This window comes from Sebastes umbrosus, chromosome 13 (genome assembly GCF_015220745.1).
Source record: "Sebastes umbrosus isolate fSebUmb1 chromosome 13, fSebUmb1.pri, whole genome shotgun sequence".
NCBI classification, from domain to species: Eukaryota; Metazoa; Chordata; class Actinopteri; order Perciformes; family Sebastidae; genus Sebastes; species Sebastes umbrosus.
This window is the reverse complement of record NC_051281.1, coordinates 29,939,116-30,185,957: the sequence shown is the minus strand read 5'-3', so window position 1 is coordinate 30,185,957 and position 246,842 is coordinate 29,939,116. Positions and strand designations below refer to the sequence as shown.

General features: G+C 42.0%; 1 protein-coding gene and 3 long non-coding RNA genes across 11 annotated transcripts; 3 read left to right on the top strand and 1 right to left on the bottom strand.

Annotated features, from left to right (window-relative positions):
• Positions 1 to 26,273: 26,273 nt before the first annotated feature.
• Positions 26,274 to 238,891, top strand: hdac4 (histone deacetylase 4). Of its 8 annotated transcripts, none has more exons than XM_037789081.1 (28): positions 26,274 to 26,503; positions 48,700 to 48,968; positions 112,254 to 112,316; positions 152,183 to 152,395; positions 152,481 to 152,626; positions 154,292 to 154,463; positions 160,198 to 160,318; positions 164,463 to 164,581; positions 178,480 to 178,608; positions 178,921 to 179,027; positions 179,285 to 179,404; positions 179,654 to 179,867; positions 180,547 to 180,758; positions 189,039 to 189,281; positions 191,798 to 191,984; positions 192,913 to 193,046; positions 195,788 to 195,890; positions 199,147 to 199,193; positions 203,525 to 203,632; positions 207,038 to 207,093; positions 207,441 to 207,528; positions 209,741 to 209,860; positions 209,959 to 210,056; positions 220,344 to 220,462; positions 222,279 to 222,412; positions 235,771 to 235,855; positions 236,833 to 236,974; positions 238,203 to 238,891. In XM_037789081.1, the coding sequence occupies exons 2-28, from the start codon at positions 48,947 to 48,949 to the stop codon at positions 238,240 to 238,242; spliced, it is 3,342 nt and encodes a 1,113-aa protein (XP_037645009.1). In that variant the 5' UTR covers positions 26,274 to 26,503; positions 48,700 to 48,946; the 3' UTR covers positions 238,243 to 238,891. The 8 variants fall into 8 exon arrangements, with proteins under 8 accessions (XP_037645009.1, XP_037645010.1, XP_037645012.1 ...); XM_037789082.1 differs by having other exon boundaries at positions 26,275 to 26,503; positions 154,313 to 154,463; XM_037789078.1 differs by lacking the exons at positions 26,274 to 26,503; positions 48,700 to 48,968; positions 112,254 to 112,316 and adding exons at positions 139,063 to 139,156; positions 139,263 to 139,345 and having other exon boundaries at positions 191,801 to 191,984.
• LOC119499882 lies at positions 68,699 to 95,295 on the top strand. The gene is made up of 4 exons (XR_005209470.1): positions 68,699 to 68,972; positions 79,910 to 79,922; positions 81,038 to 81,046; positions 95,285 to 95,295. It is a non-coding gene; the product is annotated as an uncharacterized LOC119499882 (long non-coding RNA).
• LOC119499880 lies at positions 113,629 to 130,400 on the top strand. The gene is made up of 3 exons (XR_005209469.1): positions 113,629 to 113,640; positions 118,235 to 118,240; positions 130,181 to 130,400. It is a non-coding gene; the product is annotated as an uncharacterized LOC119499880 (long non-coding RNA).
• LOC119499888 lies at positions 130,173 to 138,965 on the bottom strand. Its single transcript, XR_005209477.1, has 2 exons — positions 138,528 to 138,965; positions 130,173 to 130,507 (listed from the first exon to the last, which is right to left on the bottom strand). It is a non-coding gene; the product is annotated as an uncharacterized LOC119499888 (long non-coding RNA).
• Positions 238,892 to 246,842: the final 7,951 nt, after the last annotated feature.

Here is a 246,842-nt window from a genome sequence, read left to right as displayed (position 1 = left end):
AAAGGGGTCCCTTGACCTCTGACCTACAGAAATGCCCCATTTATGATAATCACATGCAGTTTTTGGGCAAGTCATAGTCAAGTCAGCACACTGACACACTGACAGCTGTTGTTGCCTGTTGGGCTGCAGTTTGCCATGTTATGATCTGAGCATATTATTTATGCTAACTGCAGTACCTGTGAGGGTTTCTGGACAATATCATCATTGTTTGGTGTTGTTAATTGATTTACAATTATAAATGTATACATACATTTGCGTAAAGCGTATTTCCCCACTCACATGTTGATAAGAAGATTAAATACATGACAAATCTCCCTTTAAGGTTCATTTTGAACAGATAATTTGTGATTAATTTGTGATTAATTTGCGATTTAATTGCGATTAATCATGGATGATTCAATTTTTTAATTAACTGACAGTCCTCAAATAAAGACTATACTGTATATACTGTATATGGGGTTTTTAGGTGCTTATGTCACTGTCAATGAATGACCTCTGGATGGCGCCAGTGAATCGTTTTCTGTGTGGACACTTGACGTGATGCTGCATACATACATACATTTTGCTCTTGTATTACCACTCTGATCAAAGGAAGTGTATTCAAGATCCTGATAAGAGAAACATTTAATCGGAGGATTTCCTGAGCTCTGACAGTATAGCCTGCCTCATGCTGATGCAATGCTTACATCATTTCCCAAAGGGACTAATAAAGCATTTCATTTATCTATTTCAAAGCTTGCGGGTACGTCCTCAGTCTTAACTGCTGGGCAGTCAGTAGCTCCACTGAGGTGAATTTAAGTGCCTTGCTCGAGGTTACCTTGACAGGAGTTCTTAAAGAGGAGGAACTTTCTTTTCTTTACCTAAACTTGTTCCCAGTAGTACCCTACATGGTCTGGGGATTTGAACCATCAACTCTCAGAACAGAAGCCCACACCTCTAGGCTGTTGGTTGCCACAATGACCTCTGGCTAGAGAACCACCGCAGCCTGGAGGAGACAGCCAGACAAGCCCCTGCATGTTTCTCCCACTCAATAACATGATCCACACAAACAGCCCGTCCCTGACAAAGAGGCTCACAGGGCAAGTACGCATCTTCTCTGCACTCCTGCTAGGATACCCGCGTCTGGTCTCCGGGGCGACCCGTCTTCTCAACAGGATGTACGCATTAACGCGCGGCGGGTGTCTGTTATGCATGCTCTCCCCTGCTGGCAACCTCAACAGCTCCGATCAACAAGGGGGTCTGTTCAATATCTGAAACCCCAGAGTCTGTCAGAATGGGGTATGAGTCAGCCTGAAGGAAAACATATTCGCTCATGTAGTTTCGTGAAATGTTTTTAGGTCAAGTTGATTAACTTGCATAAAAGTTTGATGCCTTGCACATGTGCGAGTTCCTGCTGATCTGCGGGTTAAACACACTCGTATACGATGCTGTAAAGAAGTAGCTGTTATGTAAATGAATTGAAATAATTGCATCTAGAATGTGTAAATAAAACATGACAGGCTGCATGTATCAACTTCAACCTGATAATTCAATCATTAAAACCCAGCAGCATTACATAACAATTTGCGTGTGTGTGTGTGTGTGTGTGTGTGCGCGTGTGTGTGTGTGTATGTGTGTGTGTGTGTGTGTTTGAACATTAAAGCTAAGTTCACACTACACGACTTTCAAAGTTATCAGATCGCAGTACAGTTCACACTACACAGCTTGCTGTCTTATAATCAGTCTTTATGTCTTTGTGGTTTTCACACTACATTACTGACCGGTGACGGGGTCACACACTACAAGATCTTTCACCAGGAGGAATCCCTGATGAGGTCTCCAATCTACGTTTTTTCACGAAAACACAGGCGAGGAATACACGGTAACTGACATATGCAACATACGCGAGACACACTGCTGATGTTGTTGTTGGCACGTGTGTTCTCAAAATAGCCTGTTTCCACACGCTTTTTTACTTTTAATTCCTCTAGGTGCAACAACAACTTTGCTCCGTGTTGCAAATGCAGCACATACAGTAGGTTCCTATTGTTAAAGGTGACCCCTCCTCCCCCAGGTTTCCCCTCAACCCGTGTCTGGCTCTCTCATTGGCTGTAGCTCGTGGTCAGAGTCCCCGACAGGTCCAGAAATTTAGCATGCTAGATATCTGGAATGTGTCTGTCAGGTATTGGCTTGGGTCTTTGAGCATTTCACTCATGATGCTCGAGTGCCAATGTGCCAACCGCGAGCCAACGCCGATCTTGCCTGATTGGAGTTCCAAAAACTGTCAGGGAGCGGAAAATCAGAGCTAAATTCGTGTAGTGTGAACTAGGCATGAAGGGAAACACCTAAATGAAGAAGTCCAATATGTTATTTCCATGGTCGAGGAAAGTTCAATCAATATCTGTGAACATGAGCTGCTCTCTTTCAATGCCAGAAACCAGAGAAGTAAGTCTCAAAATACTGATGTCATCAAGTATAAAGTCTGGAGCTGCTCCATAGAATGATTTAATGGACCCACACAATATTTGTTTTAATTTTTATACCCAAATGAGCTTTATTCTATCGTAGTGTTCTCAGTTGTGAAACAGAAAATGTTCCCATATACTCAGAACATTCCCCTATAGGTGCTCTCAGTGTCATCTTTCCCCATTCATTGTCTATGGAGCAGCTCCACACTTTATACTCTATGACATCACAAGTTTGAGTTTTAGCACTCTAGTTTTGGGGATTTGGGACGAGAGTTGTTCATGTTTACTGAGATTGTTGGACTGTTTTAGACCATAGGAATAACATGTATGAATTTTGAAAATGTTCTTAGTTCCCCTTTAATACATGACAATACACTCATAACAATAGTCTGACAACACAGGCTATTCTTTATTACATAATGTGTTGCGACACAATCATCTACATTTTGAAATGTGCAACTAAAAGCAAGACAGAAATGGCAAAAAATAGGAACATCAGTCATATGCTATATACAGTACAATGTACTATGAAGTGCTCTCATTATTGAAGTTCAGAGTCAACCACTGAATGGAAAATAACTCAAAATAGTAAGTAGCTCATATGTTTGCAATCTGCTCAAATACATCTTCAGTTTAACACAGTATAATATTTAAATAAATGCATCAATGATATGTGGAGAGAAAAACAAATATTGTGTGTTTATGTGAATGATTTTCATCATAAATCTGGATGGATCAGATAAACCGTGATGCACTCTCACTGAAAACAACCCATTTACATCACATTTGTCATCTTACAGTATCACAATACATGTGATATTGTGCCTTTTGGCCCCTCAAGACACTTGTTCTTCATCTGTGTCCATGACAACATCAGGCAGCACAGACAAACAAACAACCATAAGCAATATTGTACACATCTGCTGCCTCTCCATGCCGCGCGTGGCATTGGCACAAAGATGAGACTTGATGTTCTGCCGTTGTTTTAATCAAATGCTTGCTGGGTGGAAGTCTCCCCTTTGTGTCATGGAGGCAGAGTGATGGTGATTGCAAACGGCTGCATGCCATCTTTGCTCCCTAGTAGGCCCTTATGGAACAGTTATTCCAGTCGAGTTTTTCAAAGCAAAAAAAAAAAAAAAAAGTTGGAACTTTGCTCTAAAGTGCCAGTTTGTTATTGCAATACATTGTGGCTGTGTGTGACGGGCGCTTACATTTTACATTTAGATTTTGAGCTTTTTTTCTGATATTCTCATCCAGTCTGACATACAATAAGTACTTAACCCTCTGAGACTCGCCGACCGACTTTACCATCTTTCAGAGGCTGTAGCAGGTTCAGTTTTAGGGCTAGAGTGAAGGTTCAGATATCATATGAAACTGTTTATACAGTTTGGGGCAAAAAACATGCTTTTTTTTTGCATGCAGTATAAATGTGTAATTTTCGCCTGTACTAAAATGGTGTATTTTAATATTTCTGCATACTGGGGTCCCTAAACAGTCTTGAATTACATAAACTGGGTATCACTCTAAAGCCCAGACTCTTGTGGATCCAATGAGCCCAACTGTATTCATGTGTGATGATGTTAGTCCCCATAGGAGACATTTCATGTAATGAGACCGTTTTTATAATCTGACCTCACTGTATAAAATGACCTGTGGTGACCTCTAGGATGATCACAGCCTCATGAAACTTTACAGCCACAAACTAGAGACCTAGAGAATTCAGAGGATGGATGGATCAAACTAGAGACCTAGAGAATTCAGAGGATGGATGGCTTTCCTGGCTAGAAATCTCAAAATATCAAAAGTTTTTTAAACCAAATCACAGCTCCAAATCAAGGTCTTGGTGTTTTAATGTGGTATTCTGGAGGGATTATTGATAATTTTTATCATTTGCGATTGGTAGAAAATGGTTAAATCTATCACCAAATCTGTGCAACAAATAGTATTAACCCAAAAATTGCTGCAACAACTTATGAGACAAAATAGAGCATGGGGATGGCCATCACATACTGCTATCATAATGTTCAATACCCTTATACAATTTCACAATTTATTTTAATTACTTAAATAATTAATTGATTCATGTGAGCTGCATTTCAAATTAATCTTCAGGTTCCCAGCTTTCAGATGATGTACACCACTTCTATGTGTCATCTACTGTTGACCTGCTATCCCCCCCTAAAGATCCCCTGTTCCCCCCTAAAATGACAAAAATGGGTCTATGCTGGGTCTCAGGGGGTTAAATGACACTTTGCAAAAGCGAAAGCGTTTTTTTTTTTAGAAAAGAGGGAGTGTTTTCCACTCATTCTCTCTTTCCAGAAAAGAGGCTGAGATCTTCATAGTTGAAATACTAGACCAGGAAAACATTATTGTTAAAGAATCGTGTGGGATGGGACGCTGGAATTGGAGCCTACCAGAATGGAGTTGGGATATTTTCATTCCAGTAATAGCAATGTGATACTTTAAGAATGTTTCCAGCTGAGCCAAGGCTGTTGGAGCCAGCACCTCGTACAGATCTTACGGTTATACTGGGTGTCAAACTTTTTAAATACAATTTTAATGAAAATACAGGAATATAAAATAATCAGAAAGGACTGCACATCACACATAAAGCTCTTTCATGTTTACCGTCACTTCTGTCCGATATGAACAATTTGCTGCTTTGTACCGAGGTGTCACTGCGACTCCGTTGGAAAATTCCAGTTGTGACAAAAAGTCAAAGCATCTGTAAAGAATTAGAGTTATAAATGGGTGTTGGGTGTTGTTGTGTCTGCATCCCGTGGCAACCTTAGATGTGGAAATCCAGGTTGGTGAACATGTTGCTGTGTGTTACTTTTATGAGTCTAATTAGTGAAGCACATGCTCTCTCTCTCTCTCTCTCTCTCTCTCTCTCTCTCTCACACACACACACACACACACACACACACACACACATAGTTGCTGCCTTGTGTTGTGTCTTTTTTTAAAGCTAGACTGCTAAATAGACTGGCCGGCCCAAAATAATGGCTGATATCAGCTTATCGTAAATACTTTTTTGCCCACTCGGGGGCAGTTGAAACAAATTATGAACACAACAATGATGATTTCAGTTGGCAGGCACTTTTAAGTTGATATAGCAGACTCGTTAGCAAAGAGTTGCTTATGTGCATCTTGCAGTTACAGAGCAACATACATTTCTTTAGCTCAGTTTTTGGTCTCCACCAACTCCTGAGAGAAATATGTGTCTCTTTAGCTGCTAAATGCTCTACTGTTTTCACCAGCTAGTCTCTAACTGTGTCTGTCCGCTGTTTGGTCCTGAGCAGGAAGTGTACAGTGGCTTTATCAGAGCTAGAAAACAGCTGCCTTCATGCGTCCGAATGAACAATGACCTGAAACCATAGACTGTATATAAGAAGTGGACATAGACGTCACCCCTGTTTGCCATTCTGGCCGTTGTCATCTTGGTATTTGGCCGTCGTCATGTTTTTTTTTTGGAATCAGAAGTTATACAAGAGGGTGGAGCTAATTACAACCCAACTCTGAATAAGAAATTTTTAGGTGAACAAAAATGTTATAATTAACTTTCATGAACTGAAAACACACTGTGAAAGGGTTAAAGTTCTAAGACAAAAACACGGACAACTCCCAACTGTAATGCCTATTTCTCTCCTCAAATGTTTTCAGAAACATTGTGTAGTGTACTGTTTACCTGTAAAATGAGAAAGTTTGTGACCATGTTGAGATCAGTTGAAGAAATACCAAGCACCGCCCCCCAGCCGTAGCACAGCCAATAGGAACGCTCAATAGGAACGCTCTCTCTCTGAAATGACCTGTGATTGGCCAAAGTCTCCCATCACAAGCTACATTTTCTAAAGCCTGAAAACAGAGCCATGAGGAGGTGCAGAAGTCTAGTTTTCTCTCAGAACACTTTAATTACAATATGCTGAAAGGTTATTCTGGTATTTTTGCTCAATGATGCCAAAAATATTCTGCCTACTGCAACTTTAAAGGGATCCTTACTGGGCCATAGTTATATTAAATTGTTGGAAAACTCAAACTGTACTGTAAAAAAAGATTATATCGAGATAGAGTATGTCTATGATAGTTAGTTTGAAAGACGGCCTCACTGACAGTACAGGCACAATTCATTAGATACAGCCTAGGAAAAGGACACCATCATCTTAGGATGTAAAGACATCTGCCAACTAGACGTGAACTGTTTGGCTGCTAAATTAAACAGCAAAAACAATATGCACATCAACACTACTTAACTCAGGCCTGATGTCAAACTACTAGAGACAAGCTTTTAGTTTGGATAAGGAAATAAAACACACATCAGGTAACAGGCTGGTATTAAGTTTGAAGTGTACGGCGCTTGTTTTAAAGCCAGTTAGAGACCACTGCTGTGCTAGGAGTAAAATCTCCTGAGGGAATCCTGTTTGAAATCGCCCTATGTTTTTATTGAGATCATTATCGCAAATATTGCCTCTGACAGAATCAATTTCCTCGTTTTGTGCTCTGTGGTGCCATATCGGTTAAATGTTGCATTCTTCCTTCGCGATTCCCACTTCACCGGTCCCTGCACGAAATAAAGCAGGAATGGAAACTGGAGCAGGAAATTGAAAAGAGGGGTCCTGTTGTGTTGTGGAGACCGCTGTGCCTACTGCTATTTCCTCTGAACATGCCAGTCTCGTACACTCACCAGATGCACGTGTGCCCTGTCTAATAATCCTCACAGTCCTTGAGGGGAAAATCATGGTCAGACGTGTAATGCAATATTACCCATAACACTGTCGTTGTTTCAAAGATGGACTCGTTTTCATTGGTAGGGCACTGACATGGCGGTAGTATGCCATTTGGCATCCTCCGCCCATCTTGGCTCATTCTTCATGCAGCCTGGTTGGCTATAGCACTTCAAAGGACATGCAGCAGGATGGCACACAGCAGCTGGCATACAGCTTGGTGAGTCTCTGTGGCTTACAGGCTGCTCACCAATGTTTACTGAGTGCCAAAGCCAGTTTAGAGTATCTGCAGATTATAACACTTAATTTTCAGAGGTGAAAAGAGAAATTACCACAGTCTGTTTTTATTACCACTGTCTTCTTTTCTGTATGCAGAAGGTGACAGACATGACACGAGAACAGACCAGACCAGACACAAACCAGCCGATTAGACTGTTATCAGGCTATTAAATAGGCGTAATCAGCCGCTATAAGCACCATAGATGTGGTTCAGTAGGGGCCTACTACACCCACTAGTGGGTTTTGTCTTTGATTCACATGGTAGATCACTGAAAGAAGGTATAAAAGAACATGACAGCGACCTGTAGCAACCCTAGTAATAATGACAGGAGCAGAAGCGGAAGTCAACACAATGTTTTTCCTTATACTTAACCAAGTTGGGCTTTTTTGCCTAAACCTAAAGAAGTTGTAGTTTTATTGCTTAAATCTATTGTTTTTTTGCCTCAACCTAAAGAATTTGTAGTTTTGTTGCCTAAACCTAAAGAAGTTGTAGTTTTATTGGATAAACCTAAAGGATCCCTTTTGTTTGTGTTCAAAACGTGACGTTTCATTCAGTTTTACAACATGTTAGAAAGTGTTACTTATTTGCCTAAACCTAAAGAAGTTGTAGTTGTATTGCCTAAACCTAACTGTTTTGTTTTGCCTAAACCTTAAGAAGTTGTAGTTTTGGTGCCTAAACCTAAAGAAGTTGTAGTTTTGTTGCCTAAACCTAAAGAAGTTGTAGTTTTATTATCTAAACCTAACTGTTTATTTGCCTTAACCTAAAGAAGTTGTAGTTTTATTGCCTAAACCTAAAGGATCCCTTTTGTTTGTGTTCAAAACGTGACGTTTCATTCAGTTTTACAACATGTTAGAACATGTTACTTTTACGTTTCACTTTCACTTTTACAACGTAGTAGGCCCCTAAGGACCTACATCTATGGTGCATATAGCGACTGATAACGCCTATTTAATGGCCTGATTACAGTCGAATCAGGTGCAGCAACACAATGTTGTAAATAATCCACTTTCAACAAATGAAAAATATAATTTTGATATTGTGTTTTTTGAAAAAGTTTATGTCTCATCTAAAGCTAAAAAACTTTTCAATAAAAATCATAACATAACATATTCTGTTTCAACAGCACATTGAAATACAAGACAACCTTCACCATCAGGCCGTTATGTAACAGTATGTGATATTCATACAAGTGTATGACTGTACAGTTCTGACAAGATCACTGCAAAGTCACTGTGTGCATCCGCTCACAGAATGGGTTCGAACAACCTCGTCTGGCAGGTTGGATTGTTTGAGAACCCTAATTAGGTCTGGCTGTCTGGTGTGCCACCGGTCTCCGGGAAACAATTAGCAACAGCCCCACCATGACAGGATGTAGTCCGCCGTTCTTCTGCTGAGCTCACCCACCCTGCTGAGTAGAACGAACCTGTGCTACTGGCTCCTCACTCTGAAAGACAAACAAACAAACAAACAAACAGTTTCAGGATCATCAGCTAGAAGAGTGATTTAATTAGTTCTATGAGAGCGGTGCTATAAAGACATACACTGTAGCATGTGTGTCTATTTATATATCTAAACTAAGGATGAATCTTGGAATTTTCCTAATACTGGTTTGGTCAAACAACTGTGTGGATATACAGTCAATATGAAATATATGAACAACAATTTGTAAAAGTTTAATTTGATTGTTTTTTAATCAGAGACAATCTTCATTTATAGAAAATGGTCATACAGTGATGTTTGGCACAAAAGATTCTGCTAGGAAAAATAATCCTCCTTAAAGGACCAGTGTATAACAATTAGAGGGATCTATTGACAGAAATTGTAATAATATCAATAATTATGTTTTCTTTAGTGTATTTAGTGTTCTTTGTCCGCTTTGGGTTACTGTTGAAACATGACGGTGCAACATGGCGAACTCTGTAAAGAGGGATACTGCTACCGATGTAGATATAAACGGCTCATTCTAAGGTAACGAAAACACAACGATTCTTATTATCAGGTGATTATACACTAAAGAATACATACATATTAATGTTTATTCCATTTCTGCCAATAGATTCCCACAAATTATTACATACTGGTCCTTTGAAGCTGCACTCAGTAACTTTGAGCAAATATGATAAAAAGTTATTTTTATAAAATGGTCACTATATCCTGACAGTAGCACATGAGACAGATAATCAGTGTAAAAAGTCAGGGTTCTCTATGTCCTCCTATATTATACAAATTATTTATTCATTCAAAAACATATTTGTTTCTAATGGCATTCGTAAGATTTCACCACACTCCAAGGAAAACAATCAGTGAGAGCCGAGGAGTGCCTGGGAAGCTGTCAATCACTGCTCGTGAAAGTCCTGACTTCCGATCAAACCGTCAAACTAGGCAGCGCTCATCAAATATGAATCAATATTATGTAACTGTAATGCCTATTTCTCTCCTCAATGTTTTCAGAATCATCTTGTAGTGTACTGTTTAGCTGTAAAATGAGAAAGGTTGTGACTCGGCGGCCATGTTAAAAACAGTCAAGCCAAAACCAAGCACCGCCCACAGGCTGGAGCAAACATGCTCTGATTGGTTGTTTTCCTTTGAGCATGTTGAAATCTTGCAAATGCCATTAGGAGCACTAGAGGACACAGAGGAACATGATTTATTATTTTTACTATCATCATTACTGTCAGGATATAGTGACCATTTGATCAAAATAACTTTTCAGCATAGTTGCTCAAAGTTACCAACTGCAGCTTTAACATAGAGAGGAGGTTGGGATGGTGGAGTACACCTCTACTGTAAATATGATTGGGTGTTTCTAGTCAGCTGGTAGCCAAACAGCTTATGAATAATATCTAATAATTATGTAAAACCTTCTGTATGGATGTGATTGTAAAGTGCCAAATGAAAATATCAACATTGTCTCATCAGCACTTATTTCTGGTTCTTCTGCATTGGCCACTGTCACATACCATTAAACCACAACATCCAAGCTGGTGACCTTTTGTCACATGCCTTCTCTCTCTCTCTCTCTCTCTCTCTCTCTCTCTGTATTTTTCTTTTTCTCTTTCACTACAAATGAAAAGAGTTTTTATTTTAGGGCAGCCAGTTGAATCCAAATGAGCCTGACTCATATGCCATCCACTGCCTCCACTGCTGCACCTGAGTGAGACAGAGTCAAATGTTGTTAAACTTATTTAATGCTGGATTCAAACATGAGACAGGAAGTGTTCACATTTTCAATATTTAACCAAAACCAGGATGTTTCCATAAACTTAACCAAAGGTGTTTTAGTAGCCCAAACTAATCACACATGGGACACTGATCTCCGGCGTCAAAGACGTGTGCTCTGTGCTTCCTGCGGTATAACGTGGATGCCACTCTGGTTCGTCATAACAGTTCGCCATTGTATTTCACAACACAAATGAATGGCACATATTCAGTGTGAGATAAAGCTGTGGTATCAGCTGCAGTGGTGGTCCCAGAGTGGGACTACTATGATGACCAGGCCACAAACTGCCTTCTAAGGGGGAATGTCTGAGATAATTCAATGCTTTGTCAAGGATTACTGGCTGAATCTGATCTGACAGTCAAACTGTGTTTAAATTACATTTTACAAAAAAACAGCACACCTATAATGCAGCAGTAATACCCGAGAGAGTTTTCTCTAGCCGCGCAGCTAGCATCATGGCTCTATGGGATACTAATGCCTGCCTGCCAAACTGAAATACCTCAAGAACAATTTGATGGATTACCATGATATTTTGTGAAGATATTCATGCTTCTACCAGAGGATCAGTCTTTGGTGATCCCCTGCCTTTCCTTGTGAGGTTGAAGTGTTTGTGGCTTTTGGTAGAATATCTTAACAACTGTAAGATGGATTGCCATACACGTTGGTACAGACATGCTTCCCTCAGCATGAATTGTAATAACTTTGGTGATCCCTTAACTTTGTCATCTAGCTCCACCATCTGGTCAACATATCCATTTGTCTAATACTTTGCCCAGTGGGCTACATTCGGGTCTGAAAAGTGAAGCCAATGTTGAAGAGCCTTAAATTTGCATTCTTTCTAACAGCCAGCAGGGGGCGACTCCTCTGGTTGCTAAAATAAGTCTGATTGTATAGAAGTCTATGAGAAAATGAGTCTACTTCTCACTTGATTTATTACCTCAGTAAACACCACGGTCTAGGAGTTGTCCGTGTTTTCCTCTTAGACCTTTAAACCTTTCACAGTGTGGTTTCGGTTGCAAAAAAACAAAATGACGACGGCCAAAAACCAACAATAGTACGGCAAAAATGCCGAACCTGAGGCTTCAAAACAGCAGTCCACAAACCAATGGGTAACGTCACGGTGACTAAGTCCACTTCTTATACACAGTCTATGTTTTTGACCAAATTAGCCCAAATAAAGAAATTCCCAGCAGCCCCAGCTGTATTTTATGCTTTGTGTTAAAACTGCTAATTAGCAAATGTTAGCATGCTAACACACTGAACAGAGTTGATGATCATGGTAAAGGCTAGCATGTTAGCTTTTGCACTGTGAGCATGTTAGCATGGGGATATTAGTATTACGCTGTGCATCGCTGTGCCTGAGTACAGCCTCACAGAGCTGCTATCATAGCTGTTAACTCGTAGCCTTGTTTTTACGGCGAGTAACAGGAAACATTGTGATGCTCTTTAGTACCGTGAGCAGCAGGAATGACAGTGAACTAACTCCTTAGTTATGGCAACAATCACACACAGCTAACTAGATCAGCGGCACGTGTCTGACGAACAGATATGAAACTTCCTGTCGTAGCAGGGGTTCAACCACGCTGCCAATACCAGCTCTCCACTACATTGCTATTCTTGATTTGAAAACACAATCAAAATGTTTCAAGGGGCTCTACATTAAAAGTGCTTTCAGGGAACAAAAGGAATAAATGAGTTTCCATTTCACCGGGGAACCTGCTAATTAGGAGTGAGGGGTACACTTCGCCTGGTGGATTTCACTGTTGACTGGAGTGCTCGGTAAAATTCCCCGTAGGTGTTAACTGCTTGGCTCCTTCTGTCTACTGAGGTGAGCACAACATGGTTTATGCAGAAATGGATTTATCAGTAAAAATCACCCATGTGTATTTATTTAACACCTTTAATTTAACGTTCCTTTATACCACATGCTCTGACTAGTGGCACTTGTACTGAGCTGGCGTAACTGTCATGTTGTTTCTCCTGTATGTGTGTAGGAGAGAATAAGATGCCTGTAGTTTCATAATAACGTAATACGGTGCAAAAATGGGTATATGTATGTGCCCATGTTTATTAGTGAACCTCTTATGTGATTTGCTGTGGAGGTGAATCATGCAGGCCATAGGTTTTAACCGGAACAGTTTTAGCTTTATAATGAGCTGACCAATGCGTGTTTGTTATAATATGACTACATCTACAGTAAGACAGCGTACAAAAAGTCAGCTTTAGTTCTGTATACTTTCCAGTGCAGTAAGAAGAAAGAGATGCATTCTTAATTGGCTTGAGCAGTCGAGTGTTTTAAACCCAGCATACCTTTGACAGACGTGGGGCAACTTTACAAACACATTATAAATAGTGAGGAATGAGTGAAGACTCTAAATGGAATATTTAGGGATCCATGTAAGGCCAGACACTACAGGCAGAAACATTGTTTTTTTATGCACTGGTCAATTTTGAGATTTTGGGCTATTTCGCTTCCATAACATGTCTTCTTTCAGAATAGTAGAAAGAAAAAAAATCCCAAATACGTCTTTAGGTGTTTATCTTACTACTTTGTCTATTTGCCTCTGTAGGTTTCTCAATGTCTCATTTGCATATTTAAACATAACATTTCAGAAAACTTGTAATACAAAATGTAATTGCCTTGATGTAAGTAATCAGCTGGGGAAGTTTCATGGTGATATCTGTTCAAATTGGACCCTATTCACCTGTGGTGTCTCCCCTAAAGGTGCTAAATGCAAGATTGGGGACATTCCTATTGCCTCCGTACGGCTCTCAACATGGGGCCGGCTGAACCGGTGGCAAAGAACGTATATTGGTAAGAAGCGAAAGTCAATCATACGTTTCATTGTTACGCTAGCGCCCAGCAGCAGAGCTACACCTCAGCCATTTTGGACTGAAAGCGACTACCGCATGCCGGTAAAACGTCCGCCTACAAATACAAAACAACATTTTTAATATTCTATTATCGTAATTTTAATGTCTCTACCGAAAAGGCCTGTATTGAACAATAAAAATATTATAAATATTCATACTATTATGACTACTTACTTTCTTACTTATTTATTTATTAAACTATTTTGCTCGGCCACCAGAGGAGCATAAAGTGAGCGATGGACATAAATAAATGGAAGGTAGAAAAATCCATGTTGAGAGCAATCTCAAATGTTTTTATGTCAAGGATCCAAAATCGATGTCCAACAGACCACAGACCATGGATGTAGAAGAGGTTGTGTCCTGTGCTTTTGATCCTGCGTGTTATTAAATAGCCTACAACTCCATTAAATTCTGTTTATGTCATGCTACTAGCACTACTAGCTACTGGCCGATAGCCGGTTGTTTGGGAACAGAGACGTTAATACATCCACCACGGTACACGCTGACAGCATACAGCCCATGGGTGTATTAGAAGATAATAAAAGTGATGAATTACAGCCAATATATCCATTATTACATCCGCATACAGCTAGCAGGAAGCTGGCAGAACCGGATATATGAACGTGCAGGGCGGTGCGGTCCCATGGGTCTGATGCACGTTCATTATGCCGAGGAAAATAACTATATTTGGCTATTAGTGGATTTGGCAACTTTTAGGACATAATGATTTACTGGGAAGTTGATTTACCTTGAAAAAAAAAGTCTCTATATACATTTGTTGGTGTTTTCAGTCCAAAATGGCGGCGGCACTACTGCAGCTATTGTCAAAAAAGCACCAGAGTTTCACATCTTTGCTTCTATACTCTAGCTAACGGTGCTAACAGCGCTAACAGTTGAAACAACAGCAACAGTGCTGACAGAGGTGTTAACCTGGGGGGAGGGAGAACCGGAGATTGGGTGCTACGTTTCCGCGACGATTATCAGCTGTAAACACTGTATGAGCGCAGTGCAGAACGGCGGCCATTAGCTAGCCAGTGGGGCACGCTCATGCACTAAAAGCATGTGCGCGGCTGGTGCTACATTAACGCTCTGGCTATCATATAGAGAACCTTTAATGCAAAAGTTTTCCTTTTCTCTATCATTCTTATCTCTCAGGGTTTAGGGCTGCATGATTAATGATGGTGCAATCAGAACTGCAGGGTTATTGCTTGAAGGATCTGTCATATTTATAACAGAACATTGCAATCGAGAAACTCGTTGAAGCTGTGCGTATTAGGCACAAATATTCACATATGTCTTTCTAATTTAAATGATCTCTCAGTGATCTAATGTAGCGCAATCTGTACTTGCTATACTGTATGAGCCGGGAACAAAAACCAGCACATTGTGAATCTTTATCCAGCGGTTTTATGTGCACAGCCCCAGTTATGTAATAGAAGATAATCCGCTGTTACCGAAGTAATGCCGCTCACAACTGGCGTGGCGATTGCACTGTGGTGAAAGTAAGAGTCGAAGCTGCTCTCCCACCTCGCTGTCATTCCTCAAGCTCTCTGTCTGTGCACTAAATGTGTTGGTGGATTACAGAGCTGCATGTTTATCACACTGTAACAGGACTTTGACTCTGCTGGAAGTGTTCTCCTCACCTCTGTTTCTGAGCACCATTGCTGTGCGGGTTTGTGAACAAGCATGGATCATATTCTATGAAGCCTATAGACATACAAAATGTACCGCGTCGCTTGTTTCAGGTTCTGCGTAGGTTTTCAGAACCTGCTGTAACAAAACAAGGGATTGTTTGACTCCAGAAACAAGTATACACCTAATCCACTGAAATAGCACATTTCATCTTCTTGTGTTGAACTCTTAAGCCAAATCTAATGAAAAACACAAGCTAAAGAACTGAGTGAAAAGTGAGAAGCAACCTGTTCCGGCTTTTGCTGTAAATCTAGGAAGGATTATTTTGCTATATGGATGTGCTATGAATTGAGCATCTGTGCGGCCGCCGGCCGGTAAAGCAGGACGGATGTAATAGTCCAGTGAGTGATGTATCATTATCATGAGGGGGGGGGGGTCAGCATTAGTGGTCTGGGAGAGGGACAGGATATGACTTGGGATTGTAGGATAGACTAGTTTGCCAACACATGACTAAAGACTACTATAAGACTATCTGACTCAAATGCAGCAAGTCTATCTCACTTTTTTACCAAATGCTTCATGACATGGATAAAATGTCATGTCAAAAGAAGAACATGAATATTAAGTCATGCCATGAACTACAGCAAGACTGTTAGTGTAGAAACAGAGTAAGGAGAAAAAGAAAGACAGAAAATGTGTGTCCACGGCCAATATAGTCTCGTTAACTGCACTAAAAAATTGAGACGGGGAGGAAGAGAAAGACGAAGAATAGAAGACTGAGGGAGAAACACACGGGGGAACATAAAATGGAGAGACGGAACATACGCAGGCAGGGGCGATAACAGTCATCTGAGGGATCCTCAGTGTCAGGAGACCCACGGGGGGATCACTGAAGCCGTACACATCTGAACTACTGCCACCGTGCCTGGCTTGGCTTAACAGGATTGGCTGCTGTGTTGCGGCTTGGATACCATTAATCCCTCTTATCCACTTACTGCACCTTAAACTGTGGAGGAAGGATATATAGCTAGCTGTTGCTATCTCCTGTTGGTTATCCCTTCTTTAAACCTGCAGCACAGGAAAGCCTTCATGTTACGTCCAAAACCACTTATGTGTGGTCTTATAGAGTTTTGAACATTCCATTGCTCCAGTCATTTGTTTGCATTGCATTCTATTCTAGTTTAATCCTGCATTGTAACAATATCATATGTCCAACCCAGTCGCCAGTTATTAGACAGATCACATTATATCCTCTGGATTCAGGTCTTATTTAGCAGCACACTGGTTTTGGTTTAGCAACAGGATAGACTAATGAATTGATGAAATATGTTTCATATCAGCCTCCTATCACACTTTTAGAATAGCACAATGCCTGGTGGTTAATGTTGTGAAACGATTGGTTGGGTTTAGGCAACAAAACTACGTGGTTAAGGTTAGAAAAAAGATCATGGTTTGTGTAAAAATAATAATGTAACATCGGAACGTAACAACCATAACAACATAACTAGCGTAATAAATAACTATTAGCGGACTTTCTTTCTTTCTTTCTACTTTCTAACGTAACGTAACGTAATGTAACGTAACGTAACGCAAAGCAACGTAACGTAACGTTTTTTACATAATGTTAAGTTACGTAACGTAGCACAGCACAGCGCAACGCAGCGCAACGCAAAGCAACGCAGCGCAAAGCAACGCAGCGCAATGCAACGCAGCGCAATGCAACGCAGCGCAATGCAACGCAGCGCAACGCAAAAGTCAACGTTGCCCTATGGTTTCACACGGGACACTAACAGCGGTCTCCTGGGTGAAAGTCCAGTGTTTGTTTGACCCTCCTACCTACCCTTAGTGGACTTTCTCACTGTTATACTCATTATTTTCAACACGTTCTCGTCCCAACTCGTCATATACTGACACTATGTCAGACCCCTCCGCGTCACTTTTTCCGTCGCGCTAAAAACATGCTTAATGTTGTGAATTAAACAAAAACACTTGCTTAGGATTAGGCTACAAAACCACTTAGTTAGGTTTAGGGAAAAATAACATGGTTGGGCTTAAAATTACTACGTTTTTAAAGTGAAAATGTGACTTGACGTTGTGAACACGAGACCTAAACAAACAGCTGATTGTAACATGACGCACGGGACACGAACAGTAGTCTCCCGGATGAAAGCCTTGTGTTTGTTGGAGCCATCACCCATCCACCACCCCTCCCGCCCACCTCTTTTGCTCTTTAAACTACGTCACGACACTCCCGGCGCACATCCCTGAGCGTTTACTGTTGTCGTGAATGGTTTTACATTGTAGTTGATGGAAAGCCCGGTTCGTCTCCTATCGCTGCGAAAGGGTACCTTGTGCGACGGTATCAAACGCCAACGGCCATGACAAAGCGTCTGTATTTGACGCCCTGGGAATGAGAACGGGCTGTTATTCTACCATGTAACTTTGAATATTGGTCGCTCGCTGTACTACGTCACTCGCTCTGACCAGATGCATATACGTCGACATACAACGTATCTGTGGTTTGCAGAAACATGCAATGGCACCATTTTTTCCTGGCGACTGGGTTGCTTATGTCACAATATGGAAATACAAGCGAGTGTCTTTTGTCTTCTTTAATATGCTCACCATGTTTTGATCTTATGTCTGAAATGACAGAAGAGCAAATGACAGCCTGCAGGTCTGTTTCCCATTCCCACAGTATCAATTGACCTACAGAAATCAGCATGCATTCATGCAGATCTGGCATACCGTGGCCTCCATCTCCAATCTTGCTTTTCACCGTCTTAGATAAAAAAAAAAATCCCTCGAGTGTGAAAGAAAGTTGTCTTTGTGCTGGACCATTGGGCCAAATCAATGAGCTGAGCATTCACGACAAAAAGGACTAAAACCCATGGGTCTTAATTAAGTTAGCTGGATGCACAAACACACGCCCTGTTAGCCTTTTCCCTTCTTCTGTGGGTGGCTGAAATCTTGAAATTAAATAAGATAATGGAAAAGAGGAACATTATTAGATTATTCCAAAAGGGTCACAAGAGAAACTCTGTTCCCTCACAGCAGTTTATCACAGTAACCCGCAACTTCCCCCTGTTTATCATTTAACATTTGCATGCCCGGGCATCCACCCTCCGTTCCTCCATCCCACTTTGAATTGCATTAACCTGCAGCGTGCGAATGTGCCAACGTTAGCTTATCTCCTAAAACATAATGCTGTGCTCTCTGGAGAACGCTCAGCTATCGTGGGTTCGGAAGAATTGATCTTCCCGTCATAACGTGCAGGAAATCCATCCACTGCTGTCAAAGCAATATTACAATAAAGGCGCATACGGTGTGTATTTCCTGCAGATTTTGGACGACTCGGGAGCTCAAATAGAATTACCAGTCGTGTTTGGAAGAAAAGCAGCTAGATTTGATGAAGCAGGTGTTTTAAAAGGCCCGTATTGGCATTTCTGGGAGGTTGTTGACAGCGTTTGGGTGTACAAGCTGCTTCTGTTAGTAGAGAGGAATTAGTTGTGGCTTATTATTATTGGTGCAATGAAGACAAATGCATATTGTTTTACTGACTGAACTAGAATAAACCCATTGGCTTTTATTGCAGTTCTTTTTTTGTTATGATATTCGGGTATGTCGACCAAAGATTTAAGATCAACCTCTGTGTGTATTACAGTTTCTATTGTGTGCTTCTCATTGAGAAGAGTATGGTTATACCCTTAGACGTGTTTAGGATCCCTTGTGTAACTCCACAGGTAGAGTACAGCAGAAACACTGACAGTGTATGTGGTTCAAAACTGTGACAATGCAAGCTTATGTTATATTAGCTTATGTTAAATTGTGCTTCCTCAGACCCTCAAAAAAACAGTCATATGACACTTTGTTGGGACTAATTTATCTTTATATTTCACAGTATACAGTGATGGGTACATTCAGTAAGGAAGGCTTTGTCTGTGACTTCTGTCATTTGTCGTGAGTTCAGGTCATGTTGTCGTGATCAGACGTGCATTCTAGATGTTGTTTGTAAAGTCCTCACTGACCTCACTGTTAATCCCCAAGGCCATCTTAAACCTGCAGTAGGCAGAATATTTTTGGCATCATTGGGCAATAATTCCATAATAACCTTTCAGCATATTGTAATTCAAGTGTTCTGAGAGAAAACTAGACTTCTGCACCTCCTCATGGCTCTGTTTTCAGGCTTTAAAAAATCTAGGTTGTGACGGGAGACTTTGACCAATCACAGGTCATTTCAGAGAAAGAGCGTTCTTATTGGCTGTTCAGTCAACGAAGGCAGCTGTCAATCACTCGCAAACTCCTATTAAAAAAGAACCTATTTCTGAAATGTTCTCAGAAACATCTTGTAGTTTACTGTTTAGCTGTAAAATGAGAACGTTTACAGCTAAACAGTAAACTAGAAGATGTTTCTGAAAACATTTTATGTGAGAAATAGGCATCACAGCAACAGAATAATGATTAATATTTCATCAGCTCTGCCTAGTTTGACCGTTTGATCGGAGTTCGCGAATGATTGACAGCTGCTCAGAAACGGCAAGGCTCCAGGTCGGCTCTGATTGGTTGTTTTCCTCTGGTCTGTGAAATCTTGCAGATGTCATTATGAGCACCGGAGGACACAGAGGGACATGATGTTTTTTTCCAGATTACTCAATTCTACACACTGTAGCTTTAATTTAACCAATCTCACACTATTTTCAGAGACTATAAACCATCCATCCACTGACAGGTGACTGACAACTTGGAGCGAATCCTTCCTGCTCCAGAGTTCATCACGATTTCTCAGACATCTGACACACAAAATTTTTACATTGGAAGTATTGCAAATGACAGCGAAAAAGTGCCCTTGTGAAGACTGTGACTCATTTAGATTTATGTTGACATCGCCTTTGCTGAATTAAAACAAAATGTCAAATTATACAGCATAGCTGCAGGGTCTCTGCCAACGACAGCGTTCAGGTTTGTCACAGTATTTAGGTTTCTCTTTTGTCTCCATTCCAGTGAGCTAAACTTTCCAATAAAAGCCTCTATTTTCTGTCACTCTCTTTTTTTTCTGAAGCCCAGACGGGTGTCACCAGTCTCGACAAGGCTGACAAGACAAGTGTCAACACAGGTGACGAAAGTTTCTCTTGCCACATTTTCTTGTCATTCAAACTCTTAAAATATAAGTCACTTTTGTTACTTTTTCTATGTCAAATGTTGCCATTCTGACACTTTATAAAATGCTTGGTAAAAACTTTGACAAAGGTGTTGAGGTTGATTTCTTTTCAGTCTGTCTACAGCCACAGTAGAGACTGTGTGAGACTGTACATTGAGCTGAATGATCGCATCATAACATAGCACTAAAAACAAAGGGCAACTGAGGCTGATGGGAATGCCATTTGTTTTGCAGGTATTTGGTCATAAACCGAAGTATTGGATATTGAAATTTTAGCCAGATGATGGCGCTAGATAAGGAGTCAAGGGGTCAATCATGGACATCTGCACTTGCGATTTTTAGGTTGTGGTTGGCTCAGTTTTAAAGCTAGCATCATAAGGAATCCATTGGTACCAACCATGTCATACTATAGTTTGTGGCCAAACTTGTGCTAAATTTTGTCGAGGAAAAACTGGCATGGCCATTTTCAAAGGGGTCCCTTGACCTCTGACCTCCAGATATAAGTGAATGTAAATGGGTTCTATGGGTACCCACGAGTCTCCCCTTTACAGACATGCTCACTTTATGATAATCACATGCAGTTTTGGGCAAGTCATAGTCAAGTCAGCACACTGACACACTGACAGCTGTTGTTGCCTGTTGGGCTGCAGTTTGCCATGTTATGATTTGAGCATATTGTTTTATGCTAAATGCAGTACCTGTGAGGGTTTCTGGACAATATTTGTCATTGTTGTTAATTGATTTCCAGTAACAAATATATACATACATTTGCATAAAGCAGCATATCTGCCCACTCCCATGTTGATAAAGAGTATTAAATACTTGACAAATCTCCCTTTAAGGTACATTTTGAATAGATAATTGACATTTTGCGATGAATTTGTGATTAATCGATTGACAGTTCTAATTTTTATACGTATCTAATTGATTATTTCTTCTATTTCTACTCTCCTGCTGTTTCTCTTTAATATCTTTGTACATATCTTCTCTATAGACGGCAAAAGAAGAAGCACGCCAAGAATTTCATCGTACAGTACAACATTTTGAATCCTTGTATGAAATACATTGGTAGCATTCGATGTATGTTATGTGCAAATGGTTGATGGACAAGAAAATGCTCCTAATACAATCTTGCCCCGAGTGCTGATGGTATATCATATTGCATGGTATGGCATCATGTGTGAGCCACATCTGCCTCCATTACAGCAGATAAACTCTGGATGCATCCCATTTCACACTGCCGCGGACGACTTTCAGAGAACACTTATTATGTTGTCAGTGGTTTCCTTTTAGAGGCGAGTGTGGCCGGGTTGAGTTGTCCCATCTATGCTCAAATCAGCTTTCTTCACTTGCTACCGTGGACAGGCCCGTCTGAGTGGATACTTATTATGCTGTCAGTGTTTTCTTTAGCGAATGGCTCCACTGGGTTGAGTCTTTTCAGATGAGCCCCCACTCTTAAACATAGGGTGCCAGTGTTTACATAATGTGTGGCAGCATCAGGTGTCCTTTCAAGCCTGGCATTAATATAGCCCACTGTTGTGCAGTGCATTGGATCACTGACTATGAGCACATAGGCTACTGTGCACTGCTGGATGTCTGTGATTTAAGGACACAGTTACCACATAACTGCATCCCATTTCTTTGTCACTATTAGCAAGTGTCTCCCTGTTTTCTCTCTTTTGTTTTCACTCTCTATAGTCTATACATCTCTTACCTGGAGGATGGCTTCGCAGGTTCTGCTTTGATCGGGGGAAAAAAAACTATTCTTTATCTCCTGTCCAGTCCTCATAATCAGGTACTTATTATCCAGACAGTGTGTCTGGATAATAAGTAGATGAGATGGTGTCAAAGGGATGAAGAAAAGAGACTCACAACTCAGTTTGCATCCGCCTAATTAAAACTGTTTTCCCGTAGAGCGTTGTTTTTGTTTTTCACTGATATTGTGTCATTTTTTGTTTTCAAGGCAATGCCTGTCGATGATGTCTTTGCTACTTGTTTAAACTGCGATATGTGTTACTACCCCTACGCTGACAGCTGTTTATTAAAACTTGGGGGAAGATGTGACTCGATAATTAAAAGCTTTCTTCAGGGTCTGCAAATAATTTTGCTCTAAAATCCACTGTTTTAAAATTATACATATACTCTTACAAAATGATAAAACAAATAATGGTATTTATTTGAAAAAAAAACATGTATGTAGTATATGGTGGATAAATGATAATGTATTGGTATTAGATGAAATCTTTAAAGGTGCAGTGTATAGGATCTGGCAGCATCTAGCGGTGAAGTTGCAGATTGCAACCAACTGAAACTTCTCCCGTGTGCAAAGTGTGCAGGAGAACTACGGTGGCTAATGCAAAAATGTGAAAACGCGAATGGCCCTATCTAGAGCCAGTGTTTGGTTTGTCCATTCTGGGCTACTGTAGAAACATGGCAACCGGCTCCGTGAAGAGGACCCGCTCCCGATGTAGATATAAACGACTCCTTCTAAGCTAACGAAAAGGATCTGGTTTTGAGAAAGTCTATGTTGGTGCTAAGACCCACTTGCGATTATGCTGACAATAGGTGAAGATTTCTCTGCCACCTTCAGCTTCACCACTCAAACTGATACAACAATACATCAAGGAGATATTCAACATAAAAACAAGGAAATGGCAATATGTATTTACTTTCATTCAACATCACATAATGAGCCTGAGCCAGCCAGCTTTGGTAATGGGACTGTTGGGAACACTTGGCCACATAAAAGACCTGCTCAAGTTTGTTGGAGGAAGTTCACACTTAAGTTTATATTCTTATGGAAGACTTTAAAGACTGTGTGTCATTTATAGTGTGCTGCAAACCTGACACCAACAGCTACAGTATATTCGTCTACAGAGGAAATGTCATGTGGAAGCTGAAGCCTAAAACAAGAGTTATCAAAAGAACTTGAAGCAGATAAGGTTCCAATGAAACAGGAGCTGTTTATGAGTAGCCATAATGGTGACGAAATTTATCATGAAATTGTTCAGCTTTCTTGATTCTATCAGGTTTTAGAGGAAGGCTCTTTCCCAGGAAGCATATTGTTATTTTCGGAACCAACAGTGACGTAAAACATTAGCAAACATGTTAGTCTCACTTCTCCCAACTGGAAAATCTACTGTTGGTTTATGTCTCCCCACCTAAGTATTAAACCAACTGCTGAATGCGACAAGTTGACGCATGTTCTCTGCAGTTGTGGAAAGTCATTCTCGAAAAGGTTGCCTGGAAATCACCAAGTGAAATAGAAGAAGGTGAGGCAGACTGAGGCTCCACAACGAAGCAAATGACAATATTCACTCAAATGGAGTGCATTGAACTTTGCAGATTTGGGATGAAAAAGCTCTATAAGGATGGTTTGTATTATATGTTACATTGTCTACCTTGGTCTTCGTGGCTTGCATATGAGGTTTTATAACAACCTTTGATTTGATGGAATTCGATTTACCCTATATATTCATTTAAAGGTGCCAAAAACGTATTTTCTCAATCAGCTTCTTAAAGGTTATATTGATAAGGCATCACTCACCTAATGTTGACCCATAGCTACATGTTGCCAAATGACTTTTACTCTATCGCGAAAGATTCATCACTTGACATGACTGTCTGTATGAGTCATTCCACTGGACCATAACATAATGCAGGTTGTGCAACAAACTGGCAACCATTTGTTTTGAGGTGATTGCAATGGAAGGGGGGAGGGAAAATATGACATCTAGTGTCTGAATGTTATCAATATTATCAATTGTACCTTTAAGTCAGTCAGACTGTACATAAGACATGGACGTACCGCTACGTGGTATCACCCATTGGTTTGTGGACTACTGTTCTAAAGCCTTGAGTTTGGCATTTTGGCCGTCGCCATGTTTGTTTTTTGCAGCCAGAAGTGACATGAGAGGTTGGAGCTAAGTACAACTAGACATTTTTAGGCAACCAAAAAGGTCATGATTAACTTTCATGAACTGAAAACACACTTTGAAAGGGTTAAAGTTGTAAGACGAAAACACGGACAACTCCCAGACTGGACAACGCTGTGGTAGCGGCGTGTCAATCACAAGGTAGCCCTGCCCTGAAGCCTCCCCTGCTTTATGATATACAGTATTTGACTCTAAATGGGACCATCATTTACTAAATGAACATCATGCTGTATTGAAAAAGACTTGAAGACCATAAACTCATGTTTACAATCTTTACTGAGGTAATAAATCAAGTGAGCGGTAAACTCATTTTCTCATCGACTTCTATACAATCAGACTTCTTTTTAGCAGCCAGAGGAGTCGCCCCCTGCTGGATGTTAGAAAGAATGCAAGTTTAAGGCACTTCTGCATTGGCTTCACTTCTCAAGAAGATGCCCACTGTACATGATCAGACACATTTTTATGCCAAAGTTGCAACAGTTTTGGTTGTTTAACATGAGAGTTTCTGTATTTTTGCCTTTGTCCACACACTTCTCACAGGTTTGAAGTGGGTGTTCAAGTGGAACAAGTTGATGTCATGTACTTCAATCAGAAGTAGCAATATTTGAATCTTGTGACATTTAGGGGGTTGTTTGCTTATGTCACGCAATGTCAGCAGAATGTGAAGAACAAGAAAACCTCCTACAACTTGTTCACACATTACACAGTGCATTACTTTTTGTAGGTTTAGCTATGAACAGTGTATGAGACCAGCCTGCCACAATTTAGCTGTCTCCGACTTGGAATTACAACTTGGAGGCTTTGTGAGATATTTTCCTGACTTGGTTGCTTAACGGTCTGATTGATATGACATGTTTGTTACAGATTTAATGAATAACAGCTGGATGTGTTTTATTGAACTTTATCTTTGATTTTTGCTGATTTATTCATGAATATTCAATGTTACGGAACAATACTAAAGATTTTAAATCAGGATTTTAGGGGCTAATATATATATATATTTTTATTTATTTATTTTTTTTTATTTTGCGGCAGTATCCTTTAAAAATGTATTGTAGGGGGGCATAATCTTTAACACATTGTTGAGTTTCATAGACACAAAATATGTTGGAATTGTATTATTCTATTACAATACAAGATACGTGTATCACTACTCTCTTTGTCTTCTTCCTCCAGGTACAGAGCGTTAGAAATGTTTCATCAGTGTGGGTTTGTTATGTTTGTGGTTTATGTAGCTGGAGGAAGAAGACAAAAACAGTAGTGATACACACCTGTGTGACCTATTGTCTGCTTCAACAACATGCAAAGCAGAATGACAGACTTCATACATTTTTTTTATTTTTTTTTATTTTACAAAATGTAAGTACAATAACAATATGTACATACAAAACTGCTCATGCCAGCGGTACATTAAAAAAGGCAAAATAAATAAATAAACAAATAAATAAATAAATAAATAAAATACAATAAACAATAGAAAGACATACATCTATATAGAGAAAAATACAAAATCAAATAGATTATCATCTGTCCATAAGAAATGTATCAAACACATTTAGAACAGTTAGTTCTAAATGCCTTCTTATTCTTAATGTTTTTGATTGTGGTTCTTGATAAAAAAAAATTCAAAATGAATTAAAATAGAATTAACTGTACAAAGAACATCATTTATTTTTCTTTCTCATTACCTTCAAAACACATAATAATGTCTTTTCCTGAAATTGAATTGTTTGCCCATGCAGCTTTCCTTCTTAAATGATGTTGAGCATCCACCCAAAATATTCTGGTACATTGATAAAACAAATGACATATTTTTTTCTTCTTCTTCTAATTCACAGAAAGTACAAGAATATTCAATATCAATTCTAAATCTCTCCAATGTCTTTTTGGCTGGATTATATGCGATGCAAAATTAAAATAGGAAACTTCTTTAACTTTATTACTAAGACTTTATAAATTTGTCCCCAAACTTTCTGCCAGTTAATTCCTCCATGAAGCCACTCAGTTCTGTGGCACACTCTGCTTTCAGCTGTCAGTCATCCGGTCTACAAGCCCCGCCCCCTACGGAAACGCAGGAGGTCGTCTGACACGTGATGAACTCAGTATGGCGGAGCTGCTGGCTCAATGATCGTTACAGCACCGACGGGTCCTAAAACCTGCCTAAAACCCTGCCCTGTGGATGCTCCTGCAGACTGGGAGAAAAGCAGCCAGTTGCGCCCAAGGGTGCTCAATTCAGGTAGTGTTTCTTCTCTTTCTCAGTAAAACACAAGTAACGTTACTCAGTCCTCTCTGTTGCTCCACGGTTAGAGACAACCAGGACTCAGAAAGTTTAGTAGGATCAGACTCGGCTTCTTCTCCTCCTCCTCGGAGTCAAACTGCTGTTCTTCTGCTCCACCTGACTTCTCTCTGTTTCAGTCCTGTTTTACAGTCAGCAGAATGGAAAGTGAAAGTGTTGCGCAACACACGCATAGTTGTGTTCAGTGTTATCAATGTGGACTTAAAAACTGTGGACTGTGCGTGTTGTGCAACACACTCCGCCACCTTTAGCTGCTCGCTTTACCTACTGTTAATGTCTCTGTTCAGCCGGCTGTACCGCTTCAAACTCCTCTAAACAGGCTGGCATGTCATGAAAAGTGACTTCTATGAAAATCCTGTTATTGTTTTCAAACTTTTCATTTAGTTTTTATGAGTTGTGCTGCAGCAGCACGGCGCCGTAACGATGTCACACTGCGTTTCCTTCCAAGTGTGAAGTTAGTGTAACGATGTAGTTGGTGTTGTGTAAAGATGTAGCTGGTGTAAAGATGTAGCTGGTGTAAAGATGTAGCTGTTGTAGTGTAAAGATGTAGCTGTTGTAAGATGTAGCTGGTGTAAAGATGTAGCTGGTGTAAAGATGTAGCTGTTGTAGTGTAAAGATGTAGCTGGTGTAAAGATGTAGCTGTTGTAGTGTAAAGATGTAGCTGGTGTAAAGATTTAGCTGGTGTAAAGATGTAGCTGGTGTAAAGATGAGCTGTTGTAGTGTAAAGATGTAGCTGGTGTAGTGTAAAGATGTAGCTGGTGTAAAGATTTAGCTGGTGTAAAGATGAGCTGTTGTAGTGTAAAGATGTAGCTGGTGTAAAGATGTAGCTGTTGTAGTGTAAAGGTGTATCTGGTGTGGTGTAAAGATGTAGCTGTTGTAGTGTAAAGATATAGCTGTTGTAGTGTAAAGATGTAGCTGTTGTAAAGATGTAGCTGTTGTAGTGTAAAGATGTAGCCTGGTGTAAAGATGTAGCTGGTGTAAAGATGTAGCTGGTGTAAAGATGTAGCTGGTGTAAAGATGTAGCCTGGTGTAAAGATGTAGCTGGTGAAAAGATTTAGTGTGTGTGTGTGTGTGTGTGTGCGTGCAAGAAAAAGTTAGTTTTATAAAACGGTCACTAAATCCTGACAGTAGTGCATGAGACAGGTAATCTGAAAAAAACATGTTCCTCTGTGTCCTCCGGTGTCCTCTGATGCTTCTAACCAGACTAGAGGAAGACAACCAATCAGAGCCGAGCTGGAGCCTTGCCGTCTCTGAGCAGCTGTCAATCACTCACAAACTCTGATCAAACGGTCAAACTAGGCAGCGCTGATCAAATATGAATCAATATTCTGTTACTGTAAGACCTATTTAAAATGTGTTCAGAATCATCTTGTAGTGTACTGTTGAGCTTTGAAATGAGAAAGTTTGTGACCTGGCAGCCATGTTGAGATCAGTTGAGGAAATACCAAGCACCGCCCACCAGCCGGAGCAAACTTTCTCATTTTACAGCTGAACAGTACACTACAAGATGTTTCTGAACACATTTTATGCGATAAATAGGCATTACAGTAACAGAATATTGATTCATATTTGATCAGCGCTGCCTAGTTTGACCGCTGGATCGGAGTTTGTGAATGATTGACAGATGTCTCCGTTAAATGAACAGCCAATAGGAACGCTCTCTCTCTGAAATGACCTGTGATGTTCTAAATCCTGAAAACAGAACCATGAGGAGGAGCAGAAGTCTAGTTTTCTCTCAGAACACTTGAATTACAATATGCTGAAAGGTTATTATGGAATTTATGCCCAATGATGCCAAAAACATTCTGCTTACTGCAGGTTCAAAGGGAAAGTTAATATTGAATGACCAATTCTCTGTTTTTTTGCTTATTGTAGTGAAAATATGTTAGACATCCTAGTCTAAAACCTATTTTCAGATTTGTGAAACCTTTATTTTATTAATGAAAGCCAAAAAAATGTGATTTCACTGCACCTGCTCCATCCCAAAAACAAAAGGTCTAGCTTAAAAAAAACTACACTTGTCAAACCTGGTCTTAATAAACAAGTAGATTCCAGTATCCTAACTGTTTAAAACATATTGTGAAACCTTTATACTATTCTATTAGATTTGACAAGTCTAAGTAAAGTAGTTTTTGATTTACACCTGGTGTGATGTAGGCTAGATGGAGAAAAAGCAGTGATATTGCCATTTTTCTGTTTTCACAAATGGACTAAAGGTTTCACAAACCTGAAAGTGTGTTTTAACAGTTACTGGAGTCCACTTGTTAATCAAGTCCAGATTTGACAAATGTAAATGTAGGGTTTTGTGTCAGTAGGCAGTATATTTTTGCCATCATTGGGCAAAAATTCCATAATAACCTTTCAGCATATTGTAATTCAAGTGTTCTGAGAGAAAACTAGACTTCTGCACCTCCTCATGGTTCTGTTTTCAGGCTTTATAAAAAATCGAGCCCGTGACGGGAGACTTTGACCAATCAAAGGTCATTTCAGAGAGAGAGAGCGTTCCTATTAGCTGTGCTCCGGTCATGTGACCGGAACTTGGTGTTCCTTCACCAGATTTGACAATGCCGGCGGCGTCACAAACTTTCTCATTTTACAGCTAAACAGTACACTACAAGATGATTCTGAAAACTTTTAAGTCGAGAAATAGACATTACAGTAACATGATATTGATTCATATTTGATCAGCGCTGCCTAGTTTGACCGTTCGGTCGGAGTTCGCGAGTGATTGGCAGCCGGCTCTCATAGACGGCAGCTGGACAGCAGACCTCAGATCAGCTCTTACTGCTCGTTTTCCTCCATTCTGTGAAATCTTGCATATGCCGTTAGGAGCACCGGAGGACACAGAGGCACATGATTTTTTTTCAGATTACCTGTTTCATGTACTACTACGTTTTATAAAAATAACTTTTCTTTAATCATATTTGCTCCAATGTCACCTACTTCAGCTTTAGGCTAGACCTGGTCGATTGTTGTCTGGCTGAAGAAAACACAGTGAAATTGTATTATTTTTTGCTTTAAAGTAAACATTTCACAAATCTGAGTGTGGTTTAAACAGTGTTTAGCCTTTCATTTGGATGTCTGATAACGTTTCACAATAATAAGTAGCGCAAAAGAAACCTGAGAATCGGTCACTCAATATTGTCATTTCAGTTTCTCTTAGCTTTCCCGTTAACATTTGCAAACCGGAAGCTAACTCAGGCGTCGTAGCAGCAGGGCTGTGTGTGTGCCTCTGCTCTGCTAAGACTCCTTTAAGCTTCCACTAGTGGAAACTATTCCCTCAGCATTACAAGCTCTGGAGGACTGCCGTTGCACGCTCGTAAACTCCAGGCCCCACAGGAACAAGGTCACTGCAACCCTCTAAAAACATTTTGGCTCGGAGTGCGTGCTCCTCTTAGAGGATGACTGCTGAGGACAGAGTCCTGATTGGAGCAGGAAGTAAATCAGGATCTTCTTTGTCGACATAGTGTCTGATATTCCTGTTTCTTTTCAGCTGAGCATCTCTTTGCACAAATAGCGGTCTGTGACTTGCTGAAGACACTTTAGCCATTGAACTGCTGATGATAGAGTTAGTGAGTGAGAAGGGAGGGATTCAGTGTGGCTAGTCATTAGGGGTGGGAAAAAAATCTATTCATCTATGTAGCGCGTTTTTTTTTGTTTTTTAGGATTTTGAAATATGATAAAAAATATATTTTAATGCCAGAATCAATATATTTACTTCATTTGAGTCTACGCGGAGGTAGAAGGAAGTTACCGCTTTTATTGTTGTAGTCTGAGTAATGTGACGTCATATTCGTTCCGTATCCGTCAACCAAAACAAACCACAGCCGGCCGCAACGAGTAAGTACAAAACAGTGGAGGGTCAGCGTGGATACAACCTTCACCCTCACATGTTAAATCCAGCGTGGTAAACACTACACATCCAGTAAAGGATGGAAACACTTTGGGTTACACCCATTGCAGGAAAAGCAGAGCTAGACATCACAGCTAAAGCTGCATGCTAACTCTGTCATGAACAGGAAACATTATCGTATTGTGGTAACGTGCGGTCAAGCCGGCCGCCACTGGCATCTCCGTGGTCAAATCAGCCGACCCATATACTGACATTTATGGTAAATGGAGCTGACCATGGATGTATAAAGAGAACGGATCTGACGGGGAAAGCTAGCGATGGATTTGGCGAAGTTAGCGGAAGTACACACGCGTAACTACGCCCTGTTTTCAAAATAAGGTGTTAACAAAGAGAACTGTATATACAAAATACATCTATGGAAATAAGATTGATTAGATTATATTCACCAGAGGTATAAAACATTACATGTCCCTTTTTATATATTAAAAAGCAAATACCACTAATTTGTGAGGGAAATGTCTTTATTCTTTGATTTTTGGGTTGCTGGAAAAAAATTTATTAAATAATGCTTTACTGATATATACTGTCTCTTCAGTAAGTATTCAGACCCCTTCACTTTTTTCACATTTTGTTATGTATTTTGTTATGTATGCTAAAATCGATAAAATTACTTTTTTTTCTCATCAATCTACACTCAATACACCATAATGACAAAGTAAAAACAGAATTTTAGAAATTTTTGCAAATTTATTAAAAAGGAAAAACTGAAATATCACATTTACTTAAGTATTCAGACCCTTTACTCAGTACTTAGTTGAAGCACCTTTGGCAACGATTACAGCATCGAGTCTTCTTGGGTATGATGCGACAAGCTTTGCACACCTGGATTTGGGGAGTTTCTGCCATTCTTCTCTGCAGATCCTCTCAAGCTCTGTCAGGTTGGATGGGAGCCGTCGGTGGACAGACATTTTCAGGTCTCTCCAGAGATGTTTGATTGGGTTCAAGTCAGGGCTCTGACTGAGCCACTCAAGGACATTCACAGAGTTGTCCATAAGCCACTCCTTCGTTGTCTTGGCTGTGTGCTTAAGGTCATTGTCCTGTTGGAAGATGAACCTTCGGCCCAGTCTGAGGTCCTGAGCGCTCTGGACCAGGTTTTCATTAAGAATATCTCTGTACTTTGCTCCGTTCAGTTTTCCCTCAACCCTGACCAGTCGCCCAGTCCCTGCTGCTGAAAAACACCCCCAAAGCATGATGCTGCCACCACCATGCTTCACTGTTGGGATGGTATTGGGCAGGTGATTAGCGGTTCCTGGTTTCCTCCAGACATAACGCTTAGAATTGAGGCCAAACAGTTCAATCATGGTTTCATCAGACCAGAGAATCTTGTTTCTCACAGTCTTGAGTGTCCTTTAGGTGCTTTTTTGCAAACTCCAAGCTGGCTTTCACTGAGGAGAGGCTTCCGTCTAGCCACTCTGCCATAAACCCCAGATCGGTGGATCGTTGCAGTGATGGTAGTCCTAGTGGAAGTTTCTCCCATCTCCACACAGGATCTCTGGAGCTCAGCCAGAGTGACCATCGGGTTCTTGGTCACCTCTCTTACCAAGGCCTTTCTCCCCTGATTGCTCAGTTTGGCCGGGCGGCCAGCTCTAGTGAGAGTCCTGGTTGTTCCAAACTTCATCCATTTAAGAGTTATGGAGGCCACTTTGCTCTTGGGGACCTTCAATGCAGCAGAAATTGTTTTGTAGCCTTCCCCAGATCTGTGCCTCAACACAATCCTGTCTCTGAGCTCTGCAGGCAGTTCCTTCGACCTCATGGTTTGGTTTTTGCTCTGATGTGCACTGTCAGCTGTAACAAAATGTGAAAAAAGTGAAGAGGTCTAAATACTTTCTGAAGGCACTGTATGACTTCAAGACATCTCTGACATACATGCATCAAACATTTTAATGTATTAACTTAGATATTTTTCAAATTAAAAGTCCCTAGAAATGTATGATTCAACTTTTCCCATGGTCTAGTGTTAAAAAAGAATCGCAATAAATCATAATATCTTATCGCAGTACTCATAGAATCGGCACCCACCTATTGTGATAGTATCGGTGTATCGTTCCAGCACTACTAGTCATACAAGTTGAAATGTATTTGCCTCTCTCTGGTTAGGTCTGTCTGTCTATCTATAGCCTCAAGGGACGACGGTCCTTCCTCCGTCAGCGCTTCAACAGAGTGTACTGCAATGCAGCCACCAGAAGTCTCACATCTTGAATAACCAGGGGGACTGAAACTATTTCTTAGTTTTGATCAGAGTACCTCTGAGTCCTACACAAAGAGGAAGTGTTCACAGGACTATGTTGTGTGTGATGTTCATTCCAGGAGTTGTTTTGTTATGAACATGTTGTAAATCACTTTTCTGTTTTCTGACTAGTGATCACGCCATGTATGGAATGTGCAACGTGTCTTATGGCAGCACTGCATTGTGGTCTTTAAAAGGCTACTGATGGTGGAGAGATAAATACCTCTCTTAAATGCTTCTTTTAACTCTCTCTTTCTTTTTGTTTGTTGAATATTTGTGCAAAATTGAGTGTAGAAAGAAGCTCTTCCACTTTGAATCTGAGGAGCTGACAGTGAACCCTGACATTTAAATTTCACATTTCAAACAGTTGGAAAAAAAATCTGACTAACACAAACTGCACACACCTTATTTGTGTGAAAATTGTTAAACAACAAAATGGATTTGGAGATCAAAGGTACACTGAGATATTTTTAATCAGTTGTTAATGCATTTCAGAGTTGTTTCTTCTTCCAAGAAAACCTCTTTATGAATTAAACACCTGCAGTAAATTAGCAGCCTCACATTGGAAGTTTCTGTGTGTGTGCGCGCACATTTGGGAAGCTTAAGCGTCTACTAATTATATCTTGTGGGATTTTGATGCACAAACATAATAGAAGACAGTAGATGGATGCCTGCAATGTCTGTCGCCAGTTTCACATAGCCAAGTAGAATGATTTTCAGAATATGTGTAATAATCAGATTCGTTTCAGTGTGAGGAGTCTACCTGTTATAGAAAATCATTTCCCTTCACTGCTTTGCAGCATTTAAGTGTATGTCACACACCAGTACCATCACCTCTTACCATCTCACTATGTCTCACCAATTAAAATTTTCTTCTGTCACACCTTGTTGTACTTTTACTTCTCCATCCTCCATCTCTCTTTGTGATAGAGATTCATTTTCCGTAAAATCCGTAACTTCTTTATATCATTTGGATGACATGGACATGGACCAATTTTGAAAAAGGGCTGCAAGATTATGGCCAAAATGATCAATATTGAGATCCCGATTATTTATCACGATCATAGATTTTAATTGCAATTTCACATTTAAATAAACAGCGTTGCTTTCACTTCCATGTTGTGCTACATTCTAACTGTCAAAAACTCTAAATGTTGTCCTTTTACTTTGTTATTGTCATCTATAGTGTGATCTATTTGCATAAAAACACACAATTCAACTCATTAGGAAATTAATGATTGTGTCTTTTTTTTAATATTTGCTTTGATTAAAAAAAGCTTGGCATCAGTAGTTCTAATTCTATATTTTAAGCTGCTTAGAGGTAGTGTTAGGGAGTTAAACAGGTCATATTTCTCTCTAATATCTATTTTATAATGCTGTGAAAACATCTGCTTCACACAACTGGATTTATTCAAGTTTCTCGGCAAAAACTACATTTTACAAGATTACATTTGAAAGCGTCGAGATAGCATTATAATTTACCATCGCCCAATACTCATTTTACTGAGTAAAGCTTGGTCACTGTGATCACTCTGAGTGACATCATGGGAATAAATTACAATATAAAAAGTGACTGATTAAGTTAGTTGTTCCAGATGTTTTAAGGTTGTTCTTCTACGGCGTATTTTGGACTTGCAGTTGTTACAAATTGCAGCTTTATGTCGTCTTCACTCACGCTGAAGAACTTCCACACCGACGACATGCTGTGTGTGTCTGTGTGTAATTGTGCAGCCCTACTTTGACACTTTGTTAGCTGTGTTTCATCATTGAGGAAACTTTTTGAAGCCACCCTTCAAGTCGGCCACTTGTGAGTATTTTGGCATACAAAAGAAATACAAACCGCAGCCGGCCGCAACGAGGAAGTACAAAACAACGGAGAGTGGTAAACACTACACATCCAGTAAAGGATGGAAACACTTTGGGTTTCACACATTGACAGGAGAAGCAGAGCTAGACATCACGGCTAAAGCTGCATGCTAACTCTGTCGCGGACAGGAAAGGTTATCGTATTGCGGTCAAGCCAGCGGCCAATATAGAATCGCAATACTTGTAGAATCGCAATACTTAAAAATCGCAATACATATCGAATTGGCACCCAAGTATCGTCATAGTGTTGAATCTGGAGAAAGGTGAATCTTCCCAGCCCTGGTGCTCATACGGTCCATACATATAAGCCCCTTCCATATTGCTATTGGGCTAATAATTGGGATATTTCATTTCATTGGGATATTACTGGTCTACTTCTTCACTTATGAGATTAAGACTCTGCCTTTGGTAAAAAACAGCTGGCTTTTTCTAATTCATTTTTCTGTAGTTTTGTAATCAAACAGATGCTTTTGGAATCTAACCCAGCCCATTAGACTTTCACATCACTACTTCACCAAAGTTTTGGAGCACTTAACTTGCCCCTATAAGTTTGCCTCTAGTAATCTCATTAATAAGCTCATTTAGCCCCGTTCTATTGTGCTTTGTCAGGGCCCAGACCTGGCTTTCCAACTTCCTCCCATCATATAGCTGGCAGTGGGAAAGCTCGCTTGTTTGTGGACATTTTGTGGATGTTGTCACGTTAATGGATACTAATGGGGTCTATTAATGCCAATGTTGTGCTCGGGGACAAATAAGGTGACAGGACCCTGTAATGCACTGACACGTTCACCAGCAGGAATTTGTCAACTGCTTGGCAGGGTCTTCCCTTCAGCCCATTCAGCATGTTATCGTATCTTTGTTCTCAGTCCCTGTGCGTTTGTTAGTCTATCTCTCCATGAGAGTCAGTGTTTGAGATGCCACTGATACAGTTTGAATAAAACTCGAGGGAATCTGTCGTTTCACCGCAGCCTTTCAACAATGTTTTCACTGCCAATCATCTAAACCAATCAAATATTTTGACATGGGCCAGTTTGAATATGTTTTAATTTTTGGATTAAGGAAACATAAAACACCAAGGTCAATGTAATCAATCATTACACAGTCACTTCACCTTTTCTCATTAGGCTTCCTGTTGCGCAACTTAATAAAAGAAAGCAAGTTGGATATTGGCCAGAGGAGCAGTAAAAGTAGACAAGAGGAAGATTCAAAGCAGTAAAAGGGACACAGAGCGTTTAATGGGCAGCTATACAGAAGCTCTCAGCCTCAACTGATGTGATTTGAGGCTTGATAAATCCTTGTGGTTACCCAATGAGTTCATGGCTGCGAATCATTCTCCCACATTCATCCCTTCATACCCTGTTGTGCCTCACAACTCTAATAATAAACCCGTTTTAGCTCCTTTGTGCTCTGCTGGGACTTTGTCCTGACTTTGAACCCATCCCGGCTCCCAGAACTCAGTTAGCAAGTGTTGGAGGGGTTGGCAGTTGGGAAAGGCATCCTTGTTTTTGGACATGTTGTGGATGTCACGCTAATGGTTACTAATTGAGTCTATTAATGGCACTGTGGTGTTGGGTACGAGCTTGGTGACAGGATCCTGTGGTGCACAGGCACACTCAACCAGCAGGACTGTGCAAACTGTCCCACCACCCTACCCCCTACTTACCCAATCATCACACCCAATCAAGGGCCGCAATGATCCCCTGTCTTGTTACATTTTAATAACAAATATAAAATTAGCCACACATTTTTCATTATTTTTGTCTAGGGCTGCAACTATTGATTGTTTTCATTGTCGATTAAACTGTTGATTACGTTCTCGATTAATCGATTAGTTGTTTGGTCTATAAAATGTCAGAAAATGGTGAAAAAGTGTTCCCCAAAGCCAAAGACGATGTCATCAAATGTCTTGTTTTGTCCAGAACTCAAAGATATTCAGTTTACTGTCATAGAGGAGTAAAGAAACCAGAAAATATTCACATTCAAGAAGCTGGAATCAGAGAATTTTAATTTTCTTTTCTTAAAAAAAAATAGTCAAACCCATTTATCGGTTATCAAAATAGTTGGAGAATAATTTAATATTTGACAACTAATTGATTAATTGTTGCAGCTCTATTTTGGTTTTTCACAGGTTGAATTAGACAGAAATAGGAAGATTTCAGTGAGAGATGTCCCAATAAGACTTTTGAGGGCAGTTTGTGGTCACACGGTGGATATCAATACTAGAATCAGCCGATCCAGTATCGATTGGATTCTCTTCGGGAAGCTGCGTTATGGGACTCTGTTAGACCCACGTCTTTTGCCTCATGTCTCTTATTGTGTGTTATAAATAACTGTGTTGAATACTCGATTCTGATTGGTCAATCACAGCGGTCTGCTGCGCGTCGGGGTGCAGCATCGCCCTGTCGGGGATTTTTTTTCAACAACGACCGGCTCGCTGTACATTATCCCTTACTTATTTTTCAGGATGGACTGACTGTTCTAAAGTATCCTCTATGCTACTACATGATCCTAATGATTTCAAAAGCAGTAGATTATTTAGCTGATTCATTAAATCCATTTACATTCTGTTCTTTTCAGGTATGTGTCCTTATCAGGGATGTCACGATACCAGAGGTTTAGTAGTCGATACCAGTATCAGTGATACCGCGGTAAAAAACATAACAATAAACACACTTTAACACACAGATATCGGGCCGATACTGACTCAAATAGCTGGATCGGGTATTGGTGACAATGGTGCTGCATGAAAAAGGTTTACACTTGAATTGTAATTACTATATTCTTTTCATATAATTTTCAGATTTTTTACCAAGTTGCTGGTGTACGATTTATTATTTTAATAATAAATAACAGTTCAGTAAATTTATATCTCTGTATTTATTTGCTACATTTTGTTTTACAAAGTAAGAAAAGCAATGTATAAGTCAATCCTGATGTTACCTTATGCCGGGATCAGACTACACGATATCAGCCCGATTATAGCCCGACACGGCCGTCGTAGGGGATCGGGAACGATAAATGAGTGTCGTGTGCGAAAACCGATCGGTTTATCTCGTGTAGTGTGTCATAGTACACCACAAGTGACGCGGCGTTTGGGACGCCTCAGAACGTCCCGACAGAAAGTCTAGCATGTTTTATTTTTTTTTTTTTTCCTTCCACGACGTGTTCCGTCATGACCGTGAATGTGATCGGCTGAGCACAGACGCACACAGCTGTAAACAGAAGCACATGGCTACTTATTATGCAGAATGATGCCAGCGCAACTGCTGCCGGACCTCGCGGTAGGATATTCAATCTAGGTTGTGTCGGAGTAAAAAACACCACCGCCGTTGCGTCTTTGTGCATGGTGCATCCCGTTGCGCGCCCCCTTTCGCTTCTCCCTGTGAATTATATTTTTACGGTTTTCCCCTGGAGCCTCGAGGGCCCCTTTACATGGTCGGGCCCGGAGGGGCTTGAGCCCCGGTAAGCACATATATTAAGACGGCGGTGCCGGGAGAGTGCGTATTGTCGGAACAGGGGATCGACGTGTAGTCTGTCATGTGACGCAGCCAAGTCACGACAAGAATTTCTGACTCTCAATCGTCTAATCTGACATAGTGACCATCGTAACCGTCAAAAATATTGTGTAGTCTGATCCTGGCATTAATCATAAAAGAATGATCCCAGTCACTTCCACAGTGAGGCATGCAGCTTAATAATAAATACATGGTATCGCATCAGTACTCGGTATCGGGACTGAAAAAGTTGGATCGGTGCATCCCTAATTTAGATGCCGTTAGTCTCGAGGACCCCCGGTACCTACAGTACTGTAGAAAAACCAGTACCGTGACGTTTTCAAAATGTTGGCATTGATTTGGTACGGAAGTATCGGTTCTCGTGACATCCATAGTCCTTAGTGTGAAACTTGTGATAGGTCAGATTTATACGTTTATACATCTCGCTGACAAAAAATTGCCAGCAGGAGTTGATATCGTAGTTGCTGTTGCCACTAATCCACCTGGTCAAAGGACATAACGTAATGCAGCACATTTTAATTCCCTCCGTTTGTTGGATTTTGCTGCCTTTTGATTCCTGCACCTCTCTGTCCACAAAACTGGACACAACGCCACGAAGCAAAGGTTGCCTCCAAACTACAGTAAGATTCTAGAGGCGCTTATACACGGCAAAACTCGAGTTCTGTTTTCATCACCCGGTCAGGCGGTGAATCCAAATGAGAGGAGCTACATGGTCCTGGTCAAAGTTCAAAGAATTTGAACTGTGGCTCAGTGTTTTTCTTGAGCAGTTTAGTGTGAAGCCATATCGTTCCTACGGGCTCGATTTTACATCCAAAAAAAAAAAGTGCAGAGAAATGTTAGGAAAAAAGAACTCCTTCTCGGTGCAGAATTACTAAAGGTTGAGGTGGATAATTAAAAACGTAGACGGGAGATGCTGATGAAGTTCAATACATACTGTACATGGGTTAGAGAGTGAGAGCGACATTGGATGAATGTTAGTAATAAAGGAAGGAGAGTTGAGTGGGCTTTTGTCATTCACAGTACTTGGCACGCTGCACGGAAAGATGCTACTTCCTGCTTTTTATTTGATTCAGAATAGTTGGCCTTTTGTTGCCAGGGTAACAAGGCATGGGTGTTTGGTTGTCCATTAACATCAACAGACGTCTGTGTGTTTGTGTGTGTGTGTGTGTGTATTACCACTGTATCCTTTTTTATTACCGCAAGGTAGTTGACAGTATGTCAAAATACAAGACTGCTCAAATCTTGAAATTTTCATGCCACGTAAAAACATTTTCACATTAGTCTGTTCACCATGACGACAGCTATTAATGAAGCGTTTGAATGTTATGATTCCACCGCTCCCATTTATATAACAACAGACAGGGCTGCTCCAAGGGCTTCATCGTGGTGTGCCATCATGTTTGATGCCAATAGTTTTATCCCCAACCCCACATTTCTCTCCCTGTTTCACAGGAATGCACACACACACACACACACACACACACACACACACACACACACACACACACACACACACACACACACACACACACACACACACACACACACACACACACACACACACACACACACACACAGGGGAAATATGGCACACTCCAGCATTTTTTTCCCCAACATAAAACGTTAAACATACCTTTACAGTTTTGTCTGTTTGGGTTTGAGACGGCCAACCTCCACATTACTCCACATTGTTGTCTTTTGATACATATCTTTTAGTTTTCTAGTTTTCGAACTGAGGTTATCTACGACCCAGCATCATCTACAGTCCACATGAGGAAAGCAGCACATTAGATGAGTGCGGAAGCCTCATTGCTAAATCAAGCAAGTCATCTTTATTTATTTTCCTAAATCATTTGTGTGTGTGCAGTCCAGGGAATATCAACCTGGTGTTGGGTTGTGTTGATATCGCAACCCTATCTCCTACAAAAATACCTTCCCATACAACTAAACTCCATTCTCAATTGACATTTACTTGCGTACAGTACGTGACCTTTTTTCTTGCGTACCAGAACTTGTCACAAGCTGCCAGTACTCTTCTGAGCCCTCTCCACATCAGGTTCTCTGGGAGATTCATAATCATACGGCACAGCGCCAGTGTTTTGCGCCGCTTCTCATAAGCCGTATGAACACAAACAATAAACATAAACAATGTGTGAACAATGTAGAGAGCGTCTAGATAAGCCGACGCACGGCAAGGTACGGCACAGCACGGCACGGGGGAAGGGGATGAGAATGACGCCGCTGTAATTTATCGATACAGTACGTCCTTCACGTGTAAAATAATCAGTGAACTGTTTTTCATAACTTTTTTTAGTTGTGAACAACTACGATTAATGAAACATTTCCAGAAGAATTAAATGTCCAGATGGAGGCTGGGATACGTGTAGAAATTTAACATTTTCTTGGGAGAGGACCCCCAAACCCAATATCTCCTAGTGTCTTTTATTCACTGTATACAGACGTAGGCAAAATTGTTGGTACCCTTCCGTTAAAGAAAGAAAAACCAACAATGGTCACTGAAATAACTTGAAACTGACAAAAGTAATAATAAATAAAAATTCACTGAAAATTAACTAATGAAAATCAGATATTGTTTTTGAATTATGGTTCAGCAGAATCATTTAAAAAAACAAACTAATGAAACTGGCCTAGACAAAAATGATGGTACCCTTAACTTAATATTTTGTTGCACAACCTTTTGAGGCAATCACTGCAATCAAGTGATTTCTGTAACTCTCAATGAGACTTCTGCACCTGTCGACAGGTATGTTGGCCCACTCCTCGTGAGCAAACCGCTCCAGCTGTCTCAGGTTTGAAGGGTGCCTTCTCCAGACTGCATGTTTCAGCTCCTTCCACAGATGTTCAATAGGATTTAGATCAGGGCTCATAGAAGGCCACTTCAGAATAGTCCAATGTTTTGTTCTTAGCCATTCTTGGGTGTTTTTAGCTGTGTTTTGGGTCATTATCCTGTTTGAGGACCCATGACCTGCAACTGAGACCAATCTTTCTGACACTGGGCAGCACATTTCGCTCCAGAATGCCTTGATAGTCTTGAGATTTCATTGCACCCTGCACAGATTCAAGACACCCTGTGCCAGATGCAACAAAGCAGCCCCATAACATAACCGAGCCTCCTCCATGTTTCACATTAGGTACAGTGTTCTTTTCTTTGGATGCTTCATTTTTGCGTCTGTGAACATAGAGCTGATGTGACTTGCCAAAAAGCTCCAGTTTTGTCTCATCTGTCCAAAGGACATTCTCCCAGAAGCTTTGTGGCTTGTCAATATGCATTTTGGAAAATTCCAGTCTCGCTTTTTTATGATTTGGTGTCCTCCTCGGTTGTCTTCCATTAAGTCCACTTTTTCTCAAACAGTGACGGATGGTGCGATCTGACACTGATGTACCTTGACCTTGGAGTTCACCTCTAATCTCTTTGGAAGTTGTTCTGGGCTCTTTGGTTACCATTCGTATTATCCGTCTCTTCAATATGTCATCAATTTTCCTCTTGCGGCCACGTCCAGGGAGGTTGGCTACAGTCCCATGGACCTTAAACTTCTGAATAATATGTGCAGCTGTAGTCACAGGAACATCAAGCTGCTTGGAGATGGTCTTATAGCCTTTACCTTTAACATGAAGGTCTATAATGTTCTTTCTGATCTCCTGAGACAACTCTCTCCTTAGCTTTCTGTGGTCCATGTTCAGTGTGGTACACACCATGATACCAAACAGCACAGTGACTACTTTTCACCCTTTAAATAGGCAGACTGACTGATTACAAGTTTGAAGACACCTGTGATGCAATTTACAGGACACACCTTAGTTTAACATGTCCCTATGGTCACATTATTTTACATCTTTTCTAGGGGTACCATCATTTTTTGTCCAGGTCAGTTTCATTAGTTTGTTTTTTAAAATGATTCTGTTGAACCACAATTCAAAAACAATATCTGATTTTCATTAGTTCATTTTCAGTAAATTTTTATTTATTATTACTTTTGTCAGTTTCAAGTTATTTCAGTGACCATTGTGGGTTTTTCTCTCTTTAACGGAAGGGTACCAACAACTTTGCCTACGTCTGTAAATTGAGAATGTGTCTCTGAATAACATGTAGGAGCATCCTGACTGGGACTCTGCTCCTTAAACCTCAATGAAGAGATCACACACCTCAGCTCTGCATATCTGTCTGTCTGTCTGTCTGTCTGTCTGTCTGGCTGCTGCTGTTGATTCCAGCCTATAGACATCCTATAATGTCTTATAGAACAATACTATAGGCTACAATTAACACAGGAAAGCACTTTAAGTATTAACACTATGAGTAAATACACACACACACACCAACTTAACCCTAATGTTTCAGTTGGAATATTATAGGCGTACTATAGAAGATGCATAACCCAAATATAATAATAATAAATAAATAGGAGCAAGAGATTGCTGATACACACGCCAACATGTGAATAAAAGGAGTACTGGCACGTATTTTTTTCCTCTTCAAGCACTGATTACAAACTTTGTGTGATAAGTCAAAAACAAACATAATCTGCGACAAAATAAGTTTTCCTTGAAACGTAATTCACGATGCAGTTTCGTTGTATGGAAAGTCATTTTTAGGAGACGGCTGTACTTTTTAAATTCCATGGAACATCAGTCAAACTGTGGTTTATTCATTTTAAGATTAGCTTTTAACTGTTTTTGCAAATGAACTCTTAGGTAATACAAAAAAACATATCCAGCTTTGAATGTTCATTAATCGTTTGTACCGGAGCTTTAAAATGCAAAACCGGCATTCAGCCGATCCCTGAATTACAAATGTATTTTTAAAGTGACTTCATTTGGAAGAATTTTGTATGGGATGTCTTTGACTTCATTAGCATTTACGCACAACTCAAGTGACAGGTCTCAAACATAGTCACACGATTTTGGTGCCAGCCCTGTCATTCACCGTGTCTGTGACATATTCGGTTCTGTCAGTCATCTTCACATAAAAGTGTATTTACATGAGAATACAGCACAGCATAATAGTTCATGTTCAGAGAGATTGGAGAGTAATAATAGCAGATATTGTCCCCCAGAGTCTATAAAGTCGGGGGGGACTAAAGGTGGACACTGCCCCTTTTCCAGGAAAACCATCCCTTTGTGCCACTTGATGCCCGCCGTGCTCTTGGTCTGGTCCCCGTCCAGCCCACAGCTGATTGATGTGATGTCCTGCGGTCGTAGCCGGCCTTGTTCACTTGCAAACACGAGCGAGCAACAGAGAGTGTTGTGTTACTTACTGCTGGTCCTTTCATGCCTGATAGGGTGTCACTTTGTCTCCTCAAACGTGTGCCTCCCTCCTCCTAAAGGAAGATGTGTTCAGTTTGACACCGTCGTGCCCTCAGTTGAACCAGCGACAGTTTAGACACATCACAGTAGTCTGTCCGTGCTCTGTCAGCGCTGAGATGGAAGGATTTTCCTTTCCCCCAGGTTCTTGTTGATTTCTTTCTAGCTCATGTCGCTCACTGTAAGGACTCCACACCTCAACTATTTTTTGCCAACAACAAAGAAAAATCAGGAACCTGCCAATCAATAGCGTACTGGCGGTGCTGCTAATCCCACTCGCCATCTGAATTATTCATAGTCAATTAGGGCTGAGAGGCTGAAGCTGTCTTCACGGCACAAGTGCATTTTCAATGATTCATTTCATGAGCTACGCAAGGGGTCTCTTAATTGTTGTTTACTGCTCGCTACCCGACCACATGTTATTTTTATGCCGTCGTGATTACTCCCGGCAGCGCTCAGAGTGCTTGGGAAATGAAGTCCATTATGGGGTCCTGAGAGCTGTTTTCCTGTCAAGCGCCATGAAAACGCTTCCAGGTTCAAACCTTCGCTGCACGAGAGTAATAAATCTCATCCAATCTTAAGTGTCGGTCGGAGGAAATGAGATGTAAGAAGAGATGCAGGTGGTGTATTTTATGACTCTAAAGTGCCGAAAAAATACCTGCAGTGTCAGGTTCCCTGAAGAACAGTTACAATTGGAGAAAACAATCCTATTGAAGGAATTGAATTGGATTGGGCCACAAAATGTGGGTTGATGGCGTCAGGAAAGGCGGGGTTTTGTTTAGGGATGCACCGATTTATCAAAATACGTCAGTGGACGATCTTTATGTAGTGTTGCATCAATTTTGCCCCAGCTGAATGTTGTGTTGTTTATTTGCGGTCGGTCTCGGAGAAGAGTAACCAGCTGCTGATTCAGAGAAGAAGCTACTGGCTAGACACGACTCTGACGGCGGGTGCTCCGCAAGTGAAAGAAAAAATCGTCCGTGTGAGAGTATTACACCGTCTTGGAGAAAGATCCACGACAAGAACGTTGTTATATGTTCAATGACAAATTAAGCAGTAAAACAACGGCTTACAAGATCATTTAAAACCAATCACTGCCATCTGGATGGGAACAAACCTGTTGTGTGCGTAACACCAGAAGCCTGTCAGTCCAACAGAGGGGCGATGCAGCACCCAGTACGTTCCAGTGTGAACATCCTCCATGCCGTGCAGCAGTCTGCCCCCCCATACCGGGAACCAGTCTTGGGTGAGCAGAGTGCAGCAGCACGTCGGGCCGCCGCATTGTAGTCCCCGTCCCCCCCCCCCCCCCCCCCCCCCCCTCTGAGTCTCCACTTTACGGCCTTGCCCACTTTATGATAATTCCATGCAGTTTTGGGCATAAACCATGGAGACTTTTGCATGCAGTACACGTGTTATTTTTGCCTATTCTTAAATGGTGTATTTGAATATTTCTGCATACTGGGGTCCCTAAACAGTCTTGGAATTGCATAAATTGGGTATCACTGTAAAGCTGAGACTCTTGTGGATCCAATTAGTCCAATTATAATGATGTTAGTCCCCATAGCAGCCATTTCACATAATGACTTTTTACTCATATGGTGGTGTGTTCTTTATGACAGTTTTCCTAAAATTTGATTTAAAAAAAACAAATCACAATATATTGCCTTGCTTACAGTATCACAATATATTGAATCATTACCCATGTATCATGATACGTTTCGTATCGTCAATACACAGCCCCAGCCGCTACTAGTCCTCTAGTTAATCAATCACGGAAGGCGTCGTTCTCTCGGATGGATACAAAAATAAAAATGAAAATTGCTAAAATGGGTCACCAAATCTACTTGGGCAGCCGTTAATACCGTATATGGGCGGCCCGCCCAAGTAAAATCTATGTGTGAGAAACGCTGCTTATGTTTATAATCGTTTTTACATTTAATTTATGTTTCACAAAACAAATATTTGTATTGGGCTCTACTGAAACATTCTTCTCATTGAATAGTTGTATAGCAGCTAATAAGGAGTGTTGAAGCAGATTTAAAAAAAGGATATTTTTCATGTGAAAGAAGGTTGTATTAAAGGTTGTTTCATAAATTAGTATGATTTGAATTTGTGCCCAATCAAAGACATTTTTAAAATTTAGAATTTGAATTCAGATTTTAAAACAGCTCAGTTATTTTTTCTATAATGAAGAGGTCTTCTGGCACAAAAGGGGAATAAATGTGTGCGCGTGCATGCGTGTGTGTGTGTGTCAAACAGAGAATGTGAGAGGACTAAATGCCTGAAGTCATTGCTGACATAGTACGACAAGCTGTAAAAGCACAGTCTGAATTCTTGTGTGTCAGACGACCCCTTTGACAAAAAATCGGCGGCTGGATCTGTGAATAGCACCGCTGCACTTCAGTCGACACCTCACGCCACAGCAGATCCATCCACTTTGAGTATCCCTCTTCAAAGTATTGTCCACATGCGTACGACTATTAAACACACACCTCTGATATCGAAACCTCCCCTCTGGTCATTTTGCCTCCAACCTGAAGGACGAGGTGCTGCACGCAAATTTTGTAGTAAATTTGAAATCACAGAAGCATACTGATGTTTGTTTTCTGCTGCTCTTGCACTTCAGTGTCTTTCCACTGAAACTGTGACGGCAACACTGGAGCTCAGTTTTCAGTAGATTTAATAACTTTAAAGGACCCATATTATAAAAATGTGAGATTTTCATTTTTTTTTTTTTTATTATTATAAAGCAGGCTTAAGTCCTATATAAATACTGTGAAAGTATTGAAACGTTCAATCCACAGGGAAATACACACAGCTCATATTCAGAAACTCTGCATTTGAAACAACCCGTCAGGATTTCGGTCCATTTGTGATGTCACAAATGTACGATATTTAGACCCTTTACACAGATTTAAACGTAACCATTCTAAATGTGTCCCAGTTTATTACAGGTTGCAGTGTATGTGAATGTCATCAGCTGACAGGAAGTACACATGGACCCAAGCTGTTGCCTAGCAACGCAATACTGTTGCAATTTTGTCGCAATTCCGTCGAAATGTGCTAAAACAGAGCGTTTAAGACAGAGGGTAAATACAGGCATATTCGGGCCGACAGTATGAGGAAAATAAAGGTTTTTTTTAACATTACAGTATGTTAACATGTTCTAGTAGAAACACAAAGTACAAGTATGATCCTGAAAATTAGCATAATATGGGACCTTTAATATCTTATTATTCCTCCAATATGATTTATTTGTTCACATTGGAAGAGGACATATAAAAAACAAAAACACCTTTTCCATGATTGTGCGCATACATTTGTGAAAAACTAGCATGGCCATTTTCAAAGGGGTCCCTTGACCTCTGACCTCCAGATCAGTGAATGTAAATGGGTTCTATGGGTACCCACGAGTCTCCCCTTTACAGACATGCCCACTTGATGATAATCACATGCAGTTCGGGGCAAGTCATAGTCAAGTCAAGTTTTTTTTTGAACATTAAAGCATGTAAACATGTTCTAGTAGAAAGTGTGAACCTGAAAAATGAGCATGATATGTCCCCTTTTTAACGCTAATGAATGAGCTGGGCCTCTGCTAAATTTGTCATCCACTTGAGGGACTGCTTTTCTTCTACGATAATTCCTGATAAGTGAAGTAAAACCCTGGAGAATCCTGGCAGTAACGTGTTTCCATGAGATTTTATTTGGCCATGCAATGCTTTCACCTTCTTTCCACTGAACTCATTCATTTGACAGTAATTCAGTTCAACAGCTTTAAAGTAGTGGTGACAGCGTGCGTGCGTGCGTGCGTGCGTGCGTGCGTGCATGTATGTGTGCGTGTGTGCGTGCGTGTGTGTCTGTATTTGAAAGAGAAAGGAAGGGAGCAGATAGACACTTTATTGTGGCCTCTGTGGTATTTCTAGTGACTGATAGCAGCTCTCATTACCACTTGTTGGTGGTAACACCTGTTAGATGTGACAGAGGTGAGTTTTAGCTTCTGCCAGTTAGGGTTGAATAGCCACAGGCTTCCTTGTGTGTGTGTGTGTGTGTGTGTGTGTGTGTGTGTGTGTGTGTGTGTGTGTGTGTGTGTGTGTGTGTGTGTGTGTGTGTGTGTGTGTGTGTGTGTGTGTGTGTGTGTGTGTGTGTGTGTGTGTGTGTGTGTGTGTGTGTGTGTGTGTGTGTGTGTGTGTGTGTGTGTGTGTGTGTGTGTGTGTGTGTGTGTGTGTGTGTGTGTGTGTGTGTGTGTGTGTGTGTGTGTGTGTGTGTGTGTGTGTGTGTGTGTGTGTGCAGTTTTGATTGCATAACACTCACACACACCAGACAGTACGAAAAGTTTTCTTCCTCTTTCTCCTTGGCTGTTGACTCTGAGGTAAGTCTAAGCCTCCAGGAAGCCTCTGTTTGCACTTAATTTACGGCAAAGAGCCTTTTCTGAAGACGCTGACTGTGCACGCTGCGGAAGTAAAGATTCAGTAATGTCATTAGAAGCTGACAACTGTTGGAAAGTCACATTTTATTAATTGTGTTTATAGCCATGGCAGATTTCGACTGTTTCTCGAGAACATCAGTGCACGTTTGTAGCATTATGGTTTCGCTGTTCAACCACATTCAAACGCTTGGCCTGACTGGGCGTGGTGACAGCACTCGCAGTGCTAGCAGTTACATTTAGATTATGTAAACATGCTGTGATTTTAGTAAATCCAGATGGTCTAAAAGAAACCACATTCATTCGATAAATATTCCTACTTGGAGGAACCGTTTAGCATCACTACTTCTTTACTCTTGTCCAAAATAAAACAAAGTCTTTTTTTCTTTATAAACAACAGAGTTCATATGAGATTGTTCAGATTTTCTCTATTGTTGTTGGCTGCGACTTCTCTCCTCTGTGGCTGGTAGTCTCACCTTGGCAGCCACAATCCAGCTCACCGCTGACCCACACAGCAAGTGAAATATATGCCACAACTTCCTGAACGTCATTGAAAAGCCTTTAGGGATTCATGCATGTGCATTTAGGGTCACAGATAGAGACGAGCTGATCATGAAACACAGGGGTCATCAGTTTCTTTGGCGACCTGCAGGTCTTTGTTCCTCTCCGGCCTGTTACAGTACCACACATGACCTCGGGTAAACTCAGAGGAGTTTCTGGCTCAATAGCAGCGGGAAGGGATAAAAAGTGTTCAGGACATTGTCCCTGATTTAGAATATGTCCCTTATGTTTGTCTTAAATTGGTATATGAGCTTCTATCTGGAATTTCCCATGCATATTAAAACACTTTTTTTTTTGCATCCACCTCTCCAGAGCCTGACTGGAAAGGATCCTGCCACAACACTCCACTGAGGTCTCCACCTGTGGCTCGGTGTGATGAAGCCTTAAGGAACAACTACTCTCTGTGCCTCCTTGGCTCGGCGCCTCCACCTGGCTGGCACCGCCACCCTGGCTGGGAAGCACATGGTGGTCACTACAGCCTCCACGGAGGTGCACTGACACCCTCGCCGCTCACATCTCCTCCCCTGTCAAAGTCTGCCTGGCAACAACAACCACAACAATGAGCTCTCACAGTCGATCAGGTAAGATGTGAAAAATGTAGAATTTCACTAGAGGAGCTGTTGTGCTTTTCTGTGCATGTGTAGATGCTAGGGCTGGGACAATACACCTATCTCTTGATTCAATACTATCACAATACTTGGGTCCCGATTTGATATGTATTGTGATTTTTAAGTAGTACGATTTTACAAGTAGTGCGTTTCGATATTGTGGTTTATTGTGATTTTTGTTAACTGTTTTTAACACTAGACCATGGGAAAAAGCAGAATCATACACTTGTAAGGACTTTTACTTTGGGAAATATCTAAATTAATACAGTCAAAATGTTTGATTTTCAGCATTATGTAGTCAGAGATGTCCTGAAGTCAACTATATCAGTCATTGTCAGGCAGTATTCATTATCCAGCAACCCAAAAATCAAAGAATAGACATTTCCCTCACAAATTAGTGGTATTTTCTTTTAATTTATAAGGGACATGTAATGTTTTATATTTCTGATGAATATAATCCATCAATCTTATTTCCATAGATGTATTTTGTATATACAGTTCCCTTTGTTAACACCTTATTTTGAAAACTGGACGTAGTCACACGTGTATACTTCCTCTAACTTCTCTAAGTCCGTCTCTAGCTCTCCCATCAGCTCCGTTCTCTTTATCCATCCATGGTCAGCTCCATCGGGGCCGTTTGAATGTATTTAACATAAATGTCAGTATCTGGGTGCTCTACAGTTGTAGCGTCGGCCCATTTGACCACGGAGATGAGAGCGACCGCCGGCTTGACTGCACGTTACCGCGATACGATAACGTTTCCTGTCCGTGACAGAGTTAGCATGCAGCTTTAGACGTGATGTCTGCTTCCGCAATTTCCGCAAGCAATTTCTGATTCTTAGAAACAGTCCCTTTAAGGATTTTTTTTAGGAATTGATTTCAAAATACTGCTGCTGGTTTACAAAGCACTAAATGGTTTAGGGCCAAAATACATTTCTGATCTTCTGCTGTGTTATGAACCATCCAGACCTCTCAGGTCATCTGGATCAGGTCTGCTTAGTGTCCCCAGAGTCAGAACTAAACATGCAGAAGCAGCATTCAGTTTTTATGCACCAAATATCTGGAACAAGCTCCCAGAAACCTGCAGGACCGCTCCAACTCTCACTTCTTTTAAAACAAAGCTTAAAACTTTCCTGTTTGCGGGTGCCTTTTATTCTGACACTGCACTATAACTTTTACTCTTTTGAGTTTTATGCAATTTTAGCTTCTATCCTAGCTTTTATTTTTAGCTTGTTTTTATTTTCTAATCTTTAATGTTTTAATGTTTTTATGTTTTTATAACTGTTTTAATTATTTCTTAATGTTCTTTTGCATTTTGTCGCAATGTTCTTGAATGTTTCTGTAAAGCACTTTGAATTGCCCTGTTGTTGAAATGTGCTATACAAATAAAGCTGCCTTGCCTTGCCTTGCCTTGCCTTAAGGGCTTTTGTTCTACGGTATGTTTGAAAAACTGACCTGAACACTGAGATGTTTATTGTTGAGTCTGAAAGCAGAAATGGAGGAAATTGACTTGTGTTGTAGCCATTAACAATTCGGACATTAGCCAAAGCTGAGACATTAGTTTTAGTTTTTCTATAGAGCAGTAATGTTGAATTGTAGCCTGTCCATTCTGATTATGTTGTTGATATTGGTTGAATGAACCAAACCTTCTGTTTTGATTTAGTGTTTTCTACAAAAGCTCTTCAATCTTCTCAAGTGATTGTATACGTTGACTTGACAGTTGGCAAAATGACTAACTCCAGCATGTTGCATTGTTTAAACAGCAATTACACAGCGGGCGTCTAGGAGACTTGGAGACGTTTGTCCAAGTATGTATTTTTGTGGTGGGCATAATTGATTTGCACTCATGCTCACCCAAGAAAACAAATTGAGGCAGACAAATTAGTTGTGAGGTAAAGCTGTTACTTTCAGCTAAATGTCATTTTTAATATAAGACGGGGCTGAATTAATATTTTAACTCGTAAGGTGAAAATTCGTTATTGTCTCTTTTGTATCAAGCAAACTTTGCACTGTTCATTTGATTTGCAACAAATTCAGTTTATATGAAAGCAGCACCAGTTAAGTGCACTCTTTTCCTCCTGCACCATTTATTGGCTTCTTAGGGAGAAAGTCCTTCTTTATATTCACAAACATGACAATTAGTCCATAGGGAATTCCAACAAAATTGAAATGTCTCTTAACCATCTCTCCTCATACATGACACTCATACTGGTCATAATTTATATTCCACATTAGGTTTCTCGTTGCATGCTCAAAAATGGATTCCCCGGTGTGCTTGACCTCGACCCATGTGTCCTTACTAAAACACCCCTTTTTTCTTAAATGACAACCATGGTGCAGAACTGGCTCTTCCTCTTTCTCAACTGCAGACCCAAAGTGGACAAAAGGCCAATTGTGTCCTCCCTTTACCCATCATGCTTTGGCCGTCTTGGTCGTATTCAACGCAATGATGTCACAGCCATTGATTGATTGTTGTGGTGCTGCTGGTCCTGTGTGGCACAATGCGGGTTGCTGGCATCACCTCCTTTTCTTTCGAACTGCGAGTAGAGACGTGGTGATGTCCCAGCCAAAGTGGTTTGCGTCAGAATGGATGTTTGAGGCCGTCCAGATAGCTGTGAACTCCGGCACAGGCCAAAGATATGTGGGATTTTTTTCCTCCTCCTTCTTTTTTCTTAAATACATTGTGTTATGTAAGTGGAACCTTGGAGTTGGACATTATTTCCTTTTTTATTTTCCTCCTACTCGGATCATTTCCATGCTCTGTCAATTCTCAGTCCTCACAAGTTTTTTTGAAGTCTTTAAACTTATAGTGTAGGATCACTATTTTACTGTGGTCAGTTTGGAGGTATGCTTGTCAATTTCCTTCTTATTTCATAAGAAGTCATCATCTGACTTGCTTGTGCTTCTGTGGCCAATAATCATTTTTGGATTAATAAAAAAAAAAGAAAAAGATCCCAACCTGAATCCAAAGTTGTAATCACAACACATTTTTCATCTCATTTGGACTGTTTCAACAAGGAAGGGAGCCTTTTCTTTTTTTTACTCATTCACAAAATGTCAGTTGATGGATAAACATATTATCACCTTTCGACACACATTTCTTATGATTAATGACACACGACTGTTCGTATGATATCTTACGAAAAGTCATTCTTAATTTTTTGTGCCCTTTCTTACGAATGTCCAGCAAAACACGTGTCGTCAATTTCTGCTCGTTACATGCATAGTCTTTTCAAAATAAACTTCTGTCTTCACAGGAAACAACTTGATTTAGGTTTAGGCAACAAAACTACTTACTACTTATAACGTACCGTAACTTAAGCACATAAGTTACGTGACAAATAAATCAATGTTGACTTCTGGTTTCACACGGGGTACGAACACCGGTCTCCTGGGCTAAAGTTTGGTGTTTTTTTAACCCACCCATCCACCTCGACGGCGTTTGTTGCTCTTTATACTTCCTGGTTACGCAAATTACATACAAATTGATTTTGTGGGATATACACAAATAACAGTTCATTCCTTTTATATACAGTATACATACATAAAAGTATAGATATGAATGGCGTAATGGAACAGCCTGCAAAAATAGGTGAGGGATAGTTGCAGGGCTTGAGTTTAAGGACATCCCGTCGTCCCGCGGCTGAAAATAATATAATCGGGGTGGACGAAAAATACATTTTGGGACGAGTGTTAAAAGAAAAATTCCCTTTATATTCGAATGAACGCAGTTGAAAATGACTGCACGTTTTGTAGCACGTTATTATTAAACCTCCTTGACAACATAAACACACACACGCTGTCACCTGATACCAGTTAACTAACGTTACACTGTTTAACGCTAACGTTATAGTTAAGGCTATAGCTAACCAGTCAGCAGCCGACATGTGCGTTTACAGTGAGTGAACTGACGGTAACGTTAACTAGGAGGAGTCAAAGCTCCGTAACAGCTCAAATCATGTTGCTAATGTTAAACCTTTTATTTATTTACTTAGTCCTCTCTTCATCCGTTGTGATTAATAAGGCTGCAATGAGATCTCTCCGTCACATTTAGTCCGTACCAACGTGCTGCTCCTCTCCCCCGTGACAAGAGCATCTGATCCAGCAAGGCCTCCAACCTTTTGGGGGCCCGTATGCAGAATCGTGTTGTTTGCCCTAACGCTAATATTTACCTATAGAAAATATTTTAATTGAACTTGGCTGCATTGTTAACATCAAAATCAAAACAAACATGCAAGTAAAACCCCCCACTAAAAATGACTTCTTAAAATGAAATAAAAAAGTTTGGGATAAATTGTAAATGTATGAACACAAATAAACCACTTTTGATGTTCAATTTATATTAAAGGTCACTTTGAATGATTAATTAATGATAATGAAGAAAAACAAAGATTTTAAATTTGGGACGGTCCACATTAATTTCTGGAAGGCTTATGTTGTATTTCAGGACGGTTCCGGGAGGATGGTAATAAAAGTTAGTTGAGAGCTCTGGATAGTTCTGTTGAAGGTTTGTACGAAGCCAAAACATTCCGACTGCCAGACTTTTCCCCACCTCGAGGAGCGCTGAAATTAAGAATGAAGCTTTCACTCCTCAATTTCACCTCCTGTTAGCAGTCCATTTTCCCCTTGTCGCCCTCCTGTGTGCGCAGTATTGCTAAGCCTTTTTCCATATATGACGGATCATCATTTCCCATTCTAAAACCCACCATTTTAGAGCACTGAAGGGCCTTTTTGTCTGCCTTAAACTTGGGTGGCAAAGGCTGGCATGTTGACATGCTACTTGGCATTTTGGAACTGGGTTTATGGCCTTGGAGCCCGAGCTAGAACACACACACAGACAAACTCTCTCATCCCAACAAGACCCTCCCCTAGCTCCGCTCTCCAGGGGCGGTAATCGGTGGCAGGTCCTGGCTGAGGGGGATCTTGCGTCAATAAATCGTCATGCAGAGCGACTCCCCTGCCTGGAACACAAACAGAGAGAGGGGCCGTCTGCTGCTGGAGGCCTTGTATAGCTTGTTAAACCCCTCTGAGGCCCGTACAGTCTGACCAAAAAGTAAGCTCATGCTGAGTTTAGTAGTGTTGGGGTTGTTTACCAGTCTTACTTGGCATTTTACTTGTTGGAGGGATCCCAACCTCTTCATCCTGTCTTATTCATGACGGTATAGATGCTGGCTGATAGTTGTGCTTTAGGCTGGTAGCCTGTAGAGAATCTATCCGTTTTTTTTTCTTGTGTATGTTTGCAGAGTGAGATCCAGGATACACACTTTTCCCCGGTGGATTTACTCATAATTCGATAATTCGGCGATACAGTGAATACATTTTGTTTACTTACATCATCCATCTCTCCATCCCTAGATTAATTCACACCCTTCCCCATCTTGCACGCAACAAAACTAAAAGAGCAGTAAGGGTGTGGACGAAAGGAAACGCATCACCTTACCTTGAAGTTTTTTAGTTCAGCGGGTCGGTGTGCGTAGCGAGCAGGAGAGCAGTTGTCAGTCGCTGCAGCAGCGTGCTGTTGAGGTACAGGGTGGGGGCCGCTAGCGAGGAGTTGGCTTTTTAAAATAAACACAAGAATCGCACCTCCTCACTTTTCAGAGTCTTATTCAGACCGCTGAGCCATGGCAGATGGTTGTGAATTATTCATGTCAAGTTTTTTTTGGGACGAGCACTGCCATGTGTAGATTTTATCCCAGAGATTATTCAGTATCGGAGAGGAGGGGAGGAATGATTGAGAGGGGTGACTGCACAATGAGTACTCTGCAAAAGATGCTGGAGCGTAAACAGCTCATGACAGATAAGACTGTTGTTAGATTTTTTTTCTCTCCGTGGTGATCGACGGAGCGCTGCGACGTCATTAAGCAGGATTAAAGTTTCTTCTTTCACAGCTGTGACGGTCGCTATTTTGTTTTTCCTAGTCAATTTTGCGGCCATGTCTTGCTCTAGCTTCTAGCTATTAGTGCTTTGAAGATGTTAATGTCATAGTGCTGAACTAAAAAATGCAGGGATGTGATTTTTTTTTTTTTTTCCTGTGACACTTTTTCCTGTAAAATATGAAGAAACTAAGGCTGTCAATCCATTAAAAGATTTAATTACAATTAATTACATGATTGTCCATGATTAATTGCAAATTAATCACACATTCTTTACCTGCTTAAAATGTACCTTAAAGGGAGATTTGCCAAGTATTTAATACTCTTATCAACATGGGAGTGGGCAAATATGCTTGCTTTATGCACTATATGTATATATTTATTATTGGAAATCAATGAACAACACAAAATGATTATCATAAAGTGGGCATGTCTGTAAAGGGAGACTCGTGGGTACCCATAGAACCCATTTACATTCACATATCTGGAGGTCAGAGGTCAAGGGTACCCCTTTGAAAATGGCCATGCCAGTTCTTCCTCGCCAAAACTGAGCACAAGTTTGGAGCGTTATTTAACCTCAGTGGTTGGTACCGATGGATTCATTATGTTTTTTTTAGTTTCATGTGATGCCAGTATCTTCACACTACCTTATAAACTGAGCTTGCTACAACCTCCAAAATATTGATTGCGTTAAAGAAATTAGTGGTGTTAAAACTCATTTATTCTAATATTCTCACATTAGCTTTGACAGCCCTAGAAGTAAATGTTTTGTAATTTCGTGTCTTAGGTCTGTTTTTCTCTTTTAAAGCAAATTTTCAACACATTAGTTGGACCCGTGCTCAAGTAAAGTAAAAGCGCGTATTGAGTGACCACATTCAAGCTGAAGCATTAGATTTGGAGGTAATCAGAGTCAGCTGCTGTACAGTTTTAGTCTCCTGCTTCTGAAATAGGAACAGTTTTTAATTCTCTCACTTGCCCTCCCTTCTCTTCTGTCACTCTAATTTCCTATCTGTCTTTTTTTCTCTCTCTCTCTGTCTCTCAGTTTTAATCAGTAACTGTAATAAGGACTCGCAGTGGGAGCTATCAAAAGCCTGCAGTGGTGGATTAGAAGAGAGTGGCTAGTGTCTGGGCCAGGCCACTGGAAAGTGAAGCATAATCTTCAAAAAGGGGAGCTTAACCCCTGCTGGCCCACGTTGATGATTCCCCATTTACAGGGGCCATCGTCACAGGGAAAAGGCTTCCCGTGTTAATTGATATGTTTAAGTCCGAGTGTTTAGAAAGTTGTCTAAAGATGACTGAAGTCAACCGAAGCAAGAGGCAAAGTTAAGTTGAGCTTCAGAGGAAGTTATTTAAGACGTTTTTTTAGGGAGAGTGATGCTGCTCACTTCTGTATGCTTGCAGCCACATGCACAGTCACCACTGCTATCTAGTGATTGTCCAAAGAGCCAGAGGGACACAATAGCGCTCTCTCCTATCTGCGTTTGATGCATTTGAGTGCTGCAGAAATTGTTATTGTTCTCATTTATCCTTGGCTCTGCAAAAAATTTTCCTCAATGGAAAGACGGATGGGAACGAGAGTTGAAGCAGACTAAACAGAAGCCTTTTTTTTTTTGAGAGAACAATGGAAGCTGCTGTGGAGAAATAAGATTACTGCCTCATTATTGTCTTTCTCTCTCCGCAGTTTTTTTCCAGAATATTCTATTCAAGTAATCTCATTGCCAGATGAAACAAGTGTGCAATTTAGCCTTCGGAAGAATTTATTAAGCATTCAAAGCTTTGCTTCTGCCGGAAGAGAAGCTCAGAATTGAATTATGGGTGCTGTGCCCCGTTCTTTCAAACAAACAAAGATCTTCTTTTTTGTTCTTTCACTATTAATTATTTAATGATTTTATGCTTTATTTGGTAGCCAAATTAGGCAACTGACATTTAAATTCTTAAATTTCTTGAAATAAGGACTGATTGTTTCTACCCTTTTTTCCCTGTTTCTCTGCTTTCAGCGGGCATGCCAGTAAAGTGGGTTGCCTTGAAGGTTTAACACACCACATATGCGGCTGCTTTGCAGGAAAAACATATAATTACAACTGATTTTATAGCAGAAGCAACAAATATGATTAGAATTGAAGCATACAATACATTCAGGGTATATTATTGGTGTTTGAGCCGAGAGCAAACACAGATACAGCTATCGCACAGCACTCAGAATAGCCCAGATGTCCAGTCCGTAATAGATATGGAGATTAAGAACATGCGAGACCTTGAAGATTAACCCATAAGGATCCACATCTGCTACTAAGCTTACAGTTTGAGTGAGATGCAAGAGGTCACGTTCACGCTCTCATTGTCTATGAGTCCTCCGTGCAGCAAAACAACCCGGAAGACGGAGAATCTCCTGCACTGCTGTATATCCCATCTGGCGGGGAGGTGCAATCTGCTGTACGGGGTTCAACAGGGGACAGCCAAGAAGAGGGAGGCGGGTCAGGTGGGTCTCTGAGGATGTAATCCTCCTGCTTCTATGAACAAAACAAAATCAAAAGTTCCCAGCAGTTACACAATCCCTGTTAGGAAGGGCTCAGTGCACCCTGGGTCTCCCAGGGCAGAATGAACTTTTCCAGGCACTAATCCGAGGATAAGCCCTGAAACACAGACCTTCAAACTCCGCTGTGTGCCGCGGTGTACTAAAAATGCATGAAATGCCCCACGGAGCTGTTGTGTTTGCTACGATTGGCATCCCCCTGCAGATCTGTACTGACGGTGCTAATGTGGCGATTTAAAGATTCAGGTCCATGCCCTTCAGGAAAGTTGTTTAAAAAAAAAAATATATAGAAAAAGTTGTGTTTCTCAGCTTTAATACTCTCAGAGACAGCTGTACGCCTTTCAGACTGACTCAGGTACATTATAATCACTCACCCCACCCTCCTCCAGACCAAGAGATACCACAATACACTGGCCAACCTGACAAAAAACATCAAACACACTTTCTTATCAGCACCCGACTCTCCAAGCTCGGTTCCTTACAGGTCGGGCGCTGCTGGGATCTCATGAACAAGCGTTGCTGTTAGAGACGGTAATTAATTAATGTCACTGAAGGTTAAATGAAATTGAACTGACTGCCCAACTCATCTTAACGAGTGAGAGTAGAAGGAGAGAGAAACAGAGAGAGTAAACAGAAGGGATGCACCGATATCGGATCAGCTATCGGGCCGATACTATAAATAGCTGGATCAAGTATCAGTGACAATGGGGCAAATCTATTAAATTCAATTCTACGTTTCTATACTATATACAGTTATACAGATGATAACGCGGTAACGCAAATTAGTTATAACGCCACTAATTTATTTAACGCATTAATGCAACTTGCTATTTTTAGGTTGTAGCGGGCTCAGTTTTAAAGGTAAAGTGAAAATACTGGTATCATATGAAACAAAAAAAACCTAAGCTGTCATACCAGCATGTCGGGAAGGAGGTATAATAACGCTCCAAACTTGCTCTAAATTTTTGCGAAGAAAAACTGGCACGACCATTTTCAAAGGGGTCCCTTGACCTCTGACCTCTGAGTATTAAATACTTGACTGAATCTATCTTTAAGGTACATTTTGAACAGATACAAAAATTTGATTAATTTGTGATTAATTGCAATTAAATATTTGAAGCAACTGACAGCCCTAATTTATTTGCAACATTTTGTTTTACAAAGTTAGAAAAGCAATGTTTAAGTCAGTCCTGATGTTGCCTTACACATAAAAGAATGAGCCCAGTGTCTTCCACACAGTGAGGCATACAGCTTATTAATTAAATACTGGTATCGGATCGGTACTCGGTATCGGCCGATACCCAAAGCCCAGGTATCGCTGTCGGTATCGGGCCTGAAAAAGTCGTATCGGTGCATCCCTATAGGAAACAGAGTGGAGAGAAAAACAAGAGAGAGAACTTATCTTTATCTTACAGTATGTCACATAATTCAGTTGTTTAGTAGTAAAGTCTGTGGAGATACAGATAGAGAATGGAGTTTTTAAACTGTGTCAACGAGAGATGAACTTGTGAGAGCAGCCTCATAGGAAGTCGCTCAGATGCTGCTGGAAGGATGTCCTGTAGATCAGCCAATGAGCATCCCCTTTATTAAACGAATGTTTTCACAAGAAAATAGGTTTGAGATGGAAATAGCAGATACAAAGTGCTCTTTTTTCATCACCACTGTCAGCAGCATACTCAAATAAGCTCAATGAATTCTATAGGACATTATACAAAATATCAAAATGTAATATATATCTATATTTTCTTAACGCAGAGCTATTTAGCTATCAACCATAGTGAAATTACTTTAATGGTTTTAAAATAGGCCTACTCCATGCTAAGTGTGCTATGTGCTTCTTTATTTAACCCATTTGTGCCCCAAAGACTATATTTAGCATGATAAGGAAAAATGCCACAACATTTTTTGTGATTGGTCAAAAGTCTTGGTACGGACATACTTTGGTCAAGTATCTAACAGTACAACTTTGAAATTGTTAGATCACATGAACAATCACACTTTTATTAACAGCCAAAGTCCGGATTTTGGAAAAAAAAAGGAAAAACACTAACATTGTGTTTTATTAAATGTTTTCTATATGCATGTGTGTGCATTTATTTGATATTTAAATTGTTATGAGTCCATAGATCCCAAATACTTGTTTGTGCTCCTTACAGTTTCTGAGTTACAGACATTTTCTTAGCATACTGTATTAGGTCTTTGGGCAAATGGGACTACTGTTTTTTCCTAAAATATAATCGAGTCTATTGCAAAAACAGTAGTCCCATGTGCCCAAATACTAGCCATCGTGTGATAAGAAAAACTCACTTTTCAGTCAGTTTGACCCATTTTGAAAATTGCTGCACATTTGCGCTAAAGCAAGTCCAGAGAAGACTTCTACCAAAGGAAATTAAAAATGTCAGTTGCGGGCACAAATGGGTTAAAAAAGATTTTTAAAAAGTTGTTAAACAAACCATTAGCGAATCAGAGGGACTCTGTATTGCCACATAAACAAAATTGAATTCCTACTGACCGTACTGATCCTGCAGAGTGATACACATTATGAGGCCAAAAAGCACACAATTCTGATAATGACTTAAAGGTCCCATATCGTGCTCATTGTCAGGTTCATACTTGTATTTTATGTTTCTACTAGAACATGTTTACATGCTGTAATGTTAAAAAAATAACTTTATTTTACTCTGTCTGAATATACCTGTATCTACCCTCTGTCTGAAACACTCCGTTTTAGTGAATTTCAACAGAATTGCGTTGCTAGGCAACAGTTTGGGTCCATGTTTTCTTCCTGTCAAAATGGGACACATTTAGAATGTTAATGTTTAAAACCGAGTAATGGTCTTTATATTGTATATTTGTGACATCACAAATGGACAGAAATCCTAACGGCTTGTTTCAAACGCGCAATTTCTGAATACGGGCTGTGTGTATTTCTCCGTATATTGAGCGTTTTGATTAACAGTATATATATATCACTTAAACCTGCTTTATAATATAAGAGACCTGAAAAATTCACTTTTTAAAATATGGGACCTTTAATAAATTAACCCAATTGAGTATTGTGCAAATAATTATTGATCAAATTAGGCAGTTGTTTCTAACAGTAACTACTGTTGCTTTTCCCCTTCTTGGCTGAAGTGCCCCTCTGAACCAAAATAATAAATAACCATATACTGCTATTCTACTTCTACTGTTATTCACGACAGTTGTTTGACTGCCATTTGTGAGAAAGTCGCCTCCCATCACTTGTTGTGGATCTCATTAAGTGAAACTGCTGGCTGCTATCTGTTTGTTTGCCTTGTAGTTTATTCACATGTGATGTGTGTAGTGCCAAGTGTGAAAAGTAGTTTTCAGACAGCGTTTTAATGGAGTGCGACTGGGTGTTTTTGTCAGCAGATGGATAAAAAGATTGAATACACCGACCCATGAAAAGATTGATTGGTGCTGATTTGGATCCAGCAGGTCAGCTGGAGAAATCTGAAATCATCCCCCAAAAGGGCTATTGAATATTTCGCTGGCATTTGTGTAATGGTGTTTGTGTGAAGGGGAATAGCTCATGGCCATATGTAGATATTGTAGTGGAGTTAATGCGCAGGTTCATGTGTTTTCATGGGGGAGTTTTCTCAGCACCTGGAGCCGTGTCCATCCCTGTTTGAACAGTATTACTCAGCCACAGAGCTCAGTCTTGGTTAGGCAGCTCACTTCTTGCTTTTTCTGCACGTCACACATTTGAAACTCTTGACAGTTCTTTGTGATGCCCCTAAAACCACTTGAACTTTGAGTCAACATCAAATACCTTTAAGCTCAAAGTCGCATCTTAAACCTCGAGTATTTTCATAGAGCTTTGCTGACATCAGGGTGGTCATCTGCAACATTTAGTGACATAGTCTTTTTTTATGATTATCTCATATGTCAGACCTCCTCTCATTCCTTTTTGTCAGTCACAAGCCAGTGTCTGTGTGCCAGCATTAGGGTGCCATGAATCCTGAAATATATAAATCCTGATATACAGTACTAACAAACATACTTGATTTAACCCCAACCACGATCTTTTCCGAAACCAGTGGTACTTTCGTTGCCTAAACCTAACCAAGTAGTTTTGTTGAACTAATTAAACCTTTGGAAAAGAGACTGTATGTATGTAACGAGTGGAAACTGTATGTTTCCTATGAACACGGAAGTTTATTTTGACAATACACTATGCATGCAACCAGTGGGCTGCCTCCGGGGTCTGAGAAGTGAAGCCAATGCTGAAGTACCTGAAACTTGCATTCTTTCTAACAGCCAGCAGGGGGCGACTCCTCTGGTTGCTAAAAAGAAGTCTGATTGTATAGAAGTCTATGAGAAAATGAGCCTACTTCTCACTTCATTTATTACCTCAGTAAACATTTTAAACATGAGTTTATGGTCTTAATCTCTAGTTTCAAGTCTTCTTCAACACAGAATGATGTTCATTGAGTAAATTATGGTCCCATTTAGAGTCAGATAGACCATAAAGCAGGGGATGCTTTAGGGTGTGGCTACCCTGTGATTGACAGGTGGCTACCACGGTGTTGTCCGTGTTTAGAACTTTAATCCTTTCACATTGTGTTTTCTGTTTCGTGATAGTTATTTATAACCTGTTTTTGGTCGTCTAAAAACACCTTTTCAGCGTTCAGTTGTTCTTAGCTCCTCCCTCTTGTGTCACTAATGGTTACAAAAAAAAACAAGACGGCGACAGCCAAAAACCAAGATGGCTACGGCCAAAATGCCAAACTTGAGGCTTCATGTACTCGTGCTCGCAAAACACAGAGAAGTACTCGTATCGGTACTCGGTATCGGTGAGTACCCAAATTTAAGTACTTGTACTTGTACTCGGTCTGAAAAAAAGTGGTATCGGTGCATCCCTACTAGCGGGGCACCGAGAGCGTCATCATTTAATTTAGGGCCACTTACCAAGCTACGGTGCAGAGTGAGAATATGTTGGATTGGACAGACTGTCCACCTGACTGAGACCCCCCCTTATCTATTTGTTAAGAAGCAGTGCTGCAAACCAATCCATTCCAAGGGGGACCGCCGCTAACAACGAGCAGTCCTCAACTGTCCACCTTGCAATCTTGGACACTGACTTTTGAAAGACAGCACTACACCACAAGGTCTCCAAATTACTGTTGAAATTCAGTCTGTAGCAAGAGACTAGTCCTAATACACCCACAGTGGCGCATATGACTAGTTTTCCTGAGGTAGAGGAAGAGGATTTCAAACCAGGACTTCTCTGGCTTTATAACTCTGAGTCAGCTGGGGAAATCAGGGTTGTTAAAGTGAATGTATTATGTTCAGAGCCTTCTACCCAGCAAGGCTTTTGAACTCCTACTGCTCCTCTGGAGCCGCTCAGCTGCCAACGGTAGACTCCTGTGGTTGTACTTGGCAGCTTGCATGTGTGAATGTGTGTAATTTGAAGGTCTTTTTTTTTTTAAATGCATGCCTGCTTAATAAACATCCCTTAAATAAATAGCAGTTAAGATCCCGTCTCATAGACTTACAAGTCGTAAAACTACCAAGAAAAAAATCAAGTTTATTGCATCTTTTCTTCAAGAGTTTTCCTTCACTCCTCTCCTGTTGTTGTTGTTGTTGTTGTTGTTCCAGATCTGTTATTGTTGTGTAATATATATAAAAGTCTCCATGTCAGCAATGACCTACAGTATACTGCACCACAGTACTGGGATATGATCACAATGTTTTGGCTAAACATGTTTGCTATTTTGGATGTGGAGTGACGGATGGCTTGACGATGATGATTTGCAAAAATGTCAAGTTTATGTTTCAGGTATATTTAGCCTCCTAGAGTGAACTGCAAAGACAGTCAAATGAAGAAATATTCCACAGGCATAGGAGATAGGCATTAAACTCATCTATAGAATTTTATATCTTTTCAGAAGACCATGTTCAGAGAGAGAGGGGAAGACGGAGTGGGGAGAAACGCAGGAAGATAAAAGCTCCGATGGAGTTTGAGCTTAACGTGGTACATTTCAGAGCAGGAGATAAAACCAACTCTTGGGCCACAGCGGTTCCTTGAAATCAGAATGAAATGAAGACATCCAGTTCCCTCATATTTGGTTGGCCACTATTTGATTTTTCTGAAAACTAAATTGACATTTTATCTGCTGTAGTTAATTAAGTTTAATTCCACAAGTTGGCCAGAGGACAGCATGAAACTCCTATATGCTGTTTTTGTGATCTCTGCAGGACAGCGTTTTCGTTTTGAGGCTCAATCAAAGAATTTTTCAGAGTGAAATAAATAACAGTCGCTAGAGCTTTTGGTGCTTTTTATGGTTCATAAAAAACCAACAGAGTGGTGAATGTTTCTAAGTTTAACAAACTAGCTGATTCCACCTTCAGACAGCAGCAAGGCGTCTGCAGCAGATGACAGACAGCTGCTGGAGAATGAACAGTGCTTCTGTTCAGTCTACTTGCTAAACTTTTTTATTACATTGATATTTTAGGCTTGTCAACTTTTGCGACACCTTGTCCTCTGTAGGATTTGGAGCCGCGAAACAACTCATATGGCCTGTCTGTGAATCTAATGATAGCAGTGAGCTGCTTGGTAGTCATATATTATTAGATTCAACATCGTCAGATGTAACCAGCTGATAAATCGTTACTTTTACCAGAAGTAGACAACATATATAATATATACTCCATTCATCAATACATATAATGCCACTTTTGACTTATTTATAAAATCATTGAGTAATGTTCAGTATAGCGTTATTTAGGGCTGTGTATTGGCAGGAATCTGGTGATATGATACATATCATCATACAAGGGTAACGATTAAATATATCGCGATACTGCAGGCAAGGCGATATTTTGCGATTTTTTTAATTCTATTTTAAAAATAGGCAAAAATAACACATTTATACTGCATGTAAAAAATCTGCATGGTTTTTGCCCAAAACTGCTTGGGATTATCGTAAAGAGGGCATGTCTGTAAAGGGGAGACTCGTGGGTACCCATAGAACCCATTTTCATTCACATATCTTGAGGTCAGAGGTCAAGGGACCCATTTGAAAATGACCATGCCAGTTTTTCCTCACCAAAATTTAGCCTAACTTTGAGCGTTATTTAACCTCCTTCGCGACAAGCTAATAGTTGGTACCAATAGATTCCTTATGTTTCCTAGTTTCATATGACGCTAGTTACTTCACTAGCTTTAAAACTGAACCCGCTACAACTTCCCAAAGATGGAATAGCGGCCGCGCCCGATGGCGAAGTTTGAAGAGGTTAATCAAAAATCGATACAGTATCACACAACATAATATCGCGATACTCATGTGTATCGATATTGTTTTACACCCATAGCATTATTGTTAAATGTTCCAATTTTAGATTGATCAAGTGAGCTCTTTGTTTTGGTGGCTTGCCAAGTTTGTTTAGAATCACATTTATTGTATACATTAAAGGTCCCATATCGTGCTCATTTTCAGGTTCATACTTGTATTTTGGGTTTCTCCTAGAACATGTTTACATGCTGTAATGTTAAAAAAAAACTTTATTTTACTCATACTGTCTGTTTAAATATGCCTGTATTTAGCCTCTGTCTGAAACGCTCCGTTTTAGTGCATTTTGACGGAATTGCAACGGAATTGCAACAGAATTGTGTTGCTAGCAAACAGCTTGTGTCCAGGTGTACTTCCTGTCAGCTGATGACATTCACATTCACTGCAACCAGGAATAAACTGGGACACATTTAGAATGTTTATTTTTAAAACTGTGTAAAGGGTCTAAATATTGTATATTTGTGACATCACAAATAGACAGAAATCTTGACAGCTTGTTTCAAATGCAGAGTTTCTAAATACGGGCTGTGTGTATTTCCCTATGGATTGAGCGTTTCGATACTTTCACAGTATTTATATAGAACTGAAGCCTGCTTTTAAAATAAAAAAAACATGAAAATCTCCCTTTTTTATAATATGGGACCTTTAATATGGTCATTAATACCCTGCTCATGACAACCTTAGGGGCTCTTCATAGATGTATGCTTTAGGCTATAAACTCATAAGAATATGTAATGAATCTTCCATCACTATATAACACATGTAACACGTGTTACTGTACCACCACTCCCAGCAACATGAAGGATTTACAGAGGTGCACCCAGGAACCCTGCTGTAATCAAGATCACTGAGTTCAGCAGCATCAGTCAAATTGCATGAAACCGAGGTTTGTCGTCCTCCCACATTTGTAATTTACCAGATTTCTCTTCCACCCATTAGCATAACATAGCAAGCTCATTACTTCAGCTTTCAGGAGCAGTAGCCTGTTAGATGAATGGGACAGCAAGGGTGTGCTGTAGATTTGCTGTTGGCTAGATAAATGAGCTGGTGGGAACACGCTAGTTGAATAAAAATATTGCTCACTGCAAACTGTGGTTTTGCGAGCTCGTCACCAAAGTTAATTGTCAAAAAGTTTTGTGTCTTGATGGCTTTGTTCTTTCTCTGTCACCATGTTGCCGTTGGTTTTGGTACTGTAGTAGTTGAACTTATTGGTAGAACGTAGTGTGGAGGTTGTAAAGATCAGGGGTTCTCAAACTTTTTGGGGCCAGGGGAAACATTTTCCAAGGACCCCCTCATAATCATAACACTGATTAACCCTCTTAGACCCACAATCACAAATACTTCAGACCTGTTGCATAGTGATGAACAGAATAATTTCAATTTGAATCATGTTAAGATAAGATGAGATTATTCTTTATTAGTCCTGCAGTGGGAAAACTGCAATGTTATTGAATGTTAATACCACTTATATACCTTTTTAAAAAGAGGGTGATTTTATTCAGATTGCATTTGGACTCATCTTGACAACATTTATAGCCTACATTTCAAGTAATTGATCTTAAAGGTCCCATATTGTAAAAAGTGAGATTTTCATGTCTTTTACATTATAAAGCAGGTTTAAGTGATATATAAATACTGTTAAACTTTCAAAACGCTCAATATACGGAGAAATACACACGGCCCGTATTCAGAAATTGTGCGTTTGAAACAAGCCGTTAGGATTTCTGTCCATTTGTGATGTCACAAATATACAATATTTGGACCATCACACTGTTTTAAATGTAAACATTCTAAATGTGTCCCAGTTTATTTCCTGTTGCAGTGTATGTAAATAACATTAGCTGACAGGAAGTAAACATGGACCCAAACTGTTGTCTAGCAACGCAATTCTGTTGCAATTCCGTTTAAATGCACTAAAACGGAGCGTTTCAGGCAGAGGGTGAATACAGGCATATTCAGGCAGACAGTACGAGGAAAATAAAGTTGTTTTTTTTAACAGTACAGCATGTAAACATGTTCTATTAGAAACACAAAATACAAGTAAGGAGCTGAAAATGAGCACGATATGTCCCCTTTAAAAGCTTTCAGAAAATGAACATTAGCAAGACTGGCATAGTCCTTATGAATCCAGATATTTTTTTTTAAATCAAGATCTTTTTATTGGGTTTTTTTTGCAGTATATAGCAAAAGTACAGCGCTATTCGGTAACCAAAAAAGAATGACAGGTATGAGTATACATTATTAGCAGCTGGCACCAATGCCAACAAATAAACAAGTCAAAACAAAGGATGTATATAAACAATAAAATAATCCCTCCCCAGTCACTGCCAGCACGCCATATGGAAAGCTAACTGTCACGCCAATGACTTGCGATGAATGATTGAATACTTTGTGATGTAGTAAAGCTGCACTTAGTAATCAAGTATTTACAGTGTCTGGAATGTATCTAAAAAAGGGCCCCATGCTTTCAGGAATTTCCCATGTGAATATTGAAGCGAGTATCTGATTTTCTCAAGCTTTAAGCAAGACATGATGTCCGCCAACCATTGTGTGTGAGTGGGAAGGGCAGCGCCCTTCCACCTGAGCAGGATTGCTCGCCGAGCCAGAAGGGAAACAAAGGATAAGGTGCGTCGTTTTTCTGCAGTTAATCACTTCCGGTGACCCCGAACAGAGCAACTAGAGGGTTTGGTTCTAATTTGACGTTTAACACCTGAGATAAAGTTTGAAAGATCTCCGTCCAATAGTTTGTAAGACTAGGGCATGACGAGTACATGTGAATAAGGGAGGCTTCAGCGCTTTTGCACTTGTCACAGTTGGGACTAATCTCAGGATACATGCGAGACAGTTTGGCTTTTGAGATATGAGCCCTATGCACCACTTTAAATTGAAGTAAGCAGTGACGAGCACATAGAGAGGATGAGTTAACCTGCTTCAGTATGGAATTCCACGTATCCGGTGATAGGGAGAGGCCTAAGTCCTCCTCCCATGCTGCTCTGAGCTTGTCCATGGGGGCACGCTTCAAGTCTGATATCATGCCATAGAGAGTGGAGATAAGTCTTTTGTGTGATGGATTTAAAGAAAGGATCGTATTGACAATTGTCGCGTCTGTCGATGCAGAGGAGCTGGACAACTGAGAGAGCACAAAGCGCCTTGCTTGTAGATATCTAAAAAAGTTGGACTTAGGAAGACTGAATTTTTTGCTTAACTGCTCGAATGATGCCAAAGTATTATCTACAAATAAATCTTTGAAACGCACAATACCTTTCCTGTGCCATTCTTGAAAAACAGGGTCCTGAATAGATGGTTTGAAAAGATGATTTGACGCAATGGGGCTTAGAGTAGAGAAGCTGTTCAAGTCAAAGTATTTCCTAAATTGAGCCCATATTCTTAAAGAATGTTTAACTACCGGGTTCCTAATAGATTTCATTGAGGGGAGCGGAAGCGAGGATCCAAGCAATGCAAGAACAGACAGGTTATCGTCCAAGTGGAGTTCCATCGCTACCCAGTAAGGACAGTCAGGCTGATTGTAAAAGAAGGACCAAAACGCAAGACATCGCAAGTTAGCAGCCCAATAATAGAAACAAAAATTTGGAAGTGCCAGACCACCAGTAGCCTTGGTTTTTTGGAGATGTACCTTGCTAAGACGGGGACGCTTACCCTGCCATATATAGGCGGATATAATTGAATCAAGTTGATTGAAAAAAGATCTGGGGATAAAAAGTGGTAGGGCCTGAAAGAGGTAGAGAAATTTGGGTAGGATGGTCATTTTGATGGAATTGATACGCCCCACGAGAGACATGGAAAGAGGTGACCACTGTTTCAGTGTTTGTTTAATCTGGTTTAACAGAGCAATAAAATTCTCCTTAAATAAATCTTTGTACTTTTTAGTAATTGAGATGCCCAAATAGGAAAACTTATTTTTTTCAATTTTGAAAGGCAGGTTGGTGAGATCTAAGGCTCGTGCTTCATCATTGATGGGGAAAAAGCTCGCTTTTGTTGAGATTTAATTTGTATCCCGAAAATTGACCAAACTGATTGAGCAACGACAGAGCGGGGGGTAGTGAGGTACCCGGGTTTGAGACAAAGAGCAAGAGGTCATCAGCATAAAGTGAGACCCTATGCTCTGTGTTGCCCCTCCAAATACCAGATATGTCCCTGCAACTGCGGAAGGCTGTGGCAAGCGGTTCGATGGCCAGATCAAAAAGTATGGGGCTCAGAGGGCACCCTTGACGGGTTCCACGATGTAAGTTGAATGGTTTAGACTGCTGGGAGTTAGTACGAATTGAGGCTGAGGGAAGCAAATATAGTAGCTTAATCCACGAGGTAAATTTCGGGCCGAAACCAAATTTGTCCAGAACAGCAAATAAGTAGTTCCATTCAACGCGGTCAAATGCTTTCTCCGCATCGAGAGACACAACACACTCAGGGACTTTCTCAGATGCAGAGTAGATGATATTGAATAGTCGTCGTATGTTAAAGTACGATTGTCTGCCTTTGACAAAGCCAGTTTGGTCTTTGGATATAATTGTAGGAATGACATTCTCCAGTCTACGGGCTAGGACCTTAGCCAAAATTTTTGCATCTGTGTTTAAGAGGGAGATAGGCCTATAGGAGGCACATTCGGTTGGGTCTTTACCTTTTTTAGCAATGAGAGTGATACAAGCCTCGGTAAATGATTGAGGAAGGGAACCTTGCCTACAGGATTCAGATAGGACTGAACATAACTGTGGGGAAAGTAGCGAGGAGAACTTTTTAAAAAATTCTGCCGGGAAACCATCGGGACCCGGACTCTTACCTGACTGCATTGAGGAAATTGCTAAAGCTATTTCTGCCTGAGATATGGGCTCTTCCAGTCTCTTCCTGAAGTCCAAAGAAAGTTTGGGAATATTTAGACTGCGCAGGAAGTCAAGAATTACATTACAATCGGCCTGAGACTCTGAGGTGTAAAGCTGGGAATAAAAATCCCTGAATGTCTCATTAATTTGTGAATGATCTGAAGTTATGTGACCATTTGACATTCGGATTTTGGAGATATTTTGTTTTGCTTTAAAGCCTTTGAGTTGGTTGGCTAGCATTTTGTCAGATTTGTCTCCATATATGTAAAACCTGGCCTAGTTTTTTAAAAGCAAGTGTTCAGTTAAGTGAGTTGTAAGCAGGTCAAATTTGGTTTTGAGTTCTAATCGTTTTTTATAAAGGTCTGGACTTTGAGTTTGAGCATATTGTTTGTCAATCTCTCCAATTTGGTGTGCCAGATCCAAGCGCTCTTTATAGGATTTTCTCTTCACTTGAGCAGTGTATGCTATGATCTGCCCCCTAAGATAAGCTTTAAGAGCATCCCATACAATTAGGCTAGAGGTTTCAGGGGATATATTAGTAGTAAGAAAAAAGGCTATCTCTTTCTCCATATGTTTCACAAAATTATCGTCAGACAGTAGGGTTGAGTTAAACCGCCAGTGCCTGCTCCTCTGTGGGACGCCAGGGAGGGACATGGTCAAACCAATAGGAGCGTGGTCTGAAATGACAATACTCTGATAGGCGCAGGACTGAACCAGCGGGACTAGTTGGTTGTCGATAAAAAAATAATCGATCCTGGAGTATGTATGATGGACGTGCGAGAAGAACGAGTATTCCCTATCGTTTGGATGTAGAGAGTGCCACACATCACAGACACCGTAGTCAGAGAGAAAGGCTTGAATGAAAGAGGCTGATTTACTTATTGTGCTGGGGTTAGTGGAAGATCGGTCTAAAACTGGGTCTAGCCAACAATTGAAATCACCACCAAGTATGAGAGAGTATGTGTTGAGGTCTGGCAGCAGAGAAAACAAATGTTCGAAAAAACCTACATCATCTGAGTTAGGGGCATACACGTTCACAAGCACTACCAGTGTGTCATATAATTTCCCAGATACAATAACATATCGACCGAACTTGTCAGCAATCACATTGTGTGGTTCGAAGGAAATACTTTGACTGATAAGGATTGAAACCCCTCTGGCTTTGGCTTGAAAAGCGGAGTGAAATTTCTGCCCCATCCAGCATGACAGAAGACGACCACTGTCTGAACTGCGAATATGGGTTTCTTGCAGGAAGGCTATTTCTGTTTTAAGTTGTTTGAGGTGTGAGAAAACCTTCTTTCTTTTAATGGGGTGGTTCAAACCCTTGACATTCCAGCTCTGTAGTTTTAAGTGCCTATCCATGCAGCTTGACTAAAAAGGTTAGGACGTGAGCACAGTATTCAAGTGGTTGCTTTAAGCTACAGCTATAGCAGGTCAGTGGAGACCAGGAGTGACTAGTGTACAGTAATAGGTTTGTATAAGTTACTAAGGTGTTACTGGCAGTGACATATCCCTTCCCCCCACCCCCCTCCCCAACCAAGAAAACTGCTAAAAAAGAAAGCAGCAAGCTCTTCAGAACAAACATTGCACAACAACAACTCTTCCTGTCTTAAACTAAATTAACTGCTGCTCCGGTATCATATACAAAAGTAGATTTCAAGCACCTCTAGAACAATATTTTGGCTTAAACAATCAACTTTATGAACTGTGGAAGCTGGGAAGCTCTAGCCCGAGTTTCAGAAATCAGAAATCAAATTTAAAAACAAAATTTCACCAAAACCATAGAAGCAGGAATCAGACAGTCATATGGAATTGTGATTTCAAAATAGACAGAAATAAGAGAGAGGAGAAAAAAAAATGGATTCACTTGTGCCATACCAGATAGCTAAATAGTTGAATTAACGGTACAGGACAAGACCCACTTAAGTACTAATAAACGTAGAATAACCAGTCTTTAAAATGATAATTCCAGCTTGAAATGTGAACTAACTGTTCAACTGGCCCTTTAAAATACAGCGCAGATTCTAATTGAAACGGCATCACACTCAGAGAGGGCAAAGCTGTCATATGTGATAACAGCTCCAGAGAGCCAGTATAGAACCAGGCTAAATAAAGTAATGTTTGCTTGTAAATGTTTGCAACTGTCTGTATATGTAGCCTAACAAGAGAGCAGCGCAAAAACACGTGTATAGTCTGGATAAATGCACATGTTCACCGATGTAAACAAACCCACGTGACAGTTAACATACGCCGCACTACGTGTAAAATGGTAGGGCTATAGACAGTGCTACCTCTCATCCAGTGGGTCCATAGTTACTAAAGAGTCCATTTATGAATGTTCCGGTGACCTGCGGAGGCTGCTGATGTACTTGTGTGCCTCGTCCACTGAGCTGATCCACTTTCTGGCTCCGCTGTACGGAGCCGGGCTGGGTAGAGCAGAGCAGGCTTCTGTCCCAGTTGATAAAGTTCTGCCATCACGTCTCTGTATTCCCCCCGCTGGTTCACAACTTCAGGGCAGTAGTCCTCCAGAACACGGATGGGCTGGCCACGGAACTCAAGTTTACCTCTCTGCCGTGCCTCTCTGATGAGCAGATCCTTCGCCTGATACCGGTGCAGGCGGAGAATAACCGGGCGCGGTCGCTGTCCGGGGGCCGGTTTAGCAGCTAGGGAGCGGTGGGCCCGGTCCAGTTCTGGGAGGGATGGCAGTGTCTCGGTACCGAACACCTCGCGCAGCAAATTTGAGAAGAATTCAGTGGGGCGTCCGCTTTCAATGGATTCCGGGAGACCCAGGATACGGATGTTCTGGCGCCTGCTTCGGCTCTCCAGGTCGGTAACTTTGGCCTTTAGCCTAGCATTATCCTCGCTCAGGGTGGTGCACACGTTCTCCAGATCCACGACTCGTTGGCTGAGGTCTTCTGCAGCTAGTTCCAAGGAGGAGACACGTTGGCCGTGGTCCTCCACTGTGAGCCGTGTTTGGTCTAGTTTGGAGTCCAGCTGGCTGAATGATGTTCTGAACTCAGTAGCTAGCGCATCACGGTGTTGCTCAAGCAGCGTGGTGATAGCCTCCAGTGTTAAGCTAACGTTAGCATCTTCTTTTTTGCTCCCCTTGGCTCCTTTCGAAGTCATTGTGAAAAATAAAAGGGTCGGTCAGGAGAGAAATTAGATAAATAAAAAAAAAGGTTTCGTTTTGGCGTGGAAGTTAGAGGGCTGGATGGTATAAAAATGAAAAGTTTACCGGAGCACCGGCTAGTGTGTCTACTCCATCTGCCTATCAACCGGAAGTCATCTGCCATGAATCCAGATATTTAAATTTACCAGTCCAAGTAAGTGTTTCAACCTTTAAACGTATTGCTGTGCGTCACAATCATAACAAAGTTTATATTCTATCTGTAGATTTCTACTTTTTTAATGATACAGCACAATTTTATAATTTATAGCAAATTATTACACAGACAGAGTGCCACGGACCACTGTGGGTCTCCGGACCCCACTTTAGAATCACTGGTATAGACGGTGTGAAACTGGGCAAATTTTGGTGAGAAGGTCAATTTAGAACTTAGCGAGTGTGTATAAAAAAAGATCTCTTTCCACATTCTCCTCATGCAGCGCTCTGAAATCTCAGTATCTGACGCTGGACTATCTCCTCTTTGTCGCCCTGACTCTGATTTTGTCTTTGTGAACCACGTCTATCGGGCTCACTGTCATTTGCACACGATTGCACTGAGAGCTAACACTCTAATGAGCATCCGTGCAATGACAAGCCACACAGCAAGCATTTCACTCGCATGGAAAATTGAACGGAAGATGCTGACACAACATGTAATACACGCAAACACTGATCCGTCCGTGGGAATCTTTATTTGACCCGACGATGCGTCCTCAGAAGGGTACGGGGGACAATTATATAGTTTGTAGCAAGCACACTGGGTGCAGAAAGCAACACTTGGACACTGGATGTTGCCAAGGCCTTTTTAATGGAAGTTAACTAATCACAGGAAGGAGGACAGTGAAATGTTATTCCTCCTCATTTTAAGATAAAGGGCCTGTGTTTCTCACATCTCACGCAGTGAGTATTCTTTCTTGCGTCTAAACGATTTCATCGCAAAACATTTTATTAACACTGTTGCCTAAGTCCACCAGTCAGTGTAACTATCTTGTAAACACAGGAATGATTTCTTTAAAAAAACACCTACTTAGTGTGCTTTAATGTTGGAAAACAGTATTGTTATGAGTGGAGAATACACAAATGCATTTATGATTATTTAGGTGGTTGGTTTGGTTTGTTTCTGTCTAGAAATGTTCATCACATATCTCCTTCTCCATGTTTTTGTCATTCTCCATTTCAACTCGTTGTCGACTTTTAAAGGGACTGTTTGTAAGAATCAGAAATGTCTTGTTAACAGCGACACCTGTGGCCGTTAAGCCAACTAAAGTCAGCGTCCTGTTGCTCGCGCTTGTGCTCGCTCTACATAGACATGAACGAGCATCGCTCAAAACAGTGAGGTGATGTAATGTTAGCTGACCAGACAAAGGTCTCTCCATGAATCAGTGCTGATCCTAGTACTAGATATTCTCAGAGCTACTAACTCTTCTACAGTATGGCCAACACTGTTTAACAGACGGACTTCACTAGATAGAACTTTGCAGTTTTGGTGCTTCCTTGTAGTTTGTGTTGGAGTCTTGTCTGAACAGCGTAGCCACACGCGAGCACGCATGGGACACCGACCCGCAATGATTTATACGTGTAAGACGTTACAAATAGTCCCTTTTAAATAAATACAAAATATTAGAGATGCACCGATTTATCGAACATCGGTATCGCCTGGCCGATATTTGCCTTTTTGACTGCCGTCGACCCATCTGCAAATAAGATGATATTCGCCGATGTTTATCTGTTGTGTTGCATCATACTGCGCTGGCTAAATGTCGTGTTGGTTATTTGCGGTCGGTCTCGGACAACAGTAGCCAGCTGCTGATTCAGAGAAGAAGCCATTGGGTTGCCATTCTCATTGAGTAGGTAATTTCATAGCAGCTTTAAACGCTTTTGAAGCAGTTATTTGTGAAAGAAGGTTATATTAAAGGCTGTTTCATAAATGTTTTTGATTGAATTTGGGCTCATTCAAAGACCGTGTAATGAAATGCTGAATGACATTGAAACAGCTCAGTTTTCTTTTTTTTTATAATGAAGATGTCTTTGTTTCCCCAGCACAAAAGGAGAATAAATAACAGCAAAATTAACAAAAACATCGGTGTCGGCTGTTGGCAAAGTAATATCACAGCCAAAATGTCAATGTCAAGGTATAATGTAACCAAATTAGTAACAAAATATTTTAACGTTACACTTGTTTGATCATAATAATATTGCATGGCAAAATAGGTTTCACCAGTTTTAAAATTTTTACATTTAATTAAAGCAGCAGTAGGTAGAAATGGAACAAATATGATTAAAAAAGTTATTTTTATTAAACGGCCACTATATCCTGACAGTAGTGCATGAGGTAATCTAAAAAAAAGCATGTGTTTCGGTATCCTCCGGTGTCCTCCAGTGTCCTCCGGTGCTCCTAATGATATATGCAACCAATCAGAGCCGAGCTGGAGCCTTGCCGTCTCTGAGCAGCTGTCAATCATTGGCGAACTAGGCAGCGCTGATCTAATATGAATCAATATTCTGATACAGTAATGCCTATTTGTTTGAAAAAAGAAAGAAAGTTTGTCATCCGGCAGCCATGTTGAGATCAGCTGGGATAAAGGTTCTCATTTTACAGCTAAACAGTACACTACAAGATGTTTCTGAAAACATTTGAGACGAGAAATAGGCATTACAGTAACAGAATATTAATTCATATTTGATCAGCGCTGCCTAGTTTGATCGGAGTTTGCGAGCTGCCTCCGTTGAATGAACAGCCAATAGGAACACTATCTCTCTCTGAAATGATAGATTTTTTAAAGTCTGAAAACAGAGCCATGAGGAGGTGCAGAAGTCTAGTTTTCTCTCAGAACACTTGAATTACAATATGCTGAAAGGTTAGTATGGAATTTGTGCCCATTGATGCCAAAGTATTCTGCCTACTGCAGGTTTAATGTAGTTCTAACTGCATAACATGCATAGTTTTGTTGCATTGTCATTGATACTGGGTGTGAGAACCCAAACCCATGGTAAAACAGACTAGTAAAATATCACTTCAACGCAGTTTAACATGTCAAAATTGTAAGTAAACTTCCTTCATTTTTTTATATTTTCACATTTTGACTGTCAGACCTGTATTGCTATTATTTTTCTCCTGTTATGCCAAACTAGCACAGAAATCAGCAATAATAAAGGAACGTATAGGTGAAAGGTAATGCCACGTACGTTAAGGATTATTAGTGACTGGACGGAGAGAGATGGAAGGATAGTTATGCTTTTGATCTATTTATAGACACTATTAATAGACACAAGTTGTCCACCCAGCAAGTGTTTTCCTCTCTCACAAATGTATTCACACATTCATTTAGAGAACAGAGGACATTTTGTTGCAAGCATGGATCTAATGGGGCCCCTATCCCCTTTTGTCTACACCAGACACACAGCAGCCTCATGCCAAAACACAAACAAACCACATCAGAGTACCAACTCAACAGAGAGTGTGCTCGTGATGATGGTTTAGGTAGGAGGGTGGTAAGGTATTTACTGTAATTGCATTACACTTGCTATATAGCCGATTTTGAAGTTGGTCCTAATTTCTTGTCAAAAAAGAAAAGTACAAATACTCGAGGAAGTTTCTGACCACCGACTCCCTGCGTAGGAACAAGACGCCCAATTCATAATTTATGGAGGATTTCTATTATTGCTTTAAGCTCCCCATGGACAGTCAGTGTCGCCATAGGTCTACCCAGTGATGTTATGGGTATTACGTCCACAGAGGATCAAGGCAGCCTGTTACATTACCCAATGAGGTAAAGGCCCTGTAATGAGGTTGACAGTGATATAAAAGCAGTCTTAGATTACGGTGGCTGAATGATGTAATCACCCAGACCTTAGCGGCCTATGTAATGTCATCTAATGTGCCGTTAATACAGCGTTGTTGATGTTGTCGTTGTGAATGGTGGGCTTTCACTCTGTGGAATTTTACTGTCTGAAAAGGTGGAAGCAAGTAAACAGCATTTCCCGGTGAGATCGTTAAAGCATCACATTATTATTATTTTAATAATATTTTATTATCACAGGCAATAAGAAAAAGCTGATCACAAGCTGTACAATTTCACAGTAAATTGACTGATGAAGCTTTGAGTGCGATTGTCATCAGATGAGTCGGTACCGCTGCATGTGACAGTCACGGCATCAGGATCCCACAGAGCCACAACACTGAAGCTCTCAGCATGGTCTCCACAAAGACCTACAAAGCTGTGTTAGGACTTTTTTTTGTTAAATCTTTTACAGTGACTATATGTTGCCATTGTACAGCATGTGTTTGCTTCCCCGTTGTTATAAAAACGTTGGTTATCTGATTATTGGGTGTGTTTTTGAAAAAGACAGAAGCAGTAGTGATTGGGTGAGGTTGGTCCCATTGACCAGAAAGCCAATCATCAACAAGGAGCCGCGAGTTGGTGTGGCCACCGGCCACGATGTTTCAAGAGGCACATGCTGGGTCTGTATGCCTGCCGTGAATATGTGCTTGTGGAGGTTTGCAGGTGCGCGCATCTGTTCTACGGAAGCCACGCAACAGCCCGTAGTGCTGTGAATTTTGTAGACCCAGAGAATGAATCTTACTGACTTTAGATGGGCAGATGGATAGATTGACTTTATTATCAATCATTAGGTGAGGCATTATCTGTGATGCACTGACTTTTCATCTACCACCATCAGCAGGTTGACATTTTTGAGTGAAATATTTCAAACTAATTGATGGATTACAATGAAATTTGGTAAAAGCCTTTACATTACCAGAAGGATGAATCGAACTATAAAGCAAGGCATCTGTATGTCTGAATGCGTGTCCATAGCATATCTCGAGAACCGTTCATCCAATCTACTTCACACTTGGCGGGTGTATAGCTGTGGACCCGAGGACATGCAGTGTGGACGTTGGTGCAATTTGGACATGCTGCGCACGTCCAATGTTAATAAACGTTGAATAAACAAGCGAACAGCACTCTGAGTCGAGCATGTCGTTCCGCAGCAGGCCTTTTGCTGCTGGATACTAGATATACTATCAATCAACACTTGCAGGGACCAAGCAATTGGCCCCCCTCCAAACAGGCACACGCTCCAAACTGGCACGTCCTTTACGGGCATTACACCAGTTACTTTAGTGATATCTAGACTTTTGATTTAGCGCCATCATCAGGTCAAAATATTAGATTGTTCAATACTTTGGTTTATGACTAAATATTTGCAAAACTTGGCAGATGCTAACATGTTAAACTAAAATGGTGACCAAGGTAAACATTACAACTGCTAAACATCAGCACGTTAACATTGTCATTTTGAACATGTTGCCATGCAAACATTTAGCCAAGTACCGCCTAACAGATCCACCAGTCTGAGTGTAGCCTCTTAGTCTTGTTTCCATATAAAGTTGAAAGTAAATGCCTGAACCATAGAGAAATAAAAAACACCTATGTTTGCTTCAAACAAACAACACTTCAAACAATGGAAATGGAAATCATAATTGCTAACAGCAGAGGCATTTCCATTATCAGGGAAGTGTTTTTTGGAGCACAGGTAAAATATGTTGGTCGGAATGATTTGAAAGACACTCTATTGAAGAAGCTGATGGCGGTCAGGGATGGGTTTGCCATCATGTCATTAAGGTTGCTATGTTTTACGTAGCTTACTCTTTGTGGTTTGTCCTTTACACAAGTTTAGAGCTGAGTCAGTTTGACATGACTTCTTGTGGTGGTCTGCAGTATACATCGATGAAACCTGGTACAAGCACACATTCGGTATCCTAGGCTATTCTCATACACTGTTAGTATCTATACCTACGAAAAATAATGCACTGTAATCAACGTCGATTTGTACGCCACTTCCGTAGTTATTTTAACCCAAACCATGATCTTTTCCTAAACCTTACCAAGTCGTTTTGTTGCCTAAACCTGACCAAGTTGTTTCCTGTGAAGACGGAAGTTTATTTTGAAAAGACTGTCTGCATGTAACATGAGGAAATTGTTGCAGGACATTCGTAGGAGAACACACGAAAAATGAGGAATACGTTTTCGTAAGATATCTTACGAACCGTTGTATGAGGATACGTTGGGTATTCTTGTTATGGGGCAGTAGAAAGCACTTTATGTGCAGGGGTTTGAACCAAGAACCTTTTGGCTCCTAAATGGCAGTGGTTTTAGAATAAGAAATGATGATCCTTCATATATGGAAAAGGGCTTAGTAACACTACACAGACAGGAGGGCGACCAGGGGAAAATGGACTGCTAACAGGAGGTGAAATTGAGGAGTGAAAGCTTCATTGTTAATATCAGAGCTCCTTGAAATGGGGAAAAGTCTAGCAGTCGGAATGTTGTGGCTTCGTACAAAACTTCAACAGAACTATCCCTCCCCCATTTTGGCAGGCTGTTCTCATACACCATTCGTAAGCTATACCTATGAAAAGTTATGGACTGTAATTTGTGTACATCCCACAAAATCAATACGCATGTAATTCATGGAATCATGAACCAGGAAGTATAAAGAGCGACAAACGCCGTCTAGTGAGGTGGTCGGGGTGGACGGGCGGATTAAATAACACTGATCTTTCGCCCAAGAGACCAGTGTTCGTACCCCTTGCGAAACCAGAAATCAACGTTGATTTGTAACGTAACTTTTGTACTTAAGTTACGGTATGTTATTTTAACCAAAACTATGATAATTTCCTAAACCTAACTTAGTACTTTTGTTGCCTAAACCTAACCAATTTGTTTCCTGTCAAGAAAGAAGTTTATTTTGAAAAGACTGTATGCACTTGTGGAAATTGAAATGTGTCGCTGGACATTCGTACGAGAATGCAAGAAAAATTAGTAACTTTTGGTAAGATATTATAGGAACCTTTATGTGACGATACGTTGGGTATCGGTGTTCAGGGGCATTAGAAGGCACTTTATGTACTGGTGTTTGAACCAAGAACCTTTTAGCTCCTAAATGGCATGTGGAACCAATCTGCTAATATTCTGGCCAGAGAAAGAGGCGAGCATCTATTCCCACTGGCAAAGGTCAGGCTGGACATAGGCCCCTGTTATTGAAGGCCCTTTTGTCAACACCACCACAATAAACAAGCGAGCCATTCTCAGCTCTGCTCTAGTTATGCTGCATGAAAACAAGCGTGACTATTTTAATTGTAATTAGAGGGAGAAAATTGGTGTAGGGACTGTGCCAATCATAGAGAGTGAATGTGTGTGTGTGTGTGTGTGTGTGTGTGTGAGTCTGTGTGTGTCTGTTAGTGTACGAGGATATACTCCTTGTATAGTTGTCCGGGCCAAGCACAGTCACAGGCCCCTTTCATTTCTCCCTTTTATGTGAATAGCAAAGCTGTCATGACTGACACTTCATGAAATGGCGCTTTAAAATCGAGCAGTCAAAGGCCGTAATTGTAGCGTGTCTAGTCATACTGTTAATACATTAGTTAGTGTGAGAGTGTTCCAGAGGGGTTTATTCTACCTTTATTCAGTCGCTGCTTCATTAGGATGACTCACATCCTGACATTTCATTGCCTGTGTGTCATCTTACTGTCATCCCAGCCACTTAAAATCTGCAGCGAGCTCGGCTGCTCAGCGAGGCTTTCAGCAGTGTTCACACCGATGTTTCATGAGGCCAGCATGTGAACACTTCAGGAAACACTGGACACAGCCAATTAGATTGCTCCTCTTTGTTAAGAAGTAATCCTATTAAGTGGTCTGTATTGTTAAAAATGATAGAGATGGGCTGCAGTTGGTAAGATCAGACTTGTATTTGGAAATACTGTTTGTACTGTACTAAAATGGATTCTGATTTTCACATCACAGAAAGAACACAACAAGGAACAATGAAACTCAACCAGTGAAGTTGATACTGTAAGCGTTATTATGGTTAGGTTAATGACAAGACTAAGGGGTAGGGATGCACCGATCCGACGTTTTCAGTCCCGATACCGATCCGGTACTGACCCGGCAACCATGTTGAGATCAGTTGAGGAAATACCAAGCACCGCCCACCAGCCAGAGCAACCTTTCTCATTTTACAGCTGAACAGTACACTACAAGATGATTCTGAACACATTTGAGGAGAGAAATAGGCATTACAGTAACACAATTCATATTTGATCAGTGCTGCTTAGTTTGATCGGAGTTCACGAGTGATTGACAGCTGCCTCCGTTGAATGAACAGCCAATAGGAACGCTCTCTCTCTGAAATGACCTGTGATTGGCCAAAGTCTCCCGTCACAGGTTAGATTTTCTAAAGCCTGAAAACCGAGCCATGAGGAGGAGCAGAAGTCTAGTTATCTCTCAGAACACTTGAATTACAATATGCTGAAAGGTTATTATAGTTAATACAAATATAATAATTAATATTATTGTAAATTTGTGGCCTATGATGCCATAAACATTCTACCTACTGCCACTTTAAAGGATCACGAAAGTTGTCGAATTCATAAAGGGGGGAAATGAATGTGTGTGCCAAATTTCATGGGTCCACCCAGAAGTTGTTGAGATATTTCAGCCTGGACCAAAGTAGTAGACCAACCAGCTGACACAGCCATCCGTAGTGCCATATTGCTAGCATGGCAAAAAAAACACATGATGCTTTTATGCTTAAACAATTGCACACTTACATGCCAAGAAAACATGGGTGTGGAAATGGCGACAAACAGTTCAAGTGACACAACACAAGCTGTTTTGGAGCCATAAGCGCATTTTTGAAACCGTGTGGTTATGTTTCAGTTTACTGTAGCACCCTTTTTCCCCCCAAACACGCAGTTGCTTTAGTAAAATAGTTTTGGGGTGAAATCACATCTATGGGAACTGTGAGGACATATAAATAAATATAAATACTGTAGGGCTGGTGGGAATAAAGTTGAAATCACACACAGTCCCATAGATACTTAACTCAATGAACTGTGTTCCGCTGCCGTGCATTACACTCATCAAAACCCTTTAATGGTGTAAAACAATACAATCATATGATTACATTTGAAAGTCAGTAAATGAAAATATTGAATTATCTCACAGCCCAGAATACATATGATCAAACATATGATATAGTGTATATTGTTACCCGTCAATATTCAAAATACACCGTGATATATATTTTAGGTCATACTGCCCCACCCTGCAATGAATGTGCTGTTAAGACGTCGAAAGCTTCCAGTTTGTGTTTCCAAGCGATGATACATTCTCCCCCTTACCACAGACAAAGGCTGATCTTACACTCAACCCCACCCTCTCCCCCCACATCCCCCCATTTGCTTCAGTCAAACGATTTATGTCTAATTACCGGTTATAAGCTCTGCACTTCCTCTGACAGGCTCCATATTAGAAACCAAATCTTATAATTAACCCATCCTCTCACATGAAAGTAATGGCAGTGCTCTGCCTTGTCAGAGGCCTATGTTGACGGTTCTGTCATCTCAGCCCAGCCCTCCCCACCTCGTGCCTTTCCAAATATCCCAGCAGTTTAAGGAAAGATGAGCTGGCTAATGGACTGCTCACTAGTGGAGAGGAGTGAAGACATTGACCTTGAGCGGTTTCTGGTTAAGTTGTCTGAACAGAGAAAGCATCCACCAAAGGGATTGAGCGTGAACTGAATGTCCCCTCGTGTACAACTGAATCCCTCAGCTTCCAATCATTTAAATCTGTTTTATAATGTCAAATAAATTATTATTAGAATCATTTTCATATGAATGCTTGAAAGTATACTGTGTATATTAAGGGTGAAAAAAAAAAAAATCTATTCACCTATGTAGTGCAATTATTTTTTTACGATTTTGAAATTTATGTTTTAATGCCAGAATCGATATATTTGCTTCATTTGAGTCTACGCGGAGATAGAAGGAAGTTACCGCTTTCATTGTTGTAGTCTGAGTAACGTGACATCATATCCGTTCCGTATCCGTCAACCAAAACAAACCGCAGACCGAGCTGCAACGAGGAAGTAAGTGTGGGTCAGCGTGGATACGACCTACACCCTCACATGTTAAATCCAGCGTGGTAAACACTACACATCCAGTAAAGGATGGAAACACTTTGGGTTTCACACATTGACAGGAAAAACAGAGCTAGACATCACGGCTAAAGCTGCATGCTAACTCTGTCACGGACAGGAAACGTTATCGCATCACGGTAACGTGTGGTCGAGCCGGCCGTCACTCTCATCTCCGTGGTCAAATCGGCGATGCTACAACTGTAGAGCACCCAGATACTGACATTTATGTTAAATGCATTTTAAACGGCCCCGATGGAGCTGACCATGGATGGATAAAGAGAACGGAGCTGACTGGAAAGCTAGAGACCACCTTGGAGAAGTTAGAGGAAGTAGACACATGTGACTACGTCCAGTTTTCAAAATAAAATGTTAACAAAGGGAACTGTATATACAAAATACATATATGGAAATAAGATTGATGGATTATATTCAGCAGAAATATAAAACATTACATGTCCCTTATAAATTAAAAAGAAATACCACTAATTTGTGAGGGAAATGTCTTCATTCTTTGATTTTTTAGTTGCTGGAAAAAATTTAATAAATAATTCTTGACAATGACTGATATATTTGACTTCAGAACATCTCTGACTACATACATGCTGAAAATCAAACATTTTAATAACATTTTAAAAGTCCTTAAAAGTGTATGATTCAACTTTATCCTATGGTCTAGTGTTAACAAAAATTGCAATAAATCATAACATAGAATTGCAATACTTAAAGATCGCAATACATATCGAATCAGCACCCAAGTATCGTGATAGTATTGAATCGGGAGATAGGTGTATCGTCCCAGCACCTAGTATATATTATTGTATTATTTAAAGGTCCCATATCGTGCTCATTTTCAGGTTCATACTTGTATTTTGGGTTTCTACTAGAACATGTTTACATGCTGTAATGTTAAAAAAAAACTTTATTTTACTCATACTGTCGACTTGAATATGCCTGTATTTAGCCTCTGTCTGAAACGCTCCGTTTTAGTGCATTTTGACGGAATTGCAACAGAATTGCGTTGCTAGGCAACAGCTTGGGTCCATGTGTACTTCCTGTCAGCTGATGACATTAACATACACTGCAACCAGGCATAAACTGGGACGCATTTAGGATGTTTACGTTTAAAACTGTGTAATGGTGTAAATATTGTATATTTGTGACATCACAAATGGACAGAAATCCTGAGGGCTTGTTTCAAACGTACAATTTTTAAATACGGGCTGTGTGTATTTCTCTGTATATTGAGCGTTTTGATAGTTTACAGTATTTATATAGCATTTTAACCTGCTTTATAATACAAAAGACCTGAAAATCTCACTTTTTACAATATGGGACCTTTAATGAATAGTGTCAATCTGAAGTGATTCATTTTCTAACTGAGATACACCATCATGATTTTCCACTATTTCAGCCCTCAACTTTACATTTCAGCCGATATCGAAACCCTGTGAAATCTTTTACTGGGTAGTTTAAACTATACACAAAGTTGGCAAGGACACTAAAATTACAATATATTGTTAAACTCTAAATTAGTCTCAAACAGTCAATCATTCTCATGACCGTGTGTCTGTGTGAGAACTACATTTAAACAAAATCCTCAAATATCACAGATTTGCAAAAAGTGTTTGAATGTTTACCTTGTTGCCATAGAAGCAGGTATAGGCCAAAATAACCTTGAAATCCATTACTCATCGCTCAACTGCTTGCATTTACAGACAGCATTGCTTTTTTGCTAGTTTATGTGTGACCAATATTGCCTTTTAATTGTTTTTGGGGCTTTTGACAGTTATTTTGCTTCATTTAGTTTTGTTTCGGTCTAAAAAGCGACGGGTATTACAGTCTGCTTGATGTTAATATTGTTTTATGAGGTGATTTCTTGAGTTTTAAACACCACTTTGTGTGAAACTTGGCCGTCCTTCAAATTGCTGCCACTGCTGACTGATCTGGGGGAGTTTTGGGAGTGGATTAGTGTTGCTGAAGGAGCTTGTTGACATCAGATGGCATGGGAACTATGAATCCACACACAAGGCTCAACGGAGGAGCTCAAGCAAACCTGCGAATGGGCACGTAGAGAGGGGGGGAAAACAAATAAACTAAGCCCAGAGCAAGTATCCCCACAGTTGGCATGTTCCCATAGACATTTGGTAGAGAGAGAGAGAGAGAGGATGGATACAAGAACATTCTGGTTATCAGAAAAAAAGGACTTATTGGTGTTTTCTTGCAGTCTTTGGTAACGGTCAAAAATATTCCACATGTGTAACAGTGTGAATGGATTTGTTAAAGCCATTTTGTGGGTCAGTGTCTGAATAAGATAAATAATATTTGAACCGGTTGTGGTCTGCGTGATGCTGCATGAATGAACGGCACTCTTGTTCAAGTGGAACATGTACAAATGATCCCCTGGCTGTCTTGTTTCAGGTACAAAAAGGTCATTTGTCTATTCACACGTGCAATTCAAGTGTGGTGTACTATTGGATGCTTGTGCACAACAGGACACTTGATAAAAGAAACCCACAGAATAAAATCACAGAGCCCACTATGATGGATAATAATAATGATGATAATAATCACAATGACGGCGCAATCCACTCGGCATCAGATTGTTCGTTAATCCCACAGTAAACTCTCGCTAAAACCTGAGTGAGTCAGTATTATTACAGATAATCCCCTGGTCTGGTTTATGTGACGTGCTGGTGAACGCAGGCCTAAACACACACACATGCACACACACACACACACACACACACACACACACACACACACACACACACACACCACTCTGTTTCCAAACTGATTGCATTTCAGATCTCAGTTTCAGCAGCCACACAGTTCACAGCACAAAGCAGATTGCTGCTGCGTATAATGTCACTAAGAGACTGTTTTTATCACGTTGATGCAGCGCTGACTGAAAGCTGTCATCAGCTACATGTATGGTCCGGTGTTTACTTGTATTCAGGACATCAGGTCACATTACACGTTGTTTCACGGTGCAGGAAAACTAGTTCAGAACATGCGTACTTTCATCAAGAAGCCACCACATCGGTCCAGACTGAAATAGCTCAACAACTATTAACCAACGATGGATTGACGTGACATTTTGTACAGACGTTGATGGTGCAGACGATGACTTTGGGGATCGCTGGCTTTTCGCATCAGAGCAGACAGTTAGCGACGGCACCCACCTGTCACTCAAAGCAACCACGCCCTTAATTATGCATACGTTTAAGCCTTAATATAAGTTAAACATTTGATGTTATATGAAAACTCACCCTCTGTACAGTTGTTATGAACGGGGAAATTAGCTATAGAGACCAAAACCATTTTTTGTACCAGGCTGTAAACATGCTTATTTCTGCTGTAAAGTCGGGCATTTTAACATGGTGGTCTATCTGGGATTGACTCGCTTTTGGAGCCAACCTTAAGAGGCCATTTGAGAAACTGGCTTTTCCATGTTGGTCCCATTTTTCAGCACCGGAGGTTGCCGCTTGATCCCTTATGGTCATGATCTTTGGGTAGTGACCGAAAGAATGAGATTGTGGATACAAGCAGCCAAAATGATTTTCCTTCTTAGGGTGGCTGGGCTCAGCCTTAGAGATGGGGTGAGGAGCTCAGACATCCGGAGGGAGCTCGGAGTAGAGCCGCTGCTCCTTTGCGTTGAAACGGGCCAGCTGAGGTGGTTCGGGTATCTGATCAGGATGCCTCCTGGACGCCTCCCTTTGGAGGTTTTCCGTGCATGTCCAACTGTTAAAAGGCCCCGGGGTAGACCCAGAACACGCTGGAGAGATCATATATCTCGCCTGGCCTGGGAATGCCTTGGGCTTCCCCAGGAAGAGCTGGAAATCGTTGCTGGGGAGAGGGACGTCTGGAATACCCTGCTAAACCTACTGCCTCCGTGACCCGAGCTGGATAAGCGGAAGAGAGTAGATGGATGGATAGCAGGGGTGGGGAAAAAAAATCTATACAGTAGTATCGCAATATTTTGCGTGGCAATATTGTATCGATACACGGACGTCAAGTATTGCTCTTTTATTATATAAACTATTAACCTCTTACAATCTGACGGCCCGCCGGTGGGCCAGGCCGCTATTCTGTCTTTCAGAAGTTGTAGCGGGCTCAGTTTTAAGCTAGTGCTGGTAAAGATATCATAGGAAACTAGAAAACCTAAGAACCCATTAGTACCAACTATTTCATTAGCTTGTCGGGAAGAACACTAAATAAAAGTTTTGTGAATGAATGAAAACTCTGGGATGAACAGAATGAAAACTGTATCACTTTAGATAAAACAGTTGTGGACAACTGCATAATTTGCGGTTGAAAAAAAAGGTCATAAATTGCAATATATCGCAATATATCTTATCGTAATACACAGCATATCACAAAATGTTTAAAATTGCAATAACATCTTATCGTGACTTAAGTATCGTAATAATATCGTATCGTGGGGTCTCTGGTGGTCCCCCCCCCCTAATGGATAGGATGCTAATGTAGCAAGCTAAACTAAGATGGCAAACATGTCTTAAATTTAACAACTGCTTAACATTAGTATGTTATAGGGATGTTAATAATTAACCGCTTAACCGTTAACCGACATTAAGCATTTTAACCGATTAACGCTATCGGTTAAAGCGGTTCAAATAAATATTAATAATTCATTAAAAAAGCTGAGCGGCTCAGAGGAGCGGCTCGTCACTTTAAGGAGAAAAGCTGGTCCACCTTAACAGCCCACCTTAAGAGGCGGAGCCGGAGTTGCAGGATACAGGAAGTCGGCTCCAGTCTCTCCAGCTCGCTTGAGTGGAGGAGTTGTAGTTTCGTAGCATTTATTCAGCGACAAATAAACTGTACACACACTGCTACACCTATAACGCCACCAACACCCTCACACACCGTTCTGTCGGAAGCTCGCCAAAGTTACGCAGACTACGTGTGCGGCGGCGAGCACGAAGCCTCCGGCAATGCTAGAGCTGCTAACGTAGCACAGATACACACACTGTTTGTTGGGCACTCGCTAAAGTTATGCCGGGCAGACACACAGCGGACAACCTGCTAAACTAAACTAAATGTGTGGTAGAGACTTTTACTGGGAAAGTGGCTGCATGTCCGCGACACTACACGCAGCATCGTAGCTGCTAAGTTAACGCTCCCAGACGGTGAACTGGAGACTCCCGTCAACCAATATCTGTTGTGATCCTGCAGCTGGTACACCGCTGCATGCGAGGAACAAATCTTGCCGGTTAACGGTTAATAATCGGTTAACGAGGGTCGGTTATTGGTTAAGAAACTTTGTCAAAATTAGCAACCCTAGCATGTTAGCATGGTGACATTAGCATTTAGCCTCACAGTCCCGCTGGCATGGCTGTAGACTCTTTGTCTTGTTGTAACAAAAGATGGAAATGTACTCTCAACCCTCACCCTACCTCCGATTCATGCTAATTCATTTATTTGCAGTTGCAGTTTGCAGGGAGATAAAGAAGAAACTAACGTAACATACAACAGGGTTGTAGTAATCCTAAATTTGACCTCATAGTCTATAAAGTATTCTTCAACATGTGGATGAGTTTCAGTTCTTTTATTTTAAAATAATTAAATGCAATGTGAATCACAAGTCAGAGGATGGATGTGTTTCCCTTCTGCATCTACGGGACCTAATGCAATCACTTTCTGAATTCCTCTGAGCTTTCATCAAAAGCAGCAAGCACTTAAAATGACCCGTGTCAGATGATGGCTGTACCGCGCAGCACTCAATGACCCAGTTGCTGATGTAAGGAGCTAAACTTGGACCTGGATATTCTTTGTCAATGGACTCAACAGAGATTTACAGAGAAACACGCTTTGATAGAGATATGATTTGATCTTTTGGTTTTCTTAATTTAACTTTGATAAAAACATTTTGCTTTCCAACTTCAAATCTAGTTAGTTGTCAATAACCTTAAAGTTCACTACTTTAGAAATCAGGATTTCACCTGAAGTCTCCAGACACGGAAACTACCACCGACCTGCCAAATAGTCACCACAAAGGGCAAGCATTTTGTTAACTGATCTCTCACACTGCAGTCCAGTGCATAATTTGCCAGTTGAGATATAAACGAAGTTCCCCTGACTTTTTACAGCTCTAAATATCTCAAACTTTTTAAACCTCTCAGCTCCACTGATGTGGCAGTGTTGCCAACATACACATAAACACAGTGCAGAATCACAGGAGAGCCAAATACTTGAACTGGGGTTACCATGCTCATCCTTGCTTGCTATTTAAACAAGCAAAGAAACCCCACCCTCCCTCCTAAACCTCTCCTAGCACCCAAGTCCAGGAGCTTTGCCAAAAGCAGCCTAACGCTAAACATTCACAGCGTCGGGGAAGAGAAAGCAAACTCTGGGAAGGTACAGGATTGACGTCAGAGAGAGCCACATGTAAGACATTCCTTCCTAATTACGGGGAATGCACTGGCTTATTGTATAAAAAAAAAATGCTCTGGTTCATATTCATCTTTTAAAAGGTGGGTGTTTGTTTTATAGATCGTGCTACCTTTCACTGTTGTATTAATTCTCTCTGTTCTTTCACTTCAGCCAGCCCTATTATTTCACATCCTCCTTATTACCTCCTTATTTTTCTTTTTTCCAATTTCTTCCTCCTCCTCCTTCTCCTTTCAACCCACCTTATTTCTCCTCCTCCTCCTCCTCCTCCTCCTCCTCCTTTTTCTCCCTTTCAACCCACCTTATTTCTCCTCCTCCTCTGCTTCCTTCCTTCCTCTTCCACTCCAACTTTAAAAAACTGCTTTGCGGTAGATAATTTCAAATTGCCAACTGACACCTATGCCCACTTCTGCAGGATTTATTTCTTGTGTGCAGTAATTCTGATGTGTTTAGATTATTTCTGCTGACCAGCTGCTGTGCTGTTATTCCTCCTTCGAGGAATGTACGAGCAGTTCCTGACTGGCACACATGGACTTGTTTTCACAACAGCTTTAAACTGGACTCAACTAATTAGGTCTACTCTTTAACACTGCAGCTCACCTTTCACTTAAACAATATTTGTGTATGTCTCTTTTTTTAGATAGGGGGGTCTTGCTAAAGATATATATCTGTAATGCTTTTATAGTTTCAATGAAATGGCACTGTTGGAGCATCTCCTTTCTAACAGCCAGCAGGGGGCGACTCCTCTGGTTGCTAAAAAGAAGTCTGATTGTATAGAAGTCTATGAGAAAATGAGCCTACTTCTCTCTTGATTTATTACCTCAGTAAACATTGTAAACATGAGTTTACGGTTTCAATCACTAGTTTCAAGTCTTCTTCAATACAGCATGATGTTCATTTAGTAAATGATGGTCCCATTTAGAGTCAGATAGACCATAAAGCAGGGGATGCTTTAGGGCGGGGCTACCTTGTGATTGACAGGTCACTACCACGGCGTTGTCCGTTCTGGGAGTTTTCCGTGTTTTCGTCTTACAACTTTAACCCTTTCACAGTGTGTTTTCACTTCATGAAAGTTAATTACAACACCTTGGTCACCTCAAAATGTCTTACTCAACATTCGGTTGTACTTAGCTCCACCTTCTCGTGTCACTTCTGGTTGCAAACAACCAAGATGGCGACGGCCAAAATGCCGAACTCGAGGCTTCAAAACGGCAGTCCACAAACCAATGGGTGACGTCACGGTGACTATACGTCCACTTCTTATACACAGTCTGTGGGTGAGTACAGAGAGACATTTCCACTTCAGCAGATGAATATGAAAAGACATACAGCATTCTGCACAGTGAAACTCAAACATTACATTGAAGTAACAAAAAAACACAATAGATATTTGTATGCTTAGATAACACACCTGTGAACAATAGCAATTGTGTTCTCCACGAGATGTGTCATCAGGAGGCTCTGATACATGTGCTGTCTCTTAGTATCCACTGTTGTCAGCTTCCAAATTCATGTGTTGGTTTGATATTCTTTTCACTGCCAATATGACAGATTGTGAAATGTGCATGTTTGTCTCTTAGACAACATTATGACTTGTATATTAGAGACTGAATGCAATGAACATGGACTTTTGTGTAGAAACGAGGGCTATCAATCGATTACAATATTTAATCGCAATCCATAGTTATTTGCGATTAATTAACACATTTTTGTATCTGTTGAAAATGTACCTTTAAGGGAGATTTATCAATTTTTTAATACTCTTATCAACATTAAGAGTGGGCAAAACACTTTATGCAAATGTTATTATGTATTTATTATTGGAAATCAATTAACAACAGGAAACAATGATAAATGTTATCCAGAAACCCTCACAGGTACATTTAGCATAAAAAAATATTCTCAGATCATAACATTGTACAATGCTGCAGCTCCTCCAGACTAACAGAGGTTTCCTGTGTCTTGTGAAGTGACGGGGCTCTACAGAGAGAAACGTCATCGTCTCCAACCAAAACTCCAGTCTCCTCTGTTCCCTCCGGCCGCGGTTGGGAGGCTGAAGCAGGAAAAGCCAACACTAGGATCAGCATTGATTCATGGAGAGACCTTCGTCTGGTCAGCTAACATTACTGCCAAGCAGCTGAAATATAGAGTGATATTGTGCTTTTAGCTGACGTGTGCCGTCTCACTGTTTTGAGCGATGCTCGTTCATGTCTATGTAGAGCGAGCACAAGCGTGAGCAACAGGACGCTGACTTTAGTTGACTTAACGGCCACAGGTGTCGCTGTTAACAAGACATTCTGATTCTTACAAACAGTCCCTTTAACCCTTTTCTTCCATTAAAATCCTAAATCTTTTGGACATAGCTCAATCCTGTCTCCTAGAAATTACGTTCGTATACTTCAGCAAATGCATTCTGAAGGCAACGTAATGGTGCTTGGAATATGATATTTATCAACATAATTATGAAACGTACATTTTGACAAACTTAACGGCTGAAATATTTGCTGTAGCATTTCATTTCTTTCGCTAGAATATCTACGTGTTACTTCAAAATAGAGTAATGCAATTTGTAGGAGACAGGGTTGGAAAGTGACAGAGCCAAGTAAAGCTGGAACAGGGTGTCTCTAAAACCAGTTTTGAAGGTCTTCTTTAGAGATCTGGTGCTCTAGTGGAAGGGAAAAAGGGGATTGGCTGAGATTACTGTGAGTTGATTTCGGAGAAAGGAGTGTGATGGTGAGGTGTGAGGGGGTTTCACACACACAGGGAGTATTTGTGCTGAAAATGGAGACAGGAGGGAACCTGGGGATTTGTGCAGGCTCCCGTATCAACTGGAGGAATGCCTTTGAAGCTTTTTCTTCCTCCCTCTGGATGCATTTTATTAGTGTGGGACAGCAACTGATCGGACACATTCTGGTGGATGGGAAGACAGATGTTGTAAACAAAACCGAGTTAGCAGACGAGGAGGAGGAGGAGGCCATCAGCTGCTGAACTAAAATGATGTTCGTAGCCCCCAACGCTCCCTCATACAGGCACTCTGCTTCAGCACCAATTAGAATCATCAATAAGGATGAGACAATATAGCATTTTATCTCAGATCAATATAAAAAACAGTAATTGATCGCGATGAATTTGTTTTTCTTTTCTTTTTTTTAAATACTTTTATTGCAAACTAGTCATAGATTATAGATCCACAAAATGTCCAAATATAGCTGGCTATCATGGTAGAGAAGTGAAAAAGAGAGCTTGATTTTTAAAAATACAGGAATCATCATGTAAGAAAGAACAGACTCGCACAATGTTGCTATTTTATTATTTATCCTTTATTTATGCAGGGGGACCTCATGATTTATGATCACCTTCTTTAAGATTGTTTGTTTTATCTATCTGTGATGCAATACAAATATTTGTTTCTTAATAAAATGTAAGCTAAAGTGATTCCAGTTTTAGTGCCATTTTATTGAGTGTCAAGAATATTTTGATGATTATCGGGATAATATTGTGAATTCGCAATTATTTGGGCCAGGTTAATCGTGATATGTAATTTTCCTATAACCCCATGCATAATGGTCAATGATCATCAAACCTTCACGGTACGGTCGAGTCTCAGATGCTCTTCTGAACATCACAGAGGCAGTCGTTTCCATCTGATAAACCCATGTTGAGCAAGAAACTTTAGCGCAACAAAATAGTCAAATACGTTCCACAGAAGTTCGTAAACGCCTGACCCGAGATAAGGAGATAACCACAACTTTATAGAGCCCTTCTCCGTTAGTAAACATGATGAGGTGTTTAGCGGGCCGAGCGCTAAGTGGAGGCAGAATAATTCTCTGAACATGTTAGCTAACACTGGCTAGCAAGTTTTGTTAGCTTGTTTTTTTAACAATGGCTGAAGAAAATCCGAGTTTCTCTCAGTACGTTCAGTCACTCACTCTCCGGGACCGAGAGTGTTAGCTGAGAAAGTTAACATTAACCAGTGGGACCAGATTAGCCGACCCCTACGCCGCTGACAGACTAATGTTACTTCGGGAGTAGAGGACGACTGGCTCAATATCTAGCTAGATAATGAGCCAGCCGTCCGACCAGCGCGGCCAGCGGCACGCTGAAAAAAAAAGTTGAGGGCGTATAAAAAAAAAGAGTCGTACAATATTGGCGAAGCATTTCAGAGATGGAGAGAAGGGGTTGCTAATAGTTTAGCAACCTCTTCTCTCCATTTCTGAAACACTTCACCGATATTGTAGCTCGCTAGATCACAAATGTATGCAATATCAATTTTGGCACCCAACCGCACAGCAAGATGACATTTTAGATGTGTAACTTTCGCCTTCTGAGGTGCTTCGCGTCGGCCTCCAGGCTTTCCTTTGTTTTGCCTCCAGCTAACACCGTGTCGTAATCATGACGTCGGCTGTAAAAGGGTTTATAGGGAAATACTGTCAGGACTGTGTCTGTTCATTGTGTCCTCATACAGCGGTTCGTATGATATCTTACGAGAAGTTATTCCTCATCGTTAATGTGTTCTCCTGCGAATGTCCAGCAACACCTGTCAATTTCCGCTTGTTACTTGCATTCAGTTTTTAAAATAAACTTCCATCTCCACCTGAAACAACTTGGGTAGTTTTTGGAAAAGATTGTATCTTGGGTTAAATATAATATATATATACAAATGACAGTGCATTACTTTTGGTAGGTAGGATATAGCTACGGGCATTGTATGAGAACAGCCTGAGGCCTGTACTACGAAGCCAGTTCAACATACCCGGGGTATCTCCTCGTTATCTGGCTTCACTAACCCTAACAAACGAGATCTCGCTCAACGGTCCTACGACGGTGGTTATCAACTCGGTAAATCAACCCAGGGTTTCTCAGTCTGGCTGTGAGCGTGTTCGCATGACCAATCACAGACATGGACAGGTCTACTGACTTGCAGACAGACAGGCAGAGTGGCACATTACAAAGGAAGAGTAAACTATATCAGACAAATACGAAGAAATTAAACACTTAATCCAGACTAAAAGTAACACAGCTGAAGCTGCCAATTGCAGGAAGGACAGCTGGCAAAGGAAAAAACTCCCGAGTGTGAATGCGTAAATTAACAGATTTATTAATTTAACGGAATACTCAAAAGTCAGATATAGTCGTTTAGTTATACATAGCTTTTAGGAGAGTAATGGATGAATGGATTACACTTATTTATACCCTGTGGCTAATTTGTGGCGTGTATGACTATTTGAACCTTCTTTCAGCTCTCAGGCGTAGTGAAACGGACTCAAGAGCAAGTAAAAAAAATAAATATAAAAACATAATTCAAAGCGGTAAGCACCCACAGCATAAATCCAGCTGGCCTTCCCGCATTTGTCAGTTTAAACTGTGTTGTTTTTAGCCTGGATTATGACTGTAACTTCTTCATATGTGTGTAATATTACCATACAATCACCCCATTGAGCTCTGATTGGTCAGTAGGAGGTGCTTTTATACGAGTTGATCTCTTATCTGGAACATAACCTGCTCCGGAGCAGGTCACCTGTTCAGCATCAGTTACCATGGTGATCTACCCCGGTAAGAAGTGATCCACCTTCGTAGGACGGAAAACCCTGAAGGGAAAACCCTGAAGGGAAAACCCTGAAGGGAAAACCCTGAAGTTACCTCGCTAACGCCAAATCCTGTTTCGTAGTACAGGCCTCTGGTCCGTTAGCTTACTTTGCAGTCCATCTGCCCCCTAGTGGCTAAAAAAATTAATTGGTGCAGCTTTAAATAACGTGAAGAAAACAAAGTAATGCTTCTGGAGTAAAGCCCTATTACAGCATAACTTCAATAAAGCACGGACGTGCTGTTGCTTTTACGTTGTCCGTTCACACACATGTACACACACAAACAGACACACACAGACATAATCACTGGCCTCAAACACAAACATGCACGCTGTGATCCTCGAAGCTGGTGGCTGCAACACACACACACTTAACGGGATTCAACATGACTGGACATGTCGGGTATCACACCCATGTTCTAGTGAACACAGCTCTTGTGAAAACAGACTGTAAGACACAAAGGGTGTAATTAACTCCAGTGTTTTACAGCCTGGTGATGGAACTGGCTTGTCGTGTCCAGTCTCTACAGTCCTCACTCTCTCTCTTTAACGTGCACACTTTTTTTTTCTGTGAGATAAAACTCAGTGAGAATACGTAAGTAAAGTGACAGGGCAACAGAATGTGATGAACAGTGAAGACGTGTGGGGAGATTATGACAGTCTCAGAGATTGTTAAAGGGCAACACTCGTAGGTTATTTTTGCATGAGCCTTGTGTCGTCATCATGGTGGCCTCAGTCCTGCATTTTAAACGGATGGTGTCTGCAAACGGTGTAGCCGGAGGCTCTACAGTACATCTTTCCTTTTAGAAGAAACTGTTAGGCCTCTTTCATTTCAAGAGTGTCTGGTGGATCAGAGGCTAAAAGACACACTGTGTAGCTTAGATATCCAGAGTTTAGATAGGATTTCTGTTAACTTCTCGTCTTTTAAGTCGCTCATTCTATAATTTCTGTCACTCTCAAAGTCAACAAAGCACAAATGCCATTTAAAAAAAGAAAAAAAAAAGTGTGAAAAAACAACCACAACAAGTAAAAACTGCTTTGATCCAAGTTCATGGTCCAGACAAACACAGATGCTTAGAATATTACAGTTTGGGAATTCGTCTTCCCGGGAGCTTCACAGAGCTTGACCGTGTGATTTGTCACATTTTGGAAACTCTCCGCAAACATGGATGGGAAGCTCGATCGCTCTAACATTAAATGTTTGGATTTGCACGTCTGTTATCACCTTTTAGTTTGTCTTAGGGATGCACCGATACCGATACTATATCGGATATTGATCCGATATGGACTCAAATAGCTGGATTGGGGATCGGTGAAAATGGGGCCGATCTTTTCAATTCGGTTCTATGTTTATATTAGGGCTGTCAATCAATTAAAATAGTTAATCGCACATTTTTAATGTGCTTAAAACTTTCCTTAAAGGGAGATTTGTCAAGTATTTAATACTCTTATCAACATGGGAGTGGGCAAATATATGTTTGTTAATATGTTCTTTATGCAAAGGTATTGATATATTTATTAGTGGGAATCCATTAACAACACAAAACAATGACAAATGAAACCCTCACAGGTACTGCATTTAGTATTAAAAATATGCTCAAATCATAACATGGCAAACTGCAGCCCAACAGGCAACATCAGCTGTCAGTGTGTCAGTGTGCTGACTTGACTATGACTTGCCCCAAACTGCATGTGATTATCATAAAGTGGGCATGTCTGTAAAGGGGAGACTCGTGGGTACCCATAGAACCCATTTTCAAGTCAAGGGACCCCTTTAAATTGGCCATGCAAGCCTTTCCTCGCCAAAAATGATCGCAAGTTTGTAGCATTATTTAGCCGCCCTCCCCACACGCAAGTACGACGTGCTACAACCTAAAAATGGCAAGTTGCTTTATTGTGTGTATTGTGTTAACTTTGACAGCCCTGGTCTATATACTATATACATTATATACTGGAATTTTAATTCCTGTTTGAGTTTGGACCAGTTTGTTGCTGCATTAAAAAGGTTTACACAGTAAATTTACATTTATGTATTTATTGGTTACCTTTTGTTTTACAAAGTTAGGAAAGCAATGTTTAAGTCAAGCCTGATGTTGCCTTACACATAAAAGAATGATCCCAGACACTTCCACATACAGCTTATTAATTAAATACTGGTATTGGATCGGTACTCGCTATTGGCCGATACCCAAAGCCCAGGTACCAGTATCGGGACTGAAATAGTCGGATCGGTGCATCCCTATTTTGTCTCGGATGAAAGCTCACTTATGCTAAAGTACAGTGGATCGGCCGTGATGCAGGCGGTCGGGGTACGGATGGATACTTTGCAGATGTACTCAGATCCCAAATAAGTAGCGTCCTCTCTACAGTGGAGCACACATGGAGACTGTACTTCGCCTGAGTGATGTTAATGCGTTGTAGATTCGTGACCTATTGTGTAACCAGTAATTTCAATCTACCATGTGATGTCCACATGTGTAATGCTCTTACAAACAGAAAGGCCCTTCTCTCTACCCAGTGACCCCTCCACTCCTCTACAGATGTCTCTGTTCCTTTTTAGTACTCTTTCAGCCCCTTCCAGCAGTGCTTAGGTATCACAGGGATCTCCTGTCTCCCTACGGACTTACGTCGTGTTGCCTGCCTGCTGCCAGACCACATGGCCTCTCTTTCTGAACAGTTCTAGTGTGTGTGTGTGTGTGTGAGGCTCAGTGAGAGTGATGGTCCATATGACCTCAAATCTATACCGCGGAAAAAAAGTCACTTTCAACTTGATAACTTGGTTGCTAGGCGCCGACGCGAGTGGCAGCCTGTCTTAGTAGCTCTCCGTGTTTCTACTTTCTTTGTCTTCTTTTTTGCTACTTTTTCGTTACTTTTAACTTTCTACTGCGCTTAGTTTTTGTCAGTGATAGTATACTGCACACTTTATGTAAATAGTTTCCTTTTTCACAGCCGTCTTATTTAGTTATTATATTTAGTTAGCCTGACAAACGGACATGATCGGACAACGGACGGTGTATTCATTTGAAGCGCTCCTCGCCTTTCGGGACCGAGTAGCAGCGCCACCAAAGGATTTACCTGCTGAGATACGGTGACACAGACGGGGATCAAGAGCCGGTGTGATCGTGAGGGGGAGGAGGGAGAAGGAGAGGAGGAGATATAAACCCGTCCTGCCTTCAGTGATCATGGGCAATGTGAGATCTCTGGCCAACAAGACGGACGAGCTAGCAGCCCTGGTGAAAGACCAACGGGAATACCGAGAGTCCAGTGTGCTGTGCTTTACGGAGACATGGTTGAAGGGGATTATACCAGACTGCTTAGTGGAACCGGACGGCTTCACGGTGGTGCGAGCTGACAGAGACAAACAGAGCGGTAAGAAGAAAGGCGGAGGGCTTGCTGTCTTTGTTAACTCCAGATGGTGTAATCCCAGACACATCACCGTAAAGGAGCGCATCTGTACCCCGGACATTGAGCTGCTGGCTGTGAGTTTGAGGCTATATTATCTGCCTCGAGAGTTCTCACACTGCATCATAGTTACTGTTTACATTCAACCGAGTGCTGTGGCGGCGCAGGCGAGTGACGTCATCCACTCCACCGTCGCGGGATTACAGACGAGGCACCCCAGCGCATTCATCATTGTAAATGGTGATTTTAACCATGTGAAGGTCTCCAGAGCCCTGTCGAACTTCACCCAGTATGTGACCTGTAACACCAGACACAATAAGACCCTGGACCTGCTGTATGCCAACATTAAGGAGGCATACAGCGCCACTGTTCTCCCCCCCCTTGGCGGTTCAGACCACAACCTCATCAGGCTTGTGCCAACATACAAGCCTGTTGTCAGGAGGCAGCCCGCCACCACCAGGACTGTTCAACAGTGGTCAGTGGAAGTTGAGGAGGAGCTGAGGGAGTGTTACAGGTCAACAGACTGGGAGTTGTTTGACAGGGTCCACGGTGAGGACATCGATGGACTCTCCCACTGCATTACAGACTACATTAGGTTCTGTGAGGAGAGCATCGTACCCACCAAAAAGGTACGCTGCTTTCCTAACAACAAGCCCTGGATCAATGGGGACATTAAAGCCCTGTTGAACAGGAAGAAGAGGGCGTTCATGGCCGGGGACATTGAGGGGGCCAAGGTTGTCCAGAAGGAGCTGAAGAAGGAGCTGAGGGCGGCCAAGGACACCTACAAAGACAGACTGGAGGGGAGACTACAGGCCGACAGCTCCAGGGAGGTGTGGGGGGGGTTCAGGAAGATAACTGGCTACAAACAGCCGAGCCCTGGTGTTGAGGGGACCCAGGAACATGCAAATGAGCTAAACCTGTTTTTCAACAGGTTTGACCAACCAACCCCCATGAGCTCAGCAGGACAGCCTGGGTCCTCACTCACCAACACCGGTGCCCCCCCTCCACACCTCTCTTTTCCCCTCCTCCTCCCCCCCCTTCCACACCTCTCCTCCTCCCCCCAGCACCCATCCCCAGGAGGCAGCAGCAGCTTGCCCCCCCATACCTACCCTGAGGAGCACATCCACAGCATGTCCTTTGCACCTGGAGACATTGCAACATCCACCCTGATCATCACAAGGGGCCAGGTGAGGAAGCAGCTCTCAAAGATCAGCGTGAACAAGGCCAGGGGACCAGACAACATCAACCCCAGGGTGCTCAAGGTGTGTGCTGGGGAGCTGGCAGCAGCGTTCCAGCACCTCTTCAGCCTCTCCCTGAGGCTGAAGAAGGTTCCCCAGCTCTGGAAGACCTCCTGCATCGTCCCGGTGGCCAAGAAGGGACACCCCAGCACCCCCAATGACTACAGGCCAGTTGCTCTGACGTCACACGTCATGAAGATCTTTGAGAGACTGGTTCTGCAGCACCTCAAGCCCCTTGTGAGCGACTTCCGGGACCCCCTGCAGTTTGCATACCAGGAAAACATCGGTGTGGATGATGCCATCACCTACATGCTCCACAGAGCCTACACTCACCTGGAGAGGCCGCACAGCTCTGTAAGAATATTGTTCTTTGACTTCTCCAGTGCCTTCAACACCATCCTGCCACTCCGGCTAGCTGAGAAGCTCTCAGTGATGCAGGTAGATCATGGCCTGGTGGCCTGGATTACGGACTACCTCACCAGCAGACCACAGTATGTCAGACTGCAGGGCAGCCTGTCAGATGTGCTGGTGAGCAACACCGGTGCCCCCCAAGGAACTGTGCTGTCTCCCTTCCTGTTCACCACCTACACCTCCGACTTTCGCTTCCACTCGGGTACATGCCACCTACAGAAGTTCTCCGATGACTCCTCCATCGTCAGCTGCATCACAGATGACAACGAGGAGGAGTACAGAGCCCTGGTGGAGAACTTCATAGGGTGGTGTGATAACAATCACCTCCAGCTCAACATTGGAAAGACCAAGGAGCTGGTGGTGGACTTCCGGCGGAGCACGAGGCCCCCAACTCCCATCACCATCCGAGGGGAGGAGGTGGAGGTGGTGGACACCTACAAGTTCCTGGGAGTACATATGAACAGTAGACTGGACTGGACTGACAACACCGAGGCCCTCTACAGGAAGGGACAGAGCAAACTGTTCTTCCTGAGGAGGCTCAGGTCTTTTAATGTATGCAATAGGCTGCTGCAGATGTTTTACCAGTCTGTAGTAGCCAGTGTTCTCTTTTTTGCTGTGGTATGTTGGGGGGGTAACATGAACACAAGGGATGCCAACAGACTGAACAGGCTGGTGAGGAAGGCTGGCTCTGTGGTTGGATCTGAGCTGGACGGTCTGGAGGTGGTGGCAGAGGGCAGGATGAGGAGGAAGCTGGACGCTATCCTGGAAAGCCCCTTCCACCCCCTCCATGATGAGCTAGTCAAGATGAGGAGCACCTTCAGCCACAGACTCATCCCTCCTCGGCACAACACAAAGCGCCTGGGTCAGTCCTTCATGCTGGTAGCCCTCAGGCTCCACAACCAAGGCTGACCCCCATATGACAACTATTAGGACTTTTAAGAAATTTAAACATGCACTATCTGGCGCACTTTACACTCACTTTACACTATACATCCTATATACCACTTTATTGCTGACTGCACATATGTACATATTACATTTATTTATTTATTTATTTATTGTACATACTACATTTATTTATTGACGGACTGTACACACTATGTTCACCCATTCACTCTGTATCTTTTATATCTCTATTATTGTCTTTAGAATTTTTGTATACCTTTACCTCTCCTGTGATTCACTCTGTTTGCTGATGTTGCTGCTTTGACACCTGAATTTCCCTCCGGGGATTAATAAAGGTCCATCTTATCTTATCTTATAAAAAGTGTAACAATATTTTTTGTTCATATGTACTGTATGTACATCAGTAAATGTTTTGATTGATGATTCTTTCTCTTGTTGGCTTAACTTCTGATATGTTCATCCTTAACCCGTTTGTTCCCAAAGACTATATTTAGTATGGTAAGGAAAAATGCCACAACATTTGTTCTGATTGGTCAAAAATCTTGAAATTTGGTATGGGCATACTTTAGGCAAGTATCTAACAGTAGAGCTTTTACATTTTTAGATCACATGAAAAATGACACTTTTATTAAAGGGACTGTTTGTAAGAATCAGAAATGTCTTGTTAACAGCGACACCTGTGGCCGTTAAGTCAATGAAAGTCAGCGTCCTGTTGCTGGCGCTTGTGCTCGCTCTACATAGACATGAAGGAGCATCGCTCAAAACAGTGAGGAGACTGCAGCAGTTATTTCTGCACAAACGTCCACTGTACATTCACTAGATATTCTCAGAGCTAAACTAACTCTTCTGCAGTGCGTAGTGTGCGTGCATGCACGTGAGAGTGGAGCGAAAGAGAGAGAACGAGTGCGGTGTGTGAGTGAAGGCAGGCAGAGGAGCAGAGTACATCAGAGACTCCGGTCCTGGAGACCAAAGCTACGGTCTCCCCCGCGTCCTCCGACCGCGACCAAAACTGTTTAACAGACGGGCTTTACTAGATACAACCAAGAGATTTTGGTGCTTCACTGTAGTTTGTGTTGGAGTTATGTCTGAACAGCGTAGCCACACGGGAGCCCGCATGGGACACCGACCCGCAATGATTTATACGTGTAAGAAGTTACAAATAGTCCCTTTTTAATAGTCAAAATCAGGATTTTTGAAAAACGCTAACATTGTGTTTATTAAATATTGTCCATTTCAATGACTTTTTTTTTAACACTGCATATGTTTGCATATCTTTGATGTATTTAACTTGTTATGAGTTGATAGATACCAAATACTTGATTTTGCTCCTTGTTGTTTCTGAGATACAGCCATTTTCTTATCACTACTGTTTTTCCGAAAATATAATTGAGTCTATTGCAAAAAGACTAGATGTAGTATGATAAGAAAAACTCACTTTTCAGTCAATTGGGTCGACCGATTTTGAAAAATCTTCACATTTGTGCTTAGTCAAGCCCAGAGAACATTCCCACCAAAGGAAATTTAAAAATGTCAGTTGTTGGCAAAAAATGGGTTAATTACAATACCGAGGGCAGATTGGTAGGATGTCATGTAACTATTCTCAGTTTAATTATAGTTATTTGTGATTCAGACAATTCATTCATTGGAATTTAAGAGAGACTGATAAGTTAAAAAATTCTGTTTATTTTCCAGCCCCAATGGATTGTATATCTAGTATGTTGATGTGTGTGTGTGTGTGTATATGTGTGTGTGTGTGTGTGTGTGTGAATGTGCACACACTAGACACGTATGATACACAAATGTACACGACAAACACCTAAACTTTCTTTTTTTTGTCATCTTCATACCTACTGAGTCATACACAAATGTACATCAGCACACACATGTACACACAGGCGGGCGCACAAACCTAAAAAGGTCCAGCAGTAAAAATAAAGTCAAAGGCTGTGGTTTGTGTTGTAGGTTTAAAATGCCCAGAGGAAGTGCTGAGTAGTTGGTAAACACGGCCGCAACACCAACAAGTGGTTTTAGGCAAGGCGGTGGTGAGAAGTTCTACATGGTCTATTCCTGCACACAGACACTCAGACAAATAAAATTCCAATTCAATTGAACAACTTAGAAAATCATCATATTTGCTGCTCTGTATTTCATTTATATTACAATTCTATCTTTTTATGTGCAGTATAAAGTGACGTGTTTGAGAAGATATACAGAAATACAAATCTAAAAATGCCACTATTCAGCCCCTGTTTTTTGGCTGTTACTGCTTGCATTTGTCAACATTATTATTTAAACATAGAACAAACTTAGGCTTTTTTTGCTGTAATTGTTTGAAGAATTATATGATTTGTAGTATAACCACATTGATATGTAAGAGTTAAATGACGATATATCGGCCGATAGCATTTTCCTTTTTTTCTTCTTTTTTTTTTTTTACATAAATCCATAGCAAACAATAATCTTGAAACGGATCCCTTAGTTTTGTTTTTTTACAGAACCAAATAGAGTGGCAATAAGCTAATATTGGCTGATATATTGGCCAAACCGAGAAAATTACGCTACATACTCTCAATGGATAAATGCTATCTACTTGGTCAGCAATGGAAATTATGTTCTACCAAGGTTAACCATTCCATAAAGTTGCTAAATATGGGTTTGGGAGCATTTACATTGCCTCTCAACGGCTCTCAACATGGCAAGGGCGAGCCGGAGGCTCACAACTAAAGTTTCTAACAGTACAAACAGTGGCGAAAGGGCTGACGGAGATAACAGTTTTTACCTAAGGGGGACCCGGAGGGTGGGCGCTACGCTTCCGTGACAATGCTGTTGGGATGGCGTTATCAGCTGTAACCGCCGTATGAGAGCAGTGCAGAGTAGCGGCAGTGAGCTAGCCAGTGAGTCACGCTCACATGGACAAACATGCACTAAAAGCATGCGCGGCCGGCCCGGCTGTGTCAACAAAGCACAGAGAAGCTCTGATTATAACACACGTGAGAGAGGCTTTATTTTCTGCTCAGGTAGACATTACTCCTCTATATCTTTATAGCAAATAGTTGCTTGCTGCTGTATTAATGCTCTGGATATGAAATGTAGCACCTTTAAGTTCTACTGCGGACTAGAGTTTGGCTATATGTTTTTCAACAATTTTCAAACGGCGACCATCAGCCCAACAACTGGTGATTGTCGATATATTCATACAAGTGTGTGTGGCACTAATAAAATGACAAAAATCACCCAAAAGTATTGCCCAAAAAAACAACCGACGATGTACTCAGCCAATCGCCGTTGGCCAATATATTTGTCCAATCGCCCAACCCTACTGAGGAGTTTTGGTATAGAGATTTGACAGTGGTTTCAGCAGCTTAGCCTTGCTCCTATTAACAAGGCAGCGGGACATATTTTACATCCTGTCACCTACCAGTGTTGTTAGGATGTTCAAGGTCACACAGAATTAGCTCCTCTACTAGAATCAGTTTAGAGTGACTTACGGTCAAGCTCATGAGTCATTGAGTTTTTTATATGGCGCTTATGAACGGCCATCATCATACTGTTGACAAATTATTTCAAAAGACTAGTTTAGATGAAACCTGAATCTCTTACATCTGCCATGTTGAGAGAAAGCTACCGAAGTTTTGATAACCAACTAGTGAACTTGCATATTAGCATGTAAAAAGTTAGTTAAGCTTTCAATCACATAATGGATATCTGATTTTGGAATGCATCTCCTCATACGTTGGCTTCGCAGCAGGTTATCTTGTGCTTTAGAGTGACGGTGACAGGTTGGCGTGGCTGGCACACTCTCAGACTGGCTCAGAGTTTGGTTGTAGCAGAAGGGCAATTTTGGTGGAGCCTCAGCAGACAGGATGGCATAGTTGGCAGAGTGGAGGGTGGCAGAGCTCTGAGGCTGATATCGAGGGCTCAGAATACACCAGACTGAGTTGTAGTGGACTAGACAGGTTGGCGTGGCTGGCACACTGATGTGGTAATTGGAAGTCAGACGGAGGTAAAGGTGTCCCTGGACAAGGTGACTTGGCACCTTCACAGTCTCCAGTAGGAGGAGGAAAGGTGTGTGCTTGTGTATACATTTTACGGCACCGCGTTCCTTCGTTTACTAGTGCGTTTTTTTTTACAATTCGTGCTCCGTTTATCTTTTCTTGAATCATGGAAGGGTTCTCCTCACCGTTGTACACCGGGTGTGCATCCACTGAAGCAGGCACTCCTGCTTCCTGCTAGCCTCCGAGCCAACTTGTCTTCTTGCCAGACGTCGGTAACTTGGCACTCCGTCTCTTCCTTTTTCCATGTGGCGATCACGTATGTCTGTCCACACGGAAGTCTGTCGACACATCTAGGCTTTTACAAATGGGATATGACACATGTAAAAAGAGCAAATCACTTTCCTGCCCGGGCTCGGAGGCATGCATGTACTCTTTCCCTCTGTGTATATGTATTTTTACTGGCCATATGTTCGTATGTTCCTACCTGTCACTTGGGAGATGGAGTATGTGTAACTGTTGCTGAGGGGCACGCATATGGCACAGGTCAATCAGGTCACATGAAAGTATCCCTCAGTGTCCACATGACTCTCAGGGTCCATTGTGCTGTGCTATACACACCACTGCAGGACATTGCTTACTTACATAATAACATATTGCTACATACATTTATGATGCACAACAAACGTTTGTTCTAATAGTGTAAAAAAATCACGTATCACTTGTTACAGCAGTAGAGCTCTTGTTATGGATTGATTTCACGTTAAAAGCGTGTGCCATTTCCAGTACCCTTCTTTCCATCTAACCAGTCTGCAACAGTACAAGCAGAGCCACATAATGAGCGGTATAAGAGGGAGTGAACCCTCTGTCTCATCTCACTTGAACTTTATCTGTCACAGCAGATAGTAGAGCACAGCTATTCAATCAAACTCTTGAGACAACTGTGACGTGGTTTGGACAGGCTGGACAAGTACCTTGTTTAGACCGGACAGGAGTGCTTTGCAGGCAAAAGCCTGACTATTATACGCAGTGTCTACTCCAGAGTGGACGGTGCACCTTATCCATCATGGCTGGCCTGGGAAGACAGTAAATCAGGAGCGAGGCAGGGGAAACCAGACCAGTGATAAACATACTGTCCCCAAATGTCCAAGATGTATTCCACTGATTAACCAATAGGCCTTTTCCACAGCAGATATTTGACTTGTCATAGTAGGAAAAGCACAGCTACTAATAACACTAACAATAACTAACTAGGTAAAATTCAATTCCAAGTGTCCCAGTGTGAGTAATAATGAGCTAAATGGAATTCAGCCATCATTTATTTCATTATTCATACCTGTGCTTTTCCCACATGTCCTCTGTGAAAGAGGCCTTTTGGAACCAACATGGATTTTTACCATGGCGGCATGGCTCCAGGAATGGCAGTGTCGATCGGTTGGTCCAGACAGAAATATCTCAACAACTACTGGATGGATCACCATTCAATTTTCTAGCATTCATGGTTCCCAGGCGACATCTTGAGGTCAAAAGTCCAATTTGTCCAATACTTTGGTTTATGACCAAATACGTGCAAAACTAATTTCACACAATATTCTTTGAAGAGTAGGGGGTCTTCTCAACAATAATTTAACTGGAAATTCTAATTTGTCAATTATTTTTAGATTAATTTAAGTCTAAAGTTAAGTATAAATGGTGAAAATATTGCCTTCTCAGTTTCTCAGACATCAGATTTCTTGTTTTGTTTGATGAACTGTCCGAAACCGTAAGATATTCAATTTATAATGATATCAAATGGAAAAAAAACTCACATCCTCACATCTGAAATCCTGAAACAATTCAATGCTTGGAATTTTTCGCTTGATTAATGACTGAAAACATTAATTGATTAGCAGAATTGCTAACTAATTGGGGCTGTATCGAAGCTTTTGGGGCATTAGTATGAATGCTGCTAATGCACAAGATTCAAATAATCATGTAAATGGTGGCGGACAGTATATCAGGATGTGAAGTAAAGCTATCGGCACACACTTGAAGGGATAGTTTGGGTGTTTTGAAGTGGGGTTGTATGAAGTACTTATCCATAGTAGGTGTATTACTTAAAGCAGATGATGGTCAGTGTGTCCCTAGCATCGAGAGACAGACGAGCACCGACACCGAAGCAAAGCAATACAGTGTTGTGGATGGGTCCGGCAGCAAAACCTATTTTAGCCACCTAAAAGAAAGGCTCACCTAAAAAAAATCAATATCCGTTTAAGTGTACGCTATATTTAGAATATTTTCCAACAACGAACTGAACTGAGAGTGAAACGTATCTCTACTGTTTTTGTCATCTGAGCCTGTTGGCTTTTTAAAGAGAGAAGAGATAAGTTTCACTTTCAGTTCCCCGTTGTAAAGGAGAAGGAAAGGGCTGCCTGACTGCAAAATAAAGCAGTGAAAATATTCTAAATATAGCATACTGTTAAACGGATATTGATTTTTTTTTTTTTTTTTTAGATGAGCCTTTCTTTTAGGTGGTTAAAATACGTTTTGCTGCCGTCCCCGTCCACAGCACTGTATTGCTTATCTTCGGTGTGGGTGTTTTTTCTCCTGTCTGTTTTTCCAAGCTGGGGGCACCAACCATCATCTACTGTAAGTAATACACCTACTATGGATAAGTACCTCATACAACCCCACTTCAAAACACCTGAACTATCCCTTTAAGAAATGACAACAACGGCTGAAATGAATGAAGAGAAACTGATAGAACTTGTTGCCACTGATGCCTTTTTTTGTCGTTGCTGTGAACTCATTAAGAATAGTAGCCTCCTCAAGTGTCGCCATGTTTACACTGTACATATATTAGCTTCTCAACTAGGCTTCTCCAGTTGTTCACCAGGGACCATTAAACATTCATTTGCCGCCTTATAAGCAGGGAACATATATGAACAACTGTATACAAATATATAGTGGCAGCTTGTCAATGCCTACGTGCTGTTTAAAGCAAGTCTATCATTGACTTCTATCATACGGCTCTTTAGCTGCAGTACTAGTATTAATAATAGCAACACGGTTTCTAAAAGAACACTGCTCCTTCCTTGTACAAGTCTCTCTCTCTTTCTCTCTCTGCATATTTGTTTGCTGTGGTTTCCATGGAGATTTTCTCTCATCACTATGTGTTAAGGCAGAGAGCTCTTGACCCGTCTTCCTCCCCAGGCGTCAGAGGTCATAGTCTGCTCAGTCATGAGTGGACAACCTATAAACCTGCCTGGTTTCCATGAGATACGTTTCCTGTACACATAGAGATAAATATACACATTTATCACACACACACACACACACACACACACACACACATTCACATCTACAATGACTTTTCTGTCATGATCTCTCTCTTTGTCCATTATTCTATTTATCATGACGCAAGTCTTTGCGAAAGGTTTTAGGGGGTCAAAATGAATAATAGGGACGGTAGCAGTTATTAAGTGCAACAGAGGGAAGACGCAAAACACTCACTTGCACTTGCAACTCTGCCTTTGTGTGTGTGATCGCTTGGCCTGTCTCTCGTCTATGAAGCTCTGGTGTCGTCTTTCTGCCATCTGCCACTGCCACCCTACTGACACACACACACATGCGCACACATATTGAGCTTTCATGTAATACTCTGTCATCACAAAACCTCGTCTCTTCTCTTCTCTTCCTTTCTTCTAGAGAAAGTCTCAGTTAGGTCTCCCCCTCACCATCCGCACATGTGTTTTGTGCGTTAGCATCCACTTTTGTTAAAGAAACAAAGGCAGCAGGCCTTTGCCTAGAATATGAAATTCAAGAATGTGCATTTTGGTGTGTGTAAGATATGAATATTTAATTCAGCCCCTCCCTCCATCATGTATTAATCATGGAGCAGTCTGCTTAGGCTGAAAATAGCGCCTAGCAACCCAGAAAAACAAAAAATTCACAGAGTTGTGGGTATGTCATGTGCTGCTGCTCGTTCATGTGTGACACTGCACATGGTCTCCTCTCCTCTCACATTTTCCTTTCTACCACGCTAAGTTGTCTTTCCCCCACGTCTGTCTCCACCGGTTCGGAGATGATGGCGGTGGAGATTTCTGATGTTTTCCATGAGAGATACTCGCACTTTCATTTTGAAAGCGCTGCTGTCTTTGAGAAAGTTGTCGGTTTTAGTCTTATAGACAATATTTGCTCGTCTAGCACACGTCCTTAACTGAACTCTGAATACAGCCTGCTGCGTCTGCGCTGACACCCACTGAGTACAGGCAAAGTTTGAAATATGTGACTGTAAGAAAGTCTGCTTCGTGAAAGTGGTGATAATTGCAGGATGACTGACCCCACCATCCGTACCAGCTGCCGATCTCGAGGATAAACGGACTGATGTAGGCTGAGTCCATTACAGCGTTTCAGCCTAGCTGTTTGCAGGTGGGAGCAGAAATATGGCAACAAGTTTGTGTGAGCGCAGGGACTCGTTCAGCAAAAAGAGCTTGAATTCAAGACCACAGGGCATGAGGATTGGTGGTTCATGAAACCCGAGCCAAAGACCGTCTGCTGCCTGGCAGTGTCACACAAAAGCCACAATTTCTACGTGGTGGTATCCTTGGAAACGCTCTCAAATGTGCTGGTACTGTATGTTAGCGGGCTTCTTACAATTCAGACCAGCAGGCTAATAATAGTCTGGTCTGTGTACAGTACAGTGCAGCCAGAGTAGGACATTGATATGTTTTTCATTGTGTTGGCTGCGCTCCATCACTTTGGATTAGAAATAAAAACTCTCAGGTGCTGACTCTCTGCTTAGCTTGTTTTATGGTGTTCACATCCACTTGGTGGGCATGCACCAATACGGATCCCACATCGGGCCGATACCGACTCAAATAGCTGGATCGGATATCGGTGGCAATGGGGCCGATCTATTCACTTCAGTTCTGCAGTATGTTTTTATGCTTTATACATTATACACTGGAATTTTAATTCCTGTTTAAGTTTTGACCAATTTGTTGCTGCATTAAAAAGGTTTATCCTTGAATTCCTGTTCATTTAAAAAAAAAAAATTACCAAGTTGTTCGTGCACGATTTATTATTTTAATAATAAATAACAGTCAGTAGATTTATATCTACGTATTTATTTGTTTCATTTTGTTTTACCAAGTTAGGAAAGCGATGTTTAAATCAAGCTTGATGTTGCCTTACACATAACAGAATGATCCCAGTCACTTCCACACAGTGAGGCGTGCAGCTTATCTCAAGTACCGGTATCGGTATTAAAAATGTTGGATCGGTGCATCCCTACCACTTGGTGGAAAGGGCTGGATATCACCACTGGATATCACCGATTCAATTTGATTTGATTCTTGATGAGTTATATTAGATAAATACTAATGTTGCATAAAATGCCTCTCAGAATTTATCCTGGGAACTTCAATTTCTTTTACATTCAACAAGAGAGCAACACTGTTGTTTCCTTGAATTCAAGATTGTGCAAAGTGCACATTTAAGGCTAAATTGTGAGCATATTTCCTTCTTATAAATATGTGGACAAAGGTTTTTTTTTTCTTTGGCTTATGCAAAACCACTAAAACATTACACATCTATAATTTTTAGGCCTACATGTGCAACAACAGATGAGCGAGAATAATAAAAGACCTGCAACATGCAAGGGCGTCATCATTATGCATATTTTAGAAAATAAATGCTATGCCATACAGCTACTGTACGCTTGGACTGTCAGTACCAGATGCTTCAACTAAGTACAGCACATCCACTCTAATTATCACTTTGAGCACAGACTCAAAGTCTGTTTCCTAATTCATCTGCACCGTTTGTGCCAGCAGCACCTAACAAATAATGTGTAGCACAGATGTACATGTTTACTTAGAAAAGGCGCGAATGCAAAGATCGATCTCTGGATTTTAAAATTCGATATTGGATCATTCAAGTAAAAATTGCATTTAATCATTTCTTTTCTATCCAGCCCGACTGGTGAACACATACGGCAAAACAAGACAATGACAAGGCAACTGAGTTCTTTAATGGCCAAACAGTGGATTGTCACTTGATGTCAGTCCAACTGATGAATGTGAGTCACTTGCTAAAGACAAGTCTGAAGGCGAGAAGCCCCCGATGGCCGAAGGGGCTGCAGTTCTCACATTGTAGAGCAACAGTGTGTCTACTGATGTACCTCTGAGTAGACTTCAGCCTAGTCACCAGAAAGCATATATGCAAATATGAAAGCTGAAATATGATGAATATATCTACATGTGTGTGTTAACTTGTCCAACTACTTTCTGTCCCTAAAATTGTGGGACAAACTTCCTACATTTTTTATAACAGTTTTCATTATTTCTATTCAAATCCAAAGTGCTGGAGTACAGAGCCCACACGTACACACAACAAAGATGTCCTTATACGTTTCTGGCCACACCAAACCCAGGACAGATCCAGCCATGAATACAGTATATCATATCACTTTTCTTCCTAATACAAGTTCAAGGAGGACAGATTGTGTTCCCTTTAGAGCTTCAGACAAGGCTAGTCAATGAAAGATAATGTGTTCAATTTCAACACATTCGCACTCCCAACTTGTCAAATACCGCCACTTGGTCAGTGCCCCTCGTCATCGGAGACCGACGCTCGGGGTACCCATCTTGCGTTACTTTTGGACGGACCATGGTGTGTCAATAAGCACTTGTTAAACGCAAAGTTTCCTTTTAAAATAAACTTCCGTTTTCACAGGAAGTTAGGTTAAGGCAACACAACCACATAGTTAGGGTTAGGAAACGGTTGTGGTTTACATTAGCTTCACTGACTAGCGACTCACGTGACTCACGAGTCAGACTTCCTTTTGCAACCGGGGGAGGTAGCCCACTGGTAACGCTGACTTTACGCTTGTTATGTAACATTGCCTAAGAAAGTCCGCTTAGGGCGGTTGTTATTTTGTTACGGTAGTTACGATGTTATGCTTATGCTAAGTTGTTATCATTTTAACACAAACCATGATCTTTTTCTAACCTTAAACAAGAGGGCAACTCCAGGGTCTGAAAAGTGAAGCCAATGCTGAAGAGCCTTAAACTTGCATTCTCTCTAACAGCCAGCAGGGGGCGACTCCTCTGGTTGCTAAAAGAAGTCTGATTGTATAGAAGTCTATGAGAAAATGAGCCTACTTCTCACTTGATTTATTACCTCAGTAAACATTGCAAACATGAGTTTATGGTCTCAATCGCTAGTTTCAAGTCTTCTTCAACACAGCCTGATGTTCATTTAGTAAATGATGGTCCCATTTAGAGTCAAATACAAGGCTGATATGAAATGTATTCATGAAAATGTGTTTTTGGTTCAGAAACATCGACATTCAACGCACAATGCTCACATTGTTTTCTGGCAACCGGGTTGCTCTCTGTCTCTGTAGAAAACATATCATATTACTGTACATGTCTGCTTTGTTCTTGTCACGTTCTATTGCTTGTTTTCTGTCATCCTCTTGTTTTCTGTCATCCCCCTGCCCAGACATCTACACCTCCCTTTCCTGGGAGCTGTAGACAGATGTTGATGGTTTGAATCTATTCAGCTGCTGATTGTGATCCATACTGAGCACCACATTTAAGCCCTCCTCTCCTCCTCTCTGACAGGTGGCTTGACCAGCAACGAGCAGCCTGTGGAACTTCTCAAACCAGCTGCACTCAACCATTTCGGTAGGAAATCGATGTGTGTGTGTGTATCTCTGTGTATGAACTGACTGTGTCAAAGCTAGTTTCTGTCTGGTATTTATACCAGTACTAAACTCTGTTGCTTCCCTACTCCGAGCCTTCAGAAATACACTCACTTAGAGCTGAGTGAATGATGCAGTCATGTCTTTGGTTTTACTGTTGTGTGATGCATCACGGGTGATTACAGAACATCAATGCTCAATTGGGGATTTGGGTGATATCGTGGTCGCCTTAGCTGGCTAATGTACGGCTCAAGAATACACTCCGTCAGTGTCTGTTTATGAGGAAACTTATCATTTACTCCCCAGCATGTAATCATTTCCACCAGCTGACGGCGCACATTGTTTTTAGTACACGGCAATGTATTATTCAGTGGACCAACTCCTTTTTAGAATTCGCACCGCACATGCCAGCGCACACGTGCGCGTACGAGAAAGTGCACGTGAAACGAGACATTTTGGTGGAACTTCACGCTCTTGTTGACAGGAACGTGGGATGATCACGCCACATCAGCATGTCATCAACCCACAAGCGGTATGTTTGTCCCATGTGGCGGGAGGAAATGCTGATGCAGCAGTGATGTCACTGACACGGTTGCCAGGAGCCGGAGCCTTAGCCTGATAATAGCATGTTTCGTCGCTGTGCAGCAGTGACACACGTAACTGCATAAACACACAGAAAGATGTATACACACGCAACATAACAAACACAACATGCTGGACGTGTTGAATGAAACGGGCTCTATCTGATTTGTTTCATTAAAATGGAGTCATTTAATGACACTTTCTCTTTCTAGGGTTTAATTTTTTAGGTCAGCTTTTTCTGAAATGGAGAGAAAAAGGCTGATTACTTGAATTGATGACTATGTTTTTGTGGGGAAAAAAATAGATCATTGTTTTTAGACTGGGTTCATACTACTACTATTACTAATAATACTTATTAACAACCTTAAATTCCTCTCTAAAGCTATGAAGCAAAGATAGCACAGCATTGTCCTGCCGGGTAGGCATTTAACTTTTAAGCAAAAGAATGCATGTACACGCACACACTCATCCACTCGGGTTGAATGCGGGTTAGTTACCTGCCTTTGGTGATTAGGCATCTCTAATAAGGATAAATATTAGGGCTGTCAATCGATTAGAATATTTAATCGCGACTAATCGTATGATTGTTCGTAGTTAATCGCGATTAATCGCACATTTTGGATCTGTTCGAAATGTACCTAAAGGGAGATTTGTCAAGTATTTAATACTCTTATCAACATGGGAGTGGGAAAATATGTTTGCTTTATGCAAATGTATGTATATATGTATTATTGTAAATCAATTAACAACACAAAACAATGACGGATATTGTCCAGAAACCCTCACAGGTACTACATTTAGCATAAAACAATATGCTCAAATCATAACATGTCAAACTGCAGCCCAACAGGCAACAACAGCTGTCAGTGTGTCAGTGTGCTGACTTGACTATGACTTGCCCCAAACTGCATGTGATTATCATAAAGTGGGCATGTCTGTAAAGGGGAGACTCGTGGGTACCCATAGAACCCATTTACATTCACACATCTGGAGGTCAGAGGTCAAGGGACCCCTTTGAACATGGACATGGCAGTTTTTCCTCACCAAAATTTAGCACGAGTTTGGAGCGTTATTTAACCTCCTTCCCGACATGTGGGTATGACATGGTTAGTACCGATGGATTTCTTAAGTTTTTTGTAGTTTCATGTGATGCCAGTATCTTCACTCTAGCTTTAAAAATGAGCCCTAAATATTGCAAGTTGCGTTCAATGCGTTAAAGGAATTAGTGGCATTAAAATGTATTTGCGTTATTATGGCGTAGATAAAGTGTCAGAGCTTCACTGCAGCCTGGATTCTCTGTGGCATGAATGGGACCAATGTGGGTTGAACACACGTCCAGTAGACCCTTGTCATACGAACATCTCCTGTATGAACGGGTTATTACATGTGAATGCAACTGGCTTTTCAGAAACACATTTACTAATCACGTTAATTCATATTGAGTCAAATACTGTATTAGGACTGGTCGTTCAAAGTTAGTGACCTTCTTTTTTACCGTCGTGTAGATGTGGCTTCTGAATGGATTTCATCAGTTGTTTCTCTGTTTTAGTAAATTACATAATGAGCAATAGTTAACTAATGATCAACGTTTTAAATTCATTCTAAGACTTCGTCCACTGCCCTCTGTTGATTAAATGCCAACATCATTTAAATAATTCCAACCATATGGACAAATTGCATTGCATGTTTTTTTCAAGTTGCACTTTTAAATGCTGAGAAACTGCAGACATACATTTCAATGTATAGCCAAAGCCAGGGCGTCTAGGTTTGACTTCAGTGTGTCAGATGCTAAGTTCAACTCAACGGTCTATATACCTCCACAGTGAAATCATCGGTTTGAACTGTTTAATCAAATTAGACTTTAAAAATTCCGAGTTTGGTACAACCCTAATAATAACTAAGTGTTTAAATGCCTGCCAAAAAAAGGACAACAGCATTTTATTGGAATAAGAACAGTACAATTCTCTATTAACACATTCATGAGATGTGTTAGAATTAATTAACTGGGTGCCAAGAGCAACAGTAACACTTCCTGTGTGTGTGTGAGAGTGTGTTTGTCCTATGCTGTGAAGTCCATTTCAACACAGAACTTAATGAGACGGCAACAGTCGGCGCTGGTAACCTTAAAGGAATACTTCACCCTTAAAATGAATGGGAATGTAGATCACATACTCACCCCTTGTTACCTTAAATTCATGAAGAGAACTTGTCGCACGCCTCCACGACGAACGGAGAATCCAAGAACGGAGTAAATCCTCGATGAATCGAAGTAAGCGGAAGACAAGTTTAACAACAGCAAAACTACATCAAAACATCCGTTTACAAACTCTCACACAACTTGTGCAGTAGAACCCCGGTCTCATTTATCCAGTCGTGCTCACTACTTCAAACACATTCATCATTTTTGCCAAAATCCTTCTATTTAAAACACTACCGCCTAGAACTGCAGCAAGTAATCAGTTAGTTGTCAACTATTCAATTACTTGCCAATGATTTTGATAATCGATTAATGGGTTTGAGGCATTATTAAGAAAAAAAAATTTAAAATTCTGATTCCAGCTTCTTGAATGTGAATATTTTCTGGTTTCTTTCCTCCTCTATGACAGCAAACTGAACATCTCTGAGTTGTGGACAAAACGGGACATTTGAGGACGTCACTGATCGACATTTTTCACCATTTTCCTTATATTTTATAGACCGAACAACTGGTCGATTAATCGAGAAAATAATCCAAAGATTAAGCGGATATTTGTCAACTATTAACTTATTCGGCAACTATTTTGATGAAAATCGATTAATGGGTTTGAGTAATTTTTGAAAATTCTCTGATTCCAGCTTCTTAAATTTGAATATTTTTCTGGTTTCTTTCCTCCTCTATGACAGTAAACTGAATATCTTTGAGTTGTGGACAAAACAAGTCATCTTGGGCTTTGGGAAACACTGATTGACATTTTTTCACAATTTTCTGACATTTTATAGAGCAACTAGCTAATGGATTAATCTGGAAAATAATCAAAAGATTAATCGACAATGAAAATAATCAATTCCTGCAGCCCTTTCGTCACTACCGTCGACGGTATAGTGGCAGAAGTGTTTTAAATAGTGCGATTTTTATGCAAAAATGCATGTGTTTGGGAAGTAGTGAGCATTCAGTACAACTGGATGAATGAGAATTGGATTATACTGCACGAATTGTTCGGAATGCACCGATAACGGATCGGATATCGGGCCGATACTGACTCAAATAGCTGGATCGGATATCGGTGACAATGGAGCCGATCTGTTAAATTAAATTCTATGTTTATATACATTATATACTGTAATTTTAATTCCTGTTAAAGTTTTGACAAATTTGATGCTGCATTAAAAAGGTTTACACTTGAATTGTAATTCCTGTAAATTTTGAAGATCATTTTTTTGCCAAGTCGCTGGTGTACAATTTATTATTTTAATAATAAATAATAATTCACTAAATTTATATCTATGTAATTATTTGTTACCTTTTGTTTTACAAAGTTAGGAAAACAATGTTTAAGTCAAGCCTGATGTTGTCTTACACATAAAAGAATGATCCCAGTCACTTCCACACAGTGAGGCATACAGCGTATTAATGAAACACTGGTATCACATCGGTACTCGGTATTGGCCGATACCCGAAGCGCAGGTATCGTCATCGGGACTGAAAAAGTTGCATGATGTACGAATTGTGGTAGAGTTTGTACGGATGATTTTGCTATTATTAAACGCGGCCCCCTGTTTCCTTCAATTCATGAAGACTTTTCTCCGTTTTCGGGTTCTCCGTTTGCCGTAGAGGGATGCGAAAAAAATAAAGTTATCTTCAAGAATTCATGGCGACACAGGGTAAGAAATTGATATACAAATGTATATTTTGTGGGTGAAGCATTCCTTTAAAGGTCCCATATTGTAAAAAGTGACATTTTCATGTCTTTTATATTATAAAACAGGTTTAAGCTCTATATAAATACTGTGAAAGTATCGAAACGCTTAATCCACAGAGAAATACACACAGCCCGTATTCAGAAACTGAGCATTTGAAACAAGCTGTCAGGATTTCTGTCCATTTGTGATGTCACAAATCTACAATATTTAGACCATTTCACAGTTTTAAACATAAACCTTCTAAATGTGTCCCAGTGTATTTCCCGTTGCAGTGTATGTGAATGACATCAGCTGACAGGAAGTAAACATGGACCCAATCTGTTGCCTAGCAATGCAATTCCGTTGCAATTCCATTGAAATGCACTAAAACGGAGCGTTTCAGACAGAGGGTGAATACAGGTATATTCAAGCAGACAGCATGAGGAAAATAAAGTTTTTTTTAAACATTAAAGCATGTAAACATGTTCACTTAGAAACCCAAAATACAAATATGAACCTGAAAATGAGCATGATATGTCCCCTTTAAAGTCACCACCAGTCAGCGTGTATGTGTGTGTTTTGTACATGTTAGCTACAGATAAGTTTGGGATCAGGACGAGCTGATCAATCACAGTGAATATGAAAATGAGGAAGAGAGAGGTGGAGGATGATGATGATGGAGATGGAGACAGCTTTGGGCGCATATTAAGCAGGATGAGTAAATTGTGCACAGGAGGAGGTACTGTAAGAGGAACAGAAGGCAGCACCTTTCAGAGTCACTTCCACACTTCGATGTGAATGTGGGATTGAGCATCTGTTTGTATCTGTGAATACACACATGACATTGGGAGAGGGAGAAGGAATGAAAGACGAGACAAACATGTACTGATGTAGTGTGTGTGTGTGTGTGTGTGTGTGTGTGTGTGTGTGTGCGTGTGCGTGTGCGTGCGTGTGCGTGCGTGTGTGCGTGTGTGTGTGATTGCGTGCCATGTCTGTCCGTCCGTCCATCCCAGCACAAAGCCTAAACTAGGCTCTTTTCTCCCCAAGCCAAAACAGCTTTCTCCCACTCTGCACAAATTAGCAGCAGCCCACGCTCCACTCACACATAACTGTCAGAGCACAGACACTGCAGGGAGTGAGGAGGAGGAGGAGGGAGGGGAAGGTGAGAGAAGTGATGAGGAAGGAGGGAGGGGAGGGGAGGAGGAAGACAAATTGGGAGAAGAGGATGGGAAAATAGAGGAGAGCAGAAGTGACAGATAATGTAGAGCAGAAGTGGTTTTTGTCGCTCGCAGAAGGGCTTCGTTATGGCTCCTTTCATCGGAGCCCGGTGCGCACCGTTCTTCTGGAAAACGTGGCAGTTGTCTTTTTTAGTTTTTTTAGCCTTAACGCTTCGTGCACATGTCCACTTTCTGTCTGCACAGCTCCGATATTAAGGCTTAGCAGAATGTGAGGTGGCGAGCAAGTTGAGTAAGAAGAATGAAGAGCTGTTCACACAGGAAGTGGCTTGTTGGGCCGGCTTCTGTTTTCTGACTGAACAGCATATCTTTATTTAGAGTTGTCAATTATCTATGAGCACTTAAGAACCTGAGAGAGGGAGGTGTAGGTACAATGAATGGATGGTGATGGTGATGGTGATGGTGATGGTGGTGGTGGGGGATGGAGACGGTGAAAGAGAGAGACATGGGAGGAGAACAGCAATTTGAGGAGAAGAGGGCCTGGATAAGTAGAAGAAGAGGGATGAGGAAAGGCACATTATGCAAATACCAGCAGACTCATTACCATTTCAAAACTCTGGAAAGGAAGTCACAAAAAGTGGAGAGAAACATATTTTTGGACTAAACGCCGAATTCATTCTCACTCTCTGCATCTCCATTTCTCTAACTGGAGTCTTTTTCTCTCACTCCTCCACCCCTCGCTCTCTCTCTCTCTCTCTCTCTCTCTCTCTCTCTCTCTCTCTCTCTCTCTCTCTTTCTCTCTTGCACTCGACTCCAGTCTCCTCTCTCATTTCTCTGCATGTGATTTCTATTTCTGTGCCCACTTGGCCTCTGATTTTACATGTTCAGTCTGAATCTTAAGCGGGGCTTTACACTCGGTGGCCACTTTTGAGGCGCACCTTTCTAATACAGGGTATTTTACAGCTTTTTTTTTTGGTTGCACGGATTCAACAAGCGGCTGGAAACATTCCTCAGATATTCTGGTCCCGCGTTGACACGATAGCATCATGAATCATAGATTTATTGGGTGCACATTTTCATGCTGCGTGTCTCCCATTACACCACATTCAAAAGGTGCTCTGTTGGGTTGTGGAACCTCTTGGATGAGGATGTGAGCTTTGTGACACGGTGTGTTATCCTGCTGGAAGTAGACATTAGAAGACGGGTTGGTCTGAACAACTACTGAGCCTCTTGAACATGTCTACATGCTGGGACTGTCAATCGATTCAAATATTTTATTACGATTAATCGCATGATTGTCCATAGTTAATCATGATTAATCTCTAATTAATCACACATTTTCTTTATCTATTCAAAATCTACCTTAAAGGGAGATAAAGGGGAATAAAGGGAGATTTGTCAAGTCTTTAATACTCTTATGAACATGGGAGTGCGCAAATATGCCGCTTTATGCTTTGCAGATGTATGTATTTACTATTGGAAGTCAATTAACAACACAGATATTGTCCAGAAACCCTCACAGGTACTGCATTTAGCATAAAACAATATGCTCCAATCACAACATGGCAAACTGCAGCCCAACAGGCAACAACAGCTGTCAGTGTGTCAGTGTGCTGACTTGACTATGACTTGACCCAAACTGCATGTGATTATCATAAAATGCCAGTTTTTCCTTGCCAAAATTTAGCACAAGTTTGGAGCGTTATTGAACCTCCTTTGCCTATCAATGGATTCATTGGGGTTTTTCTAGTTTCATATGATACCAGTATCTTTATTATATCTTTAAAACCGAACCTGCTACGACCTCCTGTCTGTCTTTTAAGAGGTTACTCATAGGTTAGTCATAGTTTCCCGTTTGTAGCTTTCCAAGCAACAAGCGTCAGAGGAAGCAGCGTACGTATAGTGACGTATTGATATCATGACTCCGAGATCTTCATCTTGTAATTATAAAGTGTTTAACAGTCAACACCTTTTGAGATGATAGAACTGTGATGACACGCTCTGATGTAATCACTTCTATTTCCTCCTTGCTTCTGAATCTCCCTCTTATAAATTTGGTGAATGAAATGTACATTCTTTAGATAACTTATGGAATACAGGAAGAGAAGAGATTGGAAAGCAGTTGAAAGGGGACAGGATTAGTGTGGAGAAGCCAGAGATGGAGAGCAGGGTGTGTTCCAGAGGACACCCCGTCTGTAGGTCACCATGACTGCGCCGAGACACTTGTCTGCCAGCCAGACCCCCGCTGCCTCGCTCCCCGCTCACTGGAACATGGGGTTTTGCAGGCGGGTGCTTGACCTTAATCCTGACATTGTAAATCTGTGTGTTTGCTCTGTTAATGTAAAAGAACATATCCTACAGAAAGATTTTGGGAGTTCAACAACCTCATTTTCACCTGCTTGTCATCTGCTTCTCTTTTGTTTCACATTTCTGTACACAATCTCTCAAACCCCACTATTTCTGCTTTTGCTGCAGTTTGATGCTCATAATCTCATGGGAAAGAGAGACTTCCCCCAAGGAAAAGTAGTATCTGTGGTGAGTCAAAACATTAAGTTATTTTTAATCATAGTTCAGTTCAAATGTACTGATCTCCTACACAGATTCTGAGGCTTTGCCAGAAGAATATTATTCATTAAAGCTGCAGTTGGTAACTTTGAGCAAATCTGATTTAAAAAAAAAAAGAAAGTTATTTCTATAAAACGGTCCCTATATCCTGGCAGTAGTGCGTGAGACAGTTGATCCGTGAAAAAAAATCATGTTCCTCTGTGTCCTCCTGTGTTCCTCATTGACCCTTCGCTAAGTCCCGCCCCTCGAATGCAGACTGGCCAATCATAGTGTAGCATCGGCCAGCTTCGACCCCGGTCTGACAACTGTACGCTAGGGATGTGCTTCGTAGACAATTCAATCGTTTAAGATGTTCTTCATTTTCAGGCTTAAAAGAAATATTAAAAATGAATTAAAAATCTGAGCAGAACTCAGAGGAGCGCCTCGTCTCTTTAAGGAGAAAAGCTGGTCCACCTTAACAGCCCACCTTCAGAGAGTCTGAGCCGGAGTTACAGATACAGGAAGTTGGCTCGGGTCTGTGGAGTTGTAGCATTTATTCACCGACACATAAACTGTACAAACATTGCGCTGCTACGTTCACAGCTACAACGCCACCGACAACCCTGCACTCACCGCCAACACACACACACGGTCTGTCGGACACTCACCGGACGGGTGAAGTGGGGACTCAGTTGTCTGCATTGCACATTCACTGCAGCTGGTACACCGCTGCATGTGACGCGCTAATCTTGTCGGTTAATAATTGGTTTACGAGGGTTGGCGAGTTTCACGAGCAGTGTTTGACAGTTGCCCAGAGACTGATCGGCTCTGATTGGTTGTTTTCCTTCAGGCACGGTATAGAATCTTGCAAATTCCATTAGTAGCACCGGAGGACACAGAGGAACCTGATTTTCTATGATGACCTGTCTCATTCACTACTCTCAGGATATAGTGACCGTTCTATAAAAATAACTTTTTAGTTCAAAGTTACCGACCGCAGCTTTAACAATAACTTATTCCACTTTAAAGGTGCGACTAGTTCTCATATTCCAACATAGGTAAAATGAAACATCAATCACCACGACAGAATCACCAAATGATTTACCCTTCTCTCAGATGTAGTTTTAACCTTGTAGTGAATTTTAGTCCTACACCCCAACAATGACAGACACAATCAGCACCTGCTTGTCACTTTCCCTAATGGAAGACAACCTGTTTTGTATACACATGCTCACCAGGGAGCCCACACGGCCCTCAGGCCCTGGTGCCAGTTCCCCAGATGGGCCCCCAAATCCCCCTACCACCCCCACAAACTCCCTGACCTGGCATGGATTCCCCTGCCTGGTGCCAGTTTGGTGTAGGCAGGAGTCGGTGGGCAGCTGCCTCTTTTTCTGCTCAGCCACTATCAGGCTCATACACACACACACACACACGCACACACATACACACACACACTAATAACCACGTCAAAGTCATCGCCCAAGGGACGTTTACAAATGGTTTTCTTGAACTTCTGATGAACTGAAATGTGATCTCCCTATACTTTGCTTATCTCATCTCCTTGAATCTTTTTTTTTATTACTCTTTATATTTCACCAAAAAGTTTCAGAATGATTTACCTCCAATTGGAATAAAAATGAAAGCTGAATATCCCCACACGTACAGTGCACTGAAACAATGGGTTTAAGGCAAAATGTTAACCCTAAGAGACCCACATAGACCCATTTTTTCATTTTTAGGAGGGGATAGGGGACTTCAGGGGGAGATAGGAGGTCAACATTAGATGTCACATAGAAGTGGTGTACATCATCTGAAAGCTCGGAACCTGAAGATTAATTTGAGATGCAGCTCAGCGCTGTGTGTCAAGTTGTTCTAGTCATAAATCAGAAATAAACATGAATTGATTAATTAATTCATTAAAATAAATTGTTAAAGTGTATCAGGGTTTAGAGCATTATGATGGCGATCCCCATGCTCTCTTATGTCTTATTATGGGGTTCAAACCATTTCTTACACAGATTTGGTGCTAAATTTAATCTTTTTTTTTTTTTACCACTGGATAATTGATAAAAATAATCAATAATCCCTCCAAAATACCACATTAAGACACCAAGACCTTGATGAACACCATAGAAGAAGCCATGCTGTGATTGCTGTGACTTTTGACATTTGGAAATTTCTGCAATAATTGAATTTTTCAGTGATTGGGAGGCGAGCACTTCTGTTGTGTAAACTGCTCAGAAACCCCCTTATTGTCAATCTACCTAGGAAAGCCATCCATCCTCTGAATGCTCTAGGTCTCTAGTTTGATCCATCCATCCTCTGAATGCTCTAGGTCTCTAGTTTGATCCATCCGTCCTCTGAATGCTTTAGGTCTCTAGTCTGATCCATCCATCCTCTGAATGCTCTAGGTCTCTAGTCTGATCCATCCATCCTCTGAATGCTCTAGGTCTCTAGTTTGATCCATCCATCCTCTGAATGCTCTAGGTCTCTAGTCTGATCCATCCATCCTCTGAATGCTCTAGGTCTCTAGTTTGATCCATCCATCCTCTGAATGCTCTAGGTCACTAGTTTGTGGCTGTAAAAGTTCATGAGGCTGTGATTATCCTAGAGGTCACCACAGATCATTTTATACAGTGATGTCAAGTTTAATAATTCTTATGTCTCATATGAAATGTCTCCTATGGGGACTAACATCATCACACATGAATATAGTTGGGCTCATTGGATCCACAAGAGTCTCAGCTTTACAGTGATACCCAACGGTTGCAATTCCAAGACTGTTTAATGACCCGAGGATGCAGAAATATTCAAACACAACTCGGTACAACTGTATTTTATTAAAATGTGTCTTGTTTATAGGCTACATATCTACAGACTATCAGACTAGGCATGGGAAGTGCATTATTATCATGCTGTCGGAGATGTGTCGGTGTTTTTGTTCCGCTGCTTTGCACCGAGCTGACACCCGTGCTGGCGGCGCACCCCGGGGTGCACCCCGCAGGTACAATAACCTTTTATTTTGATGTTAATATAATGTACCCAAATTCACGAATATGTAGGATATTATTACAGACATTCATGTAATGTTATGTCACAGCGTCTGCTGTATTAGCCGTGTGTTTACTACGTGTTTATTTGCATATAGAGCGGGGAAGTGAGATCAGATCACAAGTGGCCATTGAAGACGCATGTGGAGACGCAATATAATGCCAGGTGTGAACAGACGTACATTAGGCTGTTCACTTGTGATCCGATCACTGAGGACGCATCCTAATACGCAGCCCGAAAGGGGGCTCTGTAATCCTCCAGACGTGTAACATCCCCCCACCATCCATTTCTAGCACCTGCGCTAATTGGTATGCATTGCTCCCGGGTTGTGACCCAGGTCGTATCTGTATTGTCCCGACCAGGGATTAACTCACGTTGAGTGGTTTGGTTTGAATTGACAAAAGAAGTGTTGAACATGCGGGTCAGATAAAACTGGTCCAAGCCTGGTCATTGGTATGAAAGAGGTATTATGCAATGCGAAAAACTGCATGGAATTAAGATAAAGTGGCAGAAGGGCGTGTCTGTAAAGGGGAGACTCGCGGGTACCCATAGAACCCATTTTCATACACATATCTGGAGGTCAGAGGTCAAAGGGGTCCCGTGGGTCTCAGAGGGTTAAATGTGTCAGAGAGCAGAGGTGAAATCTGGTTTGATGCTGAGAGAAAGATTGGAGTTATGAAGGGAATACATAACAGAGCACCAGTGCCTAATTATATCTACAGACATAGCCTGAGGTTGTGGCCTTCATGTCAGCCCCGTTAAAGACAGACATGCACACTCTTCACATTCGGGTCGAAGACGGTATGGCAGAGCGCTCAGAGCCAGACTTGTTTTTGTCTTCCAGCAGAACAGGCAATGCCTTAACCTACTTTGTCTGCATCAGTGCCATTATCCTGACAGCTATAGCAGGTTGGACTGTGTGTGTGTGTGAGAGAGGGAGAGAGAGAGAGAGAGAGAGAGTTTGTGTTTATGTGGATATTGTCGAGGGGAAAAAGATTTTACCATGTTACCATGTCATGAATTTTGCATACGGCCTGGTGTGTTTTGCTTTGTCGGCTGGCTGGCTCGGCTTTCCAAAGACCGAGACGTCTGGAGACTGAGCTCGTGTTTGAAAAGGATTGTCCATTTCTGCTCACAAAACAGTTGATGGACAAATAAAGAATAAAGGCAAATAAGGAATGTATATACTTTACAAGCAATGTTTTCATTAGTCTGAGTTTGTCTTTTTTTTATCCAACTATCAAACCTTTAGCTTTTGTTATCAGTCCAAGTAATCAGCATATATACAGTATCTCCCTTTGAGTCTGGTCACACATCTATTAGCTTGTCCTCAGGATATAGGTTTAACATACTGACTACTCTGTTTGTTTGTTTCATTCTATCTATCTATCTATCTATCTATCTATCTATCTATCTTTTAGAGATAGTAAAAAACCGAGACATAGTTTAATAAAGGACTTGGACAACAATGCTTCCCATAAACACCCATCAGTTATGCCAATATCAAGAGGATTCATTCATAATTCACTGTCAAAACTAACTTAACAAACTAAGAACATACGCTCATGTGATATGGCATAGAGTTTTCATAAGACAAGAAAGATAAACAGAAATTAAAGAGAAAATAAACAGAAATAATATAAAAAGAAAATCAAGCTACAATCATAATAATACATAAAATTAATATGAAGATAATAATAATAATAAACTTGTATGATAAAGGGATATATTGTTTGGACCCGTCTTATGTAGGCAGTCCATATGGAAAATATTGGTTGGTTAGAAGAAGTGATTGGATGATTGATGGAGACATGTTCAAAAAATGGAAAGGCAGAAAATATGCTGGACTAATATTTGGTTGCCAACCAACTGATAACATACAGCAACATGGTTGATTCAAGCGAATGTATTTGTACTATCCACTCCTACATACAACAGTTAATATGATAGCTTCCTCCATTTTGGACGCTCCGGGTCTCTCTCAGTTCCCTCAAAGGTCACCGCCGTCCAGCCGCTTTGCAATTGGTCAGGGCAAAATTAGCAAAATTGAACATAAATTGAAACACCTCAGCAAGTAAATCAACTGAATCCCTGAGATGTACACTTTGTAAATGTACTGTGTTTCTGTTTATGTACAGATGTAAACAGACAGACAGATGGATATTATGTCCGTTTGACTCCGCCGATGCTTTGCCCTTTTCACTTCCTCTTAAACTCCTTGCCTGTTAATGCAGAGGTCTGTTTTGTAAAGGCTTTTAAAAGCCCTAGTAGGACCATCTGAATCCAGAGCAGAGGAGTCCTCTGGAAGCCATCTATTATGGATGACCACTCCAGGGTTCAGACCTTTGCTTTGCGCTCGCAAAGGGTTTCGCTACCTTCTGGCTATCAGCACCACTGTGACCAGAGGTCGGCCCTCCCATGTCCGGGAAGAGGAGTTCATTACAGCCAAGCCCTCAGCCCTAATGGTTACAGCATGGCCGTCAGTGATGGACTGCATTTTACCACAAACTCATGGAAGAGAAAGAAATAGACCATGGTTTGCTGTCTGCAATCGTTCAGTCGGACTAGATTTCTAAGTGGGGTGAACTTGCAAGACGTCATTGGGAAGAGACTTGTGCATTTGCGTAACTGGAAAAATAAGTTCAGGAATAGACTGCCTCCTCTTCAGTTGCCAATGAGCACAATAAACAAGCCTCCACAGGTAGATCATCAAACGCAGACCATTGCTTCATGGAAGAAATTGGATAAATGACAAAACCCACAGTATTTTCTCACAGTATGAATCCTTGATCTTTTTCTGTCATTACTTTTAATGAACTTTCGTTTTGATGCAGTGCTCCATTTATATCTGTAACGTACTGCACCGTCTTTACCTGCATGTCATAAATATACTGTACCTAGGAAAATACGGATATGGCCCATTTTAGGCAGATTGCTCTAATCTGCACTGGACATAAAGAGTTTGTGGGACCAGCTTTAGTGCACAGGGGGCATTCCTGTGACCCGTGTGATTTAAAGTGCACGGGGGAGCAGTGTGGGAAGCTGACATCTCTCATAAGTTCAGTTTAGCATGGCCGACAGCTAATGGCTCTCTGTCTGCTGCGAACTCGGCGCAGACTGGGAAGGGCATTACCATTGAGACGGAAGGAGAGGGCGTAAAATATGAATGAACGGAGCTCCTCCACTGCAGACACATCTCCTTCTCTTACCTTGTCTGGTTTTTAAGAAGCTGTTTTGATGTTAGCCTTGATGTTTTTTGAGGTCTGGGTTAGGAGCTGGTTCTTGTTACGGGTATTTTTGTAGCGCTTTTGTCACCTCAACTAGATCAGATTGGCAGCATGAGATCAATTTGATCTGAGGATTGTAATGGACTCTTTTGTTTGTGTGTGGGCACATTATGTGCACATGTACAGCAGAATTAAGCACCAAATAGTTTTTAGCCAGGCATCACATGAAAGGAGTATGTGTATTGCTGCTGAATCAGTGGATGACTTGGAAAACTTGTGTTTTCCCCTCGGTCTGGTTTCTTTTCACAAAGACAACAATTCAAGAGAACAAAAATGGATCACTAAAAAGCCATGTGAGAACATTTACTCTGCTCATTGGTTAGATATATCTGAGGTGGGAGTGAGAAAGTAAACGCAGGAAGAAGGTCCTGAAGAAAGTTCTATATGCATAAATAACATGAAGGCAACTGTTGATTTCACTCATCTGTATCCCAGTATGCAAAGCGCACCTGGCTGTACACCTCGCTGCGGGGTTTAGCTTGATCTAGGGGATGCAACGAGACAACTTTTTCATTCCCGATACCGATAGAGATACCTGGGCTTTGGGTATCGGATACCGAGTACCGATGCGATACCAGTATTTAATTAATAAGGAAGTGACCAGGATTATGCTTTTATGTGTAAGGCTTGACTTAAATAACAACTTTGTAAAACAAGAGGTGACAAATAAATACATTGATATACATTTACTGAATTGATATTTATCATTAAAATAATAAACCGTACACCAACAACTAGGTAAAAAATCTTCAAAATGAACAGGAATTACAATTTGAGTGGAAACCTTGTTAATGCAGCAGCAAATTGTTAAAAACTTAGACAGCAAATAAAATTCCAGTCTATAATGTATATGGTATATAAACAGAATTTAATTGAATAGATTGACCTCCATTGTCACCGATACCAGATCCAGCTATATGAGTCAGTATCGGCCCGGTATCCGATCCGGAGTTGGTGCATCCCTAGCTCGAACTTGGAGAGTTCGCCTCGCCGTCAGATCGAGGTCGGATCACGTTCAAACCTCAACCAACAAGACCATTTCCTCTAAAGGGTTTCGGTGCCGTTTAGGTCCACAGTATGACTACGACTGTGACTTCAGATCTGCTCAAACTAATCCTGCCAAAGAGGAAAACAAATCAGAGTCTGATTCAACCTGACTAAACAACGTAGGTCTGAAAACGCTCACCTTAATCATGTTTGTTTGTGTGTGTGATTTCTTGTGCCATGACATGAGAAGAAATGGTTACTAAGGTGCGGATTATGTACTGCTTATATATAAGGATTGGCAACATGGTCTAAATCTTCTATCTACATATCTATATCATGATAGAGAGAGATACACGTATACTAAGATATAGTTGATTCTCTGGAAATTAAATTGAAAATCACTTTGTAGGCTTTTGTAGCCAATAAATCATGGTACTTCATCACAATTCTGTTAAATAACCGCCCTGGTTCCCTCGACAAAAAGCCAATGGGATTTTTCCATTGGGTTTTGGATTATTGCAGAAAATAAGCTCTGTGGCAAACAAACGTTTATGATACTTACACAATTTGTTACTTAAGATAATCTCCACAAGTGAACACCACTAAAGCTAACGGTAGGCTATAAATTAACTACACCACGGTCGCATGAGCGCGAGTATACACAACGAGGCTGTAACGGAGGACGAGTCGGCGTGATGACATTTAGTAGTCTCATTTAGCCTCTTGTTAGCAACCGCCTTTTTCAAGACTTATAGAAGCTTAAAAATTCACGAGTGGGGTATTTATTGATATATCGTAGAACAAAACGTTAAAATACCTTAGGCGTGTGTTAACCACAGACTTTTCAGGCATCTGACCATAAACCCTGTTGACTTCCAGACGAGGGAACCAGAAGTGCTAAACTTCTAACTCATCTCTAGGTTTTAGGACTCATTCCTGTAGCACTCTGTTATTGTCATAGAGCAGCCCTTCCCATTTATTTGCAACATTGCCAGCAATGTCCTAATACAGTTATTCCAAAGCAAAAGCTGACAAGTTGTCTTTTTTTGTTTTAATGGGTCACAAGCCAAAACACAGGCCTGACACAATCAGAGATGTTAACGTGATCGCTCCTTCTGTAGACACGGCATCGCAACATCTCTACAGGCTGACAGATAGTTTCACTGGATATCGTCGTATCTGACAACTCTACTTCTAAACAAAGAGTCTCCAGCCCGGTGGGTCAGCGGCTGGCTGTTCAGGATGTTATATTGTACTGTAGCTGCTTCACTACAGTTTATTGTCATTCAGCCAAAGCTCTGTGTGCGTGTGTGAGTGCGTGCGTGCGTGTGTGAGAGAGAGAAAGACAGACAACAACTCACAGTTTTATGACTGTAACATTGATTCCTATCACTCTCCCTGCCTCTTTTCATATAAATATGACGCACAATACAGCGTAGACCCACACAAACAAACACTGCAGACACTTCCTCATTTTAAATGTGCCTGGTCAAATGATATTTGGGAGTTGTTGTCAATGTTTTTTATCGGGCTATCTTACAAAAGCAATAACATATAACTTGTGTTCCTCTTTTAAGTGACAATAGAGAATTGAAAGAGTTCTGCCTGTTTAATATGAGTCTGCTCCACCTGTACTTTATTGTTTTATTGTTGACATATTTAAATGAATTGAGAGCATCTGTTCGCTACGCAAAAAACAGGCCAGTGACAGCTGAAAACACCGACAAGTGATAACACAGCCGATCGCCCTACTTGTGCTGATCTGTTAAGCCTTTTAAAATATTTTTTTAATAACCTCCAGTCTGTTGCTGTGCACCGGCTAACTAAGAGACGTGGCAAGAATATGCGAAGGAGAGAGTGCAAGATTTTGGCACCCAATAACACACTTTCTTTACACCTCAGCATTGTTTTATAGCAGTATTAAATGAAGACATAAGAGGGGAGTGAAGTGGTGGACTCTCACATTCTGTACCAGGATAGGTCTGTTCTGAAATTGTCATATTAGATGTGCACATGTATAAGTAAAATCATAATAACACACATACTGGATTTCTACAAAAGTCTGTATATGTAACTATTTAAAAAGATATATTTTTTTTGCGACTTAGTAGGCCACATTCTGTTTAAACTCAGCATTTGTGCACAGTTGCAGATCACGCTGCACTAATATTATTAGTATTATACTATTTGTAGAATTAGATTCAAGTGGTGGCTGCGTAGGATTGTTTTTAGGGCTGACCCGAATGCTTCGAAGCTTCGACCGTTACCATGGTAATCAACCTCCAAATCAGTATTCGAATGCTTTCTTTTTTGTTTTTCTTTTTGTGTTTTTTATATATAAGTATGCAATAATAATGTATAAATCCCAAAATAGCCCATGAGATTAGGAATGATCCCACAGCATTATTCATTATATTCAACATTTAAGTGGGTAGTTGTGGAGCAAATATGATTTATATCCTGACAGCAGTGCATGAAACAGGTAATCTGAAAGAAATCATGTGCCTCTGTGTACTCTGGGTGTCCTCTGGGTGTCCTCCGGGTGTCCTCCGGGTGTCCTCCGGGTGTCCTCCGGGTGTCCTCCGGGTGCTCCTAATGGCATCTGCAAGATTTCCCAGACTGGAGGAAAACAACCAATCCGAGCTGATCTGGAGTCTGCCGTCCAGCTTCTGTATATGAGAGCCACGAGTCAATCACTCGGGAACTCCGAAAAAACGATCAAACTAGGCAGCGCTGATCAAATATGAATCAATATTCTGTTACTGTAATGCCTATTTCTCTCCTTAAATGTTCTCAGAAACATCTTGTAGTGTACTGTTTAGCTGTAAAATGAGAAAGTTTGTGACCCAGCAGCCATGTTGAGATCTGCTGATGAAATACCAAGCACCGCCCAGCAGTCGGAGCACAGCCAATAGGAACGCTCTCTCTCTCTCTGAAATGACCTGCGATTGGTCAAAGTCTCCTGTCACGGGCTAGATGTTTTAAACCCTGAAAACAGAGCCATGAGGAGGAGCAGAAGTCTAGTTTTCTCTCAGAACACTTGAATTACAATATGATGAAAGGTTGTTGGGTTTTTTTTGCCCAATGATGCCAAAACCGTGTTGCCTGTAGTTATCCTCAGACTGATATCATTGTGTGTAGAGATGCGTGTGTGTACAGTAGTGCGGCAGCAGCACCGTATACCGCGCACTGAAACAGAGGAGATGGAGACAGAAGAACAGGTCAGCCTGCTGCGACGCGCCGCACTGCGAAGCTTCGAATACCTTCGAATATTCCTCATTGAGGCTTTTAAGCACAAAAAATGGTATTCGGGACAGCCATAGTTGGTTCCGACTTGTGTGGTCCAAACATTTTCAATAAACTGACGTGATATATTAATTGAAGAAAGTCGATGACAGACTAATTTCATACACTGAATCACTTTATTCAAATTGAGGATTTTTTATTTTTGAGGATTTGTAATTTTTCTTTTATAGAAAATAGTCTGGGAACCGCTGACCTAAATGTGTTTTTATTTCACAATTAAGGTATTGGAACAGGATTATTTTAGTAAGCACAATGATAAATATGATATAAATTTCAGATTTAGTATCTGTATAATGAGAGTCCCAGAGATACTAATGAATGTGACGGGAGGCAGAGAGAGAGAGAGAGAGAGAGAGAGAGAGATGTAAAGGGGGGGTTGCAGAGAGAATGAGAGTGTGTATTATAAATAACCTAAATCAATAATAAACGACACAGTATCTCCCATATTTGGAGTCGAGTCTGGGGTTCTCAGGGGAGATGGATGAAAAAAGCCAACCCTCCTCCCACCACCCCCACTGTCACTGTTGAGAGGGAGGGGGGGGGGGGGGACACACACACGAGCATAAGAGGATACAAAAATAAGAGTTGCTATCCCCCCCACCCCCACCCCCCCTCTCCTGAGCATGAGCCAGCTTGTGGTTATGGTTTGCATGCATGCTTGTGTGTGTGTGTGTGTGTGTGTGTGTGTGTGTGTGTGTGTGTGTGTGTGTGTGTGTGTGTGTGTGTGTGTGTGTGTGTGTGTGTGTGTGTGTGTGCGCACATGTGTGTACATTACGAGGTGGACGCCGTCCATTACTTATTCATCAGTCCTGTCTGCCTGGCTGCCACACTGTGTATTTCAGCATGCCTCGCAATCATTATGCCACATGCATTATTTAACGCACACGCGCACGCTGACTCTGATGCAGATAGCTACACAAGCTATTTATCTGGGATATGCTCACTTATCGCCCTGTCTGGTTCTCTCACTTGCTGTTGCAAATAACCGCACAAGCCCTCTTCCACATAGGCATGCATCGCCTCATCTTTATATCTCACACCTCCCCGTACACACACCGTTTCATACACTTTCATTCATACATGTTGTTTTCGTATATACGCGCACACACGCCCGAATCATTAAGGCCCCTTAAGTGCTCCATGTCCTGGCACGTGGTTCTGCGTATTGTGTAAAAACGCAGACATGTGATGGTCGTCGTGTCGTGCACGTGGACAGGTGATAAAATGAATCCTTCACAGTTCCGTCGATGTGGATGTGATTATTGGGCTTTGATTTGACTCGTTGGCTGTAGGAGAGCAGATCAGTCTCTGATTGGCTGTTCTGGTCTGAAGGATGCATCACAGCTCTCAGGCTTGACTACCATCAAACAAAGCAAAATACATCAGGTATGGATTGTGCACAGTATACAGTATCGCTTTTCAGTGTCAATACAGGATCTTTTGGCAGCAGGTTATGTGCACAAAGATTTAGATTCTAGTCACAAAAAGACAAAAATTAACTGCAGCAAAAAGCATCGGCTAACGAAACCACTACACAACATGGACAAGTTTTAACCATTCATTACAGAGTACTATATTAGGGCTTTCAAAGTTAACCCAATAATAATGCGTTAACGCAAATTAATTTTATCGCCAACAATTTCTTTAACGCATTAACACAACTTGCAATTGTTAAGATGCAGCCGGCTCAGTTTTAAAGCTAGAGTGAAGATACTGCTATCATATGAAACTAGATCTATAAATGAAGGAATCCACTGGCAATCTTTAGGTACCACATAATATTTGTGTGTCGTGAAAGAGGTTAAAAATGCTCCAAACTCACGCTTAATTTTGGTGAATAAAAACTGGAATAGCAATTTTCAAACTGGCATGTCCCTTGACCGCTGACCTCATATGTGAATGAAAATGGGTTCTATGGGTACCCACGAGTCTCCCCTTTACAGACATGCCCACTTTATAATAATCACATGCAGTTTGGGGCAAGTCATAGTCAAGTCAGCACACTGACAGCTGTTGTAGCCTGTTGGGCTGCAGTTTGTCATGTTATGTTTCGAGCATACTGTATGTTTTATGCTAAATGCAGTACCTGTGAGGGTTTCTGGATAATATCTGTCATTGTTTTGTGTTGTTAATTGATTTCCAATCATTAATATATACATACATTTGCATAAAGCAGCATATTTGTCCACTCCCATGTTGATAAAAGTATTAAATACTTGACAAATCTTCCTTTAAGGTACATTTTGAACAATGTGCGAGAAATTGCGATGGACTATGGACAATCGTGTTTTCTGTGAATTAAAGGGTAACTTCAGTGTTTTTCAACCTGAACCCTTTTCCCCCCATGTTTTTATGTCTGATTAATGGGGAGATCAATTCTGAAATTGTTCCAGTATTGAGGGATAATACTCTAACAAGCAGCTGTGAAATGAGCAAGAGAGCAGCATCAGTGTAACGTTAAGTTCACCAAAAGTGCTTGTTTTTTTCCACTGACGAGCTCAGATTGTTAATATAAGTGTCTGGCAACATTATGGAAAGGAACCTCTGTTTGTCATTGTGTCTAAGTCCCGCTCAAAGAGAAGTCTCGTTGAGAAATCTGAATATCCGTATACTATGGCTCAAATAAATACGGGCACCCATCAAATTCAAAGACTTCATCCACATTGCTGAAATCATCTAAACATTCAGCCATGACATTGAAAATCTTTCAGATAACACTAAGCTACGCATTCTGTACTCCAACACAACAAACTCTGCCCGGCTGGCACTTGCGTTTCCACCATGGAAGTATTCCACTAGTCCACCGTTGTCTTCCGGCAACGCGTCACCTGGTAAGATTTCAGAACGAGAATTCTCGTTGAGCGAGACTCTTTCTGTCTGTCTGTCAGAAAACTTAAAATAACAATCAGAGCCCGTCATGGCAAAAACAAGCACTTAAAAGTGGACCTTAATGACGGTGCCAACTTGCCCCAATAGGATTACATTGCAGCCTGTGAGAAGCTGCCATCCACAGCGTTCCTTCTCAATACTGGACCAAGTTCAGAAATCATATATAGTCAGATAATAGTCAGTTAGATTCTAATCCATGGGGAAATAGAAGGTTGAAGGTTGAAAAATACACAAGTTACCCTTTAAAGTGTACACTATATCGCACTAAATCACATTCATGCATTGCGTCGCCCACTTTACTTCGCCTAACTGTGATTGCTTGCGTAATATGCAGTTTATCTAAACAGCCTCCCTATGCACTGGTAGTCTTCAACACATTTTGTGGATTTGTTTTCTTCTCTGTTGTATGGCCAAAAACACATTTTCAAAAGCTGCCCACATGTGTCCCACTGTTCATTTTTGTTTGCCAAGCTGCCGGCTCACCGCCACTGATCTTTGACCATGTTACCCTCCATCTAACCTAATGTCCGTATGCATTGATTTTTCCTGCTAAGTTCATGTGGTGCTCTTCTGCTCAGTTTCAGCCTGGTCACTGCCCTCCCCCCGACGGTGATTCTCCCAGTTCTAAAAATGAACTGGTGTTTGCGTGCGCGTCTGTATGCCATTGTGGTTTTGGGCTTTTGCTGTTATCGGTGTCATGGCTGCATGAAGCTGAGGCTAAGCCTTTGACGTCAACGCCACACACCAAGCAGATAACGCAGAACGTTATCTCAGCCAGGTGTGTGGGTGTGTTGTCTGATCAAACAAAACTTGGCTTCCTGGATTCTACACTGAACTTCAAAAATAGCTCCTGCAAACACATACAGACACAGACCAGTCCACACGCACCTGCATACGCACATGGACACACACATTAGATAAGGCGATGTTTGCTAAAAGATCATGATTATGTGATTATTGTTGGGGTTTCGGAAGTAAAGAGATTTCTTAAACACCAATGTAAGGACCTCTGGGTGCATTGATATGTTTTTGATAATTATTTCTGTTCCATGTTATCAGTTAACTGGGTTTTTACTACATATGCTGGTGAGAGAGGCATCTGCAGTACACAAAAACAGAAACACTGACCGCATCTGGTTTAAAGCATGTTTACATTTTCTATGTTTTAAATTTAAATTCCCCCCCCCCCCCTCAAAAAAAAAGATTAATCTGTCGCCCATTCGGTTAGGTGCCAAAACTATTTGGTTAGGTTTAGGCCCCAAAACTATTTGGTTAGGTTTATGCGCCAAAACTATTTGGTTAGGATTAGGCGGCAAAACTATTTGGTTAGGATTAGGCGGCAAAACTATATGGTTAGGTTTATGCGCCAAAACTATTTGGTTAGGTTCATGCACCAAAACTATTTGGTTAGGTTTACGCCCCAGACTATTTAATTAGGTTTATCCACCAAACCTATTTGGTTAGGTTTATGCGCCAAAACTATTTGGTTAGGATTAGGCGGCAAAACTATATGGTTAGGTTTATGCGCCAAAACTATTTGGTTAGGTTTACGCCCTAGACTATTTAATTAGGTTTATCCACCAAACCTATTTGGTTAGGTTTATGCGCAAAAACTATTTGGTTAGGTTTATGCGCCAAAACTATTTGGTTAGTTTAATGCGCCAAAACCATTTGGTTAGGATTAGGCGCTAAAACCATTTGGATAGGATTAGGCGCCAAAACCATTTGGAAAGATTTATGCGCCAAAACTATTTGGATAGGTTTATGCGCCAAAACTATTTGGTTAGGTTTATGCACCAAAACTATTTGATTAGGTTTATGCACCAAAACTATTTGATTAGGTTTATGCACCAAAACTATTTGATTAGGTTCAGAAAAAGATTGTGTTTTGGGTTAAATAACTTTGTTCATCCTGGTAGTTATCTCAGGGGGTGTGTTGTTTAGTGAAGTGGGAGTGTCTTGTAGTAAAGTGGGCGTGCCGTGTAGCTGGCGAGACTGCAGGACATTTTCCCGTGACTGTATGGATGTGTACAGACTTGATAGACATCTCCTCCACCCTCCTGTTAGGTTTGTGTTACCTGGGTGGGTCAAATTACATTTAAATCATTTTTTTTAATTACACCTTAATCATTCTTATTAGTTCATACAGTTCGGTGACATCACATAATTCCCAGCATAGCTTCACCCATCTTCAACCCGAACAGAGGACTAATTAGTCAGACTAATCTAACTCAGCTCTTTGTAAAATATTCAGACATAAGTTGGTTAGAAATCTCTAAATATACGGGGATATACCTATTGCCCGATATTGGTTTAGAGCAATCAGATTGTTGCGTTGCACGTAGTTTTAGGGTATTGATCGGATCACATGGAAGTAAATGTGGCATCGATCCGTCCATGTCTACTTGTCTTGTGGTGTCCAGTGCTGTGCGTTTGATGCTTACGCCTTGTTCACACATATTCATTCTGAAGTGGCAGGCTGTTTTTTCACTCTCTTGAGCCGGTAGTTTTTGGGTTTGTTCAGTGTTGAGCATGTAATTTAAATATTCCAATGTGATCCTGTGGGTTTATTCTGACAATAGCTTGATAAAGTTTTATAGTGGAGTATAAGGAAGCTATTGATTGTCAGGATCAGTTTCACCTTCATTTTGTTGAGAGCCTCTAGCATAGTGGAGAGGAGTAGAAAACAACTTTCAAGCGCTATTGGTTGTCATTGGTTGACACGTTTTACTGCAGAGCGCCGTTTAAGTCTTCGCTGCCAACACAATCAAGTTCAGTTCACAACTGGCATCCTGTCACTTCTCAAGTCTTTGGGTCTGAACTGAGATTATAAAGTAGCCACTTTTGCAAATGAGGACTGGCCCATAATTAGGTCATTTTTATACAATTACACTCTCACCAAGTAAACAACTATTCATACCGCAGTAAGTCCCATCCTGCTCTCTTTGCATTTACTCCTATTGGCTGAGTATCACACTGCCCATTGATATGACAGCGAGGACATATGTCAGGTGTCGCCCCAGAGGAGCACTTGTCGTTAGTGGACTCTGATGCCACTCGATGGGCGAGTCCTTCAATCGCCCTAATTGCTCCTCATTATCATTCAATACAAACCCCATCCATCACTCATCTGCAACACATTTTTCAGGCGTCCATGTAGAAATGTGTATCTCTCCTCTGATTCAGTTTCTCTCTCTCTGTTTATTGTTCTCATTTTCTTTCTAAGAATGATTGATTGATTGATTTTCTTAAAGGGACTCTGTAAGAATCAGAAATTGCTTGTTAACAGTGACACCTGTGGCCATTAAGTCGCCTGTGTTCGCACTACCTACACGCACGACACCGAACGTGGTTGACAGGCATCATGTTGATTAACCTTAGCAACATTAGCCAGCTAAAACCACTATATCACCATATACTTCAGCTGCTTGGCAGTGATGTTAGCTCACAAAACAAAGGTCCCTCCATGAATCGATGTTGATCTTAGTGTTAACTTTTCCTGCTTCAGCCTCCCGACCGTGGTCAGAAGTCTCAGGAGAGACACCGGACATTCCCTTGATATTCTCAAAGCTAAACTAACTCTCTTTTCTCACGCACTCACCGCCGCTCTCTCTCTCTCATGCTTCACCACTCACTTCCCACCTGCACGTACTTTATTTTATATAAGAAATACTGAAGAAAATCTGTCATAGTATAAAGAACACGCCACCATATGCATAAAATCGGAGTAAAAAAAAGTTTACTTTTTATTGCAATCAGTTCTGCATTTGCATTTATCACAGTCTACTACTCTGAGAGGACACGTACACTGAGAGGGCGCTCTTTGCAAATGAAATAAAGTACTGACTGAGTTAATCTTCGCAAGTAAACTATTAATTCAAATTTGATACAGTGTTTTGGAGAATCGATACAATATCACAAAACATAATATTGCGTTATTCGATTTTTTTCAATATTTTCTTACACCCCTATTTCCAAGACGGGCTTCACTAGATATACTGTAACTTTGTTTTTTTGTGCTTCCGTTGAGTCTGAGTTGTGGTTGGGGCTCGTCGTTTGTTGGCGTTAGTGGACTCCATTTCTAACTGAACGTTAGCTATGGCTAAGGCACTTATGAGCGTGCACGACGTCACATTTGTTGGATTATCCCAGAAAATAGGCCCGGGTTCTTCCCATTAAAAGCAGTCTACAGGCTGATAGAGTAAACCCAGAAAGTTGTGGAAGGTGTCATTCTTTAGGTTAGGTTACATCCTGTTCACACATTGGCAATAAAAACATTTTTTTACCTGTAAAAAGTTACACACAGTCCCTTTTTAATATTTCGTTTTTTGCTTCAATGCAGCTCCTTAGATATTTATTTGAAGCGTCCTTCCCTCAAGCACGGCCTTCTTTTGGTAATACACCTAGCTCTTCAGAGGCACAGATTTGTAAATATCTGTTTTAAAAAGCCCTGGCAGAGCATCCAAGCAAAAATCACTAACATACGGTACTCACAAAGTATTGAGGTCGGACACCAAGCCGTAGCTGTAAGCAGCATCGACTGTGTGTGTGCAGTGGACAGAGACGCTGTGTCTTCAGTGGTTGTAAAGTGTTCCAGTTTGCAAGGCCAAGCAGCAGCAGCAGCAGCAGCAGCCATTATCATCAAGTCAACTTCACAACAACTGTCTGTTCTGTTGGGCTGCTGGTGTGTGGGAGGGTTTTACATGGAGACGATCCAGAAATGTGTGCGTGCAACAAGTACAACACGCATCGAGGAACATTGAGCCTTAAAAACAGAAAATGCAGGGGTGGTTCATAAAAGCACAGAGTTTGTCTAGTCAAATGAGAATGTGATCACAATCTGACGCCCTCTGCCTCTCTGCCGGTCTGTGAGTTACAGAGAGACTCCCATAAAATGCTCAACATGCCTGAGACTGCCCTCTGATGTCACTGAGAGAGGGAGAGAGAGAGAGAGAGAGAGAGTGGGAGGGGACCAGAGGAACAGAGGGAGGGAGAGAGAGTGGCAGCCGGAGGGCAGAGCGAAGAACGTCAGTGAGAGAAACCCAGAGAAGCGATAGAGTGAGAGACGGAGAGTGTGAAAGACAGGGAGGGAGAGAGATCTGTTCTCACTACGCAAAAACCAGGTTGGTCTGCTGTATTTTTCTCGCTACAGTGGACTTTACAGCTCCGTTCAGAGTCTCACTTTGGCTACAAACACACACTTTCTCTCTCTCTCTCTTTCTCTCTCAGATACTGTACACACACACACACACACACACATACACACACACACACACACACACAACAACCGGACCGCACAGCACAACTGATGGGTAAGAGCTCATGTTGTTATGCACAGATCTCTTGTTTTATTTGGTGTGTGGATGCTGGAAATTCTCATTCAGGTTTTGTAATTTATTGTGTGCTTTTCAGGACAAGTTTATATATGATGTAAAATAGTTGTATTGTGTTTAGTTGGTGTGTATCCCGAAGGCATGCATGTGTTTATATAAACTCATTCAGCCTATGGATATGTTACCGGGTGTGTATGTATGTGTGTGTGTGTGTGTGTGTTTATTTGAGCAGAGGAGCGTATGTCCGTGTGTTCATTTGCTGTGTGGGCGCGCAGCTTTGAGTAGTGGCAGTGTTTATTGAATGGTAGTGATGTATGGAGAGACTCTTGCTCAGCACCACTCAGTGCAGCCTTTTAAACTGAATGGAGCAGATGGCGGTGGCTGCGTCTGTTCCCTCCCCACACAGCCTATTGTGCACTTGCATGTGTTTGTGTGTCTGTGTGTGTGTGTAGGGAAACATGCATGAAAGTTTTTAAACAAAACGAGGACTTTAAATTCAACAAATCAGTTTTTGGAGAACACTTTTTAGTTTGTTGATCGCTCAGCTCTGGAAGAAATGTTCTGAAATGTTCCGCAAAAGTGTTTTATTCTCTGATCAAAAATGTTTGTGGATTACATTTTCTGTTCCTGCATCATTTAATAATAAGAGTTTTGTTTGGTTGGTGGCCAGTGCACAGAACAGTGATAGAGCTCGTAGATAGGCTAGTTAAGGTGTTTTTTTTATCTCTTTTTATTAGTTCATGTTGATAGAAAAGAACATGTATACATACTGTATACAGATGTAGTTCCAAAACAGTTGAACTTATATTGATTTGTGGTATATTGTGCATGTACATAACAATACCTAACGTGCAAATAATAATATGGAAACATGCATATCGATATACAATATACCTTAACATAAATTGGTATTTCTGCACAAATAGATACAGGCATACCTTGCACCTACGTACACATGACCTAAATCCGTATGTGCATGTATAAACACACAGACAACACACGTGTCTAAATGTCAGCAATTTGTTTTATAAGTACATTCTACCTTCCCATTTCCCTGAGTTTATCTCTTTAAATGACTCGATTAGTTGCTTTCGATTGCTTTACCCGGTTGGAGTCGGTCCATGGACACTGACCAGAGAAGGAGAGAAAGAGGGATGAAGAAAAACAAAGAGGTGGTGACATACAGTACAAGCTGCCACACTCCAGGGACATGCAATCACATATATCAACATGCACACACACACACACACACACACACACACACACACACAGACACAGACACACACCCATCCCTGACTTGACAGTAAAGTGCTGAACTGCACATGCAGACCATGTGTGAACGCGTTGCCGACCATCATTGGTCCTTCCTCCGTCTCTAGCACCCCCCCTTTTACCAACCAACTGCTGGCCACAATCCCACCAGTCGCCATGGGCGTTTGCCTTCCCTCCCTCTGCTAAAGCAACCTGGGGGGCTCACGGCTGGGTAACACTATGTCAGCGATTACTACTCATTCTTAATCCACCAGCGTTGCGCTGCTGTCACTTGCTTTGTTTTTATCACACACACACACACGCACACACACACGCAGACACACGCACACACGCACACGCGCACACGCACACACACACACACACACACAGACACACAGACACACGCTGTCTTGGCTACTTTAGAATTTTAAATGAGCGTGTTCCTCCTAAACTGTGACTAAACATGCATGTGGGTTTTGTCTGAGTGCATAGATGCCCGGTGGGGCAAGGAGCATTCCCCTGGAATCCTGGTCTATACATAACTCCCTCTGTGTGATCCATGATCTTAGCCTGATCACGGCGAGACGGGGGGGTGAGAGGAGGGAGGGAGGGAGGGAGGGTGGGCAGAGTCAGGGATAAACGGGCACACAGAGTGATGGATGATAAGACGAGGGACAGAGAGGAGGCACATTTCACCAGCCGTGTTTCTGTCAGTTGTTTTTGGTGAGTCCAGCCAGATTTCACATCACCGTGCCTGCAGCCTCACAACTCCATCATAGGATTCCACAAAGTAAACATGATTTCCTGTCTGGAAATCAACAGAGTTTATCTTACTTCCGCCCCTCATCTATAATGGTCCTTCATAGCTTTAATGATCCTTTCGCTGCTACACATTTACAACACATTTCGAACCGACTGCATACTTTTAAAAATAGTTGTCAGCTGCATTTTAGACTTGCAAAGTTTTCATGTGATGATGATGTAAGAAACAATGAAGACCCCTGTTGTGACCTGCCTTGGGCTGCCCAGCCGATTAGACTGTTGTCTGACTGTTAAATAGGCATTATCAGTCAGTTATAAGCCCCATAGATGTGGGTCAATAGGGGCCTACTACACCCACTAGTAGGTTCTATCATCTATTTACATGGTAGATCACTGAAAGAAGGTATAAAAGAACACGACAGCGGCCGTAGTAATTATGACAGGAGCAGAAGCGGAAGTCAGGCGCTGTAGTATAGACAGTGTGAAACTCATAAGGGGTGGGGTCGGGATGATGGATGTGACACAAAACTCAGGGTTTTCACTAGAGGCTGTAGTTTGTTGCCTAAACCTAAATGTATTGTAGTTTTATAGCCTAAACCTAAATGCATTGTAGTTTTATAGCCTAAACCTAATTGCGTTGTAGTTTTATTGCCTAATTCTAACTGTTTTTTTTCCTAAACCTAAAGAAGTTGTAGTGTTATTGCCTAAACCTAAAGAAGAGAAGTTGTAGTTTTGTTGCAAAAAACCTAAAGAAGAGAAGTTGTAGTATTGTTGCCTAAACCTAAATGCTTTGTAGTTGTATTGCCTAAACCTGAAGAAGTTGTAGTTTTATTGCCGAAACCTATCTGTTCTGTTTGCCTAAACTTAAAGAATTTGTAGTTTTATTGCCTAATTCTAAATGTTTTTTTGCCGAAACCTAAAGAAGTTGTAGTTTTATTGCCTAAAGCTAAATAAGTTGTAGTTTTATAGGCTTAACCTTTTTTTTTTTTGCCTAAACCTGAAGAAGTTGTAGTTTTATTGCTTAAACCTAAAGAAGTTGTAGTTTTATTGCCTAAACCTAAATAGGTTGTAATTGTATTGCCTAAACACAAAGAAGTTGTATTTTTGTTGCTTAAACCCAAAGAAGTATTTTTGTTTGTGTTCGAAAGGTGATGTTTCACTCATTTTTACAACATGTTAGAACGTGTTGCTTTTAAGTTTCACTTTCACTTTTACAACGTAATAGGCCCCAATTGACCCACATCTATGGTACTTATAGTGTCTGATAACAACTATTTAATAGGGATGACAGTCGAATCGGGTGCCATGCTAGCAGTGGGAATGTTAGCATTATCATGTCCGGTGCTGTCAGGATGAGTCAGCGTGTGCATCCGCCTCTCCTCCCGTTGGCTCAGCACCATTACCTCATGCCACATTCACAGAGTGCCGTCCTTGTAAGCTGATGGGCTAATTACTTCACAGGTGCCTGCATCCTGCTGGGTGCTGTATGTCGCCCTGTTTGTCTGCCGCTTCCATTCACAAAGCTTTGTTTACTGTAAAATGCTCCTGAGGATTGTTGTCGCCATGTCAGCTCGACCGGGGACTCTCAGTGACACAGACGTGATTCCTGTGTGCTATCAAACCTTCTGACAGCACTTTAAAACAGCCTATAAATTATAGACTAAATAACATCTAACAAATTAGGGTCTGTTCAGTAGAAAACACAGCTACAGCATTGTACAGTTTAGAAAAGATACTTAAAGGGACTCTATAAGAATCAGAAATGTCTTGTTAACAGCGACACCTGTGGCCGTTAAGTCAACAAAAGTCAGCGTCCTGTTGCTCGCCCTTGTGCTCACTCTACATAGACATGAACGAGCATCCCTCAAAACAGTGAGGCGACACACGTCAGCTAAAAGCACAATATCACTCTATATTTCAGCTGCTTGGCAGTAATGTTAGCTGACCAGACGAAGGTCTCTCCATGAATCAATGCTGATCCTAGTGTTGGCTTTTCCTGCCTCAGCCTCCTGACCGCGGCCGGAGGGAACAAGGGAGACACCGGAGTTTTGGTCGGAGACGATAACGTATCACTCTGCGGAGCCCCGTCACTTCACAAGACACGGGAAACCTCTGTTGGTCTGGAGGAGCTGCAGCAGTTATTTCTGCACAAACGTCCACTGTACATTCACTAGATATTCTCAGAGCTAAACTAACTCTTCTGCAGTGTGGAGTGTGCGCGCATGCACGTGAGAGTGGAGCGAAAGAGAGAGAACGAGCGCGGTGTGTGAGTGAAGGCAAGCAGACAGAGGAGCAGAGGACAGCAGAGACTCCGGCCCTGGAGACCAAAGCTACGGTCTCCCCCGCGCCCTCCGACCGCGGCCAACACTGTTTAACAGATGGGCTTTACTAGATACAACCAAGAGGTTTTGGTACTTCCGTGTAGTTTGTGTTGGAGTCTGAGTCTGAACAGCGTAGCCACACACGAGCGCATGGGACACCGACCTGGATTGATTTATACGTGTAAGAAGTTACAAACAGTGCCTTTAATCAAATCACAACAGCAGGTTTTGATAAATGTTGATTTTGTAGAATCTCCACGTCTCATGTCATGAACCAATTTGACCCAAAAAGATGAAACATTAACTTATGGTAGAAAACGAGTGTGGTTCAGGTGTAGACTGTAGTGCAGGCTGTCAAAGTTAACACGATAAGAACGCGTTAACGCGAATTTGTTTTAATGCCACTAATTTCTTTAATGCATAAATGCAGCTTGTGATTTTTAGGATGTAGTGGGCTCAGTTTTAAAGCTAGAGTGAAGATAAAGCAGGAAACCTAAAGAATCCATCGGTACCAACCATGTCATATTAGCTTGTTGCGTAGGAGGTTAAATAACGCTCCAAACTTGCACTAAAGTTTGGCGAGAAAAAACTGTCATATCCATTTTCAAAAGGGTCCCTTAACCTCTGACCTCCAGATCAGTGAATGTAAATGGGTTCTATGGGTACCCACGAGTCTCCCCTTTACAGACATGCCCACTTTATGATAATCACATGCAGTTTGGGGCAAGTCATAGTCAAGTCAGCACACTGACACACTGACAGCTGTTGTTGCCTGTTGGGCTGCAGTTTGCCATGTTATGATTGGAGCATATTGTTTTATGCTAAATGCAGTACCTGTGAGGGTTTCTGGACAATATCTGTCATTGTTTTGTGTTGGTAATTGATTTCCAATAATAAATATATACATACATTTACATAAAGCAGCATATTTGTCCACTCCCATGGTGATAAGAGTATTACATACTTGACAAATCTCCCTTTAAGATACATTTAAAAAAAATGAACATAAAAAATGTGAGATTAATTTGCGATTAAATATTTGAAACGATTGACAGCCCTAGTTGACACTTAAATATATCAACAGGTCCAAGTTCCTAAATACCTATACCTATGTGTAGCTAACATCACAACCTGGCAGATGGCTATGCCCCTCAGTACAATGTTAATGTGCCAGCCGGTGTGGTTAGCCTCTCAGTAGCTGGTCTGAGGAGTGATTACACCACCTCCCTCTTCCTCTCCTTCTCTGTCCCTGCACTTGAAGCCCCTCAGCTTGAGGATAAGTGGCTGAAATTAGTTTTTTTCTGTCTTGCGTCAGCCTTGCAGCCGGCCATTGGTCACCGGTCTTGTAAGTGACCAGCCATGTTAACAGAATAACACATACATGTACGTGATACTGCATGGAAACACAATATGACACTACATAAAAAATTTTGTGCGGACGCAGTTCCATTTTTATCAAGCGCAAGTGTAATTTTTTTGTGCTTGTTGTTGTGCCTCTTCAATAAATTCCACTCCAGTCAAAACTGCTGGAATCTTGGTGGGTGGAGGTGGTGCAGCTTAGGTTGTTCATTCAAATCAAGTGACACAGTCTTGGTAACCATTTTGGCACGAGGTTAAAGCAGCAGTGGGAAGAACTGGAGCTAAGATGATGAAAATAAGTTATTTTTATAAAATGGTCACTATATCCTGACAGTAGTGCATGAGACAGGTAATCTGAAAAAAAAATCATGTGTCCTCCGGTGCTCCTAATTGCATCTGCAAGATTTCACAGACGGGAGGAAAACAACCAATCAGAGCCGAGCTGGAGCCTTGCCGTCTCTGAGCAGCTGTCAATCACTCATAAACTCCAATCAAATGGTCAAACTAGGCAGCGCTGATCAAATATGAATCAATATTCTGTTTCTGTAATGCCTATTTCTTGCGTAAAATGTGTTCAGAATCATCTTGTAGTGTACTGTTTAGCTGTAAAATGAGAAAATTTGTGACCTGACCGCCATGTTGAGATCAGTTGAGGAAATACCAAGAACCGCCCACCAGCCAGAGCAAACTTTCTCATTTTACAGCTAAACAGTAACAACAAGATGTTTCTGAACACATTTGAGGAGAGAAATAGTCATTACAGTAACAGAATATTGATTCATATTTGATCAGCGCTGCCTAGTTTGATTGCTTGATTGGAGTTGGCGAGTGATTGACAGCTGCCTCCGTTGATTCAACAGCCAATAGGAATGCTCTCTCTCTCTGAAATGTGATTGGCCAAAGTCTCCCGTCACGGGCTAGATTTTTTAAAGCCTGAAAACAGAGCCATGAGGAGGAGCAGAAGTCTAGTTTTCTCTCAGAACACTTGATTCACAATATGCTGAAAGGTTATTATGGAATTTTTGCCCAATGATGCAAAAAACATTCTGCCTACTGCTGCTTTAAGACTCCATGTGCTCAGGCCGCCTCCTATCACGGAGGCACTCACTCCGCCCTGTTTGCCCTATGAATCATGATTCTGATTATCACCCTCTTTGTAAATGTTTGATATCTTTTTATTAGCTTGTCAAATCCAGTAGATGTCACAGATTACTTTGCGTGCGTTTGCCTTTCATTTTCCCAAATGGACTGCTTGGATTTTGTTGCTGCATGTGAAAGCGTAGAAGCCGAATGTGTCCATATCTTTACGTTGTCGTTTTTTGGGGGTGGGAGCCCCATTTGTCTGTGAAAACAAACCGCCTTTGTGAAGCCTGTGGCATGCTTACTAAGTAAGGCCGTACCGTACATAAATAGCGTGGGGTCGAGAGCGAGAGCGAGAGCGAGGTCACCCAGAGCCCTATTTAGAAGAAACAGGGGCGGCAGGACTCCCGGTCCAAAGCTTGCCCCGCCAAAAGTCTGTATGGGAAAATATACAGTAGAAAAGGCGTTAATTGATGTGATGCTCAGTGCATGTTTGTCGCCGTGGGGCTAGAATAGCTGGCGCCGGGGTCCCTCTGAGCGGGTCCCGCATGGCAGAGTGGCACTACGTTTGAAGTGCACTGATCCAACAAGAAAGGTTTTGTTTGTTTGGCCTCGATGTTTACTGCTTATTAAATATGTGTGTAAGCAGTTGACACAGGCATGTGTGTGTGTATACACGTATGCGTTTACAGAGAATGGAAAGCGGTGGTGGGCTGGACGTTTACCGCGGTTCATAGGGAAAGGCTTTGTTTGCATGATTGGCACAGGCTGTTGGGAGGGAGAATGACTACCAGTGGCATCTTCTAATGAGCCTCGCTTTCTATACGCTTGTTTATCTGGACGTGACAAACATACACGTTTGTAGGTCAGAGGTGCAAGGGATCATTTTAACACGCACAGCTTCCTCATCACTACATGCCTGACCTTTACCCTTAAAAAATGGATGAAACCTCATGATAAATGTTGATAAAAGCAGCAGTCTTAGATTAACATTAAGAACAGTGCATGTATCTCGTGGACTCTATAAATCAAACCCTCAGTCTTGGCTTAAGCCTCGCTCTTTCATCTTTTCAAACTAAGGGTCCAAAAGAAAAAGTAGTCACTTCTAATGTCCGGCTTTCAAACAAGTCCTCACAAGTATAGTGACACAATCACACACACACACACACATATGCTCCAGTGAAGCCCCAGCGTGTCTGCCCCCGGGCCACACCCTTTCTTCTCTCCCTGCTGTCCCGTTGGGTGGTGTTAAGTTTCCTCCCGCACTCAAAAACCTGCCCGGTACCAAAGATGTCATTGGCTATCTCAGCAAGTAACTGCAACTCCATCGCCACCTCATTGGTCACCGGGGAGGCCAGGACATCCGTGATAGGTCGGAGACGCTCTCCACTGGCTTTGGGGTATTGATAACTGGCAGAGGGCTCGGCGCGGTGCAAGGTGGCTCTCTACGGAGCAGATATCGATCAGAAAAAGACTGACTGATAACACGGGAGGTTTTGATCTTGAGTTCAGATATCAAGCACACATTGAGAAGTCAGTTGGTGGCATGATTTTGAAGATATTTTTTAACCCATTTATAAAACACAATAAAAAATCTTGTTTTTTGTAACACACAGCAACTCAAACTAGAGATCTGGTTTTACCTTACTTTAACTGCTTTATCTATATATAGTATGGCTGGCAATCGATTAACATGTGTAATCATGATTAATCGCACATTTTTTTACATGCTCAAAATGTACCTCAAAGGGAAATTTGTCAAGTATTTAATACTTTTATCAACATGGGAGTGGACAAATATGCTGCTTTATGCAAATGTATGTATATATTTATTATTGGAAATCAATTAACAACACAAAACAATGACAAATATTGTCCAGAAACCCTCACAGGTACTGCATTTAGCATCAAAAAATGTCTTGCCCCAAACTGCATGTGATTATCATAAAGTGGGCATGTCTGTGAAGGGGAGACTTGTGGGTACCCATAGAACCCATTTACATTCACTGATCTGGAGGTCAGAGGTCAAGGGACCCCTTTGAAAATGACCATGCCAGTTTTTCCTCGACAAGATTTAGTGAAAGTTTGGAGCGTTATTTAACCTCCTTCGCGACAAGCTAGTATGACATGGTTGGTACCGATGGATTCCTTAGGTTCTCTAGTTTCATATGATACCACTATCTTTACTCTAGCTAAAACTGAGTACACTACAACCTAAAAATCACAAGCACACGTTTATGCGTTTATGCCTCTGCTTTTGCGACAGCCGTGGCCAAGAACATTATTTTTCAGGCAGTCAGTGTTTTTCTGTACGTACATACGTCCGGTCCATTCCCGTGAATATCTCAGGAACTCCTGAAGGGAATTTCTTTAAATTTGGCACAAACATCCACTGGGACTCAAAGATGAACTCATTCGGATCAGCTATCGGGCCGATACTGACTCAAACAGCTGGATCGGGTATCGGTGACAATGGGGCCGATCTATTAACTTCAGTTCTATGTTTATATACTATATACATTATATACTGACATTTTAATTCCTGTTTAAGTTTTGACCAATTTGTTGCTGCATTAAAAAGGTTAACACTTGAATTATTATTATTATATTATTATCATTTTGATAATAAATAATTCAGTAAATTTCTATTTAGGCATTTATTTGTTACATTTTGTTTTACAAAGTTAGGAAAGCAATGTTTAAGTCAAGATGTTTCCTTACACATAAAATACTGATCCCGCTGACTTCCACACAGTGAGGCATACAGCTTATTAACACTGGTATCGGATCGGTACTCGGTATCGGCCGATACCCAGAGCCCAGGTATTGCTATTGGGACTGAAAAAGTCAAATCGGTGCATCCCTAAAGGTCGCTATGACCTCACGTCCATCTCATCCTCGTGGACACGATATCTCAGGAACGCCTTGAGGAAACTTGCTGATTAGATTTTGGTGGTCAAAGGTCAAAGGTCACTGACCTCACAAAACACATTTTTGTCCATAACTCAAGAATTCATGTCCTAATTATGACAATTTCACACAAATGTCTAACAGGATAAAATGATGAAGCGATGACATTTTAGACAGACACGGATGTGAACTGCAACCTGACTGGTTGGCGGAGGCATACGACCGCGAGAGTCATGTTGTCGGGTTCTACTACAGTTTGCGTGTAAGCTGCTGTGTTGTTTGCTTGTTTTGGAGAAATAATCTGATTGCACTAATACTCTGGTTTGTGCATGTCAACCATGTTGATGCAGCGGGGCTGTTGCCTTTCCCTGTGTTTGCTCTTAGTGTTTCAACAGCCTGTACTACTTCACCGGATTATTCAGATAAAGCAGGAATACAGGCTGCAGACTGAATGGAACATATGGAAGGGATGGAACACAAACACTTTTTGTATCAAGTCATTTAGATTTTGTTTTTGTGCTTCAGTGATATTTTAACTTGTTTGACGTGACATCTGCAGCTCATACCTGTGACCTTTTTGTTTTAGGATGTTGTGACAGATACAGTGTGCGTGTAGTAGGGATGCTCATTTTGAAAAATGTTCTTAAACGATAACCGACCCTCGTTAACCGATTATTAATCGTTAACAGACAAGATTTGTGCCTCGTACCAGCTGCAGGAGCACAACAGATATTGGTTGACGGTAGTCCCCAGTTCACCGTCCGGGAACGTTAACATAGCAGCTACGATGCTGCGTGTAGTGTCTCGAGCGCACGTAAGTGTCACGTTAGCAGCTCTAGCATTGCCGGAGGCTTCGTGCTCGCCGCCGCACATGGAGTCTGCGTAACTTTAGTGAGTTTCCAACAGACCGTGTGTGTGTTGGCGGTGAGTGTGAGGTTGTTGGTGGCGTTCTAGCTGTGAACGTAGGTGTAGCAGTGTGTGTACAGTTCATTTGTCGGTGAATAAATGCTACGAAACTACAACTCCTCCACTCCGCGCAAGCGAGCTGGAGCTGTTCTTTTAATACATCCATGGAGAGACCGGAGCCAACTTCCTGTATCCTGCAACTCCGGCGCCGCCTCTTAAAGTGGACTGTTAAGGTGGCCCAACTTTTCTCCTTAAAGAGACGAGCCGCTCCTCTGAGACGCTCAGCTTTTTAATTCATTATTAACATTTATTTTAACCGTTTTAACCAATAGTGTTGATCAGTTAAAATGCTTAATGTCGGTTAACGGTTAAACGGTTCATTATGGACATCCCTAGTGGGGATATTTGGCGACGTCGTTCCATCTTCTTCAACATCACGCACAACCTTGCTTTCTCCGTAGAAAATACACACGGACAGAGCATAAACATACTGTACACTGTCAGCACTGCTCACACATACACACAGTCAAAGTGGAAACACACACACACACACACAGTAAGTCTGTGTGCGTGTCAGCAAATCCCTGCTGCAAAACTCATGTTGCAGGGGGATTGTTTTTGCTCTCTGCTGCCATGTTTCATCATTCTACCCCGTGCGTGTGCTATTTTGTCATCTGTGTACATAAATGTGTGAAAGTGTGTGTGCACAGGGTTTCTCTGAGAAGGATGTTTGTGTGGATGATGCGTGTAAAGAGGCTTCCTATACACTTTGCTTAGCTCTGATCTGAATCCCAGACAGTTATTGCTAATGCTCTTTCCTAATGTGTACAACTCTAAAACAGGCTTAAGTCCCTAGTTTGCCAACAACCAATATGAAGTGTAATGCTGAGTGCAACAGTCAAGGCTGCATGTGTCTTATTTGGATCAGAGAGGACAGGGTGATTTGGCTGCTGTCAAAGCATATTAAACATTTTGGACATCAAATCAATGTTGTACTATAGACAGATATTCTGAGAAGAAATGTACTTTAATAATTCCCTCAGGAGACCGGGCTTTGAGCCGTGGATAACGTGCGCATGTGTTCTTTTTGTGGTTCATTTTTAGCCTGTGATTTGCAACTGTGTTTTTAATCTAGAAATCTGCATTGAAGTACTTTATTGCTGCATGTTCTTGTTTTGTTTTTTTACTCAAATATTTGTATTTTTTCCACTCTTGTGCAAATATTCACACACAAAACATAACAAACACTGGACAACTAGCATACCGGGACATGCGTACACATACCTTCACATTCTATCACACTTTATTTATACATTATTGTTATTGTGCTCGCAGGGGCATAGATAATTAAATAATCAAATAATCAAATAATAATAATAATCCAAAATGAATGAATGGATGAATAAATCAGAAAAATAACTAAATAATATCTGTGTACAGTATATAGATCGGGGCTGTCAAAGTTAACACGATACCTAACTAACACAACTAATTTCTTTAAGGTAACTTAAAATGAGGTTGTAGTGGACTCATATGAAACTAGAAAACCTAAAGAATCCATCCGTACCAGCCATGTCATACTAGCTCGTTGCGAAGGAGGCTAAATAATGCTCCAAACTTTCACTAAAGTTTGGCGAGGAAAAACTGTCATGTCCATTTTCAAAGGGGTCCCTTAACCTCTGACCTCCAGATATGTGAATGTAAATGGGTTCTCTGGATACCCACAAGTCTCCCCTTTACAGATTTGCCCACTTTATGATAATCACATGCAGTTTTGGGGCAAGTTATAGTCAAGTCAGCACACTGACACACTGACAGCTGTTGTTGCCTGTTGGGCTGCAATTTGCCATGTTATGATTTGAACATATTGTTTTATGCTAAATGCAGTACCTGTGAGGGTTTCTGGACAATATCTGTCTTTGTTTTGTGTTGTTAATTGATTTACATAAAGCAGCATATTTGCCCACTCCCATGTTGATAAGAGTATTAAATACTTGACAAATCTCCCTTTAAGGTACATTTTGAACAGATAAAAAATATGCGATTAAATTTGAGCTTAATCGCGATTCAATATTTTAATCGATGACAGCCCTAATATAAATATATATATATATATATATATATTTTTAAATTAATAACATACAACAATATTAATAATAAAAAGGTTCTAAATAAACTCCATCTTTACGTGCTTGTTTCCATCTTGTCTCCCTCCTTCCTCCTCCAGTGGACGTGAGCACGGCAGCACTGCCCATGCAGGTGCCCCCCAACGCCACAGCCATCCTTCCCATGGACCTGCGCGTAGTGGACCACCCCCACCACCACCACCACCACCATCACCAGCAGTCCCCCTTCGGCCTGGTTCCCCAACCCCACCCTACGCCGCCCGTCTCCACAGCTTGCCCCGCGTCCTCCGAATCAGGCCGCGGGCCAGTCATTAGTAAGTGGGGATGATCTCCGCTTGTCGTGTTTAAATCCTGGCTATTTAATACAAACAGCTCTAATGTCTTGAACATCTCCTGCAGACCACCAGGAGCAGCAGCTGCAGCAGGAGCTGGTGACTCTCAAACACAAGCAGCAGCTCCAGAGACAGCTCCTGATCGCCGAGTTCCAGAGGCAGCATGAGCAGCTGTCGCGGCAACACGAAGTCCAGCTGCAGGAGCATGTCAAGGTGAGTGGAGTTTTAGGGAGTCCTTCCTTGGATACAGCTTACTGTAGGACTGTACTTGGCAGAAATGCACCTTGTGAAGGACAAGAGGAGGCATGTGTACGCTTAAGTGATGTGTGTGTAATCTGATCTGGTGGCAGCATTTTGCTTAGTCATCCCCATGGGAACCTTGGCCCCAATAAAACCTTGTCTCTGTGTATGTGTGGATTCTGTATGTGACTCACTTCGCTAAAAAGCCTCCCTGGTGTTGCCACGACCACAAAGTCAGCCAATGAGGATGATCAATCTGGTATGAAAATAACTCTGATGTGTATTCTCCAGCCTGCTCAGTCTCTTAGTTAGCATTTAGCACATTGGACTTGGTTAGGTGATGTCATGTCCTTTCGAATAAGCGTTGGATTCTTTGATTCTTATGCCGTGTGGCCAAAGAGTTCAGAAACAAAGAGGTGAAACTCCGGTGTTTTTTTGACGATGGATGTTTGATGGCGCTGTGATATCACATTCGCCATTTTGGACTGAAAACGCCATCATAAGTCTGTGGCCATGGATGTATAAAGAGACGTCTGTAAATCAGAGGATCATTTTTTTTAGGTAAATCAACTTCCCAGTAAGAACGCTTAAATAGGCCTCATTTAAACCATTATGTCCTAAAAGTTGTAAAATAACCGAATCCAGAGTTATTTTCCTCGACATAATGAACGGTCATCAGACCCACGGGACTGCACCGCCGTGCACGCTCATATGACATATCCGGTTCTGCCAGCTTCCTGCTAGCTGTATGCGGCTGTAATAATGGATATATTGACTGTAATTCATCACTTTTATTATCTTTTAATACACCCATGTGTCAGCTGTCAGCCTGTACCGTGGTGGATGTATTAACGTCTCTGTTCCCAAACAACTGGCTATCGGCCAGTAGTTAGTAGTGCTAGTAGCATGATATCAACAGAATTTAATGTAGTTGTAGTTTATTTACTAACACGCTGGACAAAAGACCAGGACACAACCTCTTCTACATCCATGGTCTGTGGTCTGTTGGACCCTCTTCTACATCCATGGTCTGTGGTCTGTTGGACCCTCTTCTACATCAATGGTCTGTGGTCTACTGGACCCTCTTCTACATCCATGGTCTGTGGTCTGTTGGACTCTATTTTGGATCCTTGACATGAAAAAGTTTGAGATTGGGATTTTTCTAACTTCCATTAATGTCCATCGCTCACTTTATGCTCCTCTGGGAAGCGTCAGGGCCAAAAAGTTTAATAAATAAATAAGTAAGTAAAGTAAGTAAGTAGATAGTTATAGTAGTATGCATATTTATAATATTTGTATTGTCTAACACAGGTCATGTTGGTAGAAACATTAAAATTATGACAATAGAATAAAAAATAATTAAATTTTGTACGGCACTTTGTAGGCGGACGTTTTACTGGCGTCCGGTAGTCTCTTTCAGTCCAAAATGGCAGAGGCGTAGCTCTGCTGCCGGGCGCTGACGTTGCAACGGAACGAACAATTGACTTTCACTTCTTATCAATATCCGTTCTTTGGTTGTGGCTACAGCACACCTCATCAAAACAATGTCTTCTGATATGTTGTGATATCATGTTGCTCATGCTCTGTAGTGTCCTTTACGCATCTTCTCTGTCTCCTTGTACTTTCTTCTTTCTATAGTCTTGTTTCTCTCTCCACCAGCACCAACAGGACTTGCTGGCGCTCAAGCACCAACAGGAGCTGTTGGAGCACCAGAGGAAGATGGAGCACCAGCGTCACGAGCAGGAGATGGAGAAGCAGCAGCGGGAACACAAACTCCTACAGCTCAAAAACAAGGAGCGGGGACAGGAGAGTAAGTAGCAACTGCTGGTGAGCGTGATTCTTTTAATGCCTTCATTATACAAGGCATCAGAAAGCTGTACTATGTGCGAATGTAGTGAGTTGCCAAAAGGAGGAAATTGTACAGAATAAAATGAGACCAGTTATGAGTGTTAGTGGATTGGCTTCCCTGGGGTTCAACAGTGTGATGAACAGCTTCTAAATAGAGCTTTCATACTTGACCTATCATATATTCACTTTCCATCTCCTGAATGCTGCCAACTTCTGTTGTAACTGTCCTGAAGCACTGTGTCATATTATCACAGCAGGTGTCAGGGTAGAATAGGCCTCCTCCAGCCCCTCTGTCACAGCACCTGTCCCTATTGCCCAGCAGTCAGAACAGCCTGACCTCGCACATTTACCAAAAGGAACATCAGAATAAGAGGGCCAAGACGAGCTGAGAGGAGCAGGACATTCAAGTGGCACACACACCCCCCGATTTTTATCATTTGTTCTCTTCTCCTCGAGTCATTTTGTTTGAGGAATAAAATGACTTAACTTGCGGGATCACATATCGCATGAAAATTCATCTCTTTAGGCTTCAAGTAATGCATTTGTGTCCGGTGAGCCAGACAACGGACCAATCAGCATCCTGTAAGGAGCTGCAACCAACTACGTGCGTGGCTTAGGTGTGTGTAACGACACAGAGAGGTGACTGTTCCCTCTAAGCAACAACGGCGGCTCTTAAAGGTCCCATATTGTGCTCATTTTCAGGTTCATACTTGTATTTTGTGTTTCTACTAGAACATGTTTACATGCTGTAATGTTCAAAAAACACATTATTTACCTTGTACTGTCTGCCTGAATATACCTGTGTTTACCCTCTGTCTGAAACGCTCCGTTTTAGTGCATTTCAATGGAATTGCAACGGAATTGCGTTGCTAGGCAACAGCTTGAGTCCATGTTTACTTCCTGTCAGCTGATGTTATTCACATACACTGCAACAGGAAATAAACTGGGACACATTTAGAATGTCTACTTTTAAAACCGTGTAATGATCTAAATATTGTATATTTGTGACATCACAAATGGACAGAAATCCTAACGGCTTGTTTCAAACGCACAATATCTGAATACGGGCTGTGTGTATTTCTCCGTATATTGAGCGTTTTGATAGTTTAACAGTATTTATATAGCACTTACACCTGGGGTAACCTCAAGGTTAGCGTAGATGTTACAATAGCATCAGTTATATCAGAGCTGGAGAGCAAAAGTTTGATTGACGGATGGTTCATCCAATCACCTGCCAAGTATTTTTGAATGTGCCTGCCCTTTTCGAAACAGTTTCCAATGACGGCTTCTCAGATGGTTCTCTGTAACAACCCTCTAGTCGAACCAGGCATTCACTATACCCCGACTTCATCTATATTTTTTGTTTCTTTTTAAAGGATAATTTTGCTCTTTTAAACTCATTTTTGTTACCTTACTCGTCATTGCATCTTTCAAGACAACATTGTACACACAAAATGACTTGAAACGCAATGACAGTTCTACAACAAAGTCAGATTCACAAGCTGTCAGACGATCAGTCTGGTTGTAAACAAACCAACACTTTAGCCAGATTAATTTAAACCACTTTATTCAGCGATAAAATCAAAAGCGTGTCCGGAATGTTGGTGATAATCCTTCATTGCATAGGAAAACTGCGTATGCATAACTTTTAGGGCTGTCAAAGTTAATGCGATAATAACGCGTTAACGCAAATTTGTGTAACACCTCTAATTTCTTTAATGCATTAACACAACTTGCGATCTTTCGGAGGTTGTAGCGGGCTCAGTGTTAAAGCTAGAGTGAAGATACTGGCATTATATGAAACTAGAAAAACCTAAGGAATCCATCGGTACCAACCATGTCATACTGGCTTGTTGCAAAGGAGCCTAAACAATGCTCCAAACTTGCACTAAAGTTTGGCGAAGAAAAGCTGTCATGGCCATTTTCCAAGGGGTCCCTTGACCTCTGACCTCCAGCTATGTGAATGTGGGTTCTATGGGTACCCACGAGTCTCCCCTTTACAGACATGCCCACTTTATGATAATCACATGCAGTTTGGGGCAAGTCATAGTCAAGTCAGCACACTGACACACTGACAGCTGTTGTTGCCTGTTGGGCTGCAGTTTGCCATGTTATGATTTGAGCATATTGTTTTATGCTAAATGCAGTACCTGTGAGGGTTTCTGGACAATATCTGTCATTGCTTTTTGTTGTTAATTGATTTCCAATAAAAAAATGTAAAGCTGCTGTTTATAAAGCAAGCATATTTGCCCACTCCCATGTTGATGATAATAATAATACTTGACAAATCTCCCTTTAAGATTTTAGATTTTGAACGGATAAAAAATATGTGAGCAATTTGCGATTATTCACGATTAAATGTTTTAATCGATCGGCAGCCCTAGTAACTATAGCAAATAGGGGGGAAGTCATAGCTGGATTAGGAAGTCGATCTGAAAACGGTGATGATATGTTTACAATAATAATAATAATTTGCATCTATAAAGCACCTTTCAAGAAACCCCAGGGCACTTTACATGGAGGTTGGGAGACAAAACAAAACAAAGCAACTAAACACAAGAACAGAAAAAGCAAAAGATAGACAGATAGCTGAATGGACAGTTGGGCTAATAATTTGACGGTTCCCTTTTTGTTTTCTCTTCCAAATAAGTTTGACTATCCTGGGGATTTGTTTAAAATCTCAACGTCTGACTGCAACATTTTTCCCCCTGACTCCTTTTTAACAACGTTGCCGCATCCCCAGATCTCAGCAATTAATTTGGCATGTAAAAGCCATCATGAGCGATGTCATTAACGACCAAACCTGTGACCTTTGATATTTATCATTAGGATTCAAGAGCACTGATGGTACCTTTACTGTCAGGGGTGATGCTGATACGCTGCAATGTGCTCTCACTTGGACTGACAAATAAAGCTGTCCTGGTATTGATACTCAAATCAGCTATGACACAATTGAATTTTCTTCTCTAGCAGGAGGAAATGTGTGTGGCTGTTCTTTGAGCTGTGTCAAGCCAATTGCTTTTCTTGTTCCTGTAATTGTTTTATATACTGCACAAATAGAAGGCGACATGAAAGACCCAAGTCGCTGTGTTAAGCGCTTTGAATTGCCTTCTTGTTGAAAGGTGCTATTTATATAAACTTGCCTCACTAAATGTGTTACTTAATGTTTGTATCCACTTAACACAGGACTTGAAGGGCTCTAAAAATGCGGTAAAGGTGCTTCCTTTCATCATGCTGGTGTCATTTACATGAACCACACATAGTATAAATGCACCTGATTCCACTGTTATCAGGCCATTAAATAGGTGTTATCAGTCGCTATAAGCACCACAGATGTGGGTCATGCTAAAACTACAACTTATTTAGGTTGAGTCAACAAAACTACAACTTCTTTAGGTTTAGGCAAATAAACAGGTTTACGAAACAAAACTACAACTTCTTTTACACATTGTTTGTTTCACACGGGATGCAAACTCCGGTCTCCTGGGTGAAAACCCTGAGTTGTGTGTGTTCCATCCATTGTCCACGACCTCCAACCTTTATGGAGTTTCACACTGTCTATACTACAGCACCTGACTTCTGCTTCTGCTCCTGTCATAATTACTACGGTTTCTAAAGGTCGCTCGTGTTCTTTTATTTCTTCTTTCGGTGATCTTCCATGTGAATAGATGATAAAACCTACTAGTGGGTGTAGTAGGCCGCTATTGACCCACATCTATGGGGCTTATAGCTGACTGATAACGCCTATTTAATAGCCAGACAACAGTCTAATAGTTGGCTAATGAGGAGAAAACGACTCGCTTAAACTGTTCAATTTCAATGCTTGTAGTTACAAAGTTCACATTAGTACTAGCCATGCAATTATGATGACTTTCCTCATTAATTCATGTTGTAAAGTTAATCAGTCATCAAGACTGTGTTTTATTATGATCAGGGTCTGAAATTAGCACCCGCCACCCACCAAATGCGGGTAAATTCTTGGCAGTGGCTAATAAAATCGTCAGGACATCTGCCACTTTGGCAGGCAGGGAAAACGCTGGGGATGGGAACAGAGATCGGTTCCTAGTTGTTAGATTCCTTGGAATGTCATGCCTCCGTCTCAATTGTTTTCTCTTTGATGCTTTCCGACAGTAACACATGCACAATGACGCATACGCACGCTGTATCATGTTCCAGTTTGTTTGGAACCGGAGCCACGGCGGAGATAAAAAAAACTCTCAACAGCATGGCGCTACTACTGCTAAACCTGAGGCGACGCACCCTATTCCCTGATGATGCTACACTGTGAACAACAAATCCATGCTGAAATCAGCCGGAGAGTTAGTAACTTTACCTGTTAGCAGTCGGTGGACAGCGCAGTCCTGCTTGGCTAAATAACGGAGCTACTAATGTTAACGGAGTTGCCATTTCATTACATTATGAGAAGTTCAAGCTCTGCTCAGTAAAAATGACTATTGGGTGAAGGTAAATTACAACGTTATCATGATGTGTTCAATTGTAATCTCGTAAAATTAAGCTTTTGGCGAGAAACTTGAATAAATCCATACATTTTTTGAAGGAAATGGTGTCACAGCAATATAATATAGATATTAGAGAAATAATTATGACCTGTTTAACTTCCTAACACTAGCTCTAAGCTGCTTATAATACATCATCAAAACTACAGATGCCAACATGTTTTTAATCAAAGCAAATATTTAAATAATCATATCTTTTATATAAAATATATCAAACCTTGAATGACATCAGATCTAACATGTTATTTCTTCATTTAGCGCATTAATTTCAAAATTTGAGACCCTGATTATGATTATTATCAGTATAGCTGTAAAATACTGTGATGTGTTTTTTTTTTTTTTTTTTTTTTGGGACAAGCTATAATGTGGTTTTTCGCCACATTTCGGCACAAATCCATTTGAATATACATTTAATGGTGGACCCACATTTGTAACCCTGATTTTCTGTCAGTAAAAGTCCTTTTCCCCGCCGGGCAACGTGAGCCTACGGTTTGACGTCTGTGGAAAGAGCATCGGGTTCGTAAACAGAGGAAGCTTTGTTAAGTACTGCAATAAATTGCATAGAAGGCAGTCTCATAAAAGCCAATTTCCTTCAGTGGCAAAGCGGACATATTAAGGATGTCAGCACTTCCAGCTGCACCGTGATTTAGAGAGCGTATATTAGCTGTTGTCACGTTCACATACTGTATTTACCACTTCCTCTGTCAAGCTTGACACATCACCTGTTATCACTGTCACACTCTTAGGAAGCACACCTCCACTGTTTTTTATTTTCCCTTTATTGCTCTCCTCTCTCTGTTCCTCACTTTTCCTCTTGGTCTCTCTCTCCCTTGACAATTTGTTTGTAGCTGTGAAATGAAGGTGGTAATTGAGGAGAGACCGGGAGCTGAAGGAAACTTGCGTGAGTTACAGAGCGCTGCTGTCGTCTCTGTGGAATTCCACTGAAACTCTGATGCAAGACGAGCGCGCTCTGCACGTTACAAACCCATTATCTATCGAAGCGTGGATGGATGTTGTTATAATGTTCATGGAAGTGTCACAGATTGGACAGTACAGGCACAGTACAGTACTGAAACGTCTCCAGAAATGCAATACTGAAGGAAGTGTACGAGTCGATAGATAAAAAGTGTACAAACCCCTTTGGTTACTGAGCTCCCCCTGTCTCTCTGTCTCTGTCAGGTGCCGTCGCCAGTACAGAGGTTAAGATGCGGCTTCAGGAGTTTGTCCTGAACAAGAAGAAAGCCCTGGCTCAGCGAAACCTAAACCACTGTCTGCCCAGCGACCCGCGCTTTTGGTATGGGTGAGTGTCACAGTCCACCATCACCGCCACAGAACCACTTATGGCTTTGGGATGTGACTGGTTGTGAATGGAGAACTGATGCGATTTTAGGTCAAAATTCAAGTTTATGTCAGTAGAGATGTGAGAAGTGGACAGGCAACAATGAGAGCAGAGCTTTCTATGACTTTGTATGCATCTCATTGTCACTCATTGAGTGTCTGAAATTATCAACGAGCATCCTTTCGAGCATCTTTTTCAAATTAAAAAAAAAAAAAGCATTTTTTTTCTCATTTAAATGTTTTCTTTTTTTTCTTTTTTTAGAAAGCCTGAAAAAAAAAATTAGCTTATAAAGTTTGTTCACATCTATAAAATACTTCTATAAAAATCTTAAAGAAAAGTTGCATTCGAATGCAAATGATGGATAAGATCCTTCTTTTTTTATCTCTTTCATACTTACCTTTGAGTGATCTTTCAATGTTACTTAAAGCAGCAGTAGGTGAAATTGGAGCAAATATGATTTAAAAAAGTTATTTTTATAAGACGGTCACTATATCCTGACAGTAGTGCATGAGACAGGTAATCTGAAAAAAAAATCATGTGCCTCTGTGTCCTCCGGTGCTCCTGACAGCATCTGTAAGATTTCACAGACCGGAGGAAAACAACCAATCAGAGCCGAGCTGGAGCCTTGCCGTCTCTGAGCAGCTGTCAATCACTCACAAACTCCGATCAAACGGTCAAACTAGGCAGCACTGATCGAATATGAATCAATATTCTGTTACTGTAATGACTATTTCTCTCCTCAAATGTGTTCAGAAACATCTTGTAGTGTACTGTTTAGCTGTAAAATGAGAAAGTTTGTGACCCGGCAGCCATGTCTAGATCTGTTGAGGAAATACCAAGCACCGCCCACCAGCCGGAGCACACTCTCTCATTTTAAGATGTTTCTGAAAACATTTGAGGAGATAAATAGGCATTACAGTAACAGAATATTGATTCATATTTGATCAGCGCTGCCTAGTTTGACCGTTTGATCGGAGGTTGTGAGTGATTGACAGCTGCCTCCGTTGAATGAACAGCCAATAGGAACGCTCTCTCTCAATGAAATGACCTGTGATTGGCCAAAGTCTCCCGTCACAGGCTAGTTTTTTTAAAGCTTTAAAACAGAGCCATGAGGAGGAGCAGAAGTCTAGTTTTCTCTCAGAACACTTGAATTACAATATGCTGAAAGGTTATTATGGAATTTTTGCCCAATGATGCCAAAAACATTCTGCCTACTGCCGCTTTAGTGATTGGGCATTTTCTGGTTTTAAAAGACAATTCCACACAGATGAAACCTTTTATTTCTGAGCTATCAAATATAAACCTGTATTGTTTTCTTTTATCTTTATAAGCCTTTTCTTATCGAAGATGAAAAAGAATTGCCACACCGAGAAAATATCAAAACACAAAAGCCACAACGATGAGCGACACAACAGTCCCTCATCGTCCTGGCTTTGCAAACGTGGCAAACCTTGTGGTGTAACGAACCCCCTGTTGCGTGGGAGTCCCTGCGCACGTAGGACGTTACCAACGTCAACATTGGCGTCTCTAAGAGTCCTCGCCGCTTGCCTTGAAACTACAGAGAAAACGTTGAAGGAACGAGGCTCTTTTTTTCTTTTCTTTTTTTCCTGTCGATGTTTGTAGTCGGTGATTGACAGCCGGCTCTCTTTGAGGTGTGCTTGGTGCGTGCGTGTGTTTGAAGTGGGCTGAGAGAAAAGACAATGGCACCTCTCATGCGCTTTAAATATTTGAAGAGGCTTTAAGCAGTCAAACATTTCTGCCAAGGCAGGAGATGAGAGAACAATCCAAAGAGTGTGCCGTCAGTGAGGAAACTGATTTTTCTTTCACTGTCACCGTTTCTCCCATTTCTTTAGTGTCCTACCTGTTTGCTTCCTCCTCAGTTCTTCCATATCTGCCTCCGTGCCTGCTAGGGATGCACCGATACCGATACCAGGACCTACCGATACCAGTATCGGTATCGGGTCTGATACTGTGCTCATGTACTCATACTCACAAAACAGCTCCGATACAACGGCTCCGATACCACTTAACGGTGCTGCACCTGACCCCGCTGGGCCGGGATCCCACCTCAGCCGGCACACCGGCCCACACTTTCATTGTGCCACGGGGTTTTGCTTCCACCCTCTGACTTGTGCGTGCGTTAGACTCCTTGGTCCGTGTTTCAAGACGGGTCGGGTGGGTTGCGGACCTCGCCACAGACCTCTGGCACCTTTTACGATCTGGCGGCACGATGCGGATGGGGCGCACTGAGGACAGTCCGCCCCGTTCGACAGTCGCACCAGGAGCAGGGGGCCGTCCCCGGCGGGTAGAGAGGATGCAGCAAGCCCTTTGTCCACAGTGCGGTGAGGTCCGGGCGGGGAGCGCTGTAAAGCCGCGGCCGCGAGCCACCTTCTCCCCGAGCCACCTTCTCCCCGAGCCTTTCCAAACCGACCTAGAGCCGGTCGCGGCGCACCGCCTCGTATGCGTGACTCCCCAGCCTGCCGTGTGTCACTCACACCCTCCAGCTGGCTGTTAATGAGGGTCTTTTGGCACAGAGAAGTACTCGTATCGGTACTTGGTATCGGAGAGTACCCAAATGTAAGTACTTATACTTGTACTCGGTCGTACTTAAAAAAAGTGGTATTGTGCATCCCTAGTGCCATGCGATGCCGTGGCCTGACGCATATTGTTTTCTGGTTGTTCGTACCGTACCGGGCTCCATTCCTGTGAGGCAATACCTCAGGAACACTTGGAGGGAATGTCTTCATGTCTTAAGGGTGAACTTTTTTAGATTTTGATGGTCAAAGGTCACCGTGACCTTACGTCCATCCCATTCTTGTGATATCTCAGGAACGCTTGAGATAATTTCTTCAAATTCAGGACAAACGTCCACTTGGATTCAAAGATGACCTGATTTGATTTTGGTTGTCAAAGATCACTGTGACCTCACAAAACACGTTTTTTTGGCCATAGCTCAAGAATTCATATCCTAATTATGACAATTTCACACACAAATGTCTTAGAGGATAAAATTAAGTGATGACATTTTGGGCAGACATGGATGTGAAATGCAACTTGACTGGTTGGCGGAGGCATACAACCGCACGGCGGTAATTCTAGTTCTCTTTAAACTAGGGCTGTCAGAGTTAACACGACAATAACGCATTAATGCAAATTCATTTTAACACCACTGATTTCTTTAACGCATTAACGCAATTTGGATTTTGAGGTTGTAGCCGGCTCAGTTTTAACTCAAAGCTAGAGTGAAGATACTGGCATCAAAAGAAACTAAAAAAACCTAAAGAATCCATCGGTACCAACCATGTCATACTAGCTTGTCCCGAAGGAGGTTAAATAACGCTCCAAACTTATGCTACATTTTAGCGAGGAGATACTGGCATGGCCATTTTCAAAGGGGTCCCTTGACCTCTGACCTCCAGATATGTGAATGTAAATGGGTTCTATGGGTACCCACGAGTCTCCCCTTTACAGACATGCCCACTTTATGATAATCACATGCAGTTTGGGGCAAGTCATAGTCAAGTCAGCACACTGACACACTGACAGCTGTTGTTGCCTGTTGGGCTGCAGTTTGCCATGTTATGATTTGAGCATATTTGCCCACTTCCATGTTGATAAGAGTATTAAATACTTGACAAATCTAATTTTGAACACATAAAAAATGTGCAGTTAATTCGCGATTAACTCTGATTAACTATGGACAATTATGTGATTAATCGCGATTAAATATTTGTATCGATTGACAGCCCTACTTTTAACCTCATCTCTCCTCTCATTCTGCATCTCTTACCTTCTCCGTCCCGGTCTCTGTGCATTCTTCACCCACCTCTCAGAAGGCAGCTTGGCCTCTTTGCTGTCTTATGGTGAAAAAGACGAGCAGAGGATACTTACGTCCCCTCGCTCTACTCTTTGTCTCTGTCTCCATTCCACCCACACATTGTCTTCTCTGCAGCGTCTTTTAAAGTGTTGACCTTGGGGAGGGAAGGTGGAAGCTGTCTTTGTCACTACACCTTTTGTATGTGTGTTTATGGGAAATCAGGTAAGGTACTTGGCAAGCATACATAAATACTGAAGTATATTTATATATTTTTTTTCTTTTTTGTAGAAAAACCCAGCACAGCTCTTTGGACCAGAGCTCTCCTCCTCAAGCAGGATTGTCAGCCTACACCCACCCGATGCTGGGCACCTACGACTCAAAAGACGACTTCCCTCTCCGCAAAACAGGTACAGAATGGCGCTGTGGTTTTACTAAGGTACCGCTGCTTTCTGACATCCATATTCCTCCACCTCTTAAAAACCAGCTACCCATTGCATGTCTGGAGGCGAGCCCTAATCTTCCTTTCCCCTGCATTAGCAATTGAAATGGCTTATTGGGTTTCACAGTCGGGGCACATGGACCAGGAGTCAGCCACTGGAGGATTAAATGGAACCCCTAAAATAGTATCAAAAAAAAGATATGAAAGGTTATTTAATGAGGTCTTTTGAAGCAGTCTCATGTAAATGAGGGTGGGATAGATGGAGAGTGGGAGCTCTAAATTAGAACATTAGAAACCAAAATTGTGTTAAAGGAATACATTTTGGGAAATATGCTTATTTGCTTTCTTCCTGAGATGGAAGATCGATACCATTCTCATGTCTGTGTGGTAAATATGTAGCTGGAGGCCGAAGCCTGTTAGCTTAGCTTAGCATAAAGTCTGGAAGCAGGAGAAAACATCTAGCCTGGCTCTGCGCAAAGGTAACAAAATCAGCCTCCCCAGCACCTCAAAAGCTCGCTATCACGAACAGTGTAGAGACGACAATCCGACAGTTTTACAAGGGGGTTGTGTGCCGGATTTCTTTGCCAGAACCAGCTGTCAGGCAAGAAGCCGACTCCAGAGGCCTGTTTCAGAAAGCGGGATTTAGTGAAAATTCTGAGTTGATTAAGCCTGAGATGAGGGAAACTCTGGACTTTCAGTTCAGTTACCATGGTAACTGACTCTGAACCTAACGCTGCGCGCTGGCAGGTTTTCTTCAACTGAGTTTCTCTCCGTCTCCTCGCTCTTACGGAGCCAGACACGCAGTTTTATTTTTGCATTCAGTCCGCATCAATGCTCTGTCATTTCTTTGAACAGCGGCTTTTGCCTTCACATTTAAATATCACACATAATCGAATCACCCTCAGCTCAGAATGAAACCTCTGCATGTCCTACTTTTTTGCAAAGTTCATATTTAATAACAGCGTGACTGAGACAGCTGTCGGTCTGTTAGAGCAGTTCCACTAAAATGTTTATTGCACATAATGTGAAATCTCAGTAAAAATCAGTATGAAGCTCAGACACGTAGGATCAATGATTAATGATCTCTGTCATTCGGGATGTGATCGGTCGCACAGCTGGAACACAATTCCTATAATATTGGTCATTATATGTTAATATTTCTGAGTGAGCAGGATGGTGATGCAGCTGCAGAATGGAGTCAGAAAGTGAGTTTATTGAGTAGGCTGCGTATAGTCTGAACGTGTTGACTACACTGATTGAGTACATTTGTTGAAGTAGCTGAAATAAAGCCACTGAATGCTGTAGAGCCAAGATCCTAATAGATGTCCACAATTCAAAATCGACTATATTTTAACCTTTAAATCAACATTCTGACTGGATCAGACTGTGAGCTTACATATTTTTTTAAATCATCAACTAGGCTATATTTTTCATCTTCAATTCCTGGTTCCTGTCTTTTGCATCAGTCAGATTACAGCTGATCAGATATATTTAAAGGTCCCATATCGTGCTCATTTTCAGGTTCATACTTGTATTTTGTGTTTCTACTAGAACAAGTTTACATGCTGTAATGTTAAAAAAAAACTTTATTTTCCTCATACTGTCGACCTGAATATGTCTGTATTCACCCTCTGTCTGAAACGCTTCGTTTTAGTGCATTTCAACAGAATTGGAATTGTGTTGCTAGGCAACAGTTTGGGTCCATGTTTACTTCCTGTCAGCTGATGTTATTTACATACACTGCAACAGGAAATAAACTGGGACACATTTAGAATATTTAAGTTTAAAAACGTGTAATGATCTATATATTGTATATTTGTGACATCACAAATGGACAGAAATCCAAACGGCTTGTTTCAAACGCACAATTTCTGAATACGGGCTGTGTGTAATTCTCCTTATATTGAGCGTTTTGATAGTTTAACAGTATTTATAAAGCACTTAAACCTGCTTTATAATATAAAAGACATGAAAGTCTCACTTTTTACAATATGGGACCTTTAAAATATAATGTAGGCTACAGTCTAATACACAGTCAGATTCCACCACTTTATCATCCATTAAGGAAATGCCAGTCTGGTGAATTAATGGACAACACTGAATAAAACTTTATTGTATTATTAACACTTTTCCCCGCTCTGACTTTTTTTTTATATAAATGTGCACAGTCCACATGCATTAACATCTCTACGTGGACTGGATTAAAATGAAGGCTGTGCTTTTTATTTACCTGTTGCCATGGCGAAGCGTCGTATCAGAGCTCCATTGATGATGGCTTTTCCTCTTCAGGTTCAACCTACTCAGAGTTGATTGAACTGACTCTGATCAGCTGTTCTGGAACCCAAAAGTTTCCCACGTCAGGATTAGTCAACTCAGAGTTCAGGCTTTAGACTCAGAGTTTGTTAAACCTGCTTTCTGAAACCGGGGCCCAGGAAGTTACTGGGTGCAGCCAAGAAATAGTCCTAAATTATCTTTAAGCGTAGAGCAGCAGCGGGTAGAAATGGAGCTCCTAATGGCATCTGCAAGATATCACAGACCGGAGGAAAACAAGCAGTCAAAGCTGATCTGGAGTCTGGTGTCCCGGCAGCCATGTTGAGATCAGTTGAGGAAATACCAAGCACCACCCAGCGGCTGGAGAACAGCCAATAGGAACGCTCTCTCTCTGAAATGACCTGTGATTGGTCAAAGTCTCCCATCACGGGCTAGATTTTCTAAAGCCTGAAAACAGAGCCATAAGGAGGAGCAGAAGTCTAGTTATCTCTCAGAACACTTGAATTACAATATGCTGAAGGTTATTATGGAATTATTGCCCAATGATGCCAAAAAATGTGTTGCCTACTTAAGCTTTAATTCTTCCTGGTTTCAAGGTCTTACAGTGAATGAATGTGGAGGATTGGAGCCTTGACTTTTTTTTCTTCTATTCAGCCTTGTGCTTATCATAGTAGAATCTTTTGTTAACAAATGTTAAAAGCCAGTTGGCTCCTGTCCTGTTTTAGAGATTGACGAACAGGCACAATCCTTCCCAGATGACACAGATCATACTTTTCAACAAAACGAACCCCTTTACTACTCTGAGAAGTGTCCTAGGAAGCACGTAAAGACCACCAGCTCGTGTCTTTTGGATGCGTCAGACTGTTATGTCTCCGTCCTGCTGTCCAAGTCAAGTATGGCCAAGCTGTGATTGTTCACTTAGCGTCAGCAGCTGCCTTGGCAGTATCGCTGCCTGCTTTCACAGCTGGAGGCCAAGCTCGGTGTACTCTGCACTCCCGCCCGCCCGCTGTGAGCTGGAGGCAGGTATGATTTATCCTGGCAACACAACCTCAGACAGCAAGTTTCAACTTTCAGGGACACTCAAATGTAATTCAGGAATTTCTCGGGGTGCCAGTGGTGCTGAGAAATATTCACAACTTACAGTTTTGCAGCCAACACAAAGTACAACAAGGCACCATAGCACAACCGTGCAATAGGGCAATTAATCCAATATTAATAGCGATCACAATTTTGGCTTCTCACAATTAAATGAACGCGATCGACTGTGGCATTGACGTTTAAAATGCGTGCTCTGCTGCATATATCAAGCGCTTCCTAAACTAACAGCTAGAGATGCACCGTCAATCAGCAGACTCATACTCATATATCAGAGTTTTTTTGCCGGTCACACACATGTGCAGCCACCACATGATGGTTTTACGTCGGTACAAAGTGGCACAGTTGGTAGACACACACACGTCGTCGATGTGGAAGTTTTTCAGTGTAAGTGAAAAAGACATAAAGCTGCAATATGTTACAAGTCCAAAATAAGCCGTGGAGGAACAACCTTAAAACATCTGGATCAACTAACTTACCTAAACTAACTTATATCGTAAATTGTTCCCATGTTGCCCCTCAGAGTAATCACAGCAACCAGCTCGTCTACCGACAGCATGGAGCACATTATGGTGCATTCAAGTTCTACTCAGTAAAAATTAATATTAGGTGATGGTAAATTATAACCCTATCATGATGCGTTCGAATGTATTCTTGTAAAATATAGTTTTTGGTGAGAAACCTGAATAAATCCAGTTGTTTGAAGTAGATGTTTTCACAGCATTATAAAATAGATATTAGAGAGACAAATATAACCTGTTAAACTTCCTAACATTACCTCTAAGCAGCTTAAAGTTTATAATTAAAACTATTAAAACTATTTTTGTTATCAAAGCAAATAATTAAATAAAAATACAATCACTTATTTCCTAATCATTTGAATTGTGTGCCTTAATGCACGACTATAGATGACAATAACAAAGTAAAAGGACAACATTTAGAGTTACAAATATTTATATATAAATACAAATATTTTGTCCTTAAAATCAATGAATAATCGCAATCTCAATATTGATCAGAATAATCATGATAATCATTTTGGCCATAATCGTGCAGCCCTACCGTGCATACATCGAGAACATTTCAGAACAAATGGAGATTCAAAGGCGGCGTTCTTTGTTGCGAGGAGAGGCATAGAGAGAGGGAATACTGTCATGTGCACACATATAGGCTGCGGCCCGGCTGTTGAAGAACTGCTGCGTCAACAGCGAGCAGACGCGCCGTAGATCAGATCAGACGGGCAGACAGAGATGAGCTGTGTTCAGGAAGGAAGTGAGTGACAGTGATCGCCACAGTTGTGCACCGCTCTGACGACTAGGCGCTGTCACACATGATGTTCTCGCCTGTGGTGACGACCCCGTTTTTGCAATGCGTGCGTGTAAATTTTAAATGTACGTTAAGAAGCGAGGCCAGGCGGTACAGTATATTACAACAGGGGCTCATTGTCCACGTCTGAGAGGCTCTGTGATAATGGAGAACACAGAAGGCCACTTTGAATGCTGCGGCAGGAAGTCTGCGAGGCCTTCATGACAGACGCAGTCTTGTCATGCTGACCCCCTTTTGTCCCTCGCTCTTTCACACACTGTCACACATACATTCCCATATACCACACTGTGCACTGAACATTTAAACCCTGCAGGATGTCCATACAATATAGCACGTTCATGTTCTTTATTTAATTCGACAAAGCTTTGGATTTTTTTACACATGTAATTCAGCGCAGAGTACAGCGAGTGAGCTAGTGGATATGTGTCTGATCGAGAATAATACAGCGTATTGGCTGTTACAACGGTTGTCTCCCTTCCGTCCATACTCGCCAACCTTGAGACCTCAAAAATAGGGAGGATTTAAATACCAAAGCGTGGGGTCTGGACGTCTTCCCCCAGTTTCAGAGACTTTGTTTCCTGCATTCTGGTGACTTTTAAAGAATGAAAATAACAAGTGCACTGCAACAGCATTTATTTTTTAAATAGACCATCTTTTAATTCTCAGGAAAGAAAACTGAATAATTCGCCCCTCTGACGTGACCTTGTGTGATTCTCTGGTATAAAGTCGGCTAATATTCTTCAGTTTTCATTCATTCATTCATACATTTGTTTGCCCCTGCTTGAGTGTTTCTTTCTCTCCATTTCTCTCTCCGTCTCTCACTCACTAAAGGCCTTTTCAGACACAATGTGACAACAGCACCACTGCGATCTGAAACCCCTTATTTCCAACGGCTCGTGCCACTCCACACCGGCTTTGCTGTGATGCTGTGATGCTGTGTTGTGCGGCGAGCACAGCTCAAATCGCGGTGTCGCAAGCAACTCATCTCCGCCGGGGGAAAGCCATATGTGTAGCTCTGTTGCCATCCGTGTGGAAACAGTAGGGCTTAAACACGCTGTGCAGTGCCAGAAACAGGTTGAGATAACGAAAAGGGGAAAAAAAAAAAGGTGTGAAAAATTACCATAAATCGGGAGAAATATTGGAGAATTGTGACCCCGGGAGGAAACCGGGAGAGGGTGATGAAAAACGGGAGTCTCCCGGGAAAATTGGGAGGGTTGGCAAGTATGCTTCAATCCTACTTTTAAACCCACCGACCAAGATTAGACCTACTGTATATCCTCTGATGTCACAGGAGATGACTTCCTTGTTGTTCTCCTCCAACACTCAATCCTCGCCTTCCACTTGAATATCCACTGCTTGTTGGACGTTTTGGTGGACTGTACCCACTTCTATGTATTTAAAGTCCAGATTAAATGAAAAAAATGCCCCATCAACCCTTTGATGGCCATTCCCATGCTCTATTATGTCTCATAAGTTGTTGCAGCAGTTTTTGGGTTGGGTTGAGTTTGGTTACACAGATTTTGTGCTAAATTTAGCAATTTTATTTACTAGATAATTGATAAAATTGATCAAAAATCCCTCCAAAATACCACATTAAGACACCAAGACCTTGAGGAACACAATAGAAAAAGCCATGCTGTGATTTGGGATCGAAAAGTTTTTGACATTTGGAGATTTCTGCAAGAATAGCATTTTTCAGGCGACTGGATGGCGAGCACTTCTGTTCTGGTCATCTTTACAGTGATACCCAATTTATGTAATACCAAAAACTGTTAAGTACACCGTTTTTAGAATAGGTGAAAATAACACATTTATACTGCATGCAAAAAGTTGCATGATTTTTGCACAATACTGCATGTGATTATCATAAAGTGGGCATGTCTGTAAAGGGGAGATTGGTGGGTACCCATAGAACCCATTTACATTCACATATCTGGTGGTCAGAGGTCAAGGGACCCCTTGGAAAATGGCCATGCAAGTATTTCCTCGTCAAAATTTAGCATAAATTCTAGCGTTATTTAGCGTTCTTCCCGACATGCTAGCATGACATGGTTGGTACCGATGGATTTCTAAGGTTTTTTAGTTTCATACAGTATGATAACAGAATACAATTTATACGTATAGATATGTATATCTTTTCTTCGTGTAAAACATAATATGTCACGTATTTACGCACGCTAGTACCAACCAATTTCAACCAGGGGAGACGAGGAAGGCATGTGTGTTCTGTAGCTCTGTATTGTTCTACATTCTAAGCCCTCTCACTTTTTAGCGGTCCAATCAAAAGAATTGATTTAAATCTCTCTTGCAACTGCACACCGCTCAAATAATCCGTTTCACTGGGGAATACTCACAGTACAGAAGCTACACTGGGACTTTAAAGGTGCTCAACACAGACTTCAGAGCATATCTATTGACTCCACACGGCTCTCAACATGGCGTCGGCTCACAGCTAACGGCTCTAACAGCACAAACAGTACAAACAACAGCAGCAGTGCTGACAGAGGTAACAGTGTTAACCTGAGGGGGAACAGGAGGGTGGACGTTACACTTCCGTGACGACGAAATAAGTCGGTGACGTCATTATCAGCGGTAACCACCGTATGAGACCAGTGTAGAGGGGCGGCCATTAGCTAGCCAGTGGGGCACACCAGATAGACTCACATGCACTAACGTGCACACACAGATTACAAATAGATGTTTGCTGCTCTATTAATGCTCTGAATTTAGAATTTAACACCTCAAATCAAACTCACTGGGTAAAGCCTGGTATTTTATACATCTAATCTGAAACCCGTTGGCTTTGAACTGCACATTATTTTGCTGTTAACCACTCGGGTGTCACAACAACCAAAAATGGGTCCCACTGATTTTAACATGTTACCTCAATAAGGAGGCCTCATTAGTTGTAACTATCAGAGGGAAATTCCAGCCAGCTCTTTGGTGTCGCTATGTTAATATTCACTCTATATACCCACTGGAGAGACGGTTATATATTTTGATATTAAATTTGAAGACAAATGTCTTTTGGGAATAGCTAAGACTGAATGTTTTTAAGCACAAAGCCCTGTTTAACCATCAGTAATTTGTCTGTTAAGAGATTTACTATCTATCTGTTTGCCTGCATAGCTACAGTATATGTCCCTCTAACCTATCTATCTAATGCATACTCAACATAGGATATTTCTGGGAAGCTCCACTGATGAGTTTCAGCAAACTACTCTATTGATTTCCATAAATCTCCCTCCCTGTCTGCCCCTTCCTTGGAAGAGCGGCACGGCTTCCCCCAGCATGAAGCTCGGGACTCCCATCCGTCAAAACAGATGAGCGACTGATCAATATGTTTTGTATCAGAGAACCAGTTTCCTCCCTCCACTCCCTACTGAAATATTAAGCACCACTTATAGAGACGTTTAATCTGGTATTGATAAGTCATCAGATGGGCAGAGACAGGGACTTTGCAGTTTTTAAATGGCTATCTCGAAGTGTGAGAGTGGATCAGGGAGAGACTTCCAAAGTTATTTTTTGTTTTGAGCAGCGTTGTATAATAGGAGCTTAGAGAAACCACCATGCAGCGGGTTCTCTTTTGAAATTTGAGTCATCAGGTCATTTTGAGCATATAATAGGCTACATAGCGTATAATGTGAATATACGGTATAGTGCTACCTTGGATTCAGGAGTCTTGTGTATTATTATTATTAGGGCTGTCAAAGTTAACACGATAAAAACTCATTAACACAAATTAATTTTAACGCCACTAATTTCTTTAACGCAACTTGCGATTTTTAGGTTGTAGCGGCTCAGTTTTAAAGCTAGAGTAAAGATACTGGTATCATATTAAACCAGAAAACCTGATGAATCCATTGGTAAATAATGCTCAAAATTTACGCTAAATTTTGGCGGGGAAAAACTGGCATGTCCATTTTCAAAGGGATCCCTTGACCTCTGACCTCCAGATATGTGAATGTAAATGGGTTCTATGGGTACCCACGAGTCTCCCCTTTACAGACATGCCCACTTTATGATAATCACATGCAGTTTGGGGGCAAGTCATAGTCAAGTCAGCACACTGACACACTGACAGCTGTTGTTGCCTGTTGGGCTGTAGTTTGACATGTTATGATTTGAGCATATTGTTTTATGCTAAATGCAGTACCTGTGAGGGTTTCTGGACAATATCTGTCATTGTTTTGTGTTGGTAATTGATTTCCAATAATAAATAATTACATACATTTGCATAAAGCAGCATATTTGTCCACTCCCATGTTGATAAGAGTATTACATACTTGACAAATCTCCATTTAAGGTACATTTCGATCAGATAAAATGTGCGATTAACTACGGACAATCATTTGATTAATCACGATTAAATATTTTAATCGATTGACAGCTGTAGTTATTACACTTCCTCGCCTCAAAAGCCAATTAGGCCACCCCTGTCTAGTGTGGAAATCTCTTTTTTTTAATGTTACCTTGGGATGCACCGATAGTGATACTGGATCAGATATCGGGCCGAGACTGACTCATATAGCTGGATCGGATATCGGTGACAATGGAGCCGATCTGTTCATTTCAATTTTATGTTATATACTATACACATTATATACTGGGATTTTAATTGCTGTTTAAGTTTTGATCACATTGTTGCTGCATTAAACAGATTTACTCTTTAATTGTAATTCCTGTTAATTTTGAAGATTTTTTACTAAGTTGCTGGTGTACGATTTATTATTTTAATAATAAATAACAGTTCAGTTAATGTATATCTATGTATGTATTTGTAACATTTTGTTTTAAAAAGTTAGGGAAACATTGTTTAAGTCAAGCCTGATGTTTCCTTACACATACAAGAATGATCCCGGTCACAGTGAGGCATACAGCTTGATAATTAAAGACTAGTAGTATCGGATCGGTACTCAGTATCAGCCGATACCAAAAGCCCAGGTATCGCTATCTGTATAGGGACTGAAAAAGTCAGATTGGTGCATCCCTAACCTTTATAATGCCGGGACAGTGTGTTGCAGGTCATTTTCTACCCCTACAGAAGAAGACATGCTGTTGCCTGACAAGAGAGGATGTAAATAGTCCGAATGTGGCAGGAAGTCTGAACAACTTTTAAAAATGCTGTTTTCGCTATTTAGAACTGCTGTTTTCTGCTCAACATCGGAAAAAATAGGACAGCGAAGTGTGCTGTAACGAGGCGGCATGTGCACCTTCGCCAATGTGCATGTTTGCGTAGAAAAAAACTGGAGAGAGAGGCTCAACGATGAAGGGGAGAGGGAGTTCTGCCAGGGGAAAGAGAGACGTGGGGGATTAAAAGGGAGGGGATGGATGGAGGTGAAGGAGGGCTATACAGTAAAATGCCAGCATCAGCAGTAAAAGCAGTCTGGGCCCTCTGCAGCGAGTGTGTTCGCACGTGTGCACACTGGTGTGCTTTTGCCCAGTCGGCATTAACACCCTTCAAAGTCACTGCGTCCTGAGGTGAACACCCCGTGGCGACCAGTGCCCTGCAAACACACACACACACCACTACTTCACCCTCCTGCTCTTTCTCCTTCACTGTCCTCCTAACCTTCTATATAGCTCCCGTCTCTCTCCACTCCTCCTTTTATCTGTCCATTTCTTAATGACTCAGGACGTACAAACACAACCTTGACCACCCCCGCTCCTCTATTCCATCATCTTTTTGTGCCTCGTCTTTCCTCCCCTGGCCCAGAATTGACCACCGTTTCTGTCACATTTGCAGTCTGCTGTCAGTAGGTTTTTACAGTGGACAATAATAATGTTTCCTGTCACACCTGGGTACTATTTCTTTAAGCGTAGCAAATGTTTGTTTCTGATTCAGCAAGTGCATAGCAGGAGATACTTGTCCTCTTTTGATGGTGGCAATTCCAACACAAATTTGAATGCCGAATTTTCAGCACCATGGCTCATTTACTCTTCTCATCGTTATCAAAATGTCAGGGTTGTTATTTAGTAGGGTTTGGGGAAAAAATCGATTCACCTATGTATTGCGATTATTATTTTTTTAAACGATTTTGAAATCAGTGTTTTAATGACTGAATCAATATATTTGCTTCATTTGAGTCTACGTGGAGGTAGAAGGAAGTTACAGCTTTTATTGTTGTAGTCTGAGTAACGTGATGTCATATCCGTTCCGTATCCGTCAACCAAAACAAACCACAAAGAGCCAGAATGACAAAGCAGAAAATGTTGGAGGGTCAGCGTGGATACGACCTGCACCCTCACATGTTAAATCCAGCGTGGTAAACACTACACATCCAGTAAAGGATGGAAACACTTTGGGTTTCACACATTGACAGGAAAAGCAGAGCTAGACATCACGGCTAAAGCTGCATGCTAACTCTGTCACGGACAGGAAACGTTATCGTATCGCGGTAACGTTGCGATCGAGCCGGCCGTCGCTCTCGTCTCCGTGGTCAAATGGGCCGACGCTCCAACTGTGGAGCACCCAGATACTGACATTTATCAGGAGCTAGCAACGGACTTGGAGAAGTTAGAGGAAGTATACACATGTGACTACGTCCGGTTTTCAAAATAAAGTGTTAATAAAGGGAACTGTATATACAAAATACATATAATGGAAATAAGATGAAACATAGCATGTCCCTTATAAATTAAAAAGAAAATACCACTAATTTGTGAGGGAAATGTCTTTATTCTTTGATTTTTGGGTTGCTGGAAATATAAAAAAAAATAATACTTCCTGACAATGACTGATATATTTGACTTCAGGACATCTCTGACTACATACATGCTGAAAAACAAACATTTTTACTATATTAATTTAGATATTTTCCAAAGTAAAAGTCTCTAGACGTGTATGATTCAACGTTTTCCCATGATCTAGTGTTAAAAAAGTGAACAAAAATCGCAATAAATTGTAATATTGAATCGCAATACTTAAAAATTGCAATACATATCGTATCGGCACGCAAGTATCGTGATAGTATCAAATCGGGAGAGAGGTGTACCATCCCAGCCCTAATGATTTAGTGATGTTCAAAGCACCTTCACAATCAAACAGGCTTACAAATAATAATAATAACGCTGAATGCTCGGGTGTATGAACCTTCATATAATGTGCCTGCATTCATTCAACTAACACCAAATGCTTTTGTAACATATCAGAAAATAATGGAGGATATCAGATTTTGACTTATTGTTTTTTTTTATACATATTGTACTATAATAATTATGGCAATAATTGTGGTCATGTCAAAATGTCTAGACTACTACAATTCCCTGTGCAATAGACTAAAATTGAACTTGAATGCACTACTCTCATAATCTTTCCCTCTCCCATTGTCTCCAGTTCAGCTAATGCATAGCGTTTTATCCTGACCCACTCCATCCCTCTTAACAAAGACTTTGGAAGAGTGCCCTCCACTTAGAAGAAGCTCTTTTTTAAATAATTGAGTTTCATAAGTTCACCAGCATGTTCCCCTTAAAATTGAAAGTGCATTTGAAAAAGTACTTAGACATTATAAATTCACAATAGGTCATCCTATCCCCACCGACCGACCGACCAGGAGGTGTATTGAATGCTTGTGCCTCTTTGAAGTACATTAAAACTTTGTGTAGCTTCATCCTACCTCGTTCAAGGCTACAGGAAGCAAAGGGCCAAAGGGTTCGTAATGACCCTGAATAAGTCTTCCAACAATAAACCACCACAGTGCACAGCAAGAATCAATGCTTCCACTTGGCTGTACCAAAAAGTCCCGGCTCCATCTCTGAGGCTAATGAACGTAGCCGTGGTCTGTTTGATACGAGGCCGTGGGACGAGCATAGGGTCAACCGTTGGTCAACCGTCCAGCTTCAACTAATTGAACGAAAGGAAGCCAGTGGAGGAGGGAATAAAGCTGCCCGTGTCTGGGCTAGTCTGGCAGAGAGACACTAAAGCGAGAATGTCCAGAGAAGGTCAGGTCCTATCTCTGACCTTACAAGATTCCCAGAATTTACTGAATGCTCGCCTCTTCTCCGTCCTGCCCTCATGTGGCACCAGCCAATACAGCTCCACAACAAATACATCCAGAACATGGATGCAAAGCCCTAAGAAAGAGAAAACCAGGCACACACATACCCATACAAACACATGACGACAGACAGTAGCAGTGTTTATGTAATTGAAAGTGTCTGGAAACAAGCAGCGTTCACTGGCAGAGCGTGGAGGCAGCATCATTAAGCGTTGGGTCAAGAAAGCTGCCAGTTGGCCGCCTCCACACTCTCGTTGCAGCGCTTCCCACTGTCACATGATGATGGCTAACCTCAACTACCCAATCCATTGGCCAACACATACAGTGTGGCCTATAGGGACGAACTCATTAGCCCCACTACATGCCCCTGAACAAGCTCCCACTTGTGCGGCCCCGGCAACCTACCACAAAGCTGAGTGCCGGAGCTGCACTTTAGAGAGAATCTGTCATTTTCACATTTACGGGGCTAATTTGGGGTGTAACACATTCATATTTTTAGAATGGGTGGCCCAGTTGGAAATCAAATATTTAACCCTGCTATTGCTTAGCTCTAGCCACTTAGTTATCTGTCACACATTTGTTAAATGGGATGGGATAAGCCATATTTGTTGACAAAAACACACATTGACAACACATTTGTATGCCTTCGCGCCGGCAACAGCAGGTTATCCGTCGTGAACACAATATCCAAGGAACGCCTAGAGGGGATCTCTTCAAATTTGGTACAAAAGTCCACTTGGAGTCAAGGATGAACTGATTACAATTTGGTGGTCGAAGGACAAGGTCACTGTGACCTCACAAAACACATTTCTGGCCATAACTCATGAATTCATATGCTAATTATGACAATTTAACACAGATAGGATGAAATGACAAGGTCATGACATTTTGGACAGATATGGATAGGCACTCGCGACCGTGCATGGCATTTTCCTAGGAAAACGGGCCCTTGTTCTTCACATTAAAAGCAGTCTACAGGCTAAACAGGGCAAGGTCGCAAAAAATCTAATTTTTTTAGGTTAGGTCACAACCTGTTCACACATTAGCACTAAAATAACGATTTATACGTGTGAAAAGTTACATCCAGTCCCTTAAGGTTTTGTTTTACTCTAGACTGAAACTTCCCCCCGTCTTGTGTAAATCCTCCATCATGTCCTCTCTCTTTCTGTCTCGTCAGCCTCCGAGCCCAACCTGAAGCTTCGTTCCCGGCTAAAGCAGAAGGTGACAGAGCGCCGCAGCAGCCCTCTGCTCCGAAGGAAAGACGGTCCCATCACTACTGCCAAGAAGCGCTCCCTAGACGTGGCTGGTGAGCGTTCTTGTTGCTGGATTTCTTCTGATTAAAATCCCCCCCCATTCTACCCCATATTTGGAACATCAATGACTGGATTTTGCCTAGCAACCTGGTATTTTAATGAAAAAAGTGTCATATGAATAAAGTTAAATACTATCAGCACAGTTTTGGATGTTAAAAGCTAATTCAAATCCATACTTTATCAAAGGAATACACCCCAGAAGGACTATAAGAAAACAATAACGGAGTCATATTTCTTCTCAGAAAGCTCAGCATCTCAGGCCAGCGTGTTAGAAAAATCTAATTTCTGTGTTGTGTGCGCTCTAGAGTCTGCATGCAACAGTGCACCAGGCTCCGGTCCCAGCTCCCCCAACAACAGCTCCAGTAACATCCCCAGTGAGAACGGGGTCACCATCTCCAGCAGCCCAGGAGAGGTAACAACAACATCACAGCCGGTGTCTGCATGTGTATGACTGCACATGTGTGTGTGTCTTTTGGTGTTTGTGTGTGTGTGTATGGGGGCAGACAGGTGACCAGAGGACTCCAGGAGGAGATTGACAATGTCTCTGTGAGCGTGTTTGCATGTTTGTGTGAAATAGAGGTGAAGCTATATACTGCATGTAACACTGCGTCGACTCTGTGACAAAACTCTGAGTATTTAATGTAATATTGTGTGGTGGTGCGTGTTCAGGCCTCCCTGCTTCAGAGGCTGGCTGCAAGGGAAGGTTCGGTTAGCCAGCTCTCTCTCTACACCTCCCCTTCTCTGCCCAACATCACCCTGGGACTGCCAGCCACAGGCCCTGCTAGCGCCGTGAGTACAGTCGATGCACAATATTCTAATGACACAATACAGCATTACTCATTGCACCAGAGAATATCTAGTTTGCGAAACGGCTCTTATCAATTATTTTTTGGCATGAAGGTACATGTCTGCTTCTCTTTCTCCCATTCTGTCTCATTTGTCCCTTCTTTGTCTCTGTCCATCTGCCTGCCTCTTTCCTTCTCCCTCCTTGTGTCTCTCTCTCTCTCTCTCTCTCTCTCTCTCTCTCTGTCTTTGTAGGTGGTGTCAGCACACCAAGATGGCGAGAGTCGTCTGGCATTGCCTGGGCTACAGCAGGGGATTCCTCTGACCCCTCCGTTCCTGCCCACCGCCCACCTGCCCTCCTACTTGGCATCTTCAGCTCTGGACAGGGAGGGGGCCGGAGGGGCCACCGCTGGTCACAACCCCCTTCTCCAACACATGGTACTGCTGGAGCAGAGCCACAATCCAATGGGTCAGTATTCACTGCAACATTAATTTCCCTTACCTCTTAACAATTAGTAGTTGGTGTCTTATTAGTATTAATATTATGCCATAATAATAAAGAGTTCTTTATATTTTTGCTATCGGTAGGGCTATGGGGACTCCACATTTTAATACATGTGCAGAGATTAATCTTGATAATGGGACAGTATATAAGTGACAGTATCATTTTGCTTGATTCAAATCAATGACTTACAGCACAAGACTTCTTCTTCTTCTTCTTCTTGTTTTTAAGTTATAGTGTAAATATTGTCAGTAGTTATTTCTAAGCTAAATAGCTTGAATCTTTAAAGGTAAAGTGTGTGACTGTTGTCGGTTCCCTTTTTGTAAACAATCCGCATTCAAAGTTGGCCCAATTCCACAGCTCAACACGCTGAGAGAGAGAGAGAGAGAGAGCAGCGATGGTCGAGTGAGCTTTAGAGTGACTGAAGAGAGGGAGCGCCGTTAGTGAGAACAAAGCAGCGAATCAGAGAAATAAAACGTTATTTTCTGATTGTTTTCCGGCGGTTACTTTTCTTACTTTCTTAACCACAGGAAGCTGGCAAATGAATTATAGTCAAAAGCAATAGGAATGAGGGTCAAACCACAGAAATAAGCTTATTAAAAATTGCCAATAATATTCTCCTGTGACCACTCTGTGTTTACCGCAGTTGGTCTGGCCGGCCTCCCGCTACCATCCCCCTCTGTCTCCAAACTTGCTCGTGGCCACCGTCCACTTGGAAGAACCCAGTCAGCCCCTCTGCCCCAGCAGCAATGTGGACAGGCCCAAGCCCTGCAGCAGCTGGTGGTCCAGCAGCAACACCAGCAGTTCCTGGAGAAACACAAACAACAGTTCCAACAGCAGCAGCACATCATCAACAAGGTAGCTCAATGTGTGTTTGTGTGTGTGCGTGTGTTGGTACCAAACATACATGTGTGTACGTGTGCATGTGTCAAGAATAATATCTAAGGCAACATTTGAACAGCTGTGGTGGAGCAGCCAGCTATATGTATGTATGTGTGTGTGTTTATACAAGTGTGTCTAAAAGTCTCTCTTTCTCTCTGTGTGTGTGTGTGTGTGTGCGTGTGTGTGTGTGTAGGAGTATTTGTCCTTCTACACAACACTGATTTGGTTAATGTCTGTGAATCCTGTCTTTGCTCCAAGAGCAGGATGAATCAGCCTGCAATCAGCAAGTCTTCCAGCAAGTCTTTCTTGTCTGTGTTCATGTATCCCTACTTCTCCCTGTCACCCTGGCAACTGTGCTCCAGAGGAAGCTGCCTCCATATACGGTCACACAGGAAGTGGGGCTCAGTGCATCATTGTGGGCGTATGTGGAGGTGTGTGTGTATGTGTGTGTGTGTGTGTGTGTGTGTGTGTGTGCGCACACAAGCGCAAGGTGATGAGGGGATGTGCAGCATTATAAGTTCACTGTAGCGAGGGAGATGGTTGTTTTTGTGTGTGTGGGTGTGTGTGTGTGTGAGAGTGAGTGCGTGGGTAGGTGGGTGGTTGTGTGTGTGCGTGCTGAAATTCCTGTAGGATTAAGCCCAACTATCTTGTGTTGTTGGGTTGTTGGTGACTCGCTCTTTTTCAAGTCGCCAGGCTGTTGTGACTCTGGCTAATTAAGCCCAGCTTAGGTGTAAACAGGTTATTTTCATGTGACATTAATTTGTGTTAATGCTCTTTTCCAGGTAGCTTAAAATGAGAATTGAGACTCATGAGTTTGCATTTCATGTTAAAAAAATAGAAACTGTATTTGAATCATTATGATTTTTTGTATATACTGTAATCTATAATGACTATAAGGTAGCATTTTTTTATTGTTTTAGGTGTGGTTGTTTTCGTAAAGGTATAATATGTACCCGTTTTCTGTTCCTGTTGGTAAACACACAACATTCAAAGGTGGCCACACCTCCTCGGCTCCACGAGAGAGAGAGGGAGGGAGAGAGAGAGCAGTGATGTTTGAGCGAGTAATAGAGTGACTGAAGATAGAGAGCGGTGTTAGTGAGAACAAAGCAGCAAATCAGAGAAATAAAACATCATTTTCTGATTGTTTCATGGCTGTTACGTTGTAAAACACAAATAAACACGCGACTAACTCCAGCACAATACTGTGGGAAGGAACCGAGTTGCCGGATTTTGAATGAATGCAGCCGAAGTCTGTTTGTGTGGCTCAGCGCTGCTCTCGGTCAAACTACTAACACACACGGATCATAGCAGCACTTGCACACAGCAGATGAGAGGCAGAGCAGCAGGAGGATCACTGGAACACAAGCACATAACACAACCCGTTCTCATCCGTGAAATACGGCCGCTTTGTATCCGACCGAGCTGAAGGACTTGTGCCTCGGTAGCAGAAGCCAAGGGGCGTGACAAAGCGGCGATGTTTGACCACCTGAACGGACTGCACACCCTGCGCGCTGTTATTGGCTGGGGGTTACACCCCCACGCGGGGCACAAACTGCTGTCTGCTGACGCCCAGAAGTGTCCGGACTAAAGCAAAATAAGAAGGATAGAGAAAATCCAGGCAGAGTGCTGCAGGAATCACACAACAACATTTCTAAAATGGTACAGTGTATGCCCAGCTTTAGAATGCACTGAACACTGTTAATCTTTGAGGAATATTTGAGAAATCATAAAAGAGTACCTTTAATTATTGTGGACCTATGCTTTAAATTCATTGTGCATGTGTGAAACAGGATTTATTCTGTAATTCAGTCTATCAAATCACAGACCACTCAAAGTAGATCCAAGTTAATTAAGACGTTTACGGCAGTTGGATAATAACCACTTGATACTTTAGTGTCAGCACAGATCTGCACACTAATGCACTAACTAATGCAGACATCTTAAAACAAGTAAATATGTTTGCTTCCTTTATAGTTCCCTGATAGCACCGGGTTTATATCTGAAACATTGCCAAATAGGCTCTTTTGCTTTTCGCTTCGACACCAAATCCTCCGCCATCGTCTTGTCTGTCAACTCTCTCTCGTCCCGTGTGTGTGAAGTCTGACTCCTGCTACTCTGAGCTGGGACTCCGTACGGAGCAGACACTTTCACTTTCAGTTTGTAGCGTCCGTCGTCCGACTATGTATTGACCACACGGCGCTGATACGCCAAAATGAACTACATGGGTTTTATTTCTTTAAAAAAAGCAAAACGACGGTGGGGGCGGTGGGTAAGTTATGTAATCAATGTCTGCCCAAACATCATGTAACACCGACTGCCGCGGCAAGCCTATTGGGTAGCCCATTTTTTACTCAAGGGAAGCAGGTACCGGGCTTGGACCTGCCGGCCAGCTGAGGCCTTTCTGTGTAGAGTTTGTGTCCCTCCCCCCCCTCCGTGTTAGCGTGGTGTTTCCTCTATAGCTGCTTTGGTTTCCCCCCAGTTTGCCTTTAGGTGTGAAAACTGTATGTTTGTCTATACAGTGTGCCAGCCCTGTGATAGACTGGCAACCTGTTCAGAGTGTATCTGAACTCTTACCTTATCATTTTCCTATCATTTGACTGCATATAGGCAAGAAACATTTCCTTCGATGCACAGGTCAGAATTATTAACTATAAAGTTCACTGTTTAATTTAAAGGCACCCAGACAATGTTTCGCAAGTTGTAAGTGTTCAATTAGCTCCAGTGACAAGTTGAAGTTGTTGCTGTGGAGAGACAGAGAGGATGGTGGTTATTCAGTTAACTGGGGCCATGCGGCTTTCTGTACAGCTTGAAAAGGTCAACCATTTCTCAGTGTTGTAACTTGTCATCGTCAAGTATGAAGCTCCACACTCCAAATATTACCTGGAATATGTAAGGAACTCATTTAAGTGTTAGCCAGATGCTGATGCAACAGATTTTAGCTCACTCAAAAAGTGTGCATCAAGAAAAGGCCTTGACAACGATAGTCTCTAAGTTGGGCACTATAACCTGTTTCATTTGGTGGTTTACCAGCGTTAATCCAAACCTTTGTATTCATTTCATCTGATTAAGCAAGAAGAAACTTGAGCGAGTGAGTTGTGTAATAGTGGCAGAGATTATGCACAGTCAAAGTATTGGCATTACACCCAACTCAAAGGCTGCTATTTATGGGTGTACTAACGGTAAAATCACCAACAGCTGCAAAAAAGGACAGTGGAATACAGATACTTAAATGCAGCCATCTCAAATACTTGTCTCTTTATTCCCTACTGTAGCAAATATCCAGTGGGAATCCTCTGGGTCTGAAAAGTGAAGCTGAAGTGCCTTAAACTTGCATTCTTTCTAACAGCCAGCAGGGGGCAACTCCTCTGGTTGCTAAAAGAAGTCTGATTGTATAGAAGTCTATGAGAAAATGAGCCTAATTCTCACTTGATTTATTACCTCAGTAAACATTGTAAACATGAGTTTATGGTCTCTTTCTCTAGTTTCAAGTCTTCTTCAATACAGCATGATGTTCATTTAGTAAATTATGGTCCCATTTAGAGTCAGATAGACCATAAAGCAGGCGTGGCTACCTTGTGATCGACACTACTTCTACTCTACTTCTTATATACAGAGACCATGACAAATCCGACATATGGCTGCTCTGGCTAAAATATTAAGTTGTTTTTTTTTTTTAATGCATTGTGTTTCCTCCTAATGTAATTGTACAATTCCACAGCTATTGGATTTGTATACCCAGTAGTCCCATTCTTACAAAATGCAATGTAAATAAATAACATGTCCCCAGCTAGCCATTGACTTTGTTTTCTCTTTACTGCCTCTCAGCACAATGGAAAATGTAGAGGTGCCCCCAAGAAACACTATTGATTGCTGCATAATAAAGTCAGGTTCTGAAAAACAATACACTTTCCATTTAACATGAGGAAGTACAATACTCCAGGCAGCAGCATGTCTCTGCCGAATGGTTGTAATACCAGTGTTTTATTATAGAGGTAAGGAGCGCCATGGCTGCCATTAAAGGGGCCAGATGTAAGAATCAGCAATCGCTGGTTTACAGTGACAGCTGTGGCCGTTAAGTCGACTTGTGCTTGCACTACATAGACGCGAGCGAGCATCGGTCAAAACAGTGAGGCGACACATCCGAGACTGAACTTGGTTGACAGGCATCATGTTGTTTAACGTTAGCAACATTAGCAGCTAAAACCACAATATCACTATATATATCACCTGCTTAGCAGTAATGTTAGCTCACCAAACGAAGGTCCCGCCATGAATCGAAGGCCCGGCCGATGTTGATCTAAGTGTTAACTTTTCCTGCTTCAGCCTCCCGAGCGTGGTCAGAAGTCTCAGGAGAGACACCGTAGTTTTGGTCTCCTGGGCCGGAGTCGATAACGTTACTCGCTCCGGAGTTAACCCCCATCACTCCACTCAGCAGCAGGAAACACAGTTTGTGTTGGAGTCTGAGTTGTGCCGGGGGCTGGTCGTTTGTTGGCGTTAGCGGACTCCATTTCTAACGGAATTTAGCTACGGTTGCACACTGGTAGCCCTGAAGCAGAGCTGAAAATAAAGGCACTCGCGAGCGCGCATTATGTCACACCTGTTGGATTTTCATGGAAAAACCGGCCCACATTCTTAACAATTAAAAGCAGTCTACAGGCCGATAGAGGAAACCCAGAAAGTCGCGGAAGGTCTCATTTTTTAGGTTTAGTGACAACCTGTTCACACATTGGCAATAAATTTTTTTATATATGTGTAAAAAGGGCTGTCAAAGTTAACGCGATAATAATGTGTTAACGCTAATTCATTTTAACGGCACTAATTTCTTTAGAGCATTAACACAATCGATCTTTTGGAGGTAGTAACGGGCTCAGTTTTAAGGCTAGTGTGAAGACATCATAGGAAACTAGAAAAACCTAAGGAATCCATTGTTACCAACTATGTCATAAGATACTAGCTTGTCCCGAAGGAGGCTAAATAACGCTCCAAACTTGCGCTAAATTTTGGCGGGGAAACACTGTCATGGCCCTTCAAAAGGGTTAAAATTGGTTCTATAGGTACCCACGAGTCTCCCCTTTACAGACATGCCCTCTTTATGATAATCACATGCAGTTTGGGGGCAAGTCATAGTCAAGTCAGCACACTGACACACTGACAGCTGTTGTTGCCTGTTGGGCTGCAGTTTGCCATGTTATGATTTGAGCATATGTTTTATACTAAATGCAGTACCTGTGAGGGTTTCTAATATCTGTCATTGTTTTGTGTTGTTCATTGATTTTCAGGAATAAATATATACATACATTTGCATAAAGCAGCGTATTTGCCCACTCCCATGTTGATAAGAGTATTAAATATTTGACAAATCTCCCTTTAAGGTACATTTTGATCAGAAAAAATAAATTGCGATTGACTATTTTAATCGATTGACAGCCCTAATTGCAATATATTTTGTTTATAGGCTACATACCTACAGACTATCAGACTAGGCACGCAAAGTGCATTATTATCATACTGTCAGAGATGCGCAAGTGTTTTAGTTCCGGTGCTCTGCACAGAGCTGACACCCACCTGCTCGCTCGCTCTCATTCCCGGATCGGATTGACAAATCTCCCTTTAAGGTACATGAACATATGTATGTACATGTAACAAATGTGTGATTAATTTGCGATTAATCACGATTAAATAACTTATCCGATTGACAGCTCGAGTAAAAACATACATGCAGTCCCTTTTAAATTTCATACTTACCATATGTACCACCATTGGACATCCACCACTTTATAAAACATAAATCAACCTTTCCTTGTTCACATTTTCTTTAACTTCAGTTTTGGCTTTAACGGTCGGACATGTTGGCAGCAAAGACAGGAAAGAAAGAATCTTGAAACAGTTCCAACCCAAGGCCTGCTGTTTCCCATTAATTACCAGAGACAGCTAAGGCAATACCGGGGTTTACTCTCTTACATCATTATTGTTATGGAAGTGTGTGAAAAAAGACGTACATAAAGTGACATGAGTCAACTAGCTTCAAGTGTTGGTATGTACCATCGCCTTCGCTTTCTCCACCTCCCGCTCTCACTCTGTCCTCCGACTGATTCAACAGGCTTATAGTGTCTGCCCCCCCTCATGGTTCATATCCCCGCAACTATTTCCTCTGTTTTAAAAGGAGGGTTGGAGGGAGAGAACGGGAGCAAAACAAGAGAGAGAAAGAAAGAGCGAGAATCAGTGCAGCAGGAGTGAATGAGTGTTTTGAGTTTGTTTGGAGAAGAGGGACTGGGATGAGGCAAGAGCCTGCTCTCTGACGTCAATGGACTGTTCCCTGGGCAATATGCCAGCCAAGTGTGTGTGTGTGTGTCTCCATGTGTGTGTGTGTGTGTGTGTGTGTGTGTGTGTTCCATGCACAAACAGCGGACCACTCCAATCATGACCTACGCATCAAGGATCAAGGTTGAGGTCTTTGACGACAGGGACGGGGGACAGCTGCCACAACAAGATTCCTACAATCGCCCCTCTACAATTCTTCCTCTCTTTCTCCCTCATGTCCTCTGCTCAGTTTTCTGCTCGTTGTGCGGGCCCGGGCATGGTGAAGTTAACTACCTGGATATGCATTTCAAATATAGTCATGGAGATCTTTAAATAAATAAATAACCTGGCAGAGTTCAGAGTACAGGTCCGGGTTATCTCCATGTGTACAAAAAGTACAAGTGCCTGGCTAATGTTAGCTTTTGTTCGGTTAACCTTGAGGTCTTTTACTTTGTTGTTTTGTACTCGAACTGATCAGTCAGCTATTTTTGGAATGAAAAACATCTTCAGTGGACCAACACTTATTAAAGTGGTGCAGGTTTTTATGGCATCATGCATTGCTGTCCTTGATGTTCTCTCAGTTATGATGGCAAGTCTTCCTTCCCCTCTTTTCTCATGTTGTTGAAGCTCTTTTTTCCTGATGATTACTCCTCTAAAGTCTGAGATATATTTGTGTAGACAACCGGCTCATACTTGCCAACCCGCCCGATTTTCCCGGGAGACTCTCGTTTTTCATTGCCCTCTCCTGGTTTCCTCCAAATCAAGGGTTACCATTTAGCCCGACGACCTATCCTAACCTTAAAGGTCCCATATTGTTAAAAGTAAGATTTTCATGTCTTTTATATTATAAAGCAGGTTTAAGTGCGATATACTGTAAATACTGTTCAACTATTAAAACGCTCAATATACGGAGAAATACACACTGCCCGTATTCAGACATTGTGCGTTTGAAACAAGCCGTTTGGATTTCTGTCCATTTGTGATGTCACAAATGTACAATATTTAGACCATTACACAGTTTTAAACATTCTAAATCTGTCCCAGTTTATTTCCTGTTGCAGTGTATGTAAATAACATCAGCTGACAGGAAGTAAACATGGACCCAAGCTGTTGCCTAGCAACGCAATTCCGTTGCAATTCCGTTGAAATGCACTAAAACGGAGCGTTTCAGACAGAGGGTACATACAGGTATATTCAGGCAGACAGTATGAGAAAAATAATGTGTTTTTTGAACATTACAGCATGTTAACATGTTCTAGTAGAAACCAAAAAATACAAGTATGAACTTGAAAATTAGCGTAATATGGGACCTTTAACCATTCGAGGTCACCTCAACCCTCTCGTGAGAGTTTCGCAAGTGTATGGTTACCATCTAGACACGAACGGTTATATTACCGGATATATTGTTAATCCTGAAAAGTGACAGCGGCACCATGGTAGATGGTACGTAAGGCCCCAAAATCAGGCATGTCAGGTCACATCACCATACTGCCACTACACTTGCCCCTACCGTTCATCTGCGTATGGCATCTTGCAATTTCTGAGGACGTGCACAACCAACGTTCCAAACAGACACAGGACCCGCAAGGCAGCCATCACGCCAACGTGTAGTTAAAAGCAAGTATATCTCCGGCTTAAAACATTAGAACAATCATGAAGTTAGGATTTATAGTAGGGTGGTTGTATTAGACTGCATCAGTTTTAGCTAGCCACACACTTCTGAAACCAAAACTACCCCCTTGACAGTCACTGGTTCCTTGTTTGAGCTTCTTATCGCCCCTGTATTCCATACCAACATCCCTTCATTTCTCAATATTGACATGACATTTTTATCTGAGAGTGTTCCATGGTTTTGTTTATTTTAAGCACGCATGACCCAATGGAAACCGGACCCCCCAATCATAGCAATGCTCTGTAAAACCTCTCACCTCCAACTTTTCTCTTTTCGTCTTCTAGATCATGTCCAAGCCCGGTGATCAGGTCTCGGCCGCAAGCTCCAGCGCCTCCGGGCCAGCCCGGCAGCACCAGAGTCACCCGGAGGAGACGGAAGAAGAACTCAGGGAGCACCAGGGGCTCTGCCTTTCATCCTCGATGTTGGAGCAGGAGTTGGGACATCTGCGAGGGCTGGTCATCAAGCAGGAGCCCCAGGACCCCCAAGACCAGGACAGACAAGTTGAGCAGGAATTCCTGTTCCGACAGGTAAGGATGCGGGGTGGGGCAGAAGAGAAGACGACTCAGGGCAGAGAAGCGGGAAGAGGAAAAATGCTACACAGATAGAAGACAGGGTGAGAAGAAAAGGAGGACAGTGAGATACAGAGTGAATGATGGGAATTAGAGACTGCCTGGGCGTGAAATTACAGTCAGTTAAAAGGCAGATTCCACAATCTGCTTTTCAGATATTCCAGAGTAAAAATAACAAAGAAGGAAGATGAAACTGATCTGCTTGCAAATTTCATGCATTCTAAGTTGCCATCAAATCCCATCTCAGTAACATTGGCCCTGATCAGACCTGGTATTAACATGAGTCCTCAGTGATCCGATCACAAGTGGACAGCTTTAAAAACGTCTGTTCACACCTGGCATTAGAATGCTTTTCCACATGCATCTCCAATGACCACATGTGATCGGATCTCACTTCCCTGCTCTATATGCAAATAAATAGGTAGTAAACACACGGCTAGTACAGCAGACGCTGTGACGTAATATTACATGAATGTCAGTCGTAATATCCTACATATATATCCCACAATATCCTTCATATTCGTGAATAGAACCCATTTTCATTCACATATCTGGAGGTCAGAGGTCAAGGGACCCTTTTGAAAATGATCATGCCAGTTTTTTCTCGCCAAAATTTAGCGCAAGTTTGCAGCATTATTTATCCTCCTTCGTGATGAGCTAGTATGACATGGTTGGCACCGATGGATTCATTAGGTTTTTCTAGTTTCATATCCTACCAGGATCTATCTCTTGCTTTAAAACTGAGCTTGCTACAACCTAAAAATCGCAAGTTTTGTTAATGCGTCTATTCAGTGGGACGTGAGTTGAGTAGGCGGTCCTTAATGTGGCCCCGGACACATTCACGTACACAACTGCTAAAACAATGTGGTCATATGTGGCCCGGACCACCTCTGAATGTGTACTGAAAGATCCGATCTCAATGCGTCCTCTATGAGTGCGTTCACACCTGTCCACTTGAGATCAGATCACTTGGGGGACGCATGTTAATACCAGGTCTGAACAGCAGGGCCATTATCTCATCATGTGTATGCATTCAAAGTGAATATCATTAGATGTTATGGAGGAGTCTTTTTCACCAGTTTGCCTACATGGATGATCTGACAGCAGTGACAGATGGAGCTAATAGTGACTGACTGAAACATTGCACTCCAACATTCTTCCTGACTGTCTGTCCAGCCCACTCTCCGGCATATTTTAAGTTTTTAAGTCACGCAGAACGTACTTATACACACACACACACACACACACACACACACACACACACACACCACACATGTTCTCTACTAATGCAGAGTAGTGTGTTTTTTTTATGAATGGCTTAAGGCTTGTGTACCTCCTCCATGCTACTCCCTAGCACGACTCCACATGGACAATAGTGTGCTTTCAAAATTCATACTGTTCACCCACACAGAAACCCTCAGTGAGTCTTCAATTTGTCCATGGACGTATATTCTCTCTGTCTCTGTATTGCACACACACACACATGCACACGCACACACACACACACACAGTCAGGACACCATGTCCTCATCCGTCTAGCCCATCCCTGCTGTCCGCTCAGCCAAATTCAATCAGGCACTCCCCTCACTGTCGCCATGGCGCCCAATGTAAGCAGACACGCCCATCAGAATTGAACAACAGGATTGCTCGGTGAGAGTCCTTTTGAGCGGAAAGATCAGATATTTAAGTCAGGTACATACTTGGGTGCTCACAGGAGACACTTTCAGATGAAATCATTAACAAGCACATGTTCCGGAAAACCTATTTCTATCTTTTAAAGGCAGTTTGATGGCTCTTTATTTGTCTATAATTAGATCATTATTAGTTCTAGGCTGCACCCTTTAATAAGTCTCACAAAGAGGATAATCATCATGTGAAGTCAAGTTGAGAATAGAGTGCTTTTAGATTGATAGTGTGCATTGTCCTTGTCAAACGTATAGTCTTTTCAAGTGTAAGACCTCCTAGTCATATTTGACAGATTTCCCTGCATTGCCACCATATTTGTGTGGTTTTGTCATGCGAGCTGCACAGAATGGAAAACCCTTATGTCACAGTGTAACACAATATCAACTCTTTGGAGTGCAGCCTATGTTGTGTATCACAGCAGCTTGGTATTTGCAATAATCTAGTGCCATCTTCTGGCATGAGAAAGATACTGCAGTCCACCAGTCATACAGAACATGTCACTGAGGGGGACCAGATCCAGACAAACCAAATGTAGGACAAAGAGTATGTCTGTGTGGGACAATGTGGGACACGTTACCAATGCTGACAAGTAGTCTGACATTTTGTTATAATTTATATCTAACTAAAAAAAAAAAAACATTTCTATTCTTCCCTTTCCCTCAAACGGACAAGGAAAGAAATGCTTTGCTGTAGCTCATAAACCTGGTCACCCTAATGTCACTCTGTGTGTGTGTGTGTGTGTGTGTGTGTGTGTGTGTGTGTGTGTGTGTGTGTGTGTGTGTGAGCAGCAGGCTCTGCTGTTAGAGCAGCAGCGGATCCACCAGCTGAGGAACTACCAAGCCTCCATGGAAGCAGCCGGGTTGTCGATCAGCTTTGCCGGACACCGCCCCCTGTCCAGGGCTCAGTCGTCTCCAGCCTCCGCCTCCTTCCCCATGGTGGTGCAGGAGCCGCCGGCCAAGCCTCGATTCACTACAGGTCTGTTGAATGAGAATTACAATTAAAGCTACAAAGAAGCGATGAACGGGCCCTCGCACTTTCCCCGCGATGGTCCTGACCAAATTTCAAGTCGATCTGATTAAATCTGTTGTTAAAGTACACGGCCTGTAAAACGCTATAAATGGGCGAAAATGGCACATTCAATTAAAAATGGCTGACTTCCTGTTGAATTTCGGGCATACCTCCAAGAGGCTTTTTTGTGTGTCTCCACATGTTACATCTGCCTACCAGATTTCATACATGTAGGTGAAACTTGAATGAGGGGCTCAATTTTTCTGATTTTGTAGGGGGCGCTAGCGAGCCATTTTGCCACACCCAAGCCCCAGACCTTTAAAATAATACATTTTACACCACGTCTGATAAGTGTGCAAAGTTTAACAACTTTTTGAGCACCTTAAGGCCCTCAAAAATATAATTCATTTGAGATAAGAAAAAGAATAATTCCTACAGTTTCAATAGACGTTGTCGGTGCTCGGGCCTTGACGATATGGGCCTTACACATACACACTGCAGCTTAAATTATGCTTTTTATTGATGTGTGTGTACTGCTCTTACGCTGAGGTCTTTCATAAAGTAGAGTGGCAAACAACAATCTAAAAACACACTTTAATCCTGCTGATTGCAGGTTGGAGGAAACCACACAGCATGATGAGCCGACATAGAGTGGCTGACAATATGTCCCACAACAAGTGTCATTTACTGTATGGAATCATCTCATCTCCACATGACCTCTTGTTTAGGTGCTATCACATCATGGGACTTCCAGTGTGATTATAGGAATCTTGTTGCGACGACCGTCCCTGCCCTCATCGTCAACGATATACATTACTCTGTGTGTGTGTGTGTGTGTGTGTGTGTGTGTGTGTGCGTGTGCGTGTGCGTGTGCGTGTGTGTGTGTATTTCCCAGGTCTGGTGTATGACTCTCTGATGCAGAAGCACCAGTGTATGTGTGGCAACACCACCAGTCATCCAGAGCATGCTGGCCGCATCCAGAGCATCTGGTCCCGACTACAGGAAACAGGCCTTAGGGGACACTGCGAGGTAAGGCCACTGTTACACTTGACCACAGAGGAACGGTCCAATGGATGCAACACTATGAGACATAGTCAAGTCAAGTCAAAGTTAAAGCATTTATTGTCATATTGTCATGTTCACAGTTAAATTCTTCCTTTGCCTTCTGCTCTGAGTGCCGTTTACAGGGAAACACAAAGTATAGGAAATAAGTACAGAAAGAAAGGGCCCTATGTACAATATATAACAAAAATAAAGATAGAGCAGAATGCTATGTACAATGTACAATAATAGAAAAATAAAACAGCATATAGAGCCCTATCTTACACCCAGGGCAAAGCAGCACATAACTCAGAGCACAACATAGCGCACAACGCACAGAAACAGCGCACAGCACAACGCAGAGTACAACATAGCGCACAACACACAGCACAACGCAGTGGAACTGTCATTACTAGTTTCAGAATGCCGCAGTTGTCATGTTCACGCCCAGCACTGACATTGTGTAAGTAGCAAGTGTACTTGCGCCCATCCTGGACTCCATCCTCTCATTTCAGTCACACATCAAATCCGTCACAAAATCCGCGCTCTACCACCTCAAAAGCATTTCCCGACTCCGGCCATCACTCTCCGACTCCGTGGCAGAGACCCTCCTCCATCACCTCCTGTCTGGACTACTGTAATGGAGTCCTGTCCGGGGTTCCCAGCAAAGACCTGGACCGGCTCCAGTATGTCCAGAGCTCAGCTGCCAGGGTTCTCCCCTGCACTAGGCCCTGGCAACACATCACCCCTACTCTCATCCATCTTCACTAGCTTCCAATCAAGTCCCGCATCAACTATAAACTCCTCCTTCTCACTTACAAATCCCTTCATGACCTTTGCCCCTCAGTACCTAACCGACCGCCCACACCCAGCTGAGAACTTTCGGCGACAGAGCTTTCAGTGTCATGGCCCCCGCTCTCTGGAACTCTCTCCCTCCTGAAATAAGAAATGCTTCATCCTTGGACACTTTCAAAAAACACCTCCAGCCCCACCTGTTCATCAAGGCCTCTGATCTCAGCTGACTCTTTCTACACATCACTCTTTTAATTAATTAACTACAGTTTTTCCTCTGTTTTATTTATTAGTATGATTTTTAATGCCCTCTTTGTAAAGCGTTCTTGGGTTTCTTGAAAGGCGCTATATAAGTCAAATTCATTATTATTTATTACTATTATCTGTGCGTCGATGGGAGTGTTGGTGATGGTCATAAAATGAGGTGTGGTCAGGTGCTTTGTTGGTGCATTGCTATCTTGAGGCAGCAGAAAGCGATTGCACCATTGACCAACAAAAACCTGGTCTAAAGTGTGGCGCAGTATTTTCCTGCTATTTAAGGGCACATTATTGAGATAGTAAGATGCGTCTACACAGGCGGGTTCACAACACGCGTCCACTCTGCTTGTTACAAACACTCCTCTTCCTCAGTTAAATACAGAGTCGCCTCTGTGGCGTCTCCTCTCTTCATCCCTCTGCGTGTGCGAGTGTAGACGTAGGCTACTTCAATGTTTGCAGGCCCTCTCACAGTAAACTGCGTTTTGAGGCTGATGGATCTGTGCGTTACGCACCGCCTCTCCGGCAGAGCCTGGGTGTAAGTCCGTGCGTAATGCATCTCCAGAGGATTACGCTAAACCGGTCCGAGCCCCCCTATGGGTTGCTTCGGACAGCAATACGGTTTTCATTATTTATCAATACATGTTTATCATATTTAGCCTCGTGATTATTATCATATGATGAATTTTGCAACATGTACCGGTTAAATAGGTTATCGGTGCATTTGCTCATATGCAGTCAGATGGAGTTGTTGATGGGACAGAGGATTGGGAGACGGTGGAGGCAGAGGGTCCACCGGCCAAGCACCACATACATTTTCTCATGCACTTTCACTTCGTGCACGAGCAGATCCCGTTTCCTCCGCAGAAAACGTCTCGCTTCTCCAATCTGATGAATCTGCCTTTTAAATAACAATGCCCCAATGTGCAGCAGCACCTAGCTTTTAAAGGGAATGAGAGATGACACTCTGATTGGTTTAATTCCTGTTACACCCAAAACACACCTCTGATTAACTAAGAGACTAAATACTACCCCTTTGCCCCTTGCGCCTTACTTTGCGCCCAGATTATGCGCCGTTTAACTAGCAGAAGTGGAGTTGGAGACGCGCTCAATGCACTTTACACCATGCGCTATAGATCGTTTAGACAGGGCCATAGAGTTTAATTAATACAATATTTCCATAACAATAGATTTGACTTGTGCTGTCCCGGAGCTACAGCGAGTCAAAAATTGTATTTGGTGCGATTCTGTCCGAATTGCAGCGTACTCATTCAGCACATAAAGTAACTGTCATGGTTTTATACATACAGTATGGCACATCACAAACATTTAGGCCTCTTTAAATTGCAAGAAGAGCTATGTCAGTGGTGTTTTTTTCTGCTGTGTACTCCCCCATTGTTTAAAAAAACAGCATTAAATTAAAATAAAAGGTTTAAAGGTTATTATTGTAAAACATGCCAGCATTCCACTGTGAAGTGCAGGTTGTTTAAATGACCAGAAGGGGGCAGTGTGTAGCCATTTTCACACTTGGCTTTATCACACATTTTGAGGTTATGGCTTGAAAACGAACCTGTTTCTCCTCCTAAATTCTCATTTACACATGCATTGAACCAAATAAATAATTGTGTCTCTTGTCTGTGTCTATCTGCGTCTCCTCCTCCTCTGTCCTGCTCTGTGACCAGTGTATCCGCGGCAGGAAGGCCTCGCTGGAGGAGTTACAGACAGTCCACTCTGAAGCCCACGTCCTGCTGTACGGAACCAACCCGCTGCGGCAGAAGCTAGACTGTAAGACAATACACAATAACACATTGATACACGCTCACAAATTCACACTCATTACAAATGTGAGCTGATCCAGCAGCTGCAGTATATCGATTTCTAGGCAAGCTGACTGCCAGCCATGCTGTTGTCCACCTAAATATCAGTCCTTCTTTTTTTTCCCGTAATAATATATTGGAAGTAACATCAGTTGTACAGAAACATACAAATAGAGCACTCAATGATTGTCTCTCCATATTTCCCCCAAAGCTCCCCTCCCACCCAACCCTCACCCATTGCTGATGCAAAAAGGATAAAGAACAATTTAAATTAAAAGAAATAAAAGTAATATAATTATAGGATGAATCACAAACTACAGATAAAATAGGCTAATAAACTTTACCATGGACAAATGGATAATTAACTGTTTACATAAATCAAACTTTATGATGTCATACATTTTAGTAGATGAGAGAAATACATCTTAAATGCCATGAGTCCATAAGTCTGCCCAAATACAGTACGTTCAAATAAAATCAAAACATATTCTACAAAAAAATACAAGTGGTCTTAATCATACGGAGACACTGTCAGTCGGTCAAAATGAGATAAGAGGGGCCGCCAGTTATAGTAAAAAATTCTGGGCTGATCCGCGAATGGCAGATTTAATTTATCCAGTTTAAGGAACAACATCGTATCCTCCATCAGGGATGATAGCGAAGGGGGTGCAGAGGACTTCTAAAGGAGAAATATCCTCCTGCGGAGCAAGAAGAGAAGTGAAAGCTATCCCTACACCATGTTGGACCTCCACCCCGATGACTTCAGAGATTATTCTATAACAGAAGGACCGGAAACGTATCAATTTAGGGCAGAACTAGAACACGTGTGTTACTGTAGGTCAGCTGGGGATTGTGCACAGCGGTCACATTTGTCATCTACCTATGGTTCCAATTTTGAAAGTTTTGAATTCGGGGAGATGAATTCTGCGTATAACCCTTAAACTAGATAATACCCAGACAGTCACTGGAGGAAGAGGAGTTGACAGGTGCAACAGCCCTCTCCCACCCACTGAGTCCTCCTTTTGAATGCCATGAATCTGCAGCATCTGTGAAAGGAGTCTGCTTTAATGCTTAAACCGTGCCATAACAAAAGGTCCAATCTAATAAAGTCCTGGAGGTGTTACGATAAGGTGAGGAACTGCTGAAGCTTGTTAACTAGAAAGTCGCACAGGCTGCTTTGTCACTTACGTCTGGCCTCTGTGGCTTTAGGTGCAGGTGTAGCCAAGGCAGTCTCTTGCAAAAAGCTAAGGGGCAAACCCCAGTGGTCATCTTAGCTTTCGTTCCAGTAGAGACATAAATTCCCCTCATTATTACTGCTTACACAGGAGAATTACCAGATAATCCCGTGGAAGGTTCAGCATAGGTTTGCATGCACACACACACAAAAGAAGAGTGTGGAAATGCAAACCGTTATAAACCCAGGACGGTGGCAACTAGTCAGGGGTTCAAGTATTCCTGTTCACTGTATTAAATATCTGGTTGTTTCTTGTTGTCGGACACATGTATTTTAACAAATTAGCGGGAGACTCGGACCCTTAACCTTGGTGATGCAAGTGCCACGCTCTCCCCATAGAGCTTCAGAGGTCTGCTGTCGTGCTCATGAAACTTTACACTAGTCCGGTTGTCAACACTGGACTGAGATTAGTTTAATGTTGTTGAAAATTGGAGCAGTTAAGTTTTTACATTGAAACATGTCTTGAAAAAAACCTACAGACAGAGTGAGCAGTCAGTCAGATTAAATTCAAGTTTTGTATACAGTTTGAACTATAGGGCTGTCAAAGTTAACACCATAATAACGCATTAACACAATCCATCTTTCGGAGGTTGTAGCGGACTCGGTTTTAAGAGTAGAGTGATGATACTGGTATCATATGAAACTTGACCTAAGGAATCCATCGGTACCAACCATGTCATGCTAGGTTGTTGAGAAGGACGTAAAATAGCGCTCCAAACTTACCCTAAATTTTGGCGAGGAAAAACCGTCATGGCCATTTGGCCATAAGTGAATGTAAATGGGTTCTATGGGTACCCACGAGTCTCCCCTTTACAGACATGCCCACTTTATGATAATCACATGCAGTTTGGGGCAAGTCATAGTCAAGTCAGCACACTGACACACTGACAGCTGTTGTTGCCTGTTGGGCTGCAGTTTGCCATGTTATGATTTGAGCATATTGTTTTATGCTAAATACAGTACCTGTGAGGGTTTCTGGACAATATCTGTCATTGTTTTGTGTTGTTAATTAATTTACAATAATAAATATGTACATACATTTGCATAAAGCAGCATATTTGTTACTCCCATGTTGATAAGAGTATTAAATATTTGACAAATCTCCCTTTAAGGTACATGAACAGATACAAAATGTGTGAATAATTTGTGACTATTAATCATAGACAATCATGCGATTAATCACGATTAAATAATTTATTCCATGACAGCTTGAGTAAAAACTTACATGCAGTCCTTTTAAATGTCATACTTACCATATGTAGGAGTTCAGTATCACAAACTATCCTTACAAATGTCCCACTGGTATGGTATGTTTAGTTTCATTGATCTACCCCGTTCACCATTGGACATCCACTACTTTATAAAACATGAATCAACCTTTCCCTGTTCACATTTGTTTTAACTTCAATTTTGGCTTTAACGGTTGGCAGCAAAGACAGGAGAGAAAGAATGTTGAAACGGTTCCAACCCGTGCCATGTTGATAAGAGTATTAAATACTTCACAAATCTCTCTTTAAGGTACATTTTAAACAGATAAAAAAATAAGCAATTAATTTGCGATTAATCATGGACAATCATGAGATTAATCGCGTTTAAATATTTGAATCAATTTACGGCCCTGGTTTGAACACAACAAAAATAAAGGTTTTGTCATTTAGAGGAAATTCCAACTAGTTTTCTGTTTATTTCCTGAAGTTCACTCATTTCCATTTCCTATGACAAAACCCATCTCTTTCTGGTCTAAAATCTTGATTCCCCCTGAAGAGAGGGAGAAGGTTTAATTGTCAGGGAAATGACATACTCTCTTTTTTTTCACCTTGCCCAATTAAAGCATGCCCCTGTGTGCTCTCGCTGTTAGATTAGGTCAGAAAGTCAAATGCTCAGTATCAGGGGGTCATGCGCTCATTTGTGCCTGTGAGTCCAGAAAGTTACCTCTTCACCTCTCTATTGACTCTTTTCTAATTCTCAATGTGTGTCTTTTCTGCCTCAGGTTCGGTGAGCCCCATGTTTGTGAGGTTGCCATGCGGAGGCGTAGGGGTAAGTCACTTGTTTTTTAGGTTCATGAAGTCGCGCTTGAGTCATTTTACAAATATTCTCTTGGTAATTAAGTATCGGTAATTTGCGTGCTTGATATAACTTGTAAATTGCCAGCGTTAGTCACGCTTATTCAGTGGAAAATTGTTGTAATAGACTGTTGGGTTTTTACAACATCGTGCTAATCTAATCAATACCCAACTGGCACTGCTCCGGCTCACTTTGTAATGAAACAAATAAGCGTAGTTTCAGCATCATCAAATAGCGCTATAATAACTGTGCTGCCCTTCGCCCACTCTCTTTCTCTCTCTCTCTCTCTCTCTCCGCCGCCCCCCCCCACCTCCCCGCCGCCTCAATAATGGTCCCATTTGTTCTTGTTCCACCAAACAAACACACACAATCTTAACACACTCGCACGCAAACACACACACACACACAAACGCCCCTCAAGGACCAGAGGCAACAAAAGCTGTTGCCTGCCTTTCCGCCGTGTTTGTAATTATAACCAGATGTTTGCAGCATACGAGCTGTGCGTGTGCGTGTGTGGGTGTGTGTGTGTGTGTGTGTGTGTGTGTTGGTATGGTTGGGGGGTATGTTTTTGTTTGTGTTAGCAGTGTGTGTTTGGGGATGTTTGTGTGCTAAGGCAATCATTTCGACGGTTGCTCAGAGTTGGAAGTGCTGTCTTTTTTAAATGGATATGTAAGAACAGTCTCACACCTGTATGCGTGCATGTGCATGTGCATGTGATTGTGCGCGTGTGTGTGTGTTGCTGTTGACTTTTTCACAATGTTGAGGATTTCCAAAAGGCCAGCCCCGACACCCAGCCAGCCCTTTTACTAACTCTTTCTACATCTCTAACTGTTTTACATGTCATCCATACCTCTCTCTCTCTCTCTGTCTGCCCTCCCTCGGGGCTCATGCGGCTGCTGCTGCTGCTGTGGGAACAAGAAGAACCCAAAGCTCTGCTCTGCTCTTTATAATGGCAAATGGGGCTAAATTGTTGTCTTCCTGTCATACACACACATATAAAGTCACACACACATTTACAGAGGAAGGGGGCTGAAATTAGGCTGTCAGCCTGTGGGGAACCATCATTCCGTCATACCAGCACGTTCCCGCTCTTTTTCTACCTCCGACACACAAACATCCCCCCCCCCCCACATCCCTTTCACTTTTTCCTGACTAACTTGCACTCCTGGCTTGAGGCGAAACTTTACATCAACATGGGAAATAATAAACCACCCAGTCTCCACATGCTGCTTTTAGAGCAGCATCTGTTTGTGCTCATTAACCTGACTTGTATATATGATTCAGTTTCCCATTCACTCACTCACTTGGCTCTTCATTCACTCGCTCGCTCAGTCACCAACTCGGCTACTACATAGTGTCTTCCACTTAAAGCAGCAGTGGGTGGAAATGGAGCAAATATTAATAAAAAAAAGTATTTTTTATAAAACGGTCACTATATCCTGACAGTAGAGCATGAGACAGGTAATCTGAAAAAAATCATGTTCCTCTGTGTCCTCCGGTGCTCCTAATGGCATCTGCAAGATTTCACAGACCGGAAGAAAACAACCAGTCAGAGCCGTGCTGGAGCCTTGCCATCTCTGAGCAGCTGTCAATCACTCGTGAACTCCGATCAAACGGTCAAACTAGGCAGCGCTGATCAAATATGAATCAATATTCTGTTACTGTAATTCCTATTTCTCTCCTCCCGGCTGTCTTGTTGAGATCAGTTGAAGAAATACCAAGCACCGCCCACCAGCCGGAGCACAGCCAACAGGAACGCTCAATAAGAACGCTCTCTGTCTGAAATGACCTGTGATTGGCCAAAGTCTCCCGTCACAGGCTAGATGTTCTTAAAGCCTGAAAACAGAGCCATGAGGAGGAGCAGAAGTCTAGTCATCTCTCAGAACACTTGAATTACAATATGCTGAAAGGTTATTATGGACCTTTTGCCCAATGATGCCAAAAACCTTCTGCCTACTGCTGCTTTAACACCAGTTTCTCTCTCTTCACATTCTGCTCATTCTTCTGTCGCTCATCAACAACACTCTCTATACCTCCTCACCCTCTACTTTTGACTTATTAGTCTATGGTAAACGCACCACAATTTTTATTTCACAGCCTTTCTTGGCACATCTTAAAAAGAGCCCTTTTCTTCCCCTGTGGATGTTATTATAGAGTCCTGCTGCTGCAGCCCTGATCGCTCCCGTCACCGGAGACAAGAGGGAAGTAAAGTGGGCCGGCTGGCTGAAAAGCTGTTGAGTCGCTTAACACGCTGACTAGTTGAAGGACCATGGGGCTGACTGGGTGTCAGGGGTGAATGTATCAGTCGGCCAGCTGACTGAAAGGCCAGCAGCAGTCTGACAGAGCGGCGGGTGACTGTCAGGTTAAAGTTAACATATTCAAAGTAGGAGAGCCCCGGGTTTACATCAGAGAGCCTCTCCAGAGCTCTGGCGTCGGCCGCTCCGCACATGTGTGTGTACAGTTCAAACACATCGACACACGGACCTTCCTTTTTCTTCTTTTCCTCTGCCAGCTTCTCCTCTCTGTGTTTATCATGCGCTCCATCTGCCTGCAGTATCTGCCATGCCTGATGGAGGCTGTGTATATTATCCTGTGCACCGTCCTGCTTACAATCAATCACAGAGAATATTGTGGTCCATTTGGCTCGCGTACGTGCACAAGTGCGTGGATGTGCTTGTTGTGATCGGGGCCGAGCGTGCCTCAGCATTAATCAGGCTTGACCACTGATGTCTGAACACACTCAAACACACACACACACACACACACACACACACACACACACTTACAATCAGACATTAGTTTCACTATATAAAACAAATAAATAAGTAGCTCAACTTTTCTTGCCTTACAGTTTGTTTTTACTCAGACTTCAAATTGTCCGTCATCTGGCCATATATTGTCCATGTTCAAAATGTTTCATCCAGGACTTCATATCTGAAATTGAATTGATTTTATTTACACATTGATTTGTCAACATATTGGCAAACTAATGTGTTTAGAAACTGACGGCACTCTTTACCTTAAAGGAGCAATGTGTAGCGTTTCAGTGATCTATTGGCAGAAATGGAATATAATATTGATATGTATTATATTAGTAGTAGTAGTATTTTCTTTAGTGTATATTCACCTGAAAATAAGAATCGTTGTGTTTTCGTTAGCTTAGAATGAGTCGTTTATATCTATATACGGAACGAGTCCTCTTCACGAAGCCGGCAGCCATGTCTCTACAGTATTCTAAAACGGACAAACCAAACACTGGCTCTATGTTCGGCCATTTGCTTTTCACGTATCTGGCCACCGTAGTTCTCCTACACGCTTTGAACACGGGAGAAGTTTCAGTTGGTGGCAATCTGCAACTTCACTGTAGATGTCGCCAAATCCTACACACTGCACCTTTAAAATTGACACATGAAATTACAATAAATGCCAGAATGAGTAACCCATTGTTAATCAAGACATTTTTACATTTAAGTTTACATTTTTAACTTAGAAATGATATGTATTGATGAACATCAAGTTAACACGTAAATTCATTTTAACGACACTTTGAGGTTGTAGCGGGCTCAGTTGTAAAGCTAGAGTAAATATACTGGCTTCATATGAAACTAGAAAACCTCAGGTGTTAGCTGTTGTTGGCTGTTGGGCTGCAGTTTGCCATGTTATGATTTGAGCATATTTTTTATGCTAAATGCAGTACCTGTGAGGGTTTCTGGACAATATCTGTCATTGTTTTGTGTTGGTAATTGATTTCCAATAATAAATATATACATACATTTGCATAAAGCAGCATATCTGCCCACTCCCATGTTGATAAGAGTATTAAATACTTGACAAATCTCCCTTTAAGGTACATTTTGAACAGATAAAAAATGTGTGATTTATTTGTGATTAATCACAGTTCAATATTTGAATCGATTGACAGCCCTACTTAAAACATCTTACATCTGCTCCTTTCGTGTGTTCTATAATAAATGTTCCGAGTGTATGATTAAGCTTCTAAATATGTGTTGCTGCCTCACAGTTTCTCTCTCTCAGTGAAAACATTCCAGCTGTCCCTAAACTGCCACTTTCAAAGACTAACTTTGATGTGAAAATGACATAAGCTAAATGATTTCAAATGTCCTCACAGTTTTACAGTCGCTGTCACACTGAAGTACTGTAAACCGCAGTCACACTGAAGTACTGTAAACCGCACCATCAAATGTCCCCAAAGAAATGGAAAACAGTGTAAAGCTGCATATTTTTGCCAGCTTTAAAAATGTGATATAAACAACACATGACTGTGTGTGTGTGTGTAATTGCAGGTGGACAGCGACACCATTTGGAATGAGGTCCATTCGTCCAGTGCAGCTCGCCTTGCCGTCGGCTCAGTGGTGGAGCTGGTCTTCAAAGTAGCATCGGGAGAACTGAAGGTTAGTCCGGAAGCTGTGTTGAGTGAATTGAACAGCAAAGTCGTGGCTGTTTGCTGGGCTTTATTGTTAGCGATTGGATGATGACTAAAGGCATTTATTACACGGCTTTGTTAAATACTCGATACTGATTGGTCAATCACAGCGTTCTACGGTCTGTTATTTCTTTGTAGTAGCCCGTTGCTATGTATAAAAGACCGTTGCTATGTATAACAGACCGTTGCTATGGGCGCAGTTCTGATCTCGGACTCTGAAGGACCGTTTTTGTGTCAAATTATTGATTTCTTAAGTAAGGAGCTGTGTAATAAGCGTGATAGTGTACAGCTAGCAGGTCATTGTTGTGAAATAAACTCGTTCGAGGCGATGCAAGACCCCTCCACTTCGCGTCGGGGTGCCGCATCGCCCAGTCAGGGTTTACTGATAACCTTTAGGATGGAGCCGACATGAAACAAAGCTCAGATGGACGCCGCCAAAGTACATCCAAGACTAGAACTGCTTAGTCTGCTTGTCAGGTTTGACTGCCTCTGTGCATCTGGGCCATTCTGTAAATGTTTATTTGACAATATTGTTATTGGAATAATCCAACCTTCTTATACCCAACGCTACGAGCACGGCATAGTATCCACTCACACCTCCAAACACCTCAAGAGAAGAGAAACCTCCTTCCAGAACCATCCACCACAAAAGTCTCGTTAGCACCTCCCAGACAGACATCCCCTCCCACCCCCACACCCCCCCTCATGCTTTGCCCACCAGCCAGCCAGCCTTCCTGTGTCTGTGGCGGTGGCTGCTTACTGTTTGAACCCAGCAGGGAGGCCCGGCGCACGGGCACTGCTAATGCCAACAGTCCCCCACTAACAGGCCTGTTTTATTGGCTTTACACCGCAAACCACCTGCAGAGCAGCCGTGGCACTTAGCGTTAGCTTAGCACCAACAGACTAATGACATTCCTCTGAGAGACAGTAGCACGCCATATTATTGGCTATACGTTCTCGCATTCAGTACCTCTTCTACATGTGGGCATGATTACTATGAAGGAATAACGGTCTGCTCTTTCTATATTGTGCGGTTGGTAATATCAGAGCTTAGAGTGAAAATGAAATGGATCACACATTCCAGGAGGGAAAACACTAAACGTGACTGAAACATGAATAATACAGGGTTAAAGTTTACAAGTGCTGACTTGCCCTCAGCTTAACCTCATCTTAACACATACATGCACATGTGTACACACACACACGCTTACACACACACACACAGATGGTCCTCTGAGGATCCTCCACAGCCAAAATGACCAAATTCCACCTGCACCGGCAACTCTCTGAACTCCAAGAATCCACTCCACACACACTCACTCACACATGTCTGTCACATGCTTTCTATTTCTCTCCCCATGTCTATTTTAATCCATTGTTATTTTTCCTCTGCGCAGAGAAACGATCCACCTCCCCCCTTGTCTCTCATACACCTACATACATGCCGTATTATGCAGCCTAGCTTTAAATGAGCGTCTTCAAACCAGCTAAGGCCATTGTCTCTTCAATAAACTCCCGGCTGGCTGCTAATCCACAGCAGCTGACTCAACATCATTAGTCCAGCTTGCCTCGCTCTACATCGGCTCGAACATCTATCTAACGTCCCCACATAGCAGTGGGAGCCCCCAAAAAACAGTTGCTGGGAGTCCCGCAGGTCCCTGCCTTAACAAAGCTCCCCTTAACTGACCCGATGGAAGCATCTGTTTCTGTGTTTGCATACGCGCTCGCTTTTCAATTACTCTGCCTGTTTTAAATCTTGAAATGAGGCATCGGGACATTTTTATTTTGAAGAATAATACTTGTGAGAGGATTAAGTTTGGTTTTGACTGACACACATTGTGAGGTCATGAGATTCCATACATTTTTCTTTTAAAGGGACTGTTTGTAAGAATCAGAAATTGCTTGTTAACAGCGACACCTGTGGCCGTTAAGTCAACGAATGTCAGCATGCTGTTGCTCGCGCTTGTGCTCGCTCTACATAGACATGAATGAGCATCGCTCAAAACAGTGAGGCGACACACGTCAGCTAAAAGCACAATATCACTCTATATTTCAGCTGCTTGGCAGTAATTTTAGCTGACCAGACGAAGGTCTCTCCATGAATCAATGCTGATCCTAGTGTTGGCTTTTCCTGCCTCAGCCTCCCGACCGCGGCCGGAGGGAACAGGGGAGACACTGGAGTTCTGGTCGGAGACGATAACGTTTCTTTCATGTAAGAAGTTACAAACAGTCCCTTTAATTTATCTATCTTGTAGGGCAGCACAATTAATCGAATATTAATCGCGATCACGATTTTGGCTTCCCACAATTAAATGAACGGTGATGATCGACTGCGATATGGACGTTAAAGTGCGTACTCCAATCATAGAAAATTCCGCTGCATAAATCAATCACTTCCTAAACTAACTAGCTAGAGATGCACCGTCAATCAACAGCCAATCTAATACACACACACACACACACACACACACACACACACACACACACACAACATGTCGTCGGTGTGGAAGTTCTTCAGTGTGAGGGAAGAAGACATAAAGCAGCAATTTGTCATAACTGTCCAGAAGTCTAAAATAAGCCATGGAGGAACAACTTTAAAAACATTTGGAACAACTAATTTAATCAGACACTTATTATATTGTAATTCGTTCCCATGACGCTTCTCAGAGTAATCACAGTGACCGGTTCATCTGCCGACAGCACGGAGCACGTTATGGTGCGTTCAAGCTCTACTCAGTAAAAATGAGTATTGTTTGATGGTATGCGTTAGGCGATGCGTTCAAATGTAATCTTGTAAAATGTAGCTTTTGGCGAGAAACTTGAATAAATCCAGTTGCTTGAAGGAGATGTTTTCACAGCAATATGAAATAGATAACAGAGAGAGAATCATGACCTGTTTAACTTCCTAACACTAGCTCTAAGCAGCTTATAATATGTAATTAAAACTATTAATGCCAAGAATTAAATAAAAATACAATTATTTATTTCCTAATAGCTTTAATGCAAATAACCACTATAGATGACACTTAATAAAGTTAAAGATTTAGAATTTTTGACGGTTAGAATGAAGCATGACATGGAAGTAAATTTCCCTAGAAATTGTAATAAAAAATATTTTGTCCCTAAAATCAATGACTAATCGTGATAATAATCGTGATCTCAATATTATTCTAAATAATCGTGATTATCATTTTGGCCATAATCCTGCAGCCCCTACTATCTTGTGTTGTCATCATCTGACCTCTCAGTCTCTCAAAGAGAAAGGACATGTATCCTTAGATTAGAGTGAGCATGTATAAGGTCAGACAGAATCAACCTCCATGGACCATGATTAAATATGCTGTGTGTTAATGACTTTTGTTTCCCCTGACAGAATGGTTTCGCTGTAGTCCGGCCACCTGGACACCACGCTGAAGAGAGCACTCCGATGTAAGTGTATTAGAAATTTGACCAAGAGAAAGATCAAGCCTGGATCATAGCAACTTTGTCCGAAATTTCTCTATGCCTTCATTTTTCTCATAATTGAATTTTTCTTAAGAACATACAATTTCCTCCTCTTGAAAAGCTCTGTTAGCCTCGTCCTTCAAGACAACTTTATTGGTCCTTCAAAGCTTCGACTTAATTTCTGCACAGCAGGCATCAATGTGTTTTTCTCAATGTGAGATATTTTTTTTCATGACCGTATTAAGACTGTATATAATATTGCTCCAGCTTGTGAATATGATATAATTTCAGGAAGTTAATAGCGCTGTCTTGTTACTGTCTGACTGTTTCAGGGGCTTCTGTTACTTCAACTCAGTCGCCATAGCAGCCAAGCTGCTGCAGCAGAGGCTCAGTGTCAGTAAAATCCTCATCGTGGACTGGGTGAGTTCCACATACAACACAATGGGTTGCTTGTTACATAAACATCTATTTAGATAATGCACACTTAAGTAGTGTTGTGGTGGCTGTTAAAGCTGCAGCGGGTAGAATTGGAGCAAATTTGTCACTATATCCTGACAGTAGTGCATGAGACAGGTAATCTGAAAAAAAATCATTTGTCTCCGGTGTCCTCCGGTGTTCCTAAAAGCATCTGCAGGCATGTCAAATATGTCAATCACGGTCAAACTAGGCCGTGCTGATCAAATATGAATTAACATTCTGTTACTGTAATGCCTATTGAAATATGTGCTGTAGTGTTATTTAGGTCAGACAGTCTCACTTTTGGAAAAAAAAAGGGACAAAGTAATTTCTAAGAAGGTATGACGAAGCCTCCGTCATGTCTAAGAGCGCTGCTCGTCCGTGGCGTCCCTGGCTGGTCATGGCCATTCCCAAAAGCCTTTGAAGGGCCTTTTCATTTCCTCTCTGTCTGTCACAGGGAGACTTTTAGTGCAGCTAGCAAACTCATTGTCATGCCACTCCAGCCAACGGGGACATTTTTAGGACCAGTGTATTAAAGCATTCTTGGGATAGAGACAATGAGGTCATTCAATTGATGTTGTCTTGTTGGCTAAAGTGAAAAAACTTTTGAAGTTGAGTGTTTTATTGAATCCTGCTGACCATCCCTATTGTGACATCCCAGCAGACTGCAGCTGATATACAGACTTGACTGTCTGGCAGTATTGCAGTTGTTCTGCAGGAGTTGGTAGCCTCCTCTCTGTGAAACTCTGTCAGACAGCTTCTCTTATCTCAGGGTTCCTACGCAGTATGGAAAAATATGGAATTTGATTTTAGTGATCTCCAGGTCTGGATCAGTTTGGAAAAAAGAAAAGAGAGTATGGAAAAACATTTGATAATAGTAGATAGTAAATTGATAATGCTCACAAGAGAGTGTAACAAATCAGTGTGTATGTAATCTACGTAATAATGAACCAGGAAGTATAAAGAGCAACAAACGTCACGTAGGGAGGAGGTCGGGGTGGATGGGAGGGTCAAAAAACACCGGACTTTCACCGGGTGTTTGTGTCCCATATGTCAACTTTTCCGACGGCTGATTTAACAATCCCAACTACACAAAGCCTTGTTGGCTTAGGATTCCAAATGAAAAAAGAAAACTGGATGTGTAAAATCATTCGACATCTCCAACATGGGCGAGGCGGCAACTGTAAGACATATGCGAGGGCAAAAGCACTGTAGTCTTGTCACATCATGCTCAGCACCCAGAGTCACCAAGTCACAAAGCCAAAGATGGACGAATTTTTCAGACCATATTTTGACGACAGAGAAGTCTGGAAATATGAGTCTGGAATAGTATGGAATTTTTAAATAGAAAATGTGTTGGAACCAGGGCTGTTAACGTTAACGCAATAACGTGTTAATGCAAATTCGTTATAATGCCACTCATTTCTTTACAACGCAACTTGCGATTTTTAGGGAGTAACAGACTCGGTTATAAAGCCAGAGTGAATCAGCGTGTATCAGATGAAACTGGAAAACCTAAGGAATCCGATGGTACCAACCATGTCATACTAGCTTGTCGCAAAGGAGGCTAAATAACGCTCCAAACTTGTGCAAAATTTTGGTGAGGAAAAATTGTCATGGCCATTTTCAAAGGGGTCCCTTGACCTCTGACCTCCAGATCAGTGAATGAAAATGGGTTCTATGGGTACCCACGAGTCTCCCCTTTACAGACATGCCCACTTTATGATAATCACATGCAGTTTGGGGCAAGTCATAGTCAAGTCAGCACACTGACACACTGACAGCTGTTGTTGCCTGTTGGGCTGCAGTTTGCCATGTTATGATTTGAGCATATTGTTTTATGCTAAATGCAGTACCTGTGAGGGTTTCTGGACAATATCTGTCATTGTTTTGTGTTGTTAATAGATTTCTAATAATAAATATATACATACATTTGCATAAAGCAGCATATTCGCCCACTCCCATGTTGATAAGAGTATTAAATACTTGACAAATCTCCCTTTAAGGTACATTTTGAACAGATAAAAAAGTATGATTAATTTGCGATTAAATATTTGAATTGATTAATAGCCCTAGCTGGAACCCTTTCGAATGTTAATCGCTCATTTACTCACACTCACACCACACTGTGTAAGATTTTGCCCTAACCCGTTTGCCTTTTTTCCGATGTTTCCAGGATGTTCACCATGGTAACGGCACCCAGCAGGCCTTCTACGCAGACCCCAGTATTCTCTATCTGTCATTGCATCGCTACGACGATGGGAACTTCTTCCCTGGCAGTGGAGCACCTGACGAGGTGGGAAGAAACACCAGTGTGTGTCTCTCTGCCTGCATGCCCACCTGTTGCACAAAGTAACCCAGGCATGCATGTGTGTATGTGTGTGTGTGTTGTAGGTGGGCAGTGGAGCAGGAGTAGGCTTCAATGTGAACATGGCCTTTACTGGAGGACTGGAACCTCCCATGGGTGATGCAGACTACCTGGCTGCGTTTAGGTAAGACACTGAGGGTCCTATTTTAACAATCTATAGCGCATGGTCTAAAGTGCATGCTGCAAGTGTATTTAGGGCGTCTCCAACTCCACTTCTGCTAGTTAAGCTGCGCATAATTTGGGCGCAAAGTAAAGCGCAAGGGGCAAAGGGGTAGTATTTAGTCTCTTAAAGGGACTGTTTGTAACTTCTTACACAAATAAATCAATCCGGGTCGGTGTCCCATGCGCGCTCGCGTATGGCTACACTGTTCAGACTCAGACTCCAACACAAACTACACGGAAGCACCAAAACCTCTTGGTTGTATCTAGTGAAGCCCGTCTGTTAAACAGTGTTGGCCGCGGTCGGAGGACGCGGGGGGAGACCGTAGCTTTGGTCTCCAGGACCGAAGTCTCTGGTGTACTCTGCTCCTCTGCTCCTCTGCCTGTTTGCCTTCACTCACACACCGCACTCGTTCTTGCTCTTTTGCTCCACCTCACGTGCATGCGCGCACACTCCACACTGCAGAAGAGTTAGTTTAGCTCTGAGAATATCTAGTGAATGTACAGTGGACGTTTGTGCAGAAATAACTGCTGCAGCTCCTCCAGACCAACAGAGGTTTCCCGTTTCTTGTGAAGTGACGGGGCTCCGCAGAGAGAAACGTTATCGTCTCCGACCAAAACTCTGGTGTCTCCCCTGTTCCCTCCGGCCGCGGTCGGGAGGCTGAGGCGGGAAAAGCCAACACTAGGATCAGCATTGATTCATGGAGAGACCTTCGTCTGGTCAGCTAACATTACTGCCAAGCAGCTGAAATATAGAGTGATATTGTGCTTTTAGCTGACGTGTGTCTCCTCACTGTGTTGAGCGATGCTCGTTCATGTCTATGTAGAGCGAGCACGAGCAACAGGACGCTGACTTTCATTGACTTAACGGCCACAGGTGTCGCTGTTAACAAGTAATTTCTGATTCTTACAAACAGTTCCTTTAATTATTCATAGGTGTGTTTTGGGCGTAACAGGAATCAACCCAATCAGTGTGTCATCTCCCATTCCCTTTAAAAGTCAGGTGCGCCTGCACATTGGCTCATTGCTATTTAAAAGGAGCGGATGAGTGGAATCCTTCAGAGATGCATTACGCACAGGCTTACAGCTGGGTGCAAGATAGGGCCCTGATACTTTAGAGAGAATTTGTGGTCTTACTGTAGATTTTGTGATTGTTGAATATCTGCTCTGAAAGTGACTTGGAGGGAAGGCTCTGCAGTGCAGAGTTTGACAAATGATCAATTGGGGGTCGTTGAGTAGGTAGGGAGCCAGGCCTGATTTCTATTAGGTCCACTTTCTGGGGCTATTTATAACACCCTCACACATGCAAAACATAGACCCACTACAGCCGTGGACTCGCCACAGACATGTACGTGTCTCATACACATCTCTGGGTTCACACAGCTGGTAAGGAGCAGGTCTAGATCGGTTCCAGCGCTCTTTTGAAGACGAACCCAAGTTTGTGAACCGTGCGTCTATCTGGCGCCGAGACAAAAACGTGTATCAAACCGACAGGCCGCTGTCTTCTCACAGCTTTCGGCACGCAAGCTCCCGGAAGCACACCTTAGTCCGTTAATGCACCCCAGACCCCCGTGTGCTCTCACTCTCCCTCTCTTCACTTTTTATTGTTTTTCTTCCCCCTTCATCCTCCTCTTTCTACCCATGTGTGCATAATGCACCGATGACAACCACCCAATATACGTATATCACTCTACAGATGTTATGTATAATCCACCACTGAAGCCAGTAGCCAGTGTAGCATGCCTCACACACAAGTTGGTATACTATTTTCCTCCATCTATATTGGTCTAATGAAGTCTCAACAAGTTTAATGAGTTGAGAGTTGACATGAATAGTATCCAGAACCTTGACCTTACAATGATTCCCATAATGCAACTCAATAATGTCTTTCATTAGACACTCACTGCCTCCTAAATGAACACTTCTTTCCAACACCACACCTCCAGCTCATAATACAGGCTTTTGATTAAAACTAGGGCTGTATAATAACAATAATAACACGTTAATGCAGGGATTTAAAGATAGAGTGAAGATCCTGGTATCATATGAAACTAGAAAACCTCAGGAATCCACTGTTATATACCATGTCATACTAGCTTGTCGTGAAGGAGGCTAAATAACGCTCCAAACTTGCACAAAATTTTGGCATGGAAAAACTGGCGTGACCATTTTTACAGGGGTCCTTTGACCTCTGACCTCCAGATATGTGAATGTAAATGGGTTCTATGGGTACCCACGAGTCTCCCCTTTACAGACATGCCCACTTTATGATAATCACATGCAGTTTGGGGCAAGTCAGTCGAGTCAGCCCACTGACACAAATGCAGTACCTGTGAGGGTTTCTGGACAACATTTGTCATTGTTTTGTGTTGTTAATTGATTTCCAATAATAAATATATACATACATTTCCATAAGGCAGCATATTTGTCCACTCCCATGTTGATAAGAGTATTAAATACCTGACAAATCTCCCTTTAAGGTTCGTTTTGAACAGATTGAAAATGTGCAATTAACGTACGATTAAATATTTTAATTGATTGACAGCCCTAATTAAAACATTTAAACCTCAAGTCCACGATGAGATAACGCTGATGACATCATCATGGTTATTTTTTTCAATCTCTGGAAAGCCAGAGCCAAAGAAGATGTTGTACAGCTGTTTTTACCGGCTGCGTAGTACTCCTTGTGATGAGTAAAGTGAATCTCATGTATAACGTTGGTGGAGTGCCCCTCATAAGGCGTTGTTGTTGATGTTCCATCTGTATTTGAGCCAATCAATGAATAATCAAGTTGATCAGTAATGCGCTGCGCTTCAGTTAAACCAACCCACCCTGTAAACATTAAACTGGAGCCACTTTGTAAAACAGTAGTTTTGGTATGTTTGTTCAGGGGTGCACGCATCCATATATGCATCCAGAGAGGCCTTGTACTGTTTGGTTCTGTTTATCAATCAAAAAGTTATGGAAGAGGTCCAAAGAAATAAAGTGAAAGAGGATGAGAGTTTGGGTGTGTGTCACCTCAGACCCTGGCGCCGTTAATCCCCCGAGGCTGTAGCAGTTATTGGACAATTCACAGGCAAAGACAAAGGAACACGGTCACAGGTACTGGATAGTTTATACACTAGCTCATAGAAATGCAGAAGGCCCCGGCCTTAAGCTTACATGAAGGTGCATGAATATGCACCAAGACACAGAGAAACAGATGCTCACACATGCAGCTTTTACATCAACGTGCTTACACATTCACCACCACATGCAGACGCATGACACATGTGGATGGACACCTGATACACACACCCTCTCTCTCTCTCTCTCTCTCTCTCTCTCTCTCTCTCTCTCTCTCTCTCTCTCTCTCTCTCTCTTTCAATCTCTTTGTTTATGTGTGTGTTGTGGTCCTGTCCTCCCTCCGTCTTCAGGAGGGGATGCGTGCCTCGCAGCCGGCACCTTCCCATTCCTCCGCTGGCCTGTGCCACGTTGCATTTGCAGGGGATCAAGTCTCAGCCTCCAGAAAGCACAGAGAAAAAAGATAAGAAAATTGGCCCTAATGAAAACCAGAAGCACCGTCTCTCTCTCTCTCTCTCTCTCTCTCTCTCTATCTATCTATCTCTCTGTATCTCTCTCTCTCTCTCTCTCTCTCTCTCTCCCTCTCTCTCTCTCTTTCTCTCTCTCTCTCTCTCTCTCTCTTTCTCCCTCCCTCCCTCCCTCCTCATCCTCCTCCTTTCACTCCCTCTTCTGCCATGAACTTGGAAAGACGAGAGAGGAGGAGAATTAAACTTAATTCAAACCAGCTCTCCGCAGCGCCAGATGACAGGGCTTTGAAGTGCAAGTGTGCGTGTATGAGTTTTTCGCTCTCTTATTCTCTCTCTCCTCTCCCGCTCTCCTCTTTTTTTTTTTTTTTTTATGAACGAAGGGGGAAAGCCTTGAAGCTCTGCAGTTTAACCTTTTGTTGACTGGTTTGATGAGCACTGCTCCCTCTAAAGGAAAGACTCTATATCTTCTTTAAATGGGCCTCACCTGGTGCTTTGCTGCATGGGCGAGGTTGAATCTCTCCAACAGTAACAACTCATGGTTTGGAGGCTTTCTGGCCGTTTTAATACTTTACAATCATTAAAAACCGAGGAATTAGCTGGTAATGGTAATTATCTCTGGTAAATACTGGCAGATTGTTTAAATGAAGGCCTCTGCATGACGGAAACTCAACCTCAGATGTGTTTACACTCTTTTTATTCAAGTGAAAATTCAAAAAGAGACCTACTTTATTCTACTGTATATTAACAAAACAAACCTAAGGCATTGATACTTATCTAAAATGTGTTTAGAAATATTAAAGCAGCAGTAGGGAGAATTGGAGCAAATATGTATGTATAAGTACGTTATTTCTATAAAACGGTCACTATATCCTGACAGTAGTGCATGAGACAGGTAATCTGAAATAAATCATGTGCCTCGGTGTCCTCTGGTGCTCCTAATAACATCTGCAAGATTTCACAGACCGGAGGAAAACAACCAATCAGAGCCGAGCTGGAGCCTTGCCGTCTGAGCAGCTGTCAATCACTCGCGAACTCTGATCAAACAGTCAAACTAGGCAGCGCTGATCAAATATGAATCAATATTCTGTTTAGCTGTAAAATGAAAAGTTTGTGACCCGAGATAAGTTGAGGAAATACTAAGCACCGCCCACCAGCCGGAGCAATGATTGGAGTTTCTGAGTGATTGACAGCTGCCTCTGTTGAATAAACAGCCAATAGGAACGTTCTCTCTCTAAAATGACCTATGATTGGTCAAAGTCTCCCATCATGGGCTAGATTATTTAAAGCCTGAAAACAGAGCCATGAGGAGGAGCAGAAGTCTCTCAGAACACTTGAATTACAATATGCTGAAAGGTTATTATGGTATTTTTGCCCAATGATGCCTAAAAACATTCTGCCTACTGCAGGTTTAAATGTCTTACCTACAGCGTGTGGTCCACCACCAATGCCATATTCCAGCTCTGTTAGAAACCCGGAGTGCATTGGATTAGAAGGCATAATCAAGATGTGGAAAGGGATAAATGAAGTACTAGAGTAATTACACTTTGAATGAGTCGTCTCTAGAGAGGAAGCTTTCCTTGGCTCAAAAAAATTACTACTACGCCAAGACCTACTGCTGCATTAACCTGTGTGAGCACATTTGTGTGCACTTGAAATCATAATGGGTGACAATTGCCAAAAAAAACGAATGCACTCATCAGGATCAGAAGAGGAATAATTAGTTGGAGCAGAGCAAATGGAAAAAAGGCCCTTTGTGTTAGTAGTCTATAGAACAGAGTCGATGTTAAGATGGGTAAAGGGAGATATGTTGTGTGTGCAGAGGCAGAGATGGTGGTCACTGAGATGACATTTTATCCGTCTGTGTTTGTCACACAGATTCAAGTTAGATGATCCTAATTATAGTCTGTCGTCATATCGATGTATAGTTTGTAAGTCTTTCGACGGAGGTTTCCAAAGTCTGAGAACCCCGATGATGTCAGGCTCGGGAAGATGAGAAGTGTAGGATCCAGTGTTTTTGGAGCTTGACCTCCTGCTGCATTGATTTAACCACTTTTTAACCTGTCTCGCCACCAACATTCCCTTAAGCTGATACATCGACACAACGCACCTGTTGCTGGGTAAACCAAACAATACTAAACCAAAGTTGACACTACATGCTTACCCAAGTAATACCACTCATGTTAAGCTGTGAGAGAGCTCATCAGTGGCCCTGTTCACACCTGGCATTAGAATGTGTCTCCAGGGACCACTTGTGATCCGATGTCACTTCCCCGCTCTACATGCAAATAAACACGTAGTAAACACACGGCTAATACAGCAGACGCTGTGACGTAATAATACATGTCAGGAGTAATATCCTACATATTCGTGAATTTGGGTACATTTTATTAACATTTTATTAACATCAAAATAAAAGGTTATTGTACTGGCGGTCCCGTGCCGCCGCCACCGCTGCTTTAGCCAGGCAGAAGCGAGATACGGAGCTTCAGAGAGCTGGGGACGAGAGCTGGCAAGCGGGCGGGTGCCAGCACCAGCACCAAAACAAAAACACTGACACATCTCCGACAGGATGATAATAATGCACTTTGCGTGCCTAGTCTGATAGTCTGTAGATTATGTAGCCTATAAATAAGAAATATATCAATAAAATACAGTTGTACCGAAGAAGCGCTCGCGTCTGCCTGTCTATTCACCTGAGGACCGCAGTGAGAGCCCGCGGATCCCAGCTGGCCAGCGGTTTAGATCGTGAACATCTTCGCTCAGTTTGCCCACGTAGCTTATAGCTCTGTCATAACCCCCCCTCGTCTCCCTCTCCCTCCTCTCCCTTAATTAACAGAGAGGCTTTTTTATCTCTGCATACATAGCCTCTGATTCACACACAATCAGTCTTTCCACCGGTCTCCCTTTATGCCAGTCTGCTAATTGATTACTGTGGGTTTTTATTTCCTGAAATGTCAGTGATGTTATTCCAGAGCGCAGGAGGGGTTAGGGGGGCGGGGGGGCTGGAACCGATGACACCAGCAGTTTTCATCACAGTGACCAGAACTGCCTCTGTCCGTGTTCAAGGTTTGAGGAGGGGATTAGAGGAGCCTCAGTAGTTAAAGTATCCTTGGCGGTCAAGGTTTCCCCCTGCACCGTGTGTCGGCCCACATGCGCGCCTGTGGCCAGCTCCCTTTGGTGTGGGGTCTTTTACAGCCCGAATGTTAATGGACCAAGGCCGTGTGTGGAGACACATGTAACACATGCGATAAAATCTGAAACTGGAGCTGAAAAATATGAACTTCCCTAAGCAGAGTGGTTGTTTTTTAACATTTGACGTAATTGTCTAGTTTGTTTTGTTGACTGCCGTCTGATTAAATGTTTTTTAGACCCATTTGCACCGGCCGTAACGCTGACATAACTTTCATCCACTGTTCATTCATGTCCTTACTCCCTCAGTCTAGTCCATGTGTTCTTCCTAGACTCCTCCCCCCCCACAGGTTTCTTAAGGCCTTGCCCTCTTTCATTTCTAGCTCTCTGTATCTTTATCCCTCTCACTCAACCTTTTTTTTCCCCTCCATCATATTCCTTCATCTTCTTTACATGACGTTTTCCTCTGAAATATTGCCAGATGCATGCTAACACACAGTGACGCACGCACTCCGTGTATCCTTTCTGTCTGGGACTACCCGAGAGCTCCTAATACTACCTCCCGCCTCTCCCTCAGACAGCTGTGTGTACGTATGGGTGTTGTGTTGTGGCGGGGGGTGTGGTGTGCGCAGTTGAGGGTTATAATTTGGCGGTGAACGAGAGCTGGAAAAACCGGTGGCCTCCGGAGTTCAGGGCACGCTGCTCGCCCACAGCCGGCAAACCAGCACCGTGTCCCTGAGGTCGGCAAAGTACAGAGGACCCACGGCGGAACCCTGTGGTACCCCGTCACTCGCGGACCTCACCAAAACACTGCTCGGTCAAATATCCCAGAGCCCCAGAAAAATTCCTGCGTAGACTCCAAGCAAATCCGAGAGAAGCGCTTGTTTTGCCATCTGGGAAGTCTATAACTATTTATGAACTCTATGAGTCCTAAACCAGAGTACTATGACACATTATACTTTTAGACGAAGCCGACTAAGCCTCTTGTGTGCCAACCCTAGTTCAGTGATCAGTCATTATCACTGATTCCTAATTTATAGATACCCTTACTGGATGCAGAAAACCAAACCTAAAGCTATTTAACCTACAGTTTCATTCTTTTTGTCTTTGAGCAATGTTTAAATTTCCTGGTTTATAATTGGATTAATTTCTTTATTTAAAAATAAATCGTGTCCAGCTCCGTAAAGACATAAAGTGAAGCTGCTAAATTCAAATTCATTAAACATTTTGACAACCCTAGATCAAATATGATCTTCCTGTGCAAAACACACATACTGTATGATTTATTTTTTTTTTTTTTTCTAAGAGGGTCATGCACCATATAAACCCGACTGGATTTTCCAGCCACAACTTGCAGTGAATCATTACACAGTTACCCCACTGTTGATTGGATTTATGTGCATGACACATTGCACACAAGCACTCCCTCCCTACCAGCTGTGTGTTAGAGGACGGTTGTACACAAACAGCCCTCATTGACCACACCCATCCAGTGTTAGACTTATACTGCATAATTAACACACATACACACACACACACATGCAATTATATCTGTCCTTCCGATACTCCTTTTTACTTTAGGATGTCCTCGTGTTATTGCTGCCTCAAAATTTCCAAACTTTCCACTTCAAAAAAGTGTATGCTATAATTTCCTCTGCCACACACACACATACTGTACATACAAACTCATTAGACGGATGTTTGCTTTGAAAACAATGAAAGGGAGAGAAAAGCCATAAAAGTATTGGAAAATACTGTAGCTGATATACGGCAATAATGACATGTAGCATCTTCGGCTGGTTGCACCATATGCCACAGTCATCATCAGAAGGACAGTAAGCATACTGAGGACACATCTCCATGGACATATTTTAATAGTAGTCCTCTTTTAGCCATCAGAGGTGACAGAGTTCACTATGTATTTACTAGGGATGCACCGATACCACTTTTTTTCAGACTGAGTACGAGTACAAGTACTTACATTTGGGTACTCGCCGATACCGAGTACCGATACGAGTACTTCTCTGTGCCAAAAGACCCTCGTTAACAGCCAGCTGGAGGGTGTGACACACGAAAGGCTGGGGAGTCCCGCATACGAGGCGGTGCGCCGCAACCGGCTCTAGATCGGCCTGGAAAGGCTCGGGGCGAAGGTGGCTCGCGGCCGCAGCTTTACAGCGTGCCCCGCCCGGACCTCGCCGCACCGTGGACAAAGGGATCGCTGCGCCCTCTCTCCCTGCCGGGGAGGGACGGGGCCCCCTGCTCGAGGTGCGACTGTCAACCGGGGCGGACTGTCCTGAGTGCGCCCCTACTGCATCGTGCCGCCAGGGCGGGGCTCGGCCCACGTAAAAGGCGCCAGAGGTCTGCGGCAATGTCTGCAACCCACCCGACCCGTCTTGAAACACGGACAAAGATACTGGTATCGGGTATCGTGCATCCCTAGTATTTAGCTTGCCTACAGCACATCGATCATTCTTCTTATTTGACAATTTTCTGATTATTTGGCAGAAAGGAGAAATGGTTGAAACACCACAGTTTCACATCGACAGTTACCGATCTGTGTACCTCTTGAATCTCTGTATGTTTAACTGTGAATTTCACATCCTTTGACACTGTAACATGTAATGGAAATATGGTACAGTTTTAGTTACAGTTTTACAATTTGTATTTCAAATTGTGAAACTGTTTATTTTCACAGTTGGTATCTTGAAAACTTGGCTCAGCAGGCTCCGTGGTTTTGATCGTACATTTGAGTGGGTTGTGCAGCAGTTAGTCTATTTTGGAGCAGTTCATGTTTGGTTGTCGCCCAGTCATCCTGTCATTCAGCCAGCCTATTAAATAGATGTTACATTTTCCAGCTGCAAGAATATCTGTTAATGAAATACAGCATGACATTTTGACAGCTGGCAACCTCCAATGATGTTCATTTAGTAAATTATTGTCCCATTTTAGGGCTGACCCAAATGCTTCGAAGCTTCGACCGTTGCCATGGTATTCCGCGCCTTGTCTGTGTTTTTGTAACTCTTTCACAGTGTGTTTTCAGTTCATGAAAGTCACCTAAAATTGTTTTATTCAGCCTTCGGTTGTACTTGGCTCCACCCTCTTGTGTCATTTCTGGAGCAAAAACCAAGATGGCGACGGCCAAAATGGCGAACTCGAGGCTTCAAAACGGCAGTCCACAAACGATGAGTGACATCACGGTGACTACGTCCATTTCTGAAACAGTCTATGGTTTTTGATTGGCCTGCTTCAGAAAGATGTGACTCGACAGGACACCTTGGTAGGGGGACTGCACCTCAGCCAGCAGGACAAGATGTCACCTCACTCATCACCCAGCTCTCCGTGCTCTTTGTGTTTTTGAGACAGTGAATCTCGTCTTTCTGGCCTCCCTGCAGGAGGGTGGCCAGCAACAAACCAAATGCATGCCTGCACTTGTTTTCAAACAAAGTGTTCTATATACAGTAAAGCCACAATTATTGGATAGAGATAGGAAGCTTATATGACTTCAGAAAATGAAGATTTAGAGGATGCCCATGCCTCTCTTACACAGTCTCCACCATAAATACATTATTTTGTTGTCGTTGTTTTTTTCCTAGGACGGTGGTTATGCCTATTGCCAACGAGTTTGCCCCAGACGTGGTTCTGGTATCTTCAGGCTTTGATGCGGTAGACGGACATGCTCCACCCCTGGGAGGATACACACTGACAGCCAAATGTAAGTGCTGACCACAGCTACCCCGTTAATCATTCTCTGTGTTCTAAGCCATGGATCAAAAATCTCTAAAGAACTTTTAATGATGCGTACCAGCGGCGCCAGGATGACTTGTCATGTGTGAGGGCCAGCTTTGGATGACGTAGGCTAATACAGTGTTTCCCCACAGGGTTTTGAGAGGCTGTGGTGGATGGACCTCAGACCCTCTAGGGGGGTTCTGGGGAGCTTGCTCCCCTGGAAGAAAATGTAGCATTTTAAAGTGAAATGCATCAATGTGGAGCTCTTTGAGAGCAGAATGAAGAGGCTAGATCTATGAAGAACTTAGTGCTCTAGTAAACATTTAATCATAAAGGTTGTATGGTTATGATGGCAAAAAGCCACACAGCATAAGCACGGTAAACGAGACGGGGTGCTGACATCACTGCAGACCCGTCTCACTGAGGACAGTCCGACCCGGTTGACAGTCGCGCCGGGAATCCCGTCCCTCCCGACAGGGATAGAGGGCGCACTGCGCAGCGAGAGCTCAACGGCCCACAGCCTGCCTCCCATTCATTGTCTACGTAATGCATACTGGTAGCGTGGCGGCGCGATTCGAGAGACGGGGCGTCACGTCGCCCGCTCCTCATTTGCATTAAGTTGAGGTCTAAGCAACTTTATGTAATTAACGGGCGTCCAACGAGACTCGCCGCCTTTGGAAACTCCCGAGAAACTTTTAAACTAAGCCTTGTTGATCCAAAATAAAGACAGATTCAGCGAATGCGTGGCTTACTTCGCGCATAAAATGTTTTCAGAAACATATTCTGGTGAACTATTTTTGTGATTTAAGAGAAGAAAGTTTCCAAACGAGCCGCCATGTTGTTTCCGGTTTAAAAACTAGGAGCAGCAGCCCACGAGGGAAAGCGTTCGTCCAATCAGGTGCCGAGTGTCTAGCGGCAGCCCATCAAGCGTCCAATGCTGAGAAGCGAGGCGAGTGAGACACAGCTGAGACGGAGCCGTGCAGACGACTGCTGCACTGATTCAAATGAGAGCGTATCTGTAGAGCAAAAAAAACACTTCTGACACCCTCCAGTTTAGACACACACGGGGTGGACAGGAGTGATTGAAACGTTTTTTTTATCATGTTGCAATATATAGGAGCATTTGCTGGGATACGTTGATTCGCGACCTTAAAAAGAAAATGGGACAAGGGCCGTACTTCTGGCGCCCGTGATGCGCACACATATTAATGCAATGTCGTTCATATTTCCTGCCTGTACGATAAGACTGACAGACGCACACACACGCCTTTGTGTTTATTTTGTGCCTATAACTTGTGTATTCAGATCGAGACCTTGGCGTACCAGCAAAGAGCTTTTTCTAAAACCATCCCGCAGATCTCAAATAAGAGCAGGGGTCTTGGTTGTTAAGGGGGTCATATGGGTGGTTAGAGAGGATTGCAGGAAGAGGGGATATGGGGAGAATTTAGAGGGGAGAAGAAAGTACGTCTGAATGAATATATTAAAACTCCCCTCGTCCTGAGAGGAGAAAGATCAAAGACTGTGACCGAGCCTAAACGCAAAGCCGCATTTATTAAAATTAAACCTGGCTCATATTATGGCTTGTTTTTTGGCCCCCAGTAAATCCACTCTCTTCCTCTCTCCGATGCAGTCACTCCTTTTCTCATCCATGCTCAAACCCTCTTTTTCTCTCTCTTTTTTGTTCTTTGATCAATATCCAGAAAGGAAGTTGGAGCTTGAACAGCAGTGCTCCCCCCGTCTCATGCTTTTTCCTCCTCTCTCTTTCTGTGCCCTCTCTTTGCTGTCATTTCCTGTGTGTCCAGGCTTCGGCTACCTGACCAGGCAGCTGATGGCTCTGGCGGGCGGTCGGGTGGTGCTCGCCCTGGAGGGGGGTCACGACCTCACGGCCATATGCGATGCCTCCGAAGCCTGCGTCTCTGCTCTGCTCGGCAATGAGGTAAGACGAGAGCCAAGAGGAGGAGGAGGGATAAATTACTATCAAAATAACCTTAAGCGAGGCTCGACAAATACTATAATAATAATAATAATTTTATTTATATAGCACCTTTCAAAACAAGGTTACAAAGTGCTTTCCAATAAAAGCATGATACAAATAATAAACACCCAGAACTTAAAATCTAAACAAAATAAAATAATATAAATTCAAAATAAAATCATATAAATAGTTACAACAGTGCACCATCAGTTAAGAAAAGGCCATAATATAAACGTGAGTCTTAAGAAGAGATTTAAAGGAAGACACTGAGTTTGCCTGCCTGAGATCCTCAGGTAGGGAGTTCCTCAGCTGAGGGGCCCAAACGGCAAAAGCCCGGTGGGTCACCTTTGTTGACAAGTTTGGATTTTGGACCCGTTAGTAGGGCCCTGCCAGAGGATCTCAAGCATCAATCAGGCTCATAGGGAGTCAGCAAATCCCCGATATAGGCAGGAGCCACACCATTCAAGGCTTTAAAAACAAGCAGTAAAATCTTAAAATGAATTGTAAAACTCACAGGTAACCAGTGAAGGGCAGCAAGGATCGGTGTGATGTGGTCACTTCTCTTGGTACGAGTTAAAAGCCTGGCAGCAGCGTTTTGTATTAACTGTAGTCTTTGGATGTTCCGCCTGCTGATACCAGAATGAAGTGTGTTGCAATAATCGAGTCTGGAGGAGATAGAAGCATGGATGACGTATTCTAAATCGGCAGGGGAAAGGAATGAGCTGCCCTTAGTAAGCTGTCTCAGTTGGGCAAAAGAGGACTGCACCACTTTAGTCACCTGAGCATCAAATGACAGTTCAGGGTCAAAAATAACACCTAGGTTCAGGGCCTCTTTCTGATCATTATTAGACCAGGCACCCAGACTAGAGGAGACATTCTCAATACTGCTGTTGCTGGGGCTACAGGGGGAAATGATCACTATTTCTGATTTGGAGTCATTCAGCTGCAGGACATTTTTTGACTATGGCTGGTGTGAGGTTAAATAGGGATGGAGGTTTACGATGGGAGCTACGTGCACAGTGCAAACACCACAAATACCCTGCATAGAAAGTATGACAGAGACTCACAGAGTATATACAGAGACAGAGACTATAAATTATTTTTATTGTCCAAAGTTCATCAAATATGTTACTTGGTGACATCACCACATTACAGAAGAAAAGGCGGGACTTCAAGTGAGGTGTTTTTGTGGGGTAGGCAGAGTAACTCCCTTTGGTGTAGACTGTGGGCTTTGTAACTTTGCAGACATGCACATAAAAAACTATAGAACACACTAAAGGAAAGGGAAAAAGCACAAAAGCATAATAGGTCCTCTTTAATGCCAGCAATATGGTATGCAAGATAATGTTGCACTCGACTTGTCATTTTTGTATTCATGGCTACATGAATGAGTTTGAAAGTCAACATGTTACAAATAACTAGGGCTGTCCCGGATACCAGTTTTTGGGCTTTCGAAGCTTCGATGAGAAATATTCGAAGGTATTCGAAGCTTCGAGGCGCGGCAGGCTGACATGTTCTTTTGTCTCCGTCTCCCCCTGTTTCAGTGCCTGAGACAGTGGTGCTGCTGCAGTACTGTACACACACACACGTCTACACACAACAAACAGCAATATCTGTCTGAGAATAACAAATAATAATTAATGTTTAATATGAATAATGTGGAATGGGCTATTTGGGGTTTTATACAGTATTTTTACATTCTTATATATATATATATAAAAAAGAAATAAAGCATTCGAATGCTGATTTGGAGGTTGGTTACCATGGCAACAGTCGAAGCTTTGAAGCATTCAGGTCAGCCCTACGAATAAGTGAGCATAAAATAAATAAAAAACAGATTTTTACTGATTCCTTTTGAAACTAGAAAACTCCACTTCTTGCCTTGAATATTTACATCTCGGGCAACTTTGAGATTACGCTTCCCCTGGGTGACTCACATGAATGCTAAATCAATTTTGTCGTGAACAAACACTTGAGCGACGATGACAACAAAAATGACTTGAACCCCTCAAACACAATAAAGGTGCAGGATAATGATTTGATGGCCCTGTTACATAAAAAGTAAAAAAAAAAATCCAGGACGAGCTTGCTTGTAGAGGAATCTCTGACGACAGAACTCTGTTATCTGGGCCAAAATCATCTTCTCTCCATCTCCACCACTCACAGAGGAAGTCATCACCACACACTCACACACACACACACACACACACACACACACACACTACACGCAGATGGACACGCACAAACACGTCAGAGGGAGAGGATTTCCAGGCAGAAGGTTAATTGTGGGAGTGTGTAGGTTGGGCTGTGGAACTGAACAAACATCGGCGCTCTGTGATTCATGGCGCACAACAGAATAGCAACTCCTCAAAGCCGCCCACTCTTTTCTTCGAACTAATGGAGAGGCTGGAGTGCTTTTTTGGACGGGCTGCTCGGACTCATTTTCTCCCCTCCAGATTGTGCGTCCAAGATATCTCGGTGCTTTTATTTTTTAAAAGACTACTGAATTAGTGGTACAGAATGGAGATTATGGAGCTTTAGGGAGAAGAGAAGAGGGTGTGACTGTTAGTTTATTTGTGTGAAAGAATGCGTGCATACGGAGTACAAGCACACTTATGTCTCTAAAGTCCACTAGTAATTTGTTGCTGTTGTGTTCACAATCCATTTCATCTCTGGCCGCTAATGAACAGGACATAAATACACATTTAAGCATAGAGCCAGAGAGGAGTGAGGTGGCGGTTTGCTACCTCACTTTGGGCACTTGAACCTTGCTGAGTTATCTTTCTTTAGTGTGTCTAAAACAGTTTGGGAGATGCGTGGTGGCGTCTCTCAGCGGTTTGACCGATTGGATCTCCTCACCGTGTTTTGTATACATTCACAACGGTATTTAGAGCTGTCTACTCGTGATCACACCAGATGTGATTTTGTGTCTCAGGAAAGTGTTTACAAAGACTGTGTGTTTCAGCGCCGGGGTGTTTCAATTTCAATTCAGTTTCAACTAGGGCTGTCAAAGTTAACAAGATAATAACACGTTAACATAAATTCGTTTTTTAACGCCATTAATTTCTTTAACGCATTACCGCAACTTGTGATTTTCTGGGTGCAGCAGCTCAGTTTTAAAGTTAGCGTAAAGATACTGTTATCATATGAATCTAGAAACCCTCAGGAATCCATCGGTACCAACCATCACACTTGTCGTCAAGGAGGCTAAATAACGCTCCAAACTTACGCCAAATTTTGGTGAAAAACTGTCATGGGCATTTTCAGAGGGGGCCCTTGACCTCTGACCTCCAGATAAGGGTTCTATGGGTATCCACGAGTCTCCCCTTTACAGACATGCCCACTTTATGATAATCACATGCAGTTTGGGGCAAGTCATAGTCAAGTCAGCACACTGACACACTGACAGCTGTTGTTGCCTGTTGGGCTGCAGTTTGCCATGTTATGATTTGAGCATATTGTTTTATGCTAAATGCAGTACCTGTGAGGATTTCTGGACAATATCTGTCATTGTTTTGTGTTGTTAATTGATTTCCAATAATAAATACATACAATATTTGCATAAAGCAGCATATTTGTTCACTCCCATGTTGATAAGAGTATTAAATACTTGACAAATCTCCCTTTAAGGTACATTTTGAACAGATAAAAAATGTGCGATTAATTTGAAATTAGCTATGGACAATCATGTGATTAATTGCGGTTAAATATTAGAATCGATCGACAGCCCTAGTTTCAAGTCAATACAATGTGAATAGTGGGTGCACATTTCACAGACATGTTTGAGCAGTGCACGCACCTTGCCAAGGAAGTAATTGTCACACATCAAGAGTGAATATCCAGACAGACACTGACCAGTCTCAAGTTTTATTGTTGCAGGCCTAGCCACAAGCACACCCTGAGTGTTGGTTGCACTGGAATGGCTAGTGTACCTGTTAAAGCCATTATCATCTACCCAGTGAGACATTCACAACAGTTATGGGGCATTATATAATGATTTGGTGTAGTGAGAAACACAGTGGACGGCAAATGTCTTGGGAGAGTTAAAGATTGTTGCTCTTGTCTTTGTTTTAATATGGACTTACATCAGTTCTCGTAAAGGTCATGTGACACCAAGTAAGGAAGTTGCATGTTTATGTTCAGTCAAATTTATCCAGTGGACAAACATAATTATATTTCAGTCTTAATCTCAAAAGAAACCAAGCCTGTATGAATAAAAGTTATCGGTGGATGTGTACTTGTCTGTTTAGCTCTGTATCTGCCTTGTTGAAGGTGGTATCAGTGCATTCCTCAGCCTCTTGTTGCAGCCCTGCAGACAGCTCGAGCTATAAATGAGTTCTTGGAATCGTAAAAAGCCGCATGGCCTCGTTCCATGTGGATCTTGGAGTCAGAGCAAAACAAACAGAACAATAACACGGGATCACGTTGATTAAACTTGGGTCATTGCGACCAACCGGTCCACCGTTGTGCGGAACATGAAGAACACTGACCACTGCAGACGGATCAGCCACGCAGGAACTTTAGAGCGACACTGGACAAACTGGGGTTTAGGTGGAACATGCGGCAGTGTTATTAACCCTTGAATGTTTCTTCTTTAGAGGAAAAGCATTGCTACGTGCCAAACCTGTCAAAGAAAACTAACAGCTCTGCTGGAGCAAGGTTTCGCATGAGACGGGAAAATGCACAAACTAGAGACTTAATCTAATAACTTAGCTGTGTTTACCTGCGCTGTGCCCGCCGATGACTCAAAGTTACATAGAGCCATTACAGCTGGTAAGGATTCAGGAATTCAAGGACACTTCGGCAGGGCGGATGCTCTTAGCTGTCACGGAGGTTCGTATTCAGGACGTCCAGTTTGAAGGACGCTCTCGTTACTCACAGCACCGCCCTGCTGCAAAAATAATGAATCGGATCAGGGGGGTTTGCTTCTTGGGTTTCAGCAGCATGCGGAGCGCCGGCCTCAGCGGGGGTTTTGGAGGAGGTCACTGGATGGGTGCCATGGGGAGCTGAAAATTTGAAAATAGGCAGGAGGAAGGGAGCGTCAATTGCCTCAGCCCTGCAGGACACCCCTCTCACCCTCTCACCCTCTCGCCCTCTCGCCCTCTCGCCCTCTCACCCGGGCCCCCCTCGCTGGTACACATCTGAAAATGGTTACCCTCACACCTCCTCCAGCAGGGTCAGCCTGGGCCTCAGGATCAGATAATAAAGGGAAATGGAGTAATCATTTGAAGTAGGAAGTGATCAAACTATTGTTATAAAGCAGCTACACAGAGAAAATTATGCAGGTCTTCAAAGTCTGGAAAGGTATTGAAGGAATTCTTTCATATCATATGCAGGGTTTTTTTTGTAAACTTTTGAGAGTACCACTGATTCCTGATATGCATCATTTTATATTTTTTATTGAGGTCATTTTTAGGGCTTTCAATCGATTAAAACATTTAATCGCAATTAATCGCATGATTGTCCATAGTTAATCGGGATGAATCCCAAATTCAAAATGTTCGTTAAAGGGAGATTTGTTAAGTATTTAATACTCTTATCAACATGGGAGTGGACAAATATGCTGCTTTATGCAAATGTATGTATATATTTATTATTGTAAATCAATTAGCAACACAAAATGATGTCAGATATTGTGTGGAGCGTTATTTAATCTCCTTCGCGACGAGCTAGTATGATGTGGTTTGTACCAGTGGATTCCTTAAGTTTTCTAATTTCATATGATGCCAGTATCTTCACTCTAGTTAAACTGAGCCAAGTTGTATTAAAGTGTTAAAGAAATTAGTGGCATTAAGACTATAAGTTATTATCGCGTTAAAGGGACTGTTTGTAAGAATCAGAAATGTCTTGTTAACAGCGACACCTGTGGCCGTTAAGTCAATGAAAGTCAGCGCCCTGTTGCTCGCCCTCGCGCTTGTGCTTGCTCTACATAGACATGAACGAGCATCACTCAAAACAGTGAGGCGACACACGTCAGCTAAAACCACAATATCACTCTATATTTCAGTTGCTTGGCAGTAATGTTAGCTGACCAGACGAAGGTCTCTCCATGAATCAATGCTGATCCTAGTGTTGACTTTTCCTGCCTCAGCCTCCCGACCGCGGCCGCAGGGAGGCACCGGAGTTTTGGTCGGAGATGATAACGTTTCTCTCTGTGGAGCCCCGTCACTTCACAAGACACGGGAAACCTCTGTTGGTCTGGAGGAGCTGCAGCAGTTATTTCTGCACAAACGTCCACTGTACATTCACTAGATATTCTCAGAGCTAAACTAACTCTCCTGCAGTGTGTAGTGTGCGCGCATGCACGTGAGAGTGGAGCGAAAGAGTGAGAACAAGCGCGGTGTGTGAGTGAAGGCAAGCAGAGGAGCAGAGTACAGCAGAGACTCTGGTCCTGGAGACCAAAGTTACGGTCTCCCCCGCGTCCTCCAACCGCGGCCAACACTGTTTAACAGACGGGCTTCACTAGATACAACCAAGAGGTTTTGGTGCTTCCGTGTAGTTTGTGTGACACCGACCTGCAATGATTTATACGTATAAGAAGTTACAAACAGTCCCTTTAACTTTGACAGCCCGATTTTTTATTTTTTTTTAATTATCATGTCATTTTTGTTAAGAATTACAATTTTTTTAATGCAACATGCTTCATATCGAACACCAACCATAGTCTCTAGTAAACCTCTGGAAAAACATTTTTCAATTAAACCCGTACAGTATACAGCTATGAGGTTTCAGCTTTCTCTCCGGTAAAACCTTAATTAGAAACAATGAAAGGTATCATGACAGAAGCCTTATTATATCAAGTGCTGTACAGCATGCTGCACTAGCAGAAGATGTCTTTGATAAAGTGATGAACAACACCAATGTAGATGTTATTGACTTCAAGTGCAGACGCAGAGCTCTCGTGACTCTCGTGTCGGCTTTTTGGCAGCGAGTGATGTCAGCTGTTTGAACAAAGGCAGATCACTCAGTTGTGTGGAGCTTTGATAACCGATAGCGAAGAAAGAAAAAAAAAAAGAGAGCCTAAAATGTCCCTGATCAGATCAAAATGGCAGGAAGTGTTTTTTATCATAATCTCAGCGAAGGACTCTGTAATGGACTTGGAATGTAGCTGGAAAACGTCAGTGAGGGATTGAGCTGGAGGGAGATAAAAGGCCTGGTGCTTTTTTTTTGGTATTTCTTGCTGACAAAGTCCGGCAATGGCTACAGATGGCAAATGTAATCAAAATAAGAAACAGAAGACTTGGTTAAAGCTGCAGTAGGGAGAATGTTTTTGGCATCATTGGGCAAAAAATCCATAATAACCTTTCAGCATATTGTAATTCTGTTTCCAGGCTTTAAAAAATCATTTCAGAGAGAGAGAGTTCCTATTGGCTGTTCATTCAACAGAGGCAGCTGTCAATCACTCACGAACTCCAATCACATGGTCAAACTAGGCAGTGCTGATCAAATATTAATTAATATATTATATATATAATTACTGTAATGCCTATTTGTCGGGTAAAATGTGTTCAGAAACATCTTGTAGTGTACTGTTTAGCTGTAAAATTAGAAAGTTTGCTCCGGCTGGTGGGCGGTGCTTGGTATTTCCTCAACTGATCTCAACCTGGCGGCCGGGAAATCTTGCAGATACCATTAAGAGCACCGGAGGAAACAGAGGACACATGATTTTTTTTCAGATTAACTGTCTCATGCACTACTGTCAGGATATAGTGACCGTTTTATAAAAATAACTTGTTTTAATCCCGTTTGCTCCAGTTCTCCCCACTGCTGCTTTAAATATAAGTTCTGAGTGGGCGCTGTAGGCTCACCGACCAGGTTGAGCAACAAGGCGAATCTGGACAGTCGAATGAATTTCAGACTTCCACTGAGTGGGTTATTTCTAGAGGATATATTTGAGTTTCTGCATGTGTGTGTTGGCTGACTGTGAATGGAGCGAATGAGTAGGCTCAGGCATGGGACCACAGCTGGATTAGCTGGTCAGCTGTGCTTTTGTTTATAAAAGCTTTAAACCGCCTGAGGGTTTGTATTGTCTGGAAGTGTCCAGAACCCACGACGTCACCATAACTGTAGCATATACTGCAGCTTAAAACCATAAAATATGGGTTGGATTACACTTTATATGCCAGTAAATTCGACCAGTTTGGAATAACAGATGAGTTGCTATATTGCACAAGCACAGAAGAGTTTAAAAATTTATTTAGAATTGACATAATGCTGCAAAGCCCACCGACTGTACAGTATATCATATTCAATAAAGGACAAGATAAATGGTTAAGACCTGATTTTGTTTATGATGCTTTTGTTGCGTGGCAGTCTAAAAAGGCATCCCCTCTGCACCTCCTGTGTAGCCTGCACTTCCAGTGTTTTACTGCTTGCTAGTGTGATAAATATATACGTGCTTTTATTGGCAGGTTAAGACAAGCTTTGCTATAATGAGCATTAGGTTTCCTTTGAAAGCAGCTCAAATTAGCTGGGAAAGAGAGGGTGGAAATTGCTGAATGGACTTTACAGGCTCTTTTTATTCACCCCCACCACTGTAGTGCGTAATCGTGAAGTCTTTTTTCGTTAAATAGCTCATGAATGATGCATTGGCAACTGCACTAGTCAACTCTGAACTCGGGACTAATTGATGATTGTTCGCAAACAGATGTTGGCCCAGTTCGAACCACGGTTGTTAGCAATTATTTGATAAACAACAGGCTAATATGCTAATTGTTAGCAGCTTTCAATGAGGTTACTCGGCGTGTTTACACTCCAGTTACAGTAAGACGCTCCGCTTCACCTGTCCCCCCCCAGGGCCCGACTATTCACCACCCCGACTACAAGGCCAACCTACACCCCTCTCTGAAAAGGTCGCCTGCTTCACACAATACACATCATTACCTTGTTCAGTTAGCATAACATAATCAGCCGGTTTCAGTGACTGCCAACATATGCACATGGACACAACAGTAAACAATGGATGCCTTGTGCACTTTTTCTTTCGCTGAACAAGTGGATTTCCTCCTCTCCTCCACTGTTTTGGTTTCAGCCTCCCTCTGGAATGTTTTTTACCAGGGCACATTCCTCCCTCACTTTCCATATGCCGGGACCCCGGTGCGTTGGACGGCCGTGTCACACTGACAAATAGACTTCCTCAGAAATCAATCAACACAGTGGCTGCAAACCATCCTTAAAGGGCATTTCTCTTTCCTTCTCTCTCAAAGACTGCAGCGCATCTGATGGTATGTAGATGTAGAAGTCCAGGCACAGCCAGGACCACAAAGTCAAATAAACAGAAATGTCGCTATGGATGATGTGGCAGACAAACGTGTGCTTGTATATAGGGCACTTGCATGTCTGTGTGTGTGTGTGCGTATGTGTGTCCATACCTGTCAGGTGAGGGCCCCTGGAGTACCCTGACAAGAGCCATTAAAGTTTATAAGCGTGAGGCCCAGCTGTCAATCAAGCTGACAGGCTGCCCCCCGCCCCCAACCCTGCTCTGAAGTGAACCCCAGGAAACCCCAGAGAACCCTTGACCCCGCTCTGGCAGGGAGCTGGGTTAGTATGGGCTGAGCTGGGACTGGCTAGGGTTGTGGTGAAAAGTTGGTGGCTGTTGCCTAAAGGTTTGAGAAGTTCTGACTGAAAGATTGATGGGTTGAGTCTCCAGAGTGGCTGGGAAATGTATGGGATGGGAGTGATGAATGAGTACTGCTGTCTCCTCCCTCAGCCGCAATCAAAGTAATCTGGACGGGGCTGAAATTCTTAAGTTCTTTAGAAGATGATCTCCATAGCTGAAAGCTCTGGGCAGCTCCCAGGTGTGCTTGAGTGTAGCTCTTAGATCGGGCACTCAGACCAAAATAGCCCTGCGTTAAAAAAAAACGACCTCAAGGGTCTGCGTCGGCTTGTTGATTCACAATCACGAGGTAAACATTAGAACTACGCCATTCACTTGAGAAAGTGATCTATCAGGAGTGTGCACTTGCAGGTATTAACTTGTTCAACATCTTCTGGCAACATTGGGACAATGCACATTAATCAACATGAGCCATCAGGCGGGCAACTCCAAGGTCTGACAAGTGAAGATAATGTTGAAGTGCCTTAAACCTGCATTCTTTCTAACAGCCAGCAGGGGGCGACTCCTCTGGTGGCAAAAAAGAAGTCTGATTGTATAGAAGTCTATGAGAAAACGAGCCTACTTCTCACTTGATTTATTAGTTCACAAACCAATGGGTTGACGTCACGGTGACTACGTCCACTTCTTATACACAGTCTATGGAGCCATCGTGTAAATGTGCCAGATTTAGCCATACAGGCTTATTTCCATCTGCAGTCTCTGGCAGGTTGATGGAATTTTGCCAGGAGCCTCTGTGCTAGTGTCAGTCTGAACACAGCATAACACTCCAAAGTCCCTCTGGTTGTAATCAAGAGTTCAAATGGACAGTTTACATGTGTGCCTCCAGTGGTTTATAGAGAAAGTGGATCATACTATGCAAAGCAAGTGCTAAGTGATATGATATCAAGCTGAATGCTTAAACCAATAGAAAGTGACTAACGGCTACCAGACAGGTGTCTTTTGAGCACCATTGTTTCTGAATAGCATATCACAGTAAGCTATCTGACATGTCATGTTATTGTAAATCCCACGTTATAGCAAGAACGCTCATTGTGTGTGCCACCCCCTAATAGAACAGCAGTTGAGGGCTGTTTCTAATGTAAAATGCAATGTGAAAAAAAATAAGGTCGGGTTTGAATGATTGCATCGTAGACTGTATTAAAGATGGCCGACGCGTCTCCACTTCCTCCCACTGTTCAGAAGTGAAGCCAAAATATCCCAGATACGAGAGCTGCCATCTTGAGATTTTGACGTCATTTGGAGCCAGTGTCTGCGCAGTAGTGATCGGGCGGTGGAGCCGCGGTAATCGAGGTCACCCCGCCCGAACCAATCGTGAGCCGAGCAGCCTGTCCACGAGAGAGACTCACAGCTGTCAATCATGACGTCTCACCCCCCTTTTTATAGCATCAAATAACTCATTAAAACCAAACTTATCAGAAAACTAGAATGGCACTCGGAGAGCGCAGACCTCCGCCAAGATGCCCGAGTACGATTGCCCCCCCACCACACCCCCCCTCTCCGTGCAGCTTGCGCCATCATCCACGTGTATTGTTGTTTATGTTGAGATCAGCTGTACGCGGAGCATCGTAAAACACTTCATTCAAACTGGACAGAAACAAAATGAAACTCACCTAAACCGTCGTCGTCACTCTTTCCAACAATCACCATGTGTTCTTTGGTCCAACTCAACTGGAATTTCACAGAGTTTAATGTGAAAAAACGCAGAATCTACAGTTGTTCCACCTCCCTCCTATCCCCGCTCTCTCTCTGTCTCTCTCTCTGAAGGAAAGAGGCGGGGTCAAGCGCCATCAATGCGTCTTCAGTTACACTGCCCATGTGTTATACCCAGAGGTCTTCATGTTCTGGCTGATCGGAATCGTTAAAAAGATTCCTGAATCCAGATCATGATCCGGATCGCCACCAAAATCGAATGGATTGTTCATTGTGCCACACCCAACCCCCTCTCCAAAATATTTCATTCAAATCCATCGCGGACTTGTGGAGTAATCCTGCTAACAGACAAACCAACAAACCAACGCCGGTGAAAACATAACCTCCTTCCTAGGCCTTCAGCCTTGGCGGAGGTAATGAACACTTGATTATATATCACCATGATAAGAACTACCTAAAATGACAGAAACTATCTTCGGGAAAAAAATGTATTTGACGTGTACCTTGACTGTCCCATCCACTAACATGGAGGGGAACGGGATTTATGACCTATACTGCAGCCAGCCACCAGGGGGTGATCCAGATGTTTTGGCTTCACTTTTAGGGAGCTGTCATGTCGTCCATCTTTAAATACAGTCTATGGATCGCATGGATAAACTATTGAACTATAGAGTGGTTCATGTACAGTCGCAAAACATAACTGGCATGTTGCCTGCCATGTCTTTCTAGAAAAAGAGGCAATTAAGCTCCCTCTACTAACATTTTTGTCAGTTGCTTTAGATGAGTGTCAGCCAAAGAGCAAATAAGCCAGTGTAAATATATATGTGACTCTGCGCGCACGCACCTCTGTCCGTTCCTGTGTGCATTATGTAGCCTGTCGTGCCACAGCAGGATTAAAGTATCCCTCTCCCCAGACTGCCTCTTCCCTCGGCCCCCGCTGACCCCTCCCACACACTATTTGTTTTAATTAAAAGAAAACTTCCAGCCTTGGCCAAGCGAGACCTACCGACGATGACTTTTTTCCTTTTCTCTTTGGCGTTCTACTCCCAAACCTCTGGCCAAACCTCTATTTTCTTTTTCTTTTTCTCTATGTCTCTCTTTACATGTTTCTCAGTTGCTCCTTTATTCCGTCGGGGGTTATGAATGAGCCGAAAAGGGGATGCTTGTCGTTCTGTGTTGGAATGTAGAGCTGAATGGGCCTGTTTGACAAAATAGGATGAGAAAGTGTCGTATGTGCAGCCGGCCAAAAGGGGAAATTGAATCATTCCGGGTTGGGAAGGCGCGTTGGGGAATAGCCCTGTTTCCTCTGAATTGTGGCTTGGAGAGTTTCATAGGCTAAGCCGTGCTCCCTGAGGTGTGTGTGTGTGTGTGTGTGTGTGTGTGTGTGTGTGTGTGCGTGCGTGTGTGTGTGTGTGTGCGTGCGTGCGTGCGTGCGTGCGTGCGTGCGTGCGTGCGTGCGCGCGCGCGCGTGTGTGAGTGTGCATGAGTATTTGTCTGAGCAAGTAGGTTTTGATGTGTATGCATCTGTGCACGCTAGTACGTGTCCTTAGAGTGGGACACCGTACAAAGCACACATTGTAGCTTGTGTCAAAGGGTAGCAAAGCTGTGGGTGAGTGGGAGGAGGCGTGCATCTGCAGGCCTATTTTCTATTGTGTCAGCAGCCCGAGCTCGTTCCCCACCTCTCGGACTGATTCCACACCGGGCTGTGGTCCACATTCAAAAGTGATCCTTTAAACCAGGAGGGAAGCGCATTAGTTCAAGTGAGGTTTCTGCCGTGATTTGGAGCAGCGTTTCTGAACACCTGTCAGTCACATTCATAAAAAACACACATCCATCCATACTCACTATATCGAGAGAAAATAAAATGCCACAAGACATTTAATGCACTTAGCCGATGTTCCCCGTAGGCAAAGGTTCAGTGCCAAGGTGTCGGCTCTGCATCGGTTACATTTCAGCATGAGTGTCTTAAATAATCTCAACGATGTAGCTCGTGGATACGGCGGTTAAGGTAGAAAAGGTTAAGCAGAAATTGTATTTTTTTTTTTTGTTTCAGTTGGACCCCATTCCTGACGAGGTGCTGCTGCAGAGACCGAACGCCAACGCTGTCCACTCTATGGAGAAAGTTCTTGAAATACAAGGTGAGTGGATTGTTCACACCTAGACATAACTATGCGATTTTATTTTGTTTGTCTTATTGAACAATATTTGGTTCAGGTTTTAGTTTGTTTACTATTTTTTTAGGGCTGTCAATCAATTAAAATATTTAATTGTGATTAATCACACATATTCTATCCGTTCAAAATGTACCTTAAAGGGAGATTTGTCAAGTATTTAATACTCTTATCAACATGGGAGTGGGCAGATATGCTTGCTTTTTACAAATGTATGTATATATTTATTATTGGAAATCAATTAACAACACAAAACAATGACAGATATTGTCCAGAAACCCTCACAGGTACTGCATTTAGCATAAAACAATATGCTCAAATCATAACATGGCAAACTGCAGCCCAACAGGGAACAACAGCTGTCAGTGTGTCAGTGTGCTGACTTGACTATGACTTGCCCCAAACTGCATGTGATTATCATAAAGTGGGCATGTCTGTAAAGGGGAGACTCGTGGGTACCCATAGAACCCATTTACATTCACATATCTGGAGGTCAGAGGTCAAGGGACCCCTTTGAAAATGGCCATGACAGTTTTACTTTGCCAAAATTTAGTTTAAGTTTGGAGCGTTATTAACGTCTTTCGCGACAAGCCAGTATGACATGATTGGTACCAACGGACTCTACGGATTTTCTAGTTTCATATGATGCCTGTATCTCCACTCTAGCTTTAAAAGCCCACTAGACCCTCTGAAACATTTATAATGTTAATGCGTTAAAGAAATTAGTAGCGTTGAAACGATACACGTTAACGTGTTATCATCACTTTAACTTTGATAGCCCTATTATTTTTTACATATTGAGCATTTGTAGATGTTATGATTATTAACACTCCACAGGCAAAACCTGTAGAGCCATGATCATCAAATCTCTCAGTTATGAAGTGGCCCAGTGTGCACAGCGTCTGTTCTAATTCCATTTTTGCCCCGTCCTGGTCTTTTTGTAGGTAAATACTGGCGCTCGCTGCAGCGCTCCGCCTCCACACTCGGTTGCTCGCTGAGCGAAGCCCTTCAGCGTGACGCTGAGGAAGCTGAGACCGTCTCCGCTATGGCCTCCCTGTCTGTCGCCAACAAGCACATTGGAAAGAGGTACATGGTTGTTGTGAATATGTAGTAATTCTCAATGACTGGTGAACCTCAGTGCTCAGTGAAGGACTAGTTCAACATTTTGTGAAATAAGCTTATTCGCTTTCTTGCTTTGAGTTACGTGAGAGATCAGTACCGCTCTCCTGGAGCCTCCCCTGGTTACCTGGCAACATCACGGTGCAACAAGACTCCAGAAAGTGACTCGGCCTGGCCGAGAAATAGTCAGGCACATAACCCCCTGTAAAACCACACAGGCTGGTCTCATACACCGTTCGTTAGCTAGACCTACGCAAAGTAATGCACTGTACTTTGCGTACATCCCACAAAATCAATTAGTGTGTAATTCACGTAATCATGAACCAGGAAATATAAAGAGCGGCGGACGCCGTGTAGTGAAGAGGTCGGGGTAGATGGCTGGGTCAAAAAATGCCAGACTTTCGCCCAGGAGACCTGCGTTGATGCCCTGTGTGAAACCAGAAGTCAATGTTGATTTATTTGTCATGTGACTTACGTACTTACGCCACTTCCGGAGTTATTTTTACCCAAACCACGATCTTTTTCTAAACCCAACTAAGTTGTTTTATTGCCTGAACCTAAGGAAGTAGTTTCCCGTGAAGACGGAAGTTTATTTTGAAAATACTATATGCATGTAACAAACAGAAATTAACACGTGTTGCTGGACATTCATAGGACAACGAACGAAAAAGGAGGAACAACTTTTCGTAAGATATCGTACGAATCGTTATATGAGAATACGTCGAACCACAACATGTCGTTTTTACACTTTGGATTTTGCACGGATTAATCAAATGAAATGTAATGACGAGGCGCAGTTTAATTTTATTACCTTTGGAAAGAGCCAGGCGTTTCCAGTCTTTGTGCTAAGCTAAGCTAAACAGCTGCTGGTGGTAGCTGCATATTTAATGTACAGCCACTAGGGTGGTGTTAATCTTCTCCTCTAAAGGCCTTTGCACACCGGGGGCGTGATGAATAAACAACACGAAAATGCGAAACTAAAAGCTAATAAGCATTTTTTCCAAACTGTCTATCTGTTACAATAATATACAACATTGAATCATTACATATATTACAGAAAGAAATGTTCTACCTTCTGTTGGCACTATGGTTACTGTACTTGTTGTATGCAGTTCTTTATTATAGCATGTACACAGTCATGGTACTGTAAGTGAATGATATTACTGTAATGTTTATGGTATTATCTATTCCCCAGGGCTGAAGAGGAACCGATGGAAGAGGAAGCTACTATGTAAAGAAACGGAGCCTTTGACCACTCGTCATCTTTGACCGTGTCCTCATCCAGTCAGCGTCAATTTTAAATGTCACTCCCGTGTCTCACCCCCTGCCACACCGAGGTGGCATCTTATTATGGGAGAGAACGAGCGGAGCTGACAAAAGTGGCGCTGACAAAAGGAAACGGAACACTGAAGATGAGCGATGCATTCACTGATCAGCGGTGCACAGACTGATCAGCATACGTGTGTTGCATTGTCTCTTCGAGACCTTGGATAAAGGAGGGTTGACTCAACCATCCCACGATGACGACCTTGAGTGCCAGTGCTTTTTTAAAACACTAGACAAGATGTACTTTTTGAATGCCAGTCGGAACCATACGTGGATGATCCGTCGTCGTCGTCGTCTACTTTTCTTATTGTTCTGTTCTTTCTGTGCTTTATTGCCATCTTCACACTTTCATCAAAAAACCACCAGAGCTAACGTGATTGTGACTCTGCACTACGGATGAATCATTCCTGCTCTTTTAAGATATCCGGATGAATGGAACCAAGTGGTCGAATTTCTTGCGAGGTGGTTGAAGGTTGCAGATGAGAAAGGTCAGCGGGTGTTCTGATTCCAAAATGACTGACAGTGAAAGATGAAGTGCGTTCGTGCCTTTTTTTTTTTCAAACCTGGTGGATTTTCTGTTGAACTCTACTGAAAGAGCATTGCCTTAAAAAAAAACAGGTTTGGGAACAAGGCCTCTTCTCCCCCGACCCCTTAAACATTTCTATCCTGGCCATACATCCGATGCCTGCATGTTGTTGGCACATAGACTGGAGGACCTCGGCATGTTTACCTATAGTTCCCCTGCAAGCAGCCTGCTGTCTCTCCCTGTACCTCTGTCTTTCTTTTTTCGCCCTCATTTAAATAATCGTATTTTGGAAGGTGTATAGTTCCCAGTCACAAGTTGGAGGTGGTTCAGTTACAGGTGGGGTTAGTATTACTCAGTGGAACCATGATACAGTCCCATAGCCAGAGGAGTCATCTTGGAAGGTCCTGAGGACCAGCTGCACCTTAAGGCCCAGACACACCGACCCGTCATCAGAGAACTAGCAGCGACCACCTTTTAGTCGCCTCACGTCTCCTTTGTCTTGGCCAAAAGTTGCACTCGAACACACCGCAAAGACTACAGCCGACGGCCAACTACCACACACATTCAGAGCTTGCGTGAGATGAAATAACTCTCCCTACCAGCAGGTGGCATTAGTCTGTATTCGTTATTCAAAAAGGGCAACCGGAAGACCGTGGACGGCGGATATACAAGCTGTTGTTATGATGACGGCCGTGTCACATTGAAAATATCCATGTACTGGAATTATCAAATGAGATGAAGATGAAAAGTGAGAAGAGCCTTCTGTGTTTTTCCTCTTGACTTTACTCGTCGGCTCGCTTTCCTCACTTCCGTTTCACTGATTTGTTTTAAGGCCGGCCCACACTAAAAGATTTTTCAAGTGTTAACAGATTTTGAAAATGTGAGAGACGTCACACATGACGACATGTGATGTTGAATTTAACACTTTTGTTCCTATAGTCTGTGGTGAGCAAAGATTTGGCCAAAACAGACACCACACACTAACAGATTCATTCATCAACAACAAGAGTCCCGACTAAAAAAAAACGTAAACCTCGCAAAATCACGATCAAACGTGACTTTTTTGTAAACAAACATGGCCGATGTCGGGCAGGAAGAAATAGCGATGTTAGTTATTGCACTACTTTGTACTGAAAATATTTATATAGTACATTTATAAATTTAAAAAAAATATATTTACGATTTCAAATCGTTGCAGCCATCTGGAAAGATCATATTTAGAACCATCGGGAGGGGGACGGGGGGGGGAATCGGGCCCAAAATCGGCTCGATTCTTGTGTAGTGTGTGCCCCACATAAGCTGAACAGCCAATCAGAGCGGTTTCTCTCACCAACGGGCCCCGCCGCCGATTCAACACGCTGAATCGGCCGAAAAAACTTCGACACGAGCAGGCTAGAGCCGGCGGTGCGGGACGCACCATAAGAACTAGGCTGACAGACGTTCACCGACGGCCCCAAACTGTCCAATGGCCGACCGTCAGGACCTTTAGATACACGTTATGACGTTCATGACAATGTTGCATCGATCAACAGTGGTTAGTGAAAACTTAACTCATTGCTCACAATGAGTTTTCTTACATTGCAGTGGATTGTTAATCAGTCTAATTATTAAAGGTTTAGGGGCACTGGGGTCCCCATGGCAACTGGCCCAATCAGATAGCTATCAGCTGTTCTCAAAAGAAGTACCATGCAATGTACTAAGCAACTGAATCCTATTCATACTGTAGTTAGACAATAAGAAGCCAAAGCATGATGGACGTTGGAATCAGTCTCAACTTTTTCATATTAATGAGGGATAGAGAGGAATTACTGTAATCTCATATGGGCCAGTTTGTCGAGCCAGCCCTCTCTTTAAGACAACTGTGTCTCCGCAGTAACAATGACCAAACCACCTGGGATTTTCCAGAGGGGTGTTCCAGGGCTGCACGGGCTGTCACAGCTGGTTTAACATCTTTAGTTCCTTGTTAAAGCACATCTGCTCCCCAAATGTCAGGTGCTGTGAGGCAGGTGTGTGTGTGCACATCTGCTCATATTCAATGACGCACAAGCTGCTCTTTATAAAATATTCAACACATATATTTTATAGTTGTTTTCCCAGCCAGTGGGATAAGCCCACGCATAATGAATATGTATACATGTATACATCCATGTCATGATGGGACGGGCTCATAACAGTCCTGTGACAGCCACAGAGACCGGATTTCTTTCCCTTTTTTTCTGTCAGAGCATTTGATTTATTGATTGCTGTCGGGATGTAAAAAGAATTTCAAAAAAGTTAAAGCTAAAATACATTACCCACCCTAGCTTTAACTTGAACAAAGCTGGCTATCGGAGCCAAACCCTGCTAGCCAGACTATACAACACACCAGCCACCAGCCTCGGCAGGTAAAACACCATAATTACAAGGTCTTTTTTTCCTGATAAAATAGTCCCAATGTGCAGAAGTGGACTTCCTGTCTGTAACCATCCCTCCAACTTGTGTTTGCCCCTGGGCAACTACCTTCCCTCACCTCCGTTTCATCTACGAGCTCAACATGTTTAATGTATATTTTCAGTGAAAGGGGAACCGAGTGCTGTGGTGTTTACTGTTGTTTACTGTACATAGGACATGGATCTCCGGAGTATTCCTGCCACACACACACTTTGCCAATGACTACTCTGCTTTTGTTGATTCTTTTTCCTCTCATCCGTGTCTTTTTTTTTTCCTGGCTTTGTTGCCCTTTCAGTGGACTCCAGTGACTTCTTTTTATACTCTTTTTTTTTTATGTTGTTTTGTCACTTCCCCCTCTCTGTCTCTCTGTTACATTGTAAAGCTGACATCATCTTCACAACAGGTGAGGGTTCAGATCCTGTTTTTAGTGGACATTACATGACTGTGTTTTCTGGGTTCAGGGTTTTTGTGGGAGGGTCGGGATGCAAATGTTTCTACTTTGTATAATGATGGACAATTGTGTATTTACTGTCTGTTCATAGTAGATTTATATATGAAAAGAAATGAGTATATTATATATATATATATATATATATATCTATTACATAATGAAATACTATGATCTTGTTTTTGAAGTTGAAAAATGACTTTTCATGGGCCTTACGTACAGTCGGCCCTTTTCAGGGTGTTACTGAAGGCACCGTTTACTGTCCTTGGTTACCGCGGTTACGAGTTGAGTAGCATTTTACAGGTTTTCTTTTTGTCTTTCAACACTGATGACTAGTTTTTGGCTTTATCCATCCCATTGGTACCATGACACTGTGTGCCATCGCCCTCCGCTCAGCCTCACATATTCAATTGTTGTAAGAAAACACACATTTTAAGCTGCCACATATAGACGGGTTTCTGTATACAGACATTACTGGGTGCGTGCGCGTTCAGGGAGGCAATGCCGCTTTGACAGCCGTTGTAATCGACATTGATTTTGCATTGTTTGTAAATTCTTGTTCATGCTAGACCCCTGCAAAGTCCAACCACCAGACAACCGTTATCATATGACGTATTAGTATGAGATTGATGATATTAAACATTTTCAATCCATCTTTTCTGCGGTTGGTGCAGTTTACTGCACAACAACTCCTCGTCATCTCTGTTTGGGAGCTTGGCTCTGCTAGACCCGACATGCTTTTCCTGCCCCCGTAGCCCTTCGTCGCACGATCGCTGTGATGACGCTTGCACAGAAACCCGTTCTATAAAGTTCAGGATTTTAAGAAAGGTGAGACTAAAATTTTAATCTGGATAAGTGTCCAAATGCATTGTATCCGTTTCCTTCCTTCTTCTAAAGGTGTAGCAAGTTCATCCTCTAACAACAAGACAAATGGATGGGATTGGATGGATTAGAATGTGAACATGGCCGTGCTAGCTCCCCTACGTTAAATCACTCTGATGGGCCTTACAAATGATTTCCCATGATCATCACTGATTTTCTCATTTGGCCAAATGTCCTTTGTTGTAATTGAACATTCCTTTAACTTCATCTAGTTCACACGTGTTCATCAGTAAGTGATGCCTCTGGGTTTCAGGGCGTCCTGTCGTTTAGCTAAACTGATCCCAAGTGGTTTGATCCCTGCAGCAGCCCCACCACGACCAATGTTGGGTTTTTTTTAACAAAAAAATACTGTATGTTGAACATATATAAGAACAAAACTCTATGATCATGATGCCATATGCTGATTGGAATTTTCTAAAATCTCAATCATGCTCTTTGCCAGTAGAGATCAGATACATTCAGTCAAAATGAGAACAAATGTACTTACTTGCAGAGTGATGCTGCACCTCTTACATCCCTACGTCACCTCCACGCCATTCTTTTACCACGGGCTTCTGCAGATGGCCAGAGAGATCAGAGTTAACACTATTTCACACTTGTGTCATTTGTGGGTACCACTTTGTAAATTGACAAAGAACCACGGAAAATGGAGGTGAATCGGCAGTAAATTTGGTTGCCATTAAGTACGTTTTACACTGAGTCCTGGTTTTACCCAAGAGATAAATAAGGTCTGAGCATTTTCAGAAGTGCATTATTGTGCATCATATTTTTAGTTTTGTTTAGTATGTTTAAACTAAGGCTTTCTATCGATTTAAACTAGTTAATTGTGATTAATCGCAATCTTTTTATCTGTTCAAAATGTACCTTAAAGGGAGATTTGTCAAGTATTTAATACTCTTATCAACATGGGAGTGGGCAAATATGCGGTTTTATGCAAATGTATGTATATATTTATTGCTGGATATCAATTAACACACACAAAACAATGACAAATATTGTCCAGAAACCCTCACAGGTACTGCATTAGCATAAAAAATATGCTCAAAATCATAACATGGCAAACATGGCTTTTTTCCTCCCAACATTTAGAGTAAGTTTGTAACGTTATTTTGCCTTCTTTGTGACAAACTAGTATGACATGTTGGTACCAATGGATTCTTTAGGTTTTCTAGTTTCATATGATACCAGTATCTTCACTCTAACTTTAAAACTGAGCCCGCTACAACCTAAAAATCGCAAGTTGCGCTAATGAATTAAAGAAATTAGTGCCGTTAAAACAAATTTGCCTTAAGGTGTTATTATGTTGTTAACTTTGACAGCCCTAGTTTAAACCCATAGCCATGTGAAGGTACGTGGTTTTTCTGTTCCCTTTATATCCGTCACCAACATCACTTTCTCCTGTGTTTTTGGAAGATTTGTTTCCAGGACTTTATTCACATTATTGTTTCATGCACATAGACATATTTGTGGTTAAAATGTGAAAATGCACATAGTCAGGCTGTCCTGAGTATCCACCTTAACTTGGATACGCTGACGATGTAAACACACTTGCTGAGATGCTTTTCGGTAAACCCAGCCCCAGAACATTCCCAGAACCTTTGCGCAGCAGTGCCAGTCACGGGGTTTCTACTGCTGAATGCTTTTGGTTTCTCAAAAGGAGCCAAAACTAGCACTGTCTGGCCTCTCTGGCCATCTGTCTTCACTGTTAGTCTTAACACAATGTCCAGTAACAAAAAAAAAAAGCAGCAACATTCCATTTTGTTATAATTTCCATTTATTAGGAGGGGCCATATCTTTTTTTTGTTTTAACCCTCATAGTTCGGTCCAGCCAGGTCCGAGAAACTGTCTGTTTATTTAGGTGGCCTGGTCCGACTCCACTCCATTCCTCTTTTCTCTCTCTGCATGATCCGTGTGTCCGCATGCACTGCCTACCTACCTACCTGTCTGTCTGTCTGTCTGTCTGTCTGTCTGTCTGTCTGTCTGTCCCATACCACATATCAGCATAAGGGATCGAGCACTGAAGGATGTTAGTACTTTCACTGTATCCAAACTGTTTTATCTCTTCTACTGCTTTTTGTTCGTGCTGGGGAAGGAGTTGGGGTGCTTTCCATGTTGTGCTTCTACCTGTAGGATGTGGAATCATCAAACCTGGAAGACCTTTGTTGAATATTTTACAAAAAAGAAAAAAAGAAAAAAAAAAAGTATCTAGCACTTTGTAACACAAGACAATAGATTTTAGTTGTATTATGTAGAAAACTTGTTTTAGGGGGGACGCTTTGTAAACTGCGACAACAGAATGGACAAACTTTTTTTTTTATAGACCAGGCGAGATGTGACTTGGTGGACTTCTGGGAAAGACATTTTGTTCTTTGTCACATCTGGACTTATCAAAGGGCTCCATCCAGCTGCCTGGTCATTGTTACGGTTGTCCATTCCACTTAATAAGCCAGTTATTGCTATGACCACTGTGGTTTCAAAAACAAACAGTTCTAGGTTTACATATGTATAAATGCATATTCTTTTTTTTTTTATCAGTTATGTTTTTGACTTGTTCCACCATTGTTACAGAAATAGTGCATTTTTCTCGGGAACCTTTGCTCTAACATGTTGTCTTTGACATCTACAATATAAAGTATTGTTTTGGAAAAACTGCAATGTCTGTTTTTTATGTTAATAGTGTCGGCTGCTGGTTTTGATTGCAACGAAAAGGCTCATCGTTAAACCTGCAGTAGGCGGAATGTTTGTAATTCAAGTGTTCTGAGAGAAAACTAGACTTCTGCACCTCCTCGTGGCTCTGTTTTCAGGCTTTAGAAAAAATCTAGACCGTGACGGGAGACTTTGACCAATCACAGGTCATTTCAGAGAGAGGCATTCCTATTGGCTGTTTCATTCAACACAGGCAGCTGTCAATCACTCGCAAACTCTGATCACACGGTCAAACTAGGCAGCGCTGATCAAATATGAATCAATAGTCATTACTGTAATGACTATTTCTCTCCTCAAATGTTTTCAGAAACATCTCATAGTTTACTGTTCAGCTGTAAAATGAGAAAGTACAGCACCGCCCACCAGCCGGAGCAAACTTACACTTACCTACAAGATGTTTCTGAAAACATTTAAGGAGAGAAATAGTCATTACAGTAACAGAATATTGATCATAGTTGATCAGTGCTGCCTTGGTTTGACCGTTTGATCGGAGTTTGTGAGTGATTGACAGCTTCTCAGAGACGGCAAAGACTCCAGTTCGAATCTGATTGGTTGTTTTTCCTCCAGTCTGTGAAATCCTGCGGATGCTATTAGGAGCACCGGAGGACACAGAGACACATGATTGTTTCAGATTACCTGTCTCATTGCGCTACTGTCATGAAGTAGTGACCGTTTTATAAAAAGAACGTTTAATCATATTTGCTCCACTGCTGCTTTAAGTGTCAGGCAAACTTGTGTCTGACTGTCACACAATGAACGCAGATGTCGATGAAAAATTGATGGAGCAGAACCAAAGATATTGTCTTTTTTTTTTTATTCACCGAAATTCTTCTTTCTTGTCAAAACATGGGGCATACATTACCCATAATGCTCCTCCACCACTGACAGGTTGGTTGGAGATTCTGCTGTAATGTTAGTATGTAGCCTGGAGCAGAGATGAGGAGCGGGCTACAGAGGTCTGGGAGGCTCACTTCTTTTAAACTCAACACCCCAGATTTATTGATATATTTTTTTTCATTTTCAAACTTGTAATCTTCAGACCCAATGACAAGATATCACTTGATTCATCTTCGTGCAGCTCCTTCTGGAGTTGCAAAAGGCTTTATACATTTATTTTTTCACATGCAGTATAGGCTTCTCCCCAAGACCAGCACACTTACTGATGTGTAAAATTGGTGGAGTTCTCCTTTAAATCCAGAGGGAGGCAGCATTGCAGGAATGGCAACAAGGGCCCCTCAGTAGCCTTGGCTGGGATTAGCCACCCATTTGGAAAAGGTCAAAGGTCTGAGCTAGTGTCCAAATAAACAGCAGTGAATCCCTGTTGGTGGTGGAACTAACGCTAAGACAACAGTCCAAAAGCAAACAAAACCAATCCCGCCTTACCTCCCCTCAAATAAACACACATTCCACTGCTTTCCTGTCAAACTCTGAATTTAGAGAGGAGCAGTGTAAATACTACCACCGCCTCAGGCTTTGTAGGCTCGTCACAATCACTGTAAATCATGCCGGCTTGAGAC

What these genes read in the sequence shown, in the direction of transcription:
- hdac4 (XM_037789081.1), top strand. Translation starts at nt 48,947, where the DNA reads ATGAGCTCTCACAGTCGATCAG. An exon ending in GCGCTCCCTAGACGTGGCTG is followed by an intron (nt 178,609 to 178,920) that starts GTGAGCGTTCTT and finishes TGTGCGCTCTAG; the next exon opens with AGTCTGCATGCAACAGTGCA. An exon ending in GCTGAAGAGAGCACTCCGAT is followed by an intron (nt 207,094 to 207,440) that starts GTAAGTGTATTA and finishes TGACTGTTTCAG; the next exon opens with GGGCTTCTGTTACTTCAACT.